The following is a 227,338-nucleotide window of genomic DNA, read 5'->3' on the forward strand; positions in this document are numbered from 1 at the left end:
TGCTAAGATCCAATCATAGGGAGACTGCATAATGTAATATTAAGGGCCCACATCAAAACAAAGACAACACTCGCGTACAATGGCGATGACGCACAAATAGGTTCTCAGTCAAGAGCAACTAATTTTCGTAGGCGGATGTGAATTTCTGGTTTTACCAGCAACAAAAAATGAAAAAGTGAACGTATTTGTTGTTGCCGTCATTGTCACTAACAAATATTCAACTAATATTAATAAAGAATGTGAAATGCTGCGTGCGTCTGATTTACGGTTGCTTATAAATTACGTAACTGCTTAAGTCGTATTAATAAATTTATAAGTACTGTATATATGATAATGGAACTTAAATATATTTTGATTTAAAACAATAAGAAAAAAAAATAAAAAGTAATGAAAAAATGATCACGGTTTGATGGTATATGGTATTTATATATCACTTGTATCTGTGATAATCCGCTTACTGAATAAATATTGCAATAAATGAAGATACCAATTTGGAGCAGGTACCTGTGGATCTAAGTGTTATATTTACACAAGGGAAAATTAATAATTTTAAAGTAATTAATCGGGAAAGGGAAAAATCTCCGACCCTGTATAGTATATTTATTCTTTATACAGCCAAATCTGACTTTTTTAGAGCAGTTATAGATTTAATTCTACTTCCCTATTGTAATGTGGTTCCGGGTGTAAGGAGCAGTGTCGTTTTAATGAAAGTAGAACGTTGAGATTTGTATCACCTCTTAATAAAAAGTATTCGGAAAAATTTGAATTCTTTCTTTACAAAAAAACGTGAAATGCACCTAAAAGTATGCTATTACCTTACTATAATTTTTTGTAAACATTTTTTTTTTACTTTTTTTTATTTTTATTAAATATTGTTTTAATAAAAAAATAACTTAAATTAATGGGATATAGATTTTTCTACTACTATATACACATTACTTTATGTTACACATAAGGCTTGTTAAAATTAGATCTATTTACATTTGTCTGCTTGGGAGATCTTTAGGGTGCACTCGTTTCAGCCTGATTGGTACCCTTTAACATGAAATTCTGCGCTCTCTTAGGAGGTGCCAGGCTAGAACGTTTGAGTGATTTTTAAGCTTTTCTTTATACTTTTTAGCCTGATCGTTTAGTACATCGCCTACTTTGGGTACCGTCAGGTCCTTCTACAGGTTCGAGGTGCGCAGATACCATGGGGCTCTAGTAATCATGGGCAGCGTTTTGTAAAAATTCAAATTTTATCCAAGTTAAACATGGCTGCAATGCCGTATTAGCCCATAACGGAAGACCTATAAGGGAGCAATTACTGCTTTTTATAATAATAGCTTATTTCTAAGGAATAATTTGTTTTGACTATTAAGAAGCCATCTTAACTTTTTCAATTTAACATAAATGGCTTTCGTGAAAGACAATATGTGTGTTCGGAAGGTGAGCCACTTCTAAGTAGTATTTGTAACCTGCTATGTGGGGCAGTTGTTGCCCCAGGAGAAGCATTCCAGGACAAGTTTGTGGACGCAGGGCGTAGACCACATTGGCGCTTTTTTTGGGATTTATTCCAATGTTCCAATTTGTTGCCCATTGTTCGAATCTTTCAAGGTATTCGTGGCGAAAAAGCATCTTTCCTCACTAGGCACTTGCTGTTATTAAATTCTGGCAGTTCCAACTAGTAGGCATGTCATATGTGATCAATGTATAAAGAAGTGGGGACAAGGCGCTACCCTTTGGGACTCTTGCACGGATTTCTTTGGTGTTGGACTCAGCGACATCCAAAACTACAGTGAACGATCTTTGTTCGAAAAAACTTCGTACTAGAAGCCACAGTTGAGGTGGAAGAAGCGTTTTATAAATTTGGCACTCTCTAAACCAAGCTGCATGATCCTTCCCACAATTAATGCAGGTGAGATGATCGTCTGCGGGCATGTTGCAAAGTGCGGAGCAAAGTTTTTTTTTTTGGTATTTCCAGCAATACTGGTTGACGTTCGATACTTTTAATTTTCAACGCCTCTTTGTTGATATCTCTGCGTGCAAGATCAATAAAAAGTAGTGGTTGGGAATAGTTTCTTCGACTGATCTCTCATTCTTTTGGGAACGAAATTTTTGAGGACGTGCATTATACACACTGAGGACTTCGATTCCGCATTGCTTGAAGATCTCTTTGATTAGCTGGATGGGTGTGGAGTCAGCCAAGTGCCGTACTATCACTTGGTACACTTTGTCTTCTTTGAGCTGATGATTGCGTTGCATTTTTCTCCTTTAACAAACGCACAAGGCTAAGGCGATAATGCTGGAAGCAGGTCACCTTGTTGTTCCTGCCAACTTCAATCATAAACTTTTCTGGACCTATGACACTTTCAATTTTTTTCTTCATGAAGTATACATTTGATACATTTCCAATTACAGGAAACTCCAAGTTTATGAGACTTGAGTCATACATTGGACATCTCTTGGTTAGATTCATCACCAAGTTCCTCAGCTAGATGTTCTTCCCCATTTCCAAACAATGAAAATCTGTTGGTTGATGTTGGACATTTTAATCAAACTTCGACATCCTGCCAGATAATCAAATTGGCTTTCGAGAAGGACACGGCACCGTGGCACAGGTCCACAGACTGGTGCAACAATCTTGCAGGCGTTTGACGATCAGAAGTATGCCAACGCACTCATAATTAATATGCAGCAGGCCTTAAAGTGTTCAAAATTAAAAATCTTTTACCTGCTCCATACTATAGATTATTAAGGTCACATTTGGAAGGACGAGAGTTCCAAGTCAAAGTCAGAGATACATACTCGGATAAATTTCTTGGACCTTGGAGCTTGGACTGTTGCGCTATTAGTTGTATACTGCAGATATACCCAGTCCTAACAGTCAACATATAGTAGCTCCCTCCAAAGCAATTATTGCGAGCAATTATATGCAGATGAAATTGCAGTCATTTACAGACTACAGCTGCCATAGAGATGGTGCTAATGGATTACAGGATTATCTTTTTGATCAATCTGCAGAAAAAAACAAACGTCGGTTTCACACTGGAAACGCTCAGAATTAATATCCCTCAAATGCAGCTAGGAAGGAGTTCGCAGCCAAATCGCAATTACCAACGCATCCAGGTGTTACCGAATCGAATGCTTAGAACCATAACCATATCCATAACCTGGTACGTGCGCGGCTCTAAGTTAGATATTATGATTTCATAATCCTTATATAATATAAATATAATATATAAGGATTTAATATAAATTTTTTACATTCCCTTTCATGTGATGTTAGAATACTTATTTAATATTGTACAGATTCTTCACTGAATAATAAAAAAAAAATAAAAATAAATATATAAATATATAAATAAAACTTTGACTTACTAAGATAAGACGAAATGGTTTCTCCATATTTCTCTATAGTCGACTCTACAAGCTACCTGTAGCTTCGATCTTGGTGCTGTTAAGGTGGTGAATACTTAGTGCCCTGCACTAAAGTATTCCTCATAAGATAGTCTTGAAAAATTTCCGGAGCTCTTAAAAGTATGCAGACTATATTTACTGGTGTGCAGGCCCAGGACACAAACCAGTTCGTTTTTTTTTATACATTTTTATATTTATTAATTATTTTGTTATTTTAAAACAACTTAAATTAATGGGATATTGATTTTTCTACTACTACATATAAGGCTTGTTAAAATTAGTTTCTATTTACATTTGTCTGCTTGGGAGATCTTTAAGGTGTACTCGTTTCAGCCCTTGGTACCCTTTCTCATGCAATTCTGCGCTCTCTTAGGAGGTGCCAGACTAGTACGTTTTAGTGATTTTGAAGCTTTTCTTTCTATTTTTTAGCCTGATCGTTTAATAATTATTATAATCGCCTACTTTAGGTACCATCAGGTTCCGTGTGAGTTCCGTTTTATGAGCCAGGCGGACGCCGACGACGGCGGCGAGCAGTTCCATTCGTGGTATCGAGAGCGGGTTCAAGGGAGCGACTTTACTTTTGGTAATGACTATATTTGTCATGATGTCAGATCATTTGAGCACGCGAAGATAGCACACATCTGCATATCCGTATTCGCTCGCATCGACAGAGGTATGTAGTTCGACGCTATAGACGGTATGCAACAATGGTGAGTAATGTCGTGGAATATGTACAGACTTAGCTTGTGATAGTATTTTCAGCCATTTTGTCCAGCAACTCTGTAAAGGTTCCGGTAATTCGTCGTCCCATCCAACCCCTGATCTTGCAGAAGAATTTTAAGGCCAATAGTATAACAGGACTAAAATCCTAAGGCGTCATAAATTGACATCAGAACCTGCAGAGCTTTCCTTTTAGTGTGGCGTGCCGTCTCACTTAGTACGTTTCTTTTTAGCTTTGCGAATCTGAACACATATTTAAATGAATCACTCGTTGGATCCCAAAACATACCCAAGACTTTCTCAGCATCTCCTAAGTCTACAGCCTACAAAGGCTGCGTTGTGGTTGACTCTCCATTTAATGCGTTTAAGACTTCGGGTGAATTGGAAGTCCAGTTTCTGATGTGAAAACCACGAGCTGAATGTATTTGTTTGACCGCCTTAGACACTTTAATAGCTTCCTCTTCGTCGTTTAGACTGTCTATATAATCGTCGACGTAATGAACTTGGGTGATGGCTTCATAGGCTCTTGGATACTGCATCTTGTAGTCCTCCGCATTTTTGTCCCCGACATAATGAGCTATACAAGGAGCGCATCCAGTCGAATCTTATTGGGTTTGTTGGGGTTATGAGCTATGAAAATTGGAAGGTACCAGATATGGTTGTGATAGACTTCCTCATTTTTTAACTCGATGGCGTAGCCTCTTCCTAGATCTGGTTCTCTCTCATTTTTAGCTTTCAGACAATTTAGACGTTTTAGTGCGTTTGTGTAGCTTTCAGGAACTACGGTATCTTTATGACGGCACGTTTCCTGCATGTTTTTGAAATCTTCTTCATCATCTTTAGAGCGAAGTGTCCTTGGAATTACGGATTCTACGTTGAAGCTTTCTTTAACGGCCTTATCAATTTCAGTCCAGTTGCATTGACAGTGGTGCATAGAAAAATGTTTATTATCTTTTCCGGATCCCTGCACACCCCAGCCTAGCATGCACTTGAATGCGATGAGATCATTCCACCTTTCTTCTTTTATTTTCCGGGGAACGGCTAAATTTCAATTGTCTGTTCCAAACAGCAACATTGGTTCAGCACCATTATATTATGCAATCGGTAATCGTTTCAGGTGAGTGTATTTATTGGTTAACTCCTTGATGACCAGAGTTCGGTAATCCTAAATTTTTTACTTTGTGTATGTGGCTTAACCAATATGGTCTGTTGGTGTCTATGCTAGAGACTTTTATGTTAAAGCAAACGGATTCGTTCTCCCTTCTTGTTGTTTGGTTCGTCCACTGCATGCAGATCGGGTCTGGAGTACCTTGGATGTTTAGCCTTTTGAAGAGTTTTTCGTCTATAAATGAACGAGTTGATCATGGCAGCGCTTGAGTCTTTTTGGTGCATAGCCCAAGTCAGTTTGTAATGGCTGGGCAGTTTATCTACTAACCCTCTCAATAGCAAGAGGTTGTTTAGGTGGTCATTAAGATGGCAAGCTTCCATGGTGGCACAAATATTTTGTACTGCTAACGCATTATCTATTGAATAGTTATCTACGCATAATTATCTAATCCATAATCTAGCTTGTCCTGTTTTTTCACAGCACCGGTTGAGCGTCCGGCTGTTGGAGCAATGTTGGTTGGGTCTTGCGAAACGGCTCCTTGGGCAGCGGCTGTGTCGGCGTCAGTCAGCGAGGTTGCATCAGGTGGTTGATTACTGCAGGAGATGCATTTCCATTCTTTTGTATTCTGGGTGTTCTCGTCTCGAACGCAGCCAAAGTGGTAACACGTCATGTAAATTTCGCAATGCACCCATATAATGTCTTTGCCGGTACTACTCTTTTTGCATATACTGCATACTGTTTGGTTGTATTCACGGGATATCATGATTATTATTTATGTTCTTGCTTCTTGTCTCTGATGAGCTATGCCTGTTTTCAGCCTTATAAGACAAGATAGAACTGAGCTGGATTTTTTCGTTCGCGTTATTTGCGCAGCAAGTTTAATATGTTTTGTAGGTATACTTCGTTTTTTAGCGGTGACTACTCGCTTAACTTCGACGTCTTTATGTATGCGGTGCGATAATGTAGCGGAACTTCTTCGTTCATGTATGAATAGACACGTACGCGGCAACAAAAGATCACATACGGAGAGTTTTAGTAAGATTTTTTTTTAAAGAGTGTTGCAGCCCGGGATGTGTTAATGTCAAAAAACAAGTTTTGATAGCACGGTTTTAAATTATTGAATATTTATTTAATCGAAATATGTAGGAGTCTAACTCCTACAGACTCCTTGTTTGGACTTTTACCAGCTTTATGGATCATCAACACGGCATTAAAAATTAGCATCAAGAAGAGGACAGCTTTGAAAGGTAGTGCCTTCAATGTCGAGTTTTCTAGTCCATCATCCCCTGGCGTTTTCTTATACTATAGCGACTTAATGTGGGGCGAAGCATCCTCAACCGTTATTGCTTGTATTGGGCGACGCATTTTCCCGGGGCGGTCTGCACCTCATTCCAAGTGGAAACTGAAGAAAATTAATTTGGTAGCGTGTCAGCAATCGCTTCCGCGTGCTCACTTAGCGATCTGTCCCAAGAATTATCATCTCTCCTCATGGGAAACTTTGGGGACACCTGTTTTTTGAATTTCTTCCATAGTGAATGGTTTGTTGAATCATCCGATGAGATGCCTTCAAGTAAGAGATCGGTCTGCTTTTGCTTGTGCTGAGTAAGTAGTTTTGCCAACTGATTGGAAATCCTCCGATATATTCTGTTAACAACGGGGTTGCTCGTTCGACAAAATTGTCTTCGTAGTCTTCTCTTAAGTATTAGCAAGGTGACGATCGTAGGTCGGAGATTGGATTCAGACAGTCGGTTTTGAGAAGTGTTTCTTGGAGTGGCAAGAGGAGCAGAGTAAATTTAATCGCTAGAATTAGCTGGGGAATTTTGAAAAGCTACTAAAAGGCAGGAGCCTCTCGCGTCTGCTCTAAAATTACTCTAGGACATATTTATTGCATTAAAATCTTATACGATTAAAAAGAGTTTCCTAAGTTTTTCAATAAATTTTTAAAGTCCTCGATAGTCCATGAGATGCTGGGGGGAAGGTACAACGCAGCACCACCACCTTTGTTAGTGGTGACTTGAATGGTGGCCATTTGAATCTTATCCAGTCGAATTGGCTCATGTTGGAAGTACGAGAAATCCTGTTTAACTAAAATCGCTTCACCTCCTCTGGGATTATTGCTAGGATGATCCGCTTTATGAAGGTTGTAGCCGGATATAAAGATTTGTCTATTGGGTTGAAGCCATGTCTCGGTGATTAGCATCAGGTTGAGATTGTGTTTTTGAAGGAATTGTTTCAATTCTTCTGAGTGCGCATCAATTCCGGGCTTAGATTGTGGAGGTCACTGTAGAGCTAATAAATTTTAAGCATAGTTGTCTAAGGAGTTGGTTAGTATCTTGCAGTTCATTAAAAATGGCTTGGAGAGTATCCACCTTCGCTGCAAGGGCTTCTATGGCTGCTTGCTATTTGTTGGATCTGGTATATGTAAGCCTGAGACAGTCGATGGTGCTGACATGTTACAAAGTGCGGCAGGATAATCCTGAGCACACTTGCCGCATGTATACGGGCGTATGCATTAATTTTTGGTATGTCCAAAACCTTGACATCTATGACGATGTCCATTTTTTTCTTTGGTATTTCCACCAATACCAGTTGACGTCCGATAGTTTTAATTTTCAACGCCTCTTTGTTGATATCCCTACCGGCCAGATCAATGAAAAATAAGTTGTTGGGAATAGATCCCTCGACTGATCCCTTCTTCTTTTGGGAACGAAATTTTCGAGGTCGTGGATTTACACACTTACGACTTCGTTTCTGCATTGCTTGAAGCTCTCTTTGAATAGCTGGATGGGTGTAGAGTTAGCCAAGTGTCTATCACTCGGTACGCTTTGTCTTCTTTGAGCTGATAATTGCGTTGCATTTTTCTCCTTTAACAAACGCACAAGGCTACGATAAGGCTGAAAGCATTGACTTTTACCTTGTTGTTCCTTAATCATGTTAATCATAAAGTTTTCAGCACCTATGACACTTTAAATTTCCTTTTCCATTTGGGAGTTTGGGTCATACATTAGTCATCTTTTGGTCTGTTTCATCAGCTAATACCTCAGCGAGGGCAAGTTCAGTATCTGTTAGATGATCTTTCTCATTTATTGACAATGAAAATCGGTTGGTTGATGTGGGAACTTCCTGAACGTCTTCCGGACGTTTTATGGAACTGGGTTGGCATCTTTCGCTTCAAGAGGGTTGTCTGCCATTTTGGCGTGGCTTGAAAAGTTTTTTCCTGTACACTCATTTCGGATGCACATTTTCGGATGTGATGGTACTGGTAAAGCTCATTACGCATGAAATGAAGCATACTCCTCCAATAGTCGTACTAGTGACTGCATAAGTGCTGCATCCAGCAGTTGATGTGGTTACTGAACATGTGCCTACGGAGTTATGGGAATGGTTAGTGCGGCTCGCAGTTCAACAGGCGTTAGATTAGCAATCTTCTTCATTTCTTTGACTTGCTAAGACAAGATGAATTTGTTTCTACATATTTATCCATAGTCTTTTCTGCAGTTTCAATCTTCGTGCTGTAGTCAATTCGTGGTCAATGCTATTAGAGCCCTGCACTAAAGTTTAACACACCAAAAGAACCCTTGTGCCCTGCACTAAGGCTGCCATACAAGATTTCTTGAGAAATTTCTGGAACACAACATAATGCAGTTGAGATTGCAGTCGCAGACCCAGGACACAAACCAGCTCTCTAAATCTTTTAACAGCACAGATGATTAGCACGTGCTTCCTGTTGCAAGGGCCACCGACCTTTGCCTCACTTTATGAATAGTCAGCACTCTATTACTCACACTATACCTGACTTCACACGTGAGATACTATTTTATGTGCCACTATTCTGGACTTTTCCTTTTTTATTTAACACAATTTATTATCGCATTAATTCATATGCGAGTTTGTGTTTTTTTTTTAGTGTACACAAATGAACGAAGTTTTTTCTGACACTCTCTTCACATGCGTCCCTTTAAAAAGCGCCCGGAAAATATAAGTGCGGGGTATCATATAGTAGGGAAACTCGACTATAGCCGTATTTTCTTCTTTGTTTTAGAAATGTGATACCAATTGTCAAATATACTTTTAAAATGAACAAGTGATGCGATGCGATTGTTTTTTTTTTGGAAACTTGAATTTCCATGAATGATTGGACCTTTAAATGTCAAATTTTGATTAAAATAATTTTGTAATTTTTTTTTTTGGCCTATGGGCAAAAATACCTATTCCTTATGGGGTGTATACCCATACCTTCTAATATAAAATGGCCAAATCGAACCATTTTTACAGGAGTTATATACTTTTTATTCTTTTTAAGTTGTTTATTCCAAAACATATAAAAGTATGCAACAACAAATTTTGTTGGAGAATCTATACTTTGCAAAGTTAAGTAAACTTTGGGTGGAATACATAATAACCGGATATCGGTTTTAGTTGGGAATCTTGACCGGCTTTTCTCGTTGTACATAGATTAATTTTTTAATATTAGAGTTAAAATATAAAATATTAAATTTAATCGTAAGAAACTGTTTTAGTTCAAAACAAGAAAGGAAAGCTAACTTCGGGCGGAGCCGAAGTTGAAATACCCTTGCAGTTGAGTCGCAGTCCGCTAGGTGGCGTCACGCATCTTATTTTATTAGATATATAGCGGATCGTATATAGTCGGCCGATCCTTATGAAATTTGGCATATTGAATTATTTTGCCCAAAGATTAATCTGTAACAAGTCCCATCTTTCTAACTTAAAAAACACCAAAGTTATGCCAATTCCGATCGTTCTATGACAGCTATAGGATATAGTCGGCCGATCCTTATGAAATTTTGGTCAAATATAACATGTGTGGAAAGTCCCAACCCTCTAACTTAAAAAACACCAAAGTTATGGCATTTCCGATCAATCAGTTATATGGCAGCTATAGGATATAGTCGGCCGATCCCGGCCGTTCCGACTTATGTACTGCCTGCAACAGAAAGAAGGGTGTGCGCAAAGTTTTAGGTCGATAGCATTACAACTTAGAGACTGGTTTGCGTATCGACTCAGAAGGTGATTCTGATCAAGGATATATATACTTTATAGGGTCGGTGATGTTTCCTTCACTGCATTGCACACTTTTGACCAATATAATAATACCCTCTGCAAGGGTATAAAAATAAATAAAAAAAAATCAGGCACATGAGCGTAAGAATATTTTTTGTGCAATTTTGTACACCTAACATTTTTTCGTCACCAAAATAGTTATAAGATATTTTGGGCTTAACATGCGGGTTCGCACCGGTATTTTACCTCGTCAAGAGGTTTGTTTTATATGATATATTATATTATTTTAATTTTATAATAATAATTTTCTATAATAATTTTATTGAGGCACTATTATTTCAATCAAAAATTTGTTTTTTTAAATGTTCTTACGGCAGAATAAATAACTATCAATAATAAATGACCATTTTGGGCATTATGTGTTAAATTAAGCCAAATCAAAACGGCCACAATAGTGACATAAGGTTGTTAATATTGGGCGTCGTGTGTGCCATTTTAAAATGGGAACAATATTACTGTTTCATTAGATAATGTTATGATCTATGTAATGATATGCCCAGTATACCTGTAGGGTATTATGTTCGAACTAAAATGGTCTCTATAACAACTTATCACTTAGCTCTACTTCTAACTTGAAATCTTCTATTTTAAACACCATTTTTGAGCAACACTCTTCTTCGAAATCACAATCACTATCGTAATCAATTTCCTTTACTCCCGGATCTATCCCCGCGTTCAGCCGTACGTTATATGACAGAGCCCCTCGGTTGGTTGGGCGGGAGGTTAGATGTACGTATGCTATGCAAATACCCTCAAAGAAAAGAGTTTCTTCTTAAACCAAGTAAGTGGAGTTTTGGAAATCGATCCAGAACGACTTTGCTTAATTCCAAAATTTTTAACTTTAGTAAAAATTTCTAAATGCTTTCATTTTTTTTTATTTGAGGTCACAACTTAATGTAAACTCAATCAAGCCGAAGAATTAAAAATTATCTGCGTTCATTCGATCTGAAGGAGTGATATACTAAAAATGAAAGGTATTGTTTTCATTAGATCAATTTTATCCAAACATTTTCCAAAAGCCAACGGCTTGGGAGAAATTTGTGTGAATATATAGCACTTTTGATTCACCAAGTTGGGCACGTTTCGTTTCAGCTCCCAAACACTTGTCGATTTGTATCTCAACCATCCGACATGCCTTTTAAAAGTTATTCAAGAAGAACGATTTTTAAAAACTTTCCCAAATGAAAAAAGTTTTTCAAGTTTTTATCACTAAAATTGTCCCATACGCGATTGCCTTTTTTTTTTTTTTTAAATTTAAAAAAAATGTGGATATGTTTGTTATAAAAATTTAAGAAACTACGGTTCTACGATTTGTTAATTTCAAAACGTACAAGGTATGCAAATTTTTTATTAGTAAACAAATAATAACTAAAAAAGTTATTATATGTTATTCAGTTTTTCTTACAATTTTGACGATATGGTCAAATCTTTCATAAATTATCAGCATTTTACGTATTTATGTGAATAAGTTTATTGTTTTAGAAGTATTTAGTCGATACTATCTATTTGAGTAAATACTTTGAATTTTAAATACAAGATTTGCATAACTTAGAACTTTATATTTAAATAAAAGCATAATCTCTGTTTGTTGTATATTCTTCAGTCTCCTGTATTAGTAGTCCAGTTTCAGAGATTTCTGCGCTTGTTAACTGATCGCTTGATTTTACTTTTTTGATGGCGTTGGACGAAGACCGATCATCTTTAAATAACGTGTTATTTTGCAACTGAGATATTTCTGCAGGTGGGACCATTGGACCTAAAACGCTGTAACTTTTTTAAAAGATAATTTAGTTAAATGTTTCAAATCTATGTAAATATTAAGAAGCTTACTTGAGCGAGTATGTTGAACGATACAGTGGGGGTGGAGTGCTTATTCCGATAGAATGGACATTGGGGTAGTAAACAAGAGTGTACTCGTTGAGTGAAGTTAGATAGGAAGGCGGTGGGGGTCGGTGCTGAAATTCTGTATAAATGTATCCATCTCGAACCTGTCGATTATTGCAGTGAGGGTTGTGGCAGTTGTGGCAAGTTTCAAAACGCCTAAAACAGCTGCAATCATCTGCGTCGTCAAGAAGACTTAACCGCCAGATAGCACCTGAAATGACTATTAATGATACTCCGATTCCAATCATTAATAGCGCCGCGCTTAAGTATTGAGTTGAGTGTTCCAAAAGACCCGTACTTCCAAGCACAATGCCACCAAGAGTGAATGCTACTCCTCCAAGTGCAAAGACGCCAATCACAAACGGCAAAGAAGGACGTAAAAACCACTTTCGAAAACTGCATCCTCCTATCGGGACTTCGTTGGACGACCCAGTTATGTTAGTACTATTGGTACTAAGTAAGCGACTACCGGCCACTAAAGAATTGCCGGATAAAGGTACAGTTACGTTCATCATATTGCTGCAAATTTAAAAATATACCAAGGAATGAGATTAATATTTGCCACGATGACTATTATCTACCTAGGGTCTACTCTACTGCAGGAATCGATATTCCTTTTAGCAGGTAGGTAAAATTATTCTTTTTCAAATCTGTATGTGCTCTTCTAGCAAAGTATAGACTTTTTCTGGTGTGGTAGTATCTAATAGATGCTAGGCCCTTATGGGCCTTAAAGTGTACATTAAACAGGAGTGTCTTGCTTTCTTGCTATTTTTTATAGTATAGTTGGTATTTAAATAAAGTATTAAGAGAGAAGGCATTTTTTTAATAGAACAAATATCCAAAAATCTATTAAAAAAGTTGATCATTAAAAACGATTATTAAATATTATTTTAAATATATGTATGTAAATATTATATAATTATTGTTCTTGGAAAAACAACTTTTCGGCTCTCTTAATTGCAAATAGATTTTTTATAAATATAAATTTAAATTTAAATTGATTTAGATTACCTGTGGTCATGATGTGGATTCTGTTCCGCGATTCCACGTCGGTGTTGGCAGTACTGAAAATATTGTATACTATTTGTACGATCTTCTTCTGATGATATATTTCTCGTTTGCTGCACCGGTGTGTTAACAGATACCGTGCTATCCACATGGTTTTGTCGACGATCCCTGTAGATGTTACTATATTGGGGAGGATATCCGATCTCCAGAGCGGCCATTACGGTAGTTTCAGATGACGCCGAGCAACGTGTATCCTTGGCAGTGATAGTACTCCCGTCCGAACATTTTTCGTGTTTAGAGACAGAATCAGATCCTGAGCTCAGGCTTGCGTTGAGCACGTTTGATGAAATTACAGTGCCAGAACCTACTATACACTGTTCGGTGCATACTTTCTGCTCGCTGCAGGTGCTAAGTTTTCTATGAATTGAATTGATGTTTACTCTGTTATCTTCGCGAACTCTGTGAAGGCTGTTGTTGCTTTGGCAGGAACTTATTACGATTTCAGGAATGACAAACGCTCCACAATGCCTGTTGGATTGACATTCGGGCATTGATCCCAGTAGTGTTCCGTTTTCAAACACAATATTTGATATTGACTTTAAATCCATGGTGTAGTGAAGAACAATAAATTTATATAATCAAAATTTGTAGTTAGATAGACAACGAGCACCGTCACAACTATTTCACATGTAGATATATTTATGTATTTTTATATAAACCGCAAAACCGCTTAAGCCACTTTAGCATTGATATCGCTATTTCAATGCTATTCTGAAATTTCCGTCTGTCACCTTCCGAGTGTGCGTATCTTCAAAAACTGTTTTGTATTTTTGTAGTTTTCGTATCTATGGCTTCATCGAATTCTGGTTTTTCAACTTCTGTTCCAATCTATCGTTCGTCTGTACAACCACCACCATAGTTCGAATAATGGTGTTGACTTAAAACGGATGATGCATTTAGCTCCGACTATGCGTGTCTCGGTAAAGAAAAAACGCACACCCTCGCACACTCACCCTTGATGCCATATAAGAACCTTTGGCTCGCTCTTCTACTCTCTTCCCTAAAAGGCATTCATTCTTTACCTCTCTCTAGTATATAAATAAGAAAATGGACGGCAATTCGTTCTTAAAATATTAGACTGATGTTCCTGTTGAATAAATTTTTCTCAATTATGTTCTTAAATCTGTGTCTGCAGTCTTTTTAAAATTTTTTTTAATAGATTTTGAAGGAAAGATACAATATTGGATTTGCTTTTGCATTAATGTCCATACAGACATTATCTTCTGTAAAAAAATTTGAAATATTACAATCATTTACATGAAAATATTCTATATATAGTGCATTATTATCGTTATATTTATATTTGTATTGGAAATTTTTTAAGAATCATTTGAAAAAAAATTAAAAAAAAAGAAACATTAGGTGGATTTATTTTGAAATTTGATATTTATTTCTACGAAAAAACGTTCAAAATGTATGTATGTACAGATGTATCTGAATGGCTTAGGATTTTATAAAGAGGAAACGGTTTCAGGGTACAGAAGACAATAGGAGTTTAAGGCATGAAATTCCTCATTTAGCGAAAACATCTGTCGACTGTAAGTATCTATGGGACGAGTCTACCAGTGGATGGAGTAAAGACTTAGAACTGTGGACGGCAGTCTATGTACGTACACGTACATACATGTATGTATGTATGTGACAAACCAACCGCTGGCCGTAATGAGCGGGAAGACGACAACAACATACAACAAACATATGAACATAAAATGATTGAATTTATTATTTTATGAAGAGTATTTCTATTTTAACTTTCCCAACAAATTTTAGTTTGAGACAAAAGTTAACAAATTGCCAAATAAAAAAATTATTTTCCACCAAGCTTCATCTTTTTAGTTTTTATAGGAGTATAGGGATACTCCTTAAGCTCAATAGTTTCAGCCCAGTTTCAGACGGAGTTCCTAAAATATTGTTAGTATCTCCCATTTCTGTTATATAATTACTCAAAATAATTTTTAAGCGTCGTAATAAAAGATCATATTGTTCAGAACTTAAGTAACTAAAACTAAGGAGCTCAGCACTATATAACGAATATTATTTAGAATAAGCCGCCATTTGTAATACAACTTGGAATAAATCTTTTTAGTGACTTTTTTTTTTTAACCTTGCAGGATATATTTATTACGGCCACATGTTTCTAAAGCATTGTAGAATCATCCTCGTCCCTATATATGTTCATAACACCCCCAAAACACCAAGAAAATAATGTTGCTATCTCAGCAGTATTGAAAATCATATCACCGCCTTTTCAGGGGCGTAAAAACAAAGTTGGTTACATGGGTTTCGCTGTTTCAGACACTCTATTTTTATACCCTTGCAGAGGGTATTATTATAATATTGGTCAAAAGTGTGCAACGCAGTTAAGGAGACATCTCCGACCCTATAAAGTATATATATTCTTGATCAGGATCACCTCCTGAGTCGATATGAGCATGTCCGTCTGTCCGTCTGTCTGTCTGCCCGTCTGTCTGTCTGTTTCCACGCAAACTAGTCTCTCAGTTTTAAAGCTATCGAGTTGAAACTTTGCACACATCCTTCTTTTCCTTGCAGATAGTATATAAGTTGGAACGGCCCGGATCGGTCGACTATATCCTATAGCTGCCATATAACTGATTGATCGGAAATGCCATAACTTTGGTGTTTTTTAAGTTAGAAGGATGGGACTTGGTACAGATTCTATATTGAACAAAATAATTTGATTTGCCAAATTTCATAAGGATCGGCGGACTATATCCTATTGCTGCCATATAACTGAACGATCGGAATTGGCATAACTTTGGTGTTTTTTAAGTTAGAAAGATGGGACTTGGTACAGATTCTATTTCGGACAAAATAATCTGATTTGCCAAATTTCATAAGGATCGGCCGACTATATACGATATTCTATATATCCAATAATATAAGATGCATGGCGCCACCTAGCGAACTGTGACTCAACTGCAAGGGTATATACACTTCGGCTCCGCCCGAAGTTAGCTTTCCTTTCTGGTTTTTATGTTAAAATGGTACCTCCGACTTTACAACCGCGCCAAAAATTAAAAATCGCATATTTTTCAATATGACTTCGTTCATCCGCACAAGAAACTAATATTTTAAGTAAATCAATTCAATTTTTTATTTCCGATAACACTGTAAGACCAGACTTTACGCACCGTAAGATAACAATTTTTTGAAGCGACTCCGGCCGACTGCCCGTCACGGGATAAGTAATAATTATTTCTTAACAAAAAAATTCCTAGATACTCTCCAAATCTGTTTTTTTTTTTCAGCCTCGGAAACCATCCTGCCCCCATAAGGTAGAAAGATTGGACTTGGTATAGATTCCATTTTGTGCAAAATAATCTGATTTGCCAAATTTCATAAGGATCGGCCGACTATATCCTATAGCCGCCATATAACTGAACGATCGGAAATGGCACAACCTTGCTAGTTGTAAAGATGCTTGGACCTGTTTCCAACATTTTTTGTAGGAAACTAATTTGATGGTGAAACCTTCGGTGAAACTGTCGGTCCGATATATATATAATAATACTTATATTAGGATATATAATTCTATATATAATAATATATAGTATATAATAATAGGATATAATAATATATCCTATTAGGATATATAATAGGATAGTACGAATTAAAATTTAGAAAAGGTTTCGTTAATTTACTAATTTCATTTATTTTAAAAGTCAGTTTAAACAAGAAAGCTATCTTCGGGCGTGCCGAATAATACTTATATTATTATATACATAATAAGTCGGACCTAAATGCAAGGGTAAATCAACTTCGGCTCCGCCCGAAGATAGCTTTCTTGTTTAAACTGACTTTTAAAATAAATGAAATTAGTAAATTAACGAAACCTTTTCTAAATTTTAATTCGTACTATCCTATTATATATCCTATAGCTACCATATTACTAAATGATACAGATACAGATACAGAAACCATAGATACTATATATATAAAAAACTAGAAAGAAGTTAACCCTTGCAGTTAAATAGCAGTTTATATTATTAGATATATCGCATCGTATATAATGGTCTGATCCTTACGAGAATTTTACTATTAAATCAATTTTCATAATCCACATAAAAATGTTGGAAACAGCATCTTTACAAATAGCAAGGTTTTGCCATTTCCGATCGTTCAGTTATATGGCGGCTATAGGATATAGTCGACTGACCCAGGCCGTTCCGACTTATAAACTGCGTGCTGCTAAGGATGGGGGCTATGGGTCGGAGATGTCTCCTTCACTGCGTTGCACATTTTTAACCAAAATTATAGACATAGGACATGTCAGAATATTTTTATTGTAATTATCATTGTAATGTTTTGTAAATATTTTTAATTTTTTCACCTGCATTGCATATTGCACAACAAATGGATATATAAAAAAAAATTTTGAAAGATACTTGACCTGCGCTTCATTCATAGAAGCTTTCGTGCAAAATCTTATAGCTCTATCTGTTATAGTCTCTAAGATCAACGCGTTTATACGGACGTGGCTCTATCGACTCGGCTTTTTATGCTGATGAAGAATATATGTATATACTTGAACGGAGTTGAAGATTATTTCTTCTCCCTGTTATATTCACACATTCACACTAATACGTTATTGAGAATACGCTATTGTAACATACTTAACGAGTACCAGGTATAATAAAAATATACAAAGAATTGTTCATACATATATTACGTTATCAAGCTTGTGATGTTTTTTGACATTATTCCAGTGTTTAATCAAAACGTAATGCGAATATTTTCGCCATTTCGCGACCCATTTTGGAACGGAATACCAAGACGTTAATACTAGAACGAAACCGATCTAGTCTCTCAATTTTAAAGCTATCGACTTAAAACGTTGCACACATCCCGCATTTATTTGCATGCAGTATATATCCAATCTACTATATCTAATAGCTGTTATATAACTGATTGATCGGAAATGCCATAACTTTGGTGTTTTTTTAGGTTAGAGGGTTGGGACATTCCACTGATGTTAGTTTTGGCCAACATATTTTATCTATAATTCATAATATTTAATTAATATCATTCAATTTAATTTTTTTAGGGATCGGCCAATTATATCCTATAACTGCCAAGTAACTAAACCTTGCTATTTTTAAAAAAGCTCCAACATTTTTATTAGAAAATTGATTTGATGGTGAAATTTTGATAAGGATAGGCCAACTATATACAATCCGATATATAAATATATATAAAATAGGCTGCTAACTAATTGCAAGGGTATATCAACTTCGGCTCCGCCCCAAGTTAGCTTTCTTTTCTTGTTTGTTTACGTAGAACTATTAACTATCTTATGGGTGGGATCAAAAGCCGACCTTGAAAATTGTCCAGCTTGGTATTTTAATGTTTAAGCATTAACTTAAAAGGGGAAAATATTTAAAAATATTAAGTTATAATTCGTTAGAGTAATGTTCTTGAGAGGCTAAATTTATTTTTATAACTACATATTTTCTTTATATTATTGCATTGTATTTAAAAAAGTTTTTTTAACATGAAGGTACCTACTCCAAAAAAGGGATTTCTTGAATAAATAAGAAAATTTAAAATAACTATAAATAAGAAATTATTTTCTCAAATAAGAAAATTTTCATGGCCTACTTGGAATGGCGCGACCCTATATGCAATAGGGTCCTACTTTATTCTATTTAACTGTGTGAGATAACTGTTAATGATGAAACCTAATATATTATATATGTTCAGGGGAGCCCAATATATAGCAAGTAATTCTATGAGTGTAGGAAAAAAACAAAATTGATTATGTCGGCCTGTGTAATTTATGATAAAATCGAATTTGATAAGAAAATAAAAAAAAGAAATCTTTAGGTTTATAAAACTTACAAGTTATGCTTTATTGTAATTAAATTTAATTTAACAATTTGTTTTGCATACTTTGGTTTCAATTATCCATGGTAAAATTTCTGTTTGCTTATTTTATGTCACAACAGTAAAAAGTTTACGTATTTGAATTTTATCCCATAATTATCTTGTTATGTGTTAATATTAAAAAAAAGAATCCACGGTGGATTCGATTTTTTTCTATCAAATACGTAAAAATCACATCTAACCCCTTTAAGATCAACATATACATAAATGTTAAAATTTGCCAGAATATTTCCAAAACCAAATTTCGTTATGGTTTTTTAAATTTTTTTTTTACTTCTGCTGATGCAGAGGACATAGATGTAGGAAGGCTTCGTAGCTTGTCAGTTCGAAAATCCAGGCGCTTAAGTAATAGAATAAGACTGTAAAGTGCCAGCAGATACATCGCGACTACATCTATTAAATAGTATTGCCACCAACTAAAACATAAAAAGAGTGTATTTACATTATAGAGAAGAGAAAAAATGTTTACTTACGACATATTTCGAGAAGGAGCCTGTAAATGAAATGCTCCTTTGTGACGCAGGACATATTCCGTCCAATAAATTGCAGTCTCTAGAGCGGTTGAGCGCTGATCAAGCAAGAGCTTTTGCCTATATCGAGCTGCGTTTCTATAACGGGGATCATGAATCACTTTCATAATGGACTTATAAAGCTGGTTCGCCGATAATGTTTCAAGATCCAGTTTTACAGCATAACCATCGACCTCTGCTTTCGCTGAATTGACATCATGGTCACAGAATACTGGCATTGTTACAACAGGCACTCCATGGAAAACAGTTTCAAACATGCTAAGCAGACCTCCATGAGTGACAAATGCACGAAGCTTTGGGTGACCAAGAATATCCTGCTGTGGTAGCCATCTTGAGAGCTTTACATTTGAAGTAAGATCCTGCATGTCTGCGGCCCTGCCCTCATACTTCCATAATATATGGTACGGCAACCGAGAAAATGTTTTTACCAACATTTGACGAAGCGTCTCCGGCATGTTCGCTGCTTTTACCGACGATCCCATAGAAACATAAATAAATCCAGAAGCCCCGGACGCCCCAATAAATTCCTCCAAGTCCCAGGGAAGCTTCTTAGGTGGTTTACAATGAATACATGCAACTTCAGCCACATTCGGATTGAAAGCTCTAGGATAGGATACCACAGCATGTCCATTTTGAAGAATGAAGCTCACATTTCGCGAAATTTCATAGGGATGTGGTAAATGGGTGCCCAGGTGGTGCCGCAATACCAGATGTGTTCGACGCATAACGTACTTTAAACCAAAATATATTTTAACAATTGGTAAGATCCGGACAAATAAGATTTTTTACCATATGCATTAGACTTTGTCCAACCTGCATTCCAGTGTTGATAGCTCTCTCGTATAGGCTCATAGTATCCGTAAACCGAGAATAAAAGTTCGGGGTTATGGCATAGCTTCCTGGATTTCCTGCAACTGAGAGACTGCCCGTGTAAAACCCCACTGTGTTTATGTACATGAATGGGATCTTGTATTGATACACTAAACCTAAAAGGCATTCTGGAAAAGCTCCATCTAATATGGCCATATCAAAACTACGGTTCGCAAGCTCCTTAGTCTCTGCATCTCCAAGCATAGCATCACACGACTGTAAATAAAAATCAAATTACGTTTGTTTCTTGTCGTTTTATTAAATTTTGAATACAAGAGTACGTAGAGTACAAGGGTATATTGTATTCGTATGAATGTATGTGACTCCGAATCCATAAAGTACGTATATTCTTGATCAGAGACTACAAAAGATATAACTATACGATTTTTAATGAAGCGAAAATTATGATTGAAGCGCAGGTTTATTTTAAATAATATAAAAAAACCTCTTGACGAGGTAAAGTGCGAAACCCAAAATATCTGATATCAATTTTAGTGACGAAAATATGCTATATAGGTGTACAAAATTGCATATAAAAAATATTCTTATTCGGCACGTTCCTGATTTTTATACCCTTGCAGAGGGTAATTTTGGTCAAAAGTGTGCAACGCATTGAAGGAGACATCTCCGACCCTATAAAGTATATTATATACATATATTCTTGATCAGGATCACCTCCTGAGTCGATATAAGCATGTCCGTCTGTCCGCCTGTCTGTCTGTCCGTCTGTCTGTCTGCCCGTCTGTCTGTAGGTTTCTACGCAAACTAGTCTATCAGTTTTAGAGCTATCGAGTTGAAACTTTGCACACATCCTTCTTTTTCTTGCAGGTAGTACATAAGTCGGAACGGCCGGGATCGGTCGACTATATCCTATAGCTGCAATATAACTGATTGATCGGAAATACCATAACTATAGTGTTATTTAAGTTAGAGGTTATACACATGTTATATTTGAAAATATCTTACGTACAAAATTTCATAAGGATCGGCCGACTATATCCTATAGCTGTCATAGTACGATCGGAACTGGCATACCTTTGTTGTTTTTTAAGTTAGAAAGATGGGACTTGGTACAGATTATATTTTGGACAAAATAATCTAATTTCCAATTTTCGTAAGGATCGGCCGACTATATCCTTTAGAAGCCATATAACTGAACAATCGGAATTGGCATAACTTTGCTGTTTTTAAGTTAGAAAGGTACAGATTCCATATTGGGTAAAATAATCTGATTTGCCAAATTTCATAGGGATCGGCTAACTATATCCAATAGCCGCCATATAACTGAACGATCGGAAATGGCACAACTGCAAGGGTATATCAACTTCAGCTCCGCCCGAAGTTAGCTTTCCTTTCTTGTTTTTTGTTGTTCTTGCAGGGCTATCTCCGCGTGCAATATAAATAATATCAAATGAGCCAATTTTTAAAAAATATTTTTTTTCCTAAAAAAAAAAATTTCTTTTCAGTGAATTTTTTTTTGTTTACTATTAAGACGTTTGGTCTTAAAGAAAGTGAATTAGATATTTATAAAACCTTTTCAACGGTGTAAAGCACGTTTTAATATCTTTCTTGTTTATAAAGTAATGAAGATTTTAATAAACAATGTTTTTTTATTTTTTTAACGTAAGCTTAAGGTATTTCAAAAAGTTGAAGAACAATAGTTGCTCATATGATAGTAACAAACATCTCCAATTTTTTTTACGATTGTCAAGAAAAAAACAAGAAAGGAAAGCTAACTTCGGGCGGAGCCGAAGTTTATATACCCTTGCAGTTGAGTTGCAGTCCGCTAGGTGGCGCCACGCATCTTATATTATTAGATATATAGCGGATCGTATATAGTCGGCCGATCCTTATGAAATTTGGCATATCGAATTATTTTGCCAAAAGAGGAATCCATTGAAACTCCCATCCTTCTAACTTGAAAAACAACGAAGTTATAGCATTTCCGATCAATCAGTTATATGACAGCTATAGGATATAGTTGGCCGATCCTTATGAAATTCGACAAATCAGATTGTTTTTCCCAAAATAGAATCTGTACCAAATCCCATCTTTCTAACTTAAAAAAAAACAAAGTTATGCCAATTTCGATCGTTCTGTGACAGCTATAGGATATAGTCGGCCGATCCTTATGAAATTTTGTACACAAGATATTTCGGTCAAATATAACATGTGTGGAAAGTCTCAACCCTCCAACTTAAAAAACACCAAAGTTATGGCATTTCCGATCAATCAGTTATATGGCAGCTATAGGATATAGTCGACCGATCCCGGCCGTTTCGACTTATATACTGCCTGCAAAGGAAAGAAGGGTGTGTGCAAAGTTTCAACTCGATAGCTTTAAAACTGAGAGACTAGTTTGCGTAGAAACAGACAGACGGACAGACGGACAGACGGACATGCTTATATCGACTCAGGAGGTGATCCTGATCAAGAATATATATACTTTATAGGGTCGGAGATGTCTCCTTCACTGCGTTGCACACTTTTGACCAAAATTATAATACCCTCTGCAAGGGTATAATAATGCAAACAAACAACCAAACAGACACACTGCCTTCACTTTAAAAAGGCTGTAAAGACCGAATTTCTTGAATAACTTCTGAAAGAAATGTCGGATCGGAATGTGGTAACAATTGACGCGTATTTAAGAGTAGAATGCGAATATAAATTATGGACTAAAATGTCTCCATCAGCCCCAATTTAGTGACTCTAATTTTTTTTACTTTCTCCCTAATTTTTCCCAAACCAAATAACTTTTGAAAAATGTTTGGACAAAAATTAAAACAATACCTTTCGATTGGTATTTAATTCATTTACATCGGTTGGCTACAGAAAATTTGTAATTCTTCGGCTATATATAGAGTTTTCTCGCGCACGCCGATTATATCCTATAGCTGTCATAGAACGATCGAAATTGGCATAACTTTGGTGGCATAACTTATGGTACAGATTCTATTTTGGTAAAAAAAATCTGATTTGTCGAATTTCATAAGGATTTGCCGACTATATCCTATAGGTGCCATATAACTGATTGATCCGAAATGCTATAACTTCGTTGTTTTTCAAGTTAACGTTGTTTTTCAAGTTAGAAGGATGGGAGTTTCAATGGATTCCTCTTTTGGCTAAATAATTCGATACGCCAAATTTCATAAGGATCGGCCAACTATATACAATCCGCTATATATCTAATAATATAAGATGCGTGGCGCCACCTAGCGGACTGCGACTCAACTGCAAGGGTATATAAACTTCGGCTCCGCCCGAAGTTAGCTTTCCTTTCTTGATTTTTTATAATTTATTATATAGCGAAACTCTCATAAGGATAGGCCTCTGATCTGTTAATTAGTTAAAACAATTTGGTTTCCCATAACTACGAAACAATTTTGGATTCTAAATACATTTTTGGGCAAATTTTTAATTAAAATTTGTAAACTAACCAAATTCCAAAACCTTTGTAAATTAAAAATACGTAAAACTTCAGAGCACTTCAGAGAATATTTCAACCTATATTTTATATTTGTTATTGAATACGATTAAGTGGTAGCTGTAAAATGTTTTTCACATATATATATGCATATGTCAACGAATGCATTAAAATCTATATATTAAGGTAGAAACAGGGTATATTTCAGTCGATTGCTTTTAAGTTGTTGTAGTTCTGCCAGCGGATGGTGGATTTCCCTTCTGATGGATGATTTTTGTGGAGAATAAACAAAAACAGCTGATTTTTTGTTTCTGTGGGCATCAGTAGGGTAACAAAAACCATCCGTTTGAAAATAACAACAGTACAATTTGTGTTTTAAGTCAAAGCGACTGAGAGATACCCTGTTCCTATCTTAGTACAATGATTATATATATTTAAAGCATTTTACAGCTGCAATCTAATCGTATTCCTAAATATTATATGTATAAAAAGTATGAAATATTAAAATATATAATACAATTTTTTCATAGTTAAATAATAATGAATACTCCCATTTTTTTAGGGTAGCATGCCTGAAAAGTTACAAAAATCAAAAATTTTTGCTGGCTTCAAAACGAAGTCGAACGCACACACATGAAAACGTGTGTGTGAATGTGTGAGCACGCATACATATAAAGATCGGTTCAACCGCGGAAGAACCTTCTTGATGATGCGCCTCTCTGCGACTTATCAACCAAAAAAGTTAAATGAGATTATGAGCGTAAAAATGAGCGTAAGAATGAGAGTAAGATTCTCTCTGGGGCCTCCGGGGGCCTGTCGCAAGAAATTTTTGCGTCCATTTTCGTTGTATGAAATAAGAAGTCTATATGTTGTATGGTTAGTGGTTCTATTTTAAATAATCGAAGATCAATATATACAAAAAAACAACTGACATCTTATAAAAAACCTCTTGACGAGGTAAAGTACCGTTGACGAACCTGCATGCGAAACCCAAAATATCTGATATCAATTTTAGTGAATCAATTTTAGTAAAAAATATTCTTGTTCGGCACGTGCAAGAAAAACAAAAAAAAAATTCAGTCACGTGCCGAACAAGAATATTTTTTATATGCAATTTTGTACTCCTATATAGCATATTTTCGTCACTAAAATTGATATCAGATATTTTGGGTTTCGCATGCAGGTTCGTCACCTAAAGTACCTCGTCAAGAGGTTTTTTTATATGATTAAAAAAAAGTTTTGATGTCAAACTATTTCTATAGTTCCTGCTAAATCAGCCGATTTTTAGATGAAATATGAATACGCATTTATGGTTCCCATATTGCCTTGCAGTATTTTAGGACGCGCGGATGGACGACCTATAAGACTTGGCACTTCGACGCGTATAGTACCCACGCAGATGAAGTTTGGGTAAAAATTTTGCCACGCCCTCTCCCACCCTCACTTGAAATTATAACGAATTGGTTATCGGTAACACTTTGTGGACAAATGGGCTGAGAGAAAAATACGAAACCGATCAAAATTGAACTTTAAAGCGGCACGGAACAATTAAAATTTCAAAACTTTTTCGCGCGGGACCTTCTTAGGCATAGCCCAAATTTACGAAACTATCATATAACTGAACGATCGGAAATGATACAACCTTGATTTTTTTAAAGACACTTGGGGCTTATTCCATCATTTTTATTAGAAAATTGATTTGATAGTGAAATTCTCCTAAGGATCGGACAACTATATACGATTGGAGGTATATCTAATAATATAAGGGGCTACTTAACTGCAAAGGCATATTAACTTCAGCTCCCCCCGAAGATATGTAGCTTTTCTGACTTGTTTCTTATTGTCTTGTTTTGTCTTGTGTTTTAGATTTGATCTGCATGTCTATTATAAGACTTATTGTACAACATCTTATAGATCCATTCCTTCACGCTTTCATACGAACAGAAGGACTGACGGTCAGGCATAAGCAGACATAACTGTGGACGGCAGTTCACGTAGGTAACGAAACTTAGTGTGCGTGAGTGTGCAAACATTTGCAAAAAATCTATTAGTTGGGAGTAATTTTGGTGAAAGTAAACGAAATTTAGTTGATTTCGATTAAATTCGATTCAGCTGAAAGTAATTACGCTTAAAAATTTCAGCGGTGACACAGGTTTAATGTGTTTAGCCAAATCACAAACTTTTTTTTAATACGAAAGATATGTAGTTTCTGATCGTTTTATTATGCCATTTCCGATCGGTACCTACAGAATATAGTCGTCCGATGAAATTTGGTCGATCGGATGTGTTGGCCCAAAATAAAATCCATAGAAAGTCTCTACCTTTACTATCCCAAACCTGATACCCGGTACTCATATTTTTCTCCAAAAATTTAACTAACCATTTAAAGTATGTATTATCAAAAAAATTGTTTGTTGCATACTTTTGTATGTTTTGGAATAACAAACAATTTAGTCGGGAAGCAAAATGAAAAGTCTATAGCTTCTCTAAAAATGGTCCGATTTGGTTGAAATTTATAAATTAGCTATAGAAAAGTTTGGCATACAAATTTAAAAAAAAAACTTTTTTAAAGGTTTTATAGGTAGAACCATAGGTTCTAAGAATTGACGAGTGCGAATTATAAACATTATTAACGAATACGTTTAAAACGATTTTGCAAACCCTTGGCTGATTTCCAAATCTGAGTAACTAATAAATAACAAAAATTGTTTGATTTTAAGAGCTAAGATTTAGAATCTTCATTATGCTGAAGAGTTCTTCCTGATATACCCTTGCAGTAAGGTAGAGGATATCGCGTCTTTAAAAATAGCAAGGTTTTGCCATTTCCGATCATTCAGTTGCATGCCAGCTATAAGATATAGTTGACCAAACCTTATGAAATTTGGCCCTATGTTGTTAGCTTTTAAACGGAGAGACTAGTTCGTAGAAACAGGCAGACCGACCCACAGACAGATGGACATACATATGTATATTGACCTAGGAGGTGATCCTAATAAAGAATATCTATCAATTAAAAAATCTTCACGAGGTAAAATAATGGTGGCAAACTCGGCACGCCCAAAATATCCACTATCAATTTTGGTGATAAAAAAATTTAATATATGTATAAAAAATTAGCCATCAAACATATTCTACTCGGCACGTGTTTATATTTTTTATTTTTATTGTTCCACGTGCGGAATAAAAACATTTCTAATAATATATGTTATAATGAATTAAAATATTTTGTCTGGTGACACCAATGTCGCCACTATCTCCAATTTGGGGAATCAAAAGTGTTCTATATTCACATAAAATTTCTCTCAAGCCGTTTGGATTTTGGCAAATGTTTTGATAAAATTAGTATATCACTCATTCAGACCGCACGCTCACAGATCATTTTTAATTCCTCTGTTATATAGAGTCCGCCCTCACGCGCGGACTGCTGTCCGCTGCGATACCTTAAAGGGTCGGAGATGTCTCCTTTACTATGTTGCAAACTTTTGAGCAAAATTATAATACCCTCTGCAAGGGTATACAATTAAATTTGATATTTCTTTTGTAAAAATTATTTTTCCACAGTGGAGGCTATCCTAACGTAAGCTTAACGTAAGCATGACAGTAAACTTACTTCAAAGGCATATCGTAGTCCATCCCAAGGTTTTATTGGCATCTCACCAGCCATTCGTGAACCCAATAAGTCCCAATTCGTGTAATTCTGTATATATTCAACGAGACCAGCAGGTGTCACCTCGTGGAGTCCTTCAACATGAAAATCTGCTGGAAATCCGTTTAGAAAAGTAATGTTGTGACCTCTGCAATAGCAAAAAAACTTAAATGAAAAAATATGAAATAAAAATTAAAGAATAATTTCACCAGCTCCATAATAACCGAACAAAGAGACTTTATTACGTAAATAAAAACTTTTTTTTCATGAAAAATTTACATTGAAAATGTACCAAATAAAATAATTCATCAACTAGTTAACGTAATTTCGAAATAACTATAAAATGTTGATATCTGCAATTTTATATAATTATTTTTAATCTTTTATGATTTATATTTTCCTCGTCCTACAAGAAAGGGAAGCTATCTTCGGGTCACTACAGTTGCAATGACAGATTATATTTAAGGATATATCAGAGTGGATATATATCAGATATAATTGGTCTTATGAGAATTGCATTATCAATTTAATATGATTTTCATCCAAAAAGTTTGCAGTTTTGACAAAATTTGTATTACCATCTGAGAGGGTACAATAAGTGAAAAAAAAAAACTTTAAAAAAAAAACTAATAACAAGTAAAAAAAAAATTGGTCTAGTTTTTTCTAATTGTACCTAAATGAAAATTAGGTATGAAATACCTAAATGAAATACCTAAATTTCTAAATCTATAATATTTGGTCATACGAACCTAGATATAAGTCCTTTAGCCAGCTCCCAAAATGGTATTTTGTGTGACTTTGTTCCACCTGAAAACATAGAATGCACCTAAATTTCCTCTTTTTTTACTTGTTTAAATACAAACCTTGCGTGGCCATTAATATGTCCGCTGCTAGTGCATAGCAGGTACAGATAATTAGTATAAATACTACTATTCGATGCATGATGCTGCAAAAACGTTTTAAATACTATTTAGTACATTAGCTTCGTTAAACACCAAATATAGCTGTATAACAATTTATAAACCTCTTTCTTCTACTTCAGATCAGTAATTGGAACACATCTACGAGCAGCCTCACGAATTTATTTATTTTGTTTTATTTTTAAACTCCATGCGCGAGGTATTTAAGCCGTTTAATGGACCGTTTAGTTTGCGACCCGAAATGAAATAATGTATTTATAATTATTTTGTTTGTCACTAACTAAAGAATTTTAAATATACGCACAGTGTCAGTGAAAAGTCAGTGAGCAGTAAAGTTAAAGTGACCTTGCTTTTAGTGTAGGTCCGTGAGAGACTTACAAAATAAATGCCCTTTATATACCTACAAAGCTTTACTAATACAATTAGTTTTACTTGTCGTTTCCGAAGAACTTGCCGCTAGTTATATGTTCAGAATTTCAAACTAAGGCTAATTTGAAAAATATAGTGACGTATCCGTAACCTAAGTTAATAGTTCATTAAGGTATAAAAAACTATACCTTTTTATGCAAAAATTGAAAATTTTAAACACTTTATAGCGAGGTATCCTATACTATAATTACTATATATAATTACATCGATAAATCGTTAATTTTTTAACATATAATAATTTGTTAGAATCTGCGAAAAATTGTAAAAAACAAAATCAAAATAAATAATAGTTCTAGAAAAAACATGTCTCCAAACTTCCTACTTAAGACATGAGAAATCTATTCCGTTCTTATAATTCGGAAGGTTTAGGCTTTTACATTTTTTAATCAATTCAATTATTCTTTTACAAGGCTTAATCATACCAATTATCGCAAAAAAGGTTTTATTGATCCGACGAAAATTAAAATCATATTATATTTTTAAAAATAATAATTAACTTTTAAAAATTATACGAGGCGAGTTTTAATACCATTGCAGAGGGTATTATAATTTTCGTCAAAAGTGCGCAACGCAGTGAAGGAGATACCTCCGACCCTATAAAATATCATGATGATGATCATGATCACCTCTTGAGTCGATATGAGCATGTCCGTCTGTCCGTCTGTTTATAGCAGCATATAGACAGATCCTACAGCTGCCGTATAACTGATTGATTTTTTTAAGATAGAAAGATGGTACAGATTCCATTTTGAGCAAAGTAATTCGAAGTGCCAAATTTCATAAGGATCGGCCGACTATATCCTATACCTGCCATATAACAGAACGATCGGAAATGGCACAACCTTGCTATTTTTAAAGATGCTTAAAGGGCTGATTCCAACATTTTTATTAGAAAATTGATTGAATGGATCGGCAACTATATACGATATATATATATATATCCGATATATATGTAAGAATATAACGTGATTGCTACGTGACTGCAAGGGTATATCAACTTCGGCTCCGCTCCGCTTCGAAGTAAGCTTTCCTTTCTTGTTTACATATGTATTAACTTAGTAGAAAATATCCCATACTACCTATGGGAAGAAATATAATATATGAGTACGTATTTCCCAAAAAAAATTTGTAACAAAAAATGTGTTAATGTCGAATTTATTTTTATATTCTCGTTAGCATGTTTATAGCCATCACGCATAATGAACAGATATCACCGTTGCGTACTCTGATCACTTAATACTATAAAGGAAGGTGGGAATAAGCACGAGTCAAACGAGCATGTCAGCAATATTTCGTATGTGCTTTTAAATTCGTTTTTAAGTGAAATCCGAAATGCCACATTTTTTAAGGAGAAAGTTTCCTTTAGTCTCCGCGAAGTTTTAGGAATCATGAAAGTTACGTCCACACTGATACATTAATTCGACGCTTTTGGTAAGAACAACGAAATTTCTAATAAAAGAAAAGTATTTGAGATTTAACTACACAGGCCAACAGGAAAAAAATCCAAGATAACTATCCAAGAAAGTAGGTTTGACAAAATAACAACGACCAAACGACGTTGAGCTACATAAATTTTCACGTTCTGTCATCTACTTTCAGGCTCTATTACACAGGCCGACGATTTCCAACTTTTTTTTTTCCTCCACGCATAATTTTACCTGCTCCATTACCTTTAGGCTCCCATTAACCAAAGTTAAGAACAAACATAGGTTCTATCACCAACAGTTTCCTCGGTACACCTAATAGAAAAAATTGATCAAATTTTACCATATATTGAATTATGTAGGCCGTGTAATGGCGATGACCATACTTGTTTCTAGTACATATCATTTTTGAAATGTATGTGTACGAACTTAAATTAAACAAGTAAGGAAAGCTAACTTCGGGCGGAGCCGAAGTTTATATACCCTTGCAGTTGAGTCGCAGTCCGTTAGGTGGCGACACTCATCTTATATTATTAGATATATAGCAGATCGTATATAGTCGGCCGATCCTTATGAAAATTGGCATATCGAAATATTTTGCCCAAAGAGAAATCTGAAACATTGAAACTCCTATCCTTCTAACTTGAAAAACAACGAAGTTATAGCATTTCGGATCAATCAGTTATATGGCACCTATAGGATATAGTCGGCCGATCCTTATGAAATTCGACAAATCAGATTTTTTTCACCAAAATAGAATCTGTACCATAAGTTATGCCACCAAAGTTATGCCAATTTCGATCGTTCTATGACAAGGCGGCAAAAGCGTCTTTCGCCCCGAGCGCCAACGAGGCTAGCGACGCCACTGTATCAGATATTTTTGGTTTCGCATGCAGGTTCGTCACTGGTATTTTACCTCGTCAATAGGTTTTTTTTATATTATAAATAACTACATACAAATTTATATTTCTGAAAAATATTTTTTTTTTTAAATTTGTATTTTTAAAATTATAATTATTACGTTTTCTGATATAAATTCTTCATTTTCTACTTTATATATATACATACTGTATACTGTTTTTTTTTATATGTTGGATGCATATTTTTATATGATCATTTTATTTCTCCCTTAAACTTTCAGAAAAATCTTATTTTACTTTTGTGTATATAGAAACTGATAGATAATTTATTTCTTTTGTTTAAAGGAACACGACTATGCTCCTGTGCAGCTTAGTTATGGTAGTTGCATGCGCATTAGAAAAAGCTGGTTTAGTAACTTCGGCATTATGTAAAAGTGTATGTAAGTTCAATGCGTCCAAAAGAAAATGAAAGTGCATGCTCTATACGGCTTTCGAAAACGATACATATGGACATATGTAAGTATGTACATACATATATCACACCAAAGGCAACGACGCAACGACTTGCTGAGCCAATGCCGTAAGGAGGGCAAGCATTGGACAGAGCCGACGTTTAAATACGCTTGAAACTTATTCTCAACTATCACTGTTAATGCGTCAACATAAATTCCCCATTTAAAACTAATTAAGACAAACCAAATTTTATGTCTTTACTTAGACGAAATGCATTAACGATGGTTTGACATGCAAACTTCTCAAAGCGAGAGGGCAACAGTGCTCAATCTAACCTAAACCACAGATTCGTCTGAAGAACAGTTGACCCTGTGTACATATGTATGTACATACATATATTCATAAATTTAAGTGAAAGCAGACTTTTTGCATCAAGGTGTGAGTCAACCGACCCATCTAGTTCGTGTATAACCATTTGTTTCATGTTAAAATCGCCTAAAAGTGTGTTGAAATTAAATGCCTAATATGTATATGTATGTACTTAGCCTTTTATAAATAAATTAATAAACCTATTTTTATGATCCATTTTAAAGCATTTTATGATCCGTATAGCTCCATTTTAAAATATTTAAGCCGTACTTTTTTTTTTATCAGTATTTATACTGTTGAAACCTATAGGGTAGTTACTCTATTGAGGCAAAACCGGCAAGATTTTCCTATCTTAAATAAGCACTAAAGGACGATTATCGAACATATATATGTATATTTACGAATCACCACTGTAGTTTGAGCCAAAGAAATTAGTTTGTTTTTTTATGTAAGAACATACATACATATGTGCGTATGTATGTATATGTATGGCTGGAATACGCAATACATGATCGCACACTACGATTATTATTACGATCGCGGCACAAAGATTACAGCAGTCACTTGTGAATTAACTACTGAAAAATACGTATAATACACATTAGCTTGGGCAAGAGTATCAGCTTAAATACTTTAAACGTATATATTAATACATACATACATACATAAATTACACAAATTCTTTTTTACCTGACATTTTAAAAAGAAAACCGCACTTGTAAAATTGTAGACGAAAATTAGTGAGAAGAATACAATACATTTTTCATTAAGTCGTTTTAACATTAGATTATGCCATTTGTACGAGCGAACGCGTGCGTACCTTAAGTCTTTTGTTTCAGCTTCCTTTTAAGCTTTTTTGTTTACTCTGTAGTAATTATTTTTTCGTTGATTTGACCTTGCCGAAAGTTGGGCGTTTCTGTTTTCAAACTAATTTTCAAGCTTTTTACTCATAAGATAAAAATAAAGGTCGTATTATAGCAATTTGTATATTCCTTCAACAATTTTTTTTATTTTAATATCTATGCTCCAATATAATTTGTTTCCAATCGTAAAATGAATTTAAGTTTTTTTTTTTTAATTATCTCACGCCTTATATTGAAACGGCAAATTTGTAAGCAATCGAGAGTTATCAGGTGTACAAATTTTTTAAATTTAAAGATTTACCCAAACCTAGTACCTTTTGTAGTGTAGTACGAGTACTGAACTTAAAGGCCTCTATGCATATGCATAGACTTGGATTGGCTTTAAGGCAGGCTTTTTATAGTAAAGTTGTTTAGGTGATATATTCAACTCGCTCTTTGTATTCAAAGACGTTAACACACTTTCACCTATGCAGACGTATTATTTAATATTATATTTTGGATTGGGGAAATTAAAACCGAGTCATTTTTATTCAAAACACGATTAAATTTCCCCCTCCGAGTGGGAAATTTTTTTTTTTTTAATTGACAAAATTTTTTTCACCAAAGAATTAAGATGTCATTATTTTTTCGTCCGGAAAATTAAGATTGCAGAATTTTTTTTACTATGGAATCTAGAATATTATTTAAGTTGGCAACAATTTTCTTCAACAAAATTTTAACTTTCCGCGAGACTCCAAAAAACACGACTTTTCACTTTTCTTTGAAGCTTAAACGATGCATAGACGAAGTTTCTCCACGGTTTAACGATTGGTTCGCTTGGCGCTGTTTAACGAATTGTAAGTTGTATGCACCCGCTTTCGATTGTTTCTGTTACGTTTAAATAATCGCTCGGACGTCCAACACTAATGTAAATAACAAACAAATACTTACAAATCTCCAAAATACTTTACATAGTTATACTTATAATTGTACTTATATTTTTTCTAATATTCGTTGCTCTTCCCCACCTCTTGAAACGAAGACTGCGGTTTCAGCCAGTGATGCCAATTTTTCCTTCGTCTAATGTAATTTTTTTCGTTTTTAAATTCAAAACTCTTCGATTGTAGGGCAGTTGACTGCAAGCAGCCAGCTAATCTGAATCTACTATCGTAACAATCTGTCAGACTGCTGAAATCTGAATCGGTACGCATATTGATATTTTTTAAAAAAGAGTTTATTAATAATTTTATTTAAATCAAATTTATTCCAAACTTTCATATAAAAACAGTCTGGCACTCCGTGTTTCATATCGACATCACATCGATAACTTTGAATTCAAAGCCCTGGAACTCAAGTCGAAAAACAGGTTTGACAAGCAAAACAGTTTATTTCAGTGTGAACAAATTTTTGTGGTTCCACTCAAATTAACTTTGGAGCCGGTTTATTGAAAATGTTCGAAATTGTTTTGGCTGAACAAAACACAACATGAATGAAAAAAAATATCTTTATCCATCTGTGGGAGAATTTACCAAAAATGTTAAAAAGTTGTATAGTTGGACCAGAGGTGACGACTTGCATGCCTAGGCGTGCGCGAGGAAACTATATATAGCCGAAGAATTAAAAATTTTCTGTAGGCAACCGATCTAAATGAATGATATACCAATTTAGTATGAACAACTTGGGACCTCAGCCTTGGAAATGAGCCCCGGAAAAATGGAGAAATGTCTGTTTTCTTTTTAAAAATAAATTTTTTTAAAACGGTTTTGTTCATTAATGTGTTGCAAAATTATGACATTTTTTTGTCCCTTAATATGTTGCAAAATGATGAAGAGTGGAAAATTCGAAATTGAATTCAATTCAATTGTTCAATTCAATATTATGGGGCTTAAAATAATTGAAATTGAAAAGTAATTGAATAATTGAAAAGTAATCTTACTAGGTTAACTGAACTTAATCTTACAAAATTAGAGACAAACAATTCAAACTTAATCTTTTTTACTCTCCTTCCACCGCTGTCCAAAGCTTTTACGACAGGAGGAGGAGGAGCGCCTCATGGTGAGTCTCCTTTTTAATTCCTAAAAGGATCTTGGCTAAAGAGAAATATTTCCTTTGCAGTGAAAAAACATAGTCTGTGCAACCGTTTACTCACCGAGGATGAACACCGCCACCAGAGCTTCATCTCCTCCAAGCTTCGCTAAGTATCCAAGTCAAAAACGTTGAATCTTAAAAAGGGGAACTGGATTCCCCAAAACCCCTTGGGAAAAAAAAGAATATGTTGAAGCCAAAGATGAACAAAATTCAATCTTTTACATCCATTTTGTAAAAGATGGGTTTAGATATACGAACGAGTCTTAATTTGCAGGCCAAAAAAAATGTACCAAATATGGGTTGTTATTTGAATAATAGGAGAGACTAATCAAATGTACATAACATAAACATAAGCATAAAAACCTAATTTGAGGCATTACACACGTGTAAAAAATGTGGGTAATTTTTGAGTCTGTAAGCTTTAAATATATCGCAATTATCTGATATAGTTGGCCGATCCTTTAAAGAAATTCAGAATGAAACTAATTTTTTATATACATTTTGACCACGAAGTATGACATTTCCGATCTCTGCAAGGATATGACAAATCAATGCTAGTACACAATTGCCAGGGCGTTTTCACCAGGGTCCGGAATTCAGAAGACGTCGGATTAAACCGAAAGCTCCTTTTTGGTTTGCGGTATCATAAATGGATTTTCTCCCATCGACCCTGAATAAATATTTGTAATTTATATTAATCCTTAGCTTATTTATAGTTATATTATTCTATAAAATATTATCTTAAGCAAAATGGATGAAAATAAATTCGTCTTTAAGAGATGATTATTTTTTCCGACGTGATTGTCGCAAGCTCTTCTCAATTTCAAACTGACGCATATCTGTCCTTTGTAAAAAGTCTTGGCGGTCCAAATATCTAAAGCGACAATTTAATTATTAAATATAATTGTTAAAAAATTTAGTTTAAATCAACCTACCCTTCCTTGCCCTTATTGTGTGTACGTAACTCTTCATCTATGCCTTCGTCGCTTTTAAACGTATTCCAATCCATTTGCGACTTTTCCAACACAGACATTTTCTTCTTTTTACCCAATATATTTATGAAAGAACCGACACCACCCAGTCCTGTGGGTCGTTTAACTGCTCTTTTCTCTATATTCTTTTTACTAGACAGCCCCTCCTCAGTCATGTTCACATTTTTTTGTAGTCCGCTCGACCGTGTTTCTACAGGTATTTTTTTCTGGATTACCGTTGGGTTTCTCTGTTGGGTTTCTGTTGTAGACCCAACGTCATTAAGAAAATCGGCCCAAAGCGCATTAGATCTGGATTTATCAGCCTCTTCATCTGAGTGAAGTTCATCTTTATCGTTTTTAAATTTTTGTTTCGAGCCTTTCGCCTGTCTGGTCTTCCGAGACGTGGGGCTGCTACCCTCTCCATCTTGATGTATAAACGAAGAAATATTTTTTTTTTCTTTCACCTCTGATCCATCCGATTCGTCAGAGCTGGTGTCGCTATTTTCGCTACTTTTGGCATCACAGTCGCCCTCAATACAATAATCTTCATCGCTGTCCACTGCTTTTTCATCGTTAACACTCATGCTCTTTTCGACTTCAAAAAATCCAAGTTACTTAAATTTATTTCCGTTTAAAGCAAATAACCTAATTCATCAGCAGAATGTAGCCAAGTGATGAAAATACATTTTTACCAAACATTTAACCAAAAAATACTAAAACTGTAAACATAATATTCGTTGCACTAAAGTTAGAGATTTACGTGACGCAACTGACTTTTTAGCTCCTTCAATACAAACAGTTACCAAGAGTGAAAAATATTTTTTTCTGAGATTTACTTTTTTGGAATTACATATATTGAATACTTTTTTCGTCTAAAAATTTATTTAAAATAAAATATGAGTTATTTTTAGATTTAAAATATAAAAGTTATCTTCTAGAGTCTCACATAAGGTCCCAAAATATGTTTTTTTTTCTGTTGTAAATTGTTGTATTTTTACCTTGAGCTGAAGAATGTCTCTAAAACGTGTGTAAAAATTTTATGGTAGCAGTAAAGCAATACGACACCCTTGGTTTTTTAAGGAGTTACATGGGTGACCTCGGGGAAAAAACGTATTTTTTCCAATAATTTTTTTGCATATAAAAACAGAAATATTTTCATAAAACTTTTTATTATTTAAAAGATACATATTATAATAAACATTTTGTGAAATTTAAGAACAAAAATATCACAGGCGTTGTCAGCAGAACTTTTTTCAGAATCATCAGAAATAAAAAAAAATACATGTTTTAGTAAAGACAAAAAACTAGGTATTGAACGAAGGGGAAACAAATAAAAGTTGTATTTTTGACAGGCGTTTTTATAAAAAATTCAAATTTCAATGAAAATTTATCGATTTTGTTTTTAATAGTTATAATTAACAAAAAAAATCCTTCGTTCAATTCCTTGTAAATGATATCTCGAAGACCTGTGTAAAATTTCATTAAGATCGGTTGAGTAGTTCGCGAGAAATCTTGACAACTAAAACAAAGAAGTTTAAACAAGAAGTCTGTATGGTTAAACCCGATTTCGATTATATTTATTGGTATTAGCGGTATATTCGCATAACATGCCAACAATAAAGTTTAGGAGCATGCGCGTAAATAAATCAGTATTGCCTATCTACGAAACAATATTATAATATTTTGCTTTAAGCTTATATTTCCATAAACAATTAATTTTTTCTTATTTTTGTGCAACTAAACCATATGGAACTAGATTTGCGGGTACAAAAAATAACATTATGTAAGAACAAAACAAAAAAATTATAAACATAAAAATTAAAAAACAACAAAATGGACGTGATAAAGTTTCAATGTTTACATATGTGTGTGCATTTTTTAAGCACTTTTTTATAGTTACTTACGTACAAAAATGATTAGCGTAGATGATTTGAGAAAAAATAAATCGGATTTAAATGGTAAGCATTTTTCCGATATTACGTTAACAAGAAAATGGTTATTCTATTATTATGGTTTGTAGCCAGAAAAAGGTGAAATGCATTCAATGGCTTTGCCACAAATTAATAATATTTCTATAATCTAAGAGGCTTTGTTGATTATATTTTATTGTTATACTTGGGATTTTATTGTGATTGGGATTTTATTGGGATTGTATTGTTGATTTGACCAAGGGACATTCAAAACATGATCTCCGGGTTATCATGATGGGTAAAGATGAGTTTGATATTTGACAAAGTGAGTTATGGTAAATTAAAGTCATCTAGAATTACCAGCAGGTCAGACAAATGTTGCCAGTACGAGAGTTGCTATATATATTTCTGGCCTAATAATAAAAATGCGAATATTTATGATTAAAAATGGTTTTATTGTTTTTCAAAGCATTGTTTTTCAAAGGAATTGTCGAAGCACTTTGTCCACTCCGATTGAGACACCTCCAAAACATGGATTTTGAACGCTTCAACAGCATCTTTTGGCGTCGAAAATCGTTGACCACGCATTTTTCTCTTGATTTGCCGGAATAAGAAGAAGTCATTGGGTACCAAGTCAGGGCTGTATGGCGAATGATCAATTTGACATTTTGGCCGGTCAAAAAGGCGCTGGTTTGAGCTGATGTGTGAGAGCTCGCTTAGTCATGGTGCAGAATGATCCGTTTTCTCTTGTTCGATTTTCGAATTTCTCCGAAGATTTCAGGCAAACAAATTGTGGTGTACCACTCAGAATTGACCATCCTACGTTGCTCAAGCGGAACATTCGCCACATGACCTGCTTTACCGAAGAAACAGGCCACCATTTGCTTCGAAGTGCTTCTTCCACGAACAAATTTCGTTGGATTTGGCTCGTCTTCGAAGACCCACACGGTCGATTGCTGTTTTGTTTGCGCGATTTTTTTTTGAGCGATTGTAAATCCAACGAGAAAACATTTGTTTTACGGCTAAGTGCAATATCGAATGTATGCTGGTGGAAGAAATGCCCAAGGATGCCTCTATCTCACGGTATGTCAGATGACGATCTTGTCAATGTACTCTGGAACAACGACTGTTTTTGGACGACCTTCACGACCTTCGTCTTCGAGCGAGCCCCGATTGAATTCATTATATCAGTTTTCCACAGTGCTATAAGATGATGCTCCATCACCACACAAAGATTTAAGTTCATCAATGCACTCTTGTCATGTTCATTCACGTCGAAAGCCGTAAAAAATGATTGCAGCGGAAATTTATACGAGTTAATTCCATTTTCTGCCAAATTGATTTTTTCAAGTAACTGTAAACAACACAAATTATAGCCGTACGTCAAAACATTCTGAGCACGTTTCTGCTAAAACATGTCAAACATCCCAATGAAAACATCAGATGGCGCCAGGCAACGCTTAGTATGGCCTAGGCCAGAAATATATATAGGAACCCTCTTACGAAGGAAATTCGGAAGATGGAATGCAAGAACAGATAATAAATTACGATTGAGCGCTCATTATAACTTTAGCGCAGATATATTCGAAATCACCAAACTCTGATAACTTTATCTCTTCAAAAGCGAAATTGGAGTCAATTGAGATTAAGACTCCTCCTCCTTACTTCGTAAGCCCCCTAGACTACAATTCTGATAGGTAAGATTGATTAAACTTTAGAATTTTTTTATTTATATTACAATTTTTTTTAAAACCAACGATTAATTCTTTAAACCCACACTTGGTCTGCCGCATAAAGGATCGCATATCATCCTGAAGCGGAAAATGGCATCAGAGACAGTTGCAGTAAGGTCGGCATATTTGCTATGTTACAAATTGTCAAACAATCAATATATGCTGGCCTGGGACGAAGGAAACGGCTTATTGCACAATATGAGCAGACAATTTGATATTTCAATATTATTATTTTTTTTAAAGGAAAATAAATTTCCAATACAAATTAGCCTTCAAACACTGTATCAATACACGGGTAATGAAAAGTAAATAGAGGCAAAAGTTAGTGAAGGGGATAGAGCTACCGAAGAGCTCAATTTTTAATAGTTAATTAGAAATAGATAATTGCAGAAAATTAACTGCAAATATATATAGAAATAAATATGTAAAAAGAAGCAGAAGTATACTTGGGTTTGTTGCAAAACCGATTAAATGCTCTACCAAATATATTCCTCTAGTGCCCAAGACCTAGTGCCTCTAGACGGGTAATGTTAAAAACACCTTTATTTTATTCTTTTCAGTCTGGATAGTAAAGAATTACGTCCTCGCACCAAAGGATATTTCTCAGCTTGACAAAAAAGAACGCCTTTGAATTGTTATTTATTGACTCTTCATTTTCTTCAACACAAACATTGAGACAACACTTGGATGAGAGAGTGGAAGCCAACGATCAAACACATATTTTGCTTTCTTTTCCATAAAATCAATAACAGATTATCGATCGTTCTCTCAGTGCAACTGGAGATAGCTCGTTCTTGCTTCCGCGCCTGTTCAAACAGGTAATAAAAATTGAAGCAAAAACACCTCAAACCCCCGAGCAAGCACATCGCTCCCGCTCTCCAGTGTTAGCCCTCAACAACAACATTGGCATCATATCTGTTAACACTAGACCACCAAGAAATAGTACAAAAACAATAATTTCAATTTTCCAAAAAAAAAAATAAACATGTTGACGCTCTGGAGACGCAGAGACTTGACGCTCTTTTGGCGGAGAACGACTTTGCCGATAATGGCCAGTCAAAGCCGGACATGGATCCCAATCCCCAATTCAAAACCCCATCAATTTATATAAGGGAGAAAATTTCTAGTGCACTCTTGAACAAAAGGGAAAAATTTTCAAGACATAATATTAATAATTTTGGTGGAAGCATACTCCTGACCTTGGTACCTTGTTCCAACACGTCTCTGTGTCTCAATGGCTGTGGCTAGCTATTCATATTGCGTTTACGCTTTTTTAAGCGTTACCCCGCTGAAACATCAAATTAATAGCTGCTTAGCGGCTTTGTGCTTTCCCAAAGTCCTCCAAAGTGAGAGGACCATGGAGGTATGAAGTTGTAATTGACTTAAAGTTTACTGCCATTCCCAATGCTCCTGGGACGCGCTGACGTTATTTGTACTCGGCGTTTTTCTCATCAGAACAATTGATCACTAAAGATATTGCCTTCTCATTTCATGAAAATCTTCGTCCTCTGAGCGCAGTTTTAAGATGACCAAACAAAAATAAGTGGTTCGGGCCAGAGCTCGTAAGTATGGCGCATGGTTAAAGCGAACATTCTGCAAATGTGACCGTTTTTCTACAAATAACCCCTGCTATCTCTCTCATTTTCATTCGGCTGTCGTCTAACACCATTTGATGATCTTTGGCAATGCCTTCGTCAGTATTTGTAGTTGCGTCCATTGTTGCCACAAATGGTTTGCGCGTCCGAAATGGTCGAAGTAAGGTGAACTTTCAAATTAAACTTTGCTGGTCAATTCTAATTTTCTTTTTGTTTTCTTTTATTTTTCTTTATTCTTAAATTTTCTTTATTCTTTATTTGCTAAATAGCAAATTTCTTTTTTTTTTGAGATGGCAGAACTGTTTATGTCCATTTCGGACCATTTTTAGAAGAGTTACTGCTAGGTTCTGCTTCCCTATTGGATTCTTTGAGTTGTTTATTTAAAAACATAGAAAAGCATACAACACAATTAATTTGGGGAAGCTATACTTTATATACTGCCACGTTGTCTTAATCCCATGTGCTTGGGATAAGAACCTAAGCCACATGCATTTCGTCCCGAGAAGTTAGTCTTTCAATGAGCTACGTCCCGGCACCCACACTCGTTCAATCTCCGAATCACACTAGCCCAACTAATGTAATCAAAAGCCCCCTTAAAATCCACAAACACACTGAGGACGAACTTGGAATTGCTGGATCTCACAGAGTCCTGAAAGCTCCTTCAAGCGTCCTCCATACACCTCCCTTCACGAAAGCCAAACTGCCTGTCAGATATCTGTCCCCACATTCTCCTGCAGGCGTTCCACCAGCATTCAATCCAGAACTTTTACAAGAACTGGAACGAGGCTTATGCACCGAAAGGACCGCGGATTGCTTCAGACCCTATCGGGTGAATTTAGGATCACACTCACTTGCCAAATAATTCATATAAGTAGTCTGGAATGGACATCCAGACACTTTTAGAAATTTCCCCGTAAACCCATACATTCCAGACGCTTTCCCAGATCGCAGCTTGGTGAACGTCCACTCAAGCTAGCTCATCCACTAGGGGGATGATCCGTCCACTAAAGCATTACCACTGAGTGCTGTCGATCCTCCCTAGGAAAGAATTCGCACGATAGACATTCCACACAGTCCTTCCAGGTTGTAAGCAATTGGGCTCAAACCTGTTAGGCACGCACACTCCTGTCCCACACCCAATTCTTACCACTCTCCCGCAGAACTTTGTAAACACGACCCCAAGGATCGTGCTTATTTTGTTCTACGAAAATGCGCCACCCATCTTCTCTCTCTCTGTCAAAACCCTATTTTTATACTCGTGAATCCAAGTATTAGGCTGTTCCCTAAGCTGGCCCACGCCTTCTGCATTGGTCCTTCTGGCCCTTTGGAATTGCATCCTAAGAGACCGGAGTGACCGCTGTTCGGCTTTTAACTCACGCTCCTAACACGCTCCTAGCGATGCCTCGCAAATATTGCACCATTCGCACTAGTAACCCACCCAGTCAGACATGCAACTTGCTCATCCTCATTCATAGCATAGAAGGTGCTAAACGGGACTTGTGCCGTCGCTTCTCTCACATAATGCCCATGAAGGGCCCAATTCGATCTATAAAAGCGTCACCCATTAACCGCAACATTCGCATCCAGGGCTAAGGTATGGGTCACCACAATCTTATTCGGATTGTTATCACTCACGCCATGACCCCCCAATACACTCCATTGAAAAGCACACATTCTCATAGCTGCCTTATACACAAAAGTATCATCGGACCGTCTAAAGTGTACCACTCACTAGGCTCGTTCAGAACCTGCGCATCCCGGGTAATCACCCAATCGGCCAGCGTCTCACCCCGATCATAGTTTGAATGACCAGCTGTTTGCCTGGACATCTTACTAAACAAGAGGTGGGAAGACGCGTCAGGACAGGATTGTTATCCAGCAGGAGTAATACCCTATTCATGTACTGAAGGTACGGATCTATCCCCTTATCCCCCTATCCCCCGTACCCCTTTGAATCGGCTGTTTCGGCAGTCCACCAGAGTGGTACACTTCGCTGCTACATGGCCCCCCTGTCCGCACTGGCGGCCCACACTCACCTTTAAGCAGCACTCCTGGACCTTGTAGTCGAAGCCTACGCAGCGATGGCAGGCATACGGCCGACCCGGGACCGGCTGCGGAAGCTAAACCACTTTATGTAGAAAAGATCAATGTCCAAAAAGACCATGACATCAAGGTCTTTCAGAGTTACGTTCGTAATGCTGCGGTCCCACAGCTGCGGTCCACGTCTTCGAAACAAAGTGGTCCGACTTATTGAAGTCAGTAACGGTCATTTGTCCCTGTAGGTTTTTCATTCACAACACTCAAGACCATCAGGCGAGGCTTGGTTCCACTCCACACTAAGTACGACCTCAGCGAACTTTTTGGATGCCGCGACTTTGAATGCCCCCGAGGCTGACAGCGTGCGGATGATGGCTCCGCCACACCTCAGCTCTCGGACCTCGTGCACCCGGATTCCAAGGGTTGGTGCGCCTTCATTGCTGAGAGTCTTGGGTCGACCCCCTTCACCACACAGGACCAAGTCTCCCGCACCTTAGTACGGCGGACCGGAACTGGGGCTACAGGGGCCGCTTCTTTTTCAGCGGCGTTGGGCGTAGCGTCGTCATCATCGATGGTGGCATGGTGAGCCGGGTCTCCAGCTCGGCCACCCGGAACAACAGGGCTACCACCAGCTCGTCTTAACGAGTCACTGTGGTAGACACCTATTGAATGGTGCATACTGCGTTACGGACAACTCGGCCAGGACAGCCCACTGTGCAGCAGCAACGGCGGCGCGAGGCGACATAAGCGATGGCAGTGGTGGCAGCTCTCCAGGGCAGGAGAAGGTCAGCTCCGTGGCTGCCTTCTTCAGCTTCGCTGGTCCACTTCTCCGGCTTCCAGCTCCACGGAGATAGAGTGCTCCCTATATTTCCTAGCCTGCCGGACGTCAACAGCGACGCTGGTAGCGCTCAAGCGACTGCCCGAGCGGCTGCGGCATCCTCGCCCGCACGGCATCTTCAAATATGAATTCAAATTCAAGATTGGAATCCAACGTACCACAGGGTTCGGAGCAAAAAAAGGTCCTGGAGTCGTAGTCAAAGAACGTATAAAGGTCTGCCGTAATTTACCTGGGTTCTTCAAGGGTCTGCTCGAGTTGAACAGTCGCTTGCTGTGGTCAGGCAGAGGTTGATGTGAGATACTTGAAGTCCTGGTTGGTTGTCCTTGAGTATAGGTGGCGGTGGTTGGTGGTAAAGAATTCGGCTGATTTCGTATCGGTGATTCCTGCTGACGATCCTTCTGGTGGGAGAAAAACTCAGCAGTGGTTACGTATCGGTCCTCCGATATAGGTCCGTTTTATGAGAGCAACACACGACGTTGGTTAGGTATAAGTACCACGAGATGTTACTGAGATAACGAGAGATTTCGTATAGGTTGGGTATAAGTACTACGAGATGGTACTGACATTACAAGGGATTTCGTATAGGAGTAACGAGTAACGAACCGATTCACTCTGTGTTCGCATCTGTAATATGGACCAGGTGATCTAAACTGGGTTATTATGTCTTGGCATGTCTTGAACAGTGTGTGTTCAAAAAGTAGATGTTGGCACCTAGTGCCAAGACATAATAACCCAGTTCAGATATATAATATATATATTGTTGGGCCAAGCAGCCACCAAAAGGTGCATTTAAAATAATCATAAAATGCTAAGCTGCAGCTGTTGTTATCAGCATGTTTTCGTCTCTGTTTTGTCTCCCAGTTTCGCATGCGCTTTATTGTTATTTGTAGCGTATGCGCTTCGGGGAGCTTTGGTTGAGCTTCTGCGCAAGCTCTTGGTTTTGGGTTTGTTGTAATTCGGCATTGTTTTGGACCGGCCGCGGAATTTGTTTTGGGGTTAAATTGACCCATAATAAATTGATTTGTAAAATTGAACCTGGTCTATTAATTCGGCCGCTATCAAAACGCTGATAGCTCAACATTGGTGACCCCGACGTGATTTCATCCCGGTTTATTATTGTTATCAGCATTAAAAGTGCCAAGAAAACGCCCTTGTTGTTGTTGCTACAAGTTGCATTTTAATTGAAGAATGGAGTCTGGAGCTGAGATTATTGGAGCTGCTGCCGCAAACCGGGAAAGGATGCTGCGGAAAAGAGCAGAGGTGGCCTGCCAAGAAATGGAGGCGCTGCATCATAAGGTGAAGGCTGCGGCGCGGACTGAGGATTCTTCCATTATGGCGCTGGAGTCGGTGGAGAAGCGTTTGCGTGAGCGGTTCACCGCGCTTCAAGAAGAGTTGGAGGAGCTTAATTTTAGCGAGATCGGGAGTGATCTGTATTGGAAATTCTCGCAGCTGGCGACTGATGTGGAAGTGGAAATTCAGGTGGAGGTTGCCAAGCGCTCCATTAGAATCGCTGCCCACTCCACACTTCTCGACGGTGCCAGCGTATCGCCAATGCCATACAAGCCAGCCCCCTCCTTGCCACCGTTGCCGATGCCAACATTCAGCGGCGGCTATGCCGAGTGGCCGGATTTCTGCGCCCTTTTTAAGACCACGATCGACAGCCATCCTCACCTAACGAAAATGGAAAAGCTCCGGTGGCTCATTTCATGCCTGCGCGAGTCAGCCTTGGATACGGTGAGAGCTCTGGAAATTAATGACGCGAACTACGATGTGGCCCTTGACCTATTGCGCAATCGTTTTAGTAATCGGCGTTTAATATTTCAGTCTCACATTAATGAGATCCTGCAGCTTCGTGTGGTCGAGCCAGGATCTGTTACTACTTTGCGGGAGCTATCGGATCGGTTCAATGGGCATATGCGGGCTCTTCTGAGTTCCGGATCAGCTGCCGAGATCCAAGGATGCTTCCTTATCCAGATTATCCTGCAGAAGTTGGATCCTGCCACAAAGGCCAAGTGGGAAGACACTCTCGCCGGAAGCAACGACAGCATTCCGGCGTTGCTACAAGCGTCTCCCCCAGCTAACCAAGTGGGCCGAGGTAGATCTTGGAATAACCGATCTTCGTGCATGGTTATTAACGCCCGTCCTGCTCTATGCGCCCTGTGTGGCATTTCGGTGCACGAGCTTCCTTCTTGTTCAAAGTTTAGTGCTTTGACAATTGAAGAACGGTACGACGAAGTGCGGCGTCTAGCTCGCTGTTTTGTTTGTCTGGAGGATGGCCATCTCGCTCGCGGATGCTCAGCTTCCCGCTGCTCGACGTGCAATCACCGTCACCATATTTTGTTGCACCCTCGCGGGCAGATTTCACCCGCACGAGTCTCCCGTCCCATCGGTGCCGTTACTGTTGCGCACCCATCCCGCTCAATCAACCCTGTTATGAACCAGGATCGCAATGCTGAGCTAGTGCTCCTGCCAACAGCCAATGTACTCGTTCGTGGTCGATCTGGAGCCTTCTTGCCTTGCCGAGTTTTATTGGATTCCGGCTCACAAGTGCACTTCATCTCGTCGCGGCTGGCGAATGAACTTCAGCTTGGCCGTTCCAAATGCTCCACTACGGTGGCCGGTTTCGGCGGCGCTGGGTTTGATACGGATGGAGCATCCGTTAATGTGTGCTTGAAGTCCCGCCTTAGCACTTACTCAGTGGAAATTGAGGCTGTTGTAGCTTCACATATAACGGACTATCAACCTAGCCAGGACATAGAAGCTTCGCGCTGGAAGATTCCTGGCAATTTGGATCTAGCTGACCCTAACTTCTACAAAACGCAGCGAGTGGACCTGTTAATTGGAGCCAGCTTATTCTTTGACCTATTGTCGGCTGGTCAAATCCAATTAGGTCACGGGCTTCCCATTGCCCAGAATACGCGATTTGGCTGGGTGATTTCTGGACGCGGTGAACTATCACGGGATGTGTCGTCGCTCTATGCTAGGAAAGACAACCCAAGGAATACCCACTGGAATGATGTGACTGCTGCCCCTTCCAACAGTGTTATTGAAGGCCCACCCTTCAATGGGGGGAGGATGTTGGGCCAAGCAGCCACCAAAAGGTGCATTTAAAATAATCATAAAATGCTAAGCTGCAGCTGTTGTTATCAGCATGTTTTCGTCTCTGTTTTGTCTCCCAGTTTCGCATGCGCTTTATTGTTATTTGTAGCGTATGCGCTTCGGGGAGCTTTGGTTGAGCTTCTGCGCAAGCTCTTGGTTTTGGGTTTGTTGTAATTCGGCATTGTTTTGGACCGGCCGCGGAATTTGTTTTGGGGTTAAATTGACCCATAATAAATTGATTTGTAAAATTGAACCTGGTCTATTAATTCGGCCGCTATCAAAACGCTGATAGCTCAACATATATTATATATAATATATATATTATATATATATATTATATTATATATATATATTATATATAAATTGAAGAATAAGATAGTTGACCCGATCACTCCTATAGCAGCTTTATGATATAGTTGTCCCATCTGAATAATGTTAAGCTTGATCCGCATGCACTTCTGGGCTCCGTACATAATCGCAATTCTGTAGTTTTTATAGTATCCAAGTTATAGAGAGGCATCCGGTACACTTATATCGTCTTTTGTGATACCATAAACCAGATCTTATTCCCTTTTTCGTAGAAGGACTCACGGTCTAACAGTTTCCCCAATTTGGAGCAGCCTGTGATGTTCCTATGACCGGGAACCCAGCTGAGGCTTATATCATATTGATTAGATATCTCGTGCAGAGTACCGCTTATAACAGAGCAAACCGATACCGATCCAACACATCCAATACATCTGTGCGAGATTTTTTTTCTCATTTCGTATCGTTTTACACAAATAAATTATTAAAACATTTTCAATAGGAAAAAAAAAAAATGTATAATTCAAATAACATATTTTAGCAAACTGTTTTAACAAAATCCCCATCCGAAAATGATTTTAGATTTTTAGCTATATGTAAGCTGGCTGTAAACATGTGATTCATTTCAGTAATTTCTTCCAGTAAAAAGTTTTCGGTAATCTAACAACAAAATGCCTTCGCAATAGCCTAAAAGGTGTTGAAACTTTGTTAAATGTTGTTAAACTACGCACAATTGTTCTTGTAATTTGCCTTACCTATGCTGGGAGCAGCCATCCCCAAAGCCCTATGAATCAAACAAAAAAGGAGGAGCAATGGAACTGGGCACCCCTGATCTACAGTCTGAGACCGTTTTTAAGTTGCTGGTGACCGAGCGGATCGATTTAATAGCCGCTTGGCTGTCACTGTATATGTTGACTTTTCTTTGTGGGAGACACTGCAGTGATTTGCTAGTCTAAAAGAGGGTCTAATGCCTAGTGTTTCGGAGTATGCTTCTACTCTATTGTTTAGTTTGGTGCCATCAGTGTAGAAGCTTAGTGCATTTTCTGGGGATGGGGTTAGGTCCCCCAATTCCTTTCTATTTGTGGGTTAAGGGGGTGGATCGTAGTGATGCATAACTGATGCATAGGGATGCTCCAGCACTGATTCATAGAGCTGCTCCTCGCTTTTTGAGGACTAGCCATGGTGGCCAGTACTCCATACAGTATTATAGATCCGACTATGGCGGTGCAGATCCAGCTTATAGGGTGACATGCTCCACTTGAATCCTATTGCTTTTATGCAGGTGAAATGGGCTATAGCAGCCTTTTTTGACCTTTCTTTTATGTTTAGGTTTCAGTTTATCTTCATGTACAGTATTACCCCTAGGTACCTGGCACTGTTGCTGATAGGAAGCCTTTGGTGGTTTAGTCTTAAGAAGGATGATAGACTGATTGGTGTGAAATCTTTTGGAGTCGTAGGTGATGGCTTGTCCACTTTGAGTATGAAAAAGATCCGTGATTTGAGCCACGTTTGCGGAAGTTTACACAGCTTAAACGATCTGTTAATTTAAAAGCCAATTTATGGCAATGTCCTCTACTTGTTCGATTTGTGCAGGTACTTCGTCTGGGCAGGCCGGCCAGTGTAGGATTTTCTGGTCCATATCTAGTTTGAAGTTCTTAGGAGGGATATTTGCAATGAGCGCAGCATCCGCTTATGGGGTGCAACCTGAAAAGTGGGTGTCCACCAGTGTAGCTAGAGATTCCTCACTTCTGCTGGTCCACGTACCATTTTTTTTTTTGTGCCAAGAGTTGTATCTGATTGGGATTGGATTTTCCTAAGCCTCGCTCCGTGGGGAGCGCTTCGCTTTTTGGATGGCCTTATATTCGGTCCAGAGGCCCTATTTAACAGAGCTTGCTTTCTGGAGGTAGGGTGGCTAGTTCTTTAGACCACCATTGTGGCCTTTTTCGCATGTTTGGTTTTGTTTTTGGGCATTCCCCTCTGAGGGCATTTTTGCAGGCATGAGTGATATCTTGTACCAGAGTGTTTACATTTTCCACGGTTTGGAGATAGTCTGGTGGCTATGGCGCAATGGTGTTCGGCAGGATTTGGTAATATTTGGCCCAGTTGACCTTTCTGTGGTATTGAAAAACTTCTGGTCTTCTGCTTTTAAGATTAAGGGATATATGATATACCTATGGTCAGAGAAGAAGTGCTTCTCCTAGACCTTCCAGAGAGCTACAAGAGTAGAAAATTAAAAAAAGATTCACAGCAGTCATTTGTGTTTGAGCTCTCCCATTGAGCTGGTGAGCGTTGAAGTATTTGACTAATATGAGGGCTATGTTAAGCGCCGTCTTGTACTAGTCTCTCCCCTAACTCGTCTGGGGGTTCCGGACTCTCGTAGGCCATGACGTAGCTGTTGCATAGGTAGATGCTTCTTATTTAAAATGCAGGCTCTAGTTTACTAAGCTTTTTAATAGTTGCTTGCACCCTCTCTGTTCGCTAGTCCAGAAACCCTGCTGCTAGCCATGGATTCTGGACTAGGTCTATGTCGGCTACATCTTCAGCCAGTTGAAGCAGTAGCGCAGCTGAGGCTGCTTTACAATAGTGAAGCTTTATCTGCAGAATCCGTCTGCAGAAAAAGACATCTGATAGTTTCCCCTCCACCTTTCGGCCTCTTTGTCGTCGGTGAGGTATTCATCAATGACTCGCTGTCACCGACGACTCTTCACATTTGCCACTCGTCAGTTCGTAATGGGAAGATGCGGATTGCACCTCGGCAAAATTGCAACAAAGCAACAAGTTTGGCGCCCACGTAGACTTTATCTAGCTCTTCCCCTGCCGCTTTATACACTCGGCGGACCACTCATCATTACAGATGATGAGCGGTGACGCGACAGAAATTTCACACATAAATTGGAATGGTAACGGTGCTATAACTATAAATAAGAAAATTCCTCCAAATCTTCTTGCAGCTGCAGACTACAGTACGCGATGAGGCTCGCGATTTGTGTAGATTATAAAAGTGGTAAACAAAATGGATTATGTAGGATAGCCATTGGGCTATCCTGAGGACTACAGACCGCAGAACTCTGAGGTGACTTTGGTGTGACCAAAAAAACACGCAATCAAACGAAACTCTGGACTAGGCAGCCTCCCTTATGGTAGGAACACGTTCCTTGGTCATCCGGCTGCCGATGGTACTTAACCCTGTAGTCATACGTAGCCGGCTGCCAATATATGCCCGATTCGGTCAACTAAAACGTTATTGCCTAGCGAAAGAAAATAGTCCCCCATCGAAAAAAAAACTTAAATATCCCTATCCTCATCGTAGTGTTGCCCATTTATGAAGATCACCTTTCGTATAGGGCGACATAGAACATGAAAATGTTACTCACTGATGGATTCGTTGACAGCACCATCCGCTTACGGTTACTGATAACCTCGAGCAGATCTCGCATTTAGTTGCTCCATATGTGCTCCATTACGGCTTGTACGTTGTTCGGATGAATTATTAGCGATTTAACTGCCGTTTTCGCTTCAATCTTCAGGGTTTTCACTAGCCTTTGGTTGTTCTCCCATTCTGTATACTAATACGCCGCCGTCATTTCCAAAAAACTTCAAATTCTGGAAGATTTTCACTAGCCTTTGGTTCTTCCCTAATTCTGTATACTAATACGCCGCCGACGTCTCCAACAACTTTCAAATTTTGGAAGATTGTGGTTCCCTTGGTGCGTGAGCATAACCTAGTACTGGCTGCATACTCCTATTTTCTTAGAGTAGCATGCCTGAAAAGTTACAAAAATCAAAAATTTTTGCTGGCTTCAAAACTAAGTCGAACGCACACACTTGAAACCGTGTGTGTGAATGTGTGAGCACGCATACATATAAAGATCGGTTTAACCGCGGAAGAACCTTCTTGATGATGCGCCTCTCTGCGACTGAACAACCAAAAAAGTTCAATGAGATTATGAGCGTAAAAATGAGCGTAAGAATGAGAGTAAGATTCTCTCTGGGGCCTCCGGTGGCCTGTCGCAAGAAATTTTTGCGTCCATTTTCGTTGTATGAAATGAGAAGTCTATATGTTGTATGGTTAGTGGTTAAACAAAGGGTGAGCAACCATTTTATACATTAATAGTCCCAAGAATTTAATAACCTTATTTAGTGAAAAATATATCTATCTTATCTTTGATCCTTCCGATATTTTGTTTGCCTTTGATTTACATTCTAATCTTGAATACATGTCAAACCTCAACCGTCCGACTTCTCACTCAAAAGTTATGTAATAAAGACGATTTTTTCAGTATTTCCTAAATGAAAAAGTTTTCTAGTGTATTGTTTGTTCAAATAAAATTTTAAATTTGTATAAAAAAATTTTTGGGAAATTTGTTACTGAAATTTGAGCATCCTTTGTTCTAAAATTGTTTAATTCTTACGTTATTCTTTCTTAGAAAATAAAACAAAAATGTTGTTTGGTCATTGAGATTTTTCAATGACTTTTATCCAAAATAATAAAAAAGTAATTATTTGTTTCACAACGTTATTTATTCGCATATGAAATGGAGTGACAGAAAGCTCCGATTTAGAATGCGTATGCACTGAGATAAAGAGTACAAGTGAGGCCGCCTTTTAGCATAGGACGGGCGAAAGCTCGTTAACTTAATAACAAAGATAAAATAAAGCCGAGCGGCCGAGAAGAGTCGGCTTGAGGCGACTAACAAAGCGATGAGAAAATGATTATATGCTAAACTATAATTATTACATTTATATATATGCCAATTTATGCCGTAGCTGCTGCCTGACCGGACATACTCCCCCCAGTTGAGGCCTGTCCTTCAACTTCATCCTTAAGGGGCAATAGGCAAAGATTGGTCACTGCGCGCTTGGTAGTTCCAGAAGCGGTTCTATCCACCGCCACTCGAGGCACTCCATCCCGACCAGGGACTAGATCCAGAATTCTAGCCAACGGCCACTTCATGGGGGGTAGGTTCTCGTCCTTGACTAGCACCAAATCGTTAATAGCCAAGGCAGGGCCGGACGCACGCCATTTGGAGCGCTGCTGAAGAAGGCTTAAATACTCCTCCTTTCATTGGGCCCAGAAAGATTGCTGCAGGAAAGGCACACGCTGCCAGCTGTCCAAACGGTTGAAATTCAGCTTTGTGACATCAGGCTCGATAAAACTGACTGACGGGCCACCAGTTAAAAAATGGGATGGCGTTAGGACTTCAAGGTCTGCAGGATCCTCTGAAAGAGACAATAAAGGCCGTGAGTTTATGACAGCACCAATGTGACAGAGCAGAGTTCGCAGCTCGTCAAATCCAAGAACTGAGGATCCAACGGCCCGGTAAAAATGATGCTTTGCGGTTTTGACAGCCGCTTTCCAGAGTCCACCAAAATGCGGAGATCGAGGAGGAATAAATGCCACTTGATGGACTCAATCGCGCAAAACTCGAGAAGCGCACGTTGATGCTCATCGCTTATGAAGAGTTGGAGCAGCTCCTTTAGCTCGTTCTTAGCTCCAACAAAATTGGTCGCATTGTCAGACCAAATGTGCTGAGGCTTTCTGCGAGTGCATATAAACCGTTTTAAAGCATGTAAAAACGCAGATGTGGATAGATCCTTTACAAGCTCTAAGTGCACGACTTTAGTGGCAAAGCAAATGAAAACACTCACGTAACATTTTACGGGAGCTTTATTGCGAACTTCTGGCTTATAGTAAAATGGGCCGCAAAAATCCACACCATTCACTCCGAAAACCTGGCAACCCCTGACTCTTTGCTCCGGGAGATCAGCCATAATGTGCTCCACCAACCGAGGCTTGGTGCGGAAGCATCGGATACACTTGTGCAATGCCTTCGTCACCGTTTTCCTCCCCCCGATCGGCCAGTATTGGGATCGAATAATAGCCAGCTGAGCACGAGGCCCCGTGTGTAGATTACGCTCATGGAAATCAACAATTATAGCCCGAGTAACTGGATGGCTTCTAGGCAATATAATTGGGTGACGACTATCAAAATCCAATGTAGAATTTCTTAAACGACCGTCCACACGCAACAGGCCAAACTTGTCTAAGAAAGGAGAGGATGTGGCAAGTATGCTGGCTGACGAAATTTCCTTTCCATTCTGAAGCGCCTTTATGTCATCCCAAAAATACACACGCTGCACCAGACCCAATAGTAGTTGGGTTCAAGCCTTGATGTCGCTAGCAGTGACACCCTTGTGACGGACTCGCTGTGAAAACTTGTGTACATAAGCGAACACTCGCTGCAGTGCTGGAAAAGAGTTGGCGTACTTGGAGCCAGCTGTCACGTCAACGTACGGGGATTTGATTAGCAGAACCCTTGCCCTTAGCTCCAGAGTGGGCTTTTCAGATTGAACCGCTGCTGGCCACTGGTCTTGAAGTCCAAGAAGAAACGCATGACCATGGGACCACAGGTTGTCAGTCACTTACTCCTTGGGAAGAGCACCACGCGAGAGGATGTCTGCCGGGTTTAAAGACGTAGGAACATAACGCCATTCCATCGTTCTGGTCAATTCCTGGATTGTTGAAACTCGATTGGCGACGAAAACATTAAAACAAGCGGGCTCCTCCCGAATCCAGGACGGCGCCACAGCAGAATCGCACCAGCAGAAATACCTCCCATCGTCGACCTTCAACTGAGCTACTTCCGACATAAGCCGAGCCAGCAATTCTGCTCCAGATAACTCCAGTTTCGGTACCGTAACTGTTTTTAGAGGAGCGACTCGGGACTTTGAGCAGAGTAAATGACTTTCTGACCTTGTACCCTTTGATACGACATAAATGCAAGCACCATAAGCCTCGATGCTGGCGGCACAAAATCCATGAATCTCCACTTCAGACTGTGATGATAGTGACCATCTAGGGAATTCAGCACGCTGCGCCATGGCGAAGCTGGAACAAATCATGTCCCAATCGGAGTGAAGAGCTTGAGGTAGACTTTCATCCCAGGACAACTTCTCACGGCATAGCTTCTGAAGAAAGATCTTCGCCTTCGTAATGACAGGTCCAACAATCCCTATCGAATCATGAAGCCGTGCGATTGAGGACAGGATGATGCGCCTAGTGGGCTTCGAGGGTGACTGAAGCCCTTCAAACGAAAATAGCAAGCGATCAGTAGAAGGATCCCAAACTAGGCCAAGAGTCTTCGAAAAGTTGCTGCCATCATCAAACCTTAGGAACGACTCTCGATCCTCTTCCGGTACGTCAGAGAGCACTCCAGAAAAATTGGAGCACCACTTTCTCAACCGAAATTGGCCCTTGGCGAGGATCCCCGATGGTTGCTGCATTATGTTGGTAGCCTCCTCTATGGAGTCACCTCCGGAAAATAGATCATCAACATAAAAATGGCGACGCAGAATTTCGGCACCCTTTGGAAACATAGACTGCTCATCCTCTGCCAACTGATGCATTGCTCGAATTGATAAAAATGAGGCCGGCTTTGTCCCATAAGTGACCGTATCCAGTTTAAAAACCTGCAACTCATCCTGGGTGGAATTCCGCCAAAGAATGCACTGCAGATAGCTGTCCTCGGGTACATTTTGCAATTATCTCCTGTAATGGCCACTCTATGGCAACGAAACCCTAGAAGAATGTGCAGCAGCTTTGGTTGGATAACTGGAGCAGACATCAAAACGTCATTGAATGAATACCCAGACGTAGTGGCAGCCGAACCATCAAAAACAACCCTGAGCTTGGTTGTTGAGCTGTCCTCCTTCAATACGCAGTGATGTGGCAGGAAATACTGTCTGGCAGGTCGTGGACTAGGCGGGACTGGAGACATATGGCCCAAATTTAAATACTAATTTATGAACGCAGCATACTGATCCTTTAATTGAGGCTGACGACAAAGCTTCCTTTCGAGGGAGAGAAATCGCTGCACGGCTCGTGAGTACGATTCACCTAGCAACTCCGGGCTGACCTTCAACGGCAGCTTCACCGAGTAGGCGCCTGGCTCGAGCCGAGCAGAATTCTGCCCGAAATGCGTCTCGCAATCCAATTCCTCTTTCGTCCACTTCACAATGGGCTCGGAGCAGTATTTCCCAAAATTTACGGAGCAGACACTCTAAGCGCTCATCCAGCTGGCTTGGGCTCTTCACAACGTCCTTGCGGGCTGTGGCTACGAACGACTTTCTCTCCAGATGTGAACCACCGCCACACACAACCCATCCAAGCCGGTTTTTCTGCAGCACCGGTAGGACAGCTGAGAGCTGGATTTGACCAACACACAGCAGATCATAGAATAGACTGGCTCCGATAAGTAAATCGATCCGCTGCGGCCGAAAGAACTGGGGATCAGCTAACGTGACGAGAGCCGAATATTCAGAGCAAAAGGATCGTAGGAGCACATCAACAGAGAATCCGTCTGTCGCGAAGCCAGTGTCGCCAATGCCCGACACTGCCACGTACGATTTGCGTCTACGAAGCTGCAGCTGACTAGCCAGTCGGGACGTAATCACGTGCACCTGCGATACAGAATCCAAAAGAGCCCGGCATGGAACAAAAACCCCAGAACGACTCCGAATGAGAATGTTCGCAGTGGCCAGTAAGGCTATCTCACCGCTGCGACCCTGGGCAACTAGTGCATTAGCCGTGGATGGTGAAGCGCCTATTGGCTCGGCGGACTCGACTACGGCTGATGTAGACGGCACAGCAGAAGGCTGGCTGCTGGAAGACTGTAACTCCAAAAAATGCAACAGACTGTGATGCCTTCTCCCACAACTGCGACAATTATCAGCGAGGCACTCACGCAGGTGATGGCCAGTTTGGAGACATTTCCGACATAGACCTAGTCGCCTTGCCTCGCCAAGGCGGCTCTCAGGGGGCAATGACAAAAATCTTGGGCATGCAGAAACTACATGGGACCACCCACCGCATAATGTACAAGCAGAGGCAGGTGAATTAGAAATAATAAAGGATGCTCAACTGTTATTTGTGACTCTACGTCTTCCCACCTGAGTGCCCGGCGCGTAAGCGGCCAAGGCCACATCCATAGCCTCCAAAGTCCTGCAACGCTGTTTCGTTGCAGTAGGGATGAGATCCGAGTTTGAGGCATTTTGACCTTCCTCCCACTTCGCCTGAGTAGCTGGATCCAACCTTTGAAGAAGTACCTGGACAATGATGCAGCCGGCGATCTGAACTGTCGTCCCCAAATATTTTAAGGCTCGCATATGGGCATTGAACTTATCGGACAGCCCTCGAAGCGCTGCCACTGAGTCACCTTCCAATAGATTAAGGCCCAGAATCTCGTTCACATGAGCCTGAAATATCAACCGACGGTTATTAAATCGATTCTCCAAAAGCTGCACTGCGACATCATAATTCTCCTCGGAGATTTCCAAAGACCGGACTGTCTCTAAAGCGGAGTCCCGAAGGCAAGATCGCAACCTCTGAAATTTTTCTACCTTACTTATATAAAGATTGCAGCCTACGATCGTCGAAAAGACCGAATATTTAATTATATTTGAGCGCAGCGAACACGATTTATCCCACTGTGCGCTCAGAACCGTACACTGAATTGTGAAATGTATATATATATGAAAGCTTGTGTGAGTCGAATGCACTTGCAAGTGGAACGTATTTATGTATGTATGTATGTATTTTGGCGGACTGGATAACAATTGTATGTATTGTATTTATTTATATTATTAAATGATTTATGTATAAATAAAAAATAATTGTTCAAAAATGCACATATGTACATATGTTGATACACCGCGCAAAACTGAAACAGGTATTTTCGCAATGTTTTATGCTCGTGGAATTGTTAATTTTATTAATTAAATCGTGTCGGGGTCACCAATGTTTGGTCATTGAGATTTTTCAATGACTTTTATCACTAACCATACAACATATAGACTTCTCATTTCATACAACAAAAATGGACGCAAAAATTTCTTGCGACAGGCCCCCGGAGGCCCCAGAGAGAATCTTACTCTCATTCTTACGCTCATTTTTACGCTCATAATCTCATTGAACTTTTTTGGTTGTTCAGTCGCAGAGAGGCGCATCATCAAGAAGGTTCTTCTGCGGTTAAACCGATCTTTATATGTATGCGTGCTCACACATTCACACACACGGTTTCATGTGTGCGTTGGATTTCGTTTTGAAACCAGCTAAAATTTTTGATTTTTGTAACTTTACAGGCGTGCTACCCTAAGAAAATTGCGGTATACATTATACGCTAATGATGAAAAAAATATGTTTTACATATTAATATTTCAACCTATATTTTATATTTGTTATGGAATACGATTAAGTGGTTGCTGTAAAATGTTTTTCACATATATATATGCATATGTCAACGAATGCATTAAAATTTATATATTAAGGTAGAAACAGGGTATATTTCAGTCGATTGCTTTTAAGTTGTTGTAGTTCTGCCAGCGGATGGTGTTCCATACCCTTCTGATAGATGATTTTTGTGGAGTGAGAATAAACAAAAACAGCTGATTTTTTGTTTCCGTGGGCATCAGTAGGGTATGCAAGAACCATCCGTTTGAAAATAACAACAGTGAAATTTGGGTTTTAAATAAAAGCGACTGAAAGATACCCTGTTTCTATCTAAGTACAATGATTTTTAATTGTTCGTAAATATATAAATACGTAATTTTGTAAATATATATGTGAAGCATTTTACTGCTGCCATCTAATCGTATTCCTAAATATGTATAAAAATTATGATATATAAAAATATATAATATAAAATATAATAAAATTTTTTCACAGGTATATAATAATGATAACTCCCATTTTCTTAGGGTAGCATGCCTGTAAAGTTACAAAAATCAAAAATTTTAGCTGCAGCAACCATGGTTTCAAAACGAAATCCAACGCACACATGAAACCGTGTGTGTGAATGTGTGAGCACGCATACATATAAAGATCGGTTTAACCGGAGAAGAACCTTCTTGATGATGCGCCTCTCTGCGACTGAACAACCAAAAAAGTTAAATGAGATTATGAGCGTAAAAATGAGCGTAAGAGTGAGAGTAAGATTCTCTCTGGGGCCTCCGGGAGCCTGTCGCAAGAAATTTTTGCGTCCATTTTCGTTGTATGAAATGAGAAGTCTATATGTTGTATGGTTAGTGCTTTTATCCAAAATAATAAAAAAGTAATTATTTGTTTCACAACGTTATTTATTCGCATATGAAATGGAGTGACAGAAAGCTCCGATTTAGAATGCTTATGCACTGAGATAAAGAGTACAAGTGAGGCCGCCTTTTAGCATAGGACGGGCGAAAGCTCGTTAACTTAATAACAAAGATAAAATAAAGCCGAGCGGCCGAGAAGAGTCGGCTTGAGGCGACTAACAAAGCGATGAGAAAATGATTATATGCTAAACTATAATTATTACATTTATATATATGCCAATTTATGCCGTAGCTGTTGCCTGAACCGACAAATGTATAAATAAAACAAGAAAGGAAAGCTAACTTCGGGCGGAGCCGAAGTTTATATACCCTTGCAGTTCAGTCGCAGTCCGCTAGGTGGCGCCACCCATCTTATTTTATTAGATATATAGCGGATCTTTTATAGTCGGCCGATCCTTATGAAAATTGGCAGATCAGATTGTTTTCCCCAAAATAGAATCTGTACCAAATCCCATCTTTCTAACTTAAAAAACACCAAAGATATGCCAATTCCGATCGTTCTATGACAGCTATAGGATATAGTCGGCCGATCCTTATGAAATTTTGTACACAAGATATTTTGGTCAAATATAACATGTGTGGAACGTCCCAATCCTCTATCTTAAAAAACACCAAAGTTATGGCATTTCCGATCAATCAGTTATATGGCAGCTATAGGATATAGTCGACCGATCCCGGCCGTTCCGACTTATATACTGCCTGCAAAGGAAAGAAGGATGTGTGCAAAGTTTCAACTCGATAGCTTTAAAACTGAGAGACTAGTTTGCGTAGAAACGGACAGACGGACAGACGGACATGCTCATATCGACTCAGGAGGTGATCCTGATCAAGAATATATATACTTTATAGGGTCGGAGATGTCTCCTTCACTGCGTTGCACACTTTTGACCAAAATTATAATACCCTCTGCAAGGTATTTTTGTAATAAAAAATTTCATATAGGTGTACAAAATTTTACATAATATACAAAATATTCTTCTTCTTCACGTCCAAGAAAAACAAAAAAAAACACACACACGTGCCGAGTAGTAATAATATTATTAACTTATAATTTTGTACACCTATGTATATTTTTTGTCACAACAGTTCTTATGAAATATTTTGAGAGTTTGATGTGCGTTAGTAGAGGTTTTTTATTTGATATATATAGTTGTTCGATCTGAAATATGTTAAAATTTAATATGTCTGCAAGCAATTAAAGCTTCTATGCAAAATCTGTCCTTAGTAGCTTTATAGTCTTCGGGTACAATTCATAGAAACAGATAAACAGACGGGCATACTTTACTTTTGTTATTTCGTCATTCGGATAAAGAATACAAATACTTTATAGTGTCGAAGATGATTCCTTCCTAAAAACAGCATATTTTTCAGAAACTGGTGTTGTCTACAGGTTAAAAGAAACTGATACATACTGAGCTTGATCGGTTTGTGAAAATAAAATGAAAATTAAGCCCACAAATATCAAAAACCACCAACACTAGATATTTTTTAAAAATACACACCCAAAAAACAATTATCCTCTGTACTCTAAACGACAAAAATTAAACTGCGGAACCAAAGTTGGTCAATGATCATTCACAATACTTCAATCCGATGGGGAAAGCTTTCAAAATTAGTGTTTTGCAAATGACCGAGGTTGCATTATTTTATATGTAGAGTTTATTATTAAATGGTAAATGTTTATTTTTGTAACTTGAGGTTTTCTTAACGTTTGTTACCTCGTAAGGACATAAAAGCGATCTGGCTAGTTTGTGCCCTGTAACGAATTGCGACCTCTTGATGGCTACCAAATCACCAACTCTGTACACGTGCTCTGTTTTTCGCTTCATATCGTAGTTGCGCTTATAGCCTGCTGCTCCTGATGAATGCTTAATTTTATCTACGAACTAGACTTTCTGCTCCCTGTCTAATAGTTACAACATACGATCTTCTGGACGACTGTGCATTTTTGTTCCAAATGATATTTCAAAGGGAGATGATTCTATAGACGCATGCACGTGTCTTCTGCACCTGATACATGTTGATATCACTTCGCAGATTCCGCTGACAGCTTTGAAATAATTGTTAAATTGCCAGAAGGAGGCCCAATCATGGAAATCATAGCCCAATAATGCGTCATGACTCATGTCTATGTTGTCGACGTTAACTTCGGCGATAAAATATCCAACCGGCTGAGTTTCTTTATTTTCCAGGCCACGTAATACTTTTTGACTACTTTTTATGGGAACTCCTTTAATTTTTTGGGTTACGTGCTGTTTTATTATTAACCCTAACAAGCATAACCCAGCAATGTTATTTATGTATATCATCTTAAGGCAGTTTCGATTAGAAACTACGTGCATGGCTCCCGCTCTGCTAGGACAATTATGCGAGATGAACGAATCCATCAACGAATCCTTCAACTCGCTATAGTCGCACACGTTCTCCGATGCAAGGCTTGTACATACTTCAGAAAGTTCTTACGCCTCGGCTTTTCTTTCATAAACTTCATTTACAACATTCTTAAACGCTTTCGCTGGCATTCTTGTTTGCGTTTCTCGTTTCGCTTCCCACTCCAATTTTAAAGCCAACAATCCCGTCAATTGCAGGCTTTGCGCCTGCATCCACTACTTTTTCTTCTTCGGCTACATTGTCGCCTTCTAAGCTAAGCGGCGTCTCCATTTTGCTTACGCTCTCTAGCTGATCTTCTCGTTTTTGCCGGTTGTGATTCTTACGCCTTTCTAGTGTCCAACCTTCCACACTCTCTGGCTTACTCTCTCTTAACGACGGAATCTCAACTGCGCAACTTCTTGGCTACTGTGACGATTAGCAACGAGCGAAGAGTTCAACCTTGAAAAAGAATCAGAATTCGGACTTCACAGCGTTTTCCGAACCACAACTTTTGGCAGTGAGGCCATCTTCAACTTTTTCCCGAATCTCCATTTTTTTTCATTCACTTTTTACATACTGCGCATTGGTTCAGACGACCCCCTAATGAAGAGTTTCTTATTAAATGATAAATGTTTATTATTATAACTGACAAAGGTTATATATTCAGCTTATTTTAACTTAAGGGTTTTTTCCTTTGACGCGACAGAATCGTACTTTTTCTATTACTTTTCTTCTACAATCCTACTGATCCCCGACTCTCTCTTCGAAATTGCTCGCCTCTCAATAGATGCCCATGCGACCTCCTCATACCAAAGGGTGCATTCGAATGATGTTACTACCTTTACATATAAAGAAAAATGTCTGTAAGCCTCTGTTGAGACTTGTGCCTCAAATCTTGTAATTATCACTAGTTAGTTCTCTCAGTTTATCTAGCCGCAGCGGTCCACTAATTGCCCGTTATCATCAGTTCCATAATCTTTGATTCTCCCAGATTCGCATGCGCTTTGTTGTTCTTTGTAGCGCATGCACTTTGGGAGCTTTGGTGGAGCTTCTTCAAGCTCTTAGTTTAGGCACTTGTTAATCGGCTGTAAATTGACCCACAAATTGTAAATTGACCCATAATAAATATTGAAATTGAAATTGAACCTCGTCTATTTATTTCGTCCGCTATCAAAACGCTGATAGCGTAGCATTTGGTGACCCCGACATGATCGCGCCCGGTTTAATTTTGTGATCATTAGAGTGCTTAAAGGAAAACTTGTAAAGAAAAACTTGTTGCTGTTGTTTTCATTACTTTGCACCTTGCACAAAAACATACATAATGAAGTCTGGAGCAGGGAAAGGCTTTTGCGGCGAAGAGCAGAGGTGGACCTACCAGGAGATGGAAGCCCTGCAGCATAAAGTCAAGGCTGCAGTGCAGAAGGACGATTTGACCATCATAATACTGGAGCCATGGAAATTTTGTTGCGTAAGAAATTTACCATACTTCAGGATGAGTTAGAGCGATTGAGTTCTATTGAAGTTGGGAGCGAGTTATTCTGGAAGTTCTCAGAGCTTGCCGATGATGTGCGCGTTGATATTCAGGTGAGAATGGCAAGGTACTCCATGAGGGTGCCCGAACACTCCACTCGTGTCGACGGCACCAATGGTCCCACAGCTCCGTCAATAACAGAACCAACCATAGCGGCTATGAATGTGCATGGTGGTCTGTTGGAAAATCGTCGCTCATGCAGTCATGATTCCCCGCTGGACCGCGACTTCCAATCGAGTCTGGTTAACCACGAAGTGGCCAATTGCATCTTATCCCTCCGCTATCCACCGCTCCCCTGTGTTGCCTGTGATGGATTATCTGAAGCTACTTTTCCTAATCATTCATCTGGCCCGGGATTTTGTTTATTGTCACCGCTGCCGATTAGGTCAGTGCCCAGGTCTGACTCCATTCTGGACCTAACCTTCAACATTCCAATGGGGGAAGGTCGTCCGCTTCACTGCTGCTGCCGTCTGCAACTGCCAAGGTGTCTGCTATTCCAGCCGTTAAGGCTACCGATCCTGCAATCGACCTTAACCGTACTGACGATAATTAAGTTTTAATTGTCGACGAGTTTGCTGCAGCAATCGAAAGGTGCGCCTCCGCGCAATCCCGGAAAGGCGTTTCCCGCCACTCTATTAGCTCCTGGTTCAAGCGCTCTCTGGACCTGGATGGACACGAAAGACTGCAACCGAGAGTTATAGACCTTGCGATCATCAGCAATATTATGTGATGAAGCTGTCCCATGCCCCTAAGGATTTTGTTGAATTTTCAATGGGGGGAGGATGTTGGGACTAGTGCCAGCATCAAATCTTGTTATCACTAGTTTTCTCAGTGTATCTAGCCGTAGCGGTTGCCCGTTATCAGCAGTTCCATATTCTTTGATTCTCCAAGATTCGCATCCGCTTTATGATGTAGATCGCTCAATGTTTATGATGTTGATTGGCGCTCCCTTCTATGCAAAGCGCCCGCTATATCGCTGCTCTATTCAGTGAGTCGAACGCCTTCTAAAAGTCAATGAACAAGACGTAGAGCAAAGACCGCCATTCCACAGAATGTTCGGTTTTTGTTTTGTTTAGTCTGAAACCTATATGCTTGCTCGTAGTGTTAGATTATTCTTCTCCATTAAGCTTACATTTGGAAGTGTTGCTGAGATTTTGTAGTTAGTATTCAGAATGGTGATTCTAGTTGTTGCAGTCACTGTGGTCTCCTTTCATCCGCAGTTTGAGAATGATTTCTGTCTTTCAGGCTGCTGAAATTCGTCTACTCACCCATATATCTCCCATATATTCCATATTTCTTTGAAGTGTGGATGCAATTTCTTGTCCACTAGTTGCATATATATTTGAAAAAGTAGCCGGTACAGAGAGCGCATGTTGTTTGTAGAGTCTGCGCTTTTTACATTCTCAACAAGTCTGTTCAGCAGTGCTCTCTTGACGCTCCTAGTTGCTTTCTTCACCAACTCGCATAGCGCCGAACATCGCGCATCGGACTCTGCTGTAGTAATCAGCTATCGACTCGAGGCTTTTAATTTTGATGTTCAGTAACCTTGTTCGATTGCCGTGGTTGTAATCCCTTCAGTGTCGAACACGCCACGTAAAACAAGATCGGAAGATCCGAGACACTGCTGCTTTTGCAGAGTGCTTGTAGTTGGTGCGCTATTTGTCGTAGCCAGGGGAGGGGAAATGCACCCGGAACTACATTATATCTAGAGCGTGTTTAAACACCTTAAGGTCGCACTCCTGCTGTGTTTTCTAAAGACGCTATTTTTCCATTTAACTTCTGCTTCTGGTCCTCGCATCTCAACTTGAATTCTTCGTCATTGCCCTCTTTGTTCCATCTGTTTATATTATTGGTGGAATTCTGCCATATTGCTGAACGCCTCGGATTCCCCATCATCGACTATACCTTCAAACTTTTTGGCAATTATATTTGTAAGGGTTTGACTTTGTAGTTTGACTCGCCATTTTGAGTTGCCGTTCATTACAATTTGGTGATTTTCTAACTCAAAATGTAAACAAGCAGATGTTTTTTACAATGGCTTACAATAGCTTAATACAAATTACACAGGCCGACAATTTCCAACTTTTTTTTCCTCCACGCATAATTTTACCTGCTCCATAACCTTTAGGCTCCCCTGAACCAAAGTCCAGAACAAACATAGGTTCTATCACTCACAGTTTCCGCGGTACACCTAAGAGAAGAAATTGATCAATTTTTATTATATATTGAATTATGTAGGCCGTGTAGTGGCGATGACCATCATTGTTTCTAGTACATACCATTTTTGAAATGCATGTGTACCAACTAAAATTAAAAAATGATCTGTAGCAGATCATTTCTTTGGAATACTCATCCAAAGTTGAAATCTTCGATGTTCTACATTAATTTTTTGTCTTCTATGATTTTTACCCAATCATTTTCCTATGGAAGAGTTTTATTTTCTTATTGAAATCAGTAGATCATATCATGTTTTAATTTTGGATTTAAGGGAAAACTCGAAATAGTTTTATTAAATTTATTTTATTTATTTATTAAATTTATTTAATCTCATATTTTGTAAAAAGTCATGGCTATCTACAATTTCTGTAAAGCTTTATTAAACAAGCTCAACCTGCAATAGATACGTTTTGAACATAGAAACAGTTTTAGATAGCATCACATTTAAAATGCTTATGCCGATCAGCTTTTTTAGAAATCTTGCATGATGTTTAAAAAGCCAAACTATTCCAATGCCTAATTTAAAACTATAAACCTAAATTCATACAAATCGGACAGTTTTTAGTGGAGTTAGGGAGCCACTCTCTGCTACTAGAATGTGCTCTGAAAATAACGTTGTTACCAAAATTATTTCCCTTAAACATTATTACTACTAGTAATTTTTATTAGAACCTTAATTATTAATTTATCCGATTGTCCACCAAATACTCTTCAACGAAATCTTTTAGCATAAATTGTTACAGAATGTTGTTTTTTGTGTTGTGGCCGATGTAAACAATCGGAGCAGGGCTGCCACATAGGGAAGAAAAGGGCGACAGGGCTGCCACCTAGTCCCGGGCAGGGAAATTTTTGAAAAGAGGGTGATGACCTGGGACGGATCGGGTCCGGAACAACGGTCCGATCCGAATGACCATGCCAGGTAAAGATCGAAGGTGAATTGAAAGGCAGTGGTCAAGCGGTGCGGTCGCAGGCACATAAGAAAAAAAAAGAGGAAGAAAAAAAAAAAAAAAAGAGGAGAAAGAGCTTTCTCATGTGTGGTGACGCGGAAAAAATATAATTTCGCCGGAACTGAAGGAGAAAAAAGCGGGAAGCAGGATCGGCAGGAAGATCAGGTAAGTGGTCGGTCCAGGAGGGAGAGCCTTAATTAATGGGCTTCTTCATTTCCAGGACCGACCAGACTCGCATCTCCGGGGGAAGAAGCCAGGCCGGGAAGGAAACGAAACTAGGCCTGGCACATATTTATTTGGGGACTTAAGATATAAAAAAATCAAAGAATCAACGGTCATTTGATCCCCCCCCCCTTTTTTCCTATCGATTTTTGGCGCCGCAGTTTCTTTGGCGCCTGGCGGAAAATAGAAGCCGGGCCTGAGATGTGCTGGTGAAGTGCGGCTGCAGGTGTTGGTTTGACCCAACGAGAACGGACCGCAGGCTAAGAGGATCTTTCCTTCTATGCGTATAACGGGTTGGCCGTAATCCGGAGAATTGCCTTATCTTCTCGGGGCCGGAATCCGCCCACAAGGAAAGAAGCCTGAAGAGTAGCTGATTGGAAATCCGACGGGGATTTTAAAATCTTCCGAGAGAACCGTTTTTGCCTTTGTGGATTATTTGTTTCTAGTTATTGATAGTTATTTATTATTTATTTTTTTTTTATACTCATTTAATTTTCTTGTGTTGTATATGTATTTTCATTCAAATATTCCGTTATTTCTTTTTAATCTGTTTTGTTTTTTTTTATTTATATATATATATTTATTTTGTTCCTTTATTTTATACATAAATGTAAGTTCCGATCGCGGCCGTTGGAGCTAACGGTTGGCAATTTCCCAAAGATATTCGGTAAATTTCCTTTTTGGTTTTGGCGGTAGTCCCTACGTATTAAGGAGAGCTCTCTTAGGTAGGGATATAAATCCGGGCGAAAGTGACTCTATTATAATATCAGGATAATGATGAGGATTTAAGCCATGAGCGAAACCAAAGCGTCGGAATAGAAGAGAAAAAAAAAAAGATAAAGGATAAAAACTAATTAAGTATCATTTGTAAAATTGATTAATAAATTGTGAAAGGAACAATGAAGACTGAGTAGAGGATAAGTTGGGGGTTAGGGATAGGATAATGGGAAAGTAGGAGGGGATTGAGAGGAGAGAAATAGGGGCGGACGCACGAGATGGCCAGCGTTCCGCTACGGAAGGGAGGGCAGGCCCAACTACTCCAGGTCAGCAGGAGTAGGACAGAGATCCCGTGTTAGTCTTGTGAGGATGAGTGTTAGGAGTTTGTCTCAGTATGTTAGTATTTGATTTAAATGTTGTGGGGAATTTAGTGTTGTGAAACGTCTAACATGTGCTGTTTAGTATATGTTGGATGTTTACTTTTTTTGTTAGCGGTCTGTATGGGAATGGTCAGGGAAACCACGGCCCTGGTTGAGCTAGCCGGAGCCAGACCCATGCCGATTGGCGGACCGTAGGACCAGGAGTTGGTCATAACAAGATGGCGCCCAATTTTTGAAACCAACGCTATAGCCTCCACAAGAGGAACCTCTACTTTCGTGGGTCCAGAAAGCTAAATGGAGAACCGCTCGAGAGGTCCCCAATTAGTAGGTTTCTGGACTGCGAAAGAAGCAAGGAAATAGAGTCCATTTTATGGCAGTACAAATCAAAGTTGAATTGGAATTCCATATGCGACATCGGGCCTGAATAGACCAAAGGCCGATTTGCGCAGCAAGGAATGAACTGTGATATGTACTGTGATAAATAGATAGGACTTAAAGTAGAAATAGATAAGAATAGGAAAAGGATAAGATTAATAGAAGGAGAAAATACAACGGCTGTGTCTTAAACTACAAAGGATACATATGCGTTGATAGAAGAATAGGATAGAAAGATTTTTTTTTATATTTGTAGGGGTTCTGAACCAAAAACGGAAGTCCCAAACGGCTAAACACAAAATTGCCTTTGCGTTGCTCCAAGAAGGACCAGAAGAAAAAACCCTACAGAAAGAAAACAAAAATATTAAATATATATGTATATCTTAAGGCATCTTGACTATTAACCATCAATAAAATTGATGGTTAGTATAGTCGACAATGCCGCTAATAACACTCACCCGGAGATCCAGGAAAACACGGTTCAGACGGAAAGCCTCAATCCGGAACCCCAAACATCCTTCCTTATAGCCCCCAGATAGGAAACCAGATATAGTTGTGTTACGAAGATAACTTTTTATAGAAGTCTATTAGTCCAAAAGTTGAGGAGGGAGCGTTTGTGTAATTATTTATCAATTTATTTCGACATTTAATAGTATAATTATTTATTCATTTGTTTATTTGGTGTAATAGTGTTCATTTGTATATTTTTTTCTCAATTATTTATTTATTTATTCATTTATTTAATTTGTTTATTTATTCATTTTGTTTATTTATTTATTTGTCTATTTATTTATCTATTTATTTATTTATTTATTTATTTTGGTTATCGGGGACTCATTCTGGTGGTACCGACCAGTATCGAAATTAAGTATTATAGTCAGTCAGCGCTAGCATATAAATAGATTGGATTATTCGTATTGGAACTTGAGTAAAATAAAAATAGGACTCTATGGGTGGACCAAGCCTATCGATGCTCGAAGGAGGGGAAAGAGATTTGGACATGGAGGGGGGAGCACAGGGAGGTACCGAGCAAAGCAGAGAGACCACTCGACTCAGCGCACAACAAAGGGGGGCAATCCCGAGGAACCTCAGCATGGAACAAGCATCAACTCCATTCGGGACGTACTCTCATGTCCAATTAGATCCCATTCAGGAGCAGTATAGCCTGGAAAACGCAGAGGCCTATGCATCCTTCAATCGACGAGAGATGCAGGCCCTCATTCACACCTCCCAAGAGCAGCTAAGGGTAGATCTCAGCCAACTGGTGGATCGAAGGATCGACCAGTGCATGAGGACGGGATTTGAACAAATACTCCGGAAGCTGGATCGGGACTCCGGAAAAGTTCCTTCCTCGAGGTCATCAGAATCCTCCATGGCCACCCAGGTGGAGAATCCACGGCCTAATGGTTCAGCTGGCGGTACTCCTAATTCGGGAAAGCAACAAGGAGACATACAAAAGACAGAGAAAGCCACGGTGTTCCTTGCCCCACCAAGTTCAGGGACAGGAAACAACAGAAGCCAAGGAGACGCATTAGGAACGGTCGGAACGAACGCCTTGCTGAACCGGGTACTAGCGGAAAGCAGCCAAAGAGCGGAGCGAAATGGTAATTGGGAGTTTCCACCACCGCCGAATAATTGGAGGCACCGGAGCTCGAGCAGGAATAGAAGTTTCCAAGGATCGCAAATGGACGGGCCCAGAAGCACCAATATGGCGGGAACATATATGGTACCGCAGGAACAGGGAGCACAACAGAGGAGCCGGCAGTATGTTCCGATAGACAAATGGGGTTTCCAATTTTCAGGTCGTCCAGGAACGATGAGGGCGGAAGATTTTCTGTTCCGGGTAGAACACCTTCAGAAACAGTATGGGATGCCGTGGATTGAGCTGCTTCGAGACTTCCACCGGTTGTTGACGGAAGAGGCATCCGAATGGTACTGGCTGCTAATAAGGACCAAGCCGCCGCAAGACTGGAGAGAGTTAAAGGAAGCCCTGCAACGCAGATATTGCGACAATAGAGGCGACTACGATCGGATCCAGGATATCGCGGAGAGGAAGCAACGGCAAGGGGAGTCACTGGAGGAGTATTTTATGGCCCTAAGTAGACTGGTAGCTTCGGTGAAATCAGGAGTGGAAAACGACTGGGTCATCAAGACGGCAAAAAGAAATCTCCTAGAACCGATGAGGCAGTGGATTTATCCAATGCGAGTCTACACCCTAGAACACCTGCACGATGAGTGCAAGGAAGTGGAACGAGTGCTAAATCTTGGGCGAGGAACAGGACATAGGCATCGCGTGAGCGCCGGATTCAAGCCCCGGGAGGAGCAACGAGTTGGAAGACTGGAAGAGGTGCATCCCTACTGGACAGGAGGACCAGCCGAAATGAACGCGACGGACAAACTAGGAGATACGGTGGCGGCGATCTCTAGCGGCGCACCCAGAAAAGTGATCACCTGTTGGAACTGTCAGCAGGAGGGTCATGTCTACATGGATTGTGAAGCAGCTCAGCGTAGGCTTTTCTGTTACAAATGTGGATTGGCAAACACCGTAACGCCCAAATGTCCAAATTGTAGGCCGGGAAACGCCAACCGGAACGTTGCGTCGGAGGGCAACCAGCGTTCGATGAAAGAGCCCGAGGTCCAGAAGAGGCAGTAGGAAGGCTAAGGATAGAAGCACGAGTACCATCATCAGACACCCAGGAAGCGATAGAAAATAGAGCGGCAGATAGAGTTTATCGAAGTTTGGAGGAGAGAGTGCGTCAGTACAAGGAGGCGAGGGAAAGAATCTTCCGAGAGAATCAGCTAGCAGGGATGACGATGGTTACGAGAAGAGTCAAGAAGATCCGCGAGCGTTTCAAAGCGAGAAAAAAGGAACGACAGGAAGTAACCCGCTCGGTGATGTCCATGACGCGTGAAGGACCCAAAACAGACCCACGACCATACGCAATGGTCAAGGTAGCAGGGAGAATGATGAGAGGACTACTAGATTCCGGAGCTTCGATTAGTCTAATTGGAAGAGGCTGCAGAGAATTGGTGGAACGTTTTGAAATCCCATGGAAGCCATGGCATGCTAAGGTCCGAACGGCGAATGGATCGCAGCAGCAGATCTTGGGCAAAGTGAAGATGCAAGTGGAGTACAAAAAAAGGACTCGAGAGATCCTATTCTATCTATGTCCATCGTTGGAGCAGGAACTATACCTAGGAGTGAATTTCTGGCAGGAGTTTGAAATCGCGACGGAGTTGTTTGAAGTATGCGAGGTGGAAATGGCTGAAGAGAAAGCGAACAGAACAGGGACAGAGAAGGAGGGCCATGAGCAGCATGAACTGGGAGAAGAGGAAACAAAACAGCTAAACAAGATAAAGAACTCGTTCCTGAATTTCGAGGAGAACGGTCTAGGAAGGATAGAGGTCATGAAGCATAGCATCGAGCTGACGGAAGGGGCCACCCCAATCAAGGATCGGCACTATCCGGTATCACCAGCGGTGCAGACACTCATTTACCAGGAAATAGATGAGATGCTACGCCTGGGAGTTATAGAGGAGAGTGACAGTGCATGGAGTAACACCATCACGTTAGTCCGAAAGCCAGGAAAGAATCGCCTCTGCCTCGATGCCCGAAAGCTGAACAAGATAACGGTCAAGGACGCGTATCCGCAGCAGAACATCGAGGGGATCTTGAGTCGCATAGAAACGACAAGGTATATCTCTAGTATGGACCTTAAGCATGCGTTCTGGCAGATAGAGCTGGACGAAGCCAGCAAGAGGTATACGGCGTTTACGGTCCCGGGACGCCCGTTGTACCATTTCGTGGTGATGCCATTCGGGTTGACAAACGCAGCCCAAAGGCTGTGTCGGCTGATGGACAAGGTCATACCGCAGAGGCTCAGGGAAAGCGTCTTCGTGTACCTGGACGACCTATTGGTAGTGTCAGAAAATTTTCAGGAACACATGGAAATGCTGGAAGAGGTATCCAGGAGCCTGAAGGCAGCAGGGCTAACGATTGGCCTAAAGAAGTCGCACTTCTGCTTCAAGGAGCTGCGTTACCTGGGATATGTGATCGGCGGAGGAATCGTGAGGACGGACCCAGAGAAAGTGGAGGCCATAAAGAAGGTGACGATGCCGAAAAGTGCCAAGGAGGTTCGACGGTTTCTCGGGATGGCAGGGTGGTATCGAAGATTCATACGGAACTTTGCAGAACTGGCGGCGCCGCTCACGGATACCTTGAAAAAAGGCAAGTTCGCGATGACGGAGGAGGCGGAGAAGTCCGTAAGGACGCTGAAGGAGGCGCTGAGTGCTTCACCGGTTCTGAGACATCCGGATTTTAAAAGGATGTTTTATGTACAGTGCGATGCTTCAGATACCGGAGTAGGAGCGGTACTGTTCCAAATAGAAGACGACAAAAGCGAACGTCCCATAGCCTTCTTTTCGCAGAAACTGAACCCAGCGCAGCGCAACTATAGCGTGACGGAGAAAGAATGTTTGGCAGCCGTACTGGCGATGGAACGTTTTCGTCCGTACATTGAGCTCATGCCGTGTAAGCTGATCACGGATCATTCGAGCCTACAATGGATCATGTCCGTCAAGAACCTGGCCGGAAGGTTAGCGAGGTGGTCGTTCAAGCTGCAACCATATCAGATGGCAATCGAGCACTGCAAAGGATCGGAGAACGTGGTGGCAGACACGCTCTCCAGAATGGTGGAAGCCGTTGAGGAACCAGAGGAAGACTGGATGTTCGGATTCCAAACCACAGAATTTGAATCTCAAGAGTACATGGAATTAAAGCAGTTGCTCGAGGCGGAAAAGGATAGGTTTCCGGATGTGAAGATTGTGGATGGCTTCGTGTTCAAAAGGACCGAATGTAAAAGCGCGGTGGAGTTGGAGGAGAACACTTGGAAGTTGTGGGTACCGGCCTCACTGAGCGCGGCCATGATAGACCAGGCGCATTCCCCGCCCGATAAGGCTCATGGAGGGATGGCAAAGACCCTGCATCGCTTAAGGCAGCGATTTTATTGGCCAGGAATGGTGGCTCAGGTTCGGGCTTTTGTGAGGGAATGTCGGACTTGTAAGGAGACGAAGCCTACGAATAGCGGCCCGCGGCCAGGTCTAGGAGCCGAAACTGTAACCTACAGACCATTCCAGAAGCTATACATAGATTTCTTGGGGAAGTATCCGAGATCTCGAAAAGGGCACGCGTATATCTTTATTGTGGTAGACCATTTCTCCAAGTTCGTGTTCCTGAAAGCCATGAAGGAAGCAACGACGGCAGAGGTGGTTAGGTTCCTGGTGGGTGAGGTGTTTCACACCTTTGAAGTGCCGGAGACCATTCACTCGGACAATGGGAAACAGTTCGTGGCAAAGCGATTCCAGGAAATGATACAGGAATTCCACATCCGCCACGTCAGGACAGCAGTGTATTCCCCTCAGTCGAATGCGGCAGAGAGGGTGAACCAGTCGGTACTGAACGCCATTAGGGTATACCTGGACGAGGACCACCGAGATTGGGACCTGTACCTGACGGAAATCGAAGCAGCTTTGAGAACGTCAGTGCATACGGCGACGGGGGTAACCCCGCACTTTGCCCTGTTTGGACAGCACAGGTTCACAGATGGAACCGACTATAAGGTGGCTAGAAGGATAAAGGCACTGGAGAACAATGAGCTCCTGTGTTTGCCGCCGTCGGACAGGATCGCCTTGATCAGGGACGCAGTAAGGAGAAACTTGCACGGGGCACATGAAGCAAGTGCAAGAACTTATAACAGGAAGACGCGAGTGGTTCGGTTTCGGCCTGGCCAGGAAGTCTTCCGGAGGAATTTCGTCTTGAGCGACTTTGGGAAGAGCTTCAATGCCAAATTCGCAAGGAAGTTCGTGAAATGCAGAATCCGAAGGCCGATCGGCGAAAATATGTATGAGCTAGAGAACCTGGACGGAAAGACCGCGGGAGTATTCCACGTAAAGGATCTGAGGCAGTGACACTAAGAAGAAAGGGAGGAGGTAACGACCAGCGGAGAGGTGCCTGGAAGAGAGAGGAAAACATAAATCAGGCATCTTGTAGACATGGAGATACTTGCGGGACAGGAAGACGCCGGCGGAGAGAAGTTAAGTGCCTAGTGACATCGAGAATCCGAGGGGTCGTCTCCCACGTTGGGCGCTGAAGATAGGGTCCAGAGCCGCCTCCCGAGCATGGGTCTGATCCAAAGAGTAGAGCCGAATCGTCCATCTTTCCATTGTCATTTGACGCTAATAAGCGTAAAATGCTAATGTGGCTGTTGTGGCCGATGTAAACAATCGGAGCAGGGCTGCCACATAGGGAAGAAAAGGGCTGCCACATAGGGAAGAAAAGGGCGACAGGGCTGCCACCTAGTCCCGGGCAGGGAAATTTTTGAAAAGAGGGTGATGACCTGGGACGGATCGGGTCCGGAACAACGGTCCGATCCGAATGACCATGCCAGGTAAAGATCGAAGGTGAATTGAAAGGCAGTGGTCAAGCGGTGCGGTCGCAGGCACATAAGAAAAAAAAAGAGGAAGAAAAAAAAAAAAAGAGGAGAAAGAGCTTTCTCATGTGCGGTGACGCGGAAAAAATATAATTTCGCCGGAACTGAAGGAGAAAAAAGCGGGAAGCAGGATCGGCAGGAAGATCAGGTAAGTGGTCGGTCCAGGAGGGAGAGCCTTAATTAATGGGCTTCTTCATTTCCAGGACCGACCAGACTCGCATCTCCGGGGGAAGAAGCCAGGCCGGGAAGGAAACGAAACTAGGCCTGGCACATATTTATTTGGGGACTTAAGATATAAAAAAATCAAAGAATCAACGGTCATTTGATCCCCCCCCCCTTTTTTCCTATCGATTTTTGGCGCCGCAGTTTCTTTGGCGCCTGGCGGAAAATAGAAGCCGGGCCTGAGATGTGCTGGTGAAGTGCGGCTGCAGGTGTTGGTTTGACCCACCGAGAACGGACCGCAGGCTAAGAGGCTCTTTCCTTCTATGCGTATAACGGGTTGGCCGTAATCCGGAGAATTGCCTTATCTTCTCGGGGCCGGAATCCGCCCACAAGGAAAGAAGCCTGAAGAGTAGCTGATTGGAAATCCGACGGGGATTTTAAAATCTTCCGAGAGAACCGTTTTTGCCTTTGTAGATTATTTGTTTCTAGTTATTGATAGTTATTTATTATTTATTTTTTTTTTATACTCATTTAATTTTCTTGTGTTGTATATGTATTTTCATTCAAATATTCCGTTATTTCTTTTTAATCTGTTTTGTTTTTTTTTATTTATATATATATATTTATTTTGTTCCTTTATTTTATACATAAATGTAAGTTCCGATCGCGGCCGTTGGAGCTAACGGTTGGCAATTTCCCAAAGATATTCGGTAAATTTCCTTTTTGGTTTTGGCGGTAGTCCCTACGTATTAAGGAGAGCTCTCTTAGGTAGGGATATAAATCCGGGCGAAAGTGACTCTATTATAATATCAGGATAATGATGAGGATTTAAGCCATGAGCGAAACCAAAGCGTCGGAATAGAAGAGAAAAAAAAAAAAGATAAAGGATAAAAACTAATTAAGTATCATTTGTAAAATTGATTAATAAATTGTGAAAGGAACAATGAAGACTGAGTAGAGGATAAGTTGGGGGTTAGGGATAGGATAATGGGAAAGTAGGAGGGGATTGAGAGGAGAGAAATAGGGGCGGACGCACGAGATGGCCAGCGTTCCGCTACGGAAGGGAGGGCAGGCCCAACTACTCCAGGTCAGCAGGAGTAGGACAGAGATCCCGTGTTAGTCTTGTGAGGATGAGTGTTAGGAGTTTGTCTCAGTATGTTAGTATTTGAATTTAAATGTTGTGTGGAATTTAGTGTTGTGAAACGTCTAACATGTGCTGTTTAGTATATGTTGGATGTTTATTTTTTTTGTTAGCGGTCTGTATGGGAAGGGTCAGGGAAACCACGGCCCTGGTTGCCGGAGCCAGACCCATGCCGATTGGCGGACCGTAGGACCAGGAGTTGGTCATAACATTTGCTTTCTTTGTCGCTTTGTCCCTTGCAGAGGGTATTATAATTTTGGTCAAAAGTGTGCAACGACCCTTTCTGTCCGACCCTAAAAGGTATGTATCTTTTTGATCAGAATTACCTTGTTTCTACGCAAACTAGTCCCTTTTATAGCTATCGACTTCAAACTTTTTTTTTAATTTTGATTAAGATGTGGTGTGACTGGCGAACTATATCCAATATATATGTATTTAATCCTAAATATATGTAATTAAGTTATAATATAAACTGTCACCTCACTACAAGGGTGCATAAACGTCGGGCGGTCCGAAGTTAAGAGAAAGGAAATATTTTTTGTTAAGTAAGCATTGGCCAATAGATGTATTGTAACAATCGAGTTTAGCTTCTTTAAAAATAATGGAATAATTTTAGTTTTTCATTTTTTAAACCTACAAAAACATTATATTCTTTCTCTCATTTCTCAAACATTCTTATTCTATTCTAACTTACTCTAAAAGGCCTTATGTTTCGAAACAAACTAAATCGAAATACAAGAACCTTTAAAATCGACTGTAAAATGTAAATGTAAAATGTATTTGTAAATTGTGTTAATCTTATGTGAATGCTATTTCAAACTCAAAGAAAAGCCAAATCACGGAATTCGATAAAGTGTGAATATTATTTGATTTATGAATCTTTTTCTAGGCCAAAAAAAATTATTCCTTACTGATCCATATATAAAGAAAAACAAATGATAAAATACTAAAAAAATCGTGCTTTCGATATTTAGGCAAAAACTATATGATAAAATATCAAAAAAATCACATATACAACCCTACTCCAAAGGTAAAAAAGCAATAACAATAGAAAATGTAAAAACCATAAATGCTTATTTAGGTTTACAAGAGACTCATATTATATAATAAATTAAAAATTTATAAAAAATTTTTAAAAAATGTGTGAATAATAAGAATAATTATTTTCAGATACGGATGCAGATTCATTCAGCCTATCACATTTAAAATTTTGTCAGACACAACTACATACGTAGCCGAAACCTGGTCGATTTCCAAATTTCAGTAAGCAGCGACACTTCCATTCAGGCGGAATTTTTTGAATCCCTACCAAATGCATCGAAACATTATCAGTCAAAAAATTTGAATCCTAATTCAGAAGATGCATTCTTAGCAAATAATTCCAATGCTCAAGAACCAACAGCAGAATTCAACACTCTTGCATCAAGTATTAATCCCAAATCTGCAATGAGCGGCGATGGTATATTAAATATATCGGATGTGGCCGAGTTATTGCATTCCCAGTATGTTATTATCACTGGAGGACGGTCCATCGATGGCTGCCCTTTGATTATATTCCCGGACAATAATAATTTTCATTTTTTGGAAGAAGAAGATTATCAAAAGTTAATTTTGTATATTACATCAGTGCCATCGTAAGTAATAATTTAATCCTATGGTTCATCTATTTAAACTCACACATATATATGTAGATTACAGGATGCTGATCTTGGCTTCCATTTAATTGTGGATCGACGAAAAGACAGATGGACTTCCGTTAAGACAGTTTTGCAGAGAATTTCGGTAGTATTATTTATTTTTATTGGTTAATGTATTACATTTTTGGTTTTGTTTTATTGTTGCTCCTTTTGGGGATAAGAATATGATATGAATGTGGATAACATTTTTCTGGAAGAGAAGGAAGCGTATTTGTGCAAAATTTATGGCTAAAATTTTTGTTTAATCACGATATATCGTCGTCATTATACATATATGTCGATCCAAGCAAACAACTTCAATAGGGGCGGGTAGGTTATATGTTATGTACATACATATGTACATATATGTATGCAGTCCCCTTTTGAGTTTTGACAAAACTCGTTCACTTTGTTCGGATTAGGAAAGAATGGATTAAATAAATAGAAAATGAAAGGGGATAATCATAACTTAAGTTGTATGCAACAAACACATTAAATTTTAATACTCTTTATAGAGGTATTAATTGTTGGAATACTTTTATTATTAGAATACTAATTAGAAAATTAGTAGAATCCTGACTGGATATAAAAATTTCCGTCTACCCTTTCAATGCGATCTAGTCTCTCAGTTTTAAAGCTGATTTTCAATGCAGTTCTAAAGTAATATTGTATATCCACATACATCTATAACTAGGCAACTGATCACTTCTACATTTTTATAGGCATATGAGTTAAAAATAGTTTTGTTATACAATGGCGATTTTAAAGATACATATGTACATTTTCAACTTCACTGGTACTGAAGTTTTCATAAGGATCGGTTTTCATAAGGATTCGATACAATATATGTATAAACCGGTATTTAGCTGCCTTAGAGCAGGTTTATAAGTGATCCCAACCAAGCTACATTTTCTCTAATGTTGTTCATGAATTTTAATTTTTGATGTTTAGTATGTAAGCAAAGCCTCGATTATATTTTATTTTTGTATCCTTGCAGAGCGTATTTTATTTTTCTCTGTCACTTCATGGTATGCGAAGATATCCCAGTTTTTTTTAAGACACATTTCCTGATTTATTTAGATAATACATGTTACATTTGGAACTTTTGTTGAAGGTGACAAGAATGTATAAGAGGTTTTTCCCCCCTTGCCATACAATTGATGTTCTACATTGCCATAGTCATTCATCGCAGGTAAATGTAGTTTAAGGCGGAAACTCCTCATCTTCCAATCTATATCAGGAAAATTTCTGGTCGAAAAACTTGTTGCGCTGTATGGAAACATCCATGTTTAACGGTTTCTAAATAGGGATGTCGAAAATTTAAAAATATCGTATCGATGATATTTCTTTTATAAAAAAAATTTAATAATAATATGGTATGATAGAAACAGTTTTAGATCTCATATTTTGAAAATATTATTAGTATAAAAACTCCAATTTAATTGACGAAAATATTGTTTAACCAACTATAATAAATTCAATAAAATTATTTCAAGTTTTTCCTTAAATCCAAAATTAAAACATGGTATGATCTACTGATTTCAATAAGAAAATAAAAATATTCCATAGGAAAATGTTTGGGAAAAAATCATAAAAGACCAAAAATTAATGTAGAAAATCTGAGATTTCAACTTTGGATGAGTATTCCAAAGATATGGTAACTGCCAGACAGTAGCGTAGATAGGGGGGGATCAATCCCCCCCCTTGGGTCTGAGAATTATAAGATGTGTTTCTTTTTCAAAATTGAAATCAAAATTGAAAAAGAAACACATTTTTACGCGATGACTGTGCAGTACAGCATTATTATTATTATTATCGCAGATTGCGGATTATTATCGCAGTGTAAAATAAAACTTACAAAAAAACAGGATATTATTCTGAGTCATATCCCCCCCCCCCCCCCCCCCCCCCCACCATATCAAAAAGCTATCTACGCCACTGCTGCCAGATACCATTTTTTAATTTTAGTTGATCCATATACATTTCAAAAATGATACTTACATCGCCATTACACGGCCTACATAATTCAATATATGGTAAAATTTGATCAATTTCTTCTCTTAGGTGTACCGCGGAAACTGTGGGTGATAGAACCTATGTTTGTTCTGTAATTTGGTTCAGGTGAGCTTAAAGGTTATGGAGCAGGTAAAATTATGCGTGGAGGAAAAAAAATGTTGGAAATTGTCGGCCTGTGTTATTTATTTTTTTTTTTTTCGCGGTTCCCACTGCATACGTACAGCCTCCCGTCCAACCGACCGATGGACGCTGCCGCGTAACTTACGGCTCAAATCGCGGGAATAGATCCGAGGTAGATAAGCGAGGATTAGGAGAAAGATATCACGAGGAAGAGTGTTGCACAGATAAGGCGGTTAATATAAGCGATTTAAGATTGTTAGTAGAACAAAGTGACACGATGTGGTAGAGACCATTGTAGTCCGAACATAATACCCTGAACGGATCGTGTTGGGCATATGTCGCACTACAATGGCTGAGGAGTAGAGGGCGAAAGTTTCTAGTCCTTCTACTAGGAACGTTAAAATTTCAGCGTGTTAGTAAATGCTGGCTGTCTATGTTTCCATAAATAAGATTATATAGAAACATGACACCCAGCATCGTTCTACGGTTTGTTAATGATGGTAAGTTGATTAATAAAAGTCTACTACGATAAGAGGGGAGGTAAAGATTTGCATCCCAATTAAGTCCCCTAAGAGCAAAAGTAAGGAAGTTTTTTTGTACAGATTCAATGTGATCTTGGTGTACTCCATATTGAGGACTCCATACACACGATCCATACTCAAGAATCGGACGGACCAGTGATGTATATAACGTTTTAGTTATGTACGGGTCATTTAATTCTTTTGACCATCTTTTAATAAAACCAAGCACACCCATAGCTTTATTAACCATGGTAGATATATGGTCGGTAAATTTAAGTTTCAAATCTAATAGGACACCTAGATCGTTAACCTAAGTTAATCGTTCTAAGGCGTTCCCATAGAGAAAGTACATAGCCTGGTGAGGACTAGATCGGTAAAAAGACATGAGATTACATTTCGATCCATTAAGCTTTAGGTTATTTGATAAACACCAATTTTGAAGATTATCCAAATCGGATTGAAGTCTAGACTGGGCGCTAGTGAATTTATACTGAAGGCATAGCTTAACAACATCCGCGTACATAAGTACAAGTGAATTAGTTAAGGCAAGGGGCAAGTCGTTAATGAACAGTGTAAAAAGTAAGGGTCCAAGATGGCTTCCTTGGGGCACCCCAGATGTGGCGCGGACTAAACGCGAGGTTACATCTTTAAAGAAAACACGTTGGGTTCTCCCTGATAAGTAGCTCGAAATCCAGATAAGAAGATTAGTTGGGAATCCCAAAAGACTGAGTTTACTTATAAGAAGCGAATGGTTAACAGAGTCAAATGCTTTACCGAAGTCAGTGTATATGACGTCTGTTTGGAAGCCATTCCGGAAGCCATCCGTGATAAAAGATGTTAGCTCCAATAAGTTGGTAGTGGTGGAGCGGCGCTTCATGAAGCCATGCTGGCACGGAGTTATTATTGAACTACATAGGTGTTGCAAATGTGAAGTGATAAGTTTTTCAAAAAGCTTTTGAATAGCTGACAATTTAGAGATGCCTCTATAATTCGCAGCGTCGGATTTTTTCCCTTTTTTATGCAGCTGAATAATGAAGGTTTCCTTCCACATAAGGGGAAAGATTGAAGTTTCCAGCGATAGATTAAAGAGTTTAACGAGCGGTTTGCACAGAGCCTCGGCGCAGTACTTCAGAACACAGCCTGGTACTCCATCAGGGCCTGGCGATTACACTGGCTTGACCTTAAAAAGATCCGATAACACACCACTTTGATCGAAAGATGGGCAAAATATAAGGTTGGCTGATTGGGTATTATAAGTGTAAGGCTGAGCTGAACTGAATAAAGTAATTATTTTCGATTGAAACCTCAAGAGTGGGATGATATGGATCCTCAGGGTTAGAATGGTGCAAAGTTCTGGAAAGAGTAATTCCATCAGGATCAGAAACGAAACACAAGTCCAACAGCCGACCTAAAGAATTTCTAACGTGGTTAATTTTCCCGAGTGACATGTCAAACATGCCCTCAGGGAAGTCATGGTGGGAGTTAAGCTGTAAAGACGGTGAATTATCAAAATTTGACCACATAAGTTCTGGGATATTAAAGTCACCCAGAGCTATCAGCTGGTCACCATCAGACAGACGATCGAAAACCAAACGAATAGCGTACAAATGTTGCCAGTAAGTTGGCGGTTCGGACGAAGGTGGTATGTACGAGCAGGTAACACACAAAGACTGATCGGACAAAGTGATTTCGATGCAAAGAAATTCAATGTCACCAAACTCTTGTGATTTTACCTCTTCAGAAGCGAATTTGGAGTCTACAGAAATTAGTACTCCTCCTCCCCTTCGCAAAGTTCTATCAGATCTAAAAGTGGTGTACCTACTAGGAAAAACTTCGGAGCCTAAGATCTCCGGCTTTAACCAAGTTTATGTCAATACAATAATTTGAGATGCAAAGAAAGAACTATCAGAATACAGTTTGGGAAGTTTACTACGTAACCCTCTAGTATTCTGATAGGTAAGTGTTAATGAAGACATTAATTTTTTGAAATTGAGGAAGATGAGGTGGAAGATTGATCAGTGGCCGTAACATGTGGGAGTTTTACACCCACAGGTTTGGTTTCCTTTTTTTTCACCGTACTTGGCTTATGTTCTTGGGCGAAAATGTTCTCTGGCCAAAAGCTGGCGGAACAAATCGTCTTGAACATCTGCAAAGGCACACGTATTTTGAAAGATGACGTGTACCTGGTGTATGAATATTTGAATTTTGTAATATCCACCACCTTTATGTCGGCTTTTGCTTTGGCTTTGATGTAAGCCGAGATATCAATTTCCGAAGTATCAGGGACAAGCCGGGAAACAAAAACATGTTTCGATGGTGGAATCACCTGCAAGGGTTTTGGTGCCGCCGTAACTAATACTGCGGCATCAGTACGTACCGAGGGTCCGGACAGTTGATTACCCTGTTTGGTGACTGTTACAGGGGTTTGAATTATTGGGTCTGGGATCACTTGAAGCGATGCCACAGAAGACATATCGGAAAATCGCTCATTAATTCCGAGACATTCGGAAGCCGAATTTTTCTCAGAAGACTACTAAACTGTGTATCGAGCGCACAGAGTTGGTCATTGATTTTACGAAAACCACTAATCAACTCCTTGAATCCGCTTTTAGTCTGCCTCATGAACGACCTCATTTCGTCCTGAACAGCACGACAACCGTCACAGCAAAAGAGACCAGACCTACGCGAGATTGCATCCGAAACCGAGGCCGTGAACCCGGCACACTTAGCGTGGAAAACGTTTTCACAGAGCCAGCAATGGCTAGGAAAGCAATGGCTTCCCAGTAGGCTGGGAAGACGAGATTGTCTTATTACAAGACTTCAATGCACAGACCAATTTAAATTCCATAATTAGTAAAAATTTTAATAATTAATTTATTAAAAATTATTAAAAATTAAATAAATAATTTATTAAAAATTATTAAAAATTAAATAATTAATTTATTAAAAATTATTAAAAAAATTTATAATTAATTTGTTAATATTATTTGATTTTATTATTAAGAAACCTTGAACCACTGTACCAGGGAAACGAAAGGGGGAGATTAAAGAGAGCAGTTAGTGCAAGTTAGTAAGATTCAAAGAAATAGAGATAAGAATCTCTATTGAGCGAGAGTAGAAGCAACAGAATAGAAGCAACACCGTAGGAGATAAAGAAACAGAGCACTGCACACGCGAAGCGATACGGATCTAACAATTGCAATTTGTTTTTATATATGAAAAGAAATAAACACCGATTTTTTATGGAAAGCTTATTACAAATTTTACAAAAACGTAGTGCGCACAAAAAAAAACACGTCCGTCCGCTTTAAGATAAAGAGAGGAAGAGATTTATATATTTTATATATAGATTTTTTGATGCTGCTGTTGGTCCTCGATTTCTGGCTCATACATTGACCCAGTTATTTGCTTTTGCTGAGGCGCCTGTTGTTGCTGAGGTATATCTTGGCATTTTGTGACAATTCATTCATGTCATTCATAATCTATGACCGACACTGTGAAATTCCAATGGTGCCCACGGTATTATCTTTAAATATACTTGTACTGCTATACGTACATATCATCCAGCCGACAAAACCCACGACTAAACCAGAGAGGGTTCTTGATTGGAGACTTGACTATAGAAAACACATAGAACACTTACATCTCAGGTTTGCCAATAACTACTTTTTGGCCACATCTAAAAAAATACAATCAGGTAAGGGAAATCTTTTGAGGACCATTCATGGATTTCTGAAACTCGCTTGGGGGTTGTTTTATGTCCGCAGAAAAATACAATGTCAAACATACCCACTGAAGATTACGTCTCGTTAACCTTAAAGGAAGGAAATGGTACAATACAATTATAACTATCAGAAACAAATTGGACATCGATTTTGCGGTGACAAAAAAACATATCACGCAATCTAATAAGCAAGGATCCCTTATCGAATCTATCTTTAGACAAAACACCTGTGTTAATGATTGAACACCCCTCAAGCTGACATCGCATAGAATTAACTGTCTTTAATACAAAAAGTATGTGAGTTCGCATATAAAAATGGCCCCGCAGCTTAATATGAAATCGGATGTAGACTGCAGCAGCCATAATCTCTACACAACGAGGAAAGAAAAAAAAATTGAAAGAGGCATATGCGACGTTCTTCGCAGATTAGCAGATCGCCATCTTCATAGCAACACCTTAAGGAGTACGCCAGTAAAAAGAATCTCCTTTGTATGCCTTACCCAAATTAAAGCGCTCCGATCGAAACGTTTACCCCATGAGTGCTCAATGCTGAAACAATTTTCTTTAAGGAATGAATGAAGAAGAAATCTATCATTTAATAGATTAAAAAAATTCTAATACCTTTCGCGTATATGATTAAAAACGCTATATAATCTGTGTGACTGTACTACAAGATCTTGCTCAACTCAACTCCTAAACTAATCTGGATATATGCATCTCCAAGATGGTATAATGCATCGTCAATTCTTTCTCCATCATTGCTCAAATAATAGTCTTTTTTATTTTGTATAAATAAGCTCACTATCATACATCGATTTAAAGAGGCTTAAAGAAATGTTTTCTATATATATAACAAGAAAAGCCAGCAAACGTTGTTTTGCCATATATATTTTTTCTAGAAAATTTTTTTTTAGTTCAATAAGAATAAGATTATTCTCTCACCGCAATGGAGTGCACAATATTCTTGGTTAGTTCGTCTTTAGCCAGCACAAATAAACGCGAGAACATGCCACATATAGTTGTCCATGGGAAAAGCATGGTGTTTCCAAATCTAAGTCACATACAGATAATGTTTGGCCTTGTGACGTATTGATCGACATAGCGAATGCCAATCAAATTGGAAATTGTGTCAGTTTGAATTCAATTGGCACATCTGTAGGAATCATAGAAATTCGTGACAATAACACATTTTCGCCTCGAAACTTTCCATTCAAAATGCTGGCTTTAATGATATTTTTCATTAATTTCTTAATTACTAATCGTGTACCATTACACAGCCGTGGTGGGTTCAATTTACGAAGTAGAATGATCGGAGCTCCAACCTTCAATTGTAAATATTTTTGCGAGTCGACGATTGTGCAGAAGTCCGTTTGTAATTTTATACATCCAGTATTTTCATGTACAGCAACTTTTCCATAGCCAATATCTAAAAGTTTTTTACAGTAAGTTTCAGCGGATGGATCCCGAAGCATTTGAACGCGCATGTTCTTCGTCAGTTGTACCTTTTCAACATTACGCCGCAGTCGCGATGATTTTATGCAAGCATTGATTTCATCAGCATAAGTAGAACGTAGAATAACGGGAAGAGTTTGTCTGAAATTACCTGAAAGGAGTAACAGAGAACCGCCAAATATTTTATCATTATTTTTTATATCCCTCAATGTCCTATCCAATGCCTCAAGCGAATGTTTATGAGCCATAGTGCATTCATCCCAAATAATTATTTTACAATTTTTTAGCACTATGCTCATAGACGATTGTTTTTTTATGTTGCACAATGCATCTGGATTATTTTGAATGTTCAATATTAGCTTAAGTGCTGTTTGAGCTGTTCTGCCTACATCAAATAAGACGCAAAAAACATTTACATAAAAAGACGCAATGGCCAATGCGATGCAATTTTTTGATCGTATCTCGGCAAGAAGTAGCGAAATAAGGAATGTTTTGGTGCATCAAAAAAAAAAAGAAACCTCCTTGTCCTGCCGCAACTTCGAGTATAATGCGGTCGTAATTAATTTTTTGTTTGTCATTAAGTAGTGGAACATTGCGACTAACAATGCCTGTCATTTCTACAGTATCGTACTGTAGTTCACGATTCATATCTGTGTTGAGTAAATCAGATGTACTTCGATTCGGTGATGTCACACCGAAATGACTGATGGGTAAATTCACAACAGCAAAACAAAGATCCTCGAAAGCAATCAACGCTTTATTATACATTGCATCGCTGAATAATACCGTTAGATCGTTACATCTTTTACCATGTCGGTACAATATATTATCAGTCATTGAATCTTTGTGGTTATCCCACAACATTTGTGCTCGGGCTGGGAAACCTGTAGTGAGTACTATAGAATAGTAGACGAATTTGTGATCCTCTACAGTTTAATCCAGCTTCAGCAAGCATATTGTTTCAATGGTTGCCGTCTTCTACCAAGCCTAGAGCAAGGCATGCGTCTTGATACTTTGGATACTGTTTTCCATCTATTTTACGTATATCTTGCATGAAAATGGTCCGGTGACATTAACCAACAACAGCCGCAGATAAAAACACTCAGTCTGCAGTGGATTGACTGCATATACACGACACAAAGTATTTGATTTGAATAAACCGGGACACACATCAACTGGTGTCCCTCTCTTGCGGGGCATCCATTTTTTTTGATTGAGCCCATGTAAAATATCGTGGAACATCAGAAAACAGCAGTGTTTTTGCGAAGTTACCATTCGTACTGCTAGTCGAAGAAATGCCCCTGATGTAAGTGCTCGATGAATTCGTTGGCGTTGTTGGTCAATTCCTCTAAGTCGATTAAATATGAATCTGCGTGCTTTTCTAATTGCGATTCTGACGAAACTGCGCCATGCTCACACGCGCATGTGCATTATCTTTTTCGATTTGTTCGCCTGATCTTCGTGCTCTTATATCTCGCGGGGTTGTGGATTTGACCGTTCGACGTCTCAAATTGGCCCCTTTGCCTTTTCTTGGCATTGCGACAGTAATACGTATAACCGTCACTGCTACGATTGTACACAATACAAAATGGCTAAAAAATGTATTGTGAGTAAGAGAGGAGACCTGAATGACAACTGAAGCGGGGATAACTGATCGATTGATACTCGTAGTTGATAAATTATCGACCGGCAAACACGGGAGACCAAATTTCAAATTGGAAAATAGATGTTGTCTGATCCTCAGCCCTAACGAATATGCCCAGAAAATTTCACGAAAATCGGTCTAGCCATTTCGGAGGAGTAGAGACACTAACACCGTGACATGAGAATGCCAACTCGGTCATTTGCAAAACACTAATTTGAAAGCATTCCCTATCAGATTGAAGTCTTGTTTTACGTTTAGAATACAGAGGATAGCGAATCTTTCTTTGAGTATGTATTATTAAAAAATTTCTAGCGTTGGTGTTTTTTTATATGTATGTGTGGGCTTAATTTTCTTTTTATTTTCACAAACCGATCGAGCTCAGTGTGTATCAATGGTCCGCTATTTGTTTTAATGCGTAGACAAGACCAGTCTCTAAAAAGTTGTTTAAAGTTGCTATAGACAGACAAATCAACATTAAAAAAGTTTGCAAATCTATATTATATAGCTATAACCATAAGTTTGATTCGGATGGAGCCGAAATTCATATCCCCTTCACAGTTAAGGGGGCAGGATTGTTAAAAAAAAGGCAGACTTTTGTTAAGAAATAAATTTTATTTATCCCGTGACGGCAGTCGGTCGGAGTCGCTTCAAAAAAGTGCGGTGCGTAAAATCTGGCCTCCCAGTGTTATCGGAAATAAAAAAAATTAATTGATTTTTTTAAAATTCTTGTACGGATGAACGAAGTAATATTAAAAAATATGCGATTTTTAATTGTTGGAGGTACCATTTTAACATAAAAATCAGCCCATTATTACCTGTAAAAATAATAATATAAATGCGGTCGTCCATCCGCAAGTATTTATTGTATAAAAGATGTGTGAAAAATTTTATTTAGATCCGAGCATTACTTTTTGAGTTACATTACGCATCGAGTTGGAAAAAGTTTTTTTGAAAAACACGCGTCTAGAGTTTTAAAAGCAATTCAAAGTGCATAGATAAAAAGTAACTAAATTATCGGTATCTCAGCGAGTTTTAGTCCGATCAACATAAAATTCACAGGATATTTCTTATATAATGTTCTATTATTATACCCTTGCAGAGGGTTTTATGATTTTGGTCAAAAGTCTGCAACGCAGTGAAGGAGACATCTCCGACCCTATAAAGTATATATATTCTTGATCAGGATCACCTCCTGAGTCGATATGAGCATGTCCGATTGTCTGTAAGTCTGTCGGTTTCTACGCAAACTAGTCTCTCAGTTTTAGAGCTATCGAGTTAAAACTATGCACACGTAATCCTTTTTGTTGCAGGTAGTATATAAGTTGGAACGGCCGAGATCGGTCGACTATTTCATATGCCCCTCAGGGGCCATATAACTGATTGATCGGAAATGCCATAACTATGGTGTTTTTTAAGTTAAAAGGTTGGGATTTTCGCATGGGCAAAATATCTTATGTACAAAATTTCATAAGGATAGGCCAACTATATCCTATAGCTGTCATAGAACGATTGGAATTGGCATAACTTTGTTTTTTAAGATAGAAAGATGGGACTTTCTAAGGATTCCATTTTGGACAATCTTATTTGTTGTGCCAAATTTTATAAGGGTCTGCCGACTATATTCTATAGCCGCCATATGACTGAACGATCGCAAATGGTACAACCTTAACTGCAAGGGTATATCAACTTCGGCTCCGCCCGAAGTTAGCTTTCCTTTTTGTTTTTATACCCTTGCAGAGGGTATTATAATTTTGGTCAAAAGTGTGCAACGCAGTGAAGGAGACATCTCCGACCCTATAAAGTATATATATTCTTGATCAGGATCACCTCCTGAGTCTGTCCGTCTGACCGTCTATCGTTTCTACGCAAACTAGACTCTTAGTTTTAAAGCTATCGAGTTGAAACTTTGCACACACCCTTCTTTCCTTTGCAGGCAGTATATAGGTCGGAACGGCCGGGATCGGTCGACTATATCCTATAGCTGCTATATAACTGATTGATCGGAAATGCCATAACTTCGTTGTTTTTCAAGTTAGAGGGATGGGAGTTTCAGTGGATCTTTCTGGAAGCCTCTTTGGCTTAAATAATTCGATATGCCAAATTTCATAAGGATCAGCCAACTATATACGATCCGCTATATATCTAACAATATAAGATGCGTGGCGCCACCTAGCGGACAGCGACTCAACTGCAAGGGTATATAAGCTTCGGCTCCGCCCGAAGTTAGCTTTCCTTTCTTGTTTTTTTTTGAAGTTTCAAAAAATCCTGCCCCCTCAAGTGACATTTTATATTACAAGAAACATATATGATCATATTAATAGGTGCACAAAATATTCTTTTTTGTTTTGGTCCTTTTTGATGTCAATGTCACAGATATAGACTGATAATGACTTACATAGGAAACCCATTCTTTATCATAGTATATAATAAAAAATTTTAGTATATGCAAATACAAGGTTTACAAAATCGAATGTATGGTACAATTTGATCAATTCCATTAAACCATTACATTACAACTAAAGATACAATTATTCAATTAAATCTTTGGTTAATTCAAGGATGTTGGACAGGTTCCAACATCCATGTTGGGCATTTGTTCGCAAGAAAAAAAACAACATTTTTTCTGCCTGTATTATCAAAAAGAACTAAAATTACAAATGTTAAATATTTTTTAACATTGTATTTCAGGTCTATTTTCCAGGAATTATTCATGTGGTTTATGTACTTCGACCTAGTGGTTTGTTCCAAAAAGCTATATCAGAAGTAAGCTCAAAATTTTCCAACGACGAGTATAGATTCGAACTTGTTATTTGCTCCGCGCTTTCTGATCTTCATGAATGTGTCAACGTGAAACAGTTAACTCCAGACATGGGAGGCGTTTTATTATATTCACATCATGAGTGGATCCAACAACGAATTGTAAGTAGCTACCTACAAAAAAATATTTTTTAAATTTTTATGACAATACAAAATTTGCTGAATTGGCCGTCAGACCTGTCTATAAAAAAATATAAAACATATTTTTTCAGACCACAATGTTTGCAAACACGTGATCAGAACAATATTTACACCTTAGACCTTTTTTTTATATATCAGAGATATATAAAACACCGTATATTTGAGGTTTTAGTTAATTTGAGAGCAATCAATATATTTTTCTTTAGCAATTTTTTAAGTGTAAAGAAAATTATATTTTTTTAATATTTCTTATAAATAAGTATAATTCAATTCAGTCACTCAGCCGATTAGTCATTATTCGCTTAAATAAAAAAATAATTTATAATTTTATTTTTTTATCGACAGTCCCTGGAAAAGTTTTCATCCATTACTCATCATGTCTCCGCAGAACTGGATATATTTATAAAAACTATACATGATACCGAGTTTCCCAACTCGGTAAAAGCTACGCAATTTTTAATTGAATCTCAAGGCAACGACTATAATCGCTTGAAGGTGTTTGGTAGCATTTATAAAAAAAATATATTGATTAAAACTTGCTTTCTATTTTTTAGGAGGAGATACTAATAGCAGCTAAACATGGAGAATCGCTTTTGGACAATATTAAAATGATCGAGGAATTTAAAGAGTTTTCAGAGCGCACCGGTAACGTTAGTGCCATCCAAAGGTTCGAAAGTAAAATCTTGACACACTAATTAAATCTTGTGCTCGCACTGGACCAACGAATTTATTCATTTTTATAGCCTTGCAGAGGGTATAATAATTATGCAAACTAGTCTCTCAGTTTTAAAGCTATCGAGTTGAAACTTTCCACACATCCTTCTTTTCCATGCAGGTAGTATATACAGTAGGGAGCAAAATTGAGTACATGTTGAAAAATTGATGTTTAAGTGCTCATAACACATAAACGCGAAAGTAAATGGTAACGCCTTTTTTTCTAAGATTATATATCTTATTCATAACAAAATGGCATATTTATTTTAACCATTAAAGAAGCCGTTTACTAGATATAAATTAAAATCAGTAGCAACATGCATATACTCAGACTAAAATGATATGACACAAAAAGGAAACAAGAAATTTTTCATACTTGGTCCAAAGACCCTGGTTTTTAATGACATTATTTAGTCTCCTTGGCATGCTCTATATCAGATTTTGGATAATTTGTTTTAGAATTTTTTTCCATTCGTTTTCTATACAACTCCAAAGCTCGCCCAGATTGCTAGGGGCTGCCTCATATCGTCCTAGCCGTCGCTTCACAATTGCCCACAAGTTTTCTATTGGATAGAGGTCGGGCCTTTGAGCAGGCCAATCCATAAGTGTAAAAACTTGATTTTTCAGCCAACCTTTACCGATTTTAGCAGTATGTTTCTTTTTTTGCGCGGTTCCCACTGCATACGTACAGCCCACCTCCCGTCCAACCGACCGAGGGACGCTGCCGCGTGACGTACGGCTCGAAGCGAAGGAATTGATCCGAGATAGTTAAGCGAAAAGTAGGAGAAAGATATCACGAGGAAGAGTGTTGCACAGATAAGGCGGTTAATATAAGCGATTTAAGATTATTAGTAGAGCAAGGTGTCAAGATGTGGTAGAGACCGTTGTAGTCCGAACATAATACCCTGAACGGATCGTGTTGGGCATATGTCGAACTACAATGGCTGAGGAGTAGAGGACGAAAGTTTCTAGTCCTTCTACTAGGAACGTTAAAATTTCAGCGTGTTAGTAAATGCTGGCTGTCTATATTTCCATAAATAAGATTGTATAGAAACATGACACCCAGCATCGTTCTACGGTTTGTTAATGATGGTAAGTTGATTAGTAAAAGTCTACTACGATAAGAGGGGAGGTAAAGATTTGCAACCCAATTAAGTCCCCTAAGCGCAAAAGTAAGGAAGTTTTTTTGTACAGATTCAATGTGATCTTGGTGTACTCCATAGAATCCAAGAATCGGACGGACCAGCGTTTTAGTTACCAAGCACACCCATAGCTTTATTAACCATGGTAGATATATGGTCGGTAAATTTAAGTTTCAAATCTAATAGGACACCTAGATCTTCCCATAGAGAAAGTACATAGCCTGGTGAGGACTAGATCGGTAAAAAGACATGAGTTTACATTTCGATCTATTAAGCTTTAGGTTATTTGATAAACACCAATTTTGAAGTTTATCCAAATCGGATTGAAATCTAGACTGGGCGCTAGTGAATTTATACTGAATGCATAGCTTAACATCATCCGCGTACAAAAGTAAAAGTGAATTAGTTAAGGCAAGGGGCAAGTCGTTAATAAACAGTGTCAAAAGTAGGGGTCCAAGATGGCTTCCTTGGGGCACCCCAGATGTGGCGCGGACTAAACGCGAGGTAACATCTTTAAAGAAAACACGTTGGGTTCTCCCTGATAAGTAGCTCGAAATCTAGATAAGAAGATTAGTTGGGAACCCCAAAAGACTGAGTTTACTTATAAGAAGCGAATGGTTAACAGAGTCAAATGCTTTACTGAAGTCAGTGTATATGACGTCTGTTTGGAAGCCATTCCGGAAGCCATTCCGGAAGCCATCCGTGATAAAAGATGTTAGCTCCAATAAGTTGGTAGTGGTGGAGCGGCGCTTCATGAAGCCATGCTGGCACGGAGTTATTATTGAACTACATAGGTGTTGCAAATGTGAAGTGATAAGTTTTTCAAAAAGCTTTTGAATAGCTGACAATTTAGAGATGCCTCTATAATTCGCACCGTCGGATTTTTTCCCCTTTTTATGCAGCGGAATAATGAAGGATTCCTTCCACATAAGGGGAAAGATTGAAGTTTCCAGCGATAGATTAAAGAGTTTAACGAGCGGTTTGCACAGAGCCTCGGCGCAGTTCTTCAGAACACAGCCTGGTACTCCATCAAGGCCTGGCGAATTCACGGGCTTGACCTTAAGAAGATCCGAAAACACACCACTTTGATCGAAAGATGGGCAAAATATAAGATTAACCGATTGGATATTATAAGTGTAAGGCTGAGCTGAGCTGCTGCTAGGTGAATACGTAGTTTGAAGAAACTGTGCAAAGAGATCGGCCGTTGCCTGATCAGTGTTCGCATAAGAGTTCTAACGTAAGCAGTGGGGGAAAAGATACATGTTTACGCTTAGTGTTTACAAAGTTATAAAACTGCTTCGGATCCTGAGTAAACTGAATCCTGCAGCGGCGAATATAACTCCTATAACATTCTGCGTTATGCACGGTGAAATTGGACCGAGCTACTAAGTACATATCTTGAATAACTAACTGTACAGCCAGATAATCTATGTTTATTGAAAAGCCTACTCATACTACCTTGTATACCTTGTATACCAAGGCGGATTCGCTGAAGCGGACGGATATTTCCACGGCACACAAGCGTCAAAAAATGAGTTTAAAGTGAAATAAAATGTTTGTAATGCTAAGTTTATATTATCGCATGCCAGTAAATCACACCAATCAAATTCCGAAATTAACTTATTTAATTTCATAAAGTCAGCCTTACGAAAGAAACGAACTTTATGAGATTTAAGTGTAGACTTAAGGTCAATTAAGGAGTTGTTTTCAATTGAAAGCTCAAGAGTGGGATGATATGGGTCCTCAGAGTCAAAAAGAGGCAAAGTTCATAAGTCCAGCAGCCGACCTAAAGAATTTCTAACGTGGTTAATTTGCCCGAGTGACATGTCGAACATGCCCGCAGGGAAGTCGTGGTGGGAGTTAAGCTGTAAAGACGATGAATTTTTAACATTTGACCTTATAAGTTCTGGGATATTAAAGTCACCCAGAGCTATCAGCTGGTCACCATCAGACAGACGATCGAAAACCAAACGAATAGCGTACAAATGTTGCCAGTATGTTGGAGGTTCGGACGGTGGTATGTAAGAACAGGTAACATACAAAGATTGATCGGACAAAGTGATTTTGATGCAAAGGAATTCAATGTCACCATACTCTTGTGATTTTACTTCTTCAGAAGTGAGTTTGAATTCTACAGAGATTAACACTCCTCCTCCCCTTCGCAGAGTTCTATCTCATTTAAAAGTGGTGTACCTACTAGGAAAAACTTCGGAGCTTAAGATCTCCGGCTTTAACCAAGTTTATTTCAATACAATAATTTGAGATGCAAAGAAAGAACTATCAGAATACAGTTTGGGAAGTTTACTACGTAACCCTCTTGTATTCTGATAGGTAAGTGTTAGAGAAGACATTAGTTTTTTAAAATTGAGGAAGATGAAGTGGAAGGTTGGTCAGTGGCCGTAACATGTGGGAGTTTTACACCCACAGGTTTGGTCATTTTTTTTTTCACCGTACTTGGCTGATGTTCTTGGACGAAAATATTCTCTGGCCAAAAGCTGGCGGAACAAATCGTCTTCAACATCTGCAAGGGCCCACGTATTTTGAAAGATGACGTGTGCCTGGTGTATGAATATTTAAATTTTGTAATGTCCACCACCTTTATGTCGACTTTTGTTTTGGCTTTGATGTAAGCCGAGATATCAATCTCAGAAGTATCAGGGGCAAGCCGGGAAACAAATATATGTTTCGATGGTGGGATCACCTGCAAGGGTTTTGGTGCCGCCGCAACTAGTACAGCGGCATCAGTACGTACCGAGGGTCCGGGCGGTTGATTGCCCTGTTTGGTGACTATTACAGGGGTTTGAATTATTGGGTCTGGGATCACTTGAAGCGATGCCACAGAGGACATATCGGACAATTGCTCATTAATCCTAAGATATTCGGAAGCCGAATTTTTCTCAGGTCCGGCCCTTGGGGTGGCCAGAGATATAAGCTGCTGCATAGTTGTCGGCTGAGCAGGCTGAAGATTATTCGCCACAAGCACATCACTAAAAGAGGATTTCTTACGGAAGACTACTAAACTGTGTATCGAGCGCACAGAGTTGGTCATTGATTTTACGAAAACCACTAATCAACTCCTTGAATCCGCTTTTAGTCTGCCTCATGAACGATCTCATTTCGTCCTGAACAGCACGACAACCGTCACAGCAAAAGAGACCAGACCTACGCGAGATTGCATCCGAAACCGAGGCCGTGAACCCGGCACACTTAGCGTGTAAAACGTTTTCACAAAGCCAGCAGTGGATGGTAGGTTGGGAAGACGAGATTGTCTTATTACAAGACTTCAACGCACAGACCAATCTAAATTCCATAATTATTAAAATAAAGAATAGAGATAAGAATCTCTATTTAGCGAGAAATAGGAGCAATAGAATAGAAGCAACACTGTAAGAGATGAAGAAGCAGAGCAGGGCTTTATTATTTTACCTCCAAATATATCACTGCACACGCGAAAGCGATATGGATCTATGAATTGCAAGCTGGAGCGCAAGAAAACCTCACTTGCGCTCTCTCGTGAATTCGCCCCGCTTCGCAGCAATAGATTCTGTTCTTTTGGTAAAAATATAGCGAATTATAACGTTGAGTCGAACGCTTGGGTATTATTTTTCGTCGTTGTTAAAAATTATGGTAAATAGCTACCTTTAGTTTTTTCGAAAGTGTCAGGTAAACTAATCTCAGTAAACATTTTGGCGCCCCCGGGTGGACTTGGTTTACTATAATTTATAAATAAAGCAAAAAGTGACAGTGACACAAAAAATACATTGAAAACAAAAATAAAAAGTTGCTCGCGACGGTAGTGTTTTGAACATTTAAAAAACAATAAACAAAAAAAACAATTTAAAGTTCGCGTCGCGAAACAACATTTTTATCAACTGGAGTCATCGTCATCCCCAGGTCCTGCACCTCCATCGACTGCCCTAGGGAAGTAGCCGCAGGATTAAAGGATCCAAAATCAGAACTGCAGGTATTCGTGCAAAAAATTGAAAGTCGAGAAAAGACAAAATAATATTCGTCTTGTGCCGTCTTGCAGGGGAATAAAAAATGTTTAAGTCGCTATTGCCGTTAAACGAATAGGGATATTTTAAAAATTTAAACGCAATATTTTCGTTAGGGATATTAACATATTTAATAACTAAAAAATAAGTTCATAAACATAAAAACAAAAAGTTACATACCAAAAACCAAATTAACAGTCATTTTCGAGGCCGCAGCTTATTTCGTGCAGCATATTTATATACCAAAAATATTGAATTTTAAGCCAAACTCCCAATTTTTTTTTTGTCTTTTAGTATTATATAACTTTAACTATTTATATAATCTACATCTCGGGGATTGATCACTCTAAATGCAAAAGATTAAGGGGAAAAACTGAAATGGCACCAGGTACAACAATAGTGCAGCGAGAACTCGTCCTACACCACTTCAAACGTGGCAAAAGTGGCGTGCCATTGATGAGATCGTATCCTTAAGTCCTAGTACTGTACAGTATATCATCCAGCGATTTGTTCGGAAGGATAGGATAGAGGACAAGGGCCGAAATGCGACAAACAAAATTTTTTACGAACACGAGGAGCGCCGGATAGTTCTAAAAATTAAGGAGAGCCCGAAGTTATCCGCCTCAAAAATTGTGGCTTAAGTTGCCCAAGAAATGGGGAAAAAGTTCAGTGCTGATACGGTGCGCCGCATGCTACACGATCAAAACTTTAATGGTCATGTAGCACGGAAGAAGCCCTTAATTAGTAAGAAGAATATAGCAGCTCGGTCAAAATGTTCGAAGGAGCATCTCCTTCATCCCATTTCCTTTTGGGATGACGTTATATTTGTGGACGAATCCAAATTCAATCTGTTTGGATCGGATGGGAGACAATTCTTTTGGCGGCGACCGAAAACGGAGCTCGACAATAAGCACCTAAAAGCTACGACGAAGCATGGCGGAGGTTATGTTATGGTTTGGGCCTGTATGGCAGCCTCAGGAGTCTGAAACTTAGTTTTCATCGACGGCATTATGGATGCCAAAATGTATTTAAACCTCCTGAAGGAAAATCTGCTTCAAAGTGCTGATAATTTGGGCATGCGGGACAGATTTAGATAGTACCAGGACAATGATCCGAAGCATTCAGCCAGCATTGTGAAGACTTGGCTCGTCTGAAATTGTTCTTAAGTGGTTATAACACCAGCCCAATCCCCAGACTTAAACGTTTTAGAAAAATTGTGAGAAATATTGGACCAGGATATCCGTAAAGGGAAGATTTCCAATAAAAATGACTTAAAAACGGAGCTGTTGGAAGAATGGGGAAAATTTCCCGTGGAAATGACAAAAAAATATTTTTTTTTCATGGCGAACCCGACTGACTGCTGTCCAGAACCAGAAGGGAGGACATACTAAATATTAAGTTATAAAATAAGAGTTTTATGTTAAGCCTAATTAAGTGCACGAAATAAGGTGCGGCCTCGAAAATGACTGTTAATTTGGTTTTTGGTATGTACATTTTTTGTTTTTATGTTTATGAACTTATTTTTTAGTTATTAAATATGTTAATATCCCTAACGAAAATATTGCGTTTAAATTTTTGAAATATCCCTATAAATTTTATTAAATATTGCCAATACATATGAACAATTGCCTGTGGACAAAAATAAAGACGCATAAATTATTCCAAAATCACTGTCGCCCCCTACCCCTCGCTTTTGATATTGTAAATATTTGCAAATAAAATATATCAAGTGCAGCCAAAAAATTATTTTATATATTTGTGCATAAATAACACAGTGTAACAGTGATTTTGAACTTTTGAAGTGACATAGTAGGAATTGTTTATTGGGTCGAGTCTATTACAAAACCATTTTTGAAATATTTCTAACACCCTCAAAATCTTGATTTATGGTTAAAAAACCGTTTTTCGGGACTTGTTTGCGCTTAAAAATTCCTGGACGCGTTTTTTTCAACCGATTTAAAAATTTTTGGTGTTTTTTAATAGTGAAATGTTGTAGCTTTTGAAAAAAATATACATCTTCGATTTTGTTAAACAAAAAGAACAATATTTTTACACCTGAAACTGAAGTTTTCGACTTTTGTACGTGTTTTTCGGATTTTAATGCCAGTTTTTCGGTACAACTTACAAAAATTCTGTCATTTTTGACACTTTATTATTTTTTAGGGCTTTATTATTTTACCTCCAAATATATCACTGCACACGCGAAAGCGATATGGATCTATGAATTGCAAGCTGGAGCGCAAGAAAACCTCACTTGCGCTCTCTCGTGAATTCGCCCCGCTTCGCAGCAATAGATTCTGTTCTTTTGGTAAAAATATAGCGAATTATAACGTTGAGTCGAACGCTTGGGTATTATTTTTCGTCGTTGTTAAAAATTATGGTAAATAGCTACCTTTAGTTTTTTCGAAAGTGTCAGGTAAACTAATCTCAGTAAACATTTTGGCGCCCCCGGGTGGACTTGGTTTACTATAATTTATAAATAAAGCAAAAAGTGACAGTGACACAAAAAATACATTGAAAACAAAAATAAAAAGTTGCTCGCGACGGTAGTGTTTTGAACATTTAAAAAACAATAAACAAAAAAAACAATTTAAAGTTCGCGTCGCGAAACAACATTTTTATCAACTGGAGTCATCGTCATCCCCAGGTCCTGCACCTCCATCGACTGTCCTAGGGAAGTAGCCGCAGGATTAAAGGATCCAAAATCAGAACTGCAGGTATTCGTGCAAAAAATTGAAAGTCGAGAAAAGACAAAATAATATTCGTCTTGTGCCGTCTTGTAGGGGAATAAAAAATGTTTAAGTCGCTATTGCCGTTAAACGAATAGGGATATTTTAAAAATTTAAACGCAATATTTTCGTTAGGGATATTAACATATTTAATAACTAAAAAATAAGTTCATAAACATAAAAACAAAAAAGTTACATACCAAAAACCAAATTAACAGTCATTTTCGAGGCCGCAGCTTATTTCGTGCAGCATATTTATATACCAAAAATATTGAATTTTAAGCCAAACTCCCAATTTTTTTTTTGTCTTTTAGTATTATATAACTTTAACTATTTATATAATCTACATCTCGGGGATTGATCACTCTAAATGCAAAAGATTAAGGGGAAAAACTGAAATGGCACCAGGTACAACAATAGTGCAGCGAGAACTCGTCCTACACCACTTCAAACGTGGCAAAAGTGGCGTGCCATTGATGAGATCGTATCCTTAAGTCCTAGTACTGTACAGTATATCATCCAGCGATTTGTTCGGAAGGATAGGATAGAGGACAAGGGCCGAAATGCGACAAACAAAATTTTTTACGAACACGAGGAGCGCCGGATAGTTCTAAAAATTAAGGAGAGCCCGAAGTTATCCGCCTCAAAAATTGTGGCTTAAGTTGCCCAAGAAATGGGGAAAAAGTTCAGTGCTGATACGGTGCGCCGCATGCTACACGATCAAAACTTTAATGGTCATGTAGCACGGAAGAAGCCCTTAATTAGTAAGAAGAATATAGCAGCTCGGTCAAAATGTTCGAAGGAGCATCTCCTTCATCCCATTTCCTTTTGGGATGACGTTATATTTGTGGACGAATCCAAATTCAATCTGTTTGGATCGGATGGGAGACAATTCTTTTGGCGGCGACCGAAAACGGAGCTCGACAATAAGCACCTAAAAGCTACGACGAAGCATGGCGGAGGTTATGTTATGGTTTGGGCCTGTATGGCAGCCTCAGGAGTCTGAAACTTAGTTTTCATCGACGGCATTATGGATGCCAAAATGTATTTAAACCTCCTGAAGGAAAATCTGCTTCAAAGTGCTGATAATTTGGGCATACGGGACAGATTTAGATAGTACCAGGACAATGATCCGAAGCATTCAGCCAGCATTGTGAAGACTTGGCTCGTCTGAAATTGTTCTTAAGTGGTTATAACACCAGCCCAATCCCCAGACTTAAACGTTTTAGAAAAATTGTGAGAAATATTGGACCAGGATATCCGTAAAGGGAAGATTTCCAATAAAAATGACTTAAAAACGGAGCTGTTGGAAGAATGGGGAAAATTTCCCGTGGAAATGACAAAAAAATATTTTTTTTTCATGGCGAACCCGACTGACTGCTGTCCAGAACCAGAAGGGAGGACATACTAAATATTAAGTTATAAAATAAGAGTTTTATGTTAAGCCTAATTAAGTGCACGAAATAAGGTGCGGCCTCGAAAATGACTGTTAATTTGGTTTTTGGTATGTACATTTTTTGTTTTTATGTTTATGAACTTATTTTTTAGTTATTAAATATGTTAATATCCCTAACGAAAATATTGCGTTTAAATTTTTGAAATATCCCTATAAATTTTATTAAATATTGCCAATACATATGAACAATTGCCTGTGGACAAAAATAAAGACGCATAAATTATTCCAAAATCACTGTCGCCCCCTACCCCTCGCTTTTGATATTGTAAATATTTGCAAATAAAATATATCAAGTGCAGCCAAAAAATTATTTTATATATTTGTGCATAAATAACACAGTGTAACAGTGATTTTGAACTTTTGAAGTGACATAGTAGGAATTGTTCATTGGGTCGAGTATATCACAAAACCATTTTTGAAATATTTTTAACACCCTCAAAATCTTGATTTATGGTTAAAAAACCGTTTTTCGGGACTTGTTTGCGCTTAAAAATTCCTGAAGGCGTTTTTTTCAACCGATTTCAAAATTTTTGGTGTTTTTTAATAGTGAAATGTTGTAGCTTTTGAAAAAAAAATATATCTTCGATTTTGTTAAACAGAAAGAACAAAATTTTTACATCTGAAACTGAAGTTTTCGACTTTCGTTCGTGTTTTTCGGATTTTGATGCCAGTTTTTCGGTACAACTTAAAAAAATTCGGCCATTTTTGATACATATCAATGTTGTCTCATTCATTCTGAATAAAACGAGATAAATTTCGTCAAAAAATAATGCAAATTGGTGAAGTTATAACGCTTTTCCCAAAAAAAGTCAATTCAACCTAGCGAGCGCTCCGGAGTAACAATGTGTATAAGAATGCTTTCTTCTGACAAAAATTCTGTCATTTATGCCACATATTAATATTGTCTCATTAATACTGAATAAAACGAGACAAATTTCATTAAAAAAAAATACAAATTGTTGAAGTTATAACGCTTTTCCCAAAAAAAGTCAATAAAACCATGGGAGCACTATAAGAGGAAGAGCATATTCCTGCTTATACACACAAGTACTCCGGAGCGCACGCAAGGTTGAATTGACTTTTTTTGGGAAAAGCGTTATAACTTCACCAATTTTCATTATTTTTTGATGAAATTTGTCTCGTTTTATTCAGAATGAATGAGACAACATTGGTATGTGGCAAACATGACAGAATTTTAGTAAGTTTTACCGAAAAACTGGCATCAAAATCCGAAAAACACGAATAAAAGTCGAAAACTTTAGTTTCAGGTGTAAAAATTTTGTCCTTTTTGTTCAACAAAATCGAAGATATATTTTTTTTTCAAAAGCTAAAACATTTAACTATTGAAAAACACCGAAAATTTTGAAATCGGTTGAAAAAAACGCGTTCAGGAATTTTTAAGCGCAAAAAAGTCCCGAAAAACGGTTTTTTTTAAATAAAAAAAAATTGGAGGGTTCCAAAAATATAAAAAAAATATTTTTGAGTTCTCTTTGACCAGATTAACAACCTACACTATCTCGTTTCACAAGTGTTTTTTCACTGTCGCACCGTGTTATTATTGTTTTCGTTGTTAACAAAATTAAAATTAAAATTTATTTAATTTTATTCACATATTAAAATTTTATTTATTTATTAAATTTTAAATAATTTTTAAATATTTAAATTGCATCGAATTCGCTTCTTTTTAGAAAATAAATAATTGCAGAATGGAGACTAATAAACCCAAAATTAATTCCACGACCCTTCATGATTTAAAAAGAAGATTAAATGTCAAAGTTAAAAGCATTCGCCGGTTAGAGGAAGGTTTGGAAGATGGATCACTTCCTCTAAACAAAACCGATCTAGAGTGCAGGCTTCAGGTTTTAGATGAGTCAATTTCTAAAGCAAATGAGTTGCAAGACCAGATCGAGCAAATAGACGAATTGGATGATTTCGGAGCCGAGTTGGAAGAATTAGGAATAACTACCAAGGCAAGGATTATGTCCTTATGTAATGCCTTTAATTCAGCTGAAGACTCCCGTCCAGCTACTGCAATTTCTGCAGCCCCAACTCGAGCTCGACTTCCCAGTTTGGCATTGCCAAAATTCAGTGGAAATTACTCGGATTTCAAAAATTTCATAAGTTTTTTCGAGACATTAGTTGACAAAGATGTGAACATTCCAGTTATCGAGAAATTAAATCATTTAACTTCTTGCCTCTCTGGTGAAGCCTTAGTAACTGTCAAGGCATTCCAGGTCACCGAGAGTAATTACGACAAAGCTATCGCTAGTCTAAAAAGAGTTTATGATAACGAATGTCTCATCTTTGCGAACCAAAGTCAGCGTCGTCGTTGAGGTGTCTCATCGACACTGTGTCATCAATTTATGGATCACTATTATCCATAGAATTGCAAACTGCAATTTGAATTTGCAAAATTGCAAACTCAATGATTATCCATTTAGTTTTGAGTAGAGTGGATCCAGTGACCAAGCAAAAATAGGAAGAGTCACTGGATTATGAGGAATTGCCGCTGTGGTCCGATTTCGAAAAAATACTAAATCGTAGATACCAGCATCTGTCCGCTGAAGACACTGGCAACTCAAAACAAGAAAAAACTGGGTTCAGCAAGCAACTGAATAGAACTTCGTTGGCTTGTTCTTCTTCCAACGCCAAACCAGCTTGCAGTTATTGTAACGCTAACAACCATTTTTTGGCCCAGTGCAGTCCGTTCGCTCGCCTTGCTGTAATGCAAAGGTTTGAGTTTGTTAAGTCAGCCTTCCTATGTTTGAATTGTCTGCGAAAAGGTCACACGGTAGCGAAGTGCAAATCGACCAGGTGTCAAATCTGTGCAAGATCGCATCATAAACTTCTGCACCGATTTGCAGTGACTGAAACCAACTTAGCGTTACCATCACCCACACAAAATCCTCCTCCAGCGTTAACGAATGATGGCCCTTCTACTTCTCATGCTTTGCATGCGTCGTCTGTACAAAGGGTTTTTTTAGCAACGTCGATCGTAAGCGTTCGAACAAAAAATGGTGAGCAAATCTTGGCCCGAGCATTACTTGACTCAGGGTCACAAATGAATTTTATTACAGAAGATCTTCCTCAACGCTTACAGATCCGTAGGGAGGAATCGTGCATAAACTTGCTTGGAATTGGTCAAACTAATTCACAAGTAAAGAAAAAGATACAAACCGTAGTGAAGTCGAGAGTCAATGGTAGCGAGTTTTCGTTCGACTTTTGGGTTTTGAAAACAATTTCAGGCTATCACCCTGACCAGTCAGTGAACGTGAAAGATTGGACCCTACCAAAGAACTTGCCATTAGCAGACCCATATTTTTACAAACCTCAGTGGATAGATATGCTAATTGGAGCTGAGTCATTTTTCGAACTGTTGTCCGTTGGCCAAATAAAGCAAGGTCCGAACCATCCCATCCTTAAAAAAACTCTCCTTGGGTGGATAGTATCGGGAAAATATCTGGCAAATTCCTCAACTCCTCAACAGCCGGTCTCTAGCCTGAATTGCCAAGAAGAAATATTAGAGTCAATAGACAAAAACTTGAAAAAATTCTGGTCGTTGGAAGAAGTTCCATCTTCTAAAAAGATGTTGTCGCCAGAACAAGAACTATGTGAGGAACATTATCGGAAGACTACAAGAATACTGCCTTCAGGTCGATTTGAAGTTAAACTTCCATTTAAGTCGGATCCAAGCGTTTTGGGCAACTCATTCGAGATAGCCAAACGCCGATTTCTGTCGCTCGAGAGAAGATTATCTCGAGATCCGAACTTAAAGAAAATGTATTTGCAATGACGTTCTTGCTTCTCCACACTACGTTATACCCCACCAGTGTGTCTTACGGCCTCAAAGTGCAACGACCAAACTACGAGTCTTTTTTGATGCGTCCTGCAAGACATCCACACAGAAGTGTTTAAATGAGTTGTTGATGGTGGGTCCGACAATTCACAAAGAGCTTTACTCAACTCTTCTTAGATTTCGACATAAAAAGGATATATCGTCAAGTGATGGTAAACGAAGCAGATCGACGATACCAGTTAATAGTGTGGAGAAAAGACCCTGAGAGGACTCAAGACGTATGAGTCCTTGAAATTGTGCAAGCTCAACACCGTTACTTATGGCACTGCACCAGCCCCATTCCTGCCATAAGGTGTTTGAAGAGGTTGAGTGAATCCGCGAAAAATACATTCCCTTGAGCTGCTAAAGTTATTGGGTCTGACTTTTAGGTCGACGACATGTTAACGGGTGCTGGTTGCGTGGAGGAGCTAAAGACAATTAAGTCTGAAGTAACTCAGGTTCTTCAAAACGCTGCGTTTGAATTGAGTAAGTGGTTTTCAAACTCGCCTGAAGTTACTAGGAATCGTTTGGGTTCCTAAAGATGACGTGTTTAAATTCGAAATTGATATGTCAGTCATGGGTCAAAGGGCGACTAAGCGGAATATTCATTCGGTGACATCAAAGCTTATCGACCCCCTTGGCTTATTAAGCCCGATCCTTATTAAAGGAAAGATCCTGTTGCAGGAACTTTGGCTTAATAAGCTAGATTGGGATGAGTCGATTCCACTGCACTTGGAAACCGCGTGGAACAAAATTCATCTTGCCTTGTCACAGTTAGAAGATATCTCAATACCGAGATTTGTGATGAGTGAGCCAATGTCACCAAATGAAATTCATGCCTTCTCTGACGCATCAATGAGAGCCTATGGAGCCTGCGTCTATATCCGTTGCAAATCTGCAGAAGGTAGTAACGTCTCATTGTTGACTGCAAAGTCGAAAGTTGCGCCGCTCAAGACAAAGACGCTCCCCCGTCTTGAGTTATGTGCCGCTCACCTTCTCGCGGACCTCTGTCGCAAAATAAAACCTCTTATCAAAGCACCGATCGAACGAAGTGTATATTGGTCAGATTCGGAAGTTTGTCTGCTTTGGATTCGTCCAGATAAGTGGCCAACGAGCCCCCGGTTTAATCCGTCACCAGAGATTTTGCAGATAAAGCAAAGAAGAATGCGGTCGGACTGATTTTCCTCTCACTTAAAACTGCTGCGAGTGTTCGTTTACATGGTACGCTTTATAAAGAAGTGTAAAAAATTAGTAGTTACTTCTGATACCTTCACCTGTCGAATATCAAGAAGCCTTTAATAAAATTGTCCAGATAGTCCAAGAGCACGAGTATCAAGAGGAAATAAAAAATATTCGAAAAAATCTTGTTGTTAGCCCAAGCCTACAGAAGCTAAGTCCGTTTGTCCATGAAACCTCTCAGGCTGGGCTTACCTTTTCGTTGTTGCGGGTCGGGGGGCGACTAGCTAATGCTCCTATTTCGTACGATGCCAAGTTTCCAGTATTGTTGACGAAGCGCTCTCAATTTGTTCAGAGCTACGTCCGATACTTGCACGAGTCGAATTTTCATGTGGGTCCACGAGCACTAGTGAATCTCTTGCGACAGCGCGTTTGGATAGTAAACGCGCAGGAAGTCTGCAGTCAGATAGTGCGGTCATGAATACGCTGTTTTAAATGCAAGCCTCATCTGATGCCTCAAATCATGGGAGATTTACCCTTAGATCTGTGGATTTCTGTGGCCCTGTTGAAACGACGTTGAATTCGTGGTAGACCACCCTACAAGTCTTACATTGCCCTTTTTGTTTGTTTTGCGTCCAAGGCAGTTCAAGTTGAAGTTGTATCTGACTTATCAACTGATTCCTTTTTATTGGCATTTCAATGGATCGTTGGGCGCCGAGGATGTCCGCAGATCGTGCACTGCGACAACGCGACGAACTTCGTCGGAGCGAGTCGCCACTTCGCGGCACTGCGGCAGCGAATCGAGGACGAGACGGACGAACTGCGACAATAAGCATCAAAAAAAGGATGCGTATTTGCGTTAAAACCGCCGCGGGCTCCGCACATGAGCGGACTGTGGGAGGCAGGTGTGAAGTCTGCAAAGCACGTACTCCTACGAGCGGTGGGCAGCGCGAAGTTGACCGCAGAGGAGCTGCAGACCGTCCGCGTTGGAGTCGAGGCCGTCCTGAACTCGAGGCTCCTGGGCGCCCTCAGTCAGGACCCAAGCGACGGCGAGGCGTTGACTCCCGGGCACCTGTTGACAGGCGGGCCGCTCACCGCCCCACCAGCACCGCGGACCCCGGACCAGCAGGGTCTAACGTGCTTGCGGTGATGACGGCTTGTCTCGCCAATCAAGCAAACGTTTTGGCAGCTATGATCCCGGGAGTACGTCTTGGGCCTACAGGCGCGGTCGAAGTGGCAGCGGGAGCAGGAGGACGCCAGGAAGGGCGATCTGGTCCTGGTCGCCGAGGACAACCAGCCGCCCCAACAGTGGAACAGCGGACGGAAGGGTCGGGTCGCCGACGTCAGGACTAGTGCAGAAGCGGTCTTCAGGAGAGCAGTCCACAAGCTGGCGAGGTTGCCAGTGGTGGAAGCCTGTTGATGGCCTTCAACGGGGCCGGTGCAGAATTAATGTAGAAGATTAAGTTTTGAATTGTATTGAAGTCTAGTATAATTAGCAGGAAAAGCTCACTTGCGCTCTCCCGTGAATTCGCCCCGCTTCGCTGCAATAGATAAGCTAGGCTTAAGTTCTTTTGGTAAAAATATAGCGAATTATAACGATGAGTCGAACGCTTGTGTATTATTTTTCCTCGTTGTTAAAAATTGTAGTAAACAGCCACCTTTAGTTTTTTCCAAAGTATGATGTAAACTAATCTCAGTAAACACCTAGCATTCTTTTTGGAAATAGATGGTTTATTTTTCTCACGGCTGCCTTATACCCCATTTTTTTTAAAGCCCTTCTGGCTGTCCATCGACTGACATTTTTTTGGATTTCCGTCGAAGCCTCTTTCGGGGCTAAATTTCTATTTTTCCTCATTCATTGCATCATGAGCCTAGCATCAGAGTCCTTTAAAAGGCGAGGGCGACCACTTATGCCGATGTTTTGATTGTCTTGATCTGCCGAAGTTTTTTTCATTTTATCACTAAAACAAAAAGAAAATCTAAGATCAATGAAGAAACTTTCTTTGACGTGTCGCTCTCTGAGTTATGATGGTGAAAGGTGACTTATTATTACAGGGGTTTCTTTAATAAAAGCAACAATACAGTTCGAATCACGTCAGGTTCTAAACTGAGTATATGCATGTTGCTACTGATTTTAATTTATATCTAGTAAACGGCTTCTTTAATGGTTAATCTTAGAAAAAAAAGACGTTAGCATTTACTTTCGCGTTTATGTGTTATGAGCACTTAAAGATCGAATTTTCAACATGTACTCAATTTTGCTCTCTCCTGTAAGTCTGATCGGGTATGTACGGGATCGGTCGACTATATTTTAGAGCTGCCATATAACTAATTGATCGGAAATGCCCTTTCCACATACGTTATATTTGGCCAAAATATCTTATTTACAAAATTTTTATCGGCCGACTATATCCTATAGTTTTTAGAAATCAATCGGAATTGGCAAAACTTTGCTGTTTTTAAGCTAGAATGATGGGAGTTTCTATGGATTCCATTTTGTGCAAAGTAATCCGATTTGCCACCTTAGGCATCGGCCAACTGTATCCTATAGCTGTCATATAACTAAACGAAAATGGAAAACCTTGTTATTTTTAAAGATGCTTTTGGCTGTTTCCAAAATTTTTATTAGAAAATTGATTTAATGGTGAAAATCTCATAAGAATCGGACAACTATATACGATCCGATATATATATATATATATATATATATATATAATATAAGCTGCTACTTAACACAGACGGACATGCTCATATCGACTCAGGAGGTGATCCTGATCAAGAATATATATACTTTAGAGGGTCGGAGATGTCTCCTTCACTGCGTTGCACACTTTTGACCAAAATTATAATACCCTCTGCAAGGGTATAATAAATTTAAACAACCTCAATATTATGATGATTATCGCGTTTATCGTAGACTTCTCGTTCAACTGGAGGAAACGGAACGACGATTTGATGAGTTCTGGCATACTCATCATAGCCGGTTACAGCAATGTTTGCATTTGCGCTTGTTTGAGCAAGATTTTCGTGAACTTCAGGTAAAAATCGTTCGATTTCCGAAAATGACTGCATAATTTTTCTCTGAATTTACAACAGAATATATTTGATGGGCATTTAAAAATAATTTCCAATTTGACTGAGGTTGGTGAAAACACAGAACGTATATCCATACTGATTCAAGAAACTAAAGAACTTCGTGAAGTTACTCGGATTAATATAGAACGAGCAGATAAAGTTTTAGCAGTTGGTCAGGAGCTGATTGGATCACGAAGACTGTATCCTTGGGAGGTTGTGCAGCCAAAATGCGACGAGCTTAAACGAGTTTGCGATTTGATTGATTCGCAACTTAGCCAAAGAATAGATACTCTTATAAAAAATAGAGTTCTTATGGAAAGAGTCGAAAAGGTTAGTTGAACAAGTTGAATAAGTTTACTTTAATCAAAAATTTGATCGTATTTTAATAGGCTAATGAATGGTGTGCCAATGGCGTGGAGTTATTAGCCTCACAACGAATTGAAAAATGCTCAGCTTTTACTGATCTTGAAAAGCTTCAAGATTTTATTGCTTCTGCATCGGAATTCAAATTGTCTAGTCCAAGTGAATTCAAAAAAATAATTTTAGAAAGCACAACTCCGGAGACAAAAGCATTAGTATCACAGGTATTTATAAAAATTAGAAAAAATTATTCTAATTAATTAATTACGTTATAAATTTCTTAGATATTTTAATATTTTGGTGTTAAAAAAATTTGTATTTTGCTTTGTAAAAAAATGTTAAATTTTACTCCTAAAGACGCGTCGATTGGTCCGAAATTTCGTTCAAAAGTTATTCATAAAATTAGATTTTTACAGCTTTTTCCAAATGATGGCAGTTTGTTCCTCTGTTTGTCTGTTTGCACTATTTTATTATTCTTGGCAATCCTGGCCATAATCACTTTTTTTGATACGAAATCTGTTAATAGTAGGCAAAATAAAACACAGTAGAAATTTTTTTTTTAAATTGGCTCATTTGTTTTTATTTATGTTGTGTATTTATGTTTTATTTATGTTGTAGACATATAAGTGGAGCTACCAATTTTGTGCAGCTTGGTGTTTCTTACACATACATATGTACATACATGGATGTGTATATTTGAAGAGGAATTTAATTTTGAGCTTGTGCATGCATGTGTGCCATAAACCATAAAAATATGGATATAATTCTCTCAACTTTTACTTTATTTGAACAAATAAAATCAAAAGTTTGGTGGAGGAATTTTTAGAGGATTTAAATATATTTTTATTGTGATTCCCATACAGACTTTCAGTATTTTTGAACGCTCGGATTTTTTTGAGATAAAGTAACCCTTCTCTGGACAGGCGATTTACACAGTTAGCAATACCTTAAATGTACGGATAAACACCAAAAATCTTTTTATTTCTCCACTGATATCATATAAAAACCTCTTGACGAGGTAAAATACCGATGACGAACCTGCATGCCAAGCTCAAAATATCTGATATCAATTTTGGTGACGAACTTGTATTATTTTTTCGTCACCGTATTTTACCTTGCTAGGAGGTTTTATGATGTGATTATATTCTTATATTGACTCAAGATTTGCATTTTTTGTAAAGTATTATTGATCAGAGTGGCAATTGTCATACAGAGGAAATATTTTGATCCTGGATGTGATTGTAGCAACAAAGAGTGTCATCTGAAGGTGCCCTTTTGAAGAGGCTTCTTAAGGGGGCATAAGCACTTGTAATTTTAAAAAAATCGAAGTTGTTTTTTGGCATTTTCTTAAAGTATATACATTTAGAAATGTGTCCACAAAACTTTGAAATGATCCGGTGAGATACATGAAAATTTGAAATTCAGTGAGATACATATGTTGAAAGGGAGGGGCGTCCGGTAAGCGTAATGGTGAGTTGAAACTTTAAACACGATTTTCTCAAAACTACGTTTTTAAAGTCGGTGACCACTCTTACTCGAAAACTAGTGACCCGATTGTCTTGAAATTTAGCATGCTCTTTTATTACATAATAATCTAGTACTTAATCGAAGGATTGATTTTTTTTATACAAAACATTTTTTTTTACAGCTGAAAAACTACCGCTTTTTTTTAACGAAAAACGATTTTTCAACTTTGATAGGTCGCTATTTTGTTAAATATTTTTTTTTTTTAATATCCTTCGATTAAGTACTAGATAAACTTTTAATAAATGTAAATCCGTTTCATTTTTTGATTTTAGACGATCCAGATTTTCACAGTGTTGGTCACCGCAACTCGTCTTTTTCGACGGGGCATAACTTTGAAACCCCTAAATATTTTCTACTTTTTTTTTCAAATTTGAGTTAAAATAATGTACTTTCACTGTGAATATCTTTTCAATTAAGTGATTTTCACTGTCTTGACCTGTGCTCCATTGCTATGCCTCTCCACGGATGCATGCAAAGACTTCAAATACAACCTTAAACTCGTAAATAGCACTCCGTGCTGTTCGAGAGAAGCGAAATAAGAAAAAGCGCTACCAATCGGTTCATTAATTGGTATTGCCGGCAGCGTAGAGAACAAGTTTGTAGAGAAAAAGAGTATCCAAGGTTTAAAGGAGAAAAGTATAATTTCCTACTACAAATAAACTTCACCAACGTGCTGAAAGCTGGGATTCTTTAGTCTACAGATACACAACACACATTCAACTAGCCACCCGGCAAGCCATACGCAATAGTCTTCCACTGCAACGGGGATCTTTAGAAGTGGCCGTTACTCATAGAGATGAATTTATACTTCCTAACCATCAGGGACGACCCTGATGTCATCAGCACTTTGAATATGTTTTTCGGCAGACTATAGCATACCTTAAACTGGTCCGCCCAAAGATATATTGGAAGCCTTAAGGTGAAATTATGGTGGTAAGGGTAGGGTATACTCTGCAAGGGTATATCAACTTCGGCTCGACCCGAAGTTAGCTTTCCTTGTTTTGAATTTTTTTGCCCTTATTAGACACCTAATCAAGAGCTTTGGTATAAAAACTGCCAACCTATCATTTGTTTTCCATGCGAAATAATTAAAAATAAAACTTTCTTTAAATGTGCTAAAAGTAACTAAAACAGTGCAATATTTCTAGGAAACAACCCATGAGTATCCTCTCTAGTATACTTAAACAATAGTAATTATGTCTTTTAAGAAACACTCATTACCAAGGCTATTACTATACTATACTGTTGCGGTAATATAATATTATTTTATGATCCCCGAAGTAAACATTTATTTCATGATAAATTTTGTAAGCTTAAATTAATATTTTAGGTTCTGCAGCGTATTGATGACGTTTCATTAATGTGTGATAAGCGCATCGCCAGTCTAAAACAATTGACTTTAAAACCACAAAGACCTGTTCAGCAAGTTACTCCGAAACCAGCTGTACCATTACAACCCCAAGGAGGAGCTCCTAGTTTTGTGCGTCGTAAATCCAACAAGGTAAATCAGAAACAAAAATTTTTCAATATCCATGTCCTAAATATAAAAGGTCAACAAAATCCGAAATTATCGAAATTTTGATAAAATACAATTTTTATTATTTTTATTAAAAAGAGTGACAAATCTTTGACAATAATTGCACCCCCTTCTCAACCAAGCCCTAGAAAACTTATAGGTACCTATCTAAACCTACCTGTTGGGACTTGTGCCAGCATCGAATATTGTATTTATCACTAACACAGTGTAACAGTGATTCTGAACTTTTGAAGTGACATAGTAGGAATTGTTCATTGGGTCGAGTATATCACAAAACCATTTTTGAAATATTTTTAACACCCTCAAAATCTTGATTTATGGTTAAAAAACCGTTTTTTCGGGACTTGTTTGCGCTTAAAAATTCCTGAAGGCGTTTTTTTCAACCGATTTCAAAATTTTTGGTGTTTTTAAATAGTGAAATGTTGTAGCTTTTGAAAAAAAATATATCTTCGATTTTGTTAAACAGAAAGAACAAAATTTTTACATCTGAAACTGAAGTTTTCGACTTTCGTTCGTGTTTTTCGGATTTTAATGCCAGTTTTTTGGTACAACTTACAAAAATTCTGTCATTTTTGCCACATATCAATGTTGTCTCATTAATTCTGAATAAAATTAGACAAATTTCATCAAAAAATAATGAAAATTGGTGAAGTTATAACGCTTTTCCCAAAAAAAGTCAATTCAACCTAGCGAGCGCTCCGGAGTACCTGTGTGTATAAGCAGGAATATGCTCTTCCTCTTATAGTGCTCCCATGGTTTTATTGACTTTTTTTGGGAAAAGCGTTATAACTTCAACAATTTGTATTTTTTTTTAATGAAATTTGTCTCGTTTTATTCAGTATTAATGAGACAATATTAATATGTGGCATAAATGACAGAATTTTTGTCAGAAGAAAGCATTCTTATACACATTGTTACTCCGGAGCGCTCGCTAGGTTGAATTGACTTTTTTTGGGAAAAGCGTTATAACTTCACCAATTTGCATTATTTTTTGACGAAATTTATCTCGTTTTATTCAGAATGAATGAGACAACATTGATATGTATCAAAAATGGCCGAATTTTTTTAAGTTGTACCGAAAAACTGGCATCAAAATCCGAAAAACACGAACGAAAGTCGAAAACTTCAGTTTCAGATGTAAAAATTTTGTTCTTTCTGTTTAACAAAATCGAAGATATATTTTTTTTTCAAAAGCTACAACATTTCACTATTAAAAAACACCAAAAATTTTGAAATCGGTTGAAAAAAACGCCTTCAGGAATTTTTAAGCGCAAACAAGTCCCGAAAAACGGTTTTTTAACCATAAATCAAGATTTTGAGGGTGTTAAAAATATTTCAAAAATGGTTTTGTGATATACTCGACCCAATGAACAATTCCTACTATGTCACTTCAAAAGTTCATTCACTTTTGTCATTTTTGTAACACTGTGTAATTAGTACTAATTGCCCGTTATCAGCAGTTCCATCCACAAATGCACAGGCATTGTTTGGACCAGCCGCTGTGTTTATTCTTGGGGTTAAACTCATCCATAATAAATTTTGAATTTGTAATTGGATTTATTTAATTTGGCCGCTATCAAAAAACCACTACCTAATATTATATTACCATCATTTAATATACGTAGGCCTTGTAATTGCGCAAATTAAAATATTTTCTAAAACATACAATTATTATATACAATTATATTATATATAAATATGGAATAATAATTTGGATAATTAGCTGGTAGTTTTTTAAAAATTTTCCCTGTAACCCAGGAGATTTATTGGATTTTGGTTCCTCCTTCCCACATAGTCGACTGTATGTGAGGCAATCAGTGATTTTAAGCGTTTGGTGTTTTTTGAGCTTTTCTCCTTAGGTCCATTAAATCACTGTTTCTTCTTCTTCTGGAGACCCCTTATTGTCCAAAAAGAACGCCATTGGATTACTGCAGTTTTTTATAGCCGAACCTCTTTCTCCCATTGGCCCACTTCAGTTGTAACTGCTACTTGACGGCTCGACACCTTCTCCATCATCTCTTTCACCTTCACGTAGTGCTGTTAAAAGGATTTAAAGCAATTTAAAGCCTATCATCCTGACTCCATCTTTCTTTTCTTCATATTGTGATTCGGAGGTCTAAGCATGTAATTGTCCTCCCGAATTCTCCGAGGAAATCTCTTCCTAGCATCAAATGGTCCTGGCATCCCCAGCAGTTTCAGTCCCCTCACCTTGTCTCCGAAACTAACGCTTGTCTTAGAGTAACGTTCGCGTTTCCATGTCGGTCGACATTGGCCTTCATGTCGCTATGCGTCCTTCGGCGATTTCTGGGCTTTCCGGTAACTCTTCCGAGATAAAGCTTGCCGATGCTCCCGTGTCTATCATGACCTTAACGTCTGCTGCTCTGACCCTGACGACTGCCGACAACTGCTGCTCTTCTCCTACCCGCCTATTAAGGGGCTGCTGCCTTGCGATATCTGTTGGCAACATTCTATGCTCCTCACTTCTGTCGCGCCACATATCTTGCAGAACATCTTTATCGACTGGGTTACCGACTGGTTCTTGCTTATGACTTGGCCTTTACTTTGCCGAATCTGCTGTTGTTACGCCATGCGATGCTATCAATCGGCCTGGCATTTCGGCATAGATCCTTGTCGCCTTTCCATCCCTTTCGCTATGATCTGATCCGGGTTGGTCGCCAATAGACACACCTCCCTTGTATGTATGTTGTCACGTGACTTAGTTTTTCCATAAATAATGTTATTTATGTCCAAATTGACATCATTTATGATGTTTTTATACCCTTGCAGAGGGTATTATAATTTTGGTCAAAAGTGTGCAACGCAGTGAAGGAGACATCTCCGACCCTATAAAGTATATATATTCTTGATCAGGATCACCTCCTGAGTCGATATGAGCATGTCCGTCTGTCCGTCTGTCCGTCGGTTTCTACGCAAACTAGTCTCTCAGTTTTGGAGCTATCGAGTTGAAACTTTGCACACACCCTTCTTTCCCTTGCAGGTATGTAGTATATAAGTCGGAACGGCCGGGATCGGTTGACTATATCCTATAGCTGCCATATAACTGATTGATCGGAAATGCCATAACTTTGGTGTTTTTTAAGTTAGAAAGCTGGGACTTGGTACAGATTACTGTTTGGGCAACATAATTCAATATGCCAAATTTCATAAGGCCGACTATATACGATCCGCTATATATCTAATAATTTAAAATGCGTGGCGCCACCTAGCGGACTGCGACTGAACTGCAAGGGTATATCAACTTCGGCTCCGCCCGAAGTTAGCTTTCCTTTCTTGTTTCTCTTGTTGCGCTTGGTAATTTGTAATTATGATTTGCTTTTAAGAATAAAATTAAATATTTTGATTTCCTACAAGCATTCCAAATCCGAAAGACGTGCGTTAAATTTATAAAACAATTGATTTAACAATGTATTTAATGGTTTTTGTTGCAATCGTTCTTCTATTTCAGAATACTTGACAATTTTCAATAAATTTGGAGTCCAAAACTTCTTAAAATTACACAGGCCGACCTGTGTAATTTTTAAAACAACTTTTTTTTTCCTCCCCACATAATTTTACCTGCTCCATAACCTTTCGGCTCCCCTGAACCAAAGTCCAGAAAAAACATAGTTTCTATCACCCACAGTTTCCGCGGTACACATAAGAGAAGAAATTGATCAACTGAATTTTTTTTGGCAACATTAATTTACACGAATACAATTTACCCTTGAGTTCTATGAGTATTGAATAAATACCCGCAGTGCCCACAAAATATCAAAATAATCGCACAAAATATCGCTATAAATAATGTATATAATAAATAATGTATATAATATTAGTTTTCAATACACTAGCATTTTTTTTATTCCGGTCTTTATAGGTATTGAGGAAAATGATTAAAAACTTCGATTTTATTGCTTTATACTATCCCTTAAAGCCAAAGTTAAAACATCAAAAGTCTGCTACGCAGTAAAGGAGACATCTCCGACCCCATAAATTATATATTATATATTCTAAATCTGGATCTGAGTCGGTATAAGCATATCTATCAGTCTGTTTCAACGTTTTTTTTCAGATAGAAGATGTTTTTTAAGATGCGAAATTCTCCTTAGCTTTCCTTTCTTGAGTTTTGGCTTTAGCTTTCCTTTCTTATGTTTTGGTGGACACATCCCTGAGTAAATGCAGTTCCACCCAGAAAAGAGGGTTTCAACACGCCAGAATACAATTCTCCTGTGTCCTGGGTAAAGACATGACCATATCAGGATAATTACCAGGGCAAACTATTGATCGCACGTTGGTCCTCAAGCTGTACCCATTGGCTGACGGAGTGGATGGGCTTAAGCCAGCATATTTCTTCCCTGATTACGGGGGAAATTACGTAAAATTTTCGAGATTACACATTTATCACTATCGTTTTCTATATATTTATTTTTGGAAATTTTTTTTTTATTTGTTTATATATGTGTAAGATAAATATGCAATATATATATGTGTAAAATATTTAAATCTTACTCGAAAAACTAAAAATTTATGTACATTTTAGATATCACCTCTGCAGCAAAGACAACTGCTGCCATAACGGATCCTAACACCCAAACAAGCATGATTCCAGCAAAGTTTGACATACCCAAAGTAACAGGACCAATGTCATCTTGACTACGGGTCATTGTGCTTTCAACTTTTTGTTGTATCTGCATATTTAGGTTTGTCGCTACTACTCGGTGCTCCCAGTACTTATCTAAACCAGAGGAGTGCCAGTTGTATATGTGCATGTTAAAGGCATCAAGAAGGGGCCAAAGCCTGGGAACAAATGCAACAGTATACTGATAATATAGATCGTCCTGCATGATTACTAATTGATCAATGGCCTTTGGTACCAAATAACTTCCGATGGCAAAGTGACCTAAAGTTATTTTATGTAAGCATAGGTTTTTTAAGGAAAAAATGATTCATACCAAAGGGTAAACGCTCAACGGTAAATCCTATGCGAACCGGGTTTTCTTGAGCAAAGCGGAGCAACTGGTTGTCGTTGTATATGTGAAAATTTTTTAACAGATCCGTTACTAATTCCTGTAAATGTACACTGTAAAAAATAGTTCCCCTTTTTTTTAAATAATTTACATACCTCAGTTGATCCACGAATGGATGAAACCCAAGCTTCCGAGTTAGCCGCCCAAGGTAATTTATGTGTGCGGAGCCGTTGTACGGTGTCGGCAGCCTCATCCATACTGGGTATGGTTAATATACTGGCAAGACCGCCACCGTATATACTCGTTATAATCAAATCGTTAAGAAAACATGCAAAGAGTAGCACTCGAACCGTAAATGAAATTGCATTGCTGTTTCCTGATTGCGATATAAATAGTTTGAATGTAGTAGCTAATCCGAATTTCCAACAATTCCACCAGCTTTTTCGATGGTGATTTGTCTCGAATATTTTCTGCTCGCTTTTATATGCTAAAACCAATCCAACGGTTTCAATTGTAAGGCATACTAGAACTGCGAACCATAGAGTTTCTTGAAATGGCTCCAGGGGAAGATACCAACTTGCAAGACGTAAAGGTACAGGAACAAGGCATGTTATTCCGGATCGGGCAAGGTACATAGAATGATCCAAAAGTCTGTAATCTTCATACCACGAATACATTGCGCCAATACAAATATCGGCTTTGTGTTTGAGCACCATGCCCAAAGATCCGCTTCCAGACATATTTGGATACACCGTACCCCAGTCATCTGCATCAGCTATGAATTTTAAATGTGATGTTATACCATTTGTTATATTATTAACATATATTATTAATATATGCTATGCTATTTCCGAATTATAACTCGCATGGATTTATAACACATTTAATAATAAATGTATAATTTTTAAATTAACAATAAATATAAAATGGTTTGAATTGTTTTTTTTAATTCATATCAGAATTTGGTCGATGGTTCAATTTTTTTTTCCGACACGCAAAATTTCAACTGCTGCATAACCTTTAGGCTCCACTGAACCACTGGCATTAAGCAGTTACCATATCTTTGGTATACTCATCCAAAGTTTAATTTTGGATTGATAATTTTATTGAATTTACTATAGTTTGTTAAGCAATAATTTCTTTATAGCCATAATTTTGTGAAAATATGAGATTGAAAACTCTTATTATAAGGGTGAGAGGTGTAAGGGTCGGTCTAATCCTATCCTATATCATACAATAGCTTACTCTGTCTGGATTTTTATTTACCGACATCCTTTTTTTTAGCCCGGTCTACCGAACTTACCCGAGTTCCCTTCCTGGAATCCTAGATCCCAATAGAAGTTTGTCAAGTTTTGGCAGGGAATTGTTTTGTAACTCTTTAATACTTACAATAATACTTACAAGTGTTAATTTGAACCGTACAGTTAAATTTTTCACAAAAACTTAGGACAACGCGAGTTTCTGTACCATCGATGTACACTTTATAGAAGTCTGACTTGTCACGAGTTCCTATGTCATAGGCATTTGAAATGGTGTTCTGTAGATTTAAAATTATTTTGAATTAAAAAACATAACGTTTAGAATTAAGAATAATGGTTTTAGCGTTTTATCAATATTCCATAAAATTTAAGGTTTTTCACAGAAATTTTTAATTTTAATTTGTGGTTTGTACAATAGACTTTGTTCACTTGGTAAAGTTTTGCGCCTCTAGATTGTAATTTTCTATTTCTTAGTCGACTTTCAAGTATGTTGTACCTTTGACGTTTGAGTTTGATTTTTTCCTTGGCATCCATTTTTTATTTTTTCAAGTTTAAAACTTTTTACGTTTTTTTTAAGTTTTTAAGTTAATGACTAACAGTTCGTTGTAGGAATCATGCTTCATTGACATTGGAACTGAACATACAAATTCGCCTAATAAAACAACAAACTTACATGTTTTATAATTGTATAGGGTGGGTAGTCAAATCCTGCAATAATTATTTCACGGCCCTGCAAATTGGCTAGTTTGCTTGGGAAAAGCGACTTTGCATTTTGAAATCGATTAAGAGCGGGGAAAAAACGATCTAATGTATAAAGTTTTGCTGGATTTAGCGATTTTGGTCCTGTAAATTTATTGGTTCTTATGTCGAAAACTTCGTTGGTTGAACTACTAGGATGTGTAATAAATAGAATGTTTGGTTGATCTGAAAATATTAACATTTAGTATTGAATACTTTAATACGGTTTGATCAATAATTACCTTGAAAAAAAGTATTTTCATACCATTCCTCCTGGAAATCATAGGTATCTAAGACAAAAATAAATTTGTTGTGTAATGATCTCCATATTGAGTATACCGATGCCTTGTGAAATGAGTTCACGAATTGTATTGTTTCGTTACCAAACACAATAAAAGTCTAATTATAAAAATAAATTTTTAATATGTGGTACATGACTCTAGGTCTCACAAAAATTTACTTCGCAGTGAGTCTTTTCAATTGCTAACGTAATTATGAGACATAAATCATCGCAAGCCAAATTGTTATGTAGAAGCCATTTTTTCTTAAATTCAAACCCAACGTAATTCGTATAAAAATTAGTTTTTAATAAATTAATATTGACGCTAACGATACTAGTGTGATCTTCTATTTGTTGAAGACGAAAATTAAATTGTTCATTCCAAAAAATGCACAAGGTAGTTTTATCTATATAGGTGCTAACTGCAAAATAAAAAATTTTTTGAAATGTTCGTTAAAACAAATATAAACTTATTACTTATCGCATTTAAGACAATCGACAAACTTGGATTCATTTTGAGCTTTTCAATATTAGCCTTCCGATGTTTATTTTAAAATGGTCATATCCAATGACAAAACACACCAATTTATAACTATTCTATATTCTTTCTGCAAACCTAATTAAGCAATTAGAAATTCGACATGCAACCAATTCCGTTCTACACCATCCATTACTGACGTTGAATTAAAAGCAATTTACCCTTGTTGTCAAGAACGGAGCATCTAGTTTAATCTTAAGGGGGCAGGATGGTTTGAGACTTCACAAAAAAAAATTTTTCAGAAATTTTTTATATAATAGAACATTATCTTAGGAATATCCTGTGAAAGTTTCATGTCGATCGGACTAAAATTTGCTGAGATACCGATTTTCTAGTTTCTTTCTCTCCATATACTTTCCATTGCTTTTAAAACTTTAGACGCGTTTTTCTCAAAACAACTTTTTCAAGTCGGTGCGTAACGTAACTCAAAAAGTAATGCTCGGATCTAAATAAAATTTTGCAAACATCTTTAATATAATAAATACTTGCGGATAAACGAACGCTTTTTTAAAAAAAATTTTTTTTTACCATTTTTACGGACAATAATGGGCGGATTTTTATGTAAAAATGGTACCTCCGACTTTACAACCGTGCCAAAAATTCAAAATCGCATATTTTTCAAAATGGTTTCGTTCATCCGCACAAGAAACTAATATTTTAAGTAAATCAATTCAATTTTTTTATTTCCGATAACACTGTACCAGACCAAATTTCCAACTTTTTTTTTCCTCCACGCATAATTTTACCTGCTCCATAACCTTTAGGCTCCCCTGAACCAAAGTCCAGAACAAACATAGGTTCTATCACCCACAGTTTCCGCGGTACACCTAAGAGAAGAAATTGATCAAATTTTAGCATATATTGAATTATGTAGGCCGTGTAATGGCGATGACCATCATTGTTTCTAGTACATATCATTTTTGAAATGTATGTGTACCAACTAAAATTAAAAAATGGTATCTAGCAGTTACCATATCTTAGGAATACGCATCCAAAGTTGAAATCTCCGATTTTCTACATTAAATTTTGGTCTTCTATGATTTTTTCCCAAACATTTTTCTATGGAAGATTTTTATTTTCTTATTGAAATCAGTAGATCATACCATATTTTAATTTTGGATTCAAGGAAAAATAATCGAAATTATTATTAAAAATAAAAATTCCTAGATACTCTCCAAATAAAGCCATTAATCGTGTAAAAAAATTGAATTAATATAATTACTCAGACATAAAAAAAAAAATCGCAAAAATCAGCTATTTTTCAGCCTCTGAAACCATCCTGCCCCCTTAAGAGCATTTCCTAGGAATTTTTGTGTTTTAACACTTTTTGTTCATATTACACAAAAAAATAAATCCCGTTAGACCCAAAAAACCTCATGTTAAAAACCAATAACAGTGACAAAAAACGAAAGAAATAGATAAGAACCCAAAGGCCACAAAAACAATTACATCAATGCCTCCCAATACCACTATAGACGGCAGTCCACGAGGTGACGAACTGCATGGCTTAGCGACTCTAAATATAGCTATATATAGCTGTTACAAATTAAAAATTTTCTGTATGCATCCGATCTGAATGAATTGTAAACCAATCGAAAGATATTGTTTTAATGAGACAATTTTTGCCCAAACATCTTCAAAAAGTCGTTTGTTTTGCGAGAAATTAGGGTGAAAGTAAAAAAATTTTGAACTACTAAATTAAGCTGTCTGAGACATTCTTCTCCTAAAGATGAGTCGATTGGTAGTCAAACGATCATACATCACTGGACGGAAGTCCACGAGGTGACGACCTGCATTTCGTTTGAGCCACTTTTTAAATTATCTTAAATGTACGTTAAAAAATTAAAAAACTTTGTCAAGAAATTTTCATCGAAATTGGAATCTAATATATAAAATTCTCGTGTCACAGTTTTCGTTACCATACTCCTCCGAAATGGCTTGACCGATTTTGATGAAATTTTTTGTGCTTATCCGGTAGCTATGAGAATCGGCCAACATCTATTTTTCATCCCCCTAAATGTTAGGGGTAGCCCACCCCTAAATTTTTATTTTTATTTTTTAAACAAAATTTTTAATTTCTCTTTTTTTATGATACAACATACAAAAATACATACAATCCTCAATTTTCACCCTTCTACGATCAACCGGGAATGATTGCCGGGAAAATCCATAAACAGCATTTTTCTATTTCCCATACAAACGTTTTTTAAACAAAATGGAGACTACAATAATAGTAGGCGCCGGTATGTGATACATTGTTTGACAGCTACTCATTGTTCTCTGCTCAGTTAATTTTATGTGACAAACCGATATTGTGTTCACTGAAAAATTGTGAAAAAAATTGAAAACAATTTTTATTTGAAATTTTATTACTTCTCAAATTTCGCGGGAAATTTTCTCAATTTGATTAATTACAATTTACGATGCCGAGAAGACTTAGGTCGTCGTAGTCAATTAAATGTGCGAAGAGCTACCTCACGTGCTAGCCGCACTGATGACCAGAGACAGACAGAAGAAAATAGTCGTATTGCTATGTCAGAATTGCGTTCTTTAGTGAGTGACAATGCACAGTGGTTGCGCTCATAGGCCAAAAATAAAAAAAGTCATAACAACAAAAATATAGGAAAAGTAAACAAATCGCTTCTAAATTGTCCAAACTTCTTTGTGGCTAACTAGGTTTGTCCGGAAAATTAAACGTTCTTCTTAAAAATAGAATTGAAGTTGAGTGAAGGTGTTTATTTTCACAGCGCAGATTGCGCGCATCGCGAATTTTTCATAACAAAACCGAACTTTGAAGTGGTCAGATCATTTATTACGTATCCAAATTTAAAATATTTGTAATGGATTTTGAAGTTTAAGGTATTTTCTAAAATTTGAGATATTATAAAAAATCGTACATGTTAAACTGTTCTTGTTATATTAATTTGAAAAAATACATGTTTTTTGTCTATTTTTTTAACGTCTTTTTCATGTTTAGTTAAAGTTTTAGTTGTGATGCCACGAAATGCCACAATTAAGTTATATACTAATGTGTTCGTCTGGCTCTAAAGGTAATAAATGTGTAATTTTTTTTTGCAGAAATTTGCAGATGTGCTTACAATCGTGAAAATTCTAACACCCTCTTAACTTTTTAAGGGTCAGTTTTGCACTACAAAAATTTATTTTCGCTTGTGGGGTTGTTGTTCTGTTGCTTTGTCCTTCGTCTTTTGAGTTTGTGTTTATTAATGGATTTGCATATAATAGTTTTGAGTTATTTTTTGTTTATTCCATTGCTTTAAACTTTATTAAGTTCTTCTTATAAGTGTGTTTTCTCACGTTTATATGCTTTTAATGTATGGTGCAGCGAAGAGGGCTTATAGAATTTTATGTTGATGAAGTCTTATAACTCTTTCTTTATACAAATATAAGTAAACATCAATATTTAGTTTGTTTTTTTAATAGTAAGACTTCCCTCAACTTAATAGTTACGTAAAACTTCTTAGGGATTACAATTTAATGCTTGTATTTAAAGGTCAAATATTTAATTTTAGTATTGGAAAAAAAATAATTTTATGAAAGCTATACGATACGATTTTTTTACAGTGTGTTTAGAATACTTTTATAGATTTTTGGAAAAAATTTCATTGCGATATCGCCACTAGAAATATTTTTGGCGCGGCACCATACAAGCCCAACCACTGTCGATGGTTCAGTTATATGGCAGCTATAGGATATAGTCACCCGATCCTTATGAAATTTCGTAGATTAGATATTTTGACCAAATATAACATCTGTGGAGAGTCCCAACTCTCTAACCTTAAAAACACCAAAGTTACGACATTTCCGATCAATTAGTTATATGGCAGCTATAGGATATAGTCGGCCGATCCTCATGAAATATATAATAATAATAAAAATAATAGATATTTTGGTCAAATATACCATGTGTTGAAAGTCTCAATCCTCTAACTTAAAAAACACCAAAGTTACGGCATTTCCGATCAATCAGTTATATGGAAGCTATAGGATATAGTGGTACCATCTGGTAAATTTTTTTTATAATATATTTATAATACTTTTCTAGATTTGTGGTGAAAGTTTCATAGCGATAGCACACCTAGAAGTATTTATGGCCGCGGTTCCATACAAGCCCGACCACTGTGCAATGTAGGAGATAAGCTTAGAATGCAAGGAGTTCGTGTACATCAAACACAACAACAGCAAGCTAGACATAATGAAAATGAGCGAATCCGCAGACGCAGTGCTTCTGTGATTCTTGAACGAGCTGCATTCCACTATGATCCGGCAATTGATTATTGTGCCGACAAAACAGTAACAATTGCGGAAATGAAAACACTTTGTAAATATTGTAAGGCGTTAAAGTACACTGGTGAATTTACTGGATTATGTTGTGCTAAAGGCAAAATAAAATTGCCACAAATGGTCCCACCACCAGCTCCTTTACGCTCTTTAGTTTCTGGGATTAAAAATTATTATTATTTATCTATTGCTATTCAATACAGTTCATATTAAATTATAATCGGTCAATGTGATTATAATTTAAAGCAATTTAGGTGTGTTTCTAACGAAAAAGGGTCAATTTTTCCCGCTCCACAAAGTTCAAATCCAATCAAATTATTCGTCGCGTGCGCTTTGGGGGATCTAATGTCGCGTTTCGAAATTAAACAAAAGTGAATCGCGATCGCGAAAAAATTTCAGAGTCACAAATTGTAATTAGTTCTGTATTTTAATTTATTTGGTCAGTTCTTACTGTATCAGATAATATTTTTAAGTTTGAAAAATTTTAAATTTTATCACAAAAGAAGTTTCAAGAAAAAGTCACAAAAGAAGTTTTGTTAAGAAAAGAAGAAAAAAACAACAGCTGGCAGTGCGAAGTCTGCCGGGTCAGCTAGTTATTTTATAAAAACGTCTGGTTCAATATCTAGTTTATTGTTTTTTCTAAAACACGTATTTTTAATTTTTATTTCTGATGATCCTGAAAGAAGTTCTGCTGACAACGCGGAGGCACCTTTTTTCCGAGGGACTGCCGGAAATGGCGTATTAATGACCGCAATTTCGGTTTTTTTCGTTAAAAATTTATAAAATTTTTTATATGAAAAAAAAATTTTTGAAAAAAGTCGGTTTTTTGCCCGAGGAATCCCATGTAACCCCTGACAAAATTCACTGAAAAGAATTGTTTTTTCAGAATAAGGTTTTTTTTCGAAATTGGTTCTTTTGGTCTTATTTATGTTGCACGTTCAGACAACCTTTGAAATGAAATAACTTTTGATATATCGCTTATATCTGGCAAGATTCGTTAACTCATGATAAAGTCCCAATGGTGGATCTACCAATTTTGTGCAGCCACCTGTGAAGCTTGGGGTTACGTACACATACATATGTTTACACATGGATGTGAATATTTAATGGAGAATTTTTTTCTTTTTCAGCTTGTGCATGTATGTGTGGAATAAACTTGAAAATATGGAGTAAATCTTTTAAGTTTACGGATTTTGTAATCCTTTCTCAGCCACCCAAATACAGAGCACCCCCAACCCATAGAAAGTGTTATTGCAGATTCTGCTCTGCGTTGTCCCCCGTGCAATACATTCTTCCTCACTTCCGAAACTCTTCTACTAGTCTGCCGCCAGCTTTAACGTGCAATACGAATCATCTCATAGTTTTTCGCACGATATTGGTATCTCTTCTTGGGTATTCTGATTGCTTTTTTGGCGCGTAGCGTGCAATTATTTTGTTCACGTGCTTTCTGAATTGTGTGCCAGGCAGTGCGTCTAGTTCTATGGGATGGGCCATCAATTAGCTGTGCTAAGTGGCCAACCTATAGAGGCGTTCATCATCGACTCTTATACCGAATCTTTGCGCTAGAAATTTCAAGGAAGGGGGTTAGGCTTATGTGGTCGTAACCAGCAGTAGCGTATATCATCTTGTTATACCCTTGCAGAGGGTATTATAATTTTGGTCAAAAGTGTGCAACGCAGTGAAGGAGATATCTCCGACCCTATAAAGTATATATATTCTTGATCAGGATCACCTCCTGAGTCGATATAAGCATGTCCGTCTGTCTGCCTGGCTGTCTGTCGGTTTCTACGCAAACTAGTCTCTCAGTTTTAAAGCTATCGAGTTGAAAATTTGCACACATCCTTCTTTTCCTTGCAGGTAGTACATAAGTCGGAACGGTCGAGATCGGTCGACTATATCCTATAGCTGCCATATAACTGATTGATCGGAAATGCTATAACTTTGGTGTTTTTTAAGTAAGAGGGTTGAGACTTTCCACACATGTTATATTTACATGTAAAATATCTTGTGTACAAAATTTCATAAGGATCGGCCGACTATATCCTATAGCTGTCATAGAACGAACGGAATTGGCATAACTTTGGTGTTTTTTAAGTTAGAAAGATGGGACTTGGTACAGATTCTATTTTGGACAAAATAATGTGATTTGCCAAATTTCATAAGGATCGGCCGACTATATGCGATCCGATATATATCTAATAATATAATATGCGTGGCGCCACCTAGCGGAATGCGACTCAACTGCAAGGGTATATAAACTTCGGCTCCGCCCGAAGTTAGCTCTCCTTTCTTGTATTTTAATTGTGTTTCGACTAAGTTAGACTTATGATTATATCCATACAGAACGACGTTCATAGAAAACATCCTCATCGTACATGGACATATGAAAATGTGCTTAGATATACGATTATATATAAACATACAATATAGTTTGTAAATAATACGCAAAATTAAGGAGGATTTATATATATTTTTGTATTCTTATTGCCATATTGACTTGCAGTATTTTTGAACGCTTTGAGATTTTTTTTATATTATTTTTTGAGCCTCCTTTCACCGCAAAAGTTAAAATTTTACCAATGACAGATTTAAAACTACAAAACAAAATTCAGCCAAATTGGAAATTTTATTAAATATTAGTTTTTTAATAAAATATGTTATATTCAATCGATCCAAAGTGTCACAACTTTGGAATTTTTTTAAGATAGAAGTTTGGGACTTTACAAACATTTTTTTGCAATTTTGTGCATCTATATAGCTTTTTTTTCGTCACCAAAATTGATATCAGATATTTTGGGCTTGGCATGCAGGAGCGTCACCGGTCAAGGATATTGACCTTGTCAAAATGGTCATATCCAATGACAAAACACACCAATTTATAACTATTCTATATTCTTTCTGCAAACCTAATTAAGCAATTAGAAAATCGACATGCAACCAATTCCGTTCTACACCATCCATTACTGACGTTGAATTAAAAGCAATTTACCCTTGTTGTCAAGAACGGAGCATCTAGTTTAATCTTAAGGGGGCAGGATGGTTTGAGACTTCACAAAAAAAAATTTTTCAGAAATTTTTTATATAATAGAACATTATCTTAGGAATATCCTGTGAAAGTTTCATGTCGATCGGACTAAAACTTGCTGAGATACCGATTTTCTCTCCATATACTTTCCATTGCTTTTAAAACTTTAGACGCGTTTTTCTCAAAACATAATGATCGGAACATAAAATAATGCTCGGATCTAAATAAAATTTTGCACACATCTTTAATATAATAAATACTTGCGGATGAACGAACGCTTTTAAAAAAAAAAAAATTTTTTTTACCATTTTTACGGGCAATAATGGGCGGATTTTTATGTAAAAATGGTACCTCCGATTTTACAACCGCGCCAAAAATTCAAAATCGCATATTTTTCAAAATGGTTTCGTTCATCCGCACAAGAAACTAATATTTTAAGTAAATCAATTCAATTTTTTTATTTCCGATAACACTATAAGGCCAGACCAATTTTTGGAAGCGACTTCGGACGACTGCCCGTCACGGGATAAATAATAATTATTTCTTAAAAATAAAAATTCCTAGATACTCTCCAAATATAGCCATTAATCGTGTAAAATTGAATTGATATAATTACTCAGACATAAAAAAAAAAATCGCAAAAATCTGCTATTTTTCAGCCTCTGAAACCATCCTGCCCCCTTAAGGGCATTTCCTAGGAATTTTTGTGTTTTAACACTTTTTGTTCATATTACACAAAAAAATAAAACCCGTTAGACCCGAAAAACCTCATGTTAAAAACCAATAACAGTGACAAAAAACGAAAGAAATAGATAAGAACCCAAAGGCCACAAAAACAATTACATCAATGCCTCCCAATACCACTATAGACGGCAGTCCACGAGGTGACGAACTGCATGGCTTAACGACTCGAAATATAGCTATATATAGCTGTTACAAGTTAAAAATTTTCTGTATGCATCCGATCTGAATGAATTGTAAACCAATCGAAAGATATTATTCTAATGAGACAATTTTTGCCCAAACATCTTCAAAAAGTCGTTTGTTTTGCGAGAAATTAGGGCGAAAGTAAAAAAATTTTGAACTACTAAATTAAGCTGTCTGAGACATTCTTCTCCTAAAGATGAGTCGATTGGTAGTCAAACGATCATACATCACTGTGGACGGAAGTCCACGAGGTGACGACCTGCATTTCGTTTGAGCCACTTTTTAAATTATCTTAAATGTACGTTAAAAAATTAAAAAACTTTGTCAAGAAATTTTCATCGAAATTTGAATTATTTTATAAAAACGTTTGGTTCAATATCTAGTTTATTGTTTTTTCTAAAACACGTATTTTTAATTTTTATTTCTGATGATCCTGAAAGAAGTTCTGCTGACAACGCGGAGGCACCTTTTTTCTGAGAGACTGCCGGAAATGGCGTATTAATGACCGCCATTTTGGTTTTTTTCGTTAAAAATTTATAAAATTTTGAAAAAAGGCGTTTTTTTGCCTGAGGAATCCCATGTAACCCCTGACAAAATTCACTGAAAAGAATTTTTTTTTTCAGAAAAAGGTTTTTTTTTCGAAATTGGTCCTTTTGATCTTATTTCTGTTGCACGTTCAGACAGCCTTTGAAATGAAATAACTTTTGATATATCGCTTATATCTGGCAAGATTCGTTAACTCATGATAAAGTCCCAATGGTGGATCTACCAATTTTGTGCAGCCACCTGTGAAGCTTGGGGTTACGTACACATACATATGTTTACACATGGATGTGAATATTTAATGGAGAATTTTTTTCTTTTTCAGCTTGTGCATGTATGTGTGGAATAAACTTGAAAATATGGAGTAAATCTTTTAAGTTTACGGATTTTGTAATCCTTTCTCAGCCACCCAAATACAGAGCACCCCCAACCCATAGAAAGTGTTATTGCAGATTCTGCTCTGCGTTGTCCCCCGTGCAATACATTCTTCCTCACTTCCGAAACTCTTCTACTAGTCTGCCGCCAGCTTTAACGTGCAATACGAATCATCTCATAGTTTTTCGCACGATATTGGTATCTCTTCTTGGGTATTCTGATTGCTTTTTTGGCGCGTAGCGTGCAATTATTTTGTTCACGTGCTTTCTGAATTGTGTGCCAGGCAGTGCGTCTAGTTCTATGGGATGGGCCATCAATTAGCTGTGCTAAGTGGCCAACCTATAGAGGCGTTCATCATCGACTCTTATACCGAATCTTTGCGCTAGAAATTTCAAGGAAGGGGGTTAGGCTTATGTGGTCGTAACCAGCAGTAGCGTATATCATCTTGTTATACCCTTGCAGAGGGTATTATAATTTTGGTCAAAAGTGTGCAACGCAGTGAAGGAGATATCTCCGACCCTATAAAGTATATATATTCTTGATCAGGATCACCTCCTGAGTCGATATAAGCATGTCCGTCTGTCTGCCTGGCTGTCTGTCGGTTTCTACGCAAACTAGTCTCTCAGTTTTAAAGCTATCGAGTTGAAAATTTGCACACATCCTTCTTTTCCTTGCAGGTAGTACATAAGTCGGAACGGTCGAGATCGGTCGACTATATCCTATAGCTGCCATATAACTGATTGATCGGAAATGCTATAACTTTGGTGTTTTTTAAGTAAGAGGGTTGAGACTTTCCACACATGTTATATTTACATGTAAAATATCTTGTGTACAAAATTTCATAAGGATCGGCCGACTATATCCTATAGCTGTCATAGAACGAACGGAATTGGCATAACTTTGGTGTTTTTTAAGTTAGAAAGATGGGACTTGGTACAGATTCTATTTTGGACAAAATAATGTGATTTGCCAAATTTCATAAGGATCGGCCGACTATATGCGATCCGATATATATCTAATAATATAATATGCGTGGCGCCACCTAGCGGAATGCGACTCAACTGCAAGGGTATATAAACTTCGGCTCCGCCCGAAGTTAGCTCTCCTTTCTTGTATTTTAATTGTGTTTCGACTAAGTTAGACTTATGATTATATCCATACAGAACGACGTTCATAGAAAACATCCTCATCGTACATGGACATATGAAAATGTGCTTAGATATACGATTATATATAAACATACAATATAGTTTGTAAATAATACGCAAAATTAAGGAGGATTTATATATATTTTTGTATTCTTATTGCCATATTGACTTGCAGTATTTTTGAACGCTTTGAGATTTTTTTTATATTATTTTTTGAGCCTCCTTTCACCGCAAAAGTTAAAATTTTACCAATGACAGATTTAAAACTACAAAACAAAATTCAGCCAAATTGGAAATTTTATTAAATATTAGTTTTTTAATAAAATATGTTATATTCAATCGATCCAAAGTGTCACAATTTTGGAATTTTTTTAAGATAGAAGTTTGGGACTTTACAAACATTTTTTTGCAATTTTGTGCATCTATATAGCTTTTTTTTCGTCACCAAAATTGATATCAGATATTTTGGGCTTGGCATGCAGGAGCGTCACCGGTCAAGGATATTGACCTTGTCAAAATGGTCATATCCAATGACAAAACACACCAATTTATAACTATTCTATATTCTTTCTGCAAACCTAATTAAGCAATTAGAAATTCGACATGCAACCAATTTCGTTCTACACCATCCATTACTGACGTTGAATTAAAAGCAATTTACCCTTGTTGTCAAGAACGGAGCATCTAGTTTAATCTTAAGGGGGCAGGATGGTTTGAGACTTCACAAAAAAAAATTTTTCAGAAATTTTTTATATAATAGAACATTATCTTAGGAATATCCTGTGAAAGTTTCATGTCGATCGGACTAAAACTTGCTGAGATACCGATTTTCTCTCCATATACTTTCCATTGCTTTTAAAACTTTAGACGCGTTTTTCTCAAAACATAATGATCGGAACATAAAATAATGCTCGGATCTAAATAAAATTTTGCACACATCTTTAATATAATAAATACTTGCGGATGAACGAACGCTTTTTAAAAAAAAAAAAATTTTTTTTACCATTTTTACGGGCAATAATGGGCGGATTTTTATGTAAAAATGGTACCTCCGATTTTACAACCGCGCCAAAAATTCAAAATCGCATATTTTTCAAAATGGTTTCGTTCATCCGCACAAGAAACTAATATTTTAAGTAAATCAATTCAATTTTTTTATTTCCGATAACACTATAAGGCCAGACCAATTTTTGGAAGCGACTTCGGACGACTGCCCGTCACGGGATAAATAATAATTATTTCTTAAAAATAAAAATTCCTAGATACTCTCCAAATATAGCCATTAATCGTGTAAAATTGAATTGATATAATTACTCAGACATAAAAAAAAAAATCGCAAAAATCTGCTATTTTTCAGCCTCTGAAACCATCCTGCCCCCTTAAGGGCATTTCCTAGGAATTTTTGTGTTTTAACACTTTTTGTTCATATTACACAAAAAAATAAAACCCGTTAGACCCGAAAAACCTCATGTTAAAAACCAATAACAGTGACAAAAAACGAAAGAAATAGATAAGAACCCAAAGGCCACAAAAACAATTACATCAATGCCTCCCAATACCACTATAGACGGCAGTCCACGAGGTGACGAACTGCATGGCTTAACGACTCGAAATATAGCTATATATAGCTGTTACAAGTTAAAAATTTTCTGTATGCATCCGATCTGAATGAATTGTAAACCAATCGAAAGATATTATTCTAATGAGACAATTTTTGCCCAAACATCTTCAAAAAGTCGTTTGTTTTGCGAGAAATTAGGGCGAAAGTAAAAAAATTTTGAACTACTAAATTAAGCTGTCTGAGACATTCTTCTCCTAAAGATGAGTCGATTGGTAGTCAAACGATCATACATCACTGTGGACGGAAGTCCACGAGGTGACGACCTGCATTTCGTTTGAGCCACTTTTTAAATTATCTTAAATGTACGTTAAAAAATTAAAAAACTTTGTCAAGAAATTTTCATCGAAATTTGAATTATTTTATAAAAACGTTTGGTTCAATATCTAGTTTATTGTTTTTTCTAAAACACGTATTTTTAATTTTTATTTCTGATGATCCTGAAAGAAGTTCTGCTGACAACGCGGAGGCACCTTTTTTCTGAGAGACTGCCGGAAATGGCGTATTAATGACCGCCATTTTGGTTTTTTTCGTTAAAAATTTATAAAATTTTGAAAAAAGGCGTTTTTTTGCCTGAGGAATCCCATGTAACCCCTGACAAAATTCACTGAAAAGAATTTTTTTTTTCAGAAAAAGGTTTTTTTTTCGAAATTGGTCCTTTTGATCTTATTTCTGTTGCACGTTCAGACAGCCTTTGAAATGAAATAACTTTTGATATATCGCTTATATCTGGCAAGATTCGTTAACTCATGATAAAGTCCCAATGGTGGATCTACCAATTTTGTGCAGCCACCTGTGAAGCTTGGGGTTACGTACACATACATATGTTTACACATGGATGTGAATATTTAATGGAGAATTTTTTTCTTTTTCAGCTTGTGCATGTATGTGTGGAATAAACTTGAAAATATGGAGTAAATCTTTTAAGTTTACGGATTTTGTAATCCTTTCTCAGCCACCCAAATACAGAGCACCCCCAACCCATAGAAAGTGTTATTGCAGATTCTGCTCTGCGTTGTCCCCCGTGCAATACATTCTTCCTCACTTCCGAAACTCTTCTACTAGTCTGCCGCCAGCTTTAACGTGCAATACGAATCATCTCATAGTTTTTCGCACGATATTGGTATCTCTTCTTGGGTATTCTGATTGCTTTTTTGGCGCGTAGCGTGCAATTATTTTGTTCACGTGCTTTCTGAATTGTGTGCCAGGCAGTGCGTCTAGTTCTATGGGATGGGCCATCAATTAGCTGTGCTAAGTGGCCAACCTATAGAGGCGTTCATCATCGACTCTTATACCGAATCTTTGCGCTAGACATTTCAAGGAAGGGGGTTAGGCTTATGTGGTCGTAACCAGCAGTAGCGTATATCATCTTGTTATACCCTTGCAGAGGGTATTATAATTTTGGTCAAAAGTGTGCAACGCAGTGAAGGAGATATCTCCGACCCTATAAAGTATATATATTCTTGATCAGGATCACCTCCTGAGTCGATATAAGCATGTCCGTCTGTCTGCCTGGCTGTCTGTCGGCTTCTACGCAAACTAGTCTCTCAGTTTTAAAGCTATCGAGTTGAAAATTTGCACACATCCTTCTTTTCCTTGCAGGTAGTACATAAGTCGGAACAGCCGAGATCGGTCGACTATATCCTATAGCTGCCATATAACTGATTGATCGGAAATGCTATAACTTTGGTGTTTTTTAAGTAAGAGGGTTGAGACTTTCCACACATGTTATATTCACATGTAAAATATCTTGTGTACAAAATTTCATAAGGATCGGCCGACTATATCCTATAGCTGTCATAGATCGATCGGAATTGGCATAACTTTGGTGTTTTTTAAGTTAGAAAGATGGGACTTGGTACAGATTCTATTTTGGACAAAATAATGTGATTTGCCAAATTTCATAAGGATCGGCCGACTATATGCGATCCGATATATATCTAATAATATAATATGCGTGGCGCCACCTAGCGGAATGCGACTCAACTGCAAGGGTATATAAACTTCGGCTCCGCCCGAAGTTAGCTCTCCTTTCTTGTATTTTAATTGTGTTTCGACTAAGTTAGACTTATGATTATATCCATACAGAACGACGTTCATAGAAAACATCCTCATCGTACATGGACATATGAAAATGTGCTTAGATATACGATTATATATAAACATACAATATAGTTTGTAAATAATACGCAAAATTAAGGAGGGTTTATATATATTTTTGTATTCTTATTGCCATATTGACTTGCAGTATTTTTGAACGCTTTGAGATTTTTTTTATATTATTTTTTGAGCCTCCTTTCACCGCAAAAGTTAAAATTTTACCAATGACAGATTTAAAACTACAAAACAAAATTCAGCCAAATTGGAAATTTTATTAAATATTAGTTTTTTAATAAAATATGTTATATTCAATCGATCCAAAGTGTCACAATTTTGGAATTTTTTTAAGATAGAAGTTTGGGACTTTACAAACTTTTTTTTGCAATTTTGTGCATCTATATAGCTTTTTTTTCGTCACCAAAATTGATATCAGATATTTTGGGCTTGGCATGCAGGAGCGTCACCGGTCAAGGATATTGACCTTGTCAAAATGGTCATATCCAATGACAAAACACACCAATTTATAACTATTCTATATTCTTTCTGCAAACCTAATTAAGCAATTAGAAAATCGACATGCAACCAATTCCGTTCTACACCATCCATTACTGACGTTGAATTAAAAGCAATTTACCCTTGTTGTCAAGAACGGAGCATCTAGTTTAATCTTAAGGGGGCAGGATGGTTTGAGACTTCACAAAAAAAAATTTTTCAGAAATTTTTTATATAATAGAACATTATCTTAGGAATATCCTGTGAAAGTTTCATGTCGATCGGACTAAAACTTGCTGAGATACCGATTTTCTCTCCATATACTTTCCATTGCTTTTAAAACTTTAGACGCGTTTTTCTCAAAACATAATGATCGGAACATAAAATAATGCTCGGATCTAAATAAAATTTTGCACACATCTTTAATATAATAAATACTTGTGGATGAACAAACACTTTTAAAAAAAAAAAAAATTTTTTTTACCATTTTTACGGGCAATAATGGGCGGATTTTTATGTAAAAATGGTACCTCCGATTTTACAACCGCGCCAAAAATTCAAAATCGCATATTTTTCAAAATGGTTTCGTTCATCCGCCCAAGAAACTAATATTTTAAGTAAATCAATTCAATTTTTATACCCTTGCAGAGGGTATTATAATTTTGGTCAAAAGTGTGCAACGCAGTGAAGGAGACATCTCCGACCCTATAAAGTATATATATTCTTGATCAGGATCACCTCCTGAGTCGATATGAGCATGTCCGTCTGTCCGTCTGTCCGTCTGTCCGTCTGTCTGTCTGTCGGTTTCTACGCAAACTAGTCTCTCAGTTTTGGAGCTATCGAGTTGAAACTTTGCACACACCCTTCTTTCCTTTGCAGGTAGTATATAAGTCGGAACGGCCGGGATCGGTCGACTATATCCTATAGCTGCCATATAACTGATTGATCGGAAATGCCATAACTTTGGTGTTTTTTAAGTTAGAGAGTTGGGACTTTCCATACATGTTATATTTAACAAAAATATCTTGTCTAAAAAATTTCATAAGGATCGGCCGACTATATCCTATAGCTGTCATAGAACGATCGAAATTGGCATAACTTTGGTGTTTTTTAAGTTAGAAAGATGGGATTTGGTACACATTCTATTTTGGGAAAAATAATTCAATATGCCAAATTTCATAAGAATCGGCCGACTATATACGATCCGCTACATATCTAATAAAATAAGATGGGTGGCGCCACCTAGCGGACTGCGACTGAACTGCAAGGGTATATCAACTTCGGCTCCGCCCGAAGTTAGCTTTCCTTTCTTGTTTTATTTCCGATAACACTGTAAGGCCAGACCAATTTTTGGAAGCGACTTCGGACGACTGCCCGTCACGGGATAAATAATAATTATTTCTTAAAAATAAAAATTCCTAGATACTCTCCAAATATAGCCATTAATCGTGTAAAATTGAATTGATATAATTACTCAGACATAAAAAAAAAATCGCAAAAATCTGCTATTTTTCAGCCTCTGAAACCATCCTGCCCCCTTAAGGGCATTTCCTAGGAATTTTTGTGTTTTAACACTTTTTGTTCATATTACACAAAACAAGAAAGGAAAGCAAACTTCGGGCGGAGCCGAACCCTTGCAGTTCAGTCGCAGTCCGCTAGGTGGCGCAACGCATATTATATTATTAGATATATAGAAGATCGTATATAGTCGGCCGATCCTTATGAAATTTGGCAAATCAGATTATTTTGTCCAAAATAGAATCTGTACCAAGTCCCATCTTTCTAACTTAAAAAACACCAAAGTTATGCCAATTCCGATCGTTGTATGACGGCTATAGGATATAGTCGGCCAATCCTTATGAAATTTTGTACATAAGATATGTTGGTCAAATATAACATGTGTGGAAAGTCCCAACCCTCTATCTTTACGAATAAAAATAAAAAACTCTATAAAAACAACGAAGTTATGGCATTTCCGATCAATCAGTTATATGGCAGCTATAGGATATAGTCGACCGATCCCGGCCGTTCCGACTTATGTACTACCTGCAAGGAAAATAAGGATGTGTGCAAAGTTTCAACTCGATAGCTCTAAAACTGAGAGACTAGTTTGCGTAGAAACCGACAGACAGACGGACAGACGGACAAGCTTATATCGACTCAGGAGGTGATCCTGATCAAGAATATATATACTTTATAGGGTCGGAGATGTCTCCTTCACTGCGTTGCACACTTTTGACCAAAATTATAATACCCTCTGCAAGGGTATAAAAATAAAACCCGTTAGACCTAAAAAACCTTATGTTAAAAACCAATAACAGTGACAAAAAACGAAAGAAATAGAGAAGAACCCAAAGGCCACAAATTTAATTACATCAATGCCTCCCAATACCACTATAGACGGCAGTCCACGAGGTGACGAACCGCATGGCTTAACGACTCTAAATATAGCTATATATAGCTGTTACAAGTTAAAAATTTTCTGTATGCATCCGATCTGAATGAATTGTAAACCAATCGAAAGATATTGTTTTAATGAGACAATTTTTGCCCAAACATCTTCAAAAAGTCGTTTGTTTTGCGAGAAATTAGGGTGAAAGTAAAAAAATTTTGAACTACTAAATTAAGCTGTCTGAGACATTCTTCTCCTAAAGATGAGTCGATTGGTAGTCAAACGATCATACATCACTGTGGACGGAAGTCCACGAGGTGACGACCTGCATTTCGTTTGAGCCACTTTTTAAATTATCTTAAATATACGTTAAAAAATTAAAAAACTTTGTAAATTAAAATATGAATGACTTCATAATCAATAAAGATATCAAAAAGTGTTGAAAAGGTTTTTTTAAAAATATATTTCACTATAAATATCTATTATATAACAACTATAGCATATTGTCCTAAATTTACAAGTTTTAACTATTTAAAAAAAAAAATGTCAAGAAATTTTCATCGAAATTTGAATTATTTTATAAAAACGTCTGGTTCAATATCTAGTTTATTGTTTTTTCTAAAACACGTATTTTTAATTTTTATTTCTGATGATCCTGAAAGAAGTTCTGCTGACAACGCGGAGGCACCTTTTTTCCGAGGGACTGCCGGAAATGGCGTATTAATGACCGCCATTTTGGTTTTTTTCGTTAAAAATTTATAAAATTTTTTATATGAAAAAAAAAATTTTTGAAAAAAGGCGGTTTTTTGCCCGAGGAAGCCCATGTAACCCCTGACAAAATTCACTGAAAAGAATTTTTTTTTTTCAGAAAAAGGTTTTTTTTCGAAATTGATTCTTTTGGTCTTATTTATGTTGCACGTTCAGACAACCTTTGAAATGAAATAACTTTTGATATATCGCTTATATCTGGCAAGATTCGTTAACTCATGATAAAGTCCCAATGGTGGATCTACCAATTTTGTGCAGCCACCTGTGAAGCTTGGGGTTACGTACACATACATATGTTTACACATGGATGTGTATATTTAATGGAGAATTTTTTTCTTTTTGAGCTTGTGCATGTATGTGTGGAATAAACTTGAAAATATGGAGTAAATCTTTTAAGTTTACGGATTTTGTAATCCTTTCTCAGCCACCCAAATACAGAGCACCCCCAACCCATAGAAAGTGTTATTGCAGATTCTGCTCTGCGTTGTCCCCCGTGCAATACATTCTTCCTCACTTCCGAAACTCTTCTACTAGTCTGCGGCCAGCTTTAACGTGCAATACGAATCATCTCATAGTTTTTCTCATGATATTGGTATCTCTTCTTGTGTATTCTGATTGCTTTTTTGGCGCGTAGCGTGCAATTATTTTGTTCACGTGCTTTCTGAATTGTGTGCCAGGCAGTGCGTCTAGTTCTATGGGATGGGCCATCAATTAGCTGTGCTAAGTGGCCAACCTATAGAGGCGTTCATTATCGACTCTTATACCGAATCTTTGCGCTAGACATTTCAAGGTAGGGGGTTAGGCTTATGTGGTCGTAACCAGCAGTAGCGTATATCATCTTGTTATACCCTTGCAGAGGGTATTATAATTTTGGTCAAAAGTGTGCAACGCAGTGAAGGAGATATCTCCGACCCTATAAAGTATATATATTCTTGATCAGGATCACCTCCTGAGTCGATATAAGCATGTCCGTCTGTCTGCCTGGCTGTCTGTCGGTTTCTACGCAAACTAGTCTCTCAGTTTTAAAGCTATCGAGTTGAAAATTTGCACACATCCTTCTTTTCCTTGCAGGTAGTACATAAGTCGGAGCGGCCGAGATCGGTCGACTATATCCTATAGCTGCCATATAACTGATTGATCGGAAATGCTATAACTTTGGTGTTTTTTAAGTAAGAGGGTTGAGACTTTCCACACATGTTATATTTACATGTAAAATATCTTGTGCACAAAATTTCATAAGTATCGGCCGACTATATCCTATAGCTGTCATAGAACGATCGGAATTGGCATAACTTTGGTGTTTTTTAAGTTAGAAAGATGGGACTTGGTACAGATTCTATTTTGGACAAAATAATGTGATTTGCCAAATTTCATAAGGATCGGCCGACTATATGCGATCCGATATATATCTAATAATATAAGATGCGTGGCGCCACCTAGCGGAATGCGACTCAACTGCAAGGGTATATAAACTTCGGCTCCGCCCGAAGTTAGCTTTCCTTTCTTGTTTTTTTATTATATACGTTGATTTGTAATCTTAGGACTTAATCATATAATCATATATGTGTGGAAAGTCTCAACCCTCCAACTTAAAAAACACCAAAGTTATGGCATTTCCGATCAATCAGTTATATGGCAGCTATAGGATATAGTCGACCGATCCCGGCCGTTCCGACTTATATACTGCCTGCAAAGGAAAGAAGGGTGTGTGCAAAGTTTCAACTCGATAGCTTTAAAACTGAGAGACTAGTTTGCGTAGAAACAGACAGACGGACAGACGGACCGACGGACAGACGACTCAGGAGGTGATCCTGATCAAGAATATATATACTTTATAGGGTCGGAGATATCTCCTTCACTGCGTTGCACACTTTTGACCAAAATTATAATACCCTCTGCAAGGGTATAAAAACAGATGTCAAATAAAACAATAAAGAAACGCTAACTTCGGGTGGAGCTGTGTATGATGATGTATGAATATTAAATTTGGCATATCGGTTTAGTTTGCCCAAAATAAAGTCTACAAAGTCCTATCTCTATTAAGCAGCTATAGGGTCTAGATCCCGGCCGTTCCAACTTATACACTGCCTGCAAATAAAAGAAGGATGTTCGCAAAGGTGATTCTGATCAAGAATATATATTCTTTTTAGGGTTGGATATGTCTCCTTCACTTTAGCTACTAGCTATACACAAAAAAATCCAATTCACTGAAAATATTGGAAATACAAAACATCCTTAAGTTGAACCCTTTACTAAACGATATTAATTGATGGTGTAACTACTTTGGTGCATCTTTTTCAACCAAGAAGTGCGATTGCATGTTTTCAGAAAGAAATCCTGTAACTTCACTATGCAAACCAAGAACTCCCACCTAAGCAATGTTACGTCCCTCAAATCACTATAACCAAAAACTACAATTGGAACGAACATATGGAAACTTTCTATAGAACTATCCAAAGGACTAGATGTTATCAAATGTCTATTCAAAAAAAAATTCTCCTGCAAGACAAGCACAAAATCTTAATATATTTGTCAAAAATAAATCTTAATAAAAATATTTATATTCATACATCACTGGTAATATTGGACTTAACCTCTTTATCGTAAAGCGAACTGAGTTTTTAATAAATTCTTTTATTAATTCTATTATAATATTATTGTAAACAAACCGGAAATTACTAATTTTATATGTTCTCTGGATTTCATATATTCAAAAGTCCGTATCGCTTCGACTGTACAGTTGTGTATTTGGGGATAAGTTAATAAATTTCTTTAATTATTGCAAGCATAGCTCTGCGCTGCTTTCACATATTTTTTGTGTTACTTCTATTTTCGTTCAATATCTCTATTCTCTCTATTTTTTTGTTAGTAAAACATGTTACTAACTCTCACTAAAAGTGCTCTTTAAAGATCCTGTTCAGAGGAGCCCCTTATATTAATTAGGTGTTACTCCAATGAGTTTCGTTTCAAACCTGTTCTTATTCCATAAAATTCTCTTACAAGAAAGATACATGAAAATCTTAAATATATTTAAAACTAATTATCAACGGACTGCACGCTGACATGCTACCCATTGCTACCCACATGATACCCATTCATAAGTGCTTACAGTGCACCATATAAGTATTTGTTTAGACTGCAGGAGATCGTTTTTAAACCATGCCTTTAATCACGTATTCCCATGGGTCCGATCTCTTGACATTCTATCTTTGGAATTTTTATCGTGTTCAATGCTTGAACAGCGCCATTTTTCGATTCTTTGGCACAATGGTTCAAGGTATATTAAAAAAAATAATAATTATAGAATTCAAGTTTGTTTGTTCTGTTAAGTCTAGTAATAAGACGATTTTATCAGCCTACCATCTGATACTGCTGGCTTTGTGAAAACGTTGTACACGCTAAGAATGTCGGGTTCAAGGCCTTACTTCCAAACACCTTTTGTTGTGATGGTTGTCGTTCTGTTTAGGACGAAATGAGGTCGTTCAGTCTAATGACGAAGTCTGTGCGCGTGATTTACAGTTTAGTCTTCAGCTGCTAAATGATGTGCTTGTGCGAATAAGGTTCAGCCTGCTCAGCCGACAATTTTGCAGCCGCTCATATCTCTGGTTACTCGAATGGATGGATTTGGGGAGAATTCCGCTTCCAAATATCTCAGTATGAATGAGCAATTGTCCGATATGTCATCTGTGGCTTTACTTCAAAATATACCACCGGACCCATTTATACAACCCCCCCTAAGTCACCCAACAGGATAATCAACCGTCCCGACCCCCGTTACCTACTGACGAGTACCCGTGAGGAAGTTCAATTCGATTTGTTTCGTCTGTTTTTGGCCAGAGAACATTTTCGTCTAAGAAAATCAGCCAATTCCAGTGTGGAAAAAAAATCGTTAAACCTACATAGTGAAACTTCTACATGTATCAGCCACTGACTAACCCTCCACCTCATCTTCCTTAGTTGTAAACATAAACAATTACGTCCTATCAGAATTCTTCCGGGCGCCACGTAGCAAAATTCCGAAACTGCATTCGATATTTGTTTCCTTGCAAGTCTTTCCGAAGTTTTCCAAAGTAAGTTTTAGACGTGATCTTATGCTTATGCGAAAGGGAGAAGGAATGTTAATTTCTGTGGACTTGAAGTCCACACGTTCGCATCTAAAGTAAAATCATATGAGTTTGGTGACGTAGACTTTCTTTGCATTAAACTCATCTTGACCGGTCATTCTTTATTCGTTACCTATATACCACCTATGTACCTGTTCCTATATACCACCTGTTCAAAATACTCACTTACTGGTAGCACTTGTACGCTATTCACCATGACTTCCCCGTGGGCATGTTTGACATGTCACTCGGTCAAATTAACTACGTTAAATTCGTTAGGTCGGTTACTAGACTTGTGTTTCGTTTCAGATCCTGATGGAATTACTCTTTTCAGAACTCTGCCTCTTTCTAACCCATATCATTTCACTCTCGGTTTAACTTTATTGTGAGCCAAATGTTATTGGAGTTACATTCGCCGCTGCCGGATTTAGTAAAGTCAGGAACCGAAGCAGTTTTATAACTTTATGAGCACTAAGCGTAAACATGAATCTTTTCCTCCTCTGCTAACGTTTTAAAACTCATCTTCGAACACTGATCAACAAAATGTAGATCTCTTTGCAGAGTTTTTTTAAACAAGATTCACCTATCTCTACCTATTCGGCTCAGCCAACCAACTATGTTTTAATAAGTCGTATCTTAGTGTTAAGTCCGTGTTTTTGCACGCCTCGGCTGTATCGGGCTGTATTCTAAAGAACCGAGCCTAGGCACTGTGCAAACTTCTCCTCAAACTTTTTAATCTATCTGAGGAAACTTCGATCTTTCCCCTTTTGTGGAAGGAATTTTACATTATTCCTCTGCATACAAATGGAAAAAATAAGACGCTGCCAATTACACTGTGCGACAAAAAAATGTTTAAGTTGATTTTTTCTTATTTTTCACTTCTACTAATCAAAATACTAATACAAGTTTTTGGATTTGTTAATATTAAAAGCCAATCAGCTTTTTTGGACATTGAATGTGCATAAATCAAATGTCCAAAAAACGCGCGTTTTTGCATATTTCACGGCCTTTTAATTACATATTGGGAAAATATTTTTTTACTGTTATAAGCGTTTGTGCAATTTCAATATCTATTATTTAAAATGCATTAGACTTTTATAGCAATGCTTACAAATTTTGTTCTGCCGACTCTATACAAAACAAGAAAGGAAAGCTAACTTCGGGCGGAGCCAAAGTTTATATACCCTTGCAGTTGAGTCGCAGTCCGCTAGGTGGCGCCTATTATATTATTAGATATATAGCGGATCGTATATAGTTCACCGATCCTTATAAAATTTGGCATATCGAATTATTTTCCCCAAAGAGGAACCCCCATTGAAACTCCCATCCTTCTAACTTGAAAAACAACAAAGTTATAGCATTTCCGATCAATCAGTTATATGGCAACTATAAGATATAGTCAATCGAATCGAGTTGAAACTTTGCACACATCCTTCTTTCCTTTGCAGGCAGTACATAAGTCGGAACGGCCGGGATCGGTCGACTATATCCTATAGCTGCCATATAACTGATTGATCGGAAATGCCATAACTTTGGTGTTTTTTAAGTTAGAGGGTTGGGACTTTCTACACATGTTATATTTGACCAAAATATCTTATGTACAAAATTTCATAAGGATCGGCCGACTATATCCTATAGCTGTCATAGAACGATCGAAATTGGTATAACTTTGGTGTTTTTTAATTTAGAAAGATGGGATTTGGTACAGATTCTATTTTGGGAAAAACAATTTGATATATCGAATTTCAATTTCATTTATATCGAAGGATCCGCCGACTATATCCTATAGCTGCCATATAACTGATTGATCGGAACTCGCTATAACTTCGTTGTTTTTGAAGTTAGAAGGATGGGAGTTTCAATGGATTCCTCTTTTGGCAAAATAATTCGAGATGCCAAATTTCATAAGGATCGGCCAACTATATACGATCCGCTATGTATCTAATAATATAAGATGCGTGGCGCCACCTAGCGGACTGCGCTTCAACTGCAAGGGTATATAAACTTCGGCTCCGCCCGAAGTTAGCTTTCCTTACTTGTTTTGTATTGTACGCTACGAGTATATATATCTGTAACTCTAAAAATCAGGCACTTGTTTTTAAGATATCAATTAAACATAGAAATTGTACATCTTCTTGTTATTTTTTTGATTCTGTACGGAATTCTTTATTTCGTTCCCTACCTTCCAGTTTCCAGAGTTGGCCAACATACTGCGTACCAGATTCGCTGTTGTTCACATGTCTTTCCACTCATCTAGCGAGACCGTACGAAACGCGCATTTGATCCTTATCGCATAGGTTTTGTAGACCGCTTTTCAAGTAGGTTCTGTTCCCCAATACCCCCAACCACCCTGCTGATAAGTCTTCGCCTTCGTTCTCAGGCCTCTGGGGCTTGCGTCCAATATTGCAGCCGAGGTTAAATAATTATTAATGCATAATTTTTGTGTTAGCCCTTCTCTCAATATCTCTAATATGTTTGGCTTTGACGATTCCCACGTCTTCTACAAAGCCAAAAATTTGTTTGCCTGTCGGCAGTGTCATTATCAGGATTCCATCACACATAATATTCCAAACCGTAGCCTGTGGAGTGGTTTTTTGTGATTTTCTCCCAACTTGCGGAGTTGAACGCGTTTTTGACGTCTAATGTCATATTTGACAATACACAAGACAATATTCTTTATTGCCCCAGAGCCAGCGTTTGGCCCAGAGCGTTATTGAGCCCAGAGCGGCCGTCCATTGACTGTCTTGCCAAGTCTGTAACCTCTTGTATTGCCAGTTTTGTGGAGCGGGCTTTCTTAAAGCCGAACTGGAGGTCAGAGAGCCCGTCTGCTCTGCACATCTCTTGATTCAGTCAGTCACAGACAATTATTTCCAGGGACTTGCCCATCGGGTCCATTAGACCTTTAACCTAAAGGATCTTCTGGTGGGTTATTTCCTTTAGGGACGAGTACAAAGTACTTTTTCCATATTTTGGGAAATTCTCCTTCCAGAATGAATGTATTAAATACGGAGGAAATCTAGCTCGGTTATAGATCGAGGGCCTTAGTTATGAATGTGATTCTGCATGATTCCGTCTGTGCATGGTGCTTTTTCTGGATTGATTGCGTGCGACAATAGGATTTCGTATTGTCACACAGTCAAACAGGGTCTCATTCCAAATTGCTCTATCTATCCTCTCTTATTGCAGGGAAGGCTGATGGGAAATAAGATGTAAAACTGTTCTCGACAGTAATGTTGGTCAGGCTGGTCTAAAAGCTAGGAATTTCTGCATGGCCAGATTGTATGCGGAGCCCCACGAAAGCTGCTTTGGGGTTACTAGAACGTAAAGCTCCTTGCGTGATTTGGCCATATCCTCCTTCCACTAGTAAACGGATTGCTGACTAGATCCCCCCCTTGTATCGCTTTGGTATCGTGCTCCACTCCTCATTTGTTCCGTTTGGTGAATGGGTCTGCATCGGTGCCTGAAGGACTGCCGAAGCTTACAAGTCGACACCGTACTGAGGTTCGGTTATCTGCAGCCATGACCAAAAAATTTATTCATGACTTAAACAAAATATATAACAAAAACATGGTTATAAATATACAGACACCATATATATATGGTGGTTTAGAAACCACATGTTTTATAAAATTAACGTATAAATATTGCACAACGGACTTCCGGAACTATACAGAGAAACGAATATCTTAATGAAATTACAGACTATTAATACTTGAAGGCATCAAACACTTATAAGTTAATATTACCGTCTTAGCTTGGATACTTAGGAATCATTTTACTCCGCCCCGCCTTTAAACTCTGAATCGAAGATTCCGCTGATGCAATTACGGAAAGGGACTATTTAGCATGTTTCGAGGTTTTGAAAAAACGTTAGCATTAGTGTATTTTGTCAGGAGAAAATTAATTTGAAGGGGATAGAAAAATATATCTATATTTTTCAATTTACAAAAAAATTAACCTTTCTTTTTGCTCACAGTAGTATTCTTGAACTACTCAATGAAGGGACAAATTTTCTTCAGTAAAAGGTAGAATTCTATTGCCAATATGAATTTGTCCTTTTGAAATGTCATTTGATTATGCTCAACTTGAAAAACAATTTGACTTAAACATTACTAAAGAAAAAATCTACCACATTATTTTATTCGAGCGTAACCCTTTGATGGATTTTTTGGTAAACGGAGGCGATAAAATTGTCTTAAAGCGATAAAATTCGTTTCACAATGATTCCAAAATCAATTGAATTTTCTTCGATCGATCCATTAGTTATTTCTCCATTTTATCGCACCAAGGACTCTGGCCAAGGAATCTAGTTTCTTAAATCGCAAGAAAAAGTTAACCCAATGATTTTTTTTATAAAGCGCAGAAACGGAACTTTTATTTCCAACTGTCTTTGTAGGTTAGATTGTTGGTAAGGTTTAAAAAAAAAAACAAGAAAGGAAAGCTAACTTCGGGCGGAGCCGAAGTTGATATACCCTTGCAGTTGTGCCATTTCCCCTTGTTCAGTTATATGGCGGCTATTGGATGTAGTTGGCCGATCCCTATGAAATTTGGCAAATAAGATTATTTTGCCCACAATAGAGTCTGTACCAATCTTTCTAACTTAAAAAACCCCAAAGTTATGCCAATTCCGATCGTTCTATGACTGCTATAGGATATAGTCGGCCGATACTTATGAAATTTTGTGCACAAGATATTTTACATGTAAATATAACATGTGTGGAAAGTCTCAACCCTCTTACTTAAAAAACACCAAAGTTATGGCATTTCCGATCAATCAGTTATATGGCAGCTAAAGGATATAGTCGACCGGTCCCGGCCGTTCCGACCTTTGTACTACCTGCAAAGGAAAGAAGGATGTGTGCAAAGTTTCAACTCGATAGCTCTAAAACTGAGAGACTAGTTTGCGTAGAAACCGACAGACAGACGGACATGCTTATATCGACTCAGGAGGTGATCCTGATCAAGAATATGTATACTTTATAGGGTCGGAGATATCTCCTTCACTGCGTTGCACACTTTTGACTAAAATTATAATACCCTCTGCAAGGGTATAAAAACAAAAAAAGCTATAAACTTCGGAACTGGCATAAATTTGGTAATTTTTAAGTTAGAAAGATGGGACTTGGTACAGATTCCATTGTGGGTAGTAATCCAAGTAATCCGATTTGCCAAATTTCATAAGGATTGGCCGACTATATTCTATACCTGCCATATAACTGAACGATTTGAAATGGCACAACATTTCTATTTTTATAGATGCTTGGCTTGGATAGGGCTGTTTCCAACGTCTTTATTAGAAAATTAATTCGACGGTGATATTCTCTTAAGGATCGGACAACTATATATGATCCGATATATATAATATTAATATAAGCTATATCATATTTTTGTCACAAAGTATCTGTGACATTGGTATCAAAAAGGATCAAAATAGATAATATAGATAATATTTATGTTAATATTTTATTACAATTTGAAAAATTGGGCTCTATTTCCTGGAGGCAGAACACAAATCCATAAATCAAAATTGTTATTAAATGTGTATATTTGTATCTATGTGTGCCACAAACAAATCAAATCTTATAAAACCAGCCAAAAAACTTAAGATTTGATTTTTTGCCATTGCGGTTCTATCAATCTTCTGCAAAAAATGCTTCTATTGTAAAATACGATATTTTTGCGGAAATGCGTTTATATATTCTGCATTTTTTTGCCAAAAGGCATTAGAAGTTCCCCTAAATATTTTTTACTCTAGTAATTTTTGATAGATTATATTTTAAAATACAAATTTTACATTTTTTTTTAATAGAAAAAAAAATTGGTTTGTTTGAAAGAAAGTTATCTAAAATAATTTGTACATAACGATAGTAATTGCCAGAGAAATGATTTCGACTTTCCGCCACGAATGTAATTAGTGATAACGAACATTTGCTACGAGATAGTTTCTCTTGTCGCCTTTTGTTCCCTTAATGAAAATCTGATTTTTCTCAGCCCATTGTTTTTATAAGTTTTACTTTCTTTTGAACTTTTGGCCTACTACTGTAAACTTTTGAAAAAAAAAATGAAAAAATGATCTTAAAAAAAATATATTTTACCATTTATTTATGTATATATATCGCCAGCTCACCAGATGTACTCTACATTAGTTTTTATTATACACATTGTACATTTACATAATATGTACACACATACATGTGTAAATCTTAAAAGTATTTTTTTTAAATAAATGTCCATGTTTTTGTTTAAAGAAAGAAATATTAAAAGGCACTAAACGACTCAGAACAAGAGTAGCATAGAGAACATCTAAAAGGAGAAAGCGGCAATCAAAGAGATTACGGCCAAAAAACGGTTAACTGAGGCATCGAACTCGCTTAGAAGCACATACACATTGATAAAGCAAACCTGTTAAATAAAACTAGTGGATCTGCTAAGGCCTCTTCAAGCCCTCTCTCTGAACCGGTAACGAATGAAAATACATACATATTTTTAATTATAATTGAGCGAACCGGTTAAGATGCTCTATATTTGGAATTCCGGCTGTTTTTGCCAGCAACATGTTGCAGCAACACAGCAGCTCGTTTCTCTGCCGAACTCACTTCCAACTTACTATTTGCAGTGCAGTGTGTGGTGGAAGAGTCAAATCTAATTGGAGCCTGCCTTCCTGCCTGCCGGTGGCAAGTAGCTAAAAAATTGTTGTAAGACTGGTTTTAAGCTACTGCTCTTTCTTTCTATGGGTCTTTCTCCTTTCCTTCTGTGTCGGCACAACCATGATGCGCGACGTCTCAGTATGTTTGAAACGAACGAAGGCAGCAGAAGCACTTTTAAATTAGAAAGCTGTTAGACTTCTTCAGTTTATTCAAGTCGGATACTATTTAAATTTTTTCTTTAAACTTGAGCAGTGATAAAAAACAAAGTGCAATTTAAAACGTGTTAAACAAAGAACTATTAAATGCTATTATTTCATAGAGGTATAACCTCTAATATCAACCACATCGCATGAAAGTTACAACATTTAGTGATTGTAAACATTATTAAACTTAGGTAGAGGTTTTAAAAAAAAACTATAAAATTAGTTTTGATTTTATCATGCCTCACATAAAACTGGCAGAAAATGTATCTAATTCGGAAAAACTTTTAAAAACCGAGATATCTAGGACCGAAAACACAACTGACCGCCAACTTCCCATCAATAGTATTGCTAATATACCACAAATGGAGCTTTTAAAGGTTAATTACGTGCATCAGTGTAAAGAAGCTATTATGCATAAACCAAAAAACATCCTAGCGGCGCCCCGTCGTTTTGATGAGTATCGCCGCCCACCATATGAATTGAAAAGATTGAAGGGAAAAAACGTAACAAGCCAACCGATAGAACCCAAACTCATACAAGAAAAATACGAAAACCCACCAACTGTTCAATCTTGGCAATTACTTTTGCAGTCGGTTAATAAAAACAGCCCGTTACTAAAATACTCGCCTCAAGAACATACATTTACTAGCAATTGTTCATGTAATATTGCGGATTATGGTTCAGACTCTAGCGAGGGCAGATCCCCATATATTGACTATAAGAAATCACGAAATAGAGAATGCAATCACAGTAATTTTCTTACAAATAAAGGTATTAAATCTCGTGCAGACCGTATTGCACTCATTGAGAGTGAGGAGAGCTTTTTATCTTCAAGGACTAATTTACAGTCGAGAATTCCAATTCCTATATCCCATTATAAATCTAATCAAGTAATTCACAACTGTGAACACACACCAAAATGGATGTTTCAAAATTCAAAAGGTGCCTGTGACACCAGCAACACTATTTCCTATGCCCCCCATTGGCGGTTTCCATGCTTCCGACAGATACCTAAACTTAATCGTATTCATATTCAAAAAAAAAGGCAGTCGCTTCTAATTAAAAACAGTTTGGTGAATGAAAAAGCTTGGCACATCAAACAAGATCAGGAATTAGAGTACGATGATCAACCCAGATGTAAGAACATTTCAGATTTTACATATGAATGTGCGACCGATAAGAATACATGTTTAAAAGATAATCCTGCTTTCCGATGTTTATCTCCTAATAACTGTACAAAAAAGGAACAAAAAAATACGAAGCGAGATAATTTTCTAAACATTCATCTTATGAGAGATAAAGATAACTTCGAAAGCCTCAATATTTCTTCTCAAATAAAGTCACATGGAGATCCCAATGACTTGCAAAACTTTGCAAAAAAGGATTTACGAAAATTGACAACGAATGAATTAATTCAAGCTGTTACAGAAAAAACAAAACAGTGTAATATAGATATAGAGAAAAAACTCAATGATATGAAAGTTAGAGAAGAGGAAACATATTCTACCAGCAGTTGGATTAATGAGTCTTTATTAGATGACAATGACCAGATGGTTAAGAATATTGAGACATACCCATCGTTTCCAAAACACACCAGTAAAGATACCAACGATTTAAAATGTGTTAACCATTTCAAAGAAACTTCTCTTGACCAATTTCCAGAGACGTCACTGTGTACTTCATCATCTAATATATCAAATTACGACAATATTTCTCTATGCGCCTCTGACCACCGTAGCCGGAAATGTAAAATAAAATATTATTCTCAATTTGGCAATTGTAATTCACATAATTCTATCAACAAAAAATGCAATACTATCGAAGGTGTTTTTTGGAATAGCTCCTACAATGAATTTTCTACAGAAATTGCTTACAGCACTTGTTGCAGCTTGTCAAGCTGTGACGAGGATAACTGTTCGTGCTGCAGTACAAGCATAACATCTCTACCTAAACAACAAGAATCAAAACAGATGCACCAAAATGAAAATAGGAAGTATACTAACACTAAAAAGTCAAAAGTAGGAATTATATATAAGGTAATTGGTTACGCCGTCTTTTTATACATGATTAAATTTTATATTTGAAAACATCTCGAAAAGCGCGTTAAATTTTTTTTGCTTTTTCTAAACATTTTAAAACCCTTCAAGAGGATATTATAATTTTGGTCAAAAGTGTGCAACGCAGTGAAGGATCTGGATCACCTCTGGATTCTAGATTCTTTATCTGGATCACCTCCTCAGTCGATATAAGCATGTCCGTCTGTCTGTTTTAACGCAAAGTAGTCTCGCAGTTTTAGAGCTATCGACTTGAAACTTTGCAAACCTCCTTGTTTTGTTTACAGGCAGTATATAAGACAGAACGGCCGGGAGCGATCGATTATATCATATAGCTGCCGTACAACTGATAGATCGGAAATGCAATAACTTTCGGTTTTTATTTTATTAGATGCATGGAACTTTCTGCAGATTCTTTGGGCATCCAAATTCAATGTGCCAAATTCCACACAACCTTGCTATTTTTAAAGATTCTTTTGTCTGTTTTCAAATCATTTTTATTAGAAAATTGATTTGATAGTAAAATTCTCATAGGTCAACTATATACGATCAGATATATATATGTAATATAAGCTGCTGCTTAACTTCAAGGGAATATCAACTTCGGCTCCGCCCGAAGTTAGCTTTCCTTTCTTGTAGTTTTGTAACAAAATTTCAGGGATGCCTGGTGGAATTTAAATATATATCATATACCCTTGCAGATGGTACTTTTCACACATCCTTCTTTACTTTGCAGTCAGTTATAAGTCAGAACGGGTCTTTAAAATTGGTGACACTTAATTTTTAGGAGATGGCAATTTACTTACTGGTGTGCGTCGAAAAAGTACAGTGGACGGTCGCAACGAATAGCATTTGTAGTATGCCTAAGACGGCTACTCATATATACACAAATGTACATGTAGCTAGAGAATTTAAAATATTTATATATATTTTATTTTTTTATTTGATTATCAAATTCAAAAAATTACGTTTGCTTTAAACTCAAAGATATAAGATTTTGAACGTAGACTCAGTATTATAGTTAGTTACTTAGCTAGTTGTATTAGTATTAAAATCTGTTTTATTTCGTCACCCGGTACTCGTAGAGAAGAAGGGTATATTATATTCGTGCGAATGTATGTAACAGGGAGACGAAATCATATCCGATCCCTAAGAATATGTTCTTGTATATACATATGTTCTTGATCAGCATCAACAGCTGAGTCGATACAGGTTCGTCAGTCTGTATAAACGCGTGGATCTTAGAGACTATGATAGATAGAGCTATACGATTTTTGCCCCTAAAAATAAAATGTTGATTTAGCGCCAGCGCTATATCATTAAGTTAGTATAGTTTTGTATACTTTTCTATCTTTTATAATAATAATAATAATAATAACTAAAAAACCAAAATAAATTTATGAGACTTTTCATTCTGCCACCCTTCTGGATTTGATTATTTTAATTGTTTATTCTAAAACACACAAAACAAGAAAGGAAAGCTAACTTCGGGCGGAGCCGAAGTTGATATACCCTTGCAGTTGAGTCGCAGTCCGCTAGGTGGCGCCACGCATCTTATATTATTAGATATATAGCGGATCGTATATAGTCGGCCGATCCTTATGAAATTTGGCATATTGAATTATTTTGCCCAAAGAGTAATCTGTACCAATCCCATCTTTCTAACTTAAAAAACACCAAAGTTATGCCAATCCCGATCGTTCTATGACAGCTATAGGATAAAGACGGCCCATCCTTATAAAATTTTGTACGTAAGATATTTTGGTCAAATATAACATGTGTGGAAAGTCCCAACCCTCTAACTAAAAAACACCAAAGTTATGGCATTTCCGATGAATCAGTTATATGGCAGCTATAGGATATAGTCGACCTATCCCGGCCGTTCCGGACAGACAGACAGACAGACAGACAGACAGACAGACAGACAGACAGACAGACAGACAGACAGACAGACAGACAGACAGACAGACAGACAGACAGACAGACAGACAGACAGACAGACAGACAGACAGACAGACAGACAGACAGACAGACAGACAGACAGACAGACAGACAGACAGACAGACAGACAGACAGACAGACAGACAGACAGACAGACAGACAGACAGACAGACAGACAGACAGACAGACAGACAGACAGACAGACAGACAGACAGACAGACAGACAGACAGACAGACAGACAGACAGACAGACAGACAGACAGACAGACAGACAGACAGACAGACAGACAGACAGACAGACAGACAGACAGACAGACAGACAGACAGACAGACAGACAGACAGACAGACAGACAGACAGACAGACAGACAGACAGACAGACAGACAGACAGACAGACAGACAGACAGACAGACAGACAGACAGACAGACAGACAGACAGACAGACAGACAGACAGACAGACAGACAGACAGACAGACAGACAGACAGACAGACAGACAGACAGACAGACAGACAGACAGACAGACAGACAGACAGACAGACAGACAGACAGACAGACAGACAGACAGACAGACAGACAGACAGACAGACAGACAGACAGACAGACAGACAGACAGACAGACAGACAGACAGACAGACAGACAGACAGACAGACAGACAGACAGACAGACAGACAGACAGACAGACAGACAGACAGACAGACAGACAGACAGACAGACAGACAGACAGACAGACAGACAGACAGACAGACAGACAGACAGACAGACAGACAGACAGACAGACAGACAGACAGACAGACAGACAGACAGACAGACAGACAGACAGACAGACAGACAGACAGACAGACAGACAGACAGACAGACAGACAGACAGACAGACAGACAGACAGACAGACAGACAGACAGACAGACAGACAGACAGACAGACAGACAGACAGACAGACAGACAGACAGACAGACAGACAGACAGACAGACAGACAGACAGACAGACAGACAGACAGACAGACAGACAGACAGACAGACAGACAGACAGACAGACAGACAGACAGACAGACAGACAGACAGACAGACAGACAGACAGACAGACAGACAGACAGACAGACAGACAGACAGACAGACAGACAGACAGACAGACAGACAGACAGACAGACAGACAGACAGACAGACAGACAGACAGACAGACAGACAGACAGACAGACAGACAGACAGACAGACAGACAGACAGACAGACAGACAGACAGACAGACAGACAGACAGACAGACAGACAGACAGACAGACAGACAGACAGACAGACAGACAGACAGACAGACAGACAGACAGACAGACAGACAGACAGACAGACAGACAGACAGACAGACAGACAGACAGACAGACAGACAGACAGACAGACAGACAGACAGACAGACAGACAGACAGACAGACAGACAGACAGACAGACAGACAGACAGACAGACAGACAGACAGACAGACAGACAGACAGACAGACAGACAGACAGACAGACAGACAGACAGACAGACAGACAGACAGACAGACAGACAGACAGACAGACAGACAGACAGACAGACAGACAGACAGACAGACAGACAGACAGACAGACAGACAGACAGACAGACAGACAGACAGACAGACAGACAGACAGACAGACAGACAGACAGACAGACAGACAGACAGACAGACAGACAGACAGACAGACAGACAGACAGACAGACAGACAGACAGACAGACAGACAGACAGACAGACAGACAGACAGACAGACAGACAGACAGACAGACAGACAGACAGACAGACAGACAGACAGACAGACAGACAGACAGACAGACAGACAGACAGACAGACAGACAGACAGACAGACAGACAGACAGACAGACAGACAGACAGACAGACAGACAGACAGACAGACAGACAGACAGACAGACAGACAGACAGACAGACAGACAGACAGACAGACAGACAGACAGACAGACAGACAGACAGACAGACAGACAGACAGACAGACAGACAGACAGACAGACAGACAGACAGACAGACAGACAGACAGACAGACAGACAGACAGACAGACAGACAGACAGACAGACAGACAGACAGACAGACAGACAGACAGACAGACAGACAGACAGACAGACAGACAGACAGACAGACAGACAGACAGACAGACAGACAGACAGACAGACAGACAGACAGACAGACAGACAGACAGACAGACAGACAGACAGACAGACAGACAGACAGACAGACAGACAGACAGACAGACAGACAGACAGACAGACAGACAGACAGACAGACAGACAGACAGACAGACAGACAGACAGACAGACAGACAGACAGACAGACAGACAGACAGACAGACAGACAGACAGACAGACAGACAGACAGACAGACAGACAGACAGACAGACAGACAGACAGACAGACAGACAGACAGACAGACAGACAGACAGACAGACAGACAGACAGACAGACAGACAGACAGACAGACAGACAGACAGACAGACAGACAGACAGACAGACAGACAGACAGACAGACAGACAGACAGACAGACAGACAGACAGACAGACAGACAGACAGACAGACAGACAGACAGACAGACAGACAGACAGACAGACAGACAGACAGACAGACAGACAGACAGACAGACAGACAGACAGACAGACAGACAGACAGACAGACAGACAGACAGACAGACAGACAGACAGACAGACAGACAGACAGACAGACAGACAGACAGACAGACAGACAGACAGACAGACAGACAGACAGACAGACAGACAGACAGACAGACAGACAGACAGACAGACAGACAGACAGACAGACAGACAGACAGACAGACAGACAGACAGACAGACAGACAGACAGACAGACAGACAGACAGACAGACAGACAGACAGACAGACAGACAGACAGACAGACAGACAGACAGACAGACAGACAGACAGACAGACAGACAGACAGACAGACAGACAGACAGACAGACAGACAGACAGACAGACAGACAGACAGACAGACAGACAGACAGACAGACAGACAGACAGACAGACAGACAGACAGACAGACAGACAGACAGACAGACAGACAGACAGACAGACAGACAGACAGACAGACAGACAGACAGACAGACAGACAGACAGACAGACAGACAGACAGACAGACAGACAGACAGACAGACAGACAGACAGACAGACAGACAGACAGACAGACAGACAGACAGACAGACAGACAGACAGACAGACAGACAGACAGACAGACAGACAGACAGACAGACAGACAGACAGACAGACAGACAGACAGACAGACAGACAGACAGACAGACAGACAGACAGACAGACAGACAGACAGACAGACAGACAGACAGACAGACAGACAGACAGACAGACAGACAGACAGACAGACAGACAGACAGACAGACAGACAGACAGACAGACAGACAGACAGACAGACAGACAGACAGACAGACAGACAGACAGACAGACAGACAGACAGACAGACAGACAGACAGACAGACAGACAGACAGACAGACATTGTGTTTATCGCATTAAAAATACAGAAAGTCCGGAAATATTTAATAATTGTATTTGTGAAGTTTATTTTTTTCAACATTCATATTCAATAGACATATATCTTTGTTTCAGATTAATGACGACATAAAGACTAGACCTAAATCTTCCGAATGTGAAGATATTATATCGATGTTACCGAACGTAAACCATGGGGAAGTGCAAATGAAAAACAAACAGGTAAAATAAACTATAAGCCAATTTTAGGCGTAGCCGATGTAATAATAAGGTTGTATTAACGAGTAACGGCTAGCACCGTTGGACGGGAACACTTTGTTGCTTGCGTTTACCCATCTCGATTTGAGTGAGGAAATTTGCTCAATTTTAAAAGATTTTGTTTTGAAAAAAATGGATTCGAAAAATTTCACCTCGCTGGGGTCTTCAAAAAAATGTTTGCGGTGGACTTTTTGCTAAGAAAACATTCATCGTGTTTACAATTTATGGTCTATAAAAGTTTTATTGGTGTAATAACTTTAACACATTTGTCATTAATTTGCCAATCATTGGCCGAGATAAAGGGTAAGTTTTTTGCTGTATTAATTTAATTATTCGTACTTTATTTAATTTATAATGATGAGCAAACATTTTTTATAAAAAAATATTTTCAGTTCTGGCACTACCTCCAGAATTTGGATGTCTATAGGGAAATCAGCCTCGCTCTACTGGCTTCAAGAATAAGAAACGATTGGTCAATTCAATGAAGATGCAATTGGATGCTTTTTACTTTAAGATTTTTTTTAAATTTAGTTAAATATATATAAATAAGATTTATAAATAATATTTATAAATATGACAATTAATCAGTGGGCATTAGGTAAGAAAAAAATCAAAAGCAAGAAAATAAGCATGGGTAATTTTCTTTTACAACTAATTTCGCCCCAGACCAATTTCGCCCTTTTGGTAAGGGCGCTGCGGTAGGTATAAAAGCGGTCACACTAATGTGAAGGATTGACGCAGATTGCGTCAATTGCGGGAAGAATACTTGGCAAGCATTGCGGGAAGAATACCCTCAAGCAACATAGACTGTGCAGCCAAATGAGCACAACCCTTGGCCTGACACGCTAAAGACACCTCAGTGGACAACCAGGTATACTTCCAAAACAATCGGCTGCTGATTTCTGCAAGATTGTGTTTCACCAACATGGACCACTAATTCCATATACACCGTTACAGTCTTCCTTGTTTGATTCGGGCTATTCTTGGAATTGCAACTGCAAGAAATGGGACACGTCGGGGTCATCAAATGTTAGCTGCCACCCGTTATTTTCAGCCCTGATAAAAAATATAAAGACCTGCAGTGTAATGGTATTATTGAGTTTATTTTAGGCTAAGTTCGCGCCAAAAAGAATAGTTATTATGCGCATGGTCAAAGTACACAGAAGACATGCTTGAACTCAAACTCAGAATTTAAATTCAAAATTTAGTATTACCAAAACAGAACCATAAATACGTGGGTAACATGACGAAATACCATGTTTATTTTTAGCTAAACCTTTACCGCGTTTTTTCGCATATGCAAGGTGCATTTCAAAGTGAACAGGACTTTTTGCCATCTTGCAGTTTAGTGACGCCATCTACATGTCAACTGGTGCGTTCGAATCTGCTATCCGATATCGACTTCCAGTAAAAATTTCATGACATTTCATCTATTGGAAGTGAGGTTATTGCGTTTCAAGTGTCAGTATGTTTTTGTCATCGGTGCGAAAATGAGCTTCAAAAAAAAAAAAACAATATTCAATTTTGTTTTAAACTTGGTAAAACTTTTACCGAAACGTTTCAGTTGATGAAACAAGTTTATGGGGATGATTGCCTATCCCGTAGCAGAGTGCACAAGTGGTTTTAACGTTTTCAAAGTGGTCGTGAGGACATAAATGACGATGAATGTGTGGGCCACCCAAAATCCGCGATCACCGAAAATTCCATCGAAACTGTGCGTGAATTCATAAAAAATCAGCCTAAATCATCATTGAAATCCATGCAAATAGAATTGAACATCTCCAAAACATCGATTTATTGCATTTTGAGCGAACATTTGGGCTTACAAAAGGTGTGTGCACGGTTTGTTCCGCACAAGTTGACTGACATACAAAAATTTCTCAAAATTCAACATTCGAAGGACATCATTAAAGAGGCAAAAAAAGACCCGAACTTCCTTTACAAGATTGTGACTGGTGAAGAAACGTGGTGTTTTCAATATGATCCCGAAACGAAACGCCAGAGTGCTGAATGGAAGGCGCCGGACGAGTCGAAACCCAAAAAATCGCGCCTGGAGAAGTCAAAAGCGTTATGCAGTCGTAGAGGCCATTCAAAAGGCTTGCACCGGTATACTGGCGGCCATACCGGGCAACGAGCTAAAACACTCGTTCGAAATGCTTTTGGACCGTGCAAAAAGCTGTATTAAAGCAAAGCAGACTATTTTGAATAAAATAAATTGATTTTGCCGAAAAAACTATTTGTTCTGTCTTTTTTCTTAAAGTCCTGTTTACTTTGGAACTCACCTTATATTGACCCTTTTTTTTTTGATCAACCGGAAATGATTGGATATTAAGCCTGATTGGATGGTGCATAACAAATTTTTTTTTTAATCACTAACTATACTTATGGAGATGTCGATCCAGAGTACAGCGGACTTTCACATTCCATCTTCAAAAATAGCAAAATTGTGAATTTCCGATCGTGCAGTTATATGACATATGGATATAGTCAGCCGATCTTTACGAAATTTGGTCAATCCGATGAGTTGCCCCAAAATACAATCCATAGCTTTTTATGGATCCCCATCCTTCTAACTTCAAAAACATATAGCTGTAGGATTTAGTCGGCCGATGATTATGAAAGTTAATATCGATTGATCGAGATTAAAATAGAATCCAAAGATTTTTCCAACTAAATTCTTATCCTTCTAACTCGAAAAACACCAAAGATATGGCATTTCCGATCAATCAGCTCGACTTATATACTGCGTAGAATAAAAAGGACATGTGCCAAGTTTGAATTCGATAGCTTCAAAACTGAGTGACTAGTGTGCTTAGAAACTTACAGACGGAAATGCATATATCGAGTCAGGAGGCGATCCTGATCAAGAATATATACGCTTTAGAGGGATATGTCAGCTTGACTGCGTTGCACACTTTTGAACAAAATTATAATACCCTTTTGCAAGGATATACGAATTACACATTTAAACATATTTATTTAAATAAAAATATTTATTTCAATAACGTTTAATATAAATAAAAATATTAAAAAGACACGCGGAAGATTATTTTTAAATTTTTATTATTTATATTGTCAAGGGTGTTCTTCTTGTAATGAAGGGAGCAGGATGGTTTGAGACTTCAACAAAAAATTTTTCAAAAATTTTTTATATAATAGAACATTATCTCAGGAATATCCTGTGAAAGTTTCATGTTGATAGGACTAAAGCTCGCTGAGATACCGCTGAGATTTTCTGGTTACTTTCTATCCATATTATTTCAATTGCTTTTAAAACTTTAGACGCGTTTTTATCAAAACCACTTTTGACTTGAGTCGGTGAGTAACGTAACTCAAAAGTAATGCTCGGATCTAAATAAAATATTTCACACATCTTTTGTACAAGAAATACTTGCGGATCGCATTTGTTTAACAACATTTTTATTTTTACCATTTTTTTACCAAGTTTACAACCACGCAAAAAATTTAAAATCGCATATTTTTCAATTTTGCTTCGTTCATCCACACAAGAAACTAATATTTTTAATAAATCAATTCAATTTTTATACCCTTGCAGAGGGTATTATAATTTTGGTCAAAAGTGTGCAACGCAGTGAAGGAGACATCTCCGACCCTATAAAGTATATATATTCTTGATCAGGATCACCTCCTGAGTCGATATAAGCATATCCGTCTGGCCGTCTGTCTGTTTCTACGCAAACTAGTCTCTCAGTTTTAAAGCTATCGAGTTGAAACTTTGCACACATCCTTCTTTCCTTCGCAGGCAGTATATAAGTCGAAACGGCCGGGATCGGTCGACTTTATCCTATAGCTGCCATATAACTGATAGATCGGAAATGCTTGGTACTTGGTTGTTTTTCAAGTTAGAAACATTGGAGTTTCAATGGATTCCCCTTTGGGCAATATAATTCAATACGCCATATTTTATAAATTTCGTAAATTTTATTTAATAGAACATTATCTCTGGAATATCCTGTGAAAGTTTCATGTCGATCGGACGGAAGCTCGCTGAGATACCGATTTACTAGTTACTTTCTCTCCATATACTTTTAATTGCTTTCAAAACTTTAGACGCGTTTTTCTCAAAACAACTTTTTTAAGTAATGCTCGGATCTAAATACAATTTTTCACACATCTTTTATACAATAAATACTTGCGGATGAACGAACGATGTTTTTCATCGTGCTTTTTAAATAGTCTTTATTCCATCCTTTTCAACAAACAACTAACATATAAATACCAATAAGCCACATCATGGGCCCAGGGCCTCCAAACCTGGGCGACAATCGGTTTGCGCCGCTTGCCATCAGCCCACCATCAAAAAAAAGAAGACAACCCCAAAAACTGGATATTGCATTCCCGGAACTTCCAACTACCTCAGTTGATAATCCATGATATATAACAATCGCCTCCATCAATACAGAAAAGACCATTTCTCAATTCTCATGCTTCGCCGTCCACCGCGCCCTTAAAATGATCTCCAAAAACATAGTTACCATTTCGAACCTCAGAGACGGAAATTTTCTTATGCTAGTTAAATCTCAAGCAGATGCTGATAAGTTTATCAATACTACCGAGCTCACCGGTATATGCAAAGTACAGTATAAGCTCCACCAGGCACTCAATTTTGTGAAAGGGACAGTCTATGCCCCGTACCTCAGCGACATTCCCGAAAAAGAAATCGTCGATGAACTTAAAACACAAAAGGTTACAGGAGTTTATAAAATTTATGAAATCCTACGATGGTGTTTCCAAGCCCAGCGGAGTTATCCTAATAACCTTCGAGCTCTAAAACCTCCAATCTAAAATCGATATTTCTTGGCACTCTGTTAAAGTCCGCGAGTACATTCCAAACCCCATGAGATGCAAGTCCCACTCTGCTCCGAATGTGCCCTACCACCACATTCCCCAAGTAAATGCACCAAAATCTGTTGTGCCAATTGCTCTGGCGAGCATTCGGCCTCTTCTCGACAATGCCCTAAGTACCAAGAATAAAGAGAAATACTCAAAATAAAAACAGTTAGAAAATGCGTGAGGCCAAAACAATATTTAAAACAACATCACATAACTCGGTTAATACCGCCTCATACTCTTCTGTAGCCAAAACATTAAATCAACGTAGCGAAAATGCAAACCAAAACAAAAATGACAAAATTAAAACTGCTTCCACCGAAGAAGCCCCGAAAAACACCCTTCCCCCTCCCCTTCCAATTGGGAGCCAATTGGGATCTGTATCGTGCCAAATGCAGGGATAACTTTAATTTCCCTGCAACACACGACTTAAATCTGTTTGCCGCCAAAATAATAAAAGGAATCAAAGCCTCAGCCAATTTAGCAATCCCTCAAACCAAACCCCCTCTACATCAGAGAAATGTTCCTTGATGGAGCAAAACTCTGCAGGATTTAAGGCAGCAAAAGCAATCTCTTTGGCACGCATACAAACAAACTCAGAGCACCGCTGCTCTAATTGCTTACAGAAAAGCTAACGCTCTTTTCAAATACAATTCTAAAAAAGCAAAACGGGAATCCTATGAAAGATTCCCTTCTAATATAACCCCTCTATCATCGACCAAGAAAACTTGGGCTGACCTAAATTGCTTAAGGGGGCAGGATGGTTTCAGAGGCTGAAAAATAGAAGATTTTTGCGATTTTTTTTTGTTATGTCTGAGTAAATATATCAATTCAATTTTTTTACACGATTAATAACTTTATTTGGAGAGTATTTAGGAATTTTTATTTTTAAGAAATAATTATAATTTATCCCGTGACGGGCAGTAGGCCGGAGTCGCTTCCAAAAATTGGTCTCTTGCGGTGCGTAAAGTCTGGCCTTACAGTGTTATCGGAAATAAAAAAAATGAATTGATTTACTTAAAATATTAGTTTCTTGTGCGGATGAACGAAACCATTTTGAAAAATATGCGATTTTGAATTTTTGGCGCGGTTGTAAAGTCGGAGGTACCATTTTTACATAAAAATCCGCCCATTATTGCCCGTAAAAATGGTAAAAAAAAAAATTAAAAAAAAAAGCATTCGTTCATCCGCAAGTATTTATTGTATTAAAGATGTGTGCCTAATTTTATTTAGATCCGAGCATTACTTTTTGAGTTACGTTTTGTTTTGAGAAAAAAGCGTCTAAAGTTTTAAAAGCAATGGAAAGTATAGGGAGAGAAAGAAACTAGAAAATTGGTATCTCAGCAAGTTTTAGTCCGATCGACATGAAACTTTCACAGGATATTCCTAAGATAATGTTCTATTATATACAAAATTTCTGAAAAAAAAATTTTTTTTAAGTCTCAAACCATCCTGCCCCCTTAATAGGTAATTCTCCAAATAACCTCAGAACAATAAAATATAACAACGTGAATCTACACTTCTCCGTAGACATTAGCGATGCATTTGGGAACTTTTGGTCGGACTACTCTAAGGACGAGAATTTCTCCCACCAATACAAGACACACCCACCAAATTGTCGACCGCCTCTACAGACCTTGACTCAAATTTTTCCTTTAATAAGCTTGAATATGCACATCAGCATGCGAAAGGGAAAACACCAGGTATAGACCGAATTTCATACCCAATGCTGAAACAGTTGCCATACGAGGCCAAATACCGCCTATTAGAGATGTATAACGCTATGCTCGCTAGGGGTACCTACCCTCATGTGTGGAAATCCGCCGTAATTATCCCTATCCTAAAACCTAACAAACCAACACCTATATATAACATCATTTAGACCTATTTCTCTACTCCCATGTTTAAGCAAGACCTTAGAAAAAATGCTAGCCAAAAGGTTAATGTGGTTCATTACGAAACATAAACTTATCAGCCCCCACCAAACGGCTTTTAAGCAACAGCATAGCACTATTGATTCCCTCCTGCATCTCCACCATTACGCATCGGATGCCCTTTCTACCAAAAATCATGTTACCATATTGGCAACTGATTTTGAAAGAGCTTTCGATCGCGTAGGGGTGCATACAGTATTGGATCAACTTTCCCGGTGGGGGGTAGGTCAAAAGACCATCAACTTAGCGAAGGCTTTCATGATCAACCGTTCTATCCGAGTAAGAGTTAACAACACTCTATCTAAATTCTATACTCTCCACAATGGGATCCCACAAGGATCGCCCCTGTCTGTGGTATTGTACAACATAATATTAAGACATAAGCAAATTAAACTGGCAATTTATGCAGACGATGCCATAATTTTTAGCAAATGCAAGAATACTACTGCACTAAATAATAAGTTTAAAGAAGTCCTTAATGAAATCCAAATCTGGGGTAACACCTCCGGTGCGACTCTTGCTGTAAATAAATGTAAAGTTTTTCATATTTGTAAAAATCAGAGCTGTACATACCCACCATTATCGCACAATGACATAGATATAGAACGCGTTTCTTCTCTTAAGATACTTGGCCTGACATTTGATAATCGACTCACATTTAAACAACACTGTAGCGAACTTAGGATTAAACTAATTAAGAGACTAAACATTATAAAATTCCTAACATCTAAGCGATCTCTCATCCACCGGACCACACATATACAAGCGACCCCAACTTGTCGGAAATTCAAAGTCCAATCTACGATTCGAAGATGTATAACCTTTACCAAGAGACACAATATAGGATCGCCTTATCGTTGGAACAAAGTCATTCCATCCCTTCCGTGGAAAATACGCTCCAACGCCATTGACACTACACTTCATGATTTTCAAAAATCAAGGACCCCAATCACAACGTTTAAGCAGATATTTGAAGAAGTTACCCATAAATACTCCGATAGGAAATGGCTTTACACCGATGGTTAAAAGTCCGATGCCACAACCTCCTTTGCTGTGGTTGACCAACACAGTTTAATTGTCTCTTGGGGTCGACTACCTCACCACTTCTCAGTTTTTGCTGCGGAAGCAGTAGCTATTATTAAGGCAATCAAATTTGCTCTCGAACTTAAAGAAAGCTATATCATCTGCAGTGATAGTCTGTCCACCCTGCAAGGAGTACAAAACTTCTACAATAACAATAACCTTTTATCCGAAATTCGTCACCTCTGCATCAAAAACATTAGCAAAATTAAACTGTTATGGGTCCCGGCCCATATAGGAATAACTGGGAACGAGATGGCCGACAAGGCTGCAAAATTAGCCGGACGGGCTCCGCGCCATACAATCATACCTGGAGTACAACAGGACATCTGGAAAAACATCAAAAACATTTTGCGGGACATCGAACTGGAAGACTGGTCGTCGTATAAACAATTTAACCCTGACAAGGAAGATATCAAGTTCCCTACTTCGCTCAACGGAAGGGAATGCGCCATTCTCACACGATTAAGAACTGGACACACAAATCTCACGCATAAGCACATCCTTAATGGGGAAAGTCGGCTAAACTGCCCTAATTGGGGAGAAGAACTATCGGTAAAGCATCTACTGGATACCTGTGGACACTACCAAAACAGCAGAACAAACCTATTCGGTCTCACCCCGCCATCAAATTTATTATCTGACCTCACAGCTGCCAACTCGAAACTATTACTATCTTTCCTACGGAATTGTAAAATTACACACCTAATTTAAACTCCCCTTTTAATTATCTCATAACCATTTCTTCAAATGTTAAATCCCAAATACAAATGTACACAAACTGTTATCAATTGACGAGTCGAAGGCCATAGTAGCTAGTTACTCCTTCCTCTAAATTAGTTATTATATTGTAAATTCGATTTATGTATTATAGCTAATATTGAAAAAAAAAAAATAAATAAATTTTGGTCAAAAGTGTGCAAAGCAGTGAAGTGTCTCCTTCACCTCCGACCCTATAAAGTATATAAATTCTTGATCAGGATCACCTCCTGAGTCGATATGAGCATGCCAAATTTCGTAAGGATCGGCCGTATAACTGATTGATCGGAAATGCCATAACTTCGTTGTATTTCAAGTTAGAGGGATGGGAGTTTCAGTGGATTCCTCTTTGGGTTAAATAATTCGATATGCAAAATTTCATAAGGATCGCCCAACTATATACGATCCGCTATATATCTAACAATATAAGATGCGTGGCGCCACATAGCGGACTGCGACTCAACTGCAAGGGTATTTAAACTTCGGCTCCGCCCGAAGTTAGCTTTCCTTTCTTGTTTTTATGTAAAAATGGTACCTCCGACTTTACAACCGCACCAAAAATTCAAAATCGCATATTTTTCAAAATGGTTTCGTTCATACGCACAAGAAACAAATATTTTAAGTAAATCAATTCAACTTTTTTATTTCCGATAACACTGTAAGGCAGACTTACAGTGCAAGTTACTACGCACCGCAAGCTAATAATTTTTTGAAGCGACTCCGGCCGACTGCCCGTCACGGGATAAATAATAATTATTTCTTAACACAAAAATTTCTAGATACTCTCCAAATATAGCCATTTATCGTGTCAAAAAATTGAATAATTATATTCACTCAGAAATGAAAATAAAACCGCAAAAAATCTTCTTTGTTAGCCTCGGAAACCATCCTGCCCTCTTAAATATGAAACTGTCTTTAAATGTGGCTAAAAGTATATATACAAGTATAAATTATAAATATGTAAAACTTCGGCACTATAAAAAATTGTACAGACATACAAATATAATAAAAAAAATAAATAAATACAGATTAATAAAAAATTTAAGCGTGCATAAAATTGTATTTATTACATTTCAGGATTGTGAGGCTCGTCGTCTTAAGCGAGGACACGTATTAACGGAACTTTTGGAGACGGAGAAGATCTATGTAAACGAAATAAGTTCAATTTTAACGGTAATAAAACAGATTTATTCTAACTATATATTAAAATTATAAAAAAAGAACCCACCCTTGCTGTATCAGTTAGTTCTTCTGCTTTTATGCATACTTCCGAACTTTGTTAAACGCTATCTAATAAAAACAAGAAAGGAAAGCTAACTTCGGGCGGAGCCTAAGTTTATATACCCTTGCAGTTGAGTCGGAGTCCGCTTGTTGGCGCCACGCATCTTATATTATTAGATATATAGTGGATCGTATATAGTTCACCGATTATAGTTCACCGAAATTTGGCATATCGAATTATTTTGCCCAAAGAGGAACCCCTATTGAAACTCCCATCCTTCTAACTTGAAAAACAACTAAGTTATAGCGTTTCCGATCAATCAGTTATATGGCCTGTGCAAGGGTATACAAAAATATAGACGACAGAAAATACTGGTGGCGAAATTGCATGCTTCACCCAAAATATCTGATACCAATCTGATACGGAAAGATGCAATAAAGGTATAAAAAAATACGCACTAAAAATATTCTCACCTGGCACATGTCTGTGTTATTTAATTGTTTTTCCTGCACGATCTGATGTTTATCCCCTTGCAGAAGGTATTATAATTTTGATCAAAAGTGTGCAACGCAGTGAAGGAGACATCTCCGACCCTATAAAGTATATATATTCTTGATCAGGATCACCTCCTGAGTCGATATGAGCATGTCCGTCTGGTCGTCTGTCTGTTTCTACGCAAACTAGTCTCTTAGTATTAAAGCTATCGAGTTGAAACTTTGCACACACCCTTCTTTCCTTTGCAGGCAGTATATAAGTCGGAACGGCCGGGATCGGTCGCCTATATGCTATAGCCGCCATAAAACTGATTGATCGGAAATAACATCGTTTTTCAAGATAGAAGGATGGAACTTTCTACGCATTCTAATTTGGGCAAACTAATATGATCTGCCAAATTTCATAAGGATCGGCCGTCTATATTTTATAGCTGCCATATTGATCAGAAATGCCATAACTTTGTTGTTTTACAAGTTAGAAGGATTGGAGTTTCAATGGATTCTTCTTTGGGCAAAATAATTCGATATGCCAAATTTCATAAGGATCGGCCGACTATATACGATCCGCTATATATCGAATAAAATAAGATGCGTCTCGCCACCTAGCGGACTGCGACTCAACTGCAAGGGAAGATAATCTTTGGCACCGCCCGAAGTTAGCTTTCCTTTCTTGTTTTATTTCTGTTATTTTTTTTTTATTTATTTATTGAAGTAACAATTATCTGTTATTAATATATACAATTTTAAAATTAAAATTAAAATTAATTAATTATAATTAAGAATTAGGAAAATTATTCAAAAGAAAAACAAACAATTTAGATTTTATTACATCAAGAGATAATATATTAAATGGGACAATAGATTATAATTTTTACAAATAACACGAAAAGGATCATGGTCCGCAAAATTTGATCTACAAATTGGTAACCAAAGGGGTCGGAAGGACCTGGTTGACCTATTTGGAACAGAAAATTTGATTTTTTCAAGTAAAAGATTAGTGTCAACTTGACCAAGAAAGTCAAACCGACCGACTGATTTTAGCAAAGCATTCCATTTTGTAAATCCTTGTCTCCTGTTGTAGTAGGTTGTATAGGCTGTTATAGGGTTTGCTTCATAAATCGTACAATGAATGGCTTAAATCGATCGAATCATACGCAGCCTTTTTTTCTTGTAATTTGTAGCGCATGCTCCATTGAGAGTTTGGAAGAGCTAGCTGCTCTTATATATAGTAACATTTCTAAAAGGCCAACATGCAAGTTTTAATTATTTCTTTTGTAAGATTTTCTAAAAGTCTTTTGGTTTTACATATGTAAATTCGGGTAAAAATGTTTGATTCTAATTTGGAGCATTACAGACAGGTGTCGCTTTAAAATATTTTTAAACTTGTAGTGTTGGATAGCTAATTGCATTTTATCGTCACCAAAATAAATATCACACATTTTAGCCGTGGCATGCTTGTTTTTCACCAGTATTTTACATCGTAATGAGCTTTTTTTTTAGGAACCTTTTTACGTAGGTGTTGAAGTCTAAGTGAATGCAGGGCTAAGTAGTGGCATAGATGATGCTCCTCAGTTACTTCCTCTTCTTCGTCCCTGCAGCTGCGGCAGTAGTCGTTGTGAGGTGAGGTAAATCGCCTAGCATGTGTCCCCTTCTATTCTATTCTATTCTTCTACTCAATAGAGTAGTCTGAAAGAGGCTCTAATGCCTAGTAAGTATGGCACATAGGGCTTTGTTTGGGGTGGATCGTAGTGCACCATAGTGCTGCTGCTCGCTGGAGGACGTTTTTCTTTTTGAGTCTGGTGGCTTGGTGCATTAGTGTTTAATAAGATTAAAAGATTTTTTAAAAATAAAATTAAAAAGAGACTCACCGCGGTCGGTTGTGTTGGAGCTCGCTCATTGTGTATGGTGAGCGTTGGAATCACATCCTATGTTGAGCCTTTCACTGTCTTGTAATCCAGGACTTCACAATGGTGGAGTTTTATCAGCAGAATCTGTAAGGACATCTGACAGCTTCATTGGTGTTGTGGCCGCCCTCGACATCAGAAACCTCTCTGAGGCCAGTTCCTCTTGAGTAGTGGCTACGTTTGCTCCATTATTTGAGTCCGACTTATAAACCTTTACTTATGGTTATGGTGGAGCTAAAGCCACCTTTATCGATTTTTGCAATCTCCACGAAAAACCTTTTCGGCTGTGTGCGCAACCGCTTTGCCATGGGTCCCCCCGGCACATCTTGGGATCGCTCCCGTTGGGGATGTGATTTTGGCTCCAGCTTCGGAACTGGCGGTCTCGGCGTCTTGCCATATTCTGATAGGACACCTTTAGCCCATTCCACCTTCTTAAGCGACTCCGCGGAAGCTTTGTCTTGGGCTCTTCCATGGCTGCGAAAAATCTGTACCGCAGTTCTTTTTTCAGCATAAAAGAATACATTTTGGACAAGTTTACTAGCCGCTTTAGGTTCGCTGCCCTTTCCCGCACCGGTAGGAGGCACGTTGTTCATTTAGTACCTATAAAATTTCATCCACTTATATCCACGTATATAAATAGAAATTAATTAGCTTACCATCTTTCTAGGGTTATTGCGACCAGCTGACATCCGATGAGTTCATGCATCTTGCACCTGTAAATCTTCTTGGAAAAGAAGACATACTTTTTGGTAACTTAAATGAATTGTATTCATTTCACAACGAAGTTTTTCTAAAGGACCTTGAAAACTGCATTTCAACCACTGAACTGGTAGCCCTTTGTTTTGTTCAAAGAGTAAGGCATATAAATCTATAAATATTTTTCATTTGTCAATGCAAAATAATTCATTTTTAGCGGGATACTTTTTACCGACTCTACTCATATTATTGTCAAAACATTCCGAAATCAGAACATTTGCGTGAAACTCTGGTGGACCCGCATTTTTTCATGCTAGGTTGCCAGAAACGGCTGGGTCATAAACTTCCACTTGCTGCATATTTACTTAAGCCTGTACAAAGGATTACCAAATACCAATTACTTTTAAAGGACTTACTTCGCTATAGCGACAGTGGTAACTGTACTAAGGAACTTCAAAAGGCACTTGACTGTATGTTAATAGTTCTAAAGTGTGTTAACGACTCTATGCACCAAGTAGCTATTACAGGATATCCGGTAAATTTAACTTCATTTTTTTATTATTAAAAATTATAAGTTTTAAATAAATTATTACAGACTAATTTGGCTGAACAAGGTGAACTCTTAATGCAAGACGCGTTTCAAGTGTGGACAGAATCGAAAAAAGACATTCGCATTCGGATCAAGCCGCGTCAACGGCATATTTTTCTTTATCAAAAATCGTTGCTTTTTTGCAAACAATTAACAAAACCGGGTCACAACAAAAGTACTTACCAATTTAAACATCATATTAAGGTTAGTATATCTTGATTCAATAAGGAAGTCATATATTTAGGCTGTATCATTTTTGTGCATAGATGTCTGAAGTTGGCTTAACAGAGTCTGTACGTGGTGATACGAAACGTTTTGAAGTTTGGCTTAAAGGACGTCAAGAAGTACACATATTACAAGCGCCATCGATCGATGTTAAAATCAAATGGGTTGCAGAAATCAAACGGGTCTTGTTTAATCAACTCGAAGAACTAAAAGGAGAAAAAATCAAGCAATATAATTTTAGTCATCGGGACTTTATGAAAACCACAACTTGGGATGCAGCCAATGTTAATCTTGGCCCAATAAATCACATAAGCTTAGACGAATGTTTAGAATCATGCAGCCGAAACAAAAATTACAGTATTGATACTGAAAAAGTGAGAAATACTAGTAAAAACGAGAAGGACAATCCGGAAAAAGGCGGTTGGAGCTCGGACTACTCAAATAGTGACGACGAATATTCATTTGACGAATGTACCTCATTGGTAAGTAATATTTTGAATAGTTACAATATATGTACATATTTTTAACCAAACCACACAAAAGAGAGTAACTTAAATTATTTTTTAACGCTTTGAAAAGTTATAGAAATCTAAAACCTCCGGAAGGGTTTAATTGGAATGAAAATATATGTCATATAAATAAATTATGTTTCATCATAAAATCAAAAAATTTTCCCCCATATTTGAGTGCTTGTGCAAGTACCACATGCGCAACTTTCGTCGGAAATTATGTTATGAAACTTAAGTGTCTTTAAAAAAATATTCTAATATGATCAAATAATTGACAGTTTTTGCGAGTTCTGGAAGGCTTCTAGCAAGAGAAAAAATGCGTAGCTTTAAAAATTTTTCTTCGGCTATTTGCAATATTTAATAATAATTAATAATAAAAATAATTTTGTAACATCCAGCTATCCAGCACACCGGTTTTTTGTTAGATTGAGTCAACTGATATTTATAAAGATTCCATTTAAATTTGACGTGCACAGCATACAGTAAAAACTCAGCCTTATTCGTTAGATGTTAGGCGGACAAAAAACGAACTTTTTTGACGAGCTATAATACCGGTAAAAAACGAGCCGCCTGCCATGCCCAAAATTTCTGATATCAATTTTTGTGACGAAACACAGCTATATAGGTATAAAAAATTACGCATTCAAAAATATGCACGAATACCTAGAAGGAATTGGAAAACTTGTGAAACTCAAGGGTAAAAAAAAATGCTATCCAGTGTGTGACCATATTTGGAAAATGGGTTGAAAGGCGATTTAAATTTATGACAGAAGGATATTTCCGGTATTATGTTTCAACAAAACCAGATGTGTGCCAAAACCATTTGGTAAGTGAATTAACAGTAAGTCTAAAACAGTATTAGATCCTAACAAAATATTATGACGCATTTTCGTCAAAGGATTACGAATTACACAACCATATTTTTGGTTAAATTAGTGGTTACGCAGTCAATATGGTATAAAAAATTCTATTTTGTTTTTATATAATCAAAAATAATCTAAATAAACATAATCAGTTAGATACAAAAATAATTTACATTGTTGGGGAATAAAATCACATTTTTGAGACTTGTTCCCTTGGGATTGTGTTTACGTAAAAAAACCGAATGTTTTTGCAGACCATATCACTCGTTCCGAGTAATCTAATAATTCCTGATCCGTCGAACCTGAATGAGCAATCCCGAATCTGCCTTGCCATCTTTTCATAGTTCACCTGCACTGGGACCGTCATTGTGGCTCCATGCTCCTTCCTATATTCACATCTGGTACCGTCAAACTTTGTATTAGCTGCTCGGACCCGCTAACCGCTCTCTGGTTGGGGTGGACTTTTGGGTGTACCTCTCCTGGAATCCGCGCGTCCCCCGCTACATTTCGCGTCTTGGTCTCTTAGACCAACTTCGCCATCCAGGCACAAATGGTTTTTGTTCTCTTCGCTCGCAGGAAATTCCGCGGGTAGAGTTTGTGGATTCGTTCCACGAAATTTATAGATTCGACGTGGCTGCCCAAGCCAAGAAATAATAGAAATAGCTTAACTACAAATCATGCCTCCTTTATTTAAAGGCCCTGACTATTTACAGTGAATCGATTATGAATTATTTAAGTACTCTGCTTCACCGCCGGATCCTCGCTGTTTCTTGGGCTACTCCTGCTCGGCTCCGCCGTCGCTCATCCGCCGCTTGTCCTTCCGTCGCTCACCAGTCGCCAATATCAGTCGGTCGCCAATATCAGAACTCTCCAGGTCTACGCCAGAAAGAATGGGCTGGTCAGCCTGGTGCCTATCAGCCGGTTCAGTTCGATGTTCCTGCGCGGCTCTGCACTGCTCCACCGCATGCATAAGCCGCATGCACCGCACTGCCGGATTCGTGACGGATCGAGTTGGTTACCCCTCGCTTTGTAGGGTCACGCCTGATCGTCGCAGTTAAGATTCGGTAATGCGTACGCCTGAGCGGTTAGTTTATACGCTTCAAGAGATGGCTACTAATTCGACTCGCTTACCCTGTTAAAATGCAGCTGCGTCATGGATAAGGTATCGCACGGATCCTTTCGCACCCCGATAATAATAATAAATCCTCGATAATATCCAAAAAGGGATGGATTTATGATAGAACGGGGATCCGATGATATTTATTTGTAACTGCCTAATAAATTAAAAGAAGAATGTGTTAATTTTGATTTGATGTGTTGATTTGCATAAACATTTGTAGCCAATGTGATGTCAAACATTTGAATATGGGACATATTCAAATACTAAAAATATATATATATTATCAAAATTTAATCTTGACCAACATTTTATAAAAATATTATAAAATAATATTATAAAAATTTATAAAAATATTCTTCTTTTATAACAGGGAGGTAAATTTATTTCTCTTGCGGATTATACAGCTGCGGGACATTCTGAAGTTTCGATGAATGAAGGCGATACAATAGAACTTTTAAAAACCGGATGCGCTGGCTGGTGGTATGTGCGAGTTTCAGGTAAATATACAAATAAAAAAGAAAGGAAAGCTATTTTTGGGCAGAGCTGAAGATGGTATATCCTTGCAGTTAGGTAGCAGCTTATATTACAAGGTGCGTTCCAAAGTAAACAGGACTTTTTGAATCAAGCGCCCTCTAGTGGTGCCATCTATATGTCAACTGTGCGTTAGAATCGGCTATCCGTTATCGACTTCCAGTAAAAATTGCATGACATTTCATCTGGTGGAAGTGAGGTTATTGCGATTTAAGTGTCAGTATTTTTTTGCCATTGGTGCGAAAATGAGCTTCAAAAAAAAAAAACAATATTCAATTTTGTTTTAAACTTGGTAAAACTTTTACCGAAACGTTTCAATTGATGAAACAAGTTTATGGGGATAATTGCCTATCCCGTAGCACAGTGCACGAGTGGCTTCAACGGTTTTAAAGCGGTCGTGAGGACATAAATGACGATGAATGTGTGGGCCAACCAAAATCCGTGACCACCGAAAATTCCATCGAAACTGTGCGTGAATTCATAAAAAATCAGCCGAAATCATCATTGAAATTCATGGAAATAGAATTGAACCTCTCCAAAACATCGATTTATAACATTTTGACCGAACATTTGGGCTTACAAAAGGTGTGTTCTCGGTTTGTTCCGCACAAATTGACTGACATCCAAAAATTGCTCAGAATTCAACATTCGAAGGACATCATTAAAGAGTCAAAAAAAACACGACCTTCCTTAACAAGATTGTGACTGGTGACGAAACGTGGTGTTTTCACTATTATACCGAAACAAAACGCCAGAGTGCTGAATGGAAGGCGCCGGACGACCCAAAACCCAAAAAATCGCGCCTGGAGAAGTCAAAAGTGAAGATAATGCTGATTTGTTTTTAAGATTCCAAGGGTATTGTCCACAAAGAATTTGTTCCACCCGGCCAAAACGTTAAAGCGGTATTCTACCTTGGAGTTTTGAAGCGTTTGAAGTTTTGCGCCATATTCGACGTGTTCGGCCCGAATATCGCGAAGATGGAAGTTGGCGTGTGTTGCACGATAATGCGCCGTCTCATCGATCGACGCTTGTGACTGACTATTTGACCAAAAATCACATTTTAAGCATCAAGCACTCCCCGTATTCACCTGATATGGCACCTTGCGACTTCGAACTTTTCGGAAAAATGCATTTCCCGATGAAAGGAGCGCGTTATGCAGACGTAGAGGCCATTCAAAAGGCTTTCACCAGCATACTGGTGGCCATACCGGGCAACGAGCTAAAGCACTCGTTCGACATGCTTTTGGACCGCGCAAAAAGCTGTATTAAAGCAGAAGAAGACTATTTTTAATAAAATAAGTTGATTTTGCCGAAAAATATATTTGTTCTGTCTTTTTTCTTAAAGTTCTGTTTACTTTGGAACGTACCATGTATTAAACATATATCGGATCGTATATTGTTGGCCGATCCTTTTGAGAATTTCACCATCAAATTAATTTCCTAATAAAAATGTTGGCAACAGCCCCTAAAATCTTTAAAACTCTCAAGACTGTGCCATTTCTATCATTGTGATCATGCTCAAAAATATATATACTTTATAGAGTCGCAGATGTATTCTTCACTGTACAATTTTACCAAAATTATAATACCCTCTGCAAGGATATAAAAAATACTGATATAATTAAAAATGATAATGTTCATAATAATGTTTTTCTTAAAAGAAAATGCTGAAGGCTGGGTCCCGGCTGCATACTTGGAATCTATAAACCGAAAGTCGTCAAAGCTTTTAAGTGGAAACTAGCAGTGAATAATTTAATATTAACTTGTTGCAATTACTTCTCTCAAACGAAATTTTATTTATTGTCATATAAATGCATACAAAAACTACCCTTTTCCGCAACGTCTAATGTAAATGTATAATAAAAGAGGATTCGGATTGTCAAATTGCTTTTTCCTTTTCGTGCTAGACGGCGAATAAATATAGTATGATTAATGAATTTTATTATAAAATAGTTTTAAATTAGTTTTAACTAGATGAGTAGAAAGCCAAAAATTTATCGTCTTACTGTAAACCTAATTTAAAACTTAATTTAAAACATAAATAAACAAATTTAATATTAAATACATGATGTTTAAATTGAAATAACATTGCTTTTTAAGTATATCACTGTGGACGGCAGTCCACGAGGACACGATGCTTTAGCGTGCGCGAGATGACACTATATGTAGCCGAAGAATTACAAATTTGACGGTGTAGATCCAGCTTACAATATCGGGAGACATGCCTCACTTGAGTCCTATTGCTTTTTTGCTGGTGAAAATGGCTATAGCAGCCCTTTTGACCTTTCCTCTATGATTGTGTTATTGTTCAGCTTCCTGTCCTGTATTACACCTAGGTACTTGGCGGTGTTGCTGAAGGAGAGCCTTTGGTTGTTTAGTCTTGGGGGGACGAGGGCCGAGATTTTGTATTTCCTGCTGAATAGAAATAACCCTATTTTCATTTACTCCCAGGCCTTTTGCTTTGGCTAGGGTTTGGTTTGGAGTCTAGCACTCATAAGATCGCTTAGCGTTTGTGGGTATTTTCCTGTGAACAAGACTTCGACGTCATCCGCATATGCCTCTATCTTGCAGCTTCCCTCTTTCATCTTACATATGTTCCAAAGGAGAGGGGAGAGGACTCATCATTGTGGTGTGCCTCTGATGACGGCCCTTGTTAAAGAAGATGTGACTAGTAAAGACGTCACTGTTCTGCAGGATAGCGGCTGATCAATGAGCCCCACCAGGTGGTTATCTACCTCAAGTGTAATTAGGACGCCGGTTGGGGTGTTTGGGAGAAAGGCTACGAGACATTTTCCTTCTGACAGATGGATTTTGGTCGGGCTAAATGTGGAACTTAGGTGGAGGCCTATGACTTTTTGTAGCGTCATAAGCAGGAAGGATGACAGACTGATTGGTTCGAAATCTTTTGGGGTCGTATATGATAACTTACCCGCTTTGGGTATAAAGACGATTCGCGATTTGAGCCTAGGTTGCGAAAGTTTGCCTAGCGTTAGGGATCTGCTAAAGATATTCGTGAGCGATTTTGTGACAATGTCTTGTCATTTTGTTCTTATTGGATTTCTACAGGTTTTTTTCCTCGTTTCCGGCTTTAGCCCTATTGAAAAGGGTTCATTTTGCCGTCCGGCCCGGGCCGAGCGACACCTTGGACCGGGGTGAGATGGTGTTTTGGGATGGAAGGTGCGTGGATACTGTGGTGTCGGAAACGGAATTGTGTAAGGCTACTTGTTACAGGCGGCAACACAAGCGCATCGTCGGCGCCGCTTATGGCACGAATGCCCGCTTAATGTCCAAGGCTGTTTATTCACAGCTTACCTAATTGTTCGCTATCCGTAACCTGCGACCCATTCGGTAGCCCTAATCGGAGCATTCTAAGGGACATCTCACAAATTCTTCGCACCAAAATGGTTATATGTAATATATTTATAAATACTACCCAATAAAAGTAGAATAGTAAAATTGTTTTACTATCTAATGTAAATTAAAAAACAACCAAAAAAGTAAGTTTTCTTCGGAATAGGCAATAAAAATACGGTGTATATTTTAAATATATATTCGATCAGATATATGTAAATAGTACATTTCTGAAAAAGTTTGGCGATCCGTAAGCGAATTTGCATGACCTTAGTTACTTCGTGGACCCACATGAAAATTCGTCTCGTGCAAGTATTGGACATAGCTCAGATCAAATTGAGAGCACTTCGTCAACAATACTGGAAACTTGACATCGTATGATATAGGAGTATTAGCTAGTCGCCCACCGACCCGCAACAACGAAAATGTAGCCCAGCCTGAGAAGCTTCATGGACAAATGGATTTAGCTTCTGTAGACTTGGGCTAACAACCAGGTTTTTTGAATGTTTTTTATTTCCTCTTGATACTTGGCTCTTGAACTATTTCGACCATTTTATTTAAGACTTCTTTATATTCGACAGGAGAAGGTATACTAACAGAAGTAAATACTAATTTTGAACACTTTTCTATAATGAGAAAGATGTAAAAGAACCTTCGAAGCAGTTTTAAGTAAGAGAAAAATCCTTTTATAACTTCTGTTGAGCTATCAGGTTCAATTTTATAATTCAATTTATTGTGGGTCAATTTAACCCCAAAACAAATTCCGCGGCCGAACCAAAACAATGCCGAACTACAAGTGCCTAAAACCTAAGAGCTTGCGCAGAAGCTCCACCAAAGCTCCCAAAGTGCATGCGCTACAAATACCAATAAAGCGCATGCGAAACTGGGAGACAAAACAGAGAAGAATACACGCTGACAACAACAGCTGCAGCTAAGCATTTTATGATTATTTTAAATGCACTTTTTGGTGGCTGCTTGGCCCAACATCCTCCCCCCATTGAAGGGTGGACCTACAATAACACTGTTGGAAGGGGCAGCAGTCACATCATTGCAGTGGTTTTTCCGTGGGTTGTCTTCCCTAGCATAGAGCGCCGACACATCCCGTGATAGTTCACCGCGTCCAGAAAACACCCAGCCAAATCGAGTATTCTGAGCAATGGGGAGCCCGTGACCTAATCGGATTTGGCCAGCCGACAATAGGTCAAAGAATAAGCTGGCTCCAATCAACAGGTCCACTCGCTGCGTTTTGTGGAAGTTGGGGTCAGCTAGATCCATAATGCCAGGAATCTTCCAGCCCGAAGCATCTATGTCCTGGCTAGGTTGATAGTCCGTTATATGTGAAGCTACAGTAGCCTCAATTTCCACTGAATACGTGCTAAGGCGGGACTTCAAGCACACATTAACGGATGCTCCATCCCTTTCAAACCCAGCGCCGCCGAAACCGGCCACCGTTGTGGAGCATTTGGAACGGCCAAGCTGAAGTTCATTCGCCAGCCGAGACGAGATGAGGTGCACTTGTGAACCGGAATCCAATAAAACTCGGCAAGGCAAGAAGGCTCCAGATCGACCACGAACGAGTACATTGGCTGTTGGCAAGAGCACTAGCTCAGCATTGCGATCCTGGTTTATAACAGGGTTGATTGAGCGGGATGAGTGCGCAACAGGCACCGATGGGACGGGAGACTCGTGCGGGTGAAATCTGCCCGCGAGGGTGCAACAAAATATGATGACGATGATTGCACGTCGAGCAGTGGGAAGCTGAGCATCCGCGAACGAGATGGCCATCCTCCAGACAAACAAAACAGCGAGCCAGTCGCCGCACTTCGTCGTACCGTTCCTCTATTGTCAAAGCACTAAACTTTGAACAAGAAGGAAGCTCGTGCACCGAAACACCACACAGGGCGCATAAAGCAGGACGGGCGTTAATAACCATGCACGAAGATCGGTTATTCGAAGATCTACCTCGGCCCACTTGGTTAGCTGGTGGATACGCCGCCAAAGAGAAGTCGACGCATTCAAGAGTCCGGCATCTTTGCTCCAAGAATCGTGCCATGGACTCCCAAGACGGAAGGCTGTTGTTGCTTCCGGCGAGAGTGTCTTCCCACTTGGCCTTTGTGGCAGGATCCAACTTCTGCAGGATAATCTGGATAAGCAAACATCCTTGGATCTCGGCAGCTGATCCGGAACTCATAAGAGCACGCATATGCCTATTGAACCGATCCGATAGCTCCCGCAAAGTAGCAACAGACCCTGACTCGACCACACGAAGCTGCAGGATCTCATTAATGTGAGACTGAAATATTAAACGCCGATTACTAAAACGATTGCGCAATAGGTCAAGGGCCACATCGTAGTTCGCGTCAGTAATTTCCAGAGCTCTCACCGTATCCAAGGCTGACTCGCGCAGGCATGAAATGAGCCACCGGAGCTTCTCCGTTTTCGTTAGGTGGGGATGGCTGTCAATCGTGGTCTTAAAAAGGGCGCAGAAATCCGGCCACTCGGCATAGCCGCCGCTGAATGTTGGCATCGGCAACGGTGGCAAGGAGGGGGCTGGCTTGTATGGCATTGGCGATACACTGGCACCGTCGAGAAGTGTGGAGTGGGCAGCGATTCTCATGGAGCGCTTGGCAACCTCCACCTGAATTTCTACTTGCACATCAGTCGCCAGCTGCGAGAATCTCCAATACAGATCACTCCCGATCTCGCTAAAATTAAGCTCCTCCAACTCTTCTTGAAGCGCGGTGAACCGCTCACGCAAACGCTTCTCCACTGACTCCAGCGCCATAATGGAAGAATCCTCAGTCCGCGCCGCAGCCTTCACCTTATGATGCAGCGCCTCCATTTCCTGGCAGGCCACCTATGCTCTTCTCCGCAGCATCCTTTCCCGGGTTGCGGCAGCAGCTCCAATAGTCTCAGCTCCAGACTCAATTCTTCAATTAAAATGCAACTTGTACCAACAACAACAAGGGCACTTTCTTGGCACTTTTAATGCTGATCACAATAATAAACCGGGATGAAATCACGTCGGGGTCACCAATGTTGAGCTATCAGCGTTTTGATAGCGGCCGAATTAAGAGATAAGGTTCAATTTTATAATTCAATTTATTGTGGGTCAATTTAACCCCAAAACAAATTCCGCGGCCGAACCAAAACAATGCCGAATTACAAGTGCCTAAAACCTAAGAGCTTGCGCAGAAGCTCCACCAAAGCTCCCAAAGTGCATACGCTACAAATACCAATAAAGCGCATGCGAAACTGGGAGACAAAACAGAGAAGAATACACGCTGACAACAACAGCTGCAGCTAAGCATTTTATGATTATTTTAAATGCACTTTTTGGTGGCTGCTTGGCCCAACATCCTCCCCCCATTGAAGGGTGGACCTACAATAACACTGTTAGAAGGGGCAGCAGTCACATCATTGCAGTGGTTTTTCCGTGGGTTGTCTTCCCTAGCATAGAGCGCCGACACATCCCGTGATAGTTCACCGCGTCCAGAAAACACCCAGCCAAATCGAGTATTCTGAGCAATGGGGAGCCCGTGACCTAATCGGATTTGGCCAGCCGACAATAGGTCAAAGAATAAGCTGGCTCCAATCAACAGGTCCACTCGCTGCGTTTTGTGGAAGTTGGGGTCAGCTAGATCCATAATGCCAGGAATCTTCCAGCCCGAAGCATCTACGTCCTGGCTAGGTTGATAGTCCGTTATATGTGAAGCTACAGTAGCCTCAATTTCCACTGAATACGTGCTAAGGCGGGACTTCAAGCACACATTAACGGATGCTCCATCCCTTTCAAACCCAGCGCCGCCGAAACCGGCCACCGTTGTGGAGCATTTGGAACGGCCAAGCTGAAGTTCATTCGCCAGCCGAGACGAGATGAGGTGCACTTGTGAACCGGAATCCAATAAAACTCGGCAAGGCAAGAAGGCTCCAGATCGACCACGAACGAGTACATTGGCTGTTGGCAAGAGCACTAGCTCAGCATTGCGATCCTGGTTTATAACAGGGTTGATTGAGCGGGATGAGTGCGCAACAGGCACCGATGGGACGGGAGACTCGTGCGGGTGAAATCTGCCCGCGAGGGTGCAACAAAATATGATGACGATGATTGCACGTCGAGCAGTGGGAAGCTGAGCATCCGCGAACGAGATGGCCATCCTCCAGACAAACAAAACAGCGAGCCAGTCGCCGCACTTCGTCGTACCGTTCCTCTATTGTCAAAGCACTAAACTTTGAACAAGAAGGAAGCTCGTGCACCGAAACACCACACAGGGCGCATAAAGCAGGACGGGCGTTAATAACCATGCACGAAGATCGGTTATTCGAAGATCTACCTCGGCCCACTTGGTTAGCTGGTGGATACGCCGCCAAAGAGAAGTCGACGCATTCAAGAGTCCGGCATCTTTGCTCCAAGAATCGTGCCATGGACTCCCAAGACGGAAGGCTGTTGTTGCTTCCGGCGAGAGTGTCTTCCCACTTGGCCTTTGTGGCAGGATCCAACTTCTGCAGGATAATCTGGATAAGCAAACATCCTTGGATCTCGGCAGCTGATCCGGAACTCATAAGAGCACGCATATGCCTATTGAACCGATCCGATAGCTCCCGCAAAGTAGCAACAGACCCTGACTCGACCACACGAAGCTGCAGGATCTCATTAATGTGAGACTGAAATATTAAACGCCGATTACTAAAACGATTGCGCAATAGGTCAAGGGCCACATCGTAGTTCGCGTCAGTAATTTCCAGAGCTCTCACCGTATCCAAGGCTGACTCGCGCAGGCATGAAATGAGCCACCGGAGCTTCTCCGTTTTCGTTAGGTGGGGATGGCTGTCAATCGTGGTCTTAAAAAGGGCGCAGAAATCCGGCCACTCGGCATAGCCGCCGCTGAATGTTGGCATCGGCAACGGTGGCAAGGAGGGGGCTGGCTTGTATGGCATTGGCGATACACTGGCACCGTCGAGAAGTGTGGAGTGGGCAGCGATTCTCATGGAGCGCTTGGCAACCTCCACCTGAATTTCTACTTGCACATCAGTCGCCAGCTGCGAGAATCTCCAATACAGATCACTCCCGATCTCGCTAAAATTAAGCTCCTCCAACTCCTCTTGAAGCGCGGTAAACCGCTCACGCAAACGCTTCTCCACTGACTCCAGCGCCATAATGGAAGAATCCTCAGTCCGCGCCGCAGCCTTCACCTTATGATGCAGCGCCTCCATTTCCTGGCAGGCCACCTCTGCTCTTCTCCGCAGCATCCTTTCCCGGGTTGCGGCAGCAGCTCCAATAGTCTCAGCTCCAGACTCCATTCTTCAATTAAAATGCAACTTGTACCAACAACAACAAGGGCACTTTCTTGGCACTTTTAATGCTGATCACAATAATAAACCGGGATGAAATCACGTCGGGGTCACCAATGTTGAGCTATCAGCGTTTTGATAGCGGCCGAATTAAGAGATAAGGTTCAATTTTATAATTCAATTTATTGTGGGTCAATTTAACCCCAAAACAAATTCCGCGGCCGAACCAAAACAATGCCGAATTACAAGTGCCTAAAACCTAAGAGCTTGCGCAGAAGCTCCACCAAAGCTCCCAAAGTGCATACGCTACAAATACCAATAAAGCGCATGCGAAACTGGGAGACAAAACAGAGAAGAATACACGCTGACAACAACAGCTGCAGCTAAGCATTTTATGATTATTTTAAATGCACTTTTTGGTGGCTGCTTGGCCCAACAACTTCCAATAAATATGAGGTGGAGACCATTGCGGTTAATCCGACCACATTCTTTTTTACTTCCATCTGCAAAAGTTGTGGTGACAGATCAAACCGGGGACTCGTTGGACTCTTATCTTTCGGCTCCGTTAAAATCGATGGACCTGTAAACCAGATCAATTCCACCATCTCCTTTAAGTCTCCACCTCTTGACACGTTATCTGCCGGGTTTTGTTTAATTGTTAAATGCCGCCACGTGCTATCCTCTGAACACTCTTAAATCTCAGCAACTCTATTTGATACGAATGTTGACAAGGACGATGGATGGAAACGAATCCAATGAGAAGTAACTTCTGAATCCGACCAATATTCACGTTCGATCGGTACTTTGATAAGAGGCTTGATCTTGTGGCAGAGATTTGCGAGAAGGTGAGCGGCATATACCTTAAAATGGGGGGCGTCTTTGCCTTGAGCGTCGCTACTTTAGACTTTGCAGTCAACAATGAAATTTTAATACCTTCTGTAGATTTGCAACGCAGGCTCCTATCGATGCCTCAGAATTTGAGTTGGTGACATCGACTCGCTCATCATAAATTTTGGTATTGAGATATCTTCTAACTGCGACAGGGCTAGCTGTATTTTGTTCCACGCTGTTTCAAAGTGCAGCGAAATAGACTCAGGCCAATCTAGCTTATTGAGCCATAGTTCCTGCAACAGGACCTTTCCCTATAAACATTGGGCTCAATAAGCCAAAGGTGTTAATTAGCTTTGATGCCATCGAAAGAATGTTCCGTTTAGTCGCCCTTGACCCATGACTGAAGCATCAGTTTCAAATTGAAATACATAAGCTTTAGTAATCAAAGCGATTCCCAATGTTTTAGTCAGATCTGTGTCAAAAGTGTTATTGGCTTAACGGTGCTCTCTGATGCAGTAACTTTAGGCGAGTTTGAAAACCACTTACTAAATTCAATCGTAGCGTATTTAAGTTAATACATTTTCTTTAAATTCGGATCTCGAGATAATCTTCTCTAAAGCGACAAAAAACTGCGTTTGGCTATCTCGAATGAGTTGCCCAAAACGCTTGGATTCTACTTAAATGGAAATCTGACTTCAAATCGACCTGAAGGCATTATTCTAGTATTCTTCTGTTAATAATTTTCCTCACTCCTGTTCAGGCGACAAAATCTTTTTAGAAGATGGAAATTCTTCCAACGACCAGAAGATTTTCAAATAGCTGTCTATTGATTCTAGTAATTCTTTTTGGCTGCTCAGGCTAGAGACTGGCGGTTGAGGAGATGAGGAATTTGCCAAATTATTTTCCAGGTACTATCCATCCAAGGATTTTTTTAAACCAACGCAAAAAAAAGCTCAAAAGCCCAACTCAGCTTCAATTAACATATTTATCCGCTGAGGTTTATAAAAATAAAGGTCTGCTAATGGTGAGTTCTTTGGTAGGGCCCAATCTTTCACGTTCACTGAATAGTCAGCCTGAAATTGTTCTCAAAACACACAAGTCGAACGGAAACTCACAACCATTAATTCTCCCATTCACATTTTTGTTCTTTACTTGGTAATTAGCTTGACCAATCCCAAGGATCTGTATGCGTTAAACAAGATCTTCAGTAATGAAATTCATTTGTGATCCTGAGTCAAGTAATGCTCGGGCCATTATGTGCTCGGCATTATTGAACGCTTACGATCAACGTCGCTAGGAAAACCCTTTATATGGATAAAGCATGCATATCATCCATATGATATGGAAGGACTATCATGCGTTAGCGTTGGAAGAGGATTTTCGTTTGTAGGTGGTAACGCTAGGTTATTTTTAGTCACATCTACTAGAAGACACAATACTAGAAGAATGGTGCAGAAGTTTGTGGCGCGATCTCGCACAAATTTGACATCTAGTCGATTTATACTGCGCCACAGTGACCTTTTCGGAAAAAAATGTAGATAAAGGAAGGCTGACTTAACAAACTCAAACCTTAGCATTACAGCAAGGCGAGCTAACGGACTATACTACTAATACTAATTTTCAGTGAATTGTGATCGTTATTTTGACTGTTTAAGAAGCCATCTGCGAGAATCTCCAATACAGCTCACTCCCGATCTCGTTGAAATTATTAAGCTCCTCCAACTCTTCTTGAAGCGCGGTGAACCGCTCACACTAACGCTTCTCCACTAACTCCAGCGCCATAATGATGCGCCTTGTAACTTTCTGACCTCTTTATAACAGGTCAAAGAAAACTGCCAAGAAGATATAAATAAATAAATATAAAGGGGGGTATATGGCTTTGGTATAAGGGAGGAGTTACCTTTTCACAAACACATAATGTGTCAAAAATGAAATTTAAGCAATTCAACCTTACTGGAAGTATTTTTGCGCATCATCGCCTTACTATGTGAGCTAAAGAAAATAATCGTATGATGTAGCCAATTTTTTTTTTACTATATGTTTAAAATCTTTTCTTAGATTTTTGGGGAAAATTTGAAATCGATATCGCAACATATCTCAATATTTATGGCGGCTCTGTACAACGCCAACCACTGTGCACTGGGCCAAAAAGTGACGAACTACTACCAGGGGTTTGCCAGTCTTCAGCGGACATGTGCTGGTACCTACGATTTAATACATTTTCTAAATCGGACCACAGCGGCAATTCCTTAAATTTAGTACGCTTTCTAATATTTGCCTGGTCACTGGATCCAGTCTACGCAAAAGTAAATTAATAGTGATTGAGTTTGCAATTTTGTACATCTCTTATGGATAATATTGATCTATGAATCCATGACACAGTCTTTATGAGACACTTTAACGATTCGGGAGAAATTGCGGGAGTTTGTCCGACTGTCTGTCTGTCAGTCTGTCTGTCGGTTTTTACGCAAACTAGTCTCTCAGTTTGGGAGCTATCGAGTTGAAACTTTGCACACATCCTTTTTTTCCTTGCAGGTAGTATATAAGTCGGAACGGCCTGGATCGGTCGACTATATCCTATAGCTGCCATATAACTGATTGATCGGAAATGCCATAACATTGGTGTTTTTTAAGTTGGAGGGTTGAGACATTCCACACATCTTATATTTGGCCAAAATATCTTGTCTACAAAATTTCATAAGGATCGGCAGACTATATCCTATAGCTGTCATAGATCGATCGGAATTGGCATAACTTTGATGTTTTTTAAGTTAGAAGGATGGGACTTGGTACAGATTCCATTTTTGAAAAAATAATCTAAATTTCATAAGGATCGGCCGACTATATCCTATAGCTGCCATATAACTGAATGATCGGAATGATTGGCATAACTTTGGTGTCTTTTAAGCTAGAATGATGGGACTTTTTACGGATTCCATTTTGGGCAATATAATCAGATTTGCCAAATTTTACAGGGATCGGCCAACTATATCCAATAGCCGCCATATAACTGAACGATCGGAAATGGCACAACTGCGAGGGTATATCAACTTAGGCTCCGCCCGAAGTTAGCTTAGCTTTCTTGTTTTTCGTTGATAACAACTATTTAAAAAAAAAATTTCCAAAAATGTTACCAAAATTTTAAATTTTTTTCAAAAAGGTGTTTCAAAAATCCAATTTTGCTTTGCTTTTACTTGCTTTTTTTTCCTTCGTTCAGTTTCTAGTTTTAGGTCTGCACTAAAAGAAAATATTTAGTCTTTTCATTTCGGATGAGATGATGATTCTGACAGGAATTGTGCTGTCAACGCGAAAGCACCTTTTTTCCCGGTTCATGGGAAATAACGTCCCAATGGCTGACGGTTTAATATTTTTTTCTGAAAATTTCCCAAATTCTTCTTTAAATATGCATATGTATAAATATCTAAATATTTAAGAATCTTGAAAGTTGCAATAAAATTTTTTATTCTTTATATAAAAAAAAAATTATTGAAAGTATTCAATTTTTTGGCCGCGCAAACCCACCTTCCTAACCCCTTAAAACCATTTATAACCTCCTCTAACCGGCGAATGCTTTGAAAAAGTCATGACTATCTAAAACTGTTTCCATGTTAAAAATGTCTCTATTGCAGGTTCAGCTGGTTTAACAAGGTTTACAGAAATTGTAGATAGCCATGACTTTTTGAAAATATGAGATTAAAAACTCCAATTAAATTGACGAAAATATTGGGTTTTTACCCAATTTTTACCTGTCGGGTCAAGCAGCCGCCGGAAAGAAGTTTGGCCGGCAATAATTTATTGAGTTCGTGACGTCATTCTCTTTTGTACTTATGTTCGCATCGCCCGCTCTGGTGCATTCGATCGGCCACCTGCATCTGCCGTCATGCACTAGCGTTTGTCTCGCTCTCTCCCGGGCTCTCTCGATCGCTCCGCAGCATCAAGCGTTGAGCCGCGCTCCCGTTTTGTATTCTAATTCGGTATTCACCCCCTCACAGTAGCATCTATCCATAAACAACTTTGTATAAAGACAAAAAATTCTAAATAAATTGTATGAAATTGAACTGTGCTTGTTTTTACTAAAACCAATATTTCGAACATTAAATATAACTCCCGAAAACGCTCTTTAACTGAACAATACCCTTGCAGAGGGTATTATAATTTTGGTCAAAAGTGTGCAACGCATTGAAGGAGACATCTCTGACCCTATAAAGTATATATATTCTTGATCATGATCACCTCCTGAGTCTATTTGAGCATGTCCGTCTGTCCGTTCCTACGCAAACTAGTTTTAATGCTTTCGAGTTGAAACTTTGCACACACCCTTCTTTTCTTTGTAGACAGTATATAAGTCGGAACGGCCGGGATCGTCCGTCTATATCCTATAGCTGCCATATAACTGATTGATCGGAAATGCCATAACTTCGTTGTTTTTCAAGTTAGAAGGATAGGAGTTTCAATGTTTCAGATTGTTTCGATATGCCAATTTTCATAAGGATCGGCCGACTATATACGATCTGCTATATATCTAATAATATAAGATGCGTGTCGCCACCTAACGGACTGCGACTCAACTGCAAGGGTATATAAACTTCGGCTCCGCCCGAAGTTAGCTTTCCTTACTTGTTTAATTTAAGTTCGTACACATACATTTCAAAAATGATATGTACTAGAAACAAGTATGGTCATCGCCATTACACGGCCTACATAATTCAATATATGGTAAAATTTGATTAATTTTTTTTCTTAGGTGTACCGCGGAAACTGTTGGTGATAGAACCTATGTTTGTTCTTGACTTTGGTTAATGGGAGCCTAAAGGTAATGGAGCAGGTAAAATTATGCGTGGAGGAAAAAAAAGTTGGAAATTGTAGGCCTGTGAAATTGTCGAATAATTTTGATAGACCATTCTGCCACTAACAAAAACCCGAATGTATTTCTCAAGTGAAAAGTATTCAGCAATCCAACAACAAACTGCCTTCTGATTAACACGTAAAACATAGACTGCAAGTGTTTTTTCTTCGCTTGGCGATAAAGGCAGCGAATGAGAAAACCCGAAAAATGTTTCTTGTAATTTGCCTCCGCCTATGGAAGCAATACATATATATGGCTTTGCTCTTTCTATATCAGGTTTACATATCACATTAAATCACAACAACTTATATATTTGGAGTTCTCTGCCGAAGTTGAGTAATGGAACTCGCACAACCTGACATCCTGCTCTGAAATTCAGCAATCGCAGGCCTTGGATTGGCATGATTTCAGAAAGGAAATGTTGTACCTTACCGAATTTCCCAAATTTTACCAGCACTCTCGGAAGAGACATCACTCGTGAACTGCACTCGTGCTTGCATGTTAGTTCCCCTATTTTACCCGAAATAATAAGTTTTTTTTTTTATTTGTTATTATTAAGTTTAGTTCTTTATTTTTTTACAAAAATAGGTTTAACTTATCATTGTTTATTTTTTTCCGGTAACACGAGAAATAACTCTCTCTGGTCAGTCTGTTGAATTTGCTCCCTTAAAAATGTATAAACATCGTCAGTATCACCAATTTTTTCCGGGTTTTGCAGTTTAGAATCCAAATTATAATAATAATATCCCACTCGTCTAACTGCAATCCAATGTCGCCTTCGTAAAGGTAATTTTAAGTTACCAATTTTGCAATCAGAGGGTATGTTTAAAATGAAGCCAACAATTCCATCAAGATTTATGCATGACGGGTCGTTCCGTTTGTCAAACCAAACGACATCGCAATTTTTTAATTTTAATGCAGCAATAATAACGTTTACGTCATAGTTTCCAAGACCAATAATGGATCGATGTGGATTTATCCATCCGATGGGACTTAAGTTATTACAAATATTGTCAAGATCAGATTTACTGTATAATTTGTTACCTGTAATATAATAATAAATACAATCGAATAAATATTAGTAAGATTATAAAATGTAAATAGAACAAAAAAGAAAGAAAAGCTAACTTCGGCCGAATCCGAAATTGACATACCTTTGCAGTTAAGTAGCAATTTATGTTATCACTAGGTGGCTATGTGGCGACACGCATTCCCTAGCTTGTAGCTAGCGCGTGAAGGCACTACATATAGCCGAAGAATTAAACATTTTCTGTGTGCGTTTTGAATTAGTGACATACAAAATGCAAGGTATGTTTTTCATAACATTTGCCAAAAGTTTGGTTTAGGAGAAATTTGTGTAGCATATACACAGATTGTGCTCGAAAATATGCGTCGATTTGGACCTCAACCATTTCAAAAGTTTTCAAACGGTATTCAGGAAATTAAAGAATTTGCAAAATGAAGATGTTTCTGAAGATGAAAATTTTTCACCGACAAAAAGTCCGGTCCGCGTTTGCCATATTTTTTCTTTTGAAATTTGAAAAAATTAGAGTGTGTTTGTTACTAAAATTTAAGCAAAGTTTGTAAGAGATTTTTAAATTACTTAAAGTTTTCTTAAAACAAGAAAGGAAAGCTAACTTCGGGCGGAGCCGAAGTTTATATACCCTTGCAGTTGAAGCGCAGTCCGCTAGGTGGCGCCACGCATCTTATATTATTAGATACATAGCGGATCGTATATAGTTGGCCGATCCTTATGAAAGTTGGCATATCGAATTATTTTGCCAAAAGAGGAATCCATTGAAACTCCCATCCTTCTAACTTCAAAAACAACGAAGTTATAGCGAGTTCCGATCAATCAGTTATATGGCAGCTATAGGATATAGTCGGCGGATCCTTATGAAATTCGATATATCAAATTGTTTTTCCCAAAATAGAATCTGTACCAAATCCCATCTTTCTAAATTAAAAAACACCAAAGTTATACCAATTTCGAGCGTTCTATGACAGCTATAGGATATAGTCGGCCGATCCTTATGAAATTTTGTACATAAGATAGTTTGGTCAAATATAACATGTGTAGAAAGTCCCAACCCTCTAACTTAAAAAACACCAAAGTTATGGCATTTCCGATCAATCAGTTATATGGCAGCTATAGGATATAGTCGACCGATCCCGGCCGTTCCGACTTATGTACTGCCTGCAAAGGAAAGAAGGATGCTAGCTGCCATATAACTTGATTGATCGGAAATGCTATAACTTTGGTGTTTTTTAAGTAAGAGGGTTGAGACTTTCCACACATGTTATATTTACATGTAAAATATCTTGTGTACAAAATTTCATAAGGATCGGCCGACTATATCCTATAGCTGTCATAGAACGATCGGAATTGGCATAACTTTGGTGTTTTTTAAGTTAGAAAGATGGGACTTGGTACAGATTCTATTTTGGACAAAATAATGTGATTTGCCAAATTTCATAAGGATCGGCCGACTATATGCGATCCGATATATATCTAATAATATAAGATGCGTGGCGCCACCTAGCGGACTGCGCTTCAACTGCAAGGGTATATAAACTTCGGCTCCGCCCGAAGTTAGCTCTCCTTTCTTGTTATTACTAACTACGCACCATGGTTACACTGCGAGCATGTTTGATTTTTTATAGAGGTGGGCATGGGCTGAATTTTTCGACACGGCCCAACACGACACGACAGCTTAGTTTTTTTAGCACGCATGCACACGCACGGCCAAAAATTTTGCCAATACGGCCCAACACGAAAAATAATATTTACATTACAAAAAATTTTTTTTTTCTCGAAATTTCTAGAAAATACAAAATTTTTAATGCTTCGTGTTTTGTCGTGTTTTGGAAGGTCGGCACGAAAACGCACGCACGCGTGTTAAATTTTAATTTTCAACACGAACACGCGTGGCCACGCGTGCCACGACGAAAACACGAGCCCATGCCCACCTCTAATTTGTTACTCGGTGCAATTAACCAATTTAGAAATGGGTCTGCGGCTGGATTTGTGCTATGTTTAAATATACATTGTACAATACGCTGTATACTATGTATACATTGACGAAGCAATTGACCACGTTCAAAGGGGAGTTCGGGAAGTACGTATCGTGGAAAAATAGGGCACAGACATATATAGCGGTCTATACATTAGACAGAAGATACGCGGCTGATCTGGCGCAATGTTTGTACAACGTTCCGGATGATGACTGTCCTAAAATCAAGATTTGCTTGCTAAAATTGAAAAATGTGATTCTACTGCTCCTTCATGCGTATACCGACCCTGAACTGAATTCCAAAGAGCCTATCCCACTGACTGAATTTGGGAAAGGGTACGCAGCAAATGAGGTTACTATATCAGACACCTATCACAAAACCCGACATAAACTGTACTTTGCGCAGCCTTGGGAAGGACATATATTTTACCACCCTTGATCTGACATCCGGGTTCCATCAGATCTACATAAAGGATCGAGAATTTGCAAAGACTAGTTGAATAGTTGAGCTATCAGCGTTTTGATAGCGGCCGAATTAACAAGACGAGGTTCAATTTTAGTATTCAATTTATTATGGGTCAATTTAACCCCAAAACTAATTCCGCGGCCGATCCAAAACAATGCCGAAAAACAAGTGCCTCAAACCTAAGAGCTTGCGCAGAAGCTCCACCAAAGCTCCCAAAGTGCATACGCTACAAATAACAACAAAGCGCATGCGAAACTGGGAGATAAAACAAAGAAGAATACATGCTGGTAACAACGACTGCAGCCTAGCAATTTTTGATTATTTTAAATTCATTTTTTGGTGGCTGCTTGGCCCAACATCCTCCCCCCATTGAAGGGTGGGCCTTCAATAACACTGTTGGAAGGGGCAGCAGTCACATCATTGCAGTGGTTTTTTCGTGGGTTGTCTTCCCTAGCATAGAGCGCCGACACATCCCGTGATAGTTCACCGCGTCCAGAAAACACCCAGCCAAATCGAGTATTCTGAGCAATGGGGAGCCCGTGACCTAATCGGATTTGGCCTGCCGACAATAGGTCAAAGAATAAGCTGGCTCCAATCAACAGGTCCACTCGCTGCGTTTTGTGGAAGTTGGGGTCAGCTAGATCCATATTGCCAGGAATCTTCCAGCCCGAAGCATCTATGTCCTGGCTAGGCTGATAGTCCGTTATATGTGAAGCTATAACAGCCTCAATTTCCACTGAATACGTGCTAAGGCGGGACTTCAAGCACACATTAACGGATGCTCCATCCGTTTCAAACCTAGCGCCGCCGAAACCGGCCACCGTTGTGGAGCATTTGGAGCGACCAAGCTGAAGTTCATTCGCCAGCCGCGACGAGATGAGGTGCACTTGTGAACCGGAATCCAATAAAACTCGGCAAGGCAAGAAGGCTCCAGATCGACCACGAACGAGTACATTGGCTGTTGGCAGGAGCACTAGCTCAGCATTGCGATCCTGGTTCATAACAGGGTTGATTGAGCGGGATGGGTTCGCAACAGAAACAGAACCGATGGGACGGGAGACTCGTGCAGGTGAAATCTTCCCGCGAGGGTGCAACAAAATATGATGACGATGCTTGCACGTCGAGCAGCGGGAAGCGAGTGAGATGACCATCCTCCAGACAAACAAAACAGCGAGCCAGACGCCGCAACTTTGAACAAGAAGGAAGCTCGTGCACCGAAATACCACACAGGGCGCATAGAGCAGGACGGGCGTTAATAACCGTGCACGAAAATCGGTTATTCGAAGATCTACCTCGGCCCACTTGGTTAGCTGGTGGATACGCCGCCAAAGAGAAGTCGACGCATTCAAGAGTCCGGCATCTTTGCTCCAAGAATCGTGCCATGGACTCCCAAGACGGAAGGCTGTCGTTGCTTCCGGCGAGAGTGTCTTTCCACTTGGCCTTTGTGGCAGGATCCAACTTCTGCAAGATAATCTGGATAAGCAAGCATCCTTGGATCTCGGCAGCTGATCCGGAACTCATAAGAGCCCGCATATGCCCATTGAACCGGTCCGACAGCTCTCGCAAAGTAGCTACATACCCTGGCTCGACCACACGAACGCCGATTACTAAAACGATTGCGCAATAGGTCAAGGGCCACATCGTAGTTCGCGTCAGTAATTTCCAGAGCTCTCACCGTATCCAAGGCTGACTCGCGCAGGCATGAAATGAGCCACCGGAGCTTATCCATTTTCGTTAGGTGAGGATGGCTGTCTATCGTGGTCTTAAATAGGGCGCAGAAATCCGGCCACTCGGCATAGCCGCCGCTGAATGTTGGCATCGGCAACGGTGGCAAGGAGGGGGCTGGCTTGTATGGCATTGGCGATACACTGGCACCGTCGAGAAGTGTGGAGTGGGCAGCGATTCTCATGGAGCGCTTGGCAACCTCCACCTGAATTTCCACTTGCACATCAGTCGCCAGCTGCGAGAATCTCCAATACAGATCACTCCCGATCTCGCTAAAATTAAGCTCCTCCAACTCTTCTTGAAGCGCGGTAAACCGCTCACGCAAACGCTTCTCCACTGACTCCAGCGCCATAATGGAAGAATCCTCAGTCCGCGCTGCAGCCTTCACTTTATGAAGTAGCGCCTCCATCTCCTGGCAGGTCACCTCTGCTCGTCTCCGCAGCATCCTTTCCCGGTTTGCGGCCCCAGCTCCAATAGTCTCAGCTCCAGACTCCATTATTCGATTAAAATGCAACTTGTAACAACAAGAACAAGGGCGTTTTCTTGGGACTTTTAATGCTGATCACAATAATCAACCGGGGTCACGGTTGACCGGGGATGAAATCACGCCGGGGTCACCAATGTTGAGCTATCAGCGTTTTGATAGCGGGCGAATTAACAAGACAAGGTTCAATTTTAATATTCAATTTATTATTCAATAATATTCAAAAAACAAGTGCCCAAAACCTAAGAGCTTGCGCAGAAGCTCCACCAAAGCTCCCAAAGTGCATACGCTACAAATAACAATAAAGCGCATGTGAAACTGGGAGACAAAACAGAGAAGAATACACGCTGACAACAACAGATGCAGCTAAGCATTTTATGATTATTTTAAATGCACTTTTTGGTGGCTGCTTGGCCCAATATCCTCCCCCCATTGAAGGGTGGGCCTTCAATAACACTGTTGGAAGGGGCAGCAGTCACATCATTCCAGTGGTTATTCCGTGGTAGTTCACCGCGTCCAGAAATTACCCAGCCAAATCGAGTATTCTGGGCGATGGGGAGCCCGTGACCTAATTGGATTTGACCAGCCGACAATAGGTCAAAGAATAAGCTGGCTCCAATCAACAGGTCCACTCGCTGCGTTTTTTGGAAGTTGGGGTCAGCTAGATCCATATTGCCAGGAATCTTCCAGCCCGAAGCATCTATGTCCTGGCTAGGCTGATAGTCCGTTATATGTGAAGCTACAACAGCCTCAATTTCCACTGAATACGTGCTAAGGCAGGATTTCAAGCACACATTAACGGATGCTCCATCCGTTTCAAACCTAGCGCCGCCGAAACCGGCCACCGTTGTGGAGCATTTGGAGCGACCAAGCTGAAGTTCATTCGCCAGCCGCGACGAGATGAGGTGCACTTGTGAACCGGAATCCAATAAAACTCGGCAAGGCAAGAAGGCTCCAGATCGACCACGAACGAGTACATTGACTGTTGGCAGGAGCACTAGCTCAGCATTGCGATCCTGGTTCATAACAGGGTTGATTGAGCGGGATGGGCTCGCAACAGAAACGAAATCGATGGGACGGGAGACTCGTGCAGGTGAAATCTGCCCGCGAGGGTGCAACAAAATATGATGACGGTGATTGTACGTCGAGCAGCGGGAAGCTGAGCATCCGCGAGCGACATGGCCATCTTCCAGCCAAACAAAACAGCGCCGCACTTCGTCGTACCGCTCCTCAATTGGCAAAGCACTAAACTTTGAACAAGAAGGAAGCTCGTGCACCGAAATACCACACAGGGCGCATAGCTCCAGACTCCATTATTCGATTAAAATGCAACTTGTAACAACAAGAACAAGGGCGTTTTCTTGGGACTTTTAATACTGATCACAATAGTCAACCGGGATGAAATCATGTCGGGGTCACCAATGTTGAGCTATCAGCATTTTGATAGCGGCCGAATTAACAAGACGAGGTTCAATTTTAGTATTCAATTTATTATGGGTCAATTTAACCCCAAAACTAATTCCGCGGCCGATCCAAAACAATGCCGAAAAACAAGTGCCTAAAACCTAAGAGCTTGCGCAGAAGCTCCACCAAAGCTCCCAAAGTGCATACGCTACAAATAACAATAAAGCGCATGCGAAACTGGGAGACAAAACAAAGAAGAATACATGCTGATAACAACAGCTGCAGCCTAGCAATTTTTGATTATTTTAAATTCATTTTTTTGTGGCTGCTTGGCCCAACACCGCCTTTCCAACCCGAATACAAATTACCTAATACGAATTTTTCCGTTTTCCCTTCAGTTTAAAAAACGCTTTCTGCGATTTTTCAGCGGATGATTGACGGACACATCTAGAAAATTTACTATTGCCGATATTATAGTTTACTGCCGACGACCAAAGTCATTAGCAGAATCTAAGTTTTGTAATTAATAATCGGGTCAAGCTTCAAGTAAACTTAAAAAAGATGTTCTTTCTCAAAAGTATTCAGGAAAGTATCGGACAATGAAAAGAGAAAGAGATTCTAGTTATAGTTACATTTACATTTGAAAAACACAGCGGCTAGAGATGAACCTGTCGACGAAGAACCAATCTCGTGGCATCAAAAGAAAATCGCTGCGCGCAGAGGCCTAAAAGAAGTTCAAATCCAACTTTTGGAGGAGTTCTACTTCCCCAAAAATGTGGAGCAAAATATTGGGGATTGGGGAAGTAGAGAAAGAGCAAAGCGTATGTGGATCAAGAAAAATTTTTGTGAGATAATTTTCATAGTTGTTTATATTAATAAATCAATTTGATACATTTATTTTTGTTGAGATGATTCTACATAAACGAAAACAAAAACATGAAAATCGTGTCATTTTCAAAAAAAAAATTTTTTTGCACTCAGCAAAATCACTAGTACGCTTTGAATTACGCGAAATGAACTCATTTACGAGTTTTTCCAGATCGAGCTCGTCGGTCATATTTGAATAAATATGTAGAAGAGCGACGTTGATCAGCCGATTTTGACGATATATGGTATTCGATTATTTCGAGTGGGTAATTTTACTACTCGGGATTTCTCGAGTGGGTCTAGCTACCCACTCAACCCACTACTCCAGCCGGGCCTGGCAACTTGCGAAGGCAAAGTCATGGTCAATTCGAATCTACTGTACCATGGAGTAGTGCAAACGATACTGAGATAAGTTGAAAACCTGCCATATCCGAATGTGGTTATTTGTTATTCTCACTCCACTAAAAATCATCCATCAGGAGAGTATGGAAGCACCATCCGCTTGTAGAACTACAACAACTTAAAAGCAATCGATGTTTAATACCCTTTTTCTACCTTAGTGTACAGATTTTAATTAATTCATAGATATATACATATAGGAAAAAAATGTATTGCTACCACTTAATCGTATTTCCAAACAAATATATGAAATGTAAGCGGAAATATTCTTCTGCATATATGCTTCTGCAGATAGATGCTGTTCCCTGATATTATTTTATCTCTTCACGAAATACCGAAAGAAAAAAGGTGGCTGTAAAAATTTAAATAATGCAACTACGAAAATTACGTTCACACGCTTCCACTTTATAAATTTGATTATATTCAAAAAATCACTTAAGCCTAGCTTATCTATTGCGGCGAAGCGGGGCGAATTCACGGGAGAGCGTAAGTGAGCTTTCTTGCGCTCCCGCTCCGCCCTATGCTAACTTATACTAGACTTCAATACAATTCACAACTTCATCTTCTACATTAATTCTACAGTGCAGTGCAGGGGCCGGTGCAGTGCCATAAGTAACGGTGTTGAGCTTACACAATTTCAAGCACTCAGACGGGTCTTTTCTCCACACTATCAACTGGTATCGTCGATCTGCTTCATTTACCATCACTTGACGATACATCTTTTTTATGTCGGCTACCAGAGCGAATTTGTTTAGCCGAAATCTAAGAGGAGTTGAGTAAAGCTCTTCCTGAATTGTTGAACCCACCATCAGCAACTCATTTAAACACTTCTGTGTGGATGTCTTGCAGGACGCATCATAAAGGACTCGTAGTTTGGTCGTTGTACTTTGAGGCCGAAAGACACACTAGTGGAGTATAACGTAGTGTGGAGAAGCAAGAACGTCATTGCTTGCAGGGGACATATGGCCTAGGGATTCGTATTCTTCCATAAATTCCAAATACATTTTCTTTAAGTTCGGATCTCGAGATAATCTTCTCTCGACAGAAATTGGCGTTTGGCTATCTCGAATGAGTTGCCCAAAACGCTTGGATCCGACTTAAATGGAAGTTTAACTTCAAATCGACCTGAAGGCAGTATTCTTGTAGTCTTCCGATAATGTTCCTCACATAGTTCTTGTTCTGGCGACAACATCTTTTTAGAAGATGGAACTTCTTCCAACGACCAGAATTTTTTCAAGTTTTTGTCTATTGACTCTAATATTTCTTCTTGGCAATTCAGGCTAGAGACCGGCTGTTGAGGAGTTGAGGAATTTGCCAGATATTTTCCCGATACTATCCACCCAAGGAGAGTTTTTTGAAGGATGGGATGGTTCGGACCTTGCTTTATTTGGCCAACGGACAACAGTTCGAAAAATAACTCAGCTCCAATTAGCATATCTATCCGCTGAGGTTTGTAAAAATATGGGTCTGCTAATGGCAAGTTTTTTGGTAGGGTCCAATCTTTCACGTTCACTGACTGGTCAGGGTGATAGCCTGAAATTGTTTTCAAAACCCAAAAGTCGAACGGAAACTCGCTACCATTGACTCTCGACTTCACTACGGTTTGTATCTTTTTCTTTACTTGTGAATTAGTTTGACCAATTCCAAGCAAGTTGATGCACAATTCCTCCCTACGGATCTGTAAGCGTTGAGCAAGGCAATTGTTCATATGTATTGGCAATATTTAATAAAATTTATATATAACTTTATTATTCACTTTAGCTCTACTATTTTTAAAGTACGTATGCGCCAAGAATTGAAAGGAGGGTGCAATATTCCAGCACAAGACGAATATTATTTTGTCTTTTCACGACTTTCAATTTTTTGCACAAATACCTGCAGTTCTGATTTTGGATCCTTTAATCCTGCGGCTACTTCCCTAGGACAGTCGATAGAGGTGCCGGACATGGGGATGACGATGACTCCAGATAAAAATGTTGTTTCGCGACGCGAACTTTAAATTGTTTTTTTTTTTTTTGTTTATTATTTTTAAATGTTCACAACCGGGCAACTTTTTATTTTTATTTTCAATGTATTTTTTGTGTCACTGTCACCGTTTTTGTTGTTTTTTTATACCCTTGCAGAGGGTATTATAATTTTGGTCAAAAGTGTGCAACGCAGTGAAGGAGACATCTCTGACCCTATAAAGTATATATATTCTTGATCAGGATCACCTCCCGAGTCGATATAAGCATGACCGTCTGTCCGTCTGTCTGTCTGTCCGTCTGTTTGTCGGTTTCTACGCAAACTAGTCTCTCAGTTTTAGAGATATCGAGTTGAAACTTTGCACACATCCTTCTTTTCCTTGCAGGTAGTATATAAGTCGGAACGGTGTTTTTTAAGTGTTTTTTAGTATAAGTGTTTTTTAAGTTAGAGAGTTGAGACTTTCCACACATGTTATATTTGACCAAAATATCTTGTGTACAAAATTTCACAAGGATCGGCCAACTATATCCTATAGCTTTCATAGAATGTTCGAAATTGGCATAACTTTGGTGTTTTTTAAGTTAGAAAGATGGGACTTGGTACAGATTCGAAAACACCAAAGTTATGGCATTTCCGATCAATCAGTTATATGGAAGCTATAGGATATAGTCGACCGATCCCGGCCGTTCCGACTTATATACTGCCTGCAAAGGAAAGAAGGGTGTGTGCAAAGTTTCAACTCGATAGCTTTAAAACTGAGAGACTAGTTTGCGTAGAAACAGACAGACGGACAGACGGACAGACGGACATGCTCATATCGACTCAGGAGGTGATCCTGATCAAGAATATATATACTTTATAGGGTCGGAGAGGTCTACTTCACTGCGTTGCACACTTTTGACCAAAATTATAATACCCTCTGCAAGGGTATAATAATATAAGATGCGTGGCGCCACCTAGCGGGCTGCGACTGAACTGCAAGGGTAAATCAACTACGGCTCCGCCCGAAGTTAGCTTTCCTTTCTTGTTTTTTAATAATATTAATTACAGTCCACCCGGGGCGCCAAATGTTCACTGAGATTATTTTATCTCTTCACGAAATACCGAAAGAAAAAAGGTGGCTGTAAAAATTTAAATAATGCAACTACGAAAATTACGTGCACTCGCTTCCACTTTATAAATTCGCCTAAAAAGCCTACAAAATTGGTTTGATATGAAAATTCTATTAAGAATTTATAAACTGTGCATTCTTTATTTGCGATATATCATACCATATCAGACATCACTAGTGTGGATATAAAAGTCCACGAAATCTTTTGTCTAGGTATAAGTTCTTTCCCAGATGCGTCAGATTAATCTTAACTTAATCCCATCTAAGATCACCCAGGAAAAAATACCCTGCTTAATTATTTCGTCAATTTAACATATATTATTATTTTTTCGCGCGGTTTCCGCTGCATAGGTACAGCCCTCTACCCACACAACCGACCGAGGGGCAATACATCCGGGGATAGATATTTAGTTGCACAGAATTTTGACAATAACCTTAGGCTTAGGCAAGGCTAACATAATACATTACTAAGGCTTAGGCAAGGCTAATACATTGCTAAAAAAAAAAAAAAAAGATAAAAGAGAAAAATTAATAAAAATTTGTATTTCTTACCTATCAGAATACTAATGGGTTACGTAGCAAACTACGTTTATTCGGATAGGTATTTTATTGCATCCCACATTATAGTGTTTGTTAATTTCGAATTAAGTACACTATTTCTATACGTGATCGGCCTCTAAGAAGGGAAAAAGTCCTACTTTTTTTAGACTCCAATTTCGCATCTTAGAAGGTAAAATCACAAAAGTTTGGAGGCATACAATTTCTTTGCATAAATAAATCATTTTTTCCGGTCAATCTATATATTAGGTTGTCTAAAAAGTCTTGCCGTATTTTTATTAAATTTTCAATTGTTTATAAAATTTTTTACAATAATGCGATTTATGTCAAATATGCGCCGTTTTGTTCGATGACGCGTTCCCAACGACATAATGCCCCTCTCATAAAAGCTCGCTTCCCTATTGGCAAAAAACTCGTAGAGCCAATTTTCACAGGACTCTCTTGTGGCCAACTTCAGACTACCAAGCGCGTTCGACATGGACAGACACAGGTGGTAATCATTTGGTGCGAGATCCGGACTATACGGTGAATGCAAAAGAACCTCCCATCCGAGCTCCCGGAGCTTCTGGCGCGTCACTAGAGATGTGTGTGGCCTGGCGTTGTCCTGGTGGCGTTTGGCCATAGGGAGCAGCTCATAGTGGATTATTCCCTGCCAATCTCACCAAAACACACAGAAGAACCTTCCTGGCCGTCAATCCAGGCTTTGCCACCGACTGTGCAGCTTCACCGCTTTTCGACCACGACCGTTTGCGCCCACTTTTCATCGCCAGTCACCATACTCTTCAAAAACGGGACGATTTTGTTGCGATTTAGAAGCGATTCGCATGCGTTGATACGGTCAAAGATGTTTTTTTGCGTCAATTCGTGTGGCACCCATACATCGAGCTTCTTAGTGACTCCAAGCTTCTTCAAATGGTTTATAACGGTTTGATGACTCATGCCCAGCTCATGACCAATTCAGCGATTTTATCGCAATTTTCAACGGCCTTCCGGAGCGTGGCGCATCTTCGACCACCTCTACACTAGAAAGAAAACGTTGAAACCATCGATGTGCGGTGGAAATGGAAACTGTATCGGGTCCATAAACTGCACAAATTTTATTGGCGGCTTGAGATACATTTTTGCCTTTATCGTAGTAGTACTGTAAAATATGCCGTATTTTCTCTTTATTTTGCTCCATGATTGCGACGCTATAACTCACGAACGACTTAAAAGAAAAGACAATCAAGCAAACACGTGTAAGCGCGTGAAATGAGCTTTCCAAAAAGGTATAGTATAACCTGATGTGACGAATAAAACAAGAACTACGCGCATTCAGCGCCAACTAGCGAAAATACCGCAAGACTTTTTTTACAACCTAATATATTATCTGTTCATATAAACCAGCTTCGTCTATAAGCTAAATCTTGGCATCTTTTGTTCGCTGCAATTCATTTCTGGAAGCTTTGTGTGAATTTAATATTTTAAAGCTCATGTGGTCTAATATTTATAATTCACTCTCTTTATTCCTTACCACTCACCACTCACTCATATCTTCATGGTGAATCGGCTACTGGCTTTTTGCTTTGTTGCAGATCTAGATAAATGGTTACTGATCCGACGCTTCCAATGATGCTAGAGGTATTTAAAATCGCTAGAGGTATTTAAAAACTGTCTGGACTTCAAGAACCTTTTGAAAAATTGGTTATTCCACATTTACAACACCTTTTGCTAGAGGTATTTAAAAACGCTAGAGGTATTTAAAAACTGTCTGGACTTCAAGAACCTTTTGAAAAATTGGTTATTCCACATTTACAACACCTTTTAGTTCAATAATTTCTCCATGCCAGCATGACTTAATGAGCCACCATTCCACACTTACAAACTTATTGGAGCTTCTTTTGTTATAATGTTTCCAAAACGGCTTAGATGTCATTTATACTGAATTTGAACTCGCGGGCATAACGGTAGGTTTCGGAACCGTAGTCAAAGAACGTATAAAAGTTCTAACTAAATGTACCTGGATTCTGCAATGGACTGATCGGGTTGACCAGGTGCTTGCTGTGATCAGGCTGGAGATTATGTGAGATACTTAAAGTCCTGGGTTGGTTCTCCTCAAGTACAGATGGTACGGGGTTTCGGCTGATTCCGTATCGGCCGATCCTACTTGTGGTCCGTTTCACGGGAGCAACACTCGAAGTAGGTTGGATAACGCGGTTTCTACTTGTGGGCCGTTTTACACAGGAGCAACACTCGAAATAGGTTGGGTAACGCGGGTTCTACTTGAGGTCCGTTTCACGGGATCAACACTCGAAGTAAATTAGATAATGAAGCTTTACCTGTGGTCCGTTTACACAGGAGCCACTCGAAGTAGGTTCGATGATGAAAGTTCTACTTATGGTCCTTTCAGACTGGAGCCACGCGAAGACTTGTGAGCCGTTTTACACAGGATCACTCGAAGTAGGATGGTTTTAAGTGCCGTACTTTGACACTGAGTAACGAACTGATCTACTCTGTATTCGCAACTATCTTTATTTCAGAAGAACAATTTTTATATAAGGTGCTAAATTATACATGATTAAATCTAAGGAAGGTCAATGTTATGGACGTGCTAAAACTAATGTTAATGCCAGTGTCACCCATCTCTGAGTCTGCTGACTCAGATTGCTTGTTCATGCATTGCTTGTTTTTTGCTTGGTTTTTGCTTGCTTCTGTCAGTCGGTCATTCTTCCCGCTGATAATGCTGATTTCTGCTTCACCGACCCATCACAATCCATCCAAGCGCGGAATTTTTAAGTAGTGGCTGACCTTCTCCCAAATATGCCTGTTGTGGCCTCATAAGCTGGGAGATGGGTTCGACGCCCAACAACAGATCAATATTCTGGGGCTGCGTAAATTCAGGATCGGCTAAGCGCAACTGAGGTGAGATATTTCTTGGCGCTTGAATAGGGTGGGATGGTTGATTGGGCATTATTTCCGGTAGTACAACGACATTGATTTGATCTTCGAAGTCAGTGGTTAATGATGCCTATCATCACCACAGCCTTTTTTCGTGATCTTTTAGTTGTTCCTCCCAGTGCAGCGATTTTCAGGGTTGATGGCTCCAATTGTAGTCCAAGAGTGTCAGCCATCCTTCTTGTGATTATGTTAATCTGTGATCCAGAATCTAGGAGTGTGCGGCATTGCTGAGGGGTTCCGGCTGGTCCATGTATTGCCACTTGGGCGGTTGGTAACAGAACGGTGGGCTTATCTGTAAGCAGGGCTATGGCTGAACTCACCACTCGTGATGAACTGGATCGAAGTGGAGCGGTCGACATAGTTTTTTGCATTGTTACTTGACTGGTTGCCTGACGATCAAGGTTTTCTAACATCTGCTTCAGAGATTGTCGATTGGTTGGATCGGTGACGGCTAGATCTAGAGATGACAGCGTGTGAGGGTCCAATCTTTCCTCAATGATGTGTATCAAGATTGGCTCCCAATTGCCTGTTGACATCTTGAGTGCGTTGAGAGTGGCGATCTTGGATCGCAGATTTAATCAACAGCCGTTCATTTTGGTATCGATTCCTTAGTCGTTGTCAGGCATCCTGGTAACTGTCCGCCAATTTATGCTGAGATTAGGTTATTTGCTTCACCTGTTACATGATTCTCCAAATGACGAAATTTTACTGCATCGCTGTAGTCTTGATTGTGGATGCATTCCGTAAAAATTTCGTGGAATCGTAGCCAATGTCGGTAGTCTCCGTCAAACTTTGGAATTTCTACTGGTGGTATTACAAAAGGAGGTGCGATCGCTGGGTTTTGTGTTGATGCTGAAGTCGATTGCGATTCTTCGCTCAGAAACGAAAAGTACTCTGCTCGTACCACCTGAAATCTGTCATCGGTGTGTCCATCATTTTTTATGGCTGGTTCCAGGTCGATGAGATCATGGTATTCCGTGAAGATTTCCTTCAATAACTCCTTCATGTGTTGTCTGACGTGTGTGGACAGTTCCTGTCCTTAGGTGCGGTTGCACAGAAAGTCTTCCATATCGTCTAATCGTCCTTCATGTCTTCGTTTTAATGATGTTAATCGAAGGTCTTCTCCTTCGTTTCCTCGTGTTGATTGTGCCTTTGGCTCGAGATTTTCGCCTGTTTTTCGGGGCCTTTGTGACGCGCCTGACACTGATGGGATTCCATCCGAAAATATTGCTTCATATTTTTTCACAAGCTCTTCTAGCGCTTTGGCCTTTGTGAAATACTCATTCGCAGGAATTAGTGCTAGCTCATGGAGCTTGGCATTATTTTTTTTTAACTGGATCCATGAGTGAGTGAGCTGTTTCAGTCTCTCCTCGAAGTATTCTTCCTTGAGTTTACGCTCTGCGGAGTCCTTAGTGAAGTTTCTTATTATTCTTTGGGTGACTATGTTGCTTTCAATTTGCTCATCATTGAGCATTTGGATTAAGGGGTCTGATTCTGATCCCATGGTTGCGATGTATCCTTTTTTTATGTTTTCTTTCGATGAGTTAAATTGCGTTGCGGCTTGTGTTCAGGTTGTGATCCTATAGAAAAGGATTACGTCGAGGTCACCAAATGTTCGTCCGTAGAGCGTTGTGCGGCCACTACGTCGAATTTGAACTAGCGGACATAACGGTAGGTCAGGGAGTCATAGTTAATAAACGTATAAAAGTTCTGACTAGATTTACCTGGGTTCTGCAAGGGACTGATCGGGTTGACCAGGTGCTTGCTGTGATCAGGCTGTAGTTGATGTGAGATACTTGAAGTCCTGGGTTGGTTCTCCTCAACTACACGGTGGTACAGGGTTTTGGCTGATTCCGTATCGGCCGATCCTACTTGTGGTCCGTTTACGGGAGCAACACTCGAAGTAGATTAGATAATGAAGCTCTACCTATGGTAAGTTTACCATGGAGCCACGCGAAGTAGATAGCTTTAAGAGAGTCCTACTTGTGAGCCGTTTTACACAGGATCACTCAAAGTAGGATGGTTTAAAGTGCCGTACTTTGACACTGAGTAACGAACCGATCTACTCTGTATTCTCAACTATCTTTAGTTCAGAAGAACAATTTTTATATAAGATGCTAAATTATACATAATTAAATCTAAGGAAGGTCAATGTTATGGACGTGCTAAAACTAATGTTATTGCCAGGGTAACCCACCTCTGAGTCTGCTGACTCAGATTGCTTGTTTATGCATTGCTTATTTTTTGCTTGCTTCGGTCAGTCGGTCATTTTTCCCGCTGATTTCTGCTTCTGACGACGTCTACTAGTGCTGGGTTATTAGGTTGGATATTGTTTATGCTTATTGCTAATGATTTCTAGGTGTGCCAATAGGTTAGTGGGTATGTATAACATGCTGATGCATATTGATGGGATCAAAATACTAAGTGTGAATATAGGGTAATAGGTCTTGGCAATAGGTGCCAAAAAAAAATATTCTTAAGGGAGAAAAAGCAAAAGGTAGGCTTGATTTTATTAAAAGATGGTCCAAAGAATTTAATGGTGATGTAGGTCAAGTCTTTCGTCTGACTTTGCCGTATCCCGGCGTGTTTTTGCGATTGCTCTCATCTTATTACCTACATATATCTTTGATATGAGTCTCCTCTTTTCGCGTATCATTGTCGGAGATAATTGACTTACATAGTTCATTATCCACACACTTCTTAAAAATAATATTATTCTTCAATATTACTTCTGCCGTGCTCTGCGAATATTCATATATATATTCCTGAGTCTATTCTCCGATCGAGTAATCCCGTTATATCATTGTTACTCTGAAGCGGTTATTCGTCACATTCGTATCTCTTTTGTTACGTATTCTCTTCGACGTGCCTGATCCGAAAGTGCCTCTCTACCACTGAACTCTTTGAACTCTACCATTGAACTCTTCTCGCTCTCACTACAGTGGACAAATCTCAGTCAATAATGAGTCTAATTTGCACTGCTAAGAAATGCGAGTTTGGAGGATCCATCACTGGAGACTCGTATCTGTCCTGCTGGCTTTGCAACAACTGCTCACATATTAAATGTGCTGGTAGTGGGCACAATGGACGGATAAGCGATCTCATCACTAAGAATATTGGTCTGACATGGTCTTGTATTGACTGTAGAGAGATTGAGTCTGAGATGCGGACCTTCATGAAGCAGACGAGAAACGGTTTTCTTGATGTCCGTAAGCAATTTTCTGCACTTAATGAGCAATTCCTTACACTTGAGACCCAATTTCTTGGTCTCAAGTTACTAAGTGAATCTCCAAGGAGAAAAACTCCGAACAATAACCCGATGGCGGTCAATCTATTGGGCACTCCTGCTTCTCATGCGATTCATTCGGATAAATTCTTAACTCCTAATACTTCATCGCCTTTTGTTGTTCCTGTGGAAGTGATCCATTCACCAAGTCTGCCAATGGAATCGTCAATGTGTCTTGTTCCACCTATTGTCCTGGATCCTCCATCGTTGGAAAAGCTGCAGGTTCCTGTGGCCCCGTCACCCAGGCCTCTCACTGGTGTGGCGCCTGAGTTAAAATCCTCTGGGCTTTCGCTGAGAGCTGTTGCACCTCGTTAAGCCATATTTGTATCCCGCCTCATGCCGGATGCCACTGTGGATGATGTCACCTCTTAAAACATCATAGGGTAGCTTCTAATGATTTAGCGGTCTTTAAGTTTAATTTTAAACATAAGCGTAGCATATCCTCTTTCAAAATTGTAATTCCTGAATCCTACTTTGAAAAAGCACTTGATCCTTCAGCCTGGCCCGAGCACAGTATTATTCACGAATTTTTAGCTAAAGACCCTCTGAATCACAACTTTGCCGATTCAGCTCCAAAAAACTGAGTAATAACGTTTTTTCTTGCTGCTACCAAAACGTTCGATGTATTCTGGGTAAACTGAGCCAATTTTTTACTAAGAGTGCTTCTTTTGAATTTGATCCTATTGCACTTACTGAAACCTGGCTTAATTCCTCTGTCTCTGATTATGAAATTTTTGTTCCAAACTACACTGTGTTTCGATTGGATAGGCCATCTTTCGGTGGTGGTGTCCTCATTGCTGTTAGCATTAAATACTCAGCTGAACTAATCACTTTCCCGAATCAGTTTGGAATCGAGTTTATCGCAGTAAAAATAACTGTTGGTCCGTCTGTTCTTATATACCTCCATCGGTTGATGATACGGTATACTTTCATCACCTTAATGCTATCAAGTTCGTTTTATCATTAGTCAATGACTCTGATTTTGTCCTAATCATGGGTGATTTCAACCTTCCCCAAATCTCCTGGATCCTGTGTCAAGATGACAATTCCTTGCATGCCAGTTGTCAAAACGACTTCATTGATGAATTAATTGAAATTGCTCTTTCCCAAATTAACCCCATCCTTAACACACTTAGCAGGTCCCTAGACCTTATTTTCTGTAATAGAATATCCTCTGTCACTGTAAATCGGTCTTCACCACTATCTCTTCCTGAAGACGTACACCACCCCACACTATTGGTTTCGGTGTTAATTGATGTCCCTAATATTCATAACTATGAGGCTCAGTATCGTTCTAAATGTTTCCGAAAAACGGATTACAACGCTCTTCGCAATCATTTAGCTGGAATTGACTGGGAATATCTTTCATCTTTTAACTCTATTGATGCTGCTACTGATTCTTTTTATGATGTAATCCACAACGAGTTGGACAAATTTGTTCCAGTACTTTCATCGTCTTCATCAACGAAACCGCCATGGTTTAACAAACACCTTTCTCGTTTTAAGAACAGATCTAGAGCTTACAAAATGTTTCTTAAGTCTGGATCTTTGTTTCATCAGACAAACTTTCTTTACATTCGCAACCAGTTTATTCTTCTTAATAATCAACTTTATAAGCGTTACATCGTAAATTGTAAGGCAAACTTCCGAAATGATCCGAGCTCCTTTTATTCGTTTGTCAATATGAAACGTAAATCCAGTCTTTTTCCTCCTTCCCTATCTTATAAAAATATTTCTGATTCTTCAGATCATGGTATTGCAAATCTCTATGCATCATTCTTTCAATCAACTTATTCGTCCGATTTTTATAATTTAAATTCTACATACCCTTATAATATTCCGTATATAAACAATATCTACTTGTCTAAATTTAATCATCTTGATGTTTCTAATGCTCTTTCAACCTTGGATATCTCTTTTTCTGCTGGTCCTGATAACGTCCCGAGCTGTATTCTTAGGTACTGCTCCGATATCCTATGCTATCCTCTTACTACCCTATTCAATCTATCTTTGGACCTTTCATGCCTTCCCAAGAGATGGAATGAATCTTTTATTATTCCACTTCATAAGAAAGGTTCTAAAATACTCATTGATAACTACCGTGGTATTGCTAAACTTTCTGCTATTCCCAAGCTGCTGGAGAAAATGGTTACATTGCAACTGCAACATCATTGCAAAAGCATAATTTCCTCCACCCAGCATGGTTTTGTCAAAAATCGTTCTACAACAACCAATTTGCTAGAATTCACTTCGATCGTCCATAAGGGTTTTCTCAAACAAATGCAAACCGATGTTATTTACACCGATTTTAGCAAAGATTTCGATTCTGTTAATCACCGTCTCCTTCTCCAGAAACTTTATCTTATGGGTTTCCCTCCTAATATCATAAAGTGGATGACTTCATATCTATCTAATCGTTCGCAGCGGGTTTTGTTCAAGAACATCACATCTCATGTTATAAAAGTAACATCTGGTGTTCCTCAAGGCAGTCACTTAGGACCTCTTCTGTTATCCTCTTTGTTAACGACTTCCTAGTGTCGTGAGCTATGCTTCTACACTTATGTATGCTGATGATGTGAAGCTCTGTTTTTCTTACTCTGACCACTTTCTTCATAGACATCTACAGTTTGACCTTGATGAAGTATTCTTGTGGTGCTCTAATAATCTCCTTTCACTAAACTGCTCAAAATGCAAGATTATGACGTTTAACCGTAGCACGCCTCATGTCATCTCGTACTCACTTGGGAATCACTTTTTAGATCGTGTTTCCTTAATGAATGATCTTGGAGTTCTTTTCGATCACAAGCTGTCGTTTAATGAACATATTTCTCTAACAGTTAATAAAGCCAGAGGAGTACTTGCATTTATCAAGCGCTGGTCAAAAGAGTTTGATGATCCCTTTACCACTAAAACGTTGTATATCTCTTTGGTTCGTCCGATCCTTGAATACTGTTCATGCGTTTGGAGTCCGCAGTTTATGGTTCATCAAAGAAGTATTGAATCAGTGCAAAAGCAGTTTCTTTTATTTGCCTTAAAATATTTAAACAGGGACTCAGATGGTCTTCTTCCACCATATCGTTGTCGGCTAAAGTTATTAGACCTGCCACCATTGCAGGTACGTCGTACTTGTGCTGGGGCCATGCTCCTTCATAAAATCATTCTTGGTCAAGTTGACTCTAATCTTTTACTTGAAAAAATAAAATTTTCTGTTCCAAATAGGTCAACCAGGTCCTTCCGACCCCTTTGGTTACCAATTTGTAGATCAAATTTTGCGGACCATGATCCTTTTCGTGTTATCTGTAAAAATTATAATCTATTGTCCCATTTATTTTCCCCTGAATTATCCCTTGATGTAATAAAATCTAAATTGTTTGTTTTTCTTTTAGAATAATTTTTCTAATTCTTAATTATAATTAATTAATTTTAAAATTGTCTATATAAATAACAGATAATTGTTACTTCAATAAAATATAAAATATAAAAATATAACCAGCACCTCGCATAAAATGTAATTTTCCTAGTAGGACTACAACATTTGATTTCTTAGCCATTGTAGTTCGGCATGTTCCCAGAATGAGTCTTTAGGGAATTACGTTCGGACTATGCGATCTATGCGGACTAGAGATTTATGTTCGGTATGTGACATAATGCGGTAAGAGTGATGCTCCAATCAATAGTTTACTAACCGAATCATAACCAATTTATAGCACGAGCCTTTTGTACACATATGAAAGATTCATACCTGTAACATAACGTTTCATCATTGTGAAAGCAAAAGAAGAAGTCATTTGCATTAAACATAGGGCTTCTAAAATGGTTCCCAAAAAAGAAATGTTGGAAAAGTGCTTTTGTTTATTGTTGTTTGTATTAATTGCGTTCGAATAAACGTGTGCGGCCCCAGAGCCCAGCGCATCTCTTATATATTTTCTGTCTTATTGGCGCGGTTTATTGCGATATGCCTTTTTACCCTCAAGCATGTATGTCCGGTCTTTTCTCGCCAGGGCTTTCATTTCGTGAGCTATATACGCACATTTATTTATTGAATATAACAATTAACTGTTATTTATACAATTATTATTAAAATTAATTATAATTAAGAATTAGGCAAATTATTCTAATAGAAAAACAATCAATTTAGATTTTATTACATCTAGGGATAATTCAGGCGAAAATATATGTGACAATAGGTTATAGTTTTTACAGATAACGCGAAAAGGATCATGATCCGCAAAATTAGATCTGCAAATTGGTAACCAAAGGGGTCGGAGAGACCTGGTTGACCTATTTGGAACAGGGAAAAGTATCTTTTCGAGTAAAAGTTTCGAGTCAACTTGACCAAGAATAATTTTATGAAGGAGCATGGCCCCAGCACAAGTACGACGTACCTGCAATGGTGGTAGGTCTAATAATTTTAGCCGACAAAGATATGGTGGAAGAAGATCATCTAGTCCCAGTTTAAATATTTTAAGGCAAATAAAAGAAACTGCTTTTGCACTGATTCAATACTTTTTTGATGAACCATATACTGCGGACTCCAAACGCATGAACAGTATTCCAGGATCGGTCAAACCAAAGAGATATACAACGTTTTAGTGGTGAAGGAATCATCAACCTCTTTTGACCAACGCTTGATAAAAGCAAGCACTCCTCTGGCTTTATTAACTGTTACAGAAATATGTTCATTAAGCGACAGCTTGTGTTCGAAAAGAACTCCAAGATCATTCATTAAGGAAACACGATCTAAAAAGTGATTCCCAAGTGAGTACGAGATGACATGAGGCATGCTACGATTAAACGTCATAACCTTGCACTTTGAGCAGTTTAGTGAGAGAAGATTATTAGAGCACCACAAGAATACTTCATCAAGGTCAAATTGCAGATGTCTATGAAGGAAGTGGTCAGAGAAAGAAAAGCAGAGCTTGACATCAGCATACATAAGTGTAGAAGCATAGCTCACGACACTAGGTAAGTCGTTAACAAAGAGGATAAACAGAAGAGGTCTAAGTGACTGCCTTGCGGAACACCAGATGTTACTTTTATAACATGAGATGTGATGTTCCTGAACAAAACCCGTTGCGTACGATTCGATAGATATGAAGTCATCCACTGTATAATATTAGGAGGAAAACCCATAAGATAAAGTTTCCGGAGAAGGAGACGATGATTAACAGAATCGAAAGCTTTGCTAAAATCGGTGTAAACTACAACGGTTTGCATTCGTTTTAGATAACCCTTGTGGACGATCGAAGTGAATTCTAGCAGATTGGTTGTTGTAGAACGATATTTGAGAAAACCATGCTGGGAGGAGGAAATTATGCTTTTGCAATGATGTTGCAGTTGCAATGTAACCAATTTCTCCAGCAGCTTGGGAATAGCAGAAAGCTTAGCAATTATCTATAAGTATTTTAGATCCTTTCTTATGAAGTGGAATAATAAAAGATTCATTCCATCTCTTAGGAAGGCATGAAAGGCCCACAGATAAATTGAATAGGATGGTAAGAGGGTAGCATAGGATATCGGAGCAGTGCCTGAGAATACAGCTCGGGACATTATCGGGACCAGCAGAAAATGAGATATCCAAAGTTGAAAGAGCATTAAAAACATCAAGATGATTAAATTTAGACAAGCAAATATTGTTAATATACGGAATTTTATAAGGGTATGTAGAATTTAAATTATAAGAATCGGACGAATAAGTTGATTGAAAAAATGAAGCAAAGAGATTAGCAATACCTTGTTCTGAAGAATCAGAAATATTTTTATAAGTAAGGGAAGAAGGAAAAAGACTGGATTTACGTTTCATATTGACAAACGAATAAAAGGAGCTCGGATCATTTCGGAAGTTTCCCTTACAATTCACGATGTAACGCTTATAAAGTTGATTATTAAGAATAATCAACTGGTTGCGAATGTAAAGAAAGTTTATCTGATGAAACAAAGATCCAGACTTAAGAAACATTTTGTAAGCTCTAGATTTCCTGTTCTTAAGACGAGATAGGTGTTTATTAAACCATGGCGGTTTACTTGATGAAGACGATGAAACTACAGGAACAAATTTGTCCAAGGCATCGTGGATTACATCATAAAAAGAATCAGTAGCAGCATCAATAGAGTTAAAAGATGAAAGATATTCCCAGTCAAATCCAGCTAAATGATTGCGAAGAGCATTATAATCCGTTTTTCGGAAACATTTAGTACGATACTGAGTCTTATAGTTAGCATGTATATTAGGAACATCAATTAATACCGAAACCAGTAGTGCAGGATGGTGTACGTCCTCAGGAAGCGATAGTGGTGAAGACCGATTTACAGTCACAGAGACCTATTACAGAAAATAAGGTCTAGAGACCTGCTAAGTGTGTTAAGGATGGGGTTAATTTGGAAAAGAGCAATTTCAATTAATGCATCAATAAATTCGTTTTGACAACTGGCATGCAAGGAATGGTCATCTTCACACGGGATCCAGGAGATTTTGGGAAGGTTGAAATCGCCCATAATTAGGACAAAATCAGAGTCACTGACTAATGATAGAACGAACTTAATAGCCTCGAGGTGGTGTAAATATACAGTATCCTCAACCGATGGAGGTTTATAGGAACAGGTCATGAAAATAAGAGTCGGTTCAACAGCTATTTTTAAAGCGGATCATGTGATTTTTCAAAGTAGGATTCGGGAATTACAATTTTGAAAGAGGATATACTACGCTTATGTTTAAAATTAAACTTAACTATTATCCTTGTCATAATAGTTATATAGTTTTCCCTAGCAATCAAACTACCAAAAAAATTTTCTGTTTTTTTTACGATCATCAAAAAATTAAAAATTAAATTGTTTGGTAAAAATTATATAATAATTATATATACATATTATATTTCTTACGATTTGTTTATCATTTATTCACATAGGATAGGATTTTTAATTCTTCGGCTCTATGTATAATATACAGGGTGCGCCATCTAGACAGGACCTAATGAAATGTTGAATAACTCTTCCATTTTTTAGCCCATTTTGGAAAATAAACAAGATTCATTTAGGGTATAGAATGCCATTTATTGACAATTCACTCAGAATACAATATCGATCAAATGACCGCCTTCATTAGAAACACAAAAAGCTTTTTGGGCATTTCGCAACATTTCGGGCGTAATAACAGCAATTTCTGCTTTGATATTAGCTTTAAGTTGTTCAATAGTCTTCGGTTTGCTGACATACACCTTACTCTTTAAGTAGCCCCACAGAAAAAAGTCCGGTGCCGTCAAATCCGGCGAACGAGGAGGCCACTCCCATATTTCTTACGAGAGGCACGCACAGTTTTCACAATTGAACGATTGCTTTCGATGTACAGCGCTACAATTTCAGCCCGATTTTTTGCTGTGAGTCGATCCATGTCTAAAATGGCATAGGCTGACATTTCAGAATCTGGCTGGCTTGTCAAAATAGGCTGAAAAATGGCGGATTTATTAAACATTTCAATAGGTCCTGTCTAGATGGCGCACCCTGTAGCTATCTTAAACTTGGGATACTACTATAAGATCCTGAATTTATGCAGCCCCAGAAGATTTATCTGTTGTGTATTATCATCTGTTAGTATTATCACCAGTTTATAGGGCCACAAAAGGCACGGTAGGTACCAGAACAGGTCATCCGTAATCGTATATCCACGACCCAGGAGCCGGAAGCTACTGAGCTAAAAAGAATTGTCAGAAAGGACACATCGGAGCAACTTTCCCATACATTTATTGTTAAGGAGAAAATAGACGGAACAAGAAGATTGAAAAATTACTCTGCAAGCGAAGTTATGAAAGCACATACATATCCACCGTTTTTTATAGTTTAAATCAAGAATCAGAAGTTAAATTTTATTATATTTATTTGGGTCGCTAAGGGAATTCGCTCTGGAATTATCGTAGTGGCCGGGGTGTGCGAAAAAAATAATAGCACCACTTTAGCACATTTTAGTTTGAGTAAATTAAATTTAGTTACTGTTAAAATTTATTAAAACTTTATTAAATTTTATATATTTTATTATTTCTCCTAATCGATAAGACAAGTACTCAACTTTCTGTTTCTGTTTTCTTCGGATTTCTGCGCCCTTTTTAAGACCACGAATGACAGCCATCCTCACCTAACGAAAATGGATAAGCTCCGGTGGCTCATTTCATGCCTGCGCTAGTCAGCCTTGGATACGGTGAGAGCTCTGGAAATTACTGACGCGAACTACGATGTGGCCCTTGACCTATTTCGCAATCGTTTTAGTAATCGGCGTTTAATATTTCAATCTCACATTAATGAGATCCTGCAGCTTCGTGTGGTCGAGCCAGGGTCTGTTGGTACTTTGCGGGAGCTATCGGATCGGTTTAATGGGCATATGCGGGCTCTGATGAGTTCCGGATCAGCTGCCGAGATCCAAGGATGCTTGCTTATCCGGATTATCCAGATGTTGGATCCTGCCACAAAAGCCAAGTGGAAAGACACTCTCGCCGGAAACAACGAGAGCCTTCCGTCTTGGGAGTCCATGTCACGATTCTTGGAGCAAAGGTGCCGGACTCTTGGATGCGTCGACTTTTCTTTGGCGGCGTGTCCACCAGATAACCGAGGTAGATCTTCGAATAACCGATCTTCGTGCAAGGTTATTAACGACCGTCCTGCACTATACGCCCTGTGTGGTATTTCGGTGCACGAGCTTCCTTCTTGTTCAAAGTTTAGTGCTTTGCCAGTTGAGGAACGGTACGACAAAGTGCGGCATCTGGCTCGTAGTTTTGTTTGTCGAGAGGATGGCCATCTCGCTCGCGGATGCTCAGCTTTCCGCTGCTCGGCGTGCAATCACCGTCATCATATTTTGTTGCACCCTCGCGGGCAGGTTTCACCCGCACGAGTCTCCCGTCCCATCGGTGCAGTTTCTGTTGCGAACCCATCCCGCTCAATTAACCCTGTTGTGAACCAGGATCGCAATGCTGAGCTAGTGCTCCTGCCAACAGCCAATGTACTCGTTCGTGGTTGATCTGGTGCCTTTCTGCCTTGCCGAGTTTTATTGGATTTCGATTCACAAGTGCACCTCATCTCGTCGCGCCTGGCGAGTGAACTTCAGCTTTGCCGCTCAAAATGCTTTACAACGGTGGCCGGGTTCGGCGGCGCTGGGTTTGAAACGGATGGAGCATGTGTTAATGTGTGCTTGAAGTCCCGCCTTAGCACGTATTCAGTGGAAATTCAGGCTGTTGTAGCTTCATATATTACGGACTATCAGCCTAGCCATGACATAGATGCTTCGGGCTGGAAGATTCCTGGCAATACGGGTCTAGCTGACCCCAACTTCCACAAAACGCAGCGAGTGGACCTTCTGATTGGAGCCAGCTTATTCATTGACCTATTGTTGGCTGGCCAAATCCAGTTAGGTCACGGGCTCCCCATTGCTCAGAATACTCGATTTGGCTGGATGTTTTCTGGTCGCGGTGAACTATCACGGGATGTGTCGGCGCGCTATGCGATGGAGGACAACCCACGGAATAACCAGTGCAATGATGTGACTGCTGCCCCTTCCAACATTGTTATTGAAGGCCCATCCTTCAATGGGGGGAGGATGTTAAGCCAAGCAGCCACCAAAAAATGCATTTAAAATAATCATAAAATGCTTAGCTGCAGCTGTTGTTATCAGCATGCATTCTTCTCTGTTTTGTCGCCCAGTTTCGCAAGCACTTTATTGTTATTTGTGGGGTATGCGCTTCGGGAAGCTTTGGTAGAGCTCCTGCGCAAGCCCTTGATTTTCGTTTGTTGTGTTTTGGAATTGATTGGAGCAGCATAGATTAGGGTAAATTTGAAACCAAATAAAAGTATTGAAAATCTGATTTGAAGCGCGTCTATTTATTCGGCTGCAATGAGATAGTTGCTTAAATTATATTTTTTTTTTCAATTCTTCATTATCTAATCCAGGTCCAGATTTTGCGTGTAGACTCTTATAATGCCCACGCAGATAAATCTATCTACAAAACAAAAGGTAGGCGTTGGTGGCAGAGTGAGTAGAGCGTGCGGCTCCTTACGCTGCACACAATGGTTTAAAACATAGCCAATTTTGAAATTTTTTTAAAAAAAAAGCTTCACATAAAGTAAAAAACCGTTGTTTTTTTATGATAAATACTTTCTAGTTTCCTGCCAAGCATGGGTTTCCTCGGGCAAAAAACGGTCTTTTTTAAAAAAATAAAAGAAAAAATGAAAATTAGATTTTCATATAACAGAAGTTTTCAAAGAAGTTCAAGGATTCAACAAGAAATTCGAATTTCGATGAAAATTTCTAGAGGGAGTTTGCAAGAAATCTTGACAACCTATTTTGAAAACATATTTTTCATTCAAAGGTTTGCGCTCTGCCTATACCTGACTTCGAGCGTCCACCTTTTCACGGCTGTATCTCCGAAACTATTAGTCGGATCAACTTTAGAGCAATAGGACATTTAGGAAAATATTCTAGAGATGTTATAGAATTCAATAAGACACAATTTTTTTTTTTTGAAACCGTGAAACCCCTTTTGGGCGCAGTAATCATCAAAGCTTGTTTGGCCGAGTGTTTTAAGGTCTTGAGCCCAGGGTAGAAACAAGTCATGTTCACTTCATATTACATTATATAGGGTCATTTAATACAAACCTCTGCAAAATTAATAATATCCAAACTATCTGTATCAATTTTGGTGACGAAACTACAAAGGTAAATATATTTATATCTGGTATCCTGACCAACGCAGTCAGATATTGTTTTTTTCTATATGTGTTTACATTGTATGTAAATAATTTATGAGAATAGAGATTCCTTCGTTAAACACTTGAAATAAAGTATAATACTCTCTAAAAGAGTAAAACTAACTATAGCATCAAGTAAGAATACAAAACTGCTACGAGACCACCGGTGAATGTATCGTGTATCGTGAATGAGTCGTTGTCTATTCGTAATATTTTAACTTCAATATCTTTTTTTAAATGTACAATTGCAAAGCTTGTAAAATTTGTTTTACATTTACAATTGCTTACCTTGAAAAAGGTTATTAAGGGTATGTAACGCACATAGCTGCATTACTTGCTTTTCATGATAAATTTCAGGAATTATCATCTTTTATGTTTTATTTATTTTTTTTAATGTCTAAGAGTTAAACACAATTCAATTAAGTTTTTGAAGCAACATACATACATATGTTGTTCCTTATTCGTAATTAATTATTTTTTATTGCACGTTGCACGATTCGACATATCATTAGCCACAGTATTTTACAGATTTTTTTTCATTTTAAAAGCATTGGTATTTGGTATTTATACACAACAGCCACACAGAATTTTGTCACATGATATATTCACCTGACAAGTTTGAGATTTAGATTTTTCAGCTAAGGCGAGAATTCAGCGGCTGACAATTTATTAATTTACTTTCTTTTTTGAGGAAACCAATAAAAAGCGGCACTATGAAAATCTGTGGTCCAAAATTATCCCTCTGTGGTCTGATTATTTCAGTGTGGGGCATTGTTCAATTGGTGAGTAATTCATAAAAAAGTCACAAGGTTTTTCGTTACCCTACATATACATATTTTCTAAACAATTTTTTTCTTTCTTGTTAGGTGCTGATGGGCCTATTTTTCTATATCAATAGTGTGGCTCTTATAGAGGATTTACCTCTTGAAGAGGAATACCATACTTTGGACGAGTTTTATACAGCTGCAAACAGAGCCTACAATCAGGTATGTCGAAGCTCTTATTTAGTGGGTTTTCCATTTTTTTGTAAAATAAAAAGAAATTTTAATTATTTTTAATGGAAACGATAGGGTTTATAAAGTTTTCATTTGCATAAGCATAAGTAGTATTCAAAAATCGGTAAAACGGTGAAATTCAACCACCAAATTTCATTCCATCCTAATCAGCGAATAAATTGATGGATCTGATTGCGAAATTATTATTAGAATGTAGAAAATAAGTACAATTTAAATAACTTGGAAATAAAGTTTTTTAACGGACTCATTTAGCACGAAATCGGTCTTACACGGTTACAGGCATATACATAATTACTTTTGTCAATTTTGAACAATTGTAAAAAACGTTAATAAAAACAGATCAAATTTGAACATTTTTGTTAAGGCGAGGGCCAAGTGTATGTATGTGAGGTTTGCATATACATACATATATCAGTATACATAATTTATTTTTTAAAAATAATTAACATTATAGTTGGATAACGTAAATCAACATAATTCACTAAGGGAGCGAAGCTTTTATAGGGCCGCAAAATAGAAAATTATGTTTATAATTCGATCATATGTTAAGTAAAAACTTACTTTGAACACTATTTTCAGAACGCCTATAACTGCTGGATTGCAGCTTGCATCTATGTACTGACACTGTTACTTTCGGCCCAACAATTCTATATGAATAGCAGAGTAACTGCTAATTAAAATGCTTCCACTTTTGATAGTATCAGTGTGAAGCCCAATTGCTAGTTGTGTATTATTGTGACCGGCACTAGCAGTCGATAGTATTAAATGGTTTAATTAAATTGTTAATCTTTTTTGTTTCTTAAAAGTTTTCCATTGTTTTTGTCAAATAATGAAATTTTGTTTGAAAAAATGTTGTTCAGCTTAAAAACTTACTACATTCCGGTTTATCTTAACGTAATTATAATGGTGTATGATTCATAGTGCATATTATTGAGTTTCACCCAAATTATAAAATATTTAATTTCATTATACATCGCAATGTGGCCGTGGTGAATGCATTACGAAATATATATCCAAACATCATTCTAGATAAACCTACGGTAAATATGTGTGTATTTTTAAATGAAATTGTTTTGTAAAAATGTTTAAATATAGGATTTATTTTCAATGACTATCGGATCAGGAAAGACCAAAGGTTGCTTAAAATCTAAATTTAAAAGGTAGCCAACAAATCTTCGCAAATAAATAAACTTAAATTCTCCAGAATCTTTGGTATCATCTATACCAGTGCTAGGCAGGGCCCTATTCCAGGAGCAAAGGAAAATTCTCAGCCCAAGATCTGCCATATATACACAGTAACGAGCGAAACATCACGTTTGCATTCAACTTTCGGCTATTTGTTACTAATATTAATAAATTGAAATCATATTAATGTATTGGCTGATAACCGCTGATCTATGCCAACGTTCCCTAAAAATGTTAAACTAAACCTTAAATTTTTTATCTAATTTTAATTTTAACCCTTTATAGGCTCTTGTGACATTCCTGTAACAAACCCCATCCGTTCCTCTAATATGTACGCTAAATAATATAAGTTCATTTAAATCAGTGTTACTGTATTGTAACAGACCACACCGAACATTTAGTATCAAACAAAAATCATAGATTGGGTAATTTATTCACTTTATCGAGTTTGAATTTCGTACGTTGGTAAAAGTTACAAGTGTAACCGCGCTGAAAGTTTGAAATTCATAAAAAAATACTAAACGTATGTAAAATTGTTTTGTTTTCGCCGAATTCTACGGGTAAGTGAATACTAGGTGGAGTCTCAGGTTTCGCCTATAAAATTGAACCTGAAAGTGGAGCTGAAAATGTTGTGCTGTCCGAAGAACCAGATTTAAGAGCATCGTCAAATGTCGTAGTCCGAATGGCGCGGGACATACCAAGACATCAGAATTATCAGCTTTATTTTGATAACTACTTCACTTCGTTGGCATTGCTGGAATACTTAGCAAAAGAGGGTATATTGAGTCTTGGGACAGTACGACGCAATCGCATTCCAGATTGCAAACTACCCGCTGACAAGGAAGTAATGAAAAAAGATCGTGGATTTTCCTTTGAATATGTGGCGAATATGGAAGGAATCTATGTGTCAAACGTTATATGGAAAGAAAACAAAGTTGTAAAGCTCCTATCATCTTTTGCTGGTGAATTGCCAAAGGCCCAAGTCAGACGTTACGGTAAGGCCAATAAGAAGTACATCAACTTTGAACGCCCTCATGTCGTCGGAGAGTATAATCGGCATATGGGAGGCGTGGATTTGATTGATAGTATAGTGGGGAGGTACAAAATTTTGACACGAAGTAACAGATGGCAGATTCGAATGTTCTATCACTTATTAGACCTAACTATGGCAAATTCTTGGCTATTATATCGAAGTGTAAGGTAGGCAAAAAACTGCGCCGACAGACAAATGTCTTCAGCAGATTTTCGGCTTGAGATCGGTGAGACTTTATGTAAGCTTGGCTTGAAAGCTAATATCAAGCACCGAAGGTTAATTGAAAATGAAATTCAAGCGAAAAAACACAAGGGGCCAGCGCAACATGTGCCCGGTTTGGGTGGAAAAATGGGTTCGATGCAAATTCCCCAAGTGTACTGGTGTGTCACAAACACTTTGCGAAAAATGCGGAGTAGCCTTATGTTACAATAAACAAAATAATTGCTTCAGTTCCTTCCATAAAACATAAGTTCATTTTTTGTAGTATAACTCAATGTTACAGGAATGTCACATACCTTAAAATGTCAAATAAATACGTAAAAAAAAATATTTTTTTTTTAAATTTCTGAAAAATACGTGTTTTTTTATTTGTTGAAACCTATCATATTCCTAAGAATCTTTAAATTATATGATCATGGGCTATAAAGGGTTAAAGGTTTTATAGTTATTGGGTCTTACAGCCGTATGTATTTCGAGTATATATATAAGCCGTATATATATATAAAAAAGTTTTAATTTTCTGTGTACGTCGAATTGAATAAATGATTAAGTTATCGAAAGGTATTATATTTTAGTTAGATGGATTTTATCAAAAATATTTACCAAAATCAATTGAAAAGGTTATTCATTAGATTGGGAGTTTGATTTTTTTCGGGTGAAATTTCGGTGAAACTAAAAACACAGTGTACTTCGGAACAAAAATTTTATAATCAGAGAAAGAGGAATTAAGCCAGGTTTCAGTAAGTACAAAAGCATTAAAATCAAAAGAAGAAAGAAAATTCAATATTATTCAGTTTATTGGAGTAGAATCGGCATAGCTGGGATTTAGAGGGTCTTTGGCTAAAAATTCATGAATAATACTGTCCTCAGACCAGGCTCAGACCATCAAGTCTGTTTTCATGGTAGGATTTTTTAAGGAAAGGATATATGCTACGCTTATGTTTAAAGTTAAACTTAAAAACGGTTAATTCATTAGGAGCTACCTTAAGATGGTTTATGAGGTGACTCCTGACATCATCCACAGTGGGATCCGGCATAGGGCGGGATAAAAATATGGCTTTACGGTGTGAATCATCTCTAAGCGTAAGCCGAGAAGATCTAAATTCAGGCGCCACACCAGTAGGAAGCCTAGGAGACGGTACAACAGGAACTTGCAAGTTTTCCAACGATGGAGGATCGGATCCAAGACAATAGATGGACCAAGGCACCGTGATTTCCACAGGAATATCAGTGGGCGATGATGTACTAGGCGTTAAAAATGTATCGCATGAGAAGCAGGAGTACTCAATAAATTGACCGCCAGCAGGTTGTTGTTCGGATTTTTTCTCCTTGGAGATTCACTTAATAACTTAAGACCAAGAAATTGAGCCTCAAGTGTAAGGAATTGCTCATTAAATGCAGAAAATTACTTACGGACATCTAGAAAACCATTCCTTCACCACTTATCCACCAGCACATTTAATATGTGAGCAGTTATTGCAAATCCAGCAAGACAGGTAAGAGTCAGCAGTAATGGGTCCTCCAAACTTGCATTTTTTTAGCAGTGCAACGGAGTGTCGGAGATTTGTCCACTGTCAGCAAGAGTGAGAAGAGTTTAGTTAGAAACTCTGTGGTAAAGAGGCACGTTCGGATCAGGCATGTCGCAGAGAAGACCTAAGAAAAGAGTTTTGCGTGTAAAGCTGGACGCCGTGACGAATAACCGCTTCAGAGTAACAACGATGTAACGAGTTAAACGAGTTGCGAAAAAAGGAAGCTTGTATCAAAGATCAAAGAAACAGGCAATCTGATGAGAGAAATCGAAGATACACGTCCGGAAAAGGCAAGTCAGATTAACGAATTTCTTTATTGACATTTAAATTGTTATGATCAACATCGGATCCTACGGTCGGCCAATCAGCATGGGTCTGGCTCCGGAACAGAGCCGTGGTTTCCCTGACCCTTCCCAGTAGGCCGCTAATAACAAAAATTCATACATAAACGGAATATTACATGTTGGACATAACACTATCACTTGAACTACATTCAAATTTAAGCTGTAACATTTATTTAAAGGACAACCTGAAACACATACCCTTTACACTATTCATCACGGATCCTACGTCCTACTTCAGACGACTTGCAGTACTTGAGCCTACCCTCCCGTCCTTAGCTCCGCCCCTAAGGACGGGAACGCTCCGCCCCTATTTTGATGCCCCCCAATCCCCTACTCCTAATTTCCCATTATTACAACCGCCAAATAAAATTTATCATATATGTTGCAAACAATATTCTTTAAATTCTTTATATATTTTTTTTAAATTGTTAGATAAATAAATATTAAAATTAAATAAAACAGAATAAGTAAACAAACAAAAAAATTTAACACAAAACACATAAATACTGTTAAGTCATAAGCATTTAATATTTAGGTCACAAGAACACGATTTACACATAACAAAGACACAAGTACAATAAATATATAATAAAGAAAATATTAGGTCAAAAAACCTACATAAAACGATGAACATTAAAAAAGACCAAACACTACAGAAACAACAAACTGAAAAGCAGCAAGGACTGCTGACATTACAAGTTCATGCAACCGACAAAATATTGCAGAATTACACTTTTTAAAATTGTTAATTTATCATTTTTATATTTTTTGCTATATTCCATTAATTTACCACTTAAGCAATATCTATGTATCGAATTAGCTATAAATATTGAACCTTTATATGAATAAAATCAGTCTCAGACAAATCTACTCTGAACTCAGTAATTTCTCCATGTCCAATTTGTTCAAGTGCAAGTTGCGGCAACAACCCAGCAATCGGTTTATGTACCCTTTGCTTCTATTCAAACATTTCAGATAAACATTTTGGTGACCCCGACGTGATCCTGCAAGCCCAGGATCACTTTTCGAACAAAAGTCAAAAAGGAACGAATAGTGATTTCTATCGTTCCACAATAAAGATATCAGGAAGACTCCTGCTAAGAGAGCAACAGGATCTTCACAGCAGTGTGACGCTGTCCCTTTAATCGGTAGATTAAGGGCCCCACACCTCCCTCAGTTCATAAAAAAGGGTTCAGTTTCTTCGACCACTCTCGGTTGCGAGTTGGAGCGCATCCAGCTACTAATAGCAAATAAATCACTACCAACGGTCAGAAACGAAGAACGAAAATATGGACAGGGAAAATATTGCCCCCAAAATTATTATAGAGCCAGCCGTTGAAGAGGCGAGCGCTCAAGGCCTCCTAGATGCCCAGCAAGAAATTGGGCAGGAGATCGCAAGATGCATCCGGAATTATAAAAAGGATGGGCCGAATCGAAAACAAAAGGCATCATATTTCCAAACAAAGCTATACATTCTCGAAGAGGCTTGGGAAAGGTTCGGCGAAAATGATGAAAAAATTCAAGGAACGGCCAGGACCGAAAGCTACATCAAGTATGCTGAGGACCTCCGGACCAGTTGCATGAAATATGCGGCAACTTTCGAAAGCAGCCGTGACAAGCTGATGCAAGGCACAAGTCACCAGGAAGAGGCTCAAGAACAAGTAGAAAATCAAGTTCAAGAGCAATCTCCACTCGTAGTTCCCATGGATAAACGATTAGCCGGATTATGTCGACGCCAAGGAGAACTTTTAGAGTCCGTAAGCGGTGCCTTACGAGAGTTTAAGGCATCCGGGGGAGGCCCAGGAGACTTACTAAAAACTTTATGGGCTCAGGTCCAAGAGATCCACTTGACAGTCTACGAGGAATTCGAAAACCCGATAGACAGTGGATATAACAAGCAGGCATACCTACAACTGCAAGCAGAGGTGCAGAATGCACTTATGGCAAAGGTTATACCTACTACAAATAGCATTGATGTGCAAATGCCCCGGATAAACATTCCAAAATTTGATGGGGATGCAATGAAATGGAAACAATTCCATGATTTATTTTCCTGTATGGTTCATGATACTAACATGCCATCAGTGAAGAAAATGTGGTACCTAAAATCCGCTCTCTCGGGAAATGCGGAGAGATTAATACGCCACATCGAGCTAAATGAGGACAACTACTTACATGCATGGCGCATAATAGTTGGGTCATATGACAATCCTCGGCTCATCGCGAATACAGTTATTCGTCGGCTACTTCATCAGAGCCCGGTCTCTGACAGTGCCAAATCAATACAGGAGCTGTATATAACAACTCTGGAAACCCTTGCGTCATTAAAGGGACTAGGCATCAATGTATCCACATGGGATGCATTTTTGGTGGTGTTGCTGACCGACAAGCTTGACATGACTAATAGAAGTCTATTTGAGCAGACAGTTGGTAATTCAGTAGAGATCCAGCCGCTACAAGTAATGCTGGAATTCTTAGAGCAAAGAATCAGGGTCTTGAGCTCAGGAAAGCCAACGGCAGCATTTAAAAGAGAGCCGAAAAATCTAGCGTGTGCGTCCAGCACGTCAGATAAACAGTCATTATGCTACTATTGCAAGGCTCCAAATCACGCGTTATATAAATGTGAGGAGTTCTGCGCAAAAAACAGCATCCGAAAGATTGAATTGGGTACAAAAACAAAAAATGTGTGTCAACTGTTTCAAAACCGACCACAAATCAAAGGAATGTAAAGGAAGAAGTTGTTTCAAGTGCGACAAAAAACACCACACCCTGTTGCACCTGGAGGTCACAAACCTTCATTCCCCAACTGTCGGTGCCGCGGCTTACAAGAATTACAATCTTCTTGCAACAGCAAAGGTAGCGGTCCAGACAGAGAACGGGCAAGTAGCGAAATTTCGTGCCCTGCTAGATTCAGGATCCCAGATTAATTTGATCACTGAACGATTAGCATCAATGTTGTCACTAAAGCGCCACGATACAAAGCTCCGGATCGAAGGCATTGGAGGACAACCAAGAATGAGCAGAGCAAGAGTAACTATTCTCGTTAGCTCTCTTCACGGGGATTTCAGCCAGCGCATAGAAGCGTTTGTGCTTCCCCACAGCTGACCAACCAGCTCAACCACTAACACATTGTGCGTTAAAGATACCCAATGAGTGTCCATTAGCGGATCCCCAGTTTGATAAACCTGGAAGGATAGATCTACTAATCGGCACCGAGCACTATTACTCGCTTCTCCTTCCAAATCAGCAGAAGGTCGGAAGAGATGGTGCCATGCTACAAAACACGAAACTCGGATGGATTGTAGCAGGCAGAGTTAAATCTAAAACTCAATCAGCCATAGCCTGTGGTGTCGGTGTCGGTGAAGAAACTGACGCACGGATTGAAAGGTTTTGGAAGCTAGATAATTTGGAAAACCAGACGAAACATCGATCTCCGTCAGAGGCACATTGTGAGAAACACTTTAGAAACTCTGAAGAGAGCAGAAGACGGACGATTTATTGTGAAATTGCCGTTCGCCGAGCACCCTTCAGCCCTGGGGGAGTCGAAAGAAATTGCGATCAAAAGGTTTTTAGCATTAGAGCGACGATTAACCGGTGATGTTCGGAAAGGTTATTCTGAGTTCATGAAAGAATATGAAGCCTTGGAACATATGAAGTTTGTTCCAACAACACATGTACCCAACAATCACTACTTCATACCACATCACTGTGTTCTGAAGCCTGACAGCAGCAGCACAAAGCTACGAGTGGTGTTCGATGCTTCATGCAAAACATCAAGTGGGAAATCTTTAAACGACATATTACATACAGGACCCACTGTTCAGAGCGAGCTAATGGCCATACTACTACGCTTCAGAATACACAAGTATGTGTTCGCGGCGGACATAGAAAAAATGTACCGGCAAGTATGGATCAATCCAGATAATCAGTTCCATCAGCTTATAGTCTGGAGAAATGATCCATCCGAGGATCTTAAGTACTATAGACTTAAAACCGTCACGTATGGAACCAAAACAGCTCCGTTTTTAGCCACGAAATGCCTAAATCATTTAGCAATCCGGTCACGGGACAACTACCCATTGGGGTCTGCGGCGCTTGAAAATGATTTTTACGTAGACGATTGCTTGACAGGTGCTGACTCAGTGGCAGAAGCAGTTCAAATCCAAAGTGAATTGAATAAAATATTGCTACCACACGGTTTCAAATTACGAAAGTGGTGTTCAAATAATGCAGAACTACTACAAGGAATACCAAAAGAGGATACTGTGAGCGATGTTAAGTTGGGTGAAACCTTGGACCAATACAGTGTTAAAACACTCGGTCTCATATGGATGCCCAATAAAGACAAACTTTGCGGACGAACGCAGCAAAGCGAAGCGCTGGTCATCACAAAGCGAGTGGTGTGCTCTGAGTTGTCACAAATCTTTGACCCATTAGGTTTGTTTGCGCCAGTGGTCGTAAAGGCAAAGATATTCATGCAACACCTCTGGGAATCAAAAATGGCTTGGGATGATGAATTGCCTTTAGAACTTCAGTCAGACTGGAAAACATATCGTTCTGACCTGCAAAGTCTAAATAAATTGCAAATTCCAAGACACATATTTGACGGAAAGGTTCCAGTCACGCAAGAACTACACACTTTTGTGGACGCCTCAGAAAAGGCCTATGGCGCAGCAATATACGTCCGAGCAACGTATAAAAATAAGCAAACCTCGGTGAGACTGCTATGTTCCAAGTCCAGAGTAGCACCCACAGCAAAGCAATCCTTGCCCAGACTAGAGTTGTGCGCAGCAGTCCTAGGCGCAGAACTAACGCACAGAGTCAGACAAGATTTACGCTTGTCGCTAGACACGGTTGCGGGGTTCTTTTGGACTGATTCATCCGTCGTGTTAGGGTGGATCAATGCAACAGCTTCCACTTACCATACGTTTGTGGCAAATCGGATAGCTAAAATTCAAGAAGTGACGGAGCAGTGTCAATGGCGTCACGTATCATCCGCCAACAATGCAGCCGACGTCTTGTCCAGAGGAACAACAGCTAGCAAACTCTCGAGCAACAGTATGTGGTTTTATGGACCCCTGTTCCTATATGGATCAAAGGAAAGCTGGACAAAGATGCCAGCCATTATTTCGACGAACTTAGAACAAAAAACGAAATTCGCCAGCATGGCGGCCGCTAAAGACATATTCAGAGGGGAGATATACAACTGTAGGCACAGTAACTCCTTCTACAAATTACAACGAATTGTTGCGTACATGCTGCGGTTCTGTTATAAGTCTAATAGAGCGCCAACGAAGGCGCTATGTCTGGAGGAGCTAAGCCAGGCACGCATTATTATCCTGCGCACGATTCAGCAAATCGAATTTAACGCAGAGCGTAACCAGCTCAAACGGTACAAAACAGTGGACAAAAAGAGTTCTCTTGTATCATTGGCTCCCATCGTTGGATCTGATGGGTTAATTCGAGTAGGAGGCAGACTCGAACATTCAAACCTATCCGAAGACGCAAAACATCCAGTTCTGCTCCCCTACAATGACACAATTGTAAAAATGATCTTAAGAGAACTACATGAGACCAACATGCATTGCGGTGCCCAAGCCTTGCGCGCCATTGCTAGGCAACAGTATTGGATCATCAATGACAAAACAATGGCAAGAAGCATTCTACATAACTGCGTGCGATGTACCAGAGTCAAGCCCAAATTAATGAGTCAAATCATGGGAAATCTACCGAGCGAGAGAGTCACACAGGCTCGGCCCTTCTTTAACTCTGGAGTAGATTACTGCGGCCCCATATGGATTCATCACAAGGTTCGAGGAAAACGTCCCGACAAGGCCTATATCGCAGTGTTCTGTTGCTTCGCCACGAAAGCAATTCATTTGGAGTTGGTAAGCGACCTCACAACAGACGCCTTTTTGGCCGCTCTCCGCCGGTTTCTTGGACGTCGAGGGAAGTGCCAGACAATCCATTGCGATAATGCAACAAATTTTATTGGAGCCAACAATAAATTAAAAGAGCTCGAAACCAGCATCTTCTCAACCAATGCGCAGGACTCCATAGTTCAGCATTGCAACAAAAGAGAAATAAACTTCAAATTCATTCCCCCACGAGCACCATCCTTCGGTGGCCTATGGGAAGCTGCGGTGAAATCCGCAAAACGGCTGCTAGTATCAATTACAGCCACGGCGTCTTTGACGTTTGAAGAACTCAACACTGTGGTCGTTGAAGTTGAAGCGATCCTCAATTCACGGCCGATTACTCCCATGTCATCAGACCCCACTGACGAATCAGCTTTAACGCCAGGACACTTCCTGATTGGAGAACCACTAACTGCTCCTCCTGATACCAACATCATTCCGGGCGGCAAACCATTAGTAAAAAGATGGGAACTGGTATCACGACTGAAGCACGCCTTTTGGAAACAATGGTCATGTGAGTACCTGCAAGAACTTCAGAATCGACACAAATGGAAGCATGCATCTCCGAATATTAAAGAGGGATTGTTAGTCCTTATAAAAGAGGACAACGTGCCTGTAATGAGCTGGCCTATGGGAAGAGTTCTCAAAACATATCCCGGACCGGACAACCTCGTTCGGGTAGTGGATATCAAAACGTCATCTGGAGTATTCAAGAGACCAGTGACTCGGCTAGCGCCATTGTTCCCAGAAGAAATCAACAACAAGCACCCATTAGACGACACCCTCAAGGCGGACCAGTCTGATGAGCCGCCTGTACAACGCAAAAAGGAAACACTCTCATCAATGCCTGTGATTCTAGCGCTTATGTTGTTACTTCCACTAGCCATGGCAACGCCAATTAAGGTAACGGAGTTCAGTAATAAGCCAGGAATATTCTACGAACGGTTGGGAACCACGAGAATGGTAGTGTCAGAATGGACGATGATAGTATACTACGACTT

At 38.6% G+C, this 227,338-nt stretch overlaps 7 protein-coding genes and 1 long non-coding RNA gene across 33 annotated transcripts; 3 read left to right on the plus strand and 5 right to left on the minus strand.

The window, feature by feature from the left end:
- Positions 1-11,764: 11,764 nt before the first annotated feature.
- LOC26514363 lies at positions 11,765-15,095 on the minus strand. Of its 3 annotated transcripts, none has more exons than XM_014908514.3 (3): positions 13,205-15,095; positions 12,140-12,712; positions 11,765-12,079 (listed from the first exon to the last, which is right to left on the minus strand). In XM_014908514.3, exons 1-3 carry the CDS (start codon positions 13,807-13,809, stop codon positions 11,872-11,874), a joined length of 1,386 nt encoding a protein of 461 aa, XP_014764000.1. In that variant the 5' UTR covers positions 13,810-15,095; the 3' UTR covers positions 11,765-11,871. The 3 variants fall into 3 exon arrangements, with proteins under 3 accessions (XP_014764000.1, XP_014764001.1, XP_032311555.1); XM_014908515.3 differs by having other exon boundaries at positions 11,765-12,073; positions 13,205-14,459; XM_032455664.2 differs by lacking the exon at positions 13,205-15,095 and adding an exon at positions 12,775-12,857.
- A 4,005-nt stretch (positions 15,096-19,100) lies between these two features.
- On the minus strand, positions 19,101-35,294 carry LOC6493893 (UDP-glucosyltransferase 2). 5 transcript variants are annotated; one of them, XM_044715307.1, is made up of 7 exons: positions 35,085-35,294; positions 28,502-28,584; positions 28,388-28,445; positions 27,603-27,786; positions 20,485-20,781; positions 19,639-20,426; positions 19,101-19,581 (listed from the first exon to the last, which is right to left on the minus strand). In XM_044715307.1, exons 2-7 carry the CDS (start codon positions 28,578-28,580, stop codon positions 19,413-19,415), a joined length of 1,575 nt encoding a protein of 524 aa, XP_044571242.1. In that variant the 5' UTR covers positions 28,581-28,584; positions 35,085-35,294; the 3' UTR covers positions 19,101-19,412. The 5 variants fall into 5 exon arrangements, with proteins under 5 accessions (XP_044571242.1, XP_044571241.1, XP_001961384.1 ...); XM_044715306.1 differs by lacking the exon at positions 35,085-35,294 and adding an exon at positions 33,271-33,661; XM_001961348.4 differs by lacking the exon at positions 35,085-35,294 and adding an exon at positions 28,663-28,933.
- Positions 33,676-35,186, plus strand: LOC116656190. The gene is made up of 4 exons (XR_004311196.2): positions 33,676-33,792; positions 34,063-34,138; positions 34,224-34,990; positions 35,051-35,186. It is a non-coding gene; the product is annotated as an uncharacterized LOC116656190 (long non-coding RNA).
- Positions 35,295-35,711: 417 nt separating the features above from the next.
- On the minus strand, positions 35,712-36,690 carry LOC6493891 (craniofacial development protein 1). The gene is made up of 2 exons (XM_001961349.4): positions 35,959-36,690; positions 35,712-35,897 (listed from the first exon to the last, which is right to left on the minus strand). Exons 1-2 carry the CDS (start codon positions 36,576-36,578, stop codon positions 35,807-35,809), a joined length of 711 nt encoding a protein of 236 aa, XP_001961385.2. The 5' UTR covers positions 36,579-36,690; the 3' UTR covers positions 35,712-35,806.
- Positions 36,691-37,817: 1,127 nt separating this feature from the next.
- LOC6496680 (guanine nucleotide exchange factor DBS) lies at positions 37,818-173,894 on the plus strand. Of its 18 annotated transcripts, none has more exons than XM_044715299.1 (18): positions 37,818-37,952; positions 76,381-76,844; positions 76,902-76,992; positions 89,053-89,283; positions 89,668-89,817; positions 89,877-89,989; positions 107,287-107,407; positions 107,466-107,774; positions 107,834-108,028; positions 110,662-110,832; positions 154,915-155,019; positions 164,757-164,852; positions 167,967-168,152; positions 168,213-168,530; positions 168,591-168,788; positions 168,851-169,291; positions 171,672-171,798; positions 173,494-173,894. In XM_044715299.1, exons 2-18 carry the CDS (start codon positions 76,657-76,659, stop codon positions 173,571-173,573), a joined length of 3,120 nt encoding a protein of 1,039 aa, XP_044571234.1. In that variant the 5' UTR covers positions 37,818-37,952; positions 76,381-76,656; the 3' UTR covers positions 173,574-173,894. The 18 variants fall into 18 exon arrangements, 16 of the variants coding, with proteins under 16 accessions (XP_044571234.1, XP_032311517.1, XP_032311516.1 ...); XM_032455626.2 differs by lacking the exon at positions 37,818-37,952 and adding an exon at positions 75,493-75,510; XM_032455625.2 differs by lacking the exon at positions 37,818-37,952 and adding an exon at positions 76,140-76,240.
- Positions 115,378-146,960, minus strand: LOC6493890. Of its 2 annotated transcripts, none has more exons than XM_044715308.1 (5): positions 146,536-146,960; positions 117,237-117,372; positions 115,991-116,610; positions 115,821-115,935; positions 115,378-115,768 (listed from the first exon to the last, which is right to left on the minus strand). In XM_044715308.1, the coding sequence occupies exons 1-5, from the start codon at positions 146,536-146,538 to the stop codon at positions 115,386-115,388; spliced, it is 1,257 nt and encodes a 418-aa protein (XP_044571243.1). In that variant the 5' UTR covers positions 146,539-146,960; the 3' UTR covers positions 115,378-115,385. The 2 variants fall into 2 exon arrangements, with proteins under 2 accessions (XP_044571243.1, XP_032311524.2); XM_032455633.2 differs by lacking the exon at positions 146,536-146,960 and adding an exon at positions 117,768-118,064.
- Positions 173,895-186,689: 12,795 nt separating the features above from the next.
- Positions 186,690-215,599, minus strand: LOC26515239 (josephin-like protein). The gene is made up of 2 exons (XM_014908621.3): positions 215,382-215,599; positions 186,690-187,196 (listed from the first exon to the last, which is right to left on the minus strand). The coding sequence occupies exons 1-2, from the start codon at positions 215,458-215,460 to the stop codon at positions 186,751-186,753; spliced, it is 525 nt and encodes a 174-aa protein (XP_014764107.1). The 5' UTR covers positions 215,461-215,599; the 3' UTR covers positions 186,690-186,750.
- Positions 215,600-215,649: 50 nt separating this feature from the next.
- On the plus strand, positions 215,650-217,315 carry LOC6496681 (ribonuclease kappa). Of its 2 annotated transcripts, XR_001408802.3 has the most exons (4): positions 215,661-215,875; positions 215,960-216,079; positions 216,689-217,149; positions 217,205-217,315. XR_001408802.3 is itself a non-coding variant. In XM_001961354.4 (3 exons), exons 1-3 carry the CDS (start codon positions 215,807-215,809, stop codon positions 216,785-216,787), a joined length of 288 nt encoding a protein of 95 aa, XP_001961390.1. In that variant the 5' UTR covers positions 215,650-215,806; the 3' UTR covers positions 216,788-217,315. The 2 variants fall into 2 exon arrangements, 1 of the variants encoding a protein (XP_001961390.1); XM_001961354.4 differs by having other exon boundaries at positions 215,650-215,875; positions 216,689-217,315.
- Positions 217,316-227,338: the final 10,023 nt, after the last annotated feature.

Source organism: Drosophila ananassae, chromosome 3L, assembly GCF_017639315.1.
Source record: "Drosophila ananassae strain 14024-0371.13 chromosome 3L, ASM1763931v2, whole genome shotgun sequence".
Lineage (NCBI taxonomy): Eukaryota > Metazoa > Arthropoda > Insecta > Diptera > Drosophilidae > Drosophila > Drosophila ananassae.

Coding starts and splice junctions, on each gene's coding strand:
- LOC6493890 (XM_032455633.2), bottom strand. CDS start 118,034: ATGTTAATATTTTCAGATCAACCAAACATTCTATTTATTACACATCCT. Junction 115,936..115,990: donor CCATTCGTGGATCAACTGAG/GTATGTAAATTA, acceptor GTACATTTACAG/GAATTAGTAACGGATCTGTT. Junction 115,769..115,820: donor CGTTGAGCGTTTACCCTTTG/GTATGAATCATT, acceptor AAATAACTTTAG/GTCACTTTGCCATCGGAAGT.
- LOC6493893 (XM_044715307.1), bottom strand. CDS start 28,580: ATGCATCGAATAGTAGTATTTATACTAATTATCTGTACCTGCTATGCA. Junction 28,446..28,501: donor CATATTAATGGCCACGCAAG/GTTTGTATTTAA, acceptor CTATGTTTTCAG/GTGGAACAAAGTCACACAAA. Junction 27,787..28,387: donor GCTAAAGGACTTATATCTAG/GTTCGTATGACC, acceptor TTGCTATTGCAG/AGGTCACAACATTACTTTTC.
- LOC6496680 (XM_044715299.1), top strand. CDS start 76,657: ATGAGCGGCGATGGTATATTAAATATATCGGATGTGGCCGAGTTATTG. Junction 76,993..89,052: donor CAGTTTTGCAGAGAATTTCG/GTAGTATTATTT, acceptor ATTGTATTTCAG/GTCTATTTTCCAGGAATTAT. Junction 89,818..89,876: donor ACGACTATAATCGCTTGAAG/GTGTTTGGTAGC, acceptor TCTATTTTTTAG/GAGGAGATACTAATAGCAGC.
- LOC26515239 (XM_014908621.3), bottom strand. CDS start 215,460: ATGATAATTCCTGAAATTTATCATGAAAAGCAAGTAATGCAGCTATGT. Junction 187,197..215,381: donor CCTTAATAACCTTTTTCAAG/GTAAGCAATTGT, acceptor ATTATATTACAG/GTAACAAATTATACAGTAAA.
- LOC26514363 (XM_014908514.3), bottom strand. CDS start 13,809: ATGGATTTAAAGTCAATATCAAATATTGTGTTTGAAAACGGAACACTA. Junction 12,713..13,204: donor AATCCACATCATGACCACAG/GTAATCTAAATC, acceptor TTAAATTTGCAG/CAATATGATGAACGTAACTG. Junction 12,080..12,139: donor CGTTCAACATACTCGCTCAA/GTAAGCTTCTTA, acceptor CTTTTAAAAAAG/TTACAGCGTTTTAGGTCCAA.
- LOC6493891 (XM_001961349.4), bottom strand. CDS start 36,578: ATGAGTGTTAACGATGAAAAAGCAGTGGACAGCGATGAAGATTATTGT. Junction 35,898..35,958: donor CACAATAAGGGCAAGGAAGG/GTAGGTTGATTT, acceptor TTGTCGCTTTAG/ATATTTGGACCGCCAAGACT.
- LOC6496681 (XM_001961354.4), top strand. CDS start 215,807: ATGAAAATCTGTGGTCCAAAATTATCCCTCTGTGGTCTGATTATTTCA. Junction 215,876..215,959: donor TGTGGGGCATTGTTCAATTG/GTGAGTAATTCA, acceptor CTTTCTTGTTAG/GTGCTGATGGGCCTATTTTT. Junction 216,080..216,688: donor CAAACAGAGCCTACAATCAG/GTATGTCGAAGC, acceptor CACTATTTTCAG/AACGCCTATAACTGCTGGAT.